Source organism: Pteronotus mesoamericanus, unplaced genomic scaffold (genome assembly GCF_021234165.1).
Source record: "Pteronotus mesoamericanus isolate MK-2021 breed Mesoamerican mustached bat unplaced genomic scaffold, CSHL_Meso_final scaffold_1186, whole genome shotgun sequence".
NCBI lineage: Eukaryota > Metazoa > Chordata > Mammalia > Chiroptera > Mormoopidae > Pteronotus > Pteronotus mesoamericanus.
This window is the reverse complement of record NW_026555302.1, coordinates 15,006,014-15,283,219: the sequence shown is the minus strand read 5'-3', so window position 1 is coordinate 15,283,219 and position 277,206 is coordinate 15,006,014. Positions and strand designations below refer to the sequence as shown.

Below are 277,206 nucleotides of genomic sequence, written 5' to 3'. Positions count from 1 at the left end.
GACTATGTCCAACGAAAACGTTTTTGCCCAGTGAAGGAAACCATCCGCAAAACCAAAGACAAACTACCGAATGGGAAAAGATACTTGCAAATGATACACCCAATAAGGAGTTAACCCAAAGTACATAAATAACTTGGACAACTTAACACGAAAAAGGAACAACACACAACCAAACAATCCAAATAAAAAATGGGCAGAGGACCCGAGTAGACACTTCTCCAAAGAGGACACACAGATGGCCCAGAGACGTGGGAAAAGATGCGCAACATCACTCATCATCAGAGAGATGCAAATTAAACCCACGACGAGATACCACTTCACAACGGTCAGACGGGCTGTCACCAATAAATCAACAAGAAGTGCTGGCCAGGAGGTGCAGAAAAGGGAACCCTCGCGCTTGGCTGGTGGGAACGCAGGAAAAACGGTGAAAACAATGAAGCGTGGAACTGCCCTACGACCCTGCGATTCCACTTTGGGGGGATTTACCTGACGAAACCAGCGGCACTGACTCGGAAAGCTCGGATGACCCGCAGCGGGGTCATCCTCCGGTCCCCGACCCCGCCCGGCCGGGGACACAGAGTGGACAGGGCGCGGCCAGTGGGGACAGACCGACGAGACATACCCGCGGGGACCGCGCTCCGACGGCCACCATGGCCCCGTCAGGCACAAACCAGGGGCTCCTCCCGCGCTCCGCGCGCTCCCGCTCTGACCGGGTGCGTCGCTCCACAGCCCAGCGACTCTGGGGAGGCTGCAGTCCTGATGGGCGAGTGTCCTGACGTCACAGCCGTCTTGCTATCACGGCCAGTGCGAAGTCACAGCTGTCATGACGTCACGGCCGTCTTGCCGTCCTACCGTGCTGACGTCACCCCGTGATGCGTCTCCCGAGTCGGAGGAGCCCGCCTGTGCACCGGGCGTCGTGCGCAGGGACGCAGGCCTCCACCCGGGGTTTTCCTGTCAGCGCGGGGGAGGCTCGGCGGGGGACGTGCGTCCTGCGTGCGTCCTGCGTGCGTCGTGCCCGCGCTCTGCGCACGCGCGCTCGCTCTTGGGCGGCACGGCGGGGGACAGGTAGGTGCCTCGGGCGGTGCTGCCAGCTCACGGCGGGCGCCTGCACCCTGCGGGGCACCACCTTCCTACCTCAGCTTTGCCTTTTCGATGCTCACGCGCGCTGACGTACGCAAGAACGCGTGTGTCACGCCCGCCTGCGGTGTCCGGGCCGAGCGCTCACCAGCGGGGGATTGCCCCCCACCTGGAGGGCTCCCCTCGAGGCCTATGCGCCGTGTGCTCGGCGGCGTTACGGAAAGGGCTCCTGGTCTGCCCCTTGGAGCCAAGGAAAGGAGGCCTGGGCCGCGTGCCCGAAGGACAGGTCCGCGTTCGCGTGGCCGCCAGGCTGGACTTTGCATCGGGGCCCTGAACAGGGACCCTTTGCTTTTTGTCCTTGCAGACGCCACTTTTAGAAACTGAGCTGGAGGAAACTAAGCAGGTGAGGAACTGCGCACGGCGTCGGGCTCAGTCCACCGGCGTGCGTTCCCCCAATCCCCCCTTCCCCGGAACCGCTCCGGGCGAGGTGCTCATTGCCTCCCTGGAGAGGTCCCGTCCTGGGCCCAGGGCAGCCCTGTCCTTCCCTTAGCAAGTCCCGGAGGTGCGAGCAGGGGCCCGCATGGGCGAAGGAGGGCAGGCAGCGGCTCCGAGGCCCCCGCCGAGGCGCTGGGGCTTTGCACGCGTCGTTAACCCCTCCGGACTCGCTTTGTGTTGTGTTTTTGCACAGAAACCAAGGGACTGGATTAGGTGTGTGTTAGGCCCTGTGTGGGGTGACCCAGAAACGGTGGGCGACGGCGGCACGATGGGGTAGAAACCCTCCACACCTGCCGCAGGTGGAGGGGCTGGCAGCTCTCACTGTCCGCTGAGCAATGGCCCGAGAAGCCCTTGCGGACGGTGGGGCGTCCGCCCCTTGTGCCGCGGCTGCGAATGTCACCGAAGGATGAGCGTTGGCCCAGCGGGGATTTTGAAACGCGAAGCAGAATGCATGGGGCCTGTGCGCAGGACACAGCCCAGCGCCTTCCCTCTGAGGTGCCGGCCCCTTCGAGTGGTGGCGCCTCCAGACACAGACGGAGGAGTTCCGGACACATCTAGAAGGAGGACGCGTTAATAACGGCTGCGAGCGGGAAGTGGCGCTCCGTATAGGACAGGCTGGGAAGGTTTAAATTACACGACGATGATGATAAAGCAATTATCTGCCGTTCGTGTCCCATATAATATTTAATATCTCTTCACTTCGTTATACATGCATATTTAAAGCCTCGGATTAAAGTTAAATGTTATTTTAGAAATAATGCGTCTTCTGACTCTCATATCCCATGAAGTAATTAGGCTCAAACTCTTCAGGCGCACCTTTGGCACAAGGAACTTTTCACGGCGAATGTTGGGTGCTGAGCCACCGGGTTTTAGGAAGCTCGGCCCCCTGCACGGCCACGCGTCCCTGGAATCCGTGCTGGGGCCCCACCAGGCGGAACTGCGTCCATCCGCCCAGGTAGCACTTGGAAACACATCATTTCGTTCGCCCTAGAGTTACAATTATGGTCATTGTAACTATATTACGTGTTGTCTCCAATACCCGCGCTGCCTTTCGCGGTTGTTCACAGTGACATCGCACTCGGGCCATTATGAGATTATATCCCTGGGAATAAAGACGAGATGACGAATATTTTTGCCTCCTTTTACTTTAAAATTTCCACCAGGTGATTGCTGTAAGCAATGCCAACTAGGATTGATTGAAATTACTTGAGGGTAATTCGTCTGCTTTTAAAAAATACTCATTTAGGAAAAAGTTGTTTGAGCGAGCGTGCGTGATACCGGCGCGTCCAGACTCAAGGGTAAAGCTGTTCCTTCTTTCCCAAGAAATAATTGAGCGTAGCTCACCTTATCTCCATGCATGCAGGAGATGTCAATTATGAATTTTTAAATTATAATAAAGGCTAAATTTGGAGTTTTGACTGTATTATTACCCCAGGCTTTGGTTATTAAAGGTTTGGAAAGGATGCCTAACATTTATTCAACATTTCCTGTGTGCCAGCGCATGTATAATTTCCCCGAAGAGTCACAATAACATTCACGTCCCGGTTCCATTACGTCTAGCTTGCAGGTGAGTGCGCGCGGCCTCGAAAAGTCTAAAGTACCCTGTTTCCCGTAATCACCAAATACTAGGTTAGAATTAGAACTGAGATGTCTGTGAATCTGAAACCTGTCTTCTCTCCGTCAGGAAGCTTGAAGTACTAGGGCAGGGAGCGAGAGCTCCAAGGGGCAGAGTCAGCATCCACTAGGGTGTCTGATTTCCTGTGTTACAGGGACGTATGTTGTGATAACACGGCACCGCTCTGGTACGCTTTGGTGTGTGTGGCCTCCCTTGACGCCTGCAATAATGAAACATCTCTCGTATATGGTGCGGCCTAAAGGTGCACAGTGTCTAAAGCCAGTTCCTGTGAGTCTGTAACAGCAGGCATTATTGTGTTGGTACGAACAGGGTCTCCCCAGGCTCCTGAACAAGACGTCCAGTGAGGCCGCTGTGCCCTCCGGTGTCGGAGAGCAAACGGACGGACGGCGGACCTTCCGCGTTTCCAGGGAAGCGCTTCTGGAAGGGAAGAGCCCATGTCGCCCAATACGTTCGATGGGGAAAAGGGCACCAAAAAGGTAGGACGATTCTTAAACACAAACGCAGTATTATTTTCACGCGTAAAAAACTAAGGAGAATTCCACGCCGCTGCGCCGTCAGGGTTTCGGTGCCTCCCGCGGGCCACGACGTGTGTCATAGTTTTTAAAAAACTTTGGTTTACCAATTACATTTGGTGGACGTGTCGGAAGCCCCTCTCATCCTATAACTCTCCTGCCCTGATCATTTTCCTGCCATTCGCTTATTGAAGGTCCTTTGTTCTGTGTCCCGCGTCCTGGATTCAGCTGATTGTGTTTCTGTGATGCCGGTGGGTTTTTCTGCCTGTGTTTTTTCATAAAGCGGGTTCTTAGAAATAAAGATGTGCTCAGATGCAGATCTGATTTTTTTTTTTAAACTACGTCTGGTCGCCCCCGTTTCTGTGATGCTGAGACTGAGCGGCAGGCGTGCGGCCCGGGGCCCGGCCCCCTGATGTTGTGGCCACGCCTGGGTGGTCCTCGCCCGGCTGGTGACTTGGATGGGGGGCCGCAAGCGGGATTTCACCCCGACTCAGCTCTGCCGTGTTTCCTGTGGGAAGAACCTCCCCTTGTCCGCTGTGCGAGTCCGTTCACGTGCCCTTTTGTACGTTTTTAAGGAAAGCTTAGAAAAATGCTCGATCCTCTTCCCTTTATCACCTTGGAGAATGACGAAGTATTGCTTTAACATCTTCCACAGGTGGCCGGGGGTATTTTTATTTTGTAATATCACAATGAATTCACAGGTTTTTTAACATATTTTGTGTATTTTAAACCACTGGGGATTTTTTTCAGCATTTAAATTATTCCGACTCAGGCCAGTCAGTGTCTGGGACTGTCTGTCCCAGTCTGGCGGTGGCCTTAGAAAACGTGCTGCTGCCGGGCTCCCCGCGGTGGCCCAGGCTCCCTCATCGCTTCGCAGCCTCAGCCTGGACCCGGTGCTTCGCCAGGAGCCCTGGCTCCTGTCGGCGCCGCGGCAGGAGGAGACCACGGTGCGGGGCCGCGGGCGCCGGCTCCCGACAGGGCCCTGTTTCTAGGCCCTTCCCACGCACGCTGCTGGAAAACAAGCTGGTTTCTTTTCGCTAACTTCCTTGACTTCACGTTTGTACTTTTTCCTGTTACTATGAAAATCTTGGCCGCATGATTTAAGGTTCCCTTCTGATAACAATGCCAACATTGTTACTAATAACGTGAGTTTATAGCTTAAGGTTTGCGTATAGTTCTTTTTGTCCTGACGGTGTGGCCCACTAGGAAGGCAGCCAGGCGGCCGCTGCGGAGGCGTGAGCGCCGCTCTGTGCGCGGGGGCCGCTCCCCCAGGGCCCCTGGGGGGTGGCAGGAACTCGCGGTCACTCTCCGGTGAGGGTGGGGCAGGCGGAGGGAAGCAGCAGGCAGGGGGCTAAGGTTCCTCGCGTCGGACCCCACACCTCATGGGCGGTGACGCATCTCATGCTGTGGCCTGCAGAGCCTCACGTGAGCTCCCCGCGCCCCCCACAGACTCCACCGCTGTCCCGGGGACACGTGCAGGTCGCTCTCCACAGTATAAACCTGTTCTGCCCGGGGAGACGGAGAGCACCCCCAGCCCCGGCTCCATGGGCGGGGAGGCACCTGTGGGCCCAGCCCCTCCGGACAGAGGCCCCCCCCACGCCCACTGTCAGCCCTGGGGCTCGGCCGTGTCTCCACACACGCCCCCGACGCCCTGGGCCCCGGGGTTTGCCGACTGAACCGGTTCATTTCCCATCCGTGTCCACGCCTCCCCACGATTGGTTACGGCGTCACCCCGCCCACTGAGACACGCGGCCCGAGCCTCCCCGCCTCCCAGCAGGTGCCCGGTTCTCCCACCTGCTGCCGCCTCCTTTTTTGCTCCTTGTCTTTAACGGTTAATTACTTTTTTTTATTTAAATATCATTTGAATGTGTTTGATTTTTTTTTTTTTTGGTTTGTTTGTATAACTATTTGATTGATTGTAGCCTATTCGAAATCCTTTCTGCCAAAAAGCTCTGGTCCAGAGCAGATGCTCAAGTGTGATGATAATCTTATTTTGTCAGCAACGGTTCTAGGGACAGATATAGAAAGAAAGAAAAAAAGGAAGGGAGGGAGGGAGGGAGAGGAGAAAGGAGACTTTCCTTAGACTTAAGAAAGGGCATGATTTAGGGAGACAATGCGACCCAGACATTCTGTGCAGGACGTCTCGCCAAGTCGTTACAATCTCTGGCATTGCCACCAGAAAAAACTCATTCTGCCTGGCCCCCAAAACACGCCTCCTGGCAGAGAGTGCCGGCCGCTCCGGCCGTCGTATATCCTCCCTCTACTAGGCATTTTCCTGGATGCAAAGGAGAATTTGGGGCGGGCAGTGGGGAAGTGTCCAGCTCTCCCGTGCCCAGCAGGGCGTGCGCTGCGCTTCCCAGCCGCAAAGGGGAACGTCGCCCGCAGAGACCGTCCCCCCCCCGCCCCCGCCAACAGTGCCGCACTGGACACAGAGCTGGACCCGGTCCCTAGCTTGGCGACCTTTCGAAAGAGACGTGCTCCGCCGCCGCCAGCAGGCCCCGCCAGACGGGCTGAAAGCGGCCTTTGCCGTGTTGCCTAGGTTGCTGCGGACACCCTGGAAGAAGGTTCTGGTGGTTTGTGCTGAGATGGTCATAAATTAAATTACAGCCCTGGACCGGCTCTCTGCTCAGAGCGGCGGATTGTCTCCCCCTGAAACCCAGCGACGCGGGCCTTTCTCGGCTGCCTTTGCTTTTCCTGGGCCGTTGTCCTGGAAATTTTTAAAGAACACGTCCCATTTTCATCTGAAAACCTGACTTCTCGTAAACAGAGCATTTCTAATTGCTGAGAAATGTTCCTGCTCTGGGTGCGCCATTTGCTTTGAAATACAAGTGTCGGGTGCGAGCAGGCGCGGCTCCTCTCTCCTCCCACGGACGCAGTGCCGTCTCGCTGGGCTCAGGGCGGCAGCCGCCCGTCTGCCGGCAGCTGCCCTGCCCCTCGACCCAGACCCGGTCTGTCTGACGCTGGGCTTCCGCTCTGCTCCGCTCACTGCTCCGCCTGCCCGCCTGCCCTGGGGTGCGGGGTGGGCCCTGTGTCCCCGCGTCCCCCCAAGCCCCCGCGCCTCCTCTTGCTGTGGTTCCCACTGTCACCGGCCCTCTCTGCGTGTGCGCGTGTGCTTAGACTCGGCCTGTATCTGGGACGAGTGAGCATGTATTTATTAGAAAAATGAACTGTTAACGTACAGAAGGTGTGTAATTTTCTGGAACAGTTGCAGCACCGGATGTACAGGAGCCGACGTGCAAATGATGGGATGGTCGGACGGGGAGAGCGCGTTAGTGCCGGGCAGGTAGAGCTGCACGGAGGCCCCGGCGTTGGCTGCGGAGCGCGGACGGAGCGTGGGGCACGCGCCCTCGTGCCGATGGGGAAAGAACTGGAGGCTTGACGTGACCCGCAGATTTGAAGAAAGCAGAGCAGTTCAGGGGAAGAGGCCGTGAAATCTAGAAGTGGGTGCGTGGGAGCAAGACGGGAGCCGTGCTGGGAGAGAAGGCGCGTCCGGCTGGGACGTGGGAGGGCAGGAGCGGGGACGCCGGACACCGTGCAGGGAGCGTGACGCCCCGGTGGGGGCTGCGGCTGCAGGAGGGGTCAGACACCTGTCAGACGTCGGGATGACAGGGCTCCGGTGCCCGTGCCGAGGCATCCAAGCTGGCGGGCACGTGCCAGCGCTTTGGTGAAACAGCTGGGGCCATCGCCAGATGGCACAAACCTGGAACCCCCAGACTTCCCCGGGAAGGGGCAGGAGTTGGGGTCCGCCCTCCGTGGCCCTTGGGACCCCAAGCTGGGTGCGAGCAGCCAGAGGTGCCCGCGCGACAGGCTGGGGTCACAGAGCGCTGGGCAGGCGGTAAGCTGTCTCAGCACCGTGGCGGAGCCCAAAGCAAGCTCCGGGAGCTTCCGGGGGGCTGGGAGGGGCCCTCGTGGGGCGGCAGCAGTGACCTGCTGTGTTCTGTCCACTTCTGCTAATGGCGGTGCACGTGCGAGCTGGGTCCTGGAGCACAGCCTCGCGTGTCAGCCGGCTTGTGCGCCTGCCTCCGCAGCCCGCGTGGAGGGGTGCGGGAAGGCTCCCTGTCTCTCTCCTGCCAGGCTGAGCATTTCCAGGGGCTCAGCTGTGGATGAGGAAGGTCATATCCATGCAATTTCCGCACAGCATGAGTCACATTTCCACCTCTCCCCTGGAAGGGACGTGCGGCGTGGGCGCAGCCAGCGTGCCAAGAAGGGAAGGGTCAGGCCCCCGGGCCTTCTGTGGAGATGGAGAGATTGGCCGAGGCGTGTGTGCGGAGAGCGCGGAACAGGGTGGGTGGACGCTGGCGGGGCAGCCCCCGCACGCTGCTCCGCCTCACTGGGGACCTGCGTGGCGTGTTCTGGTCCATGTCCCACTGCAAATGGGAAACCACGCTTCTCCCCTGATGGCTGCCTCCCGCTGGGCCCACCGCAAGAACAGGGAACAGAAGCCACACCACACACCATGAGAAGACTAGAGAAGGTGCGTGGGCACCTCCTCGCCGTGTGGCTCGAGCCGAGCTCATGTCCAGGGTCCTGGGTCTCGCCGCCAGCTGCTGCTTCACTGCTCTGCCGGGAAAGGCAGTGAATGGGCTGTTCTCTCCCTCCGCCCCCGCTTCTCGCCCTGGGTTTCTCGCTGACATGTCTGTGTCTGTCTCCTGCTGACTCATCATCGTTGTAATCTCTCTCCCCGTCCTCCTCCTCCTTTCTGTCTGTGTGTCTCTCATAAAGTTTTTAAAAGTTTATTACGGTAGGATTTCCATACAAAAGTGCACCTATTTTAAGTATACATTTCAATGAGCCTTTTTAGGAAATTTTATGTATTGATCGATTGATTTTAGAGAGAGAGAGAGGGAGAGGAAGGGGGAGAGAAAGAGCAAGAGAGGAACATTGATTTGTTGTTCCATTTATTGATGCATTCATTGATTGATTCTTGTATGGGCCCTGACCGGGGATCGAACCCACAACTTGGGCATATCAGAACGATGCTCCAACTGAGCTACCCGGGCTGGGCACACTTTGACGAGTCTTGACAGTTTTATACATTTGTGCCCCCATTCCCACAATCAAGATGCACAACATTGCGGTCACCTCCCCAGGCGGTCCCTGCCTCGGACCCAAGGTCGCCGGCAGCGGGGCGCCCCCAGGGATGCGACGCTCCCTGTCCGCGCTTTCTGGTAAGCGGGGTCCCCCCGCAGGCCCCGCCTGCGCCGGCCGCCTTGCGCTCCCAGTAGCTTCGATTCCTGGCTGTGCTCGCGCCAGCGAGGCCGCTCCCTTTCCACGGAAGAGCGCTTCGCTGTGTTCGTACCGCGGTCCTACGGCCAGGGCGCGTTCAACTGTGTGAGGAACCCCAAGCTGTTTCTGAGCGATCACAGAACCACGCGCCGCAAAGCCCCCGCCAGCGGCGGGTGGAGGTCCATCCGCCGCGGGCCCCCAGCCCCCGCACCTGCCCGTCCGCCTCCCGGAGCCGCCGGCGTCCGCATCCTTCCCTGTCGCCCCGCCTGGGCGCCCCTCGCGCACACCGGGCACGTGTTCCCGCGCTCGCGCCAGCCACGCGCTTCCCTCCTGCCCTGGAGTAACTCTTTACACCGTTCACCCATTTCTATCACTTGCGTTTTTACAAAGAGTTTTTTTATGTTTCATGGATGCAAATCCTTTGTCAGATAACAATATCACTAGTCAAACGTTTGGTTTTAACTAGATTAACAAACTTTTTAAAAATAGCATCATTGGTCATAGAATTCTGAAAATATAAAATACATTTCAAGAAATACTGGGTTGAAGAAACCTCTGACCTTTTAGCTTCAGGACAAAAATCCCCATAAGTTTCTCTTATATCCTGTCTGTGTGGTTAAATACATGTTCAGTTAAACACCTTTACCTGAATGAATTTGGCCTTGAAGTACTCCAGTAATGAAAGTTGTTTTTAAATTTCAGTTTATCCTGTAGGAAAACTACCTATAAGGCAGGTGCTGGTTTGAACCCCTGTGGCGTAGGGCTGATGGGGCGAAGGGCCGGAGAGGAAACCTCCTGGGCGTGGAGCGTCCCAGGCCCCCCTGTGGCCGCCCCCCTGTGGCGGGGGGCGAGCTGTCACAGACAACGCCGCGTAGACGGACGCCCCGTGTGTCAGGAAAGCCTGTCTCCGCGAGCCGGCGGCCGCTGGCTGCAGCCTCCCTGCTGTGCTGCGGACACAGCCCCGCAGCAATGAAAACGGGGGAGTTTAGGTTTTCTGGTCAGTTACGTCCCTTGCAGTGTCTCTGCACCAAGACACTGGTCAGACTCCCGTCCCACTGAGGCAGGACTTCAGGGTCCGCCTCGGTGCCGTCCCGTCAAACTCACAGAGAAAACAGCCCTGCTGTGGGTCACAGCCGCGGCCGTAGCTCAGCTCGGCCGCCACGGAGACTGCGCCCGCGTCCCCGGGAAGACGGGCAGAGCCATCCCCACCTGCCGCCCCCGCGGCGCACGAGTCGAATGGACGCTTGTATCTGAAGAACAATTCCATTCGGAAGCTGTGCAACTGCTCCATCGAAACACGTGTATGCTCTGTTAATGGGCCCGCGAGTACGAGAAAACCGCGCTGAAACCGCGCCCGCTCCTTCAGGGCCGGCCGCCCGCCTGTGGCCGTCCTTGCTGGCATCGCCTCGGGGCCCGGCACGCTGCCGGCCGGTCTGTGCTCCGTGACACCTCACGGCGCGTGGCTTCCCTCGTGCGATGCTCCGTCCCTCCCCCGCCGACGTGGGGACGCCGCCTCCGGAGCCCTGCTGTTCTGTTAATTCTGCCCTGACCCGTTCCGCCACCAGCCAGCAGCCTGGCCTTGTCCTGGGGCGGGGCGGCGGCGGGGGCACAGGAATCGACTGACGTTGGGGCTTACGCGGGGCAGCCTCAGTCACTTCCTAGCGTGGAGACCCAAGATCGTTGGGAACGTTTCATCCCGTGTTAATTTTAACCTCCATCGTAAACCCAATGCCTATTGTCCCTCCTTAGAAGGAGCATTGTGGCGCCAGGGGCGGTGTTCGCAGATTTTCTGGAAGACTGGCAGCGTGGCCGTGCCACTGTGGCTGCCGCAGCTCCCAGTGCGAGCCCCGGCCCTCGGAGGGGCTGCCCGGGCCACAGCCCCCAGGCCGCAGCCGAGGCTTCACGCAGCGAGACGGTCCCTGGCCTGGAGGAACTGCTGGTCTCGTAGGAAGAAAAGGTGCCCGCGAAACCTAAAGTGACGAAGTCACCCAGGCCCGAGAGGGAGTGCCAAGAGACCCCGAGGCCCAGGGGACAGTGGGGGCCGCAGGGCAGGACCAGAGGGCAGACACGCTCTCCTCGCGTGTGTCTCAGTCAGCGTCGGGCCAGGCTGGCGCGCGGGGCTGTGTGCGGGTGCTGGGACGCGTGGCGGCCGTGGGAGGGAAGGTTTCACTGGAAGAAGGCGGGGGGGCGCAGGAGGCCTTCCGTGGCCTGGAGCTGGGGGCTCTGCCGTCACCGCCACACAGTTATCCCCTCCCCTGAGCCGCACGAGTGCCGCGCTGCAGGGAGGACGCGGGTTGCAGCTGTGAGCAGGGAGGCCTCCCCATGCCATGCCCGCCAGCTAGGTGTCCTGCAGCTAGGTGTCCGCCGGCGTTGGCGGGAACCGTCTGCGGCGTGTGGCCCGGGCGGGGCTGCCAAACCCCGGAGACCCTGCCCCCCGGAGACCAGGACCCGGGGTCTCCTTTCAGCCTCTCCCTCCAGATCCTCAGAGAATCTCCTCAGAAGCCTCTTCAAGCTGCGGTGGCACCTCCTGTCACATACTTCACACGTTTGTCACCAAAATGTTTTGGCAGAAGCATCATCTTTAGGTTTTGACACAATCCCGAAGAGACACTTTTTCAATTATTACTAATGGAACATTCCGCTCCTCTTCGGGAACTTCTGCATGAATAAAAGGGTCATTAACGACTTCTCCTCTCAGCCCGGAAATCCTGAGTCAGTGCTCGGTGCACGTGCTGATCGTAGGCGCCTGGGAACTTCCCGCTCCCTGCCACCTCTCCAACTCGGCAAGTCACCGAGGTGCACAGGACCAGGCTGGGTATGGGCTCCCCGCAGGTGAAGGCTGCCAGCCTCCACTGTCCTGTCCCCACATTACATCATGTGCCTCACGTTCCTGCAGCGCTTCATCCTGAAGGCTCTGCCAGCTCGGTGGGACTTTGCGATGCCCGGTGGGGTCAGCCGCGGCTGGGGCGGTGCCTGAGTTCACCTCCATGGGAAGGACTGAGTGCGCCGTGGAAGCGGCGTCATTGGAGGGTCTGCCTGTCCAGGTGTGTTGCGGGTCGGGGCGTAAGCGGCCCTAAGGCCTCCTGGGTGGCTGTTCAGCATCCACGCCCAGTGAGGACAAAGGCGGTAGTTTCACGGTTTTGCAGAAATTACCCACTGGATGGTCCCCGCCATTGAGCTGACCCCAGCGCACCCCCCGGAGGCCTCGCAGAGCTACGCTGGCTGTCACACGCCTTCCCTCGGCTAACGGGGACAACCGTGGTTGGCCGGGTGGCCCGAGGGCTCTTGGTCTCTTTTCCCGGATGCTTCCAAGGCGCAAGATGGATAAAGCAGGCGACAGCCTGTGTGTCCCGGGGGTTCCGACCACCCTTCCCCCCAACACGTGGCAGCGTGGGGAAGCCAGGGAGCAGACTGACGGTGTAACGGGACCACCCGGAGTCTCGTTCATATAAAACGTCAGCCACAGGCTCTGGCCCTTCAGGAGCCGTTACCACTGCGTCTGCTGTAGCTCGCGACACACCAGCACCAAAACCCAGAATCAGCGATTGCCGGTCACATGGAAAATGGGGGCCCGTCGTTGCTCTCTGCTGGGCTTGTTTGTGGGTGAACACCAGGCCACCACCTGGACCTGGGACCATCCCCTTCCCACATTCAACCCGGGGCGGGGCCTCCCCGCCAGCTGGGCAGCGAGCGCGCCTCCCAGAGCCCCACTTTGCTGTTTCCGTCAGTTGGGCGCTGCAGGACGCAGAGGCCGACACGCGCTTACACGTGTGAAGTCTCTGTTGGGGGCAATGCCTGTGAAGGGTGGACGGGCCCCCGGATGGGGCGCAGGACTTACTCTGGGGGAAGAGGGAGAGGACGGAGAACTGGGCAAGGAGGCCCTGACGGGGCAGGGGCGCGCTCAGAGACTCTCGGCCAGGCCCGGGGGGAGTCCCCGGCCAGAGCTGCCCAGTCAGGAGCTCCTGAGTCTGGAGGGAGTGGCCTTGTAGTGCCACTGGCCGTGCTCAGCCGGGGCCAGGAGCAGCCGGCAGGGAGAGCCGCCCCGGAGTGACAGCCATGGCAGGGGAGGTCGGTCGGCCGTGTCCCCGCAGTGAGTCCTTCGAAGGGGCTCGGAGCAGAGCGCTCCTGAGGCCTCCCAGGCCGCCTCTCCCCTGCCTGCCCGCCGCTTCCCGGGAAAAGGCCCACGGAGCTGCCCCCCGCAGTCTTACCGGAAAGGCCATTTGTGGAGCCCTGGCCGGGTGGCTCCGCCAGTTGGCGTGTCGTCCCCTCCCCCAGAAGTTTGCGGGTTTGACCCCGGTCAGGGCACAAGCCTAGGTTATGGGATCAACCCCCAGACAGGGCACATACGGGAGGCAACCGATCAATGTTCCTCTCTCACACCGGCGTTTCTCTCTCCCCCTCTCTCTTAAAATCAATAAACATTTTTTAAGAGTATCATTTTATAAAACATGCTGCTGTTGGTTACACACTGTAGTCATGCCCACGTGGCACTTGAAAAGCCAGGGCTGGATTTTCTTGTACAAGAATGAAGTGACAGAGTTCATCCAAGTGCCTTTGAGCATTTTGCCCAAGCACTGGGCCCCTGAGCCAAGCTGGAGAGAGCGCCGGCCGAAGCAGCTGCCAGGGCCACACAGACAGCGCGCTCTGCGCGGTAACTCCAGACGGCTGGCCCGTCGACGGTGCCCGGGGTCACGGGGGACCTGGCACAGGTTACTCAGCGCAAGCTTCACCACAGAGCTGCTTAGTGCCAGGCCAGAGGCAGGAGCTGAGCCCATGGATGGCCGACGTCTGCAGTTTTCTTCCACCCGTTCCACGTTGGACGTACAAACGCGGACTTCGAGTCTGCACCCCTGTCTGTTCCTCCCAGCGAGGGGCTCCCCTGGTCCATTTGCAGGCCAGCAGCCATCAGACCAAGAAGCCTTATTTTACAGCCTCCTGCCTTGGCCGAAAATGAATGTCTGTCGCCTCACTGTCCCACGCCCCAAGCTCACAAGGGGTTGGCCCATGTGCCGCAGCGGTCCCGATGTACGAAACAGGAAGGAAGAGCTCTCCCTGTTCAGTGACGATGTCAGACAGCCCCAGCGTGTCTCTGTGCATGCATGACCCCATTAGACCGACACCTCTTCCAGGAAGCTGGACCCGAAACGTCCCGTGCTTGTCTTCCCAGCCCCCGTTAGGGAGACCTCTCCGGCGAGCGGCCAGCGTCCACGAGCCTCGCGGAAGCGGGAACAGGGGTGGCAGCCCCTCTGCCCAAATTCCTGGGAAGCAGCAGGCGCCCGAGACATGTGCTTAACACCAGGACAAATGTCTGTGCTGATAGTCACCATGACGCTTGGGTTCCAAGTGACAGAGACCTCACTCGACACTACCCTGAAAAAGAGAAGCCCCCAGATGCCACTGGCTGCAGGCACAGCCGAAGCTGGAGCTCAGCGGCGCTGTGATCTCCCCCCCCGCCCCGCCCCCGCTCTCCTCCGTGCCTCCTTCCTCGGACTGACTTTGACTTTGACTTGGGCGCCCGTTTTTCCCACATGGTGGCCGAGAAGATGCTTGTGGTCCTGGTGGTTCGACATCCCGGGGAAGAATGAACATCCGCCTCCCATGAGTTTGGCCCGGTCAGCACAGCGTCTGACAGGTCGGGTCTAGCCGCGTGCGGCCGGGGACATGGGGCACTTCCGAAGGCTGGCCTGGCCCCAGGCCCAGCTCCTGGGGAAGCCGAAGTGGAGGAGGGGGTCCACGCTGCAGAACCACAGGGACCAAGGACGAGCGAGGAAGGCTCGTCTGTGAGAGAGGGGGTGCGAAGGGAAGCCGACAGCGCCAGCACGGGGGTGCTCCTTCCGATTCCGCCGTCTCCGCATCTCTGCACAGTCACCGTGGGAGCGGCAGAAATGGCCTCCTCTCTCAGGACGTCCGTCTGACCCCGTTTCCATGAAGAACGGTGCCATTAGTCCCCGTGCCCAGAGATGCAGACACGCACATGTGACCCACATACCTGTGACGTATCACACACGCGCTGCACCAGGACTTTGCTGGAGTCCCTCACAGGCCTCCCCACAGGGTCCCTCGCCCCCTGGCCTCCCCCAGAGCGGCCATGCGTGGGGTCCAGCGTCGCCCCATGGGGGCGCTCGGTCCCTGCCTCTCCGTTGTACCGGCATGGAGGCGGAACCAATTAAATTCCTCTGAGAGCTGATTTCCAGCAGCTATCGGGACAGGCAGGACAACGCTCTGCCTGGATTTGACACCAAAGAGATGTCATGCCTGTGTCAGCCGCAGCCGCCGGCAGGGAGGATGACGGCCCGAGGGTGGCGTCAGCACTTCTCTTAATGACCCCACAGTTCTGTGGGGGGAGGGTGACAGCCCCAGCCCTGGGAACTGAGGGCCTCCGGGGCAGAAGAGCCCTTACTCTTGGGGCTGGGGGGGGGTGACTTCAGCCATGTCAGCCCAAGGCCATGTCGTTAGCTGCCTGCCTTTGCTATATCCAGCTCACCCCACCCCCGCAGCGCGCCCTTCTGTTCCGCAGACCCTGCGCGGAGAGAGGGGCTGTGCCCGCGCGGACCCGGGGAGCCTGTGCCGGCTCTCTGCTCCACAGCCTGCCGACGCCGGGCACGGGGCGGACGTCAGGGAGAGGGGGTGGGTGTACGCTCACCCCCCAGACCAAGGGGCCTCGGCCGTCCCGGCGCAGGGCTGGGGTGCATCAGGAAGATTGCCGACAGCAGGGCGTTTGCAGGCTGTTTGCTTAACAAACAATGAAGGGGATGCCACCTTCTCCCGACAGCAGCGTCCCTCGCCCACGTCCGATCCCGTCCGCAGTCTGGAGGTGCAGGGAGAGGCGCCGCGTGCCAGGGACAGGCTCGGTCGGGGCAAGATGCTCGCGACCAGTGCCCTGTCCCCAGCAGGGCACCTGCTGGGACAGGGTGAACCCGTGGGAGCGTGGGCACAGGCGGTGTGGCTGCCCGTGTTCCTCAGAAAAGGAAAAACGAGATTTGCTGGGATGCACCATTGCAGCTTCCACGTGGACTGTGTCCCAAAAGGCATTTGTTGCTCAGGCCTGGTCCAAAGGCCAATGTTACCCGTGGTGATTAATTTCTAATGCCCGTTAACTACATCCCAGGTTTTCATTCGAAAAATAGGTCCTCACCCTGGCTGGGTAACAGCCAGGCGATAACTCAGTTGGTTAAAGCGTTGTCCCAAGTCGACAAGGTTGTGGGTTCCATCCCCGGTCCGGGCACATCCAAGAATCAACCAGTGAGTGCATCAGTGAGGGGGGATGCAGATTGGTGTTCTCTCTCTCCCCCCACCCCTCCCATGCTGCTTTCTCCCTTCCTCTCTCTCTCTCTGTGTCTCTCAAAGCAATACAAAAAGTTAAGAAAAAGAAAAAAGTGTTCTTTTCTGGGGATCCAAAACAAGGTTCTGAGGAGGAGGAGAGAGGGAACCGAGAGGCATAAGGCTCATGACCCCGGCCAGCTGTGCAGGTGGTTCCAAGGTTGACCCGACCAGGGACCTTCCCGTCACAGACGCAGGGGACCACACTTCATCCTTGAGAAATGGCGTTGACAATTCTTCAGCAGAAAAACAGAATAGCAGGAGTGAGGCATTTCCTTGGCAAGCGAGGAGGGGTCATCAGGTTGGCGCTACCAAGAGCAGCGGCCCTTCCGGAGGGCTGGGCTGCGGCTGCAGGGACCACGCCTCTGGGTTTGGATATTAAAAACTAGTGTCTGGAGAGGCTGTCTGCAAACTCCCTGTCTGATGCATTGTGTGCAAGCTTCGTTGGACCCCTTTCATGAAAACCTCCCGTGAGAGTGGATGCCATTCTTCAAGGCCTCGTGGAGCCGGCCGGCGCCCCCAGGCCACGCGGCTGTGCGGAGCCTGGGTCAGGTGGCCCCGGGTCTCAGGGCATCGCATTGGGAAAGGCAGAGAATTCCTTCACGTCAGCACGCGGAGCCTCCTCTGAGGAGGGTTTGTTCCTGGACACCGGCCACATCGCAGGTTCTGCCTTCCGAAATGTGCCGAGGCTCGGAGCTGACTGGCGAGTGAGGGTGGACGTAATGTTTTTATTCTAAGCTCTCAGCTGTGAGGGAAGCAGCATCGTAAGCGCTTCCCTCATGACCCCCCTCCTGCCGTTCGCATCGTGCATCCAGGCCGGCAGCGGACTTCTCTCTGCAGCCTGTCACCGCGGGCCTGCGGCAGTCGAGGGCGAAGGCAGGCCCGTGTCACAAGATGGGAGAACTCACGCTCGTGGAGGTTGACTAACTTGCCAGGTTCGGCAGTCGTGAGACAGGGAGCCGGACAAGAACTGTTGCTTTTCACTCCAGATGCTGTGACCTTTCTGTCTTGGGGGAAAAAAAAAAAACTTATCAGCCTGAGACAGAAGTGAAACCTTGAGCTTCCAGAGGCAGGACGTGATTGTCGGGAGTGGAATTAGCGCAGATCTTGGCTGCCCTCCTGTCTGCCGCCTTCTGCCGGGGGCGACCATGGGGACGCTCCGCAACCAGAGTCACTGCCCCAGAAATCACTCATTTCCACCGCGGCTGCGCGCAGATACTCTACGCAGCATCATTTACACGAGGGTGGCCACAGCCCGTTGTTACTTCGTCTTCCGTCCTTCGGGCCGTTTTACCACTTTTTCACCTGCATCTTTCCATAGGACCAGCATGTAAATTGAAAACGATCTTTAAGGGGCCCGACGAGGTGATATTGCCACTTTGATCTATAGCCGAACAGTCAGTTATCAAGATTTTAATGGGCAACTAGCTTCTTGGTAACCATGGGTGTCTCAGGTACGTGTGTATTTTTTTAATCACTAGATGCTGAAATCTGGACTTGAGTTCAAAACCCTCTTCGGCTCAGTTACCGCACAGAGCTTGCCAGCAATCCGCACGGAGCCGGTGAGCCCCTCGGAAACGCGGAGTCTCGGTTTCCCCGGGTCCAAACAAGGTCCATGGTGACGGACTGGGAAATGCTCTGGGCAGGTGACCCACGCTCGTGTGTAGGACACCGCCCAGCGGAGCAGGAGGGAACAGGGTCGAGTCTGAGCACGACGTCACATGCTAATCTCAAGCCTTTTTTCCTGGGAAAATTTGAGGATCGGTCTAAAATTTGAGCCAGTTTTCTCTGCTTATCACTCCTCACTGCATTATTGTGGGATTCAACATTTCACTGTCCCTCATCTGTCTTGCTGTATCTGCGACCCTTTAAATGACTCTGTGCCCCTCTCTGGCAGTGACCCGAGCTCTCCGGGAGTCCGCCCTTTCGTCGTCCCATGCCCTCGAGAGACCACGCTGTCCTGTCCCGACCCCCCGCGCATGCGGCCGGCCCCCGCGGCAGGCTTGCTGCGGCCGGCCAGCTGGGGGAGCCACACAGGAGCGAACCACACCCCGAGCTAGGACGCGCGGTGTGTCCCAGCGGTCAGACGTAGAGGTCAAACCGATGGAGGAAGTGGTGGAGGGGAAAATCTGGGTGAGAAAATCAACTTGTTAAAACTGCTCAAGGTTTAGCTTCGGACCAGACTCTGGGGGCCTCCCGCGCCGGGAAGCCCTGAACACTCTTCAGGCCGCCGCCCCCACCCGGCCCCAGCGCGCACGCCCACCCGTCCTTCCAGGCAGAGAGGTGGCAGCGAGCCCTGCCAGTGTCAGGCGCGTGTCAGAGAAACCTTGAGGGCACATCTAATGAGCGTAATGAGACCTCGGAGGTGGATCCATCTCGACGCCCCGACTCAGGCACCTTCCCGAGCGTGACACCATCGATTGCGCTCGCCCCAGCACCGCACCCACGCACATGCTCTGCCCGCTCGCTGAGACCGACGGACGGAGGGCTAGGCTTGGAACGGAAACTCACGGGAGGCCACAGGCACCCCCGGGGCCGCGGGGCCCCAGGTGTCACGTTCTGTGGGGTAAACCCCTGCAGACACGAGGCAAAGCATCCGCGGCCCAGGGTCTGCGCGGGGGCCGGAGGGCCTGAGGAGCTGTGGCGGTGCTGGCCGTGCCTGTCGCCGCCTCCCCGGGCCTGAGTCACCACAGAGTCCCCGTAAGGAACTGCCGGCTCCTCCTGAGTCGCAGGGACACGTGGGAAGAGAGTGGGCGGACAGCAGAGACACTGAGAAGAATCCAGAGGGGAAGGGAAGCGCAGAGCTGCTCGCTGGGCCACAGGAGGCTTTCTGGGTCCGGGTGGAATCCCAGAGCTTCAAGTTCCCCCGAGGAGTTTTGATCTGAGCCCCCGCCCCGGGGCCAGCTCCCCCTGGAGGGCTCTTAGCAGGATGGCCATTGCGCCCCACCTGCTGTCGTGGGGGAGGGGGGTCTGGGCACTGGGACAGCCCAGGTCACCCCGCACTAATGTGCAGGAGAACGAAGCCACCCTTTAAAAGTGGTGGCTGAGCCGGGGGACCGCGGGCCGTCTCTCTGCGAGGTTTCCGAGCTTCCTGCCTTCAGTTTCACCTCCACGGCAGTTGTCAAGGCAACAGAGTAAAGTAGCAACCAAAGGACGAGTGCCACCCATCTCCCTGGGTGTTGTCACCTTACCTGCCGATGCAGGGACAGAGGGCCCACTCTCGTCTGGCAACAGCACCCCAGACCCGCTCCCTGATGACACGCAGCAGGACACAGAGGGCCCCGAGGTCCCGTGGTTCTCTCCACACGGGCCGCCTCGCAGGCCTCTGGGGGGCTGGGGCGCCTCTGGGGCTCTCAAGTAGAGCAATGCTTAAAAATACCTGTTATTTTTAACCACTCTGGCAATTCGGGGCCATGCCTCGCGGGAAGAAAGCCCTCCATGTTGGAAAGCGACTGGCCAGGGAACCTCAGAAAATAAAGCCAGTTTCATTTGTTTGTTTTTCAAAATAGCTGTGGTTCGACTTGTTTTCCTCATTCATAACATCAGAGGGTGAGGCGGACGTTCCAATGAAAACGGGCCAGGGGCGCCGCCGTAGCGGAGGTGCTCAGGGCACCGGAGGTGGGCCGGGAGGGAGCGCGGTTCTCGCCAGGGCGCCGCTGCGCGCTGCCCTGGAGCGAAGTGGCAGGTTCCCCGGCCCGAGTCGATTGCGCCCGCTGTGTTTTTCCCTGTGGACGGGCTCAGCCAAAGCCACGTGACGCGCCGTCTGTACCCGTCCTCAGCAGGGAAAGGCCAGGGAAGCCCCACCTCGCGCTGTGTGTTAAACGCAGCGGAATCGCTCTGAATTCGCCGGTTTGCTCTGGACCCAGAGACTGCAAATGGCATAAAAGCGTGACTGATTGTGTGTCCTGGTTTCGGTGATAAAGGCCACTGGGGGCTTTCCCCGGTGTGCCGACGGGCTGGCCGCCTGCGCCCCGGGATGCGTCGCCGTCACCCTGCAGGCATCACTTTCAAACACACCGACTCCTTTCCGCCCGACACAGAACTGATTTCTGCCTTTCTAATTCCTCACTGGACAGACAGGAAGCTCCTAGGGGCAGGACAATGTGTAAAGCAACTTCGTTGCCGTCCTTTGGGTAGTTTCTTGCACGTTACTCATTTGTTCCACAGACGTTCGCTCAGCACATAGTAGGGCAGGTTTGGAGGGATGCAGTGGTAAGTGAGGTAGTCCCGGCTTCCCAGCACCGATTACCTTGTGAGGGAGACACAGGTGGCTGAACAAATGAACTGATGACTCGTGATGAGCACTCGGACAGAAATAAAAATGGACTCGAATCGGTGGGTGGATCGCTCTTGCCGACGGGGCGTCGGCCGCGATGCCGAAGCGAGCCCGCTGCCTGCTTCCGCAGGACGGCGTCCGTTTCAGAACGCTCTCCAGGGATTTTCCCCACGTCATCTATTAATTACCTAATTACATCGTCTAATTATGGGATTCTTCTTGTATTCACACTGATTACGTAAGTGGGTGCAATTACACTAATTGGGTTAATGACACAGGGTAACAGACTACAGGTCGCTGTGAGGGGACCCCGGGAGGGCTGGGGGTGCAAAGCCCCCGCGGAGGTAGGTCGGGGCCTGCCTCTTGGCAGCTCCGGGCTCCGCCGCCATCATCGCCACCCGGACCTCTCAGGCACGCCCTGGCGAACGGCGTGGGGCAACGCGCGAGACTGTTGCCCGAGGCCGGGTGGGCTCCCCGAAGCAGGCCCCATTCGTAGGTGGCCGCCAGCCCCGCCGTGGGAGACGGGCTGCCTCGCCGAGGCGTCGGTGTCCTGGCGCCCCGAACCTGGGGCGGGCATGTGCGCTCATGTGGAAAAGGGACTCGGCAGATGAGATTGCAGGTCGGGGCCTGAGATGGGGAGGGTGGCCTGAACTTTCCCAGTGGGTCCAGTCTCATCCCATGAACTAAAAAATGGAGACCCTTCCTCTCTGGGTTGGAGAGCTGGGACCACGGAGGCCAGGAGAGTCAGAGGGAGGGTGGATGCGTGCAAAGGACTGAACACCTCGTTGCCGGTTCTGAGACACCAGGGGCCTTGCGCAGAACCAGAGAGAGGCGTCGGGGGGTTTAAGGGTGGGCACAGCTGACAGGAAGGACATGGTGACGTCCGTCCTCCGACCCCTGGACCCGAGCTCTGCCACCCGAAAGACCGGGGGCACGGTGACGTCCGTCCTCCGACCCCTGGACCCGAGCTCTGCCACCCGAATGACCGGGGGCACGGTGACGTCCGTCCTCCGACCCCTGGACCCGAGCTCTGCCACCCGAAAGACCGGGGGCACGGTGACGTCCGTCCTCCGACCCCTGGACCCGAGCTCTGCCACCCGAATGACCGGGGGCACGGTGACGTCCGTCCTCCGACCCCTGGACCCGAGCTCTGCCACCCGAATGACCGGGGGCACGGTGACGTCCGTCCTCCGACCCCTGGACCCGAGCTCTGCCACCCGAATGACCGGGGGCACGGTGACGTCTGTCCTCCGACCCCTGGACCTGAGCTCTCCCACCTGAACAAACAGGAAATGATTCTGCCCTGGAGCCAACAGAAAGCAAACAGCCCTGCTGAACCATGACCTTTGCCGGGAGACACCTGTGTTGGACTTCTGACCTGCAGAGCTGTAACATCATAAATTTGGGTAATAAACCCAAATAATACCCAAATACCACTGAATTTATGGGTAATATACCCAAATTTATTATAATAGACGCAGCTGTTATAAATGCAGTGACCCAAACTTGGGTTTATAACAATTTGTTACAGCAGCAACAGAAAGCCGAGACACACCTCGCACTTTGCCCCTCCCCCGTCCGCCCCACACCATTTCCTCCAGGGCGCGTGGTGTCAGGATGTCCTCTTTCCTGCTCTTGCTGATCAAAGCCCGCCTTCACGGAAAGCCCTAACCGCAGCCTTGTCCCCAGCAGGAGGGTACGCCAGCGTCCCCTGTGACATTTCCGGCTTTCGCTCTAACTGCGTAATGAAGTATTTGGTCCAGATCAGGGTTTCAGTCCCAGCCCACCTGCCTGCTCGCTCTGCGACCGTGGCAAGTGCAGGTGCTGCCTCGCTGGTCTGCAGCCTCCTCGCAGGAGAGCAGAGAGCGGGCCCCCCTACCCCCCCGGCCCCCAGGCGGTGCTCAGCGGGCCTCCTCCCAGGCTCTGGAAAGAACTCGAGCCACCGTGGTCCCCTAGCAGCGGCCACGGGAGCCGGGAGACCCCCGGGCCTGAGGAATCACAGGGCTCTGAGGCGTGGGGGTGAGTGGGTTGTTACTCAGCCCAACAGGGGCTCTGAGCTCTGCCTTTAGGAAATGAACCTAAGAAAAACGGAGATCGAAATGCTAAGCCACAGAACGAGAAATGACCCACGTGCGCATCTCCGTCCCTGGACGTGGCCCACGCTGTGAGTCTCGGGGTCGGTTTCAGTCCCATCTGGCCCGCTGGACCAGCGGCCTCCCGAGGACAAAGCCTGAGCCACACTCATCTCCCCAGCCAGACACGCCAGTGCTCAGTCCGTGTCGTCGAGGAGACACACTAAAACGTGAGTAACGACAGGCCCGGCAGAGTGTCCCGCCAGAGATGGAGCTGCAGCCTGGATGCTCACCCAGCCCCCAGGACTGCAGCCTCGTGCGTCAGCCCTGGAGCGGCCCTCACTTCCGGGGGGCCGCGCCCCGCCACGCCCGGCTTCCCAGCCACACCGTCTCCGCCAGGAGCCACCCTGGTGTCTCCTCTCCAGCAGAGCGGCCCTTGGGCAGCCTTCCTGGCTCCTTCCTGGCGTCAGAGCCCAGGCTCCGGCAAAATCACTTGCGCAGCTTCATTAGCCACGGCCGCTGCCTGGGGCTGGCGCAGAGCATCGCCCAACAGGTATTGATCTCCCGGTTCAGCTCCAGCGAGCGGTTTCCCTTTCAACTGACTGATGGTGAAGGGGAGGGGCTTTGAAACAGGGAGGACAAGAGCCACTGGATTCTCTAAGACAGCACCGAGGTCACCCTGCTGAGTGCCGCACCCATCCAGATGTGCTGGGGAACCAGATGGTCACGCCGCCCGCCTTGCTGTTAACAAGATTGGCGTCTCCCTGAGGAGAGCTGGCTTTGCACAGGACTTTCTAGGTTTGGGGTGTTTTGAGCAGAGTGCGGGGGAGGGGAGAGGAGAGACTCTGGACCCGTATGAGGAGCACGTTTCCTTCCATTTCTTCCAGCCCATTTGGCTGTTTTCACGAAGCTCAGGGACGCAGCCTATGTCCTAGGCAGAGAGCGAGCGGACGGTCGCACAGGATGGCCTCCCACAGCTTTGAGGGTCAGCAGTCGTCTAGGCCACAGCTTTCCAGGCTCCGCTCCCCGGAGTCGCCCAGTTCTGAGACGCTGCATGGACGGCTTCTGTGCGGTGGAGGGAGCAGGGGCAGCGGAGCTGGCGGGCTCCTGGGCAGCCGCCCACGCTACTGCCACGATTTCTGTGTTAGGTCTGAATTGTAAGATTCCGTATAAATAAGGAAAGTTTTCTCTGCTTAAAAATATTTTCAGCTCTGACTCCAGGCAGGATGGCGCAGCGGTTATGAAGGCAGTTCCCCGCCAGCGGAGCCGAGCGCCCGCCAGGACTCACCGGCGGGCACTGTGCCGCGCGCCCCGGGCCTGGGTTCGCTCCCCACTTCTACGCCGGCGCGCGGCCCCGGCCACGGTTTCCTCTCCCGTGTCATCGTTTTTTCTTTCTCAACTGAATCATCTCATCAATGTGTAAACGTCTTTAAAAAAAGTATTTGATTCCATATAGGGTGGGGCAAAATTAGTTTTATTTATATGGAAAATAATACAATAATTAATGAGTAATCACTCAAGAGTAAACGTTGCTTCACGCACGGCTGTGACCCTGCGTTTGCTCCACCCTGTATCTACCTCCTGCTCTCTTGCTCTTTTCTCTCCGAAAACAAAACGCAGATTTGTCTCGCTGTGTCCACTTTCTTATCCCCGTGACCTCTTGAATCCATGCCCCCGAAAGGCCCTGGTCAAGGTTGCTGACCGCGTGCTCCAGTTCCCACGGCCACGTCCCAGTCTCACCTTGTCACACCCATCAGTAGTAATGACGTGGTTCAGCATGTGCCGTGACATTTGAAAAACTGTCTTCGCTTGGTTTCCAGGATGCGCCAGTGCCCTCTTCTCACCCCACGGGCTGTCTCCAGCCTCCTTCCTCACTCCCGGTTGTGCCCTGCAACCTGTAGCTATTGCAGTATGAATTAAACGCAAGTCTTCACTCCCACTGACCTCAGCTTGGCATTTGGAGGCTGGAATCACTGAGCCTCACCAGCTTGCCCAGACTTGCATGAGGAGCATCGGGCGCCCCGCTGAGCAGCCGCGAGTTGCTCACGTGAGTCGCTCACAGGTGGAGGCAGACCACAGAGAGGCACTGAGGCACCTTACAGCGCGGGGTGTCCCACCCGCAGCCACGTGGGAAACCAGGCAGCCGTGGGATCCCAGCCGTCGACTCTGAGGTGGTGGAATCAGTCTGCCCAGTGGTACAAGATGCAGTTAAATAAACGCCTAAGCACGTGGTACCAGGCACTTGTAGGCCCTCCGTCCATTTCATGAAAACAAGCCTCTGAGCGAACGCGAGTTCTGGCTTCACCCCCCACCCCCCAGACGTGCCCTAAACCAGGAGGGTTCGAAACTGGCGGACACAGAAACGCCTCCCGGGACGCATCTCCCCTGAGGCTGCGGCTGGCTTGCCGAGGGCAGGGGCAGATGCCCCGTCAGAGCCCGCCCAGCAGCGAGGGAAGTGCCCGTGGGCCGTCCCCACAGCGGGTAGAGGACGCCTCTAAGGCGCATGCCGTGAACGTGCTGTCTGTTTCTCCTTCCTGGGGCTTGGTGTTCTGCTGCACCACCGGCGGCCTTCAGCTGTGAGGCCGTTAGCCCAGGTTTCTTGAGGGACAGGAGGTAGTGCCATTCCTGCGACCCTCCCCTGGGGGCGGGAGCTCACAGCTGCCCCACGTCCGTGCACACCTGTGGCCACACCGGGAATTTGATGACCACCCAATGGCTGTCTTTAAATATTTAGATACTGATCTTACAGTATGTGTGTGAACCTATGCTGTTTTTGTCCTCTTTTCGGATAAAAAGTGATCGCTTGCATCTTCCAGCTCATAGTGGGGAATCCTGGCGATTTCTTCAGCCAGGCTCGGGCTGGCTGGGCAACAGCTGTCTCCCGGGAGCAGCAGGCGGCCTGGTACTGTGATAGGGCGACCGCCAAACCCCAAAATAGAAGAAAGCACAGCCGTCTGGGAAACGAAAGAAAACTCCGTAAAACCGTGGGAACGTCCTGCTCGTTTTCCTTGACCAGGAGCCTCTGAGATCTATGTGCTGATCCCCCGAGTTCTGCTGAACATTTTATAGTGAGAACTTCTCATTCGGCTAATGTGGGAGCCACATGACATCAAACCAAAAATAATAATTTAAAAACACTTAATTTAGATGTTAGCCAGATTTTCATTGGCTGGGTGCTTTATTGGGAGATTTATGGGGGCTTTTTCTATCTGTGTTTGTAGTTTCATAATCAAACACATTGCTCTTCATTGACTTGGGAGCTTTGGGGGTGAGCAGGAAGCAGGCATCAGGCAAGGTCCAATGGAGGCGCGCCCTTTAAGGACGCGAGTGAAGCAGGGAGACTTGGGCGGAATCACAGCCGTGTGTTCCACGGCTACTCAGCTCTGCGGGCTGCCCCTGACTCTTACTCGGTGAAGATTACTTTAGGGGGATTTACTGGCACTTAAGGAAAACCGGGATAATTGCAAGAACACGTTGCCTCGCAGGACTGGCCTGGCGGGTGGTACGTCAGGCCTGTCTTTCGGGAGAACGGGCGGAGAGCCGGCTTGCGGGGTCCCCGCCGAAGAACAGGGAGCTGGCCGCAAGGGCCGCGGTCCACGTCACGGGCCAGGCGGTTGTGAAGAGGGCGCCTCCGACCTGAGGGGTCTGCGCTCGTGCCTCTGGGGGCGGGGGCGGCCAGCCCCCGAGGGGAAGCGCGGCGGCCACCCCGCAGCCCCCCTTCCGCCCTGCTGCTCACGGCCCGGCTGGCCCGGGGGGCCCCCGCGCCACGGTCCCCTGTTCAGCCGTCCCTTCCCCCCCGCGGGACCTCCTCCGCGCCAGCTCCGCCCTGCTGAGGGGTCCAGGGCGCAGGCCCTGTGAGGAGCCGGCGAGGCGCGTGCGAGGCAGCGCTCCGGGAAACCGGAAGCGGAGGGGAGCGTCCGCGATGGAGGGGGGCAGGGCTTTAGGGCTACCACCCCGAAAGGCCACTCCTTCCGCCCCGCGCGGCCTCCAGCGGCAGCGGGCGCCCAGCAGCCCCTGGGAGGCCCCGCTCTGCCTTCAAGGTCGAGCGGGTCACGGTCAGGGCCGTGACGTCCACCAGGCAGGGGTTCGTCTTCCCATCCCGCTGGGGCCCCGAGGGGACACCGTGACCCTTCGTTTGGTCCCCGGAAGCGTTCACGGCCTTCTCTGCGGGTGAGCTCCCGGCGGGGGGACACAGCGCGCTGGTCGGGCCTTGCACTGTGGAGCCCGCACTGTCCACTCCCAGGAGGAGCGCTAGTGGGTCCAGGCCCCGCGGACAGCTCCCTGCGGAGCGGACAGCGTCCCCGCGCGTCCCCGCCGCCCCCGCCTTGGTTGCCGTCGCCTGGCAGCTCCAATGCGGTGCCTTGTGAAGAAGCTGCCTGGTCCCACTTGTGCAGGGGACGGTCACTCAGGACGACAGAGGCAGGTTTGGGGAAGGAACCCAAGGGCACGCTCTCCCTCCCCATTCTCCCGACACGCAGTGACACGGCGGACAGGAGTCCACACCGCGCCGTTCGTCACGAGGCAGGCCCCCGCCCGGCCCCGGGGCTGAGGCCGGGATCGAGTCAGGCGCTTCGGGCCTCGGGTCCCCATGGACCGTGCCACCCCATGTTCCCTCCGGCACGTGGCGTCCGCACACAGGATGAGGCCGTCTGCCGGGCGGGATGCGCTGTGGGTGACAGGTCAGGGGACGAAGGCAGGGTGGAGGCAGGCTGACCGGCTCAGGGATTTGGGCCCTAATTTTGTGTATTTATTTCTTCTAAAGAGGAGAGGGAGAGAGGGCACACTCGGAGCCGTGAAATCATCCCAGCCAGTTCCCCACCCTCCCCCCCACCCCCAGCCTGTGCAGCCGTCCTCACAGCTGCAGAGCCATCGCTAGTATCGATCCAGATGTGGAAATTGGTATTGACTGATGCCGCCGCTCTGCGCACTCCCCGGCTTTTACAGACACAGCGTATCGGTGACTTCACTCTGCACGTGACGCAGCCCCGGAGACGCCTGCTGCAGTGCACTAAATAATACAGATTAAAAACCAGGCTGTGCATCTTGCTCCCCCACTTAGACCAAATGAGAGGCCAAAGAGCTTTCAAACAGATGGCCGTGAAAATGGAAGCGCAATGTCCCCTCCTAAGGAAAGAAGGGACGATGGGCGTGCACTTTGATTTCCTCCTGACCACTGGCAAATGTCTCAGTGCCGCCCTGTGCTGTTAAAATCCTTGGAGGGCCTGGAGCCTTCCTGGGCAGAGCGGTCAGCGTGGCACAGGCGCTGTGTGAGCTCTCTGTGGCGTGCACGCGCACGCGAGGCACATGACTTCTCACAGCAGGCCAGGACTCCGGGGTCTCACTGCCTGAAATGAAGCGTCAGCCGCTGTATCCCCTCCTGGAGGCTCTCGGGGAGAGCCCACCTCCCGCTCCTCCGGGTCGCGGAGAGAGCGCGGCTCCTCGCGGGGGAGGGACCGAGGCCCCAGCGCTGAGGAGCCTCTGCCTTTCCGTGGCCAGGGCCTCTCCGTCCACCCTCGCCGCCGGCAGCAGCAGGTCACAGCCTGCTCTCGTGGCATCTCTCTGGCCCTCTGTTGCGTTCCTCTTCCATCTCCAAGGGCCTGCATGGTTCAATTGGGGTGAGCAGAATGACCCAAGGTATCTCCTCTCATCGTCCTCCTCCTTGATCAGACCCTCAAGGTCCCTCTTCCATGCAAGGTGACAGCAGCTCCCGGGTCCTGGATGGAGGGCGTGGACGTGCTCAGGGGGCTGCTGCTCTGCCTGGCACGGACGTCACGGTCCTGTGCTACCCTCTGCATCTGCTTTAGGGGTCGAGCAGAGACTGAAAAGAGCCCTGGCTGGAGGCTCGGTTGTCAGAGCGCCGCCCCTCTACGCCGAGGTTGCAGGTTCCGTCCCCAGCCAGGGCGGACGCAAGAGTCAACCAGTGAGGGGAAAACAAATCCGTGTGTCTCTCTCTCTCCCCCTTTCTCTCTCTCAAATCAAGCAATAAAAAAACTTTGAAAAGAAACTCACAAGGAAGCAAGCTGGCATTTGACATCTAATGATGTGTGGGGATGCGCACAGTAGGTGGGACTCAGCACCGCAGGCTGGCCCCCTGCCCCCTGCCCCCTGGAGGCTGGCCTGTCGAGCAGACAGGCGCTGGGCCAGCTTACCAGCACGCTGCTGGGCTCTCGGACGCTGCAGAGAGCACCACGCAGCTGGGCTTTTCCAGAAACTTGCTGTTCAGGTGGCAGGGGGCTGGGAGCCCCCACGCGAGGGCTGGGAGAGCGGGGAGCAGCAGGCGGCAGCCAGCGGCGCAGGCGTGCGCGCGTCCCCCCGCCCCGCGCCCCCCGAGGCGGACGCCTCCGCCCCGTTTCCCAGGCCGCTAAACGGGTTGGAAGCGAGGCCGCCTGCGGCGCTGCCTCAGAGCGGCACGTGGGGGTGTGGCCGGGGTGTCAGGAGCCCCGGTTCTAGGCCTGCTCACGCGCTGGGCGCCGCTCCCACAGGACGCTGTGCGCCCAGAGAGGGTTTTCACGCCGCTGTTTGCTGAGATGTCCTGAAACCTCCCTCCGTGCGGCCCCGGGGCGGGGTGCTCTCGTCTTCGCTCCGGAAGGACGCTGCCGGGGGCAAGCCTGATCCACTCGCGCTGGTGCCGGCGGGCCGGCTCACCGCCTGCCCCAGCCCCGGCACGGCCAGGGCGGAGGGTCCCTGTCCGCCCCGGCAGCTGAGTGAGGCCTCCCAGGTGCTGAGCTGGGGCCGACAGCCATGAACGCACCCCCTGAGACGGGATCCGAGGCCTGGCAGCATGAACGTGTAATCGGATCAAAGTAAACGTCCATGAAGCAGTTGCGTCTCTAAACGGTTAAGCTACTTCCCATGCTGCAGTCCATGTTTATTTCATCACGGCGCACACACGTGTGTGCGCACACACAAATTACACACTTTTCATCGGTACGAGCGATTTCCAGGGCGATGGCTGCACTTGGAGAATCCCCCTGATGCGTCCTCTAAGCCCGTCTTAATTCATTCCCGAAGCTGAAAGGCACGGTTCAGCCTGAGCCGACGGTTCGCAGCCGGCTGCGATTCCAGCGACGCGCCTGAGCCTGCTCTGCTCGAGTTTCATGGCACAAAGCCACGCAGGCCCTTGGGAGGCGGGAAACCTTGACGTGAGCGCATGTGTGGTAATTGCGTTATTCTGCATGAACTCGTTCCGATTCTCCCAAAACACAAGGGGAGCTTGGCCTGGCCATTTCAATGCCCGTGTCATTTCCTCCTTGGCTGTCACCTGTACGCTGCCTCGGTTATGTTTGGGCACACGCTCCTCTGATGATGTTCCTGTGTTAATTTTTGACAAGATGCCGGGGAGTTTTCTACTCTCACATACCGTGTCGTCTCCTTTGGCACAGCGGGCTTCCCCTCCGAACATTTTCGGAAGCGTGTTCGGTCCCACGTGTGTCCCCGTAGACTTCTCCCGCCTGTCGTCGTCCGCTGCTTCCCGCTGGAATTCGCTCTTCCTCCTTCACTGTTCTCTCTTGGGCCCGAGTCCCACACCTTTGTTTTGTAACTGATTTTGAGTGCCTGATTTCACACGCAGCTTTTTGTGCCTCTGGCGCGGCCTCTCACGTCATGGAACCACCGCCCCTCGGCGTTACGAGACGTGACCCCGTCTCTCCTGCTGCCCCTGGATGGGGACCAGCCCTCGCCTGGCCCCCACTACCACCACGGCCCTTCCCTTACCAACCAACTTCACTGTATAGAACAGAGCCCCCAGCAAGTTAGTTCTAAAATAAATCCCCTTTCCCCTGTTGAGCAACGTATACTTCAGAAGCGTCCCCCTCAGTCCCGCCCGCTGTCCTCCGGCAGCGGCACCTGAGAGCCGCGCCGATTGCTCCCGCGTCCTCCCTGTCCTCCGTCCTGCGAGCAGCCTCGTTGCTCGGCCCCCCGTCGGGACACGCACCTGGCCGGGGCCCTTGCCTCAAGCTGCCTGTGTCGCCTGAGAGGGGCGAGTATGCCTGGTTTTAGTCGTCGGAAGGAAACGGCTTGAGTAAATGAACCCTGTGTCCCGCCGTCTCGTGAAGTGAAAACAAACGCACCCCTCGCAGGGAAGCAGTAAGGCTCATTATCTCCTTAGGTGTCTGTCCGTTCAGCGTGCAGGAGAGCATCGTGTCTGTGCTTCGCAGTCAAGCTACAGCGCTTTTGTGTTGGGAACGCGTGTGAGGAGTATCCGGTGGCCTCCTCGCCGCTTCTGCCCTTGCTCCCTGGCAGGCGAAATCACTTCCTTGCGCCCGTTTAGTCATTCGTTGTGCGTAGGTAAAGCATCGCAAAGGTCGACTGAACAGAGCCCCTGACTGCAGGGAGCTCCCAATCCAATTACTGGCCAATTATTGTGAAGCCTCAGGAACGTAATAATCAGGGTGTGAGTAAACCTACGAGGGAAACCACGGAGGCAGAACTTTATTTTGTTTCAGAGGAAGCAGAACCCAGCGAGCCTTCAACGAGGCGTGACATTGGAGTCTAGAAAGACCCCAGTGAGCGCGTGGCCAGGGGAATAGTGCGTCCAAAGGCCCAAGGCTCCCAAGGGCAAGGTGTGGTTGCAGATTAGACCCGTGGCTGTGCTCAAAGCCAGGGTCGGGGGCACGTGGCCGTGACCGTGAGGGAACCTGTCCGGGATAGACCGTGGGAATGTGTCTTACGCTGTTCTATTCTGCACTCAAGAAGGATTTGTAATCAAGGGGAGGGCATACTCACCTGATGTTTTCCATAGTCTGGGACATTTCAGAGGTGAGATTTATAGATGCCATTGATGTACCAGAGCCACAGGGAGAAGGTGGTCAGAGAACATCCCAGCGTGCTAGCGCAGACGACCGGGCGGGCGGTGGGAACCGCAGAGGCCAAGGACCCCAAGAGGGAGAGGCAACTTCTACAGGTAACTGAGGGGAGGAGGGTGGAGAGTCTTGCAAAAATAATGAATTTGCCTTTTAATGTATCTTTAGAAACCTCTGTAATATATATGCAAAAATTACAATAACGCAATTCATATCACATGACATACATAACATATTAACATATGCCCATCATACATAGAAAACATATAAAATATGCTCAGACCGAGATGTGCAGAAGCCCTTGTCCATGCCTTGGTGGACGTGTTCCAGCAGCTGAGCGATGCCCAACCTACTGTTGCCCACCCCTGTGTTTGTGACGACTGTGTGTGTGACATCATGCTTATACCTGTATCACATGCGTGCGCGCGCACACACACACAGTGGACTCAGTGTTTCAAGATGCATTTCTAAATGGTTTACTGGTCCAAGATGTGACTGATGCAGTTACGCAAGCAACAGAATGATTGAAAATAGTATTATACCCTAAAATGTATCATAATATTGGACAGCAGCACCATAACAAGGCAACATGTCCTCTTGTTGAAAACGCAGTCTCATTGAAACTTCCTGAGGACATGTGGACATGCTGTCTGCCACGGTCTCTTCTTTCAGGGACAGAAGCAGGTGCACAGAAATCCTGTGACACTTCAGGCGACGTCAGCCCCGCTGCCCTCTCCAGGACTCTGACTGGGCCTGCGTCCTTCCTCGCCCGTCGCTCCTCCCCCGGCACGGCTGGAGAGAGCGGGCGGTGACTGGGGTTTTCTAATTCTCTGACTGAAATCATCTTCTGAAATGATGTTACGGTTCATGGAGTTGCCGAGTTAATTGGATTTTGACTCCACTTAAATTACTTTCCGGAGACCAGTCTCGTGGCCACGGAGGAAGCGAGGAAGTGGACTCCCGACCTGCCACTCGCCTCTCTAAGTGACATCATAACAGACTCGGCAGATGACTTGGAGAGGACGCATGGATAGTTACCCCTTAATTCGTCGACTCTGATTCATTGCCCTTGTGGAAGATACAACAGGTACGTCCTTGAAATGCATCCTGAGCTCAGCAGGTAAACAAAGCGGCAGGACAACAATGGCTGCATCTGTGTCGTTCAAGACACACCAGGTCCCCAGACGACAAACTGAGCTGCCGCCATCACGAAGGCGCTGACTGCCATGTCTGTTCGGTGTGTGTGTGTGTGTGTGTGTGTGTGTATGTAAAATGGTTTTTCTAAAAACAACAACAACAAGAAAAAAGAAATGGACCTACAAGCCTTTTGGTTTCCATAGATGTCAACTACCCTGAGGAAGGAGCCGGGACTTTTTACAGGCTTAGCCTTTAAGAGAAACAGCGTGATGACGGTGTTTATTAGCATGAGTAATAAATTTCACGAGAGTAGATGATCAAAAGCTGATACTAAAGAACGACTATTATTTGAAGAAAGGCAGCCTTCAGACGTAGCATGAGAGTAAAAATTAAATGCAATGGGGGGTATTTCGTTGGCGACAGATAAAACGCACTGAAGGGAGAAGTGACAAGGTGGCCTGGCGGGGAAGCCACGTTCGTGGCCCACACCTGAGAGGCCGCTGTCATGTTCCCAGAAGCCCCAGCCAGAGCTTCTGAGAGGGCGGCGGAGTCGGGTGGAGAGAAGCCCCATTGGAGAGAGGCTTTGGATGCAGAAGGGACAAGGACTGGAATCCGATTGGGTGTAGGGGGTAAGAGGAAGGGGACCTCACGGATGACCGAGAGCTTCGGGCCCTGAGAGAGGAGGCTGTGCCCATCGATGCGGGACTAGGGGCGCCCTTAGGGTGCGTCCGAGCCGCGCAGCGCTTCACGGCTGGGACGCAAGCTCTCGGGAGCGCTCCACTCGGGGCCGCGCGGCTGTTGGGACCTCGACTTTCGCCTGCCTTTCGGAGTCCGTGGATCTTGCCGAAGGCTGGGAAAGTTATCAGGAGGGACAGCCAGCCTCAGGGAGAGGACGCTCGGTAACCAGATGAAGACGGAGATTTCCGCCAGCGCTGGCCGGTGACCCGCCAAGCAGCCACCGGCTCTCCACGCTCTGTCATCCCCGCTCTGTGCCCCAGGCGCCGTTGGCAGCTCCGAACGGTGGCGGACCTTGCCTGGCTGTTGATACCTCCCTCCTGAATTTTCTAGAACCCAGCCTCCCACATCACGGTGAGGGATTTTGAACATTTAGAAGAAATAATACTAATACTAATAACAAATTGTAACAACTCTGTTCTTCATGATCAATAGGCAGGAATTGTTCTGAGTGTTTTCACATCCAACCACACAGTTCATCCTCACGGTGGCCTTAGGGACACGTACTGCCATCCTTCCAGTTTGTAAACAGGTGAGCACACACCAATCAAGAGGGGAGTCTCGGCTCAAGGTCGCCCCGTTCTCACAGAGTTGCACAAAGCCAGGCATGCCGGTTGCCAGGCCGCCGGTGCTGTCTGTGTGCCCGGGGGGTCCTACCCACGGCCCCCAGGCTGCGTGTGGCCCTGGACGGCTGTGAATGCGGCCCGACACACAATCATAAATTCGCTTAAAACATGGTGAGGTTTTTTGTGAAGACATGCTGCAGTGTACTTAGTGTGTGGCCCCGGACAACTCGTCTTGCAGTGTGGCCCGGAGACTCCCAAAGGCTGGACGCCCCGCCTGCACTGCGGGGCCTCGTCTGAGTGCAGCAGAGGCTGGGTCTGTAGAAACTGTCCAGGATCAGGCAGGTCCGCCTTACAAGCCTGCACACGTTGTGTGTGATAAGGAAAGAAAGCCACAGCCTTCTGCGTGACAGCCTGTGTGCGGAGGCAGGTTGCTGTCCCCACACTGCGTTCTCCACTCTGGTGTCAGAGCCTCCCATTAGCGCGGGTGGCAGTCAGACACACAGGGAAACGGGCCGCGCCGTCCACGGGACGCGCAGACTCACGTGTGGGGGAGGGGACCGGTCTCTGTTGTTGTTTCGTTTTTCTTCCATAATCATGAGCTTAGCTCCGCGGCCTGGCTGGACGGGGAGGGCATGCGGGAAGCGCGGAGGAGCCCAGCGGAGCTGTGGCTGTGGCCAGAGCAGGCCGGTGACGGAGCTTTCCCAGCATCCGAGCAGAGGCCGGGGGGTTGGGGTGCCCCCTGGAGCTGCCGGAGATGGAACGCAGGTCAGACTTGTGAGTGTCGCCCGGTCAGGGCCAGCCCTGTGGCCTTCTCGCCCGTCTCGTCAAGCCTGGACCCGCAGTGCTCCACGGCTACCACACGCCATCTCTCCTGGCCAGAGACCACGTGCTGCCCGCCAGCCAGCCAGCCACTCGGCCTTGGCAGCGCAGGTGAAAAACCGGGAGCCGTTGTGCCGTCTGCACCTGCCGCGGACAAGATGCCGGGACCCCTTTGCCTCAGGCCGCAATGCCCACCTTCAGGTTTCCCCCGTGGACGGACGTGCCGTCTGCACCGCTGCGGCGCGTGCCGTCACCCCGCCGGCCCCCGAAGCCCAGGATGAATCTGTGACCTCAGGAAACTCCATAGCTGGATCCTTTCTCCCCACTGCTCAGAGCACGAAGGTTTTCTGCTCTTTCTGGAACTTTCTCTGCCAGCAACTTGAATGAGATGTGGCCGAAACACTCACCGTCCGTGATGAAGTCCAAGAACACGGTGGTGGGGTTGGCTGTGGCTGGACGTGGGACACTCCAGGACAGCAGCGTCTGCAGGGCTGGGAAGGGGACATGTTGATGCCCAATGGCCAGGGACCTCCTGTTTGTGACCCTGCCCAGCGGTCTGCAGCTTCTCCTCCCTGCAGACGAACCATTTCAGGACTGGGCGCCGCGCACCGCTGAAACACCCTCCTGGGGTTAGGAAGGCCCGCTTCTCGCGTGCGTCTGTTTCCACGTTAGGCCGCCTGTCCTGGGAGCCGTCTCTCTCTCTCAGGCCAATAGGTTTGTGTGCTTTGAAGAAAATCATTGTGTTCTGCTTGGTAGTTTCGCTAAACATTCAAAAGCATCAAAGACACGTTTGAAAATGTTGCTGCAGTTGGCGTGCCTGGAGGATGCAGGTGGTGTGCGTGGCAGGAGCAGCTCGCCGCAGCTCCAGGCACAGTGTGTGGGAGGGGGGTCCGAACCCCCGGGGCTGACAAAGCTCGTCTGCGGAGGCGGCGGCATGGACGGCTTGCATGTCCACACCAGTTGCTCATTGGTCAGGCCCCGTATCTGCTGACTAGCCTTGCACGTGCATGGTCATTGTGGCTGAGGGGTCTGGCTCAGGTGGACGTGACCCAGTGCCCTGAGTTCATGGAGCCCCACGTGGAGTCCACGCTCCGGGAGACCAGCTGACCGGTCTGCAGCCACATCCACAAGACAGCCCCACGTTTCCGGGCGGAGGCCATGGTACCTTTCAAATCAGTCGATACTAAGAAACGTGGTAGAGGAGCAGGTTCTCGCATCTCCTGACTCTGTGGTGTGCACCTATCCCCCAGCAGCTTTAAGACTGAGACCTCCAGGTCCCGAGTTTCTAGACCTTTACATTTTTCATGTGTCCCTCATTCTTTAGGCAAAACCTCCTGCCCAGGGACCTCAGCCTCCGGCTCCGAGGAAGAGGGCGCCGGCCGCGGGGCCTCACGTCCATGACGAGGGGGTGGATGCCGCTGGCCGCGCGTCTTCCTGTATCTCCTCGGCCGCCCACCCACCCGCCCGCCTTGCCTTGCGCTTTGTCAGTTCCTGTCTCTCTACCCTGCATCTCTTTTAGTTCCAAAAATAGATCTTTCAATTTAGGAAGAACAATTAACTGGGATGAAAAAAAGTCTAGAGTGTGGGGAGGCATTGCAGCTTCTCTGTCAGGCGTCAAGCCACCGCAGCGCCCGGAGCATCCCTGCTCACGCTGTGCCTCCTGCCGACCTGGGGGCCCAGCAAGGCGCGGCCTCCAGACGCTGGGCTCCGTCCCCCAGCGCCCCCTCGTCGGCTCCAGACGTGTCCCCGCAGAGACACGGGGAAGGACTGTTTCCTGCTGTGGGCTGCCGTGTGTGAGGAGCCTGGGGCATTTTTCAGGGCCTGTCCCCAGCAGGTGACGGGCGTATCATCTTCCAATGCACCAGTCTGTGCTGAAAACGGACACGCCAGGAACAAGGAGGTTTTTGGGGCAGGGCCACGCTTCTCAACGTGCCATCTTTAGGAACACGGAGTCCCAGTCGTCTGGGGTCCCAGTCTGCTTCCCCGGCAGGACACCCAGGTCGTTCTGAAGGGCATGGATGTTTGAGAAGTGCCTGTCTGCGGACTCTCCATAAAGACACGGCCGCGTTTAGGAAACGAGGGGCCCCGCCGAGCAGTGGCCCCCCCACCCCGACGGTGACTCTGCCTTCAGGTTGTCTCAGCTGGTGGGGGAGGTGGCTGCTGGCACCTTGTGTCCGTATAATGCCTTACAGGCCCAGGACAGCCCTCCACCCCTGAGAACCACTGGGCCCGGATGCCCCTGGGGCTGCGGTCGGGAGGGGGGTCGTCCCCAAGCCCAACCTGGACTTCCCTGTCGCTGCACAGAAATCCCCGGAGTTTTGTCAGTGGTCAAGGTGGATGTTTTCTACTCTGGGAATCATTATATCAGTGTAGTGGGTCATGGCCAGCATTTTTTTTTTTTTAATGGAATGAGACAAAATAGAAGAAGATGGAATCGAAGAGAATAGATCAGAGTATTTAATGAGGGTATTATTTTGTGGTATTTTTATTTCAGTTGCACATGTGAACTTCATTATTGTGGAACATATAAATGAGGTAAAATGCATCTATTTTATACATCTTTTTAATTATCAAATGTGTCACATATCCATAAATGGGAACAAACCATAAATGTGCGACTTAATGCATCATTGCGTTCGTGGTGTTACTATGAAGTCAGCGTTGTGTGACCATCGCCCCAGACAGGAAGCAGCGCACAGCTGCCCCGAGCGCCTGGGGCGCCCTTCCCACCCCAACCCTCTCCCCTCCAGAGAGAGGCGTCTCACATCCTGACAGTTTTTTACGTATGTATCGCTAACTAGCCTGGTTGAATTCTGTGCAGTTTGAACATTATGTAAATAGTATTCTGTTATATCTGACCTCTTTCATTCAATTTTACGTTGGGGAGGTTGCCTGGGTCGCCGTCCGTAGCAGAGCGTGACCACGTGCGGCACCGGCGCGTGACCCTTGCGGCGCGTGCATCCGTCCCTCTGCTCGGACGTGTCGTTGCTTCCGGCTTCGCGCGGCTCTAAACGGCGCGGGCGCGCGCATCCCTGCGTGGCCGCTGGTGCCCGCGTGCACGCGCCCCGCGGGCCTGCGCTCACAGTGACGTCGCTAGGCTTCGGCTGAAGCGCGCCCGGACGCGGCGGGCGGTGGTTGGGGCCCGCGGGCCAGCCGGGAGCCCGCGGGAGCCCCGCGCCTGTCCTCCGCGGGCGGCCTCGTGCGGCCGCTGTCGTTTCCGCTCCCTGGCGAGCGGGCAGGTCGGGCGTGTTTTCACACCGCCCCTAACCGCCAGGGCGTCCCATTGGGTGACATGCCTATTTCGGTGTCCACCGTGTTTGTGTCAGGTAGTCTGTTCATTTTTATGAATTTGTAGGAACTTTAAAAACATTTTCTGTCCCAGCCTTTTGTTGATTTTGCGAGTTGCAAACCTCTTCTCCCGCAGCCTGCACAGCGGGCTTCCCTCATCGCTCGCCTCCCCTTCGCGGAGGGCGTCCTCCTTCCGATGTCCTCAGAACGGCCCCCTCCTTGAGGGTCTCTGCTGCGCGCGCCTGCCGCCGCGTCTTCCCGCCGGAATCCAGGAAGGTGCCGTCCCGCGCCGTCTCCTGCAGACGCGCCGTTTCAGCTCCACAGGAGGCGCGCCGCCCGCCGGGGACCGCCGTGGCCGGCAGGAGGGGCGGACGTCTGCGGTGTTCCCACGCGAGCAGCTGCGTGTCCGCGCCGGTGCGCCGAGGACAGCTGGTCGCAGGTCCCGGCGCGCCACCTCCGGCCCCAGGGGAGGTTCCCCGCGCGCGCGCGGGTCCGGTCCGTGGCGGGCGCCCCGTCTCGTTTCGGGGCGGTGGGCCTGCCGCGGTGCCGTCGCGCAGCAGTGAGCCCGACTGTCCGTCTGGGTACAAGGGGAGGGGTCCCCTGCCGCTGCTGCTGCTTCGTCACTTCGGTCCTCGGTCGGCCCATCCGACGCGAGGTCCAGGCGCCGGGCAGGTCCAGGTGTAGGTGTAGATCAGATTGGGAAGTTCCTCCACGTATCCCGTTGGGGTTGTTCTGACTGTACAGGTCAGTGTAATCACTACAGAGGAACCGACATCTGTCGGTGTTAGACCTTCCAGCCTGAAAGCACAGTGTCTAGCTCTACTGTGATCTTGCTAAATTACTTACCATTTAAAGTGTTCTGCCTCGGGACCTCATACACATTTTGTTAGATTTATTGGTAAGTTTTTGATATTTTTTGATAACATTGTAAATGGGAACTTTTTTAAAGTTTTAGTTTCTGTTTATAGTTGATTACAGAAATACTTTTGATTTCTGTTTATTGAGATGATATCCACCAAATTCATCTATCAACACCAATCCTTTGTGACTCCTTTGGGAGTTTCTATATATACATATAATATATAAACAGTGACAGTTTATTTCTTACATTCCTGTGTGTATTTATTTTTTCCTTTTTTCATGCTCCTAATAGAACCTCTGCTAAAGAATATTGGTCTGGATATTGGGCACCCTGGCCTTATTCTGGCTCTCAAAGGAAGTGTTTTCAACACTTACCTGCTAAGATTCTTGTTTCCTATCGGTTTGTACAGACAACCTGTAGCAGGTTAAGAATGCTCCTTCACGGCCCTCGGTTATAAACAGTTTTTTCATTATGAATGAATGTTGGTCCTACTACATGCTTCTACTGCATGTAGTCAATTGATGCTAGTATTTTCTCCTCTATTCTGCTAATATCTCCAATTATATCGATATTTTAATTAACACCAGTCCTGAATTAATGAAATAAACTCATCTCAGTCATGATGTATACCCTTCCTGTGTACTGAAGGACTGGGTTTGCTAACCGTATTTTTTTTACGGATTTCTGCATCTGCGTTCATAAGAGAGACAGGGCCGTCATCTTTCTTTCTTACAGTGACTCCGTCGCTCACTGACCTTGATGTCACGGTGCCGCGAAGTGCTTCTCCCCCAGCCCCTGGGAGAGCACGTATGAGCCTGGCGCCTTTCGCTCTTTAAATGCCACGTAGGGACACAGCAGTGAAGCCTTCCAAGCTTGGAACATCTTCTGTGAGAGGTTTTATTACAGAGTGCGTTTCTTTCAGGATTACGCACGTTCTCAATTTCTCTCTGTGGCCATTAGTAAGTTCGATTTAGTAGAAATTTGTCACTTCACTATTGGCTAATTTATTCACAATATCCTCGTATTATCTTTTTAGTCGCTACAGAATCTGTGTTGATAGCCCTTTTGAATTCCTAATTGTCTCCTTCCTTTTTCTCTTGATCCATCTTGCTAGGAATTTATCCATTTTATTAGGCTTTTTAAATAGCCGACCTATCATTTGTTAAGAGGAATATGTTAAAAATGCCTACCCGAGACTGTGAATTTGTTTATTTCTCCTTGTAGTTTGTAAAATATTTTGTCTTATGTATTTTGAGACTGTTTTATTATATGCATACAAATGTAGAACATCTCAGTATCTATTTGGAAAATGTTAAGTTAGATCCGTATCTCAAATATATGTGAGGATAACAAACAAAAACCTGCTTCAAGAAATAATGTGAGCAATGCTCAATACTCTCCTTGCGAAAGCCGTTTAGACTTTTCCTCAAAACCAGGAAGTTTGAAAATAAAATATTGATAAATTTGACTATATAAGATAAAATTTTTTTTGTATTGCAAAAAACTAACTCAAAAGTTAAACTAAAATGCAAATGACAAAACTGGCAAAAATATTTGCAAATGAGAACATACAGGATTAATTTCTCCAAAATATAAAACCTCCTAGAAATCAATAGCAATCTGAAAGAAAGTGAGCAAAGAGTATTAATAAACAGTTCAATTAAAAAGAAATATAAATGGCTTCAGTCTGTGATATTGGACCCAGTCTACACACTAAAAATTAAGTTGACAGTGAGGTAGTTTTTTACCCATCAGTTTGGCACAGGTCGTAAAGATTGATTTGCCATTGGTTTGGTAAGGGGGAGGGCAACAGAAACTCCCAGACATTGATGGTAAAGTTAAAAATTGATAGGACGACCAAGGAGGGCAATAGAACGTGGCGATGTCTTCTCTAAATAAGAAATATCTCTGACCCAGTAATTCCCAACTTAGGAGCTATCCCACAGATACCTGTGACACAGGCGTAGTGATTTGCATAAAAACTATTCATTCCAACCACTGTTTGTTATTTAAAAAATTAAATTAACACAACCCAAATATCTAGCAATAGGTGACTGGTTAAACTAGGTGTGGTTTACCCAGATGATAAGAGTATTATGTAGCCATAAAAATGAGGCAAGGGTACATACTGACATAAGATAATCTTTTATATATATATATATATATATATATATATATATATATATGAATCTTGTATATATATAATCTTTTATATATATACACATATATATATGTAAAACTAACGGTGCAAGCAGGGTGCATGCTGTGCTGCTGTATATAGAATGAGGTAAAAAAAAATAGGCATTTTCCTAGTGTATTAAAAATAGCACATATGTGGGAATGTGTGCAGGAGAATCTCGTAGGACTAGTTTGCCCTCAGGACAGGCTGGAGGGGAGTGGGGGTGGAAGGGAGATTTTTAACCACGTACTGTTTTCTACCTTTAAATTTCAACCATGTGAATTATTTCCTATTCAATAAACTAATAACACGTCACAGGTCTAAAACAGTCTAAAGCTCGCCACTTTTCATTGGCCTCTGTGCTCGCCCATTCCCATCTTCTGCGCGGAGAAAACCGTGGTGGCCGCGAGGCAGCACAACACAGCAGCAGCTTCAAGGGACGTCCCGTTTGCATCTCCCCGGGCCGTGAAGCCTCTGGCGGTTTGTGCTGCACTTGCAACATTCCAGGCCCCAAAGCCCAATCACCGCGGTGCCTCGGGGCTGGTCATTAATCCCTTCTGGACCGTGGGGCGAGGCTGAGTCCTGAGCGAGCAACAAGGGACAAAGCGTCTTCTCTCGCAGGGCGGCATCGCGACTCATACAAGTCCCAGCAAATCCAGCAAGCGCGGGGTGCGGAAACATTTTTCCTCGTCCAAATGTGATGAGTTCAGGGTTTGACGAGCTTTGAAGCCGACAAGGTCCGAGTATGACTGTACTTACAAAAAACACACGCCAGAAATACCATCGATGCAGATCTTCATAGTGTGTAACGTTATTGAAACCAGTGACTTTGAAGCCTTTTGGAACATGACCAACAGTAAGAAATGCGTTTTGTATCCTGACCCGGTATATCCATGTACACACATACACAACAATTTTGTTTAAAAAAAGCTCAACATTTTCTAGTGAATTTTAGAATTTTATTTCTAAAAAATTGTGTTTGCAATCCACTTAATTGATTTTACAACTCACTAATGCATAACATCCAGAAATTCGAAACATAACAATTCTGTAATATAATTAAAATATTTATATGTTTATATTATACACTAGAATTATGTTACACAATATTAATACAGTTGTATCTCTGTTATACAGCGTGAGTATAATAATCCACCGTGGTCAATAGCGGGCGTGTGGAGGGCGCGGTCCGGGCAGCGCTCTAACCCACAGTCCCCTCAGCACGTGCCTTTGGCCGCCCAAACGGGCACGCATCTCGGCAGAATCGGTCTGCTGGGCAAACTGAGCTTCAGGACCAGCTCCCAGGCCTCCTTTCCACCCCACACAGGGAGAGGTTCTGGAGGTACCACCGATCCAACCGGTAATGAAGCCTAACAAAGTCTAAATTATTCTTTAAAAAAATTTATTGATTTTAGATTGATTTTTAAGTTTATTGATGCATTCACTAGTTGGTTCTTGTATGTGCCCTGACTGGGGATTGAACCCACAACCTTGGTGTATCAGTGATGCTCTAACTGACTGAGTGGCCCGGCCAGGGTGGAGCTCGTTGTTTAAAGGACAGAACAAAAGCAACGGGACCAGGACAGTCTGGTTCCCATGGTTGTCCTCAGAACCCACGCCAACCCCATGGTAAGGGGACGCAGGCGGGAAGGGTGTGAACGCACGGCACAGCGGACAGCGGCCGGCAGACAAAGTCAGCACGTGGACGATGGAGAATGCCTGCGTCGCTGTCGCGCTGCCAAGACTCCTGGGCCGGCCGGCCTGCTGTGAAGGGCTCTGGGTGCTGTGGAGCATGGTCCCCACGGCCCAGCCGAAGGCGGGTGATGTTCTGTCCAGAAGCGAAAAACAGCTCGGGAATGGAAAGCACCGGTCACCCCAGGAGGCAGCATTGGACGTGGGGGTGAACGTATGTTTACAATTCTCTAGAAGGAGGCACAGCGGCCTGTGGATCTGTGCTGTCCAATCCAGTGGCCACCAGCCTCTCATGGCTACTTAGGCGGAAATGAATTCATTCAAATGGGAACACCACGGCTCAGCCTGGCTAGCCCCGTCCCCGTGCTGCCGCCCCCTCGTCGGGCAGCGGGGGGGCACTGCCGCCACCGCGGGTGCCTACAGGGCAGCGAGTCAGCTCCGCGCGCCACCCGGACGGCAGCCTCAGGCCCCTGGGCCGAGGGCGAGGGCCAGGCACCAGGACCCCAACCACGTGGACGCGCTGTCTGCCTTCCCCGCTTGCGCCCGCTCACGAGAGGCCTGGGCTGCTTTCCCCACCGAGGCCCAGGATGCCGCCAGCCCGGGGCCTGTGGCCTCGGCAGCGCACGAAGGGTGGCTCTCGGGGGATGTGGCTGCGCTTCCAGCTCAGCACGACGATCAGTTCTTCGGTTTCCAGCAGAAGAGACCGGGACAGGCCTGGTTATCGCCTGCAGGGCCGCCGTCAGCGGGCCACCCCACGGTTTCCACAAGCGCCGGCCGAGGAGCAGGGTCCCGGACACGCGGGGAAGGCGAGAGCAGACACCAGGCACCAGAGTGATCGGGCGTGGGAGGGAGGCTCGGGGCGGACGGGGCGCAGCGCGCTGGGAAACTTGAGCAGCCCTGCTTGTGTGGCTCAGCGGGCTGGGCGTCAGCCCGCCGAAGGGGCGCCCGCGGGGTCGCCAGGGCGCGCCTGGGCTGTGGTCCGGCCCGCCCCCCCGCCGGGGGCGTGTGCGAGGCAGCCAGGTGGTGTTTTCCCTCCCTTGCTCCCTCCCTTCCCCTCTCTCTAAAAATGAATAATCTTACAAATAAATAATCTTAAAATAACCCCTTAAATAAATGCTATGCCTGATCTCTTCACAGAGAGAAGAGAAGGTATTTTACAAGACAGGGAGAGCCGTACTATAAAACGGTAATAGAGAGTAAGAAAAAAATATAGGGATTAAAAATATAATACAAATAAAAAGTCAGATAGAAGGCTTGGAAAAGTCAGTCAGAAGAAATCCCCCCCCAAAGGTAAAACAAACAAATAAAACAAAGTTTACATGGGGAAGAAGTTGGAGGCTTAACCGAGGAGGCATAACACCACTAAATAGAAGTCTCTTAAAGAAAGAATAATTTTCACAGTTCTTTAAAAAGTTGAAAGAATTGTTTTAAAAGTTGAAAGAAAAAATGTTTGTTTATTCTCTTTATGCTCAGTACTTCCGGCCACCAAAGTGGGGGGGGGCGGGGGGATGTGGCCCACACTGTCCAGTTCTCTAGCTTCCTGACACCACCAGGGGGTCCTGCAGTTCCGTTCCGTTCTGACCCTGTCTGCCTGAGTTAGCGGCAGACCCCGCGGGCGGGGGGCTCAGTCCTGCCAGTGGGCTCCCGCCCAGACGCCAGCCCGGAGCCCCCAGTTGTCAGCGGTGCTTCAGAGGACTGGCTGCACCTCAGGGTTCCCACGACACTAGAACGCCTCGTGGAACTCGGGCAAACAGCTCGCTTCCTAGGTTCCCAGTGTCTTATAAAGGACACAACGCAAGGACAGCCGGTGGAAGAGACGCACAGTAGGGCAAGGTCCCTGGGAGAGACGCCCCTCCCTGCGTCCCCACCCTGGGGTCCCTTCAACCCTTCTGGCTCGGCCTTTTGCAGAGGCTTCACTCTGCCGGCACGATGGGTTAAATCATCGGCCCTTGGCAAATAAGTCCCTGGCCAGCCCCTCTGCCTGCCCCCAGGTAAGAGGTGGGGCTGAGAGTCCCACCCCACAACCCCGGGTTCCTTTCCCGGGCAGCCAGCCCCGTTCCCGCCTCAGGGACTTTCCGAAAGTGTGCGGTGAACAGGCTGTTTATGAAAATAACAAAAGACACTTCTTTTCACTTTCACTTTTGGAGCTCTTGGGAAATCCAAGGGGTTTAGGGCTCTGCGGCAGGAAGGAGGACAAAGCCCGCATGCGTTTCCTATTTCAAATCCCAATGTCACTGAAATCATACAGGGAAATTCCCCAGAACTGAAGGACAGTGAGTGACTAGCAGCACAGTAGGAAATTAGTACAGAAAGGCAGTGCTTTACGTCCACGTGTGCCATTTAGAAATGCGGAAGTACTTTATTTTCATTAAGATATTCTTTATTAATTTTTAGAGAGAGGGGAAGGGAGGGAGAAGGAGGGGAAGAGAAACATGGACGTCTGAGGGAAACATCAAATGTCAACCCATTGCCTCTTGCCTGCCCCCACCCAGCGGCCTGGCCTGCACCCCAGGCGCGTGTCCCCGCCGGGAACTGAGCCGGTGACCTTTCGGTTCGCAGCCAGCGCTCAATCCACTGAGCCACACCAGCCCTGCCGGAAGTATTTTTAAAATGCCAAAAGGACAGCTAACACCGCTGACCCCTGCTGCTCCTGGGAAGCCGGTCCCTGAAAAGGGAAGGAGGCCCCGTGCTCCCGGTCAAAACCCCCGAAGGACAGCCTGCCATTGAAAGCTGCGTATGTAGCACTCTCATTGCTTAAATGAAGAATTTAATGTGAAAATGCACCTCTGTTAAGGTACGACGCACTTATATCAAGTAGTTCTTCCAGAAATTTGTTAGAATCCCAACTACTTGCCTGGGTTCAAATGCAACAATGACGTCTCCAGTCTCTGGGTGGCCATCAGACTCTGCGATAGCGTGTACGTCAGTGAGCCCTGGAAATGCACTTCTGGTAGCTGTGATGAGTTACATATAGCACATTACTGGTGAGTGGTCCTTAATCGTTTGTAGAAATGCACGGTTATGGAACTGAATATTACTCACCTGTAAGAACTAAGGAAATGCCCTGCCTTTTGGATCACCCCTGAGGCAACCAGAAAGGTTGGGTGAGGCACTCAGCCCACTCCAGGGCCTTGATGTATGATTTGAGAATGAGCTGCCTCCTCCTAATTATCTCAGAATTTTCAGGGATTCTAAGAATTTGCCTATGCATTCATTAAACATGTATTGAAATATATTGTAAGGCAGACACTTTGCTGGGTGCTAAAAATGACAGAGATCAGAGTCTAATGAGATGACGGGTCCAGAGATTCTAGCGAAGCTGGGCTGGAGTTTAATTTCCCCAGGTGGCTGCAGGTATCTCAGACATTTCCAAGTTATGGGCAAGACTCTAATTTTGTCATAGAAACCTTGGAGAGTTCAAGATATCCCACTCTCTGGGACTTAAAAAATACAGACTTCTTCAGCAGAAGGGACTTGTGGCTGTCTCTCTATTTCTATTCCCACCCCTGCTTTTTTCCTGCTAAGAAAACCCTGACTCTGATTACAATATACCAATGCAGGGAAGCGCATCATAATTTGCTTAGCCTGTGTGACGATTGTATTTCAGCCTCCCTTGCAGCTAACGGTGTTCACATGGCCACTTCTGACCAATCATGTTATGCTGTAGCCTGTCGCATGAGAAAGTTTTTGTCTTACTGATAAAGTCAGACATCACCAGGAACTGCTGATCCCCCCTTCCATCTGCCTTAACATGAATGTAAGGATTTCCTTGTTGCCGTGACCGTAAGAAATAAAATGCAAGGGCTAGTTGAGCAGAAATACAGAAGGGTATCAGTGTCTAAGGGCGCCAGTGAGCATCCTGACTTCAAGGCAGCATTGATTCCATTGTTCAGTCATTACCCAGGCCTGTTTCTTCCCACAGACCACTTCTGACACCAAATCTGTACAGGTTTTCCCCTCACTAACCAATTCTCCAACACCAGTGGGTGTCGTATAATTTAAGTCAACTCTGAGACGATCATGCCTGGAGTTAACATCAGACCCCACAAGTTAATGACTCAGTCCCACAAGATGGACCCCGCCTCAGAGCCCCAGGCCTCCTATACTTCTGACTGACCTAATACATCAGGGGTCCCCACAACCCGTCCTTGGTTGGTAATTTGTTGGAACACCTCGCAGAGCTCATGAAGGTGCTTTACTTCCGAGTACTGGTTTATTCCGCCCATGCAACTTGGGAACAGCCCAGTGAAAGGGGTGCCCAAGGCACGGTGTTGGGGGCAGGTGTGCCCGGCGCTTCCGTGCCCTCTCCAGGTGCGCCTGCGCGGGGTCCCCGGCGGGGAAGCTCTGCCAGCCCGCCTCCTGGGGCGCTGCTGGGGGCCGTCACGAGGGTGCAGTGGGTTCCGCCTGTCGTCGGCCCTCGGTGCTGGCACTCGGCCTGCAGGCCCTCTCGCCCCCCGGAGTGTGACAGTTCTTATTCCTAGTGGAAAAAACCCCGCAAGTTTCACTTTTTCTGTTACTAAATAATCCTTCGTCATAACCGTGAGCTCCCCGCTGTTCGCTCAGATGCTAGAGGGGCTGCCTTCGCTCGGGAGGCCGCCAGGCGTTGCGTATCCATGTGTCACACTCGTCACACCTCGCCCCTGACCTGCCCCGGCAGGAAGGCCGGACCCAGCCGAGTCCCGCAGCAGGGGGCCCGCTCTCCTCCCTGCCGGGTTGGGTAAGTCATCTCTTTCAGTCACCTTATAATTTGGGGATGTGTCATCAAAACAGTGAGTTCATCCCGGCTGATGTAGGAAGTCAATGTCGATTTAAGAAAGATAGTTGCTATTAACTTAGATATTTGATACTCACTTTAAAACATGTTATGCAATGAAGAGAAATGAGTATTCCATCATTTTATCATCATCCTTGGTCTGTTAGACTATTATGTGCTGCCTTGAAGTTTGTCGAAATCCAAAGTGCTACTTCAGGAATGTAAAGTTCATTGACTTCCATTTACTTTTTATCTACATATAAATACAAGTAAAGGGAAAATTAGTTGTATAATTGAAATTTTTAAAAGGATACCTGCATAGAATTTGGAGCTGGAAAGGATCTTAGGAGCCTTTGTAATCCAACTTCTTGAGGAAACATGAATCCCTTCCCCCAAAAATAATTGTCTGGAAATACTTCACATTGTACATGAAGATGTAGATTCATCTTCCTGTTAATTAGAAGAAATAAAAGGAAGAAAAGAGACATCTGTAATGTGGACTCTGCCCCTCTGCTCATTCTCGGGCACAACGAGCTGTCCCCACGGGCTGGCCGGCGGGGACGCCCCCTCAGCACACCCGTCGGTCCACTGCGGGCAGCCGCAGGGACCGTGTGCGGGGCGCCCTAGAGAATGAATAGTCCACTTGCCCAGGGACATCGGGAAGGAAGGTGAGCGGGCGCCTTCGAAACCAACGAGAGGAGACAGAGAGGTGCCTCTGGGGAGCCCCCAACCCCCAGCTGACAGACAGAACCGTGGGAGGGCCCCGCTGCTGGGGGCTGGTGCTCTGGGCAGAGGTGGCGGGAAGGAAGCAGAGCTGAGACGCACTGGGCAGAGATGCCGGAAGTCCCCGTGCGCCGTGCAAGGGCGTTCAGACGCTGTCCATCTGCAAGCTTCTAGGGCCCGGGAACAGACGGGCGGTGCGATGGGCTGGTTTTCAGGGACCCGGCTTCGCAGCAGCAGGCACTGAAGCGGGGGGCGGGGCATCCTCGTGGATGGGGACTGGATGCAGTTGTCCAGGTGACAGACGGAGGTGTCCTGAGCAGTGATGTGTAAGTATTTTCAGACGCCTGCCTTCCTCATCCGCGTGCTCAGAAGGATCTGAGTTAAAGGGGCGCACGCGAGGGCGCTTGGGAGGGAGCCGCTCCGGACCAAGGAGGCTAGACAGGCGGCAGTGCCTCCACGCAGGAAGGGGCAGGTGAGGAGGACGCCCAGGAGGAGGAGGACGGACCCGTCGGCTGCAGGCCGGCCTTGCGGGTGCCGGTCCATGGAGACTTCGATGTGGTGGGCAGCTCTAGGGCCTCTTGCCAGAGCCCCCCGCCAAGGCTGCTGCCCGCGTCGGCACAGCAACGGCCAGGTGTTCCTCGCATCTGTGTGATCCCCACACCTTGCCCGCCCCCCATGTCTGGCCAGGGTTGATGACCTGGGAGCAGCAACCGACTCGTGACGAAGTCGCTGCTCTAGGGAGAAAACGGCTTCTTTATCCTTCCGTGAGCCACTTACACCGTTAGCATCAGTTTGTGCTTTTGTGACCAGCTTCGGTAGTTGTGCTGGTTCAGAGAGTGTTGGTTGCATGTGTCAGTTCACCGGCGGCCGTGGCTTCAGCAGACACGGAATCGTTGCATCTCGTGTAACAAGAAGTCGAGAGGCGGGCACTCACGGCCCAGCGTGGTGGTCACGGAGGTCACGGGGGGTCTAGGCCATTTCCCGCTTCCTCTTCTGCGTCCGTAGCAGCACCTTTCGTTCTCGTGGCCTAAAAGTGGATATTCTACTTCCCGAGGGTATGTCTGCCTCCCAGGCGATAAATAAGAAACTAAAGGGCACCAGGCACCAGCGTGCTCAGCCTGTCCCTTTGTAGCACTAAAACATAGCTGTCCCGGAAGTTCAACCTGAGACTTTAATCTTTCATCTCGTTGGCCAGAATGATGACACATGACCACGCCTGAATGCAAGGAAGCCTGGGAAATGAACTTACCCAGCTGGATGTATTCATTGCTGTCAAGTACATCCCTGTGATTTGTAAGGAAGGAGGACAGCATGTGGGGGCTCACAGCCCGCTGCGTCTGCCTGCCGCACTTGCCTTTGCAGTGTGGAAAGCGGGCCGCGTTCCCTAGGTCGCAGCTGCGCCTGATCCTCCTGGTCGGCCGGCGGGTGAGAGGCGGAGGAGCAGACGGCCGAGGGCCCTGAGGCGGGGCCCCTGAGAATGGGAGTCCAGCCTGCTTCCTCCGGTAGCAGTCTTCTCATACGTTCTTTTTCTCTCCCTCCAAATGCTCCCTCTCACAGGGGAAAAGAAGTGCTTAGGGTTCTGAGGCAGCGCTACCCCAGAGCGGCTGGGCCAGAGGTGCGGCGAGGGGCCCCGGGCCGGCACTGCTGTGGCGGAGAGAAGCGGCCGCCGTGGCCTCCTGCCGGCTGGGGCAGGGCTGCGGGGCGCGCAGGGCGAGCAGAAGCCGCCAGAGGCCCAGGTCCAGGACCCGCCCAGTCCCCGATGCCACAAGTGTTCCCAGTTCTTCACCTCTCGCTCTGTAGTGTGACTTGGCGGCTACTGTCATCAAGAGATGATGTAGCCCTGACCAGTGTGGCTCCGTGGGCTGGCTTTCGTCCCGCACACCGAAAGGTCACCGGGTCAGTTCTCGATCAGGGTACACGCTTGGGTTGTGGGCCGGTCCTTGGTTGCAGGTGTGCAACAGGCCTGATCAATGTCTTGCGCATCGGTGTTTCTCTTCCTCTCTTCCTCTCTTCCTCTCTCTCTAAAAATAAATAAATAAATATCTTTTAAACAGAGAGAGGGAGATGGTGTAGGGCGGCAGTCAGCCGTCCCCGGCCTTTCTGGCACCAGGGACTGGCGGGCAGGAGGGCTGAGGGGGCGCAGGGCAGGGCAGGGCGGGAGGCGGAGCTCAGGTGAGCTTTGCGTGCAGCCTGGGGCCCGGCCACAGTCAGTAGGCGGCTGGGCCAGGGCCAGGGTCGGGCTCAGGAGCCGCTGTGCTCCCTCAGGGTCTCCCGGGGAACCCGATGCCCGCAGGAGCGAGGCCCAGCAGCCTGGCGGGCGACGACGAGGACCACGGGGCCTGACACACGTAGCCCGCCCTTGCGCCGAGTGGGCCGTCTCGGCCCAGGCAGGGCCAGCCACCCCCCGCTCTGTCCTCAAAGTCCAGGGAAGTCGGCCAAGGCCGGCCCCGTTCTGCAGAGCGGCCCAGCTGGTCTGGACTGTGAGCGAGAGAAGAATGCTTATGTCCAGCAGCCACGGCGTTTGGGATGGCTCGATGCGTGGCAGTGGGTGACCAGTGTGGTGTGACAGTTGGGCCTCTCTCAAGCAGGCCTCCTCCCGGGGACTCCGTCACTATCTCTGAGGTTTACGGTTCCGTTTCATTGATCCTGTGAGGTGAAGTACTTGAGTCAAATCTGAATGGGGCAGTTTCACATGAAAGGAAGTTTGGTTTGGAAAGGAGAAAATATTGAGGTGGGTCACCGGGTCACTATGTGGAGGGGTGGACTCTGAGATTTAGAGCCCGCGCAGGAGCGCGGGACACGCGCAGCGGCCTCCAAGGCAGGGCAGGGCGCACGGCCGGAGCTGGCTCCGGGAGAAGCTGCCCACGGCTGGCAGTGAGAACGTGAGAAGCAGCCGCTCGCGGAGCAGCCGTGCTCCATCAGGCACTGCACTAAATGCTTCGCGGTCCTCACGGTCTGATTGGAACCTGACCACCTTCTTAAAAATTGTGAAAATGAGGCCCTAGAGGAGTAACCGGCTCGGCCGCGGTCCTCAGGCTGGTCCGCCCGGAGCCCGTGGCCGCCTCGCCCCTCCGCGCGGGCTCTGCCGTCCGCCTTGTGCTTCTGCCTCCGGCTCTGGAGTCTTGTCCGCACGCTCCGTAGCTGGCGCGCTCCTCGGTTGTGAAGTCAGCACTTCCGGGACACGTCGGCCTTGGTTGCCCGAGTCTCTCCTGGTGTCCTCAGCCCAGGCGGGCCGCCTCCCTCCTCTCCTGTCCTGTCCCTCTCCTGGAGGGAGAAGACGACGGGGTACCAACGGAGAGAGTGCTTCTGCCACCGTCCCCGGCAAGACGGTGAGAGCACACACAGTGAGTGACACCCCCCTTACTGAGTTGGCCAAACCAAAGTTCAGAAGTGACGTCTGTTTGGTTCCTTGTCTTCCTTTCCCAGCCACATGCCTGCGTCTGGTGAGTCCTGATGACTTCACCTCCAATAAAATCCCTAAAGCCAGCCCTGGGGCAGCGCGCCCAGGTGTGTGACACGCTCGTCCACGGTGCTGTCCTGCACGGCGGGCTGCCGCAACGTGTCCCCAACGTTCGCCCTGCCTCCACGCCCCCTCTGCCAACACGTTCTCTGCTCGGATGGACATGCGTGCCCCTCCGAGGGGCCTGTGTGGAAACCCTAGTGCCCCCGTGAAGGCACCGGGAGACGGAGCCTGCGCGAGGTGCTTAGGTCCCGGGAGTGGAACCTTCAGGAATGAGATTTGCGTCCTTATAAGAGACCCCACAGAACCCCCATGCCCCTTCCGCCACGAGAAGGACTCACCCGACCCGGAAGTGGCACCGTGACCTTGGACTTCCAGCCCCAGGGCTGTGAGGAGTAAATGTCTGCGGGTGGGAAGCCGCCCGGGCCGTGCCGCGGTGTCACAGAGCCCCAGGCAGACAGAGGCGTCCTGTTTAAAACCCCCCCGCGCCTTCTCCTTCGCTCCCCTAGAACGCACCTGCCTGCTGACCTCGGTCTTGTGCCGCCGCGCGCCTTGCCGGCCTGGCTTGAGTTCTGTCTCTCAGACATTTTGGGCACATCGTTCCCTACTGAGAGCTGTTGGCCATTTCTTCTGCCCGGCCCCCCACCCCCCGGCTTCGCCTGCCCTTTCATGTCGGAGCTGCACGTCCCCCTCAGGGTGTCCTCGCCGGCCACCCCGCGGGCAGTGGCGGCCAGGGCACTCCCGCCACACCCTTCCACTTCCCTTTATAAACTCACCGTCCCCTGGTGTGCGCTGTGGCCACATTGATTGATTTGTCGCAGCGGAATTGCAGTTCCGTGAGAGCAGGGACCGTGCCCAGCACGTTCACTGCTGGGACATAGCGTGTCATCAGAAGACACTTAGCAGACCGGTGCTCCATGTCACTTCCGTGGGTTTCAAATGCACTCGACACGAAAGCCCCGTTTCCGCCGTGGCCTGGAAGTCGGCGCGGTGCCGGCGTCGGCCCCCCCGCCCGCCCGGGCCTGTCTCGCAGTCCTCATCTCTCGCGTCTTGTGCTGCAGTCTCCCTGGTGTTCTGTCCTGCAAGTTCCGGTCCGAGCTCCAGCCCTTTGCCTCTGTCAAGCTGTCTCCCAGGACCTGCCCCCGCTGGCTCCTCATGACGCCAGCTCAGCCCCCAAGGCCGGCCTCTGAGAAGGCCCTTGGCTGGCCGCCCGCGTGCTGTCGCCTCCTTGACTGCGTGCCGCGTCGCCCTGTTCTGCTTCACTCAGAGCGCCCCTGCGCCTCTGGGCCTGCCTTTCTCTTCCCTAACTTGCCGTTGAGCTCCTGCGCTGGAACGCCGCTGCGTGAGGTCGGGGGACCCCCTTCACCTGGTCAGCGTGGCAGCAGCCTCCATGTTGTGCCACCGAACCCGCCCCCTTTTTGATTTGCTTTCAAGGGTTGGTACCCGCGGCTCTTCAGGCCCGATGGTGGCGTTGCACTGACTGACTGTCGTTCAGTAGGCAGTGCCAGTGGGCTGCCGCCAGCCTGGTAGCCAGCTCCGGGGGAAAGAGAGGCATGTGTTTACGCAGAAACCTCCTCTTCCAAGGGCCACCCGCCGCAGGGCCACCTTGAGCCATTCGCTTAACTCAACAGTCCAGAGCTGGCAGATGTTGCCTCCGCTGGGTCTTCAAGGGTCTCAAGCCTGGGGAGATAGAGTGGACACAGCTCTGGGAATAATGTCGTCGTACGGACCACCAGATTCTGTAGACAGTGTCTGAGGGCTCGCGGAGCCCCTGAAGCTCGCGGAGGCACCGGGGGCTGCGCCTCTGCCCTGGCACAGGACGTCCGCACTCCACGTGGGGAGGGCCCTGCGCTGCCCCGGGGCGGCCTGCTGGGGCTGGCAAACGAGGCCGTGGCAGGAGGGGCCCGAGGCGGAGCAGGGGACAGGGCGGGCTAGAGGACTGGGTGGGCGAGGGGTGCGGACACTGGAGGACATCGAGGGCAAGGAGTCAGAGGAGAGCTGACAGGGAAAGCCGCCAGCCCCTGGGCAGGCGAAGGGTGCCCGGGCTGCCTTGGGTGGTCTTTGGCTCTGAGCTCTGGCCCTGAGCCTCTGGGCAGAGGAGGGTTTCTTCTCGCACAAAAGGCGGAGAGTTCTAGAAACCGAGAAGCTGGTTTGGAAGTAATCATAAACATGCACAGGTGTCTGCGGAGATGATCTCGGGCCGCGCGAGTTTATTTCTGCCACCGCGCCAGGGCCCCAGCCCTGCAGCTGCGGTGCTTTCCGGGCAACGCCCGGGGCCCCGGCGCGTTCCCCTTGCGCCCCGCCCGTCGTCCTGTAACGAAGCTGAGCATTCGCGCGCACGGGCTTCTCACGGAGTCTGGAGGAGGCTCCTCCGCGCACCGCACGCCGCATCCTGGCCTGGCGGCACGCGGGGCAGGGTGACCTTGCAGGCCTCAGACCAAGGTCAGACTGAGAACCACTCTGCCTGTCGGTCAAATCTTGATGGCGGCTCGTGGCCTTGAAGCCGGGCTTGTCGGACTTCATGTGTTATGCTGAAGACGCGCAGGCGGCTTGCTAGCCTCGTTCACTCTTTCAGCACATGTTTGGTAAATGTCTGTCAGAACCAGTGCGCTGCGGAGACAGGAAAGGCGCAAAAGCCCCTCCTCGCAGCCCAGAAGGCATGGAAACCACATGGGTAAGTTTCTCCTCAAATCCACTTTTAGAATTTCCTTAATGCAAATAGAAGATTGTAATTCTTTTTTCACCTACAGCAGTTTCTCCTCTTAACTTCCTTCCCTGTCTGTAATATATTAAAAATAAGATTTTAAATTCATACTTTGTCAGGCAGTGCAACTGCGAGGCACCGTGGTTCCCCCATCGGCGAGGCGGAGGCCATAGCCTCAGCCGGAGGACGCAGGGGCAGCGTGCACAGCCTGGAACAGGAGCAGCTCGGGAATGTACCGAAGGCCTGGCCGACGCCCCGTTCACGCCACCCCGTCCTGCTGCCCCGTGTACACAGTCACCACGTGCTAATTCACTTCCTCGTTCTACCCTCTCAGAAGCTCCCGTGCCGGGCCACCGGGTCGTGCTCCCCCCGTTTAAAAGCGAGGCACTCCCCTTGGGGGGGAGCGGGGCGGGGGGGAGGTCTGCAGCCCCATGCCCTCCCGGCCACGCCTTCCTCGTCATTTCCTTTGAGCCAGGGGAGATGCCCGGCCGCCCGCCAGACTCCTTTGCCCTGCCTTTCAGGTCCAGTGGCCCTTCAAACCCCGCTTGGACGTCTGGTCACTCTGACCGGGCCCCCCCCCCCCCCCGTCCGGATCTGGCGCTGAAGGCATCGGCTCCTCCTGCAGCATTTATGAGATTGTGAAACATACTTTGGTAACACGTGAGGGTAATAATTAAAAATGTAGGTATTGAGGCCTGACAATGATGGTAATTAAAGTAATAAAGCGCCTTGAAAATAACACGTAATCATTGTAAAGCGCCTGATAAATCTCAACTTTCATTAGTAGTATTGTTGCATACATTTATTTCCCTACTAAAATGTTCCGAGGTGACCATGACCTTTGGTATGGATGGAACGCTTTCCACCACTTTGCCTCATAAAACTTTTGTTAGATTTTTGGTTAGAATTACTTGCTTACAAACTGATTTCTTATAGGCTCTGTGTTAAATTGTTCTCATACTTTAAGATGTGATAACTTCCTTGTTGTAAGAAATACACTAATTCACACTCACTACGACTGATGTGTGATTTGAGGATATAGTTTTTTACTCAACTTTTTATTACTGTTGATTAAAAAACCAGCTTACAAGCCAGGGTATGTATGTGAATACAACAGTTGTTACAAAGTAATATGACATCGTAAGTAGAATTAATACTCTCTATTGCACACCCTCATGCCAATAAGCTCCAAGTTGCTTGTTAAGAACTGTTTTGAAATCCTTTCCTAAGTGCCCCTTATCTTGCAAAACCTGTTTTTCATCAGGATTGGAAGGAGGGTGGACTGATGAAAAGAAGGACATTTTATTTGAGGTTCTCAGAGCACCTGGCAGTTCCTCTGGCTACGCTGCCATCCAGCAAGAGGGCTGGCTACGCGGCAGAACACGTTATAGTCCAGAATATTCTGGGCTTCCCCAGCCGCGCATCTCTTGGCTCTTGGACGGTGCGCCGGGTCAGATCTCCCCGTCTCCTGTGCGATGGAGCCATTGGCGGCGAACTCGCGGTCTTCCGCAGCGGCGGCCCTGGGCCTTAGCTGTGGAGGCCTTATTAGCTTTCTTTTTAATCCTGCTCCTGTTCAGTTCCTTCCTTCTTTCTTGCCCGTCTCCGGTGCGGGTCATCTTGTTCGCACACGCAGCCCGCACCTTGAGGGGCGTCCAGGGCCGGCGTGGGGCCGAAGCTCCGCTGCGGACCCGCCCTGGGCCTGGATTCCAGCCTGGACGCTCAGGCCCGGTCACCCTGCCACCCCGAGCGCCCGCCCTAACAAGCCGTAGTAACTCCTGAGACGTCTTGGGATTAAATAGAATAACTCGTGCAAACTACTGGCGCACAGTAGGCATTCAAAAAACGTCGATTCCCTTCTTACCCCGGCTACTAATGCCTATCAGACTGTATTAAAAACCAGAACCAGACCGTGATGATGCATTTCTTTATGGCGCACTGATGCCAAATAACTAATTTCCCCCACGGGGAGGGAGAGAGACGGCGGATTCGGTGCGTTTTGTGAACTTATTTGTTGGGCTTCCCTTCTTCAGCGTTATCTAGCCTCCTACTCCATAGTTTAGTTTCCATGCAACAAAAACGCCGCCGTTCCAGCGCCCGCGCGCTGCGGCGAGGTTGGCCGAGCCGCGTTACTGCCCTCGCCGCCGGTCGGAGATCGTTGCCGATGACATCAGAGCTCGACGGTTGCGGGGCCCCCTGGCGCCTGGCGGCCCCGCGTCTTGGCGGCCCCCTCCGGTCTGGGCATTTCAGGGGTCGGCTCCAAGCAGCCACGTCACCGCCGAGGAAAGCGGGGCTGAGGGCCCCCCGCGCCCGGCCTTCTCGCGTGTTGATGCGCCCGGCTCGCGTGGCAGCGGGGCCGCGTCTTCCCAAGGGCGGCACCTCCGAGGGGCGGGCGGAAGCCGCAGGTCCCAGGCACCTTTAAGGGCCGGCGCCCGGGTCTTAGCTCGGCCTCCTTCCCGGCCCACCTCTGAACCCTGATTGACAGGGCGCCGGGGAGGAGGAGCCCAAGGAGGCCCGGGAGGAGGTGCCGGCAGGAAAGCAGGGGAGGAGGGGCCGCCTTCCCTCCGGTGGCCAATCACGGAGGGGGGCGTGGCGCGCCTTCTCTCGGAGGGCCAATCAGCGGAGGGGGCGGGGCCCGGCCTCCCCTCCCTCCCCCGCCGTCCTCCGCCCCTCCCCCCATGCCCGCCCCCTCCTCCTTCCCTCCCCGCCCCCCTCCTCCTCGGCTGTGGTTTTGTGTGTGCGCTTCTGGAGTCCGGAGCCCGAGCTAAACAAAAGCAGGAGCCGGCGGGGCTGCCGGAGTTTGCGGAGCCGGAGGAGGAGCGAGCCGCGCTGCGCCCGCCGGGCGGGGGGCTGGGGCTCGGGCTAGCCCACCCCTCGGCGGCCGCTCGGCCCGGTGGGGGCGGGGGAAAGTTTGCCTCGCCAGCCCCCTGCCTGGCGCTGCTTTCTCCCGACCCGAGCCTGTTTGCAAAGGGATTAAGCCGCCGATCCGCGCGCCGGAGCCCATTCCTGCCTTGCGAGGAGCCGGACCGCGCGCCCGGGGCCAGCTCCGATTTCTTCCGTCCAGGGGGAAGGGGGCTCATCTTCCTCGCTTTCGGGAGTCGACACCCTTCTCCCCGGCGGCCCTCCCCCGCGCCCCGCACCCCCTCCACGCCCCCTCCCCCGCCCGCGCCCCAGCCTCCCACCACCCTGCCAAGAGGGAGGCAAAGGGATTTTTTTCTTCGGCGCTTCTTCGCCTGCCCTGTTTATCCTGCCAAGGATCCGGAGACAGGCGGCCGGGTCGGAGCCCGCAGCTGCCCGGGGCCGCGCGCACGAGCCGGGGCCGGGCCGGGCGGCGCGGCGCGGACATGGACGAGCAGCCCAGGCTGATGCACGCCCACGCGGGGGTCGGCATGGCCGGGCACCCCGGCCTGTCCCAGCACTTGCAGGACGGCGCCGCGGGCGCCGAGGGGGAGGGCGGCAGGAAGCAGGACATCGGGGACATCCTCCAGCAGATCATGACCATCACGGACCAGAGTTTGGACGAGGCGCAGGCCAGGTGAGCGGCCGCCTTTTCTTCCCCTTTCTTGGGTGTTTTTGTTTTTCTCCCTCTCGCCGGGGGAAACAATGGGAAGCGGAGCCACACGGCGCTCTCTTTTAAAATGTTGTCTCCTTCCCCGGTTCGCCGAGCAACTCCTCGGCGGAGGCGTGCGGGGGCAGGCGCGTGGCGGCGCCGGAGGAGTCGCCCGGCCCGGCCCGGCCCGGCCCGGCCCGCGGCGGTGCGAGGCGGGAGCGGGCGTGGGGACGCGGAGGCACGCGCCCGCGCCCACGCACACGCCCAGCTCGCGGAGCGCCTCCGCGGCCCGCGGCCGCACTTCGGGCGGCGTTAGAAAAGTATCTCCGAGAGAGCCGCGTCGGCAAGTTGTCGGCAGATCCGGTGTCTTCTCCACGAGGGACCCGTGGCGCGACCATATAAAATGTCCCACCAGCACTTCATTTGCAGATGTAGTGGGCTCCTCGCCTACACCTCAGATTTTGGGTTTTCTCCCCCGATTTTCTCTCCTCCAAGATCAATTTTTCTCGCTCCCGCTTCCTTCCCCCCCCCTTAAAAAAAAAAAGACAAAAAGAGCAGGGCAATTCTTTGTCACTAGTTGTCAACTCTGCAGAAAATACTTTATATTCATTTAATTCTCTTTCAAAAAAAATAGCCGATGGAAAGATAGAAGAGGTAATTTTGCTTTTAGACGTATTTGTTAGTTTTCAGAGACTAGGATATTCAGTTTAACTTTATTGTTTCAATTCGAGTGGGTGAACTGACCTTCCAGGGCACAGGACGAGTGGTCCTTTAAAAAGGGTGGGGGACAAAAAGCGAGCCCGCCGCTCCGCATGCCTCTTTGAGGGCCACTTGAGTGCACCGAGACAGGAAGGAAGGTGCGTGTGAATTTTATGTATTCCAGTGCGAGAGGACTTGACGACCCAAAGGAAACAGAATAAATAAGCCGCGCAGCTTCTCGCCTTAATCCACGGCCAGGGGTGCAGTTCACTGCTCCGGGATTTTACAGTAGATTCTCTTTCAGAATAAAACAGACTCGTCGGCAGCCCACCAGCAGCCTGCCCAAGGCCCATCTCGAAAGGGAGAATTTTTAAAATCCGACGACCACGTATGTGTTTACAGTCGCCCAGCTTTGTTCAGCCCCAGTAGGTTGAAATATCCACGCGCACACACACAATTCCTGTGCCCCAGATGACTCGGTCGTGTGGAACAGGCTTTGTTATCTGCATTTTTGTCTTAGGAAAATAGGAATTTGAGTTGAGAAATGAGAGGAAACAGTTAAAAACGGGGATGTTATGAATCCCACTCTTATTTTAGTTGCTAGTGCATGCAACACGTAAGCTCAGAAGTGCCGAGGTTTACGGGCTTTGAAAACTTGGGAATGTTCAAAGGCTGGACCTAGTCTGCATTTTTTAAAATATGGGAAAGTTTTCCAAAATTATCCAGTGCTCTTTTAGAATTTTATTTTCTGAAGAAAAGCTGATAGGTAAGTGGAAGATTTCCCACGGGCATTTTCTTTTTCAGTCCAAACCGATTTCCATGCCCCTTGCATTGTTCCAGAAAAATGAACTCCGACACACCAGTGAGCTGCCTTCATGCCGGGCGTGAGCCGTGGAAGGGCCGGAGGCCCGGGCACTCACCGCTTTCCTGGGGCGCAGCCCCGCTGCTGTTTGCAGGGCCGTGGGCAGCCGCGGCTTGGCGGGCTCCTTGTTTCACTGGCCAGCGGTGTGGCGTCAGGGAAATTTCTGTGCTCCCTCTGATCCCCTCGATGTGCTGTGGAAACGCAGGATTTCAGTAAAGCTGTGTGGGCTTGCTTTTGTTTTTGTTTTTGTGGGTTTTTTTTTTTTTTACTTTTTTATTTTTGGCTTTTGGGCCTATATATAAAAATACAATTAATGAAAACTATTTTAAAAGGCCTCCAAAGGGACCTTTGATGCATCTAAGGCTTTCCCACCTTTTTTCACCCCTCAGAACTAAATCACCACTGGGCTTTCTCCCTGACTGCGCAGTGCAACTCTGCTCGGCAAGTGCGGGATCTGATTTTCCTTTTGGGGGCTGCACCTTCATGTGATACATTTGTTAAGTACAAAGTAAACCATGAGTATTTTAGACACAATGTAAGTGTGTGTTGGACAGTTTTAAGCTGGTTCCCCCTCTGCTGTGGAGTATAGAGGGCATGCTGCCTGCCGCTTCTGCTCTTCAGGATGGGTGTCTATTTTTTTTTTTAAACTTTCAAAGGCATTAAAAAAGAATTGCCTGCGTCCTGAGTGCCAGGGGCTTTCATTTATCTTTACACATTGATTTTATTTAACACACAGAATTCTCTTAACTGATAGCTGATACGATCAGTATTTTGTTTCCAAAACAGTGTCCTTCTGTTAAGTGCTTCCATAGTAAAATGAAGGGAAAGGTATTGTTTTGTTCCTCAAGTGCATTCTGAATGCAAACGCGCAAAAGAACCAGGTAAATCACAAATCTAAGAGGCAGAGTTGTATTTATTTTTCCCCCAATGGGTGCAAGGTCCTAATTGTAAATAATTGAATTTCAACACCTGCAAATAAGCGTTGTGTGCACAAGAGGCATAATGTGAACACAGAGAAATGAATTCACTCCCCATATGGGTATGTCTGCCCCCTGGCAATGCATTTCCATACTCTTTAACTCGGGGACTGAAATTTTATAAATTGCCAGTTCTGCTCAGAAGACCTTTCAAGCATCTTGTGTTTATGAGAATACGGGGGGCTCTGCGGAGTGAATTCGAGCACATGGACGGAGTAAATTCGAAAACACACACAGACCTAGAGGCAAGGCAGCTCCTAGGCTTGTGGGGGCGACGCAGATTTTCTAAAGCTGTTAACCCACGCGTTGGCTTTGCATAGTCATTGCCCAGGATGGGTTTAAGAATTCCACTTTGATGAAACTACTTAAAAAAAAAACCCGGCTCTGCCTACGTGGACATAATTTAGGTTAGTTTTGTTCTGTAGTTAAATCCCTGCGCTCCCTGCTAATTAACGTGCTTGCTTTTTCTGCGGCGGGCTCCACGTATTAAGTCATAAACCCACTGAAGCGAGCCGCAGAGTTATGCTGGGGATGTAGTTTTGGCTAAGCCTCCTGTTTCCCACTGGGCGTTATCGGCAGTCTCACCCTGGCAGTCCACCTCAGCTGCGATGTTGTGTTTTTCTTGCAGAAAACACGCTTTAAACTGCCACAGAATGAAGCCGGCCCTGTTCAATGTGCTGTGTGAGATCAAAGAAAAAACAGGTAGGACGGAGACTCCGACATGCAAGCGTTTTCTTTGGCCGATTGATTCCCTTAACCAGCAGTCAGGAACCCATTATTTGAATATTAAAATTGCGGAATGGAAGCGCTCTCAGGATCGACCGGCTCCCGGGGCGCCCGTGGCCCGCCTCCTGCAGGCGCTCGGACGGGCGCTGTCGGGCCTTGCTCTGTTTTCCTTCCCTCCCGCCCCGGCCTCCTGGATGCTGGGGCGGACCTCGGGGTCCTGAAGGGAGGCTCATAGAGTGACGTACTTTTCGGGGGGAATATGAAAGTAAAAGTCCGTTTCCTGAAGGAATGTATTTTGGCCCACATTTAAAACACGTCTTGGGGGAGTTGTGTAAAGTTCCCTTTCTTTTCTGTGTCGCCGCCGCCGAAGCAGCAGCGCCCAGGGCCTTCGCCGGGCCTGCGAGGCCGAGCGCCGCCCTCTGCAGCAGCAGCTCTGGCCGAGCGAGGGCCCGTGGTCTCGGGGGGGCGGCTGGGCTGGGAGGGCAGGACACCGCGCGAGGACGCCTGCCGCTGTTTTCCCACTTTCTGGACCTCCTAGCATGGACTGGCACACTCGCAGCACATCCCAGGAGGGCATTTAAATTTTAAAGCCACAATTAAAAAATAGCAGTCATCAATCGGTGTTCTCAAACGGCAGATGCTCTGGAAAGGACGTTGAGCAACGTCCTCGCATTTGTTTGTTTTCATCCTTAATTTCCCAACGTGGGCGAATCTCTGTCTCGTACCAGGAACGTGGGGGCAGGGGAGATGGGAAAACAGGGCACAGAGACGAGGCCAGGGGCTGGTCGCAGAAAGGTGAGCGGCTGCCGGCCTGCGCCCGCCCGGCTGGCTGGCTCTCAGCTGCGCGGAGTACCTGGCAGCCTCGTTATTTATTTATTTTTTACAACAAGGAGTGTAACAGTCAATAATTCATACCTAAACCATATAAGCAAGGGCATGACATGGATGAAAGTGACAATAAATATGATTGCACGCCTGGTTGATATACATTGATAGTTACACATAAAAGGGGGGGTTGGGGGGCACGCAGGGTGGCTTTCTGCGTGAGAGCCCTCTGTGTTTCTCTTTTAAAAAATAAATAGTTTCAAGATGTGACCGTTTGATGGACTATGTAATTACTTGGGGCTTGAATTGTATGAAAAATTAGCGAGCAGCTCCTTTGTTGAACGTTCCTCGCGCTGCACGAAGCATCCCAGACAAAGCACCTGAGCAGCGGGCTTGGACGCCGGGTCGCCCGGCCGGGCCCCGACCCCGGGGCAGAGCCGTTAATTGCGTTATTTTAGCAGCGAGGCGCCTCGTGAGAGATTTGTGGGTCGTGCATACAGATACCAAAGAGCTGTTTCAGTTTGTCATACTTTTTAGTTTTTCTGTTAGGCTGGAACAGGAAGCCTAAGCGCGTGTGTGCATGTTTTCTTCTCTTTTTTCTTCCTTCTCATTTTCTTTCTTCTTTTTTAAAAAAAAATCTTGATGCTTTTTTTTTTTTTTTTACTGTAAATATATGGTTTGGTGAAATTTATGTCTCATCTAGTATGTGTCCCGCTGATCTTGATTCATAAAATGTGGAATCAAGATATAAAAACATGTCTGACAATCCAGGCCACAGAGACTCTGTTTCTGAGGACACTTCATCAGATTTTTACTGAAAGGAAGCCCATCATGGCACTTAACTGTATGTTGTGGCCAAAGTGTTTAATTCCAGGCTTCTAATTAAAACGTACTGAGGCAGTCGATTGGAGGGGGTGGGTCCGAGCAGGGATCTGGTTCCGGTGTGGGCCCGAGAGCTGGTTCCTTATTCACATTAGCCAAGCTCTGGTGGTAGGAGGCGGTCGTATTGGTCAAAACAGTGCTCTGAAGGCGTCATTTATTGCTGACTCTGTGTGTGTGTGCGCGCGCGCGCATGTATGTACGGGTGTGTATGTATATAGTTATTAAAATTTTCTCTCATTTAATGACATTCACATTTGGAGATTTTAAAACTCTAAATCAAGGATCTGTGTGTCACCTCTAGATGACTGTATTTTAAAGAAATACCTTGTCAGGCCCTGTGCATTGAAAATGGTCGGCAGTGCTGCCCCGTGTTGGGGGAAATGCGCGCGTGCACACAGTTTCGGACTGAGAGGGCATCCCTGGGAGGCAGTTAAAAATGAAGCGGGGACGGGGGAGGAGAGAGAGAAAGCAAGCCCCCGCCCCCATCTCCCACCTGTGTGCTGGGCGGGCTGGGGCAGCAGGCACCGCTCCTGCAAGGCTGCGCGTCTGTGGCACAGGTGGCGGCCAGGCCTCTGCCTTGGCGCCAGAGCGTGGCCACCCCGCCCGGCCCCGCGGACCCCGTGCTCCCTGCCTTCGTGTCCGCCTGCGCTGGGCGGCCGGGGCGCGGGCCGCAGGCTTACAGCGGGGCCTGCCTCCCTGGATCCGGAGCTAGCGAAGAGGTGGCGCGCGCCTTCGTTGTGCCTTGGAGCCCCTGTGCATTTCGTGAGGGTCTCCGGCTTGGGCATCGGGGAGGGTGTGGGCTGAGAGGGGGCTTGGTTGGTTGGTATTCTCACGTGAGGTGTGTGGGTTTCGCGGGTTCACCACCTGGCTCACCTGCCCAGGTGCCCCTCCGAGGAGCCTGGTCATTGCATTCATCTGCTGCTTCTGCTCTTCTGCTTTTGTTAATGACTTGAGCTGGGAAACTCGGCGGAGATTCTTACCAGCCTTCGGGAAGTTGAAAGCAGGCACACAATACCAAAGTAGGCAGGGGCCCCGTTACTGGTGATGGGTAGGCATTTAAGTCAGAAATTACCGTGGGGATATTTAACAAAAAGTGTCTTCTCGCTTCAGCGTACGGGTAGGTTTTTATTTTGATACCTTTTTGCTTTTTAAATAAAAGAGCTAAGTGGAGAGAGTGCCTGCAGGGCGCTCGGCAGACAGATCTCAAAGGACAGCAGGAAGGTGCTCTCCGGGTGCCCGGCGAGATGCGCGTTTCCGAGGGGCTCCCACGTGTGCTCCCCCTGGGGCTGGGCAATTGGAGGCAGAGTTCGGGGCCGTTTGCTGTCGCGTGTGCTCTGTTTCTAGGAACCGTTCCCTGTCTTCCGATGTTTTACCTGTGTGCGTGCGTGCACGTGTGTGCTGGGTCGATGGGGTGGAAGAGAAAAAAAAGCCAAATATCACATTTCGTAAAAAGACCTTGATTATTTAGAAAAAACACTTCTTGATGTTTCTTTTTAAGTTTTGTGTCAAAAATCATGTAGTTTAAATATTAGGAAAACAAAAACTACAACTACTGTGTGCCGTTTACTCAGGAGAATATTTATAGATAGCAGTGAAAAGCTGCAACTGTTGTGAATAGTTTTTAATTTCAGAACATAATGGCTCTATATGGCACTTTTCAGCCAGTTTTCTACACTGAAATTAAATCAAATCACTGAAGGAGGTTAAAAATTATTTTTTTGCTTCCTTAACACTCTTTTGTTCTCCGTTCTTTTTTTTTCCTAGTGTTCAATTAACACCCCCATTAGAGAAGTATATTTTTTTTAAAGTCCACTCCTGTATTTCGCTTTGGACCTCCCTTTGCATTCTCGCCTGCCACTCCTTTTCGGTGTAGCCGTTACTCACGGGACGTCTGCCCCTCTCCTTCGAGCCTTAGAGAATCGTTTGCGTGTGTGCGCCCCGTGTGGGTAGGGCCGTGGGAGGCAGCCATGCATCGCAGGCGAAGGGTTCTGGCGGTTTGAGGCCGTGCACACAGAACAAGCGTGAAGTGACTTTAGACAGTTGAGCGCTGCCTGTCGTCAGATGCCTTGTGCCGGGGAGATGGCTGGAGTGACTTTTCACAGAAGTTTGCCTGGAGCAGAACTCAAGTGTGTGTGTTTGCACGCGGGTGTGGAGCGTGCGCGTGTCCCCCCAAGGGACAGGGGCCGGGAGGAGAAGGCCGGGGCCAGCAGTGTCCGGCCAGCCTCCCTGGGCTCTGCATTCGAGGCGCAGCCGTGGGGTCAGGCCGGAGTAACGTGATCGGGCCATAAACTATTTATCATCGTGTGGACGTAAACCATGACTCCGGTCACTTTGGTGTAATCTATTTTTCACCAAGCTCTGACATCCGAGAGGTGGGAGAAGGGCGTGCAGGGGACTGGGGTCAAACCCACCAGAACGGGATTTTTGGGAGTCGGGTGGCCCGTCGTCTAACAAGAGGAGTGTCTGTGAGGGTTGGAAAGGCGAGACCGAGGACGCTGAGGGGAGGTGGGCGAGACGAGGCCCGTGACCTGGGAGGGGCGGGGGTTGGGGCCGGAAGGGGAGCGGGCTGGCTCCCCACGGCCGCTGCCGAGGGGGGCGCGTCCCTGCCAAGCAGGTCGCCCCGGTGCTGCACTGAGACAGGAATTTCCGGTTGTCGTTGCTGAAGACGACAAAAAATATCCCAAATGAGCCAACAGCCCGAAACCTAGGCGTTGAACATACAGGGTCCAGCAGAAGGAAGGCCCGCTTGTGTGGGGTTGGTAGGGTAATAACGTTGGTGTAATAATTTGTAGTTTTAATTCGAACATTTCACCTAAAATGTCGTGTGGTGTGCTTGAGTGCAATAATATGCTACAGGATTACCTGCTTATGATTTGTAATAAAAGACCTTTATGAAATAAAACCGGGGGCGTTCCTGGTGCCGGACCCTGCGTTTACATGGGAAGGCATTTTCATTTTAACCCAAAGCCTGAGCTGGCTGCTCCCGAGAGACCTGCTTTGGGGACACTCGGCCTCAGCGTGGGGTTCAAACGTCCCATGCACGGACGCTGTCACTGTGTTTTCAGTTCGGGGAAGCAAATCTAAATATAGCTTCGTTCCTTTTCCTTTTTACACTTTTTTCTGCTCACACACCACCTGATGAGGCAGCGTCCCAGGCCCAGCTCCCAGAGGCAGCTGTGGCCCGTGGGCACGTGACCCTGCAGCACCCTTCCTCGGCTCAGCCTGGGCTGCGGGAGGGGCCGCGCCGCGCCCCACCCGGGGTGTGCGGTGCGGGGCACACACTGACTGATGAAGAAAATAAGCGGCAGATTAATGAGTTGTTTGCAAAGTGCTTTGCGCTCTCTGGGCTATATAAATAAAAGATGCTGCAGGTTCCATAATCAATTATCTCAGGGCTCGTACCCGACTCCATCTCCTAGGACGGCGTGGTGTTAACTCTTTCGGGGCAGAGGCGTACCCGCTGGTCTAGCCTCGGGTCTCGGGTGGTCCGTGGGTGCTTGCGAGGACACGCCAGTGGACCTTTGAGGTGCCACTTCTCAGAACGTGGCAGAGTGATTGCCAGAAGGGAAAAAAAAGTGCAGGTGCAGGCCGTCGTGAGCTTATGACACCTTTCTCCCTCCCCGGCAGAACAGGGCCAGGAGCGCTCCCCGGAAGGTCCTCCCGCTCCGACAGCTCCGCGTGGCCCCTCACCCCCGTCATTGGTGGTGTCCGGGTCACAGTGGGGGGAATTTACCCTTTTTGGTTTAGGTCACAGCTTCAACTGCATCTTCCACGGGCATGTGGTCGTTGAGGGGGGCTGGGATGGGTGTGTCACGCCTGTGCGCGCCTCAGACCTACCCCTGAGTAGTTACAAGACGGCCGGCAGATTGTCTCCGTAATTAGGAGGGCCTTGACCGGCCGTGGTTAAGGACTGGTCTCCGAAGCCAGACCGCCTGGCCTGTGTCGCTGATCCACTTCCAGCTGTGTGACCTTATTCAAGATGCTAAGCCTCTCTGTGCTGCGCTTTCCTCGCCTATAGAGCGGAGATGGCGATGGTGTCTGTCTTCGAGGCCGTTAGGCTGGAAGGAGGTAACACGTGGAAATCGCAGTGCCTGGCGCGGCGGAGACAGTCAATAACTGTTAGCTTTTATTATTTCTGGCCCCGCTTCCTTGTATGGAAAAGCGAGGCTCACACCAGATGGTCCCTGAAGACCAAGCCAACGCCAAGACTGTGATTCTAAGCTGAAAAGGGACCAGAACTGCTGAATTTGAGATTTGCTTTCCTTTGTTTCTCTTGCCGTTCTCTTAGAGTGAGAAGTAGCTCTCTCAGGCCAAAAGGCTGGGGCTAGTGTGGAAGGAGAGAGGGGACGATGGGCAGGAGCAGAGACAAAGGTGTTTAATCGTCCGCGCGCTGGACGGCGACCCCCCGGAAGCCGTGGAGTTGCCTGGGTCGGGGTGGTGCTTCCTTGGCATCGGCAGCGGGCGGCGCTGTCACGTGATCACAGCAAGGGATGCTCCCCTGCAGACGCGTGGGGCGCTGGGCCCGCTCCCAGGGTTTAGAGCGGGGGCACCGAGCGAGGGCCGCGTGGCCTTTTCCTGCCTCTTGCTGTGCCCCCCCTTTAGAAGGTGTCACCTTCGTCAAGATGACAGCCTTGAGACAGAGCAGTTTATCAGTAGTCTCTTGTTTTCTTGAGATATATTTCATAAACCATGGGATTCACCCATTGAAAGTGAACGGTGCTGGGTTTTTGGAGGTTCACCCAGGGGTGCACCCATCGTCCCCTCAGACCCAGCACCATCGCTGGCCAGTTTGCTTCTCTTCGTCCATAACCACTAATCTGTGCCTGCAGATTCCCCTGCTCCGGACGTTTTCATGTAAATGGGATCAGACAATGCATGTTCTGTTACTGGCTTCGCAGAGGGTAGTAGTTCCCAGGTTCATCGGTGCTGTATCAATACCTAGTCCTTTTGATGACTGAATAATATTCCACTGCATGGCTGGGCCACGTTTTGTTCACCTGATAATGAGCTGACGGGCGTTCTGGTGGTTTCCATGCCGGTGTTCCTGTGGACGCGTGCCCGCTCGCTCCGCGTGGGCGTGCGTTTATTTCCCTGGCTCCGCAGCGAGGAGCGGAGCTGCCGCTCCGGACCGGCTCTGTGCTCGGCACCGGAGGCCCTGCAGGCTGCCCTCCAGGGCGGCTGGGGTGGTTGCGTGCCCAGCCCACGCTGTATATGGCGCTCGGCTTTGCTTCAGGGGGCGGCCTCTCCTTGCCAGCGTGCACAGGCCCCGCGGCACCTCTTTGTTGTCTTTGAGCAGTTCCCACTCTGCGAAGAAAAGTATTCTGATAAGTTTATGGCATCTGACGTGTGCCTGGTCAGGGTTTACGTGAAACTGCTCTCAGAGCTCCGTGCTCTTTGTAAGGAAGGAAGAGCAAGTCGAAGGAGTGAATCTTGGCGGGATCGCAGGTCCTCAGAGGAAGACTCTGCGCCGCAGACAGGCCAGCTAGCGTGGGCTGGGGAAGGCGGCCTGGACGCCAAGCCCCACGCGCTGCGTGACAGGAGCAAGTCCCTGGGCTGCACAGAGCTCCGGCTTCCTCCTCTGCACAGGGAGAGAATGACGCCGGAGGGGCTGAACCCGACCAGAGACGAAGCACGGGGCTCATCGAGCCGGCGCGGTGAACGGCCTGGACGACCGGTGTTCTGAAGCCGCAGGCAGAGCACGGTGCTGCTCGCGTTTGCGGGCTCTCTCCGCTCAGGCTGGGCGCTCGCTCCGCCTGGGCGCGGGGCTCCCTGGCCTGTCCCAAGGCTGTCTCGGCTCCGCCGGCCGCCGTCGCGGGAGGGAGCAAAGTCTGCGCCTCTGCCTTCCTCAGCCCTGGCGTTCTAGCGAGAGATCCTGTGGGAGTGGACATGTGTAATTTTAAATTCAGCGTTTTAGGTTTTCCAGTAGCCCACTTAAAAAAAAGGAAAAAGAAACAGCTGAAATTAATTTTAATAATACTTTTTATTTAAATCCAAATGTACCTAAAATATTTCAACATGTGATCGACATAAACATAGATGAGATAGCTTATTCTTCTTTACTTGTACCAGGGGTTTGAAGTCCACGTGTCGTTTACATGTCAGAGCCAGGAGCCACGTGGGGCGCGTCTCTGCCCTCCCGGCGGCTTGGCCATGGGTCAGGGGCCTGGCCTAAGTCTTTGTTTTGTTCCTTTTTTGGCATAGTTGTTACAGTCTGTGGAAGACACGGGGCTGCTTCCTCCTCAGACGTGATCTGGTGGTTCTGTGGCAGTTGAAGTCGGTTCCCGATGGGTAGCGTGTCCCAGCATGCACACCTAAGCTCTCCTCCTGGGGGGCGTTTCACAGTGTGGTGTCGCCGCGGCGGCTCTTCTCTACCTCCTCCTCTCGCCTGCCTTTCCCCGCTCCCCGTGTACGCTTCCATGATTGACGCTTAACAGAGCCTGAGCTGTCCCCAAGGGTGGCACGAGGGGGCGGAGAGCACCTTGTTCCCGCGGCCACTGACAGTGGGACTGGCCCGGGGGCCGTGCTGTGACCGCGGCTCGTGGGACCCCGGGTCAGGAGGTCTGGGGCCAGCGCCGGCGGCTTTGAAGTGCAAGCGTCACTTTGAGGAGGCTGTTCAGCCGCGTGGTCTCCGGTTCCCGCGCCCACGGAATGGTGGCTCCGGAAAGTCCCCTGGGGCCCTGCGTTCGGGGGGCGCGGGCCCGGCGTGGCCTCTGCTGCACCCTGGCCTCGTGGGCAGAAGACGGGTGGAACGTCCGTGAGAGAAAGCGCCTTTTCCTTGGGAGTCTCTCCCAGGTGGTCACGTTGGACGGGTTGCGGTGCCGCCTCGGCCACCGCCATCCGCTGGGCTCGGCCGGGGAGGCCGACGGGAAGGGCAGCCGATGGGTGGTTTTTTTTGAATGGAAGCTTTCAGCAGGTGCTCGCGCGGCCACGGGGGGCCAGCCCCAGGCCAGTCCAGCCTGTTGGCCCAGTTTCTTTCGCAGGGCACCATGTGTAGCCGTTGGATCCTGGACTGGAAACTGCGCTGGGATGGGAGAACACCGGGGTGTGCGGTCGCAAGGCTGGAAATGTAGCAGAGGCTCCGCAAGTTGAGCCGGCGCAGCCCAGGAGGTCACGGAGCCGGGCGGGGTTTTCACCCTGGAATTGAGTTTGCTTGTGCACCGCTCGCCTCCGCTGAAACCCTAAAATAACACGCTTCCCCTGCCTGTCAGCGGGGCTCCTGCGCACAGCGCGCGTCCGCGTCCGTGCAGAGAGGCTTGCCTTCCCTTCGGAAAGCGCGGGCCAGCGTGCGCGAGAGCGGCCTCTTGCTCCGCGACGGGGCGGGCCTTCCTGCGGGGCGAGGGCTGGGCCCTGGGGGTCTGGGCTGCGGGGCTGAGTGACTGGTCCTTTCCTAGCGGCCTGAGGCGATGTGACAGTGGACGTTGACACTTTAGGGAACCTCCCCTCGAGTTCCGTCGCTAACTGAGCGGAAAGTGTGCCCTGACCCTCTGACCGGAACAGAGGAGGGCTCTCCGAGGCCCCACAGGTGCCCTGGCCGCACTTAGTCTGCAGGGTCCCCTGTGGGTCTCGGGCGGCGAGGTGGCGTTGCGACGGCTGCACGGCCCTGCGCTGGGCTTCGGTCCATAGACACGGAGGGGGCACAGCTCTCCCTCCTTGAGGGGGCCCCCTTCCCAGGGCGCCTGTAGCCCTTGGCCTCTGGCGGGGGGAAGCCCAGTGGGATCCCAGGGAGGTGATGGGTGCAGGCCCCGAGGGGGGGGCCTAGGAGTGACCGTATCGTGGGCGGAGCAAGTTAAAAGCCGCTTCCTCCTGAGACCAAGAAGGAAGCTAGAGGTGGGAGAGTCAGGGAACTGGAGCTGCCGGGAGGAGTTGCAGGGGTGCACCAGGGAATTCTGGGGGCTCGGGAAGGTGTGGAAGAGCCGCCGGCCCAGGGAGACCAGAGGCCGCTTTGGGCTCAGGTGCTGAGGCCGCCGGCGGGGCCTTGGGGGTTGACGTGGGGTCCTGCTGGGGACCCACACAGTCGGCCTCGCAGCGGGGAGCCAGGGGAGAGGGGCGCGAGGCCCCGTGCCAAGCTGGTGACCTGAGCCCTGGCCTGGTGCGCGCAGACGGGGGCGCTGGGGGGCCGGGAAGAGGTGAGGCCAGAGCCCCAGCCCCTGAGCCGTTCGCGGGAGGCCTGGTGTCCGGTGTTCTGCACCTTCTCAGTAGTTCCCCCCGGCTCCACTCCGCGTGACCTGGGGAAGGCAGGAGGAGACCCCACCCGGGGCGGTGCTCCAGGACTCACTCCCTTCACGAGGCACCGCAGGCACCCCTTGCTGCCCGTGGGGGCCTGCGCCGGTCTGAGCCCTGTCGGCGCGCAGCGTGCTGGGCCCGCGTGGGCGGTGGGCATCGTGCTCGGGGGAGTGAAGTCTGGGAGGGGCGCGCGCGGCGCGGCGAGGGAGTGTTCGTGCGCACACGTGTGTATTTGCAGTTCTTTCCGGTCAGCCCGTGCTGTTTCTCACCTCCTTGCGGGCTCCAGCTCCTGCGCGTTGGGGGTCAGGCGCGAGCATCTGCCGTTTCTGCGGACTCCTGCCCTCCCTCCGCTCCACCCTGCAGCCCTTGTGGGGGGCCCTGGTTTTCCCCAGGGGAGATTTTTAACCCAAAGAGTCTGATGTGCTTCCACCTGCCCTGACTTTGTTTTCCGGAAGCCTGGCCTGATTTCTTCAACACCGGAGAAGGTGTGAGCCTCAAACCGCCCTGCTGTCTCAGGTAGCAGCCGGTCTTGCCTCGGAGGCAGGCCTCCAGCGGCCTGATTTTTGCAAGTCCCCGGAGGACTGAGAGTGGATTTGGGTCGTGTGCCCTTCCCTCCCCTGTGGCGCCGCCGCCGGGAACCAGGCAGGAAGGGGCTGTCACGGGGCTCAGGCCTGTGCCACACCCCTTTATTTTTCTTCTTAGAAGGAGCACCAGGGAAGATGGTCTTGATGTGTTGCGGTTCTTAAACGGAGCCTTGTGCTTGCCCGTGGCCGCCCACCTACAGCCTCACGAGGCACGTGCCGGGCCGACGATGGTCCCTCCGGGGGCCCCCCGCTGAGTGAACGCGGGGCGCTGGGGGCTGGGCAGGTGCGCAAAGTCCCTCGTTGCTCTGAAAACCTGTGAACGGGGTCCCCTGTCCCCGCCAGCCCAGCCTCTGAGGGATCGCGCAGCAGGGGGGCACTCCTCCCGAGACCCGGGCGCAGGGCAGGGGGCTCGTCCTGCAGGCCCAGCTCCGTGCACTTCGGATGCTGCTGACGGTGACGGGGCGGGGGGCAGCCGGGGCGGCCGTGAGCACAGAGGCACTGCCGCCCCCCGCTCCGCGCCCACGCCCCTCCTCCCTGTCCAGGGGTTCGGTTGGCGCCCGTGTCGCAGAGCCGTGCCCCAGGACAGATGCGGCGGCCCGGCGGTGGGGGCTGCGCGGCCGCGGGGGGGGCTCTATGCGCCCTCGCCGCCCTCTGTACCACTGCGAATGTCGCTTCCTGATTGGGGGCTCCAGAGGCTTGCCTGTCCTGAGTCCTTGGACCATGTGTCCTGCACACTCTCTGCTCGGAGGTGTTGCGGGCAAGCTCCGAGGTCCCACGGGTGGGTAAGTGGAGAAGTTAAAACTGAATTCCTGCCCTGGATGGGTTTCGTTTTTCTAACACCAGTTAGACCTTTACGTTTCAGACCTTCTGGAGGGCATGGTGACATTGCCACGTTTGTATTCTATTTCAGTCCATCCGCGGCTGTGGCAAGTGTTGACGGAACGTTTCTGTGAGGCGCTGTGGAAGAGGCGGTGTGGCCCCAGCCTGCAGGTCACGGCTCACCTGCGAGGGGCGTGCGGCCCAGCCAGGGCCTGAGGCGCGGCCGCTCTGCTGGTTGCGCGGGCGGCGGGCTCTTCCCAAAGCCCTGGGCTGCCACAGCGCAGCACCGCGTTGCTCAGAGCCAGGCGTGTGCCGTGAAGGGCCTGCCGAGCAAAGTTCATTGACCCTCTGGGTGACTGGTGTGGACGCCTGCGCTCCCCGAGCGGCGGAGGGCCACCCGTGGCCTGGGGGAGCCTGAGACACTTTGTTTAGTTCTGGCCCGTTCAGCCTCCTTGCCCTTCCCCAGGCCTGTGACCGGGGCTCCCTGTCCCGTCTGCCTGCCTGCTTCCCTCTTTGTGCCCTTCCTCCCCTCCACCGGGGCCTCCCCCAAAGGGCTGTTTGCTCAACTCATGACCCGAGAGGGCTTGGCAGGTGCCAGGGACGCTGAAATTTACTGCCCGCTGAGTCGGCATTCGGTAGCCTTTGCTTGCCTGGGCAGCGTTAGCTCCCCCTTCCTGGCCCAGGGGCCGCGGAGAGCAAGCGCGGCGTTTCGCTCTGCTCCCTCGATGCGCCCTGGATGCACGTGGCGCACGTGCCGCACGTGCGTGCTGCCCCGTGTGCGGTAAGTGCAGGTCGTGCCTCGCGTGCCGTCCGCTGGTCACTGTTTTACCCAAATTCAGCTTCCTGGGGAGCATCATCGCTCACACTCACAGCCGCCCCCCAGCAGCCTTCCTCCCTTCTCCTCTCCCTCCTGCTGCTGGAAGGTGCCGGGTCAGCTTGAGGCTCCTCCAGGCCCCGCACCATCGGGTCTCCTGCCTCCTTAGGTTTCCGACACCGCACGGCGGCTTTCTCATCGGGGTCCGCTGGCTGCGCGCCCTGCTGGGAGGAAGTAGCTGCTGTCTCCTTGGACCAAACCGGCCGAGGAGCGGGCTCGGCCCAGTCACTGGGGCAGGCCGGCGCTGCAGGCGTTGGCTCTCAGAACACACAGTGTGCCCTGGCGGTCAGCCGAGCAGTGGCCGAGCTGTCATCTTATACTCATGTTTACCGTGGCCAAGTCATTGGAAAGGAGCGCTCTGGGCGGGGGGACGGGGGTCACCTTGGGCTGTAGCTGAAGAGGAGGTGTCAGCAGCAGCACTTGCCCCTCCCCCCCGCCCCCGGGAGCTCCATGCACCCTGCACATGGTCGGTGGCTCGGGCACCAACCCCCACCGAGCTGCTGTTCGTGCGTGCCCTTTAGGGCAAGGACACGGAGCCTCCGAGGGTTTTGTGACGGTCCCTGAGGCCGCGCAGCTAAGGGGGGCGGGACGCGGTGGACTTTGCTCGGGAAGTTCCACTGCATGTTGGTTTTTCTACAGAAACGTGCGCTCTTGGCGAGTGACAGCCCTTTAAATTGTGGTTCTTCCAAGAGAGTTCCGTGGACTCCTGCTCCGCTGTCTGAAGCCAGGCCATTTTCTCCCCCCACTTCTGGTCACCGACTTCGTTGCCCCCGATCTGTGGTTGGCTGCACACCACCAGGAAAAGGCGAAACGGCCAAAGTCCCCCTTGGGCTTATTTCCTGATTGTCATTAGGCCTCTACCTGCTGCCTTTCCTGAGTGAGTCCGGCTTTTTTTAGGCAGTGAACATGACTCGTTTCTGCAGGCGACCTGACACTTGACTGCCCCTCGTACGCGTGTGAGCGTCTGCCTGTGTGTGTGTGTATAGGCGTGTGGGTGTGCACATACTGCCTTGTCTGGCTCCTTCACAGAAGCCTGGGGGCGGGCCGGAGCGGAAGGTGGGGTACAGTGATGCGGCCTCACCTGCCGCCCTGGTCACGCAGCCTTTGCACCCCCTCCGTGTGTGGCCGCACCCCCGGCCCCGGGCGCTCAGACTGTCCTGGGGCAGTCGGGGAGGGGTGGGCGGCGAGCCGCGCCGGAGGCCCGAAGCCGCCTGTCCCCAGCTGCGGTGCCCTCTCGTCAGGTCGGCCCATCGAGCAGCGCCTGTTTGTGACGAGCATGTGCCCCACCCAGGTTAAGGAGGGGACATCTGCTCCCGAGGGGAGAGGTTGGCCCAGAGAGCAGTTCCATGAAAGGACCTGGGCGGAGGTGCCGTCCAGGGGACGGTGACACATGCCAGGACGGTTGTCACCATGTCACCCCGGGTGTTGGGAGGGACAGCAAGGTCTCCTGTGCTTAAGTGTATCATTTAGAAAACAGTGTAACGCCAGGAAGACCTTAATAAAGACACTACTACAAAAGAAACGCCACCCTGCTGCCCTGGCGCGGTCGCCGCTTGCAGTTGCCCCCATGGCTTTCTTCTCTCCCCAGGCATTACCCAGGGGCTGTGTGAGTTTTCCTTTCCGGGGGATGGTTACGTCAGGGATGAAATTCTCTTCTCTTCACCAACAGCGCCTGCGACAATGTAGCCAGTTTATTTATGGCTCATCTCATTCCAAAGTGGAATTCAAATGGCTTTACCGAAAGATACAAGTGATACGAAGAGATTTACTAAGTAAACGGGGAGAGCAGGAGAGAAAACTTGGGCAGAAAGATGAAAGGCAGGGCAACGCGGGCGTGTGGCACTGCGGGCCTGCACCGGCCGTCGGGCGGCCTCCCCGGCCCTCCCGCTGGGAGGGGAGGCTCCCGGGCCGACCAGCCCAGGGTCTCGCAGGTCCAGGTCCTGCAGCGGCCGGTGCAGGCTCGATTCTGCTTCCCACCAGCAAAAGCAAAAGGAGGAGCAGGATTTGTCTTTGATTGCCAAGCATTTAGAATCGAAAACAAACCCCTTGCTCAGGGGAGGCAGGTGGTTTTTCTCCTCGGCTTGTGCACACGTTCCCCCGTCATCTGGCTGAGACGACGCCAAGTGGCCCGGTGGACAGTGTCCTCAGCGACAGCGGGCGAGCCGTGATGAACCAGCTGCACGGCACGCAGCACACTGCCCCCCGCCCCGCGCACAGCTGCCCTCGGTGCCCCCGGGCCTGCCTGAAACTGCCGGTTCACCATCGGATTCCCTCGTCCGGCTGAGGGTTTCCGGGAAGCAAAGGTCGGCGCTTTGCTGCCCAACACACAGTGGATACTCAGTTAATATTTTTGAAGTTGAAACAGTGTTTTACCTGTTTATCCAAACAGGAGAGAGATCTATTTATTAACCTTTATTGAGTACTTGTTACTAAAAGGATCAATAAAAAGTTCCCACCTTTGAGGAACTTACGGTCTCCTGGGAATAAGTGCACCTGAGCAGCCGTGTTGGGCTCTGACTCGACAGGTGCTGCCTGGGAGCTGTGTGGACGTCTGTCCTCCGCGGACGTTTGTCCTCGCGGACGGGCCTGGGAGGGGCCTAGCAGGCACTCTCGGCGCGGAGGCTCCTCCCCCTGTGGGGTGGGGCTTGGGCGCCTGGCTAAGCAGGAGGGAAGGGAAGGGGGGACAGCGGCCCCACTTTGCATCGGATGCAGGGGTCTTTTGGGGTATTCCTGACTGCACCTGGCAGCCCCATGGGCAGCGTCTACAGTCCAGTTTCGGGAGCCGTGGCCACCGCGGCCCTTCCTGGGACCGGATCACGGAGGGAACCCAGGTCCTAGGGCCAGCAAGTACGCACTGTCCGCGGGATGTCCTCGTGAGGAAAAGCGTGACAAGGGCAAACGGGTGGTACACCTGGTTTTTACCCATTTTGTTCATTTTTGATGCGCATCAGAGCTACATGGATAACTAGAAGTTTTACCTTATTTCCCTTCTGTTTTCGTCCATCCTTCCGTTAAAAAAAATGCATTTACCACCGGGGGCTTACTTCCAAGCTAGGCATGATGGGAAATACAAGAGAGGACCTGTCCTCACACTCCTCGGGGCGGGATGAGGCGAGAGGGCTGCAGGGCCTCTGGGGGCCAGGGCCTTGGAAGTGACCTGCGTGAGACACAGCGCTGACCCCGGCACACACAGGGCGACCGGCCAGGAGGCCGGCTCCAGGCCCCTGCAGGGGGCGCACGGCGAGAGGGCCTCGCCTCCTGCACCTCCGCTCGCCCGGCTTGGGGTTCGGCGCACAGGTGGCGGGGCTCAGGAAACGTGAGCTGCAGGCACGAAAGGGCCGCAGAGAACCCATCTAACCCAGTCGGACTGACTTTTTTCAGACCGAGCATCCTAACAAATTCTGAAATTTCTGCTCCCTTCTCTGGGCACATGAGCGTGTGAACCTTGGGCGTGCGCTTCTGGGGCGGGTTGGAGATGCGCGGGCAGGATGGGGCCCTCAGGTCTGCGGGCTGTGCCGGCTGCGCGCGCCCCACCCGGGCTCCGAGGGGGTCTGGTCGGCGGGAGCCTGTGTGGAACCGGGAGAGTCTTCTGGTTATGAGGATGGACATGGGGTACGAAGGGCAGGCAGGGCTCCTGGCGTCAGCGGGCGCGGGGAGGGGTGTGGGAGAGGACACGTGAGCGCCGCGAGAAGACACGTGGTGATCAGGCTGAGGAAGCCGCTGGGCCACCTCCGGGGCGAGAGGCCGAGGGGGCAGCTGCTGCCTGAGCGCCCCCCCTCAGGCCCAGCACCTTCCTCCATCCCACCCTCAGACGCGGCCCCCGCCCCTTGCAGAGCCCGCCCTTGCTCTGTCCTGCTCCCGAAAGTCGAGCCCACTGTCTGCACCTGCTGACTCTTTGCCTAGCTTCCATCCTGGAGGGTCCACCGGGATGTTGGAAAAGGGGTCCTCCATCAAGTAAACATGCGAATCACCGTGAATAACCAAGAAGTTGAAAGTGCAGGGGTTTTTTAGGGTGAAAGAGATTATAGGCCCCGAGGCAGGGAAAACAGCAAAGAGGAGGCTCCCTGGGCAGCTTTACATGTGAGTCCCCCTGCCACGCCCCCCATGTGAGCCCCCCCGAGTGAGCGCCTGTAGGTTCTCAGCTTCTCTCTCCTCGGGGAGGCAGAGGAAGACGGCCCCCCACCCTGGCCGCCAGGGGCCCGCCCTCCAGGGGACCCCAGGGTGGAGTCTGTGCCGGCTCCTGCTGGGCTGGTGCTGTCGGCGCCTCTCCCTGGGGGGCGTCCCTCCCCTACCCAGCGGGAGGAGGGGCTCCAGTTCCAGCACCGTCCCCGTTGGGTCCTGCACTTGCTTGGGTGGCTCTGCCGTAGGTCCCTCTGAGGAGAGGGGGTGGGGCGGGTCCCAGGTCAGGACCCTCTGGGCTGGAAGGAGGGTGCGGGCGCTGGGGGACCTTTGCATCGGATAAAGACAGGAGCTTCCCTTGGCCTGGCAGGGAGGCCGGGGAGCAGCCCTTGGTGTCATTCCTCCTGCTCCTGCTCCCCGGGGCCCCCGAGGGAGACGTGTCCGGGTGGGTGGAGGGCAGCTGCCACCCACTTTGCCGTGCGCCAGGAAGACACACTAGCTTCCCCAGTGGTTCCACCCTGGGTTAACGGGTGTCTTTAAAAAGCTGTGGCTCAGGGTGGGGGGCGAGGCACACAGGCCAGGTGGCCAGCCACGCGCGTGCGCGGGGGAGGGGGCGTGCCCCGGTGCGCGCAGGGCAAGGCGCGCTCGCCGACGCGCTGACTTCATTCTGGACTCGCAGACAGCCATCAGTGTGGACTGTCTTTTTTCTTCCCTGGCGCCTTTTCCCTTCCCTTGTCTTTCTGCAAGTCTCCTGTGGCTTTATTAGGAATTCCCTTTGCTTTAGGGAAAAAAATAGAGGAGAAAGAGACCGGCTGGAGGGGGAAGAGACAAACCGGGTCCTGGCGCGCGGCCACGGCGCGGCCCGGCGGCCTCCTTGGGGCGGGCCTGCTGTTTCCTGAAGGCGCCCCCCCCCCCGCCTCTGTTCTGAGGGGGCTGTTTCTACCCTCCTTGCCCCTTTTTTCCTTTCTGTTGTTTAAAGAGACTCTCGCGCTCTCTTTTTCTCCCCCTGCGTCCTGAGCTGCAGAGCAGCGATTCCTCTTCGCAGGCCTGCTCGGCTCGCGCCCCAGCCCCCTCCCAAATGAAGAGTTCATCCAAAGTTCGCGTCCAGACTCCGAACAGAGTGGTGCAGACCTTTTCCTGACTCCTCACCCTTTGTCCCCATCGCTCAGTGACAGACAGGAATCAAATGCTGAGGGCCCAGCCTGGAGGGGGGGCCGCGGGGGGCGGGGGGGGCGGACAGAGCACAGTTCCCAGTAACTGGCTGGGCCCCTGGAACCCGCTGGGGGGAGGGGGCGGGGGGAGGGGCAGGAGGGTGCGGGCCCAGCGCACACTGAGCTTTCCCAAGCTGCCTGCAGGCCTGCGGCGCCGCGGGCAGGAGGAGGGGAGGCGAGAGGCGCCCGCGGGCCTGCTCCTGAAGCAGGCGTCCTGCGGCGAGCAGGCCGTTGGCGGACGCTAAGGGCTCACCTTCGGAGGTGGATTGGCCTTCCCGGACACCGGAGGACCATAGACCAAATCACTTCTGGCCGAGAGCCAAGTGCTCCCCGGTGCCCGGCAAGAGCCCATTCGCCTCCGAGAGGTGAGTTGTTTATGGCCGGCATCCGGAGTGGGCCGCCCTGCCTGCTCGTCCGTCCTCTTGCGTCCCTGCGAGGGCCTGCCGGTGGGGGCGCTGCGGTCGACCTGCCGCCACGGGGGCGGGGCGGGGGGGTCGGGGGAGCCGCAGGGGCCGCGGCTCCTGGCCCTGGGACTGGCCTGCCGGGAGGGGGACAGTGACTTTCCCAGGGTCTTGTAGGTGGAGCCGTTGCCTCAGGCTGGGTCTGGCATCCCTGGCCACCATGCGTGTTTCTCAGAGGGAGACACGTGTGTTCACTTGGTGCAGCCCCACTCAGAAAGGCGGGTGTTAGGACCTGTGCCGGCTCCCCGGGGGCTACCCACCCGCCGTGTCCTCGGGGCTCTGCCCTGCCCCCCGCCCTGTCGCCGCCGCCCTGCGCCTCCAGTAGTGCCGCGGAGGAAATGGGGCCACTGCCGGGGAGGAGGGCCTGCAAGGGCCAGGTGCCGTTCTTCGGTGAGGGCGGAGATGGCCGCAGCGCAGAATCTGGGCGGGCGTCTTGGCCAGAAGACCTGTCGCCTTCCCCTCCCTGAATCAGCAGGACCCTGGGGAACTGTGACTCCTGAAAATAGGACCGTCACCCAACCCTTCCCGGCCGGTGGTCTGGGGAGTTGGGGGCGGCTTCTGTTGGGGTGAACAGGGCCTTGATCTGAGAAGTCAGGACACGCAGGTTCTATTTCTCCTTCTGACTGAGGACTTTTTACATCAACAATAAACCAAATAAAGAACAAAATACACCCTTTGCTGGGAGTGGGGGTTGGTGAGGTTGAAGGGAACTCTGGGTGTGCACGCATGCCGGCAACGCGCGGTGGGGCCGGGGCCGCCTGCGAGGAGAGTGCCACGCCAGGGCCACCTGTGCCGCCCGCCCCTCGCAGGCGGCCCGGGGGCGGGGGTGGCTCTTTGTCCCCCCAGGGCGGACGCGGAGGCACAGGCTGGGTCAGACTGCCCGCCCACCTGCCCGCCCGGCAGGCGCCATGTGTGTGCCCGTGGACGCCAGCGCCCGCCCGGTGACACCTCGGCAGAGCTGCTCTGCGCGCAGGGCTCGGGGTCCCAGGGCGGTTTGGGAGCGAGGGTCTCGGTGCCTTGGGTTGCAGTTTGGGTCGCGCTCAGGCTGCCCTGAGTGAGAGGTCGTCACGCAGGGGCCTCCCAACGGGCTCGGTGGGACAAACAGAGATCACGGGGTGGGGGGGGGTTGCCCTGCCGCAGGGAGCGCACTTCCCGAGGATTCAGCAGCCACGGTTGCATGCAGTGAACGTTTTAATTGCTGGTGGGCCTCATCGATAAATTAAAAAGTATGTCTGTACGAGCCTGCTTTCCTGGCACCACGTTCATTGACGATGACTTCGTGTGCCTATGTGAGGCACACAAGGACATCTCTTTCCAACGTTTCATAACGCAGGATCCTGGTGGCGGGACTTGCTGGTAGCAGGCTGGGCCGGTTTCCCCGGTTCACAAGGGAGAGGCGGCAGGCCCGTGCCGTCCCCGGGCCGCGAGGAGCCAGGAGACTGTCCGCATTCCAGCTCCGCACGCCTGCCCCTGCTCGGGGCTTGTTTCTGGGGAGCGTGCCGAGGCCGCTGGCGAAGCGGGGGCCCTCCGTGGGCGGGGGGCGCCGTGCGGCTCGGTTAGATGCCGTCTAGACTTCCCACCTCCCCTGTGGCACTTTTGGCAAGCTGACAGGTATAATTGATGAGTTATTTTAAGAATGTGATTCCTGAGTAACTCTAGAGCAGAGGGCTGTTTCTGAGTAGTGGCCGCGGCCGGGCTGGGGGCTGGGGGCTGGGGGCCCCGGGGAGGAGGGCCTTTGTTCCAGCCGCGCCTGTGCTGAGTGCGGCTCTGGAGCGGGCGCAGGAAGCCCCAGCAGACCGGGCCCTCCGCGGCGCTTCGGTGAGAGGGCCACCGCGTGTGTCCCGGGGGGCCAGCAGGACGCGTCGCCGTGGTTCGGGGACGTCCGTGGCCGCCTTCCCAGCTGAGTTCAGAGGAACTCACAGCGGTTTCTGTCGCGTCCAGCTGGCCTCGCAGCCCAACTGTCCCCAGTTACAGTTGTCCCTGGCTGGCCGTTCAGCTCTCCAGGGTCAGCGAGCTGAAGGTCAGCTGAGAACGGGAAGACGACGTGGAGGCCGTGGCCGTGGCCCTTGTTCCTTGCTGGTGCAGAGGACGAGCAGGGTCTGAGGGGGCCTGCAGTGCCGCAGCGGGTGGAGGCTCCTGTCCGGTTGGGGGTGGCAGGCAGTGACGCTGCTGGGGCTGGCGCGGAACCGCCACCCATAAGCACAGCATCTGTGGCTCTCGGTGGCCAGCCAGTGTCAGGCTTCTTGCTGCTGGGCTCGGGGCCTGTCCCTGAGGACGCAGCGTCCGCATGCCCTGCGGACATGGAGGCACGCCGCTGCAGCGTCCCTCCCCGAGCCCGTGCCCAGCCCCGCCCCTTTGTGGCCAGGACGCCTGTCTGCTGGCCTTGACGCGGTAGCCAGGCGGCTGCGGAAGCACTCGCATCTTCCAAGTGCTAGGTGGGCCCCAGAATCCGGGGCCACTCCTGAAGAATTCAGCTGTGCCCCTGAGAAGTGAGAGGTACCAGATTTGCCTGCTAGTCTTCTCTCCCTGTTTCCCTGGTGAGAAGAACTAACCAGGAAGGGCGACGTGGTGTGAGTTCCAGTTTCAGTGGTTACCAGCTCACAACCCAGGGCAAAAATCGCCTTACTTCTCTGTTTAATCTTAAAAAAATACGAGTATTTGGTTTACCTTTAAAACTTGTTGGGAGAGCTAAAAAGTGATGAACAAATGGCCCTCATTTGGTAAAAATGGTGCTTATTCCCTTGTTTCCTTTTGAGCTCTTACGAAGTCAGACTTGCCCCGTCCTGTGTCCCTCGAGGTGGGAAGCCCCCTCCCCCCTGGGGGGCCAGGCACCCTTCCCAGGAAGCAGGCGCTCAGTTGCCGCCGGGTCCTCCCAGCCCCGCGCGGCCGTGCTGGGTCCCCCGGTGCTCGGCGCCCCCCCTTGCCGGCACTCCCCCCGCGTGGCCTGCCCGCAGCCTGGATCCCGCGGCCGCTGTGCCGAGGGCCTCTGGGGGCAGCCGCGGGGCGTGGCGCTTGTCGTGACTTGCCGTTCACACAACACGTGTATCAGCTGCGAGTTGCGTGGCCGCTTCCTTTCACATCGAAGGTGGTATCACCCCCACTCTAGAGATAAGGAAACTGAGCCTCGGCAAGACAGAAGGTTAAATCCTGTTCTGCGACAGTCCTGTCATGGGGAGGCCACGCAGGAGCACGGAGCGAAACGGGGTCACAGCCGCGGGCAAAGCCGCAGAGCTCGCCTGTCCCGCCCAGCGCCGAGGAGAAGGCACACTTTTAAGTTTCAGCAGAAAGTTTTAAATTTGCAATGACAGCATTAAAAAAGGTAAAAAGACAGAGGTGAACTTAATTGTAAAAGTATTCCCATCTATTTAAAATACTATTCCAACCTGTAATCAATCTAAAAACTATTAATGAGACATTTCACATTCTTTTCTGTACCAAGCCTTCAACGCCGAGCGCGTTTCTGTCTGACGGCCATCTTAGCGTGAGGCTCCTGCCGCCGGCACCCCGCCCCCTCAGCGGCGGCCCCCGCTGGCAGCGCCCAGCCGGCCCGGCCGTGGGCCTTGCCGGAGAGGGGAGGGGCGCCGTGGCCCGGGGTGGCGGCTCCCTGCGGGGGGAGAAGCTACAGCGAGGCTCCTCGCGGGCCTTCCCGCTGCCGGGCCTGCGCGCCACCCTCAGTGTGGAGGCAGTGGCACCTGGTTCTGCCCTAAGTCCACGAACCCCCCACCGCCTGCCCCGCTGCCTGCGCCCCGGGCTTGGGCTTGGGCTTGGAGAGGGCTCCTGCTGGCTACCGGGCTTTCCGAGGGCCCCGGCGTCCTCCTGGAGCCTTTGAGCAGCACAGAGGGCTTTCTGCAAGCGCGGGGGGCCACAGGGGGTTCTCCTCTGCAGACTCCCCTTCGGGGGAGGGGCTCGTTGCCTCTCAGAAGCCCCTCGCACAGGCTTGGACGGGGCGTGAGGCTCCCCAGCGTCGGGAAGCCGTGCGCGGCACCCCCACGAGTGGCAATGGGGGACCGAGGGACCGTGCTGCCACTGCTGGGGCTCTGGGAAAGGACCCTGGGTGGCCGGGGCTGGCCCCTGGGCTCGGCCGGAGCACCTTCAGGGAAAGCAGGGCGGTGGCTCGGGGCCAGCCCTTCGGAAGGGAGGAGAGGAGCCATTTATTAAGCCCCGTAGCATGGGAGTTGTTTGCTGATCGTCACTGCCCAGCTCGGCGCCGCCTCCAGCAGGTGATCTCCAGTCCTGAGGGATCAGGGCGCGTCCACCGGCTGTGGGCGGCCGCGGCGGGAAGTCGTGTTCACCGCAGGGACGGTTGGGGCTGAGGTCACTGGCAGCCATTGTCATCAGCGTCGTCGTTGTTCAGGGTCAGTCAGCGGCGGTGAAAAGCGCTCTGCAGAGCTGGGGGTCAGATGCGGTCCCTGCGGGCAGGCCCGTCAGGGCAGAACGGCAGAGGCGGCGGCCGGCCCAGCCGCGCCGGGACAGTGCGTGCCAGGGGGCGCCAGTGTTGCTCCAGAGCTTGTAAGTTTCAGGCCTTTGGTGGGGTCCAACATGGCACCCCGAACGCCGACTAGAAAATTAGAAAAATTTCCCAAAGAAAGTCAGTTGTTTGAGCGAAGTTTTGCTGTTAGACTCAGTTATAAACAGCAGACACCGGGAGAAGTTGGCTCTCTGTTTTGTTCGTCGGCATGCAGGTTCATGGGGACGCTCTGTCTTTACTGGGTGCTGTTCGCCTTTTTTATGGCTTTGAATATCATCGGTGCCCTTAAAGGACCAGCCAGCAATGTGGGAGAGACTGGGGTTTGGTTGGAAAAGCACTTATTTGTGGGGTAGAAGCATCTGTTTTGCTTACCTTGCTTTTAGATAACAGCATTTAATTTTTCACCCTCAGCTTCTTTCTGTATAATGTAGGGATATTAGTAACTATGTGATAGTGTCTTGAGAATTAAGGTGTATTATTGTTTCTAGCGCAATTATTTCACCTTAATTTTGTTTCCATATTAACCTCTGAGTTCTTGCGTATCTCAGCGTCTCCAAAATTAACATCCTCCAGCGGGAACCTGGGGCTGCGAGAAGCTGCCCCAGGCCTTGGCTGGGGCCGTGCAGCTGGGAGTGAGACCGGGCCTGCACACCTGGGTCGGCGGCGTGTCGTCGGTGGGGCCCTTGGGGGGGGGGGTGCTTGCCTGCCGCCCTGCGGGCTCCGCGAGGGCGTGTTCTAGGGTCCGGCTTTCAGGTAGTGGTTCTTGTCGGTCTTTTGCTTTGGTTTATAAATTGCCCAACAGTCAGCTCTCCTTTGGGAGATGGTTATCGCAGTTTAAAACTTTGGAAAACACTGCCCGAAGCCGTGTCCAGTCCTCAGAGGGCAGGGGTTCGCTGCCCCCAGCGGCCCACCTGGGGAGCCGCTCGCCTCTGTCGTCTAGGGGAGGAGCGGGGCTGCGCTTGTCCGAGCGGTTGGTCGTCTTGTTGGCCGGGGTGGGAAAACACAGCACGGCTCTTGGCAGAGGCGGCGCCATCTTGGCTTGCAGAGCGACGGCGTCTGGGAGAGCGCTCGGGGACGCAGAGCTGGCGGGCTGTCTTCCCTCCAGATGTGTTGGCCAGCAAGCAAGGTCCTGCTGGTTCCTTCCACGGCCCGCACAGGTCGTCCCTCCCGCCCATCTGGACGTCCCCAGCTGGGAGATTCTGAAGTCCGGCCTTGGGGCCCGAGACCCGTGTGTACGTACCCTCCGCGAATTCCTTACGTTTAGAACTTTACCTTTAAGAAGAGATGTTCATGGTCTTGTTTGGGGGTCTTGGAGTGAGGCCTGAGAGGAGTTTCAGCTCGTAACTCTGAGCCTGCAAGAAGCCTTTTAAGAAGCTGATTTGCACTGTTGCCGTCTGTCTCGGCGGGGCCCCCGCTCCCGGGTTTCTGGGGTGTGCGTGCTTGGCCTGGCTGCTGGAGTGAGACCAGTGTCTCTCTCCCGTCCCCTTCCTTTTACAGGTCCTGGTCTGCACCGGAGTCGCTGCCCTGCATGTCGGTGGCTTCCCTAAGCGTCTGCCCCGCCCCCCCAACCGCGGAACGGGCACCTGCCATCCACTCTGAGCTAGAAGACGCATCTCTTGGGGTTGAACTAGTTTCACTCCCAGGGGTTTCTGAGGCGCAGATTCCTGCCCAGTGATCCCCAGTTGTGGGGCCGGAGTCCTCAGGTGGTGGTGAAGTCCTTGGAGAGCCTGTTCATGTTTGGTTTTGTCCTTGGTTCTTCTCCCTCCGGGGCAGTGGGCGCCGCCCTCCCCGCCTCCGCTCTGCCCCTTTATCCCTCTTGACTCTCGGGGGGCCACCTGGGCGGCCGCGTTTCTCACAAAGAGCCGCAGACTGAAAATAGCCTGACATTTGTGCAGTGCCTTAGAGTGCGCAGCGCATTCCATTTCCAGTATCAGCTGTGACCTTTCAAACCACCTGGAGAGGTGCCGTTGCCCCCCTCACATGAAGAGAAATGGAGGAAAAGGGGGAGGGACCTGCCTGCTCCGCGCCCAGGCGCGTGGCGGAGCTTGGACGTGAGTCCCGGCCTGTCCTCTCCGGCCCTCGCGCCGGCACACGACGGGGCTCTCTGCGCACCGGGCTCCACTTCCTTCCTGTCTCTTGCTCCTCTTCATTTCTCAGCAAAGGAGAGGCAGCAGCCTAATCGATACTTCCTCTGCCCCATTCCGCCAGTCCCCACGGACCTCACGTCCACTCCGCCCCGGCCGCGCTGCCCTCCGAGGCCGACCTGGGCCCGGGCCATCAGAGTCGTTCCTCATAACAGGCCCTGAGCGCGCCCGCCTCTCCCTGCCGCCCGGCCAGCCCGCCTCCATTTGCCCGCCTCCTTTCAGGCGCGCCGGGGGCTGGCTGCCCGGCCAGCGCCGCGCCTGCCCTCTGTCCACCGCACTCACGTGTGAGTGCGTGGTCGGCGGCCTCTTCCCGGCTGCAGCCCTTCCCGGGGAGGCTGAGGGGTCGGAACCCGTTTTTTCTTGCTGGGGCTGAGACTTAGGACGCCTGGAGGCGGCGGGGTGCAGGTGGCGGTGAGCACCCCCTCCCTCCTCTCGCCCTGCAGCGCCGGACGTGCTGGGGGTCCTGGAGCCCCCAAAGCCTGCAGCCCACGGGGAGCAGACAGAGACCCGCCCCAGGCGACGCTGTTGGCGCGCCACTTTCCCGTCGGTGTGCGGAGCAGAGCGCACACCCCGCAGCGCGTCCTCCCTTTTCTTAAAACGCCTCTGCTCTTTCGAACCGGGCCAGCCAGAGTTGGAGCCAGTGTGTTCCCGCAGCGCAGGCCTCACGAGGGCAGGTAGTTCTTTCCCGGGGCCAGTGTGCGCCCACAGCCGCCAGGTCGGGGACGGGCCCCGTGCTGAGCGCTGACGGCAGGGTCGGGGGTGCTCCTGCTCCCCGAGTCTCCAGTCAGCCAGCCGGGCCGGGCGCTGTGTGAGCCATCGGGGAGACTCGCACAGAATGTGTGAGTCGGGGCTGTCCTAGAAAGCCCAAGCCACGTTGTCACAGGCGGGTGAGACCAATCCGATGGAAGCATTAGGGACCTAGAGTCTGGCACTGCTTCTCGGGGCTCCTCGTGGGCTTCTCGGGGTTCCTCGTGGGCTCCTCAGGGGCCCTTGTGGGCCGGGACAGCACCACGCTCGCTCGCAGTCTGAGCTCTTGGCCAGCACACGCCATGAGGACTCAGCCGTGTGCCTGCGCCTTCACTGGGGTCCCCGGCCCCCCGGCTCCACCCCGGAAGTGGTGGATTAGGCTTCGGCAGCAGGGGAGAGGCTGGAGTCTTTGAGAACAGGGCAAGGCGGGCGTCAACCTGGCCCCAGTGGAGGACAGGCCTCCTCCCCGCCACCCGCCTCCCTCTGAGCCTCTGCCCACCTCCCCGCTGACCTGCTGGGTGCAGGGCCGCACGTGGGCGCTTGGAAGGGGAGGCCCTTCGCCTGTGCGGTGAACTCTCAGCCCGTTCCGCAGGGACGGTAGAGGGCCGGAGCCTGCCCCTCAGCCTGTCTCCTTCCAGTCCTGGCTGAGGTTGGCGCCTGGCCCCCAGCAGCGGTGGTCGCTTCCGGCGCCTCAGCCCGGGTGTTAATCCGTTTAGGTAAAGCTGTTAGTAACCCGGTAATCTGGTTAGCTGCCCCTTTCCCATTCTCCTTCTGCAGGAGGGGCCAGAGTTCAAGTCTTCCTCCCAGGGCTGCCGCTTTGGCCAGTTGATTGATTGATTGCACACAGTGGCCCTTGGGAGGCAAGCTGCCGAACCCGTTCCCCGGCCCTGGCAGTGAACCCGCCTGTCCACGCCTGCCCGCAGGCGCCCAGGGGCAAGCTGAGGCGGCTGCCGGGGCCCCGCCCTCCGGCCCTGGCCCCGTAGCCCGTGCCTGTGCTGGGGGGAGCTTCAGCGCTTTGGCCATTCTCTTAATCCTTAAAAAACTGCTCTCTGCTCAAGCGCTCCAGGAACCCACGAGGCAGTGATGGTCTCCTTGGGTTTTCATTTTATTTTTTGATACCCTTGTTCAGCTGGTCTCACGCATGCAGGCCCGGCTGTCAGGACAGTCCCTGCCTGCAGCTGTGTGGGCAGCCAGCCCTGCACACGAGGCGCCGCCGCGACCACGGCCCCACGCAGCCCCGGGGCACAGAGCCCTGCCTCTCACACAGGCCTGGCGCCCTGGCCTGGCCCTCACCCCACACTTTCCCGGAGCAGGGGGTCCCCTCCACCCCCTCCCACTTCATTCTCCAAAGCCACAAACCCATCGTGCTCCATTGCTCCCTTGCAGGAAGGGGCTCTTGCCTTTGGGGGGCTCTCTGGGTACCTGACTTCTCAGGTTTCTTTCTGTCCTCCGAGACCCCCAAAGGCACTAGTAGAATGTCTGTCTTTGAACGCACGGACGGCATCGGGCGTTTCGGTGGAGAAGCCGCCTCTGAGCCGAGGTCCCAAGCGTCAGCGTCAGCTCCTCTCGCGCTCCTCGCGCTCTGGTGTCCCGCCTTCCTCATCTTCCATTTCTTACCCCTGCGTCCCGTCCCCCCCCCCCCCACCCCATGTCTCTGAGCACACCCACCGAACAGGGCAGGAAGAACGAGGCCAGGAGGGCAGTTTCTTTCTCCAGGGCAAAGAGGGTCAACTCAGTTTTTTCCTGTACTTCCTGTTCCGTAAGCCAAGCTTGGCATGGGTGCTTGTAAGAGACAGGAATTTGCATAACTGCCTAAGTTAAACAGGCCGTGGAGGGCGTTCCGCTTTAAAGTTTAAAACCGGAGGAGAGTCGTGCAACGTTGCCGCGGAGGCCCTGGCCGGCGGAGCTCGGGCCCGCGCCGCGTCACTGTTCATCCCTGCGAAGGAGTCTTCTCCCCTGAGGCAACTCCACTGTGTGAAAGTGTGGATCGTTAGAAATAGATACAGGGGGAGCCATGCTTGTCCCAAAGCCTTTGTGGGACTCAGCGCAATACGTGTTTTAAGCTGCGGCATATAAGGCAGGCGAGGTAATGGGTTCTTTTTAGTTAACAGATTTTTGGGTTTGTTTAAGGGGTGACTGACCCCACATCCATTGCTTCCCAAATGGAGTACTTAGGACAAATCGTGCGGAAGACACGTCTTCCATGTCCTCATGTTCAGAGCATTTCCAAGTGACGTCTGCTTTACACGCACTGTGAGTTTTTAGTTCAGCCTGTCGTGCTGTTCAGTTTAGTGCCTGTGAAGTACTAACAGTGATTTGAAGCTCCAAAGTTGGACAGACATAGTGCAAAGCACTTCGTGTGCGGTGAGGAACCGAGGATCACAGAGTTGGCGCCGACGGTCTGGGCCCACTGCGCGCCCCGCCCGCACCCCGCCGCCATCCCCGTCCTCGCCCTGTGTTCCCACTGCCCCGGGGTTACAGTTTGACTTCTGACACCGGCCCCTCGCCGATACTCCTCTCCCCTCTCCCTTCCCCGCCTGTCCCGAGGGCCTCCTGCGCCCTGCAGCCTGGCCCGGGGTGATGGCCGCTTCTCACAGCTCTTGTTAGAGCTGTCCAGCCTTAACACCTCGGGTGGACAGCGCCTTCGCTCTGTCCCGTGAGCCTTTGCTTGCACATCTGCTTATCATGGAGGCATCCCTGCGCCACTGTAACTTGCCAGAACCCTCACAGAACCCTCGCAGATGAAACGGGCTGCTCGGGAAGCCCGCGTTACATTTTAACTGCAAGAACTCTTCGGGATGAGCCGGGAATGCGTGTTGGAGCAGAGCTGCGCTGTTCCTTGGGGACTCTCCCCAAGACCCTCTCATGTCAGGGACTGAGTTCCCAGGAAATACTTCACTCTTAAACAAAGTACACTTGAAATGTCTCGCTCTGTTTCCCAGATAAATAAATCAACAAAAGTAAAGGTGAGAGAGGACAAGGCAAGCGTCTACCTTCCTCCGTGGAGGTCGAGCACCGTCTTTGATCATTGCCGGAAGGCCTCAGACGTCACCCCCAGGCCCTGGTCTCGGGGTCAGGGGGTGTGAGATGCTGTGGAGGGGGTGGGCCGGGGAGAGTTAGAGGGGCGCCCGGGCGGAGGGCGCCTGTCGCTGGGGCGGGGCGGGGCCCACCGGAGTTCCCCAGAGGAGCCAGCGGGCGCGCCGGGATCTGGGGACAGCAGGGCGGGCGCGGGGCGGCGGGGAGCAGAGAGAGGGCAGCACGGGCTCGTGTCGTTGCGGAGGAGGGGGGAGGCTTCTGTGAAGCCCCGTGGCAGAGCACCCGGCGGTCACGGGGGTCCCCAACGTGCAGAGTCCCGCCTGCAGGGTCCTCGGGGCGATGAGGGCAGGGGCCCTAGTCTCCGGCGCTCGTGCTGGCTGTGCGATGGCTGCGCCGCCTCCTGCAGGTTGAACATTCAGACCTCCCACCCTCCAGCCGTTAGCGCGCCCGGGACTTGTGGGAGCCTCCCCATCACAAAGGGGTGGCCAAGCCCGCGCTCACTGCGACCGTTAGTACGCACATGCCGAGCGCCCTGGCGTCTGGGGCGCTGGGGTCCTGCACTCCAGGTCGTGCGGGATGCAACGGGCTCACAGAAGCAGGCTGGGCGGGGCTCGCAGCCCGCACTGGCCGCCGCCGTGGTCGGGAAGGTGGGTCCGAGGGCGTCCTCTTGGCCACGCTCTGTTGGCAGTCAGTGCTCAGGCCTGGTAAAGCGCTCAGGTTCTCTTGTGCACCAAAATCCTGTAGGTTCAGATCTTGTCGGGGAAGCATGTCCGCCCTCCAGTGTCCCTAGGCTGCGGGGCTTGTCCCGGCATCACGTGTCTTTTTCCACCGTGACGGTGACCAGCCTGATGGCTTTTTGTTTTTAGGGATTTCTGTTGTTTCTGTCATTCGAGAGGTATAATTTCTGTGTGTACCTAAAAGACCTTCCAGCATCCAGGTTCTCCCGGAAGCGAGCTCTGCGACAAGCGGACGGTGCCTGGCGACCGGGCGCCGTGTATGCTCGCCGCCCGCCTTCCCTGCGGAACGGGAGCCCCGCGGGCGGGGGCTTCGTCCTGGGGCTCGTCCTCAGTGCCGAGGACGCCCCTCAACCTGCGGCAAGACCGCATCTGTGCTTGTGAGCGAGCGGGGCGGTTGCGTCTCATTCGCACATGGACGCTGGCGCTACTTGCGAGCTGCCTGTGACCTGGGCCGCACACACATTCGTGCCGCCTTCTGTGGAACCTGGTTTTGTTGAGGTTTTTTTGTTTGTTTGTTTGTTTTTGATGGGAGAGGAATTCCAGAATCTGATAAGATCGCTTATACCCAGAGGATGGCCTTGCAGCGCCGCCCCCGCCCCCCCCGAGGCAGCGGGCCCACGATCAGGGGGACGTTGGGAGCGGCCGTCTGACCCTGCAGGGTGCCCAGGTGTCACTGAGGGGTGAGTCCGAGATGTGAACCAGGCCGCATGCACAGCATGGACAGAGGTTGAGCGTCACACGGCCCTCGTGGCAGAGCCTGGGGCCACGCGCAGAATTTCTGCTCTGGAAGGGAGGGGGTGAAGAGCGCCAGGCGGCTCCGAGCTGCGGGGAAGGTGCGGGGCCCGGCGGGCGAGCTGGGTGCGAGCTGCCTGCAGACGTGCGGGGGCACACGTTCCGTGGGGTCAGCACGCGAGCGGCATGGATGTCTCCTGAGAGGTCATGGGGTGGCCCGAGGGCATCGCGCGGAGGAAGGAGGACCAGGACGGAGCCCCGAGAGTGCCACAGCTCGGAAGCAGGGGGAGGACGGGTAAGGAAGGTGTTGTCCGAGGCAGAAGGAAACCCTTGAAAACCTGGGGTGGCGTCCTCGCGGCTGAGGTGGCTTCGAGCCCGTAGGCCCAGCCACGTCGTGGAAACCATGGCCTTCCCCTCGGCCCTGCCCTCGTAGCGGCACATCGTGCCTGCCTGTTTCCGGTCTTTCTCCCGTGGCCCATGCGCCCCCGGGAGCACGGGCACAGGCGCCAGGCAGGCCCTGTGTGCAGCCACGAGTGGCGAGGGGTCCCCTTTCCACGCCAAGTGTGCGAGCCCTGTGCGGGGCCCCGGTCCTCAGAGGGGAAGGCCTTGGCCCACCGGTGACTTCCGACACAGGGCCAGGCTCGGGCCCGTGGTGACTCACCCTGTACGCCTCATTTCGGCACCAGAACGTGTTCATTCTTTTTTCGGCAGGTGTTGACTGAGCGCCCGACGTTGCACAGGCTCCGTGCCTGCCCGGTGCCCCTGAGAGGTTTGTGGGACAGAGACGGGGCACAGGGGCGAAGGCTTGCGGCAGCCCCCCGCAGGGCGCAGGGCCCAGGGCCCAGGGCCCAGGGGCCTGCCAGGGTGTGGCAGCTCTGAGAGCCCAGCCTCGCTCGGCCGTTGTTCGGCTGCCTTCTGGCCGCATGCCCAGAGTGAGGTCCTTATGAGTCCGAAGTCCTGTGGTCAGCGCGCCCGACGTCAATGACTGTAACACAAACCTTCTTCACTTCTGTAAGCGCTTAATGTGGGGAGGCTGCTGGCCTCCCCCTGGATCTTCTCATGGCTTCAGCAAGGGCGGCAGGCTGGGCGGGGAGGCAGCGGAGACGGCATGTCGCTCGGGGGATGAGCACGCGAGGCCCAGCGGGGCGGGACGTGGGGCGCGGGACGCGGGGCCCTCTCCGCCCGGCTCCTGACTCCTTGGCCGCGGAGGCCACCCTGCCCTGGGCCCCTTGCCTCATTTTTCAGAGGGGCTCCTCCGTGAACCCAGAGGGTAACAGACAGGCTTTGGGGTGGTGGGGGGTAGGGAGGAGGGGGACAAGGCTTCAGGGGGCTCCCCACTCATGATTCATGACTCCTTCTCTGCAGCTAATTTCTGTTAATATAAGAATTCCAGGAATCTTTCGGGAATTGGGGGAGACGGCTCTCTCCTGAAATATAAAACATCTGCTCTTGGTCTCTTTGGAGCTCCAGTGTCTCAGAGAAAAACAGGGGAAAAGAGTTGATATGAAACAGACATTGTTTCAAACAATAAATCCCCCTTTTCTCATTAATGAGAAAATAAATTTAGGGACAGAGGTGTCAGACTTTTCAGGAGGCCTCTCTTAGCACAGGCTTTTTTTTTTCCTTCCTGAGAAAGTGAGGCGCTCAGAGCAGGAGCCCGGGTGTCTCAGGCCCGGGGGGCCGGCTGGGCAAGGCCTTTCTGTCGCCACCCAGCGGCCTTCTGCCCGGCGGGGGTGGGGGGTTGGGGACCAGGTCTTTCTTCCTGTCAGTCGGAGGCATGGACCCTGAGGGCAGGAGAAGCAGGGCAGGACCGGCGTGGCCCTCTCAGAAATGGGTGGGTGCTTTCTGAAAGCGCCACGCTGCGTCCCCGCTACGTGCCACCCGTTCCCTGCCCCCCCGTCCCTTTTTCTCCTGGGCTCCTGGAGGCCTCCCCTGCCCCCACCCCCGGGCGTCTGAAAACCTCAGCGTCTCCGCTGTGCGCAGATCACGGAGCCCGTGCGTGCGTTGCAGAAGACCTGGCCTCCGAGTCTGGGGAGAGCCGTGCACCCGGGGATGGAGCAGGGGCGGTGACCATTCATTTTATCTCTGCGTCCCTGTGCCTCAGGCAGCCACCAGCGTCCTGAGGGGAGACGATGGGTGGCCTCCTCCAGCAGAGAAGGGAGCCGCGCGCCGAGGCGCCAGCAGATGCTTCCCCCGAGGGCCGTGACTCTGGGACCCAGAGCCGCCCCACCCAGGGCCTGCGGGTCCCTGGTGCCCCTCAGCCCTGCGCCTGTGTGTCTCCTCCACCCCTCAGGGTCCGGCCGCGGCTGCCGCCTCGGCGTCCTCCCCGCCCCGCGTCCCCGCCTGCCATTGGCCTGCGGCTCTGAGGGCAGCGTTCTCTGGCGCCAGCGACAGTCTCGCTGCTGACAGAGGGGCTGAGGGGAGACCGGAGGGAACGGAGGCCCTGGGCTCGGAGGGTGGTCCAGGCCCTCCCGCCCCTTCTTTGAACCCGGGAGGGCCTGTCCGGGGCTCTGTGGGAGAGCGCTGTGGAAGGGCCTGCCCTGGGGCCTGGGGCGCCGCCCCACTCCTGCCGCGGCCCCGGGGGTCCTGGGGGAGTCCGGCCTCCGCGCCGAGGCGGAGTCAGCAGCCAGGGACCCCGTGGCCGGTGCGGCCTGCCTTCCTCGTTGCTGGGTCATCGGGCCAGGACGGCGCAGGGGAGCGGGGTCGGCCTTTGTGGGAGGTGACAGCCCTGCTGGGGCGGGGGTGCGGTTGGCGGCGATGGGTGGGGGCGCGGGGACCCGGAGGGGAAGCCGGGGCTGCCCCGCACCGCCCACGCGCCGGGTCCGTGGCCGCCCCGCGGCAGCCGCCGTCCAGGGCGAGGCAGGGCCGGCACCAGGCCGGCCAGGGCAGCGGGCACCGCGGGGGCCGCCGCGGGCGGCGGGGGAGGGGGCGGAGGCGGCCGGATGGAGGGCTCCACCCGGGACGCCTTCTGTGTCCTGCCGGCGGCTCACGTCTGTCCGGCTTTGTACTTTCTGAACTTTCTCTCACTGTGAATCCTTTTCCTTCTCCTTTTATCGTGAAAAGGCTTTTCGCTTCTCTGCCGGCCCGTTGGCTCGTGCGGGGTCTGTCCCAGCCCCTGGGCCTCCTGGCCTCTTTCCTGTCCCTGTCGCCCCATCGGAACCCCAGCCCTTCGTTTGAAACTCTGAGGTTTTTCCCCACGTTTCAGGATTTCTTGCTTTGCAGTTGAGGGTTCCACAGACCCTCTTGGCGTCTGCTTTTGCGGCTAGTGTGGGCCCTCGCAGACGTCGGCCTTTCACGTGAAACTGCTGCTCTCGGGCACCCTCCCTGGGGCCGGCCCCCCTTCGGTCGTTTGGAGGAGCCCTGCCAAGAACAAACTAAAAGTCGCCCCATCTCCGCCGCCCTCTGCTGCTTTCGCTCTGAGGCCGGAGGCAAACACACTTGGCACGCCCCCCCCGCCCCCTCCCCCACCTGGAGAACACAAAGGCGGGTGACCCCCGCCCCCAGGAGGCGGACACCGGGCCTCGGAGGGCGACCCCCGGGCTGGGGGCGGGCAGGGCCTGCGGGGCCCAGCCTCCCTCGGCCGTTCTCGCGTTTCCCCTCACCTCCAGCCCGGGCTGCCGAGGGCCTCCGAGGGCCCCCGACAATGGCCTCCTTTCTTCCCCAGGGCCGCTGTTTTGATAGCATCAGGTTACACCCGGGCCTCCCGGGTCCATTTATAACCCTGACACAGGCCACATGATGTAATGTTATTTTTCAGGATCTCAATGAGGGAACTTTTTGCCCCGGGGCAGAAGAATGCTAGTTGAGTCTTGCTGAAATGAACCCTGGCCTGGTCCCACACAGGGGCTCCCGGCTCGGGAGGGCGGAGGGGAGGCCACGAGGAGCCTGGCTTTGCCGCTTGGACCTGCTGCTCCGGCCCCTGAGCCGACCTTTCGCTGCGGGGACTCGCCCGGAGGATGAGCCTGGCAGCTGCCCCTTAGAGGTATCTCGCGGGAATCAGTTGTCCTTGTCGTGACGTCTGAAGTCCTCGCCGTGGAGCGGCGGGGTGGCTGCGAGCGAGCTGCGAAGTGCCAGCAGAAAGGAAGGAGGGACTTGGGGCCTCCTGTCGCAGCCAGGCTCCGCTCTCGTCCTGGAGCCGCGGGGACCCCGTGGCTCTCACGGCCGGGCGGAGGCCGGGCCCGGGCCGGCTTACTGCGCCTCCCAGAGGCCACGGGTCCAGGGCGTTTCCGTGGGCGTCGGGGGGGTCTTAGAAGCACCCGCGAGGAGCACAGCTCTGTCTGCCTAACGCCCAGAAAGCAACACGTGATGCTGATAGTCCCCGAGTGGAGACGGCAGCGCCCGGTGGCTGGGTGTGCAAGCACACGCACGTGCGAGGGGGCACTCCGGAGAGGCAAGTGTGTTTCCGAGACCGCCCGTCAGCCCAGCCCCGCACGGAGGAGACCGGACCCGGGGCCCAGACCTGTGTCGGGACAGAGGCTCGCCGTCGGGACCCCGGGACAGCGGTGGTTCCAGGGCCACCGTCTGAGGTCCCGGTGGCGGGCCTCTGTCCCGACACGAGCCAGGCTGTCCGTGGGATATCAGCTTGACCCCGCAGGGCCGTGTGTCAGCTCAAGGGCACCTCCCTTTCATCTCCTTGGTGCCCCCGCCGGTTCCCACCCCACACTCTCCCTGTTCTGTTACTGGTGACATGTGACCTGGGTGCCCAGAGCAACCCCGCCAGCTTTGCGGACTTGCCGCGTGGCTAGGGAAGGCCCTGCCTCCCTCTCCACCGTCTGAACGCAGAAGCAGCTTCTGGAAACAGGCCCGCATGTCCTGCAGATCTGAGGCCGGCCCGATGCGACGCCTGTTCCCGACGGTCAGCAGGGTGGGAGGCCGGCGGCCCGGGGCCCAGGCGGCTGCGCTGGCCTGGCGCTTGGCTCGGAACACGGCCAGTGTTCTCCGTGAGCAGCTTCTCTCCCAAACCGAGTTTCTCAGGGAGTCAAAGGACGTTTACGGACACGGCTTCTACCTGGAGTAACCAGCGTGTGAAATTGAGGAGTTGAGTTGAAACTCCTGTGTTTCCGTTCACTCACCATCCTGGTCTGGTCAACGGCACCATTTCCACTGCTCCTTGGGGCTGAAATAACCTTTCAAATAACCACAAGGCATCTTTAAAAAACAAATTCGTTCTTTTCCTCCTCCGTATCTTAATTTTCTCTGCATTGATGTAAAAATGACAAAAAAAGCATTATTTTTGTGGAGTGATTTCTCCTCTGTTCAGGCCAACGACTCCTTTGTGGAGGAGGACTATTCCTGATCGCGCACAGCGGTTATTCCCACCCAGGACCGGTGTGCAGACTCCCGCCTCCTGAGTGTTGGTGCCAAGCTGGCCCGTTGTGACCCGTTCGTGTTGTCCAGCTGTGTGAGCAGCCAGCCACTGCACCATCGATTGGATGGACGTGGCGACGTGAAGCCGTTACTGAGCGTGGCCAAGGAGCCAGATGGGTTTGTGCGTGGCTCTGTGCTCTGCACAAGGACTGGGACGGACGGAACAGCATTTAGTTGTGCTCCCCACAACGAATAAACCCATGAGACAGTCACAAACGGCTTGTGGCAGGGGAGTGGATTGGAGGGACAGCCGGCGGGTGACCAGACACCTGTGGACTTCGGGGTTTGGCTTTCCTGGGCCGGACACGCCTGGGAAGATCTCAGAGGTTAAGAGTAGGAGTCCGGGGAGGCGCAGGGCTATCAAATTTGGTGAGGATGTGCCGTCCAGGTGGTCGCCATTGGAATCCTTCCCGCTGGGGTCGCCCGGGACGCCGCAGGCGGCGGGGGCGGCTCGCTGCGGGCCGAGCCGCCTCCTGTAACTGCCCTGGAGCTGCGGCTCTGCAACTCCTGGTCGACACCCAGTGGCCCTTCTCCAAACCGGGGGTGGCGTCAGCCGGTGAGCAGGTCTGGGCCGGCGCTCGACGCAGCCACCGGTGCCCGTCTCCGGGCTCGCTGCTGTCCCGTGCCCCTGGGTCCCGCGGGCTGGGCCCCTGCCGCCCTCTGTCCCCGGGTCTCCTTTCACCCGTCCTTTCTCCTGCTGCCGAACTGTGACCCGTGCAGCAGTGCTGGTGGGAAATACCAGGCTGGGCCACATGCTAATTCCTCACAGTTACTCAGCATTATATTGGGTGTATCTCCCTTGAGAAACATATTCCTGGGAGTATACCAGTAAAGCGAGTCTCAGTTAGCTGACTCATATTTTACAGCTGCTGAAGTTATTAATTTAGGAATCTGTTCTCAAGGGCAAAAGCTTGGCCAAGGTCATCTCCACTGCACTCTGAAATTTTCAGTGAAGCTTTAAGAGGCATATTTTCTGATAAATTACAAGATAAAAACACTTATGGAATTGGGGGGGGGGATATCCAAATGGCATTTTCTTGAAGCTGACTGGAGAAGGAGCTGCACTTTCTGAGCTTATTGGTCCTTTCAAGTGTAGTAGTAATGACTAATATTTACGGTATTAATTGTGTGCCGGGCACAGCGCTGAAGCCACGGACGCAGACCATGTCACATACGCCTCCCGACAACCCACGGGGGGACGGGATGTATTCATCCTAATTTACAGGTTTCAAGCCCAAGATCCAGCTGAGTAACTTGCTCAGGGTCCTGCGGCTCTTGCCCTGGAGGCCTGGATGTGACCCCACCTGGAGTCCAGCTCCGGAGGCCGCGTCATGTGACCTCTGCACTGTTCCTTTGCTGTTAGGGACGAAGCAGCTCACCTTCACCTCATAACATGTTAAAAGGCCCTGAGGTTTACACCCCCGAGCCACTGGGCCACGTGCGGGTGCTTGACGTTTCACTTCCCGTCGAGGTTGTGGCCCAGGCTGGCATCTGGGGCTGGTCTGCTCAGCTGGTCACAGCTAATGGGGCAGGGTGACAAGGTTCAACCCAGAGGAGCCCGCAGCGGGCTGTGTCTCACAACCACGGAGTTAACCTTTCACCCCGGCCAGCTGCCTCGCACATGCACGGCGTGGACTGAGACGGGGGTGGGGAGGGGGTGAGAGAGTGTCCCAGACTAGCCGGCCCTGCTCGGCCGGGTGCGTCCTGTTCCCCGTGTCTGGGCCGCGGCCGCACAGTCGCTGGCGGTGGTTGGACAGCCCTGTGCTCCTCCCCGCTGCTCCAGTGTGCGGTGGGGAGGGCTCGCCTGCCGAGCAGGTTTGGGGCACGGTGACTCAGAGCTTCCTCCATCCAGCACAGGCTTTCCTGGGTCACCGCGCACAGTCGGTCCCCGGGGCCAGGGTGCGGCTGTGGCAGTTGCAGGATTCGCAGGATTCGCTGGACCCGACGACCCCCTCCTGGGACCAGCGTTCTTCGAACCCCACTGAGAGCGCTTGGTTTCAGGGTGCGTGTGCCCTGCTTTCTCTCTGCTGTCACGCCCTGTGTGTGGTGTCTCTCCACAAGGACAGTCCGCGTCTGCGCTCTGGGTCCTCGCTCCGCAGCTTGCATGTCCCCTCCGAAGCCCTTTCCCAGGGCCGATCCCGCATCCCCTTTTGGGCCCGATTTTGTAGGTGGGCTTCTGTGACTGCCACGGTACCCGCCCGAGACCGGGGTGTGGTACAGATTGGAAACCAGCTCTGTGGCCGCCCGCCTGCCTTCCGCGCAGCCGGCGCTGCCTCGCGGTGGACGGGCGTCGGCAGGGAGCAGAGCCCGGGCACCGCGCGCCTCTGAGGCCTGGCGGGGTGGCTGTCCCGCCCTCCCCCATCTCACCTCCCCCCGCGTTCGCTGCATTATTAGTAAGCACGTGAGAGAGTCGCGGGAAGGATCCCGGCCGAGTCCACAGGGACGTCCCCTGGGAGGGGCGGGAGGGCGAGGGGGCAGGAGCCCCGCCCCCAGGGGCCGCGCCCGTGCCTCTCCCTTCGGCTTGGTACAACTCCACTGGCAGCTTTGGTGCTCTGATCCTTTGGAAAGCAATTGAAAAGGGGGAAGATAAGTTACATCTTACCTAAAAAAATAAAACTTGAGCGGGTACGCTCTCTGCGCGATTCCTCAGCAACACTCGGGCGCCACTTCCGAAGAACTCGGGAGGGCCTTTCAAGAGCTGTGCTTCCGGGCCGCGTCACCTGCCGGAGGGACTCGTTCCACTGAAATAAACGCGTCAGCAACGCCTCGGTCTTCACGTGTCGAGTATCTATGAGGAACCGAGGCCCCCAGCCAGCCAGTCAGCACGGAGGCGGGTCGCACCCCAGCAGTCGGTCACACAGCTGCTGGTGGGGGTGGCTGCAAGGCCGGGGGGCCCGGGCGGCGCCTGCACGGACGGGCGTCCCTGCTCCGTCCTACGGAAGCCCCCTCGTCCTGAGCCCTGGGGGCGGAGGGGCCGGCGTTGGACGCGGGGCGCTTACCTTTCCGGCGGCACCAGCGTTGGTCTGGCCCTGGCGGCGCCCTGACTGGGGCTCGCCGGGGCGGGGGGCCGGGCCGGCGGGTGCCAGAGGAAGAGGGCGCCCGGCCCGGGCGGCTCCGTGCCAGTGGGGTCGCGCCTGAGCAGGCGTTTCCGCGGGAGCGCGGCCGTGTCCGGGTTCTCCGGGGCCACCCTCTTGTCTTTAGAGATCACGGTACAGGCTCATGTTATCTTCATTATGATTATTTTTTAATATGAGCAGGTCCCCTAAGCCCCGCTCGGAGGCTCCACTTTGTTAGTGTGATTCTAGGTGAGTCTAATGATTGTGAGCGTGCACGTGTGAAATTTTTGCACCTTTAAAAACAGGCTTTATTGTTTTAGGCCCTCTCACCGGTCCGTGTGACTGCCTGTGTGTGTGCGCGCGCACGTGTGTGCATGATGGAGAATTTTCCTCCCTGTCCTCACCTGCCACCTCCTGGCGCGGGGTGGGGACATGTCCCCACGGCCTGAAACCAGGCCTGGTGCAGAGCGCACTGTTGAAACCATGGGATGTTTTGTAACTGTTGACTTCAGTTTTGGGGAGGAAAGCCCAAGAAATTTCTTCTTTTCCATTTATCTTTTCCATTTTGTGAATTGCCCCCCCACTCCTCCTCTCTCCTCCTGCTTTGCCTTCCCTTTGGTTTCTGTGCAGACCCCATGGGGGATGCACACCCAGCTGCCAAGGGCAGGCTGGGGCGGGGGCCCCCCGCCGAGGGCGGCGCGGCGGGGCGGGGCGGGTGCCGATCGGGCCTGAGCGCGCTCTGCCGGCTCCAGGGCCCTGCGCTGACTCGGTGGGCGTTCCGGGAGTTGCACAGGCCTGTGGAGGAGAGAGACTGGAAACGGGGCTGTCCGTCTGGGGGCACAGTCCACCTCATCAGAGGGGGTTCTGCGGTCCTGGAAAAGCTTGCCTTTCAGCGCCTACCGGGGATGGCTGGGCCCCGTGCCTCCTGCCAGGTGTGGACAGCATTCGCTGGATGTTTTCCACCATCTGGCTCCATCTTCCTTAAGAACAGACAGTCGGGTCTTTCCTACCAAGTCTGCTTGCTTTGATTCTTGCTCCCTGTCACTGAGCCCTGGCTGTGGAGACACGTCAGGGCAGGGATTGGGAAGACACCATCAGGGCCACTCCTTCGGGGTCCCTTGGGCTAGACACTCCCCCTCGGGGGCCACAGAGTTCACCCAGCTCACTCCCGTGAGGCCTTGGTACCTGGAGCGCCACCGGAGGCGAGGCTGGGCCGGGGGTCTCCCCAGGACCGCGGCACGGTGGGAGGAGCCGCTGCGCCTGGGACACGGCCGTGACAAGCACCGATTGCAGAGCCCCCGCGATGTGCTCTGCCTGCGCTGCACCGCGTGGGCAGCGCCTCCGCGCCCGGTGTACCTGCAGGACATTTCAGACCCGCGCAGGCCAGCCCAGAGCAGCTCTGTGCAGAAGGGCTGGCGGGACTTCGGCCGCCGCGTTCTCGACGACCTTTCTCTGGGGTAGTGACAGGAGGAGGGGCTCTCTTCGTTGCTTCTAAGGCTGCTGTCCTCTGCCCTCAGCCCGTGACCAGCATGGCGCCTGTGTGCCAAGCTCAGGATGCACGGGGCACGCGGTGTGCACGCGCTCAGAGCTCAGTGCGTGCGGACCCGCTGCCCACCGTCCGCGTGCCACGTCCCTAAAGCAGGTGCGGCGCGAGGTGGTGTGCTCTTGTCCCGCGCGGCCGCGTTTGGAAACGTCCCTGCGGGACACGAATGGCAGGCCCACTGGGCAGTGCGGGGTCACCGCCCTGCCCCCACACGTGCTGCCACGCCACACGCACACCCGGCGGCCCTTCTGTAGTGACAGCCCCCTTCTCTGCACAGAGCACGCGTCACCTCTGAAGGTGAGACCTGCCCCGTGACACATGGGTGACCGTCCCGAATGCAGAGGGTCCAGACAGAGACGCGGGCAGAGCTGGTAAAGGGCCTGGCGGGGAAGAGGAGTCTGTCGGCCCCCCGCGCGCCCCGCACGCCCAGGCATTCTGTCAGGCTGCCTGCAGTTCTGCCCCGGCCCGGAGAGGCGTGGGGCGGCCGTGGGCGAGGCGCGGCCGTGGGCGAGGCGGGGCGCGTGTGCACCCAGCCAGGTGTGAGGGCAGGAAGGGAGGCACCTTCTGTGTTTCCTGTCGGGGAGATTTGAAACCTTCTGCTCAGGCCCATGCCCTCCACGGTTTCCATTCCCTCAAAGCTGGAAAGGCGCATCGGGTCCCGCCGTTGGGCCAGGGCCGGACCCCGCGTGCAGGGACAGTGACTTTCTGCTGCCCTCTGGCGTGTTTCTCCGCCCCCTCCTCAGGGGCCGCCCCCGCCCTCTCTGCCCCGGTCGGTCCGCGTCCCCGTGGCCGCACGACTGGGATCCGCATGCTCTCTCCACCTCTCCGTGGTCCCCGGTCCCGCCGAGCCTGCCCCTGCCTCCCATTACCACGCAACAAACTCGAGTCGTGTCTAACGAGGACGCCTCATACGTTATGCTAATGATCAAGAGACATGTTAATGATATTTTAGAAGCCTAATTAGTGGAATATATAACTATATGCAATTTGGTAATGGACTGTAACAACAAGTTGTTAAAGGGGCTTGACAAATCCAGTTGCATGTGGCCTCAGACAAACAGGAGCCGAGGATGGATGAGTGGAAATCGGAGAGAGAAGGAGGAGGTGTGTGGGGCACGGAAGCCGCGTGGGCGTCTGCGTGGGCCTCTTCCTGGTGGGCGTTGTTGCTTCCTGCCCTCCTTCCAGGAGAGGAACTGCATAGGAAGAATTATTTACTAATGTTTCTTAAGCAATTGCTACTGTTGCCATCGATCATGCACATACCTTTGTTAGAAATGTTATTTTGATTGTGTTACTCTACACAATATCCTTTCTTGCAATTTGTAGCAGGAGATGTATACACAGAAGATAGAGGAAGATCGGCTCTTGTGCCGGAGAGAAATGTTATTGTGTTATAAACCAACAATCAAGGCCTCGCAAACCCGGAGATTATTCGTATTGTGTCTGTCAACGTTTAGCTCGTGTTCATATCAGAGGAGCGGTGTGTGCGAAGCCTCCGGCTGTTGGAATGTCATTATTCTCTTGGTGGACAGCGTGGTCAGAGCCTGTCTGTCTTTGAGTGGAACCTTCCTTCGCCTCGTGCGGTGATTCCCAACTTGTGGGTCATGGACGTGGGGGCCGCAGAGTTGTGGAAAAGTTTTGGTGAGTCTGCGTGTGCGCCGGGCACTGTCTGAAGAGGCGGGCATCGCGTGCACACTCACAGGTGCGCCGCTGACGTTCTGTGGATGTATTGTGTTTGATAACATGTGCCTTCGCTTACAAAAGTGCTTTTTCAGTTCCTATCGGCTTTTGTCCACGTGCATTTTTCCATCATCTATAAAAGCTAAAAATGTAACTACTCTTTTGTAGTGGTTCTTACGCTTTTTTGCCTTCAAAAGGAGACTCCATTCACGCATCTTGGGAACCTCTACCTAGCCTTTGTTGTCAAAGCCACTTAGAGACATTTAAGCAAGTAACTGTTTCTTCTGACAGCTGTTTTAATTCTAGAAAGCATATTTGTGAAAATTTCCTTCAAGTGTTACCTGTTTCCCCAGTGACTACTGTAAATTTGGCAATAGGGCCACAGGGTGGAATCTCCCTGCAGTCCGGATGGGTGGTTTCCGCGCTTCCGGGAGCCTCCACCCCAGGAACCTGCTCTCCTCTGATGGTGCCAGGACGGACAGGCCGGGGAGAGGCAGGCTCGCGTAGACACAGGTGCCTCAGCCCCGGGGGGTTGTGTCTTGGACACCCATCGTAAGTAGAAAATATCGTTTGCTGAAAATGCATTGAACGCGCCCGCCCACCGAACACCATGGCTTAGCCTAGTGCACCTGGCACGTGCCCAGAGTGCGGTCGTTCGTGGGCATGGCGCCGTAGGAAGCCAAGGAGCCGACGATGGCCTTTCTCCTCCTCTCGCTGGAAGCAGGAGACACAGGCGGGCGTTGTGTAATAAACACTGTGGGATGTGAAGACACAAAACGTGGCATCCAGAGTGCGCCGCAGCACAGGTGGCGCCGCAGCTCCTGCGCAGGGCATAGCGTTTTCATGGCCTCCTGAGGTCAAGAAATGGCGAGCCGAGCCACCACCGTAAGCCGGTGCCACCTGTATCCCGTGTGATTGACTGAGCCTCAGGTTTTCAGTGTCTCGATGGGGAGAGCCAGGGGCGGACCTAGTGTCCTGTGCGTCCCTTCTGTGCCCTCGGTGTGTGCCCCCAGGTCCCTGGTGGTGAAGGGTTTGCTTTACTGTTCATCGAACACACCTCAGGTCTCGGTGCCTTTCCTCCGCAGGCCGGCTCAGCGTGGGCCTCCCTGGCTTGGTGCTGGGACCCGGGCCTGGGGACGGAGCGGCTTCCCTCCGTGGGGCTCACGTGAGCTCTCCGGTTTGCCGCCTTCTGCCTTGCTCTGTTAGTTGAAGGGCTGATTTGATAAGGAGCGAAGGCAGGCCGTGTCTGTTCGCCCTGCTAAGTTGTGCCCTGCCCACATCCGAGGCGGCGCAATCCTCTGAACTCAGGCACTGCCCGTGGTTGAGTTGGGGCACCGTTCGCTGGCGACGGCGCCGTGGCTGTGCCCCGGAAGCCCTTCTCAGGTCGGGAGTCACAGAGGCCACGCGGCTCCGGTGCTGCGAGAGACGTGTGTGTTTGTGTCTCTGTTCTTCCCTCCTCTTGACTCCCCGCCTTGAGACTTTGAGAGACTGGGACCCCACTTCGAGGGCCCGATCCAGGGACCAGAGGCTCTGCTCGCATCGCCGTTCCCACCCCACCGCCTCAGTGTCCTGATGTTGGCACGCCGTCTCTTTGTCCCCCTTCCCTCTGCGTCCCCCCGTCTTCGCTGGCTAGACCGTGAAGGGGGATAGCTGTGAGCTCAGGATCCCGTTGTTACATTTGACCCTTGTTTCCGGCTGAGGAGGAGAGCGGGTCTGGGGAGGGGACCGGCAGGGAGAAGTTTCTGAGTGAGCTGGTGGAAAAGGCACACTCATTACCAGCATCTTTCTCACCGAGCGTTTGAAGCTGGGAAAATTAGCAGACGCTTTGAAGCTGGGATCTTTCATCTCCGTGTGTGTGAGTGTGTGTGTGCGCTAACGGTAAGCTGAGATGCCTTTTCTTGCCACTTATTTGGTTTTTCTGCTAATAATGAAATTATAATGAGATCCCTGATGGGATTTCTTGAAAAAGGGAAAAGGCACCTCCCATGCATTTCCCCCCCACCCTCACCCTGCGCCTTTCCTACAGCGAGCCGCACAGTAGGCCTTTGTCTCTGGGTCCGACGCTGCGGTTGGAAACGCCCCGTGTGCCTCTGGGGCACAGGACGCCGAGTCCGTTGGGCAGGCAGTGCGGGTCCCCCACCCCTCCCATCCCTGTCTTGGCCTCTGCCACCCTCCTCAGCCCCCACCTCTTGGGGGGAGGGGCGCGTGGTGGAGGCAGGTGCCTGGTGTCCTGCGGCCTGAACGGTCCATCTGTTTGCGGAGACCATGCCCCCTGCCCCCTCGTGACAGCCGGGGCTCGGCCCGGGGCGGAGGGTCGCGCTCCTGCCCTTCTGTTCTGGGGCAGAAACAGGGTGTTGGGAAACCCTGGGAACCCCGCTCAGGACACTTCCCTCCCCGTAACTCGTTCCTGTCCCCTGTCCTTTGTCCGAGGGACTTCCGTAAACACCTCTGGTGCCAGGGCTGCAGTGCAGGCCTGGGTTTCTTTTCTGTGTGAGGGCTGAGCAGGAGGAGCCCTCGGGGAATGGATCAATGCATAGAACGTTCCAGAAAGACACCCACTTTCCTAGTTTCCGAGCCCCCCTCTGTAGCCGAGGCAGTGTCTGGCCTGTTCTGCTGAGCAGCTCAAGCCTCGGCAGCCGTCGGCTGTAGAACGTTCTTCCGTAATCCAGCCGAGAGCGTCTCTGCTCTGGCATTTTGTCTCTCGTCAGAGTGCCAGCGGCGGTTTGCTGGCCCTCGCACTTGAGAGCCGGGCGGTGTCGGCACGGGCGAGGGGACAGCGCCTCCCTGTCTGCGCGCGGCTGAGACAGACAGCGGCTCACTCCGGCCTGCGCCGCTTCGGCGGTTCCTGTCGGCGCCCTGACCAGCTCCGGGGCCCCGCCCCGCCAGCGGCTCCTCGCGCTTCATCTTTCTCCCCACGAAACAGGTGCGCCAGCGTGGGGGCGGCTCCCAGTTGGTGATTTTACACTGTAGATCAGGGATCAAAGCAGAGGCATACACAGCAACCGTAAAATTAACTGCTTTTCCGTTTTACAGTGCTTTCTGCGGTAGAGAATCTTATAAATTTAATATTAATTAAACACTTAGCTTTTAACCTCCTCCTGCATCTCCTTTTGGCTGGTGGCTGGAAAAAATTAATTGGGCATCTTAAATCTCGTGTTACTAATGCCTCGACAGGAGGGGGCGGGGGGGTCAAAAGCACTTATGGCTCCAGTGAAACGCACTCGCGGCATCTGCGCTTCCACTCACCTAATTGAAAATGCCCTTTTTTTCCCTTAAGGAAAAATGAACCATTTGCTAAGGTCTTTTCAAGGAAGTCTATCTTACAGTCCCTTTTCATAGCCAGAGCTTTAATTCAATCCCCTGGCACATTTAACACCTCGCAAAATGGAAGCCGCGAAACTTCCATTATTGTAAACGTCCTATTGATTTTGGGATGCAATGGTCCCGGCGTGTGGCTGGCAGTGGCCTGGCCTGACCACTGTGTCCCCTGCAGCCTCAGTGTGTCCGATCCAGCAAGAGTGGACTCCTGCCTTTGCGGGCGTGGTGGGGGCGGTGGCCGTGGCAAGCCCGCGTGTGGCTCGGACGCGGGGGCGCCTGCGAGTGGGCCCGCAGCGCCGTGAACGGGGCGTCCGGGCGGCAGAGGAGCGGGGTTGCCACGCCCTTCGGTGGCATCCCAGGAGGGGGGAAGCCACGGTGCCGCACGAGATGTTTCGGGGGAGCCGGACCAGGCCGCCGCCTTTCCCGGCCATGGCACGGCGGACCGCAGCCTCCCCGGGGGACGCGCATTCCCCCCTCCGGCAGCCAGGCCGGCGCCCCGTCTGGGCCCCTGAAAGCGCGGCACCGACCCGCCTGTCCCTGTAGCGCATCCCCCCCGCACAGGCGGGGGCTCACGCAGACACCCCGAGCACGGAGAGGCGGGCGGGGCGGGCCGCGAGTGCCCCAGGCCTGCCGCGCCCGTGCGCGTGGCGGTGAGGAGGTGCGGGAAGCAGAGCCGGGGCTCCCCGGGGGCGTATTTTTGTGCCTGTCTGAGCATCGGGGACTTGGAGGAGCACGTGGGTTGCTTCCTGGGGACATGTGTCCTTAGCACAGAGCTCAGCAGCGTCACCTGGGTTAAGTACCCCTCACTTTGAGAAAATCCATGGGAGCTAAAGTCGGGGGGAAAATTAAAGAAGTCGTCATTCATTTTCCAAAAATGGTTTTAAGAGCCAACTCTGCAAATGGCGTCCTGCAGGCCTGCTCTAAATCACTGTCTGCAGTCCCGCAATCCCCTAACGAGACTGTAAATCAGTTTGCAGCTGACTCCTGAGACGTGCCTGTGAGCGAGGTGAGGGCCGGGCCGAGGACGGAGGGCGGGGCCGTCTCCTCGTGTGCGCTGGGCTCGGTGGCCCTTGCTCCCCCAGGCTCGGTGGTCACTTTGAGCATCCTCGGGGTGGCAGGGAGCATTTCGTGCCGCCGTGAAGTTACGCATTAACGGTGGCGTTGCCACCGGCCCGTGGGGTCCCCGCTCTGGGTGCCTGGCCGGTCTGCGCGCCCTGGGGAGCCGCGCCCGCATGCTGCAGCAGGGCCTCCCGCGCCGCGGGGAGCTGAGCTGCTGGGATGTGGGGCTTGGCGGCCAGGAGGTCAGGGTGCTGGCGGGTCCGGCGGCCGTGCTGGGCGGAGGCGGCGTGGGGTCCGCGGCGGAGCTGGCGCTTGTGTGTGTGGGTGAGCGTGCCTGCTGAGGTCCCCATCTGTGGCGCCCCAGTTCCCTCTCGGCCTGAAAACGTGTGATATGTGAGGCGCTGTAAAACTTTTAGTGCCGGAGTTTGGGCTGCCCGCCTTACGACTCGCCAGTGGGCCATCCGGGTCTTCCTTAACAAGTGGCAGTAAAGGCTTTACGGCGCCCCGTACGCGGGCACGCAGTTTGCTTTAGGCCACGTATTGTCTTTTTCTTTTTAGGCCTCCCTTTGCTCTGGTCCCTCGCAAGTGCCTTCGTTGCCATGGCAACGGTTCCATCCCGGCGTAGGGTGGAGCTGAGTGACATCGTCATCCGGCTAGATTCTTTAAGTCCCTGCTTGCGGGGCGACCGCTCATCCTCAGTCCGGCCACCGGTGGCACTTCTGTCTCTCTGCCTGAAGCTCTGCTTTTAGACAGCTGTCCCCGCTCGAAGCCCTCTTCCTGTCCCCGTGACCTGTCCTCTAACGAACATGAAGAAGGGGACACTCACCATTTAAAAACTGAAAAAAAGAAAACTGTTTAAGCATTCGAGGTGACGTGGAGTCTGGGAGTGGTTGGCCCCACCGTGGCCTGTGTGGCCAGACAGACGCCGCAGAGCGTCCCCCGCACAGCACGGCGCTTGGGGGAGGGGCCTGCAGAGGCACGGCGCCCGCAGGCCACCAGGCGCACCTGGGGTTCCGCGTCTCCGCGGCTCCTCCCCAGCAGCCCCCCCCCGCCTTGACCCGCGCACCCTTGTGCTGGGACGGAGTCGGGGTGAGCCCACACGCCGGCGGTGCCCGAGGCAGGTGCCGGGCCATGTGGAGCGACGGGACGAACCCCGCGCCCCCAGCCCCCGCTGGGGCCCAGTGAGGGGTTCCTGACACCGCAGTTACTTAGGAGGCGAGGCTGTGGGGTCCGTTTCCCGCCAGGCCCCTCGGCACCTGTGCAGGCTCCGGCTGCCCGGGGCGCGGAGGTCGCTGGCGGAAGCGCGCGGGCCTCAGGCCGCGCAGCCCCAACCCCGCGGTCCCTCTCAGGCAGGAGCCCGGTGGGGGCTCCGCAGTCGGTTACCTCAGCCGTGCTGGGGATGCGTGCGTGTACGACGACGTATATTTATATATTTTATGAGGGCAATATTTTGACTGTTTCTTTTTTGAAAGACAGTGTGAGTGAGTTTGCCAAAAATCACAGATGATATGAGAAATGCTATCAATAAAAGCTACTTTTTCAGGAAGGTGAATGAAACAATGTAAAATTTTTCCTGTCATTTGGCAAAGCTATTAGAAAAGCTCATGTTGCGGTCCATGGGGGGCGGGGCTGCAACCAGTGACTGCGGAGGGGAAACCCCTCTGAGACCAGAGCCCGGCGTGGGCCTAGGAAGAGAGCGCGTCGCGCCCACGACAAGGAGCCTGCACATGTTCTTCTTTTCTGAGCTTAAGCGAGCGGCTTTCTTACATGCCTGGGCAGTGTGGCATCTTGGGGGGCAGGCCGGCTTCGATCTTCCTGTGGGCCTTCCGCCGGGGAGTCGGCGAGCCTCACCTCACTGTCAAGGTGCCCTTGTCCCCCGCGTGGGCCCAGGTGGCATGACGGCGGCACCGACGGTGGCCGAGGGGCCGCTCAGGGGCCGCGCTGGGGGCTCCGGGGCCGGTGGAGGTCGGGGGTGGGGCTGAGGGAGGAGGGACTCGCCAGGGCTCAGCGTCGCTCATTCTTTTTCGTGCGGGTTGATGTCCGTAACTGTGGTCTCACTCACTATTTTTTTAAGACCTCCTTTAAAAGCCTCCATCTGGCTTAGGTGCTAGCGAAAAGGTCTAGTTAAGATAAAATAATTTCATAAACCCGTGGGAGAGACAGTTTTGTTTCTCACGCTATTCAAAGTGTCTTTTGAACAAACTTGCATGTCTTTGGATGTAAACAACCCAGAGAAGCCATGAAACCCTGCTCTCAGATTCAAGTAATAAAATTGCGGCGGTGGGGGCTGGTGCTGGAGCAGGGGGAACGAAAAATTAAGTGAAAGAGGGAAGTAGAAGTTGATATTCTACATTGACCCTTTTACTGGGTTAAGGTGCAAAACATAAATTACCCACAGAGAGAGTGACAAGTCCACTTACTGAATTCATTGTTTGTTTTACCCGTTGGAGAAGCTGCATGGACCCCGGGCATATTTACAAGTCGGGGGGAGAGGAGGAAGCCGGACCAGGGGACCTCAGGAGCGTGGAGCCATCGCTGTGTCCGATTTGCTGTAACATAGAAACAAAGTATCATTTTTGTAGCTAGGCACTTAGGTCAGATACACTGTAAACAAACAAGAGGAAAGCAATTAATATGCCTCCCAAATCCCCCAAAGAAATAATTTTTTGTAGCAAATGAAGGGAGGTAATGCCAGCCAAGGAGCTGGAAGCTGGTCGGTGCCACATGTGGCGCTTTTCCTATTTGAAGACATTCTTTAGGAGCCAGCGTGGCTGCGGCGGAGTCAGGGCCGGGGATGGTGTGGTGGTGCCCGGCGGCCCCAGGCCCGGCCGGACGGCACTCGCTGTCACGGGCCGCCAGCTGGGACACCGATGAGATCGGCGGTGCCAGCTACCGGTCAGGGCTGCCGCGACGTCCCGCTCGGCCCTTGGCGCTGCTCTGCCCGCGTCCGCGGGGGTTGAAGGGAGCCCCGTTGGCGCTGCCCCTCCCCGGCGCAGTGCTGACGCTGTCGTTGGCACCCTGACTGCCGGGGTCCCCTCACGCCCTCCTGCCCTGGGTGCCCGCCGTGCCCAGCCCAGCCGTGGACAGGCCTCGTGGCGCCCCGCTGACGTGGCCGTGCGGAGGTGACGGCTCAGGGAGCGCCCCTGCTGGCACCCCGTGGTCCTCCTCAGGCTGTTCCTGGTTTCCCTGTGGTGCCGCCCACCCCGCTGAGGAGTGAAAACCCAGGTGTCCGGGGGCCCGCAGGGGAGGGAAGGAGCCAGGCTCGGAGTGCGGAACCGAGGCCAGCCCGCAGGTCCACCGCACGGCTCTTCTCCGCGGGCCTGGGGCTGGGACAAAAGCCAGCGTCCACCTGCGGGAACAGGGCCACCCGCCCCGACGGACTCCGGAGTCGCCACGCCCTGGTCGTGCGGGGCAGCTGCCACACACCCCGCTCGGCTCGCTGTCCGTGCGTTCGCCTTGGCCTGCGGCTTCGCATCAGCTGTGCTGGCCCACTGCTGTCTGATCAGGCCTTTCTGCCGTTAGCGGGCGAGGGAGGGTCGCCGGCACGGACCCGGCGGCCACTCCTGATGTTCAGGGCCAGGCCCTGGGGCCGCGCGCCGTTTGCGCACCCCACCCCCGGTCGGGGGGACGGTGGACGTGGCGGCGCGCATGGGGCCACGAGGGCGACCCTGGGAGAGACCTCCACGGGGGAAACTCGTCTTAGGGCCCTTGGACCCCAAACCTGCTCCTACGGGGTGAGGAACTGGGAGAGGCTTTGGGGACCCCCACCGGCTGTTCAAGAAGAAGAGCCAGAGTGCGCCCCAGCTGCGGGCTACGCCGGGGCTCCGAGCCGCCCCAGCCTCGACGCAGACGCCCCCAGGGAAGGGGCCGGCCTGTGCGGTGCGTTCATCACAGCCACACCGCTTCCCGGACGCGGGGCTCCGGCGCCAGACACCTCAGCCTGGGCTACGCGGGCCGGGGAGCTTGCGTGGAGCCTCACTGAGCAGCAGCTGCGCCCCGGGCTCCCGGGTTTAGTCCCGCTCTGCCGTCCGCGTGTAGGCGGCGTGGGCGCACCGCCGGGCCTATGTCTGTGACGCCCTGACCCCGGCGCCGGGAAGACCAGCCTGTCCGCGCCGGGGGCGGGCGTTTACCTGGAGCAGCGGCTGACGCGCATCAGGCCCCGTGGCGTCCTCTGTTGCCATCTCTTCCTCATCCTCCAGCTGGGGCCTTGGGCTCCTCGAAGGCTGTAGAAGTTAGCCTCTCCCTCAGGCAAAGAAGGACCCACCTGTGACGGTGTCCGGTCCTGGGCCCAGGGGACTCCGCCTCCTGTCATGCCCCGCCCGCCTGAGGCCCAGCTTCGTCCTCAGGACCTCGTGCAAAGTCTGTTTCCTCTCCTGGCTTGGAGGTGGCCTCTGAGTCCCCGCCTCGGTTTCCCGCCCTCCGGTTTCCGGAGCCGGTCGCGGTGGGGGCCGGACGCCCGGCCGGAGGCTCCTCAGGTTCGGGGTCGCGGGCGACAGGGTCCGCCCAGGCCTGCGGCTGCTGCCGCGGCCCAAGAGAGCCCAGCTGCACTGCACCCCTGCGGGGCTCACCCGGCCTGACTAACGGGGGGTTATCTGGGGCGGCGGCCCCCACCCGTTTTTGCACCCGGGACCAGTTTCGTGGAAGATGCTGCTTCCACACATCAGGGTCCAGAGGATGGTTTTGAGGTGATTCAAGCGCCTTATGGTCCCGCTCACCCCCTGCTGTGTGGCCTGGTTCCTGACAGGCCCGGACCGGTACCGTCCTCTGCCTCGGGCTGGGGGACCCTCGGCCTGGAGCGCGGAGCTCACTGCTCCCCTCTTCCAGCCCTTCGCGCCTGGTACGACTTCACGGCGGCCTCGTCAAGCGTGCGTTTTGAACTTGACTGTTCCCGTGTCTGGGTCGGCTGCCCCTGCACACACAGCACCTGCTCCCTCCTCCCTTCCTCCCTTAGCGCTGAGCGGGCTGTCTCCTGAGCGCCGAGTGCCCGGACTTGGAGTGTCTGCGGGGTGGCTGGGCGCTCGGGAGGGACGGTCTCTGAGGACACGCTGCTGTCTTCCAGGCACAGACTGTCTCCCTGTCGCGTGACCGCGCGGCATCCGTGCTGCCCTGCCCGAGGTTTCCAGTCCTGGTCCCAGGCCCTGGAGAGCTTCGCGTATATTTCTCCTGCCCTCGGGGCCTCGGAGCGGCTCTGGCATTGGGGGCTGGGCCTGCGGGTCACCCGCTGCCCCTCGCTGGCCTCAGCCTCCAGCCTCTGGCCAGCGGTGGCCCTGGGCCTGCCCTGTGAGAGGGCAGCCGTGGGCGGAGCGACCCTAGGCTGCCCACAAGCCCGCGTCTCCCTGTCTCCTAACGGGGGGTCTGCGCGCAGCTCAGGGAAGGTTGATGGGGGGGGGGGGGTGCGGGTGGGGGAGGGGAGGGAGGAGGAACAACTGTAAAAAATGTTAATTTATTAATCACTGAATATATAGCAGTTCATCTGAAATGCTGTTGCCATGCCAACGCCCTGGGAGTTTATTTTCTTAATCCGAGAGGCCTCTCAGCCCCCGCTCCCCTGCTGTGCCATTTGAAATCGCTGCCACCGCCAGGGTCTCTGTTTTAAAAAGTGGGGGTCGAGGGGGTGGGGGCGGGACTGGGCTGAGCCACCAAGGCAGTCACATGCAAAGCACTGAGAGGCCTTTCTCCCTGCGACTTAGTAAAAATGACACAAATTAATATACTCTACTTAAACCAGACCAAGATTAATGGTTCTCTTTCAGTGCAGCTTAGCCCAACTGTCACTCGACAGGCGTTTGTCGGACAAAATCAACACTAATCAACATTTATTCGTCTCTTGCCCTTGGGTCTGAGGAGCGGAGCGGCCGCGCCACTCCGGGGCCGCTCGCCACGCTCTTCGCCCTCCATCCAGCCCCGCCATACATCACCCTTCCTCCGGTGCCTCTCCGCGGACGGGTCCCCAGCGCAGCCATCAGGGAACATTAGGGGCATGATAGATTTTCTGTTTTAATTTACATCTATTCCATTACAGCGGAGCGGGTTTGGCTTCGGTGGAGACCCGCCTCCGGTAGCCGAGCTCCATGGGAGCCTCCTCGCGTCGGCTGCCCAGGGTGTGTTCCTGGTGCTCAGATGGGCCCCCGCCGCCGCCATCCCTTTTCTCCCGCCCCCGCCCCCCGCCCCCCATAGCAGGCCCCCCTCTGGCTGCTCAGCAAAGACCAGGCAGCTCCATCCCTTTGGACTTGGCCTCCTGCCCTGGGTCCCCTGAGGCCAGGCGCCCCTCCCTTGCTGGTGGGACTGGGGTCGGCCGGCACGGGGCGTGGAGAGCTCCTGGGCCATCCGGGCCTTCCTGGCGCCGGCATGCGGCCGTGACGTGCCCCGTGGCCTGGAGTCCCGGGTGCCCTCCTGGGCTTGAATCCCTGCTCCCCTGGTCCCCCCCGCCCCCGTTTCCTCCCTTCTTCCCTTTGGTCTCAGTTACAGTTAGATTTTAGACTCAGAGGGCGAAGAGAGCGAAAGCAAAATTAGCTGGACTGACCGAGGAGAAGAGGAGACTGAGGGCCTGAGTCAGCCCGGCCGCCCGTGCCGCACGGTCGTGCTGAAGGCGTTGTGCTCCGCTGTGGGAGCGGGGCGCGGGGGGCAGCTGGGTTCTGGCCTGCGGTCATTGGGACTCACTCATTGCGCCCTTGTGGACTGGCTGGTAAAGTGATCTCTGAATTTTTATCCTCTTCTCCGCCTTCTGCCACCACAGATGTTGTTAGGTGTTCATCTGGTGACGCAGTATTTCCTGTGCTTTTTGGTGGCACTGGCGTGCTCTGGCTGCCAAGGCCTCACGCTTCAGACGTCTGGCCCCCGTTAGCTGGCTGCAGAGAAGATCTGAGAGGGGACAGAAACGTCCTGCCTGCTTGGCCCGCTCACCCTGGGTGACTTCATGCGTGGCCACCGGCTTTGTCAGGTGCCTGGGGTGCCTGTCCTCGAGTTGGCTGCAGCGTTGGGTCCCTGGCTGCGTAGAAGGCCTGAGGTCTTCATGTTTTTTTTTTCCCTGCAAAGCTGTTGACTCTAAACAGTAGTTGGTTCCTTTCCTGGCCGGAACGCAGGGAGGCGCGCCGCGGGGGCCGTCTGTGGGTCTGAGCGTGGCCACCGACTTGCAGGGCGGGGTGCGCTGGGAGGGCTCCCCGGGGCTGCCAGGCTGCTGCCCTGTTTCCAGCAACAGTGTCGGCGAAGCTCAGCTCAGCAGTGTTGCACTTAGAGCTGCTGCTCAGTTTAAGACCCCAGACCCTGCCCGTGGGAGGGCTCTGCTGTGGAGCTTGGGAAACGGGTCTCGTTAACTTTGACGAGGGGAAGGGCTCTGCAGCCGGCAAGGAGAGCAGGGAAGGCCGCGTGGCGGCAGCTGCGGCTGCCTCCACACTCCGAGGGGAACCAGGGCGTCCTGAAACCCTGCGGGCGCTTCGAATGAGAACACCCAGCCTCTGAGGGCCCCGGGGGGCCCCTCTCCTGGGCGGAGCGGAGCCCGGGCGGCCTGGAGGGCTCGCCCGTGGAGTGGCTGGGCCTCGATGCGGCTGAGAGAAGGGAGCACCGACACCTGGCTCTGTGGGTTCCGCCTGGAAACACGGGAGCCGGGCAGTTGACGGGAAGTCACGGCCTCTGTGGGACCTGGCCATGGGGTTGCTGCCCTCCCCCGGGACGGGGCGCCTGCCTTCCCATCTCTGGAAGGGGCGGGAGGCAGGGGCAGGGGTTCTGCTGGTGCCGTGGCGTAGCATGGGCGGCGCTCGGTGACAGCCACGAGTGGTCGCTGTGGCCCTGCTACTGGGCCTGACTGACCGTGACCCGGGAGCCGAGGTGACTGATGGGGGGACAGCTTGGCTGGACCCTCAGGACAAGGCCTGTCCACTGTGGCCTCGCAGAGGTGTGGCCCAGCGCACGTTTCGTGCTCCCAGGGCCCGAGCCGGCCGACCCAGGCCTTTCCTGCTGTGCACGCCTCTGCCCTCGGGTGGGGGCCTGTGCCCCCAGCGGGTCCCAGTGCCCACGTCGCCGCCGAGAGGCTTTCTGACGATCTAGACCGTCGTGCGGGGGGGCCGTGGGGAATCGGGGACTGTCGGGGCCCCCCTGAAGCTCATCCTGCTCCCTGAGAGCTGGGCGACGGCAGTCCAGGGCATTGCTGCCTCTGCCGGGGCTGTGAGTGCGCGATGGCGATGCTGGTTGCCAAGCAGCGGGAAGGGACATAATCCTGCTGCCTAGCAACAGCAGCCGCCTGGTCACTGCGCCTCTTCCTGCGCCTCTTCCTGTTGGGTCTGCTGGAAATAGAGGGGTATCCCTGGGCCGCTGTCGGCCTGAGCCCCGGGGAGAGGCCGTGGCCAGGGCGGGCACATGCCCACACACAGGCTTCGATGCGGCTGCTTCCCTGACCGAGGGGCCGAGCCCAGCTTGCGCGCAGCCTCCCTCAGTTTCCCTCTGCAGCCACTGTGCGCCGGTGGTCCTGAGTTGGCCCCTAAGCCAAAGTCGCGTCGGGAGTGACAGGCCTCCCCGGATGCTGCCTCACCGAGCCAGGCAGCCCGGAGTCTGCGCGTGTAAGCGTCGCGCCACGGCCATTTTCTGATGGACCCACGGGCACGTGCACACCCTGTGGAGAGGAGAGAGGAGCAGAGCTGGACCGCGGGCGCTCTCGGAGGTCTCAGGAGCAAAGCCCCCAGAGGGGTGGAGGCCGGCTCCTCTGCCGGCCGCCTTCCTCCGGCTCTGCCCGCACGTCTGCACGTGGCCCGTGCAGCGGGGTCAGCGGCTCACCACAGGCGTGGAGGACACCGCCTTGGCAGAGGCCCGCGGGTCAGAGTGCCGGCCTCGGCTCCTGGCAGGGGGAGCCCGAGGGGCCTGTGGAGCGGGCGCTTCAGGGAGACCGTGCCCTGCAGGGAGGACAGGAGAGCGAGCGCCGGCTCACAGCCACCCGGCCGCCTGGCCCTCCCTGTCTGTGGCAGCCGGATGGCAGCCCCGCTGGCGTCTGCAGGCCCTGAGCCCCCGCCTTCCCGCTGCGGCCCCTGAGGGCCCCGTGAAAGCCACCGCCTGCCCCTGCCCAGTCTCCTCGCCTTGGGGCGTCTGCCTCAAAGTCCCAGGGTGGGTGCGCAGGTCCGGGAGGCGCCCGTGCGCAGGCCCCTGTGTGCCATGCAGCCAGCGTGACGTCGCCGGGGGAGAAGGCCAGCTTGTGCAGCGCCGACGTCATCCCTGCTTTTGTCTTCAGCCTTCGCCTTCCTAGCAGAGCCACCGGCTCCCTGCACTGGGGTGGGAGGAGACTTGGTTCACAGGGAGCCTGGGAAGCAGCCGCTTCTTTTTAGTAACTGCTTAGGTGATGCCAGGACCAGCTAGCGGGGACGTCTCGCATGTCCCAGGCGATGGGGCGGCTCTGCAGAACAGGGAGGGCGTTTGGGGTCCAGAGACCACTGGTCCCGAGGAGGGCCAGCGCAGGCCCCGGGGAGGCTCCGGGAGCCGGCAGGCTGGAGCGGCGATGGGTGTCACCGTGTCAGCCGTGTCCTCCGGCCGGGCCGCCGCCGCCTCTGGGCTCCGCGTGGACTCGGGGGCAGCGGGCCGAGCAAGGCCTGCGGCTTCTCGGCTCCACCAGGTTTGCGGGGCTTCCGCCGGGTGGCTCCGGGCTCCTGCCCACCCCTCTCTTTGAAGTCCTGCTAAGTGCTCTCGTCCTGCAGCCTCCCCAGCGGGGATGGGGGTGTTGACCTCACTCTCAGAGGAAGGCAAGCCTGCACTGGGGCCTCCAGCCTCGCTGCCCCGCTCGGCGTTTGCTCTTGGGGCAGCACGGACTCGGAAGGGCCGTGAGGACCCTCCGTGAAGGACAGCGTGTCCCTGTTTTCATCAGTCACATGTGTCTTAAAGCAAACACAGGCACGGGCTTCTGTCCAGACGGCTGCTGTCAGCCTGACTTCTCGGTCCAAGGAGGGGCTTGGTCTCTCAGAACCTTCCAGCGCTTGGTCTTCTAGACCCTCTCCAGGATGCAGGCATCCTCCCCCATCCCCGGCCCTCCAGGCCGGGGGGCCCCCCTCAAGGCCACTTTGGGGGCCTTGGAGCCGAGAGCGCACAGCAGCGGGGCTCCGAGAGTGCGCGCCGCCTGTCCCCTCCGCTGTGTGCTCCCTGAGCTGCTGCTGACTGTCACATTCCGGGGCTCTGTGCCACTGCTGACTCTTGGGGCTCATCTTGGCCTTTGGCCTGGGGGTTGGGGGCAGGGAGCAAGGAGAGAAAGATGCAGACATGTGGTAGGACCCGTCGGCCCGCCTGTGGGGGATGGCCCGGCCACTGCCGGGGGCACCCAGGGCACGGGCTTGGCTCAGGCCGGGGGCGCCCAGGGGTTCGCCGGGCCCGGCAGCGGGCCCACCCCCCCCCACCAGAAGGGCCTCCCGCTGCGCCTGCTCGGCCCTGTCTGGCATCGCCCCGCCTTGGGTGCCACGGTGCACATGGCTGGCTCTCTGCGACGCACAGATACCTCAGTGGTCCCCAGAGGCAGCCAGTGGCGCGGCCCGAGCTGCCCTGTGAGGTCCCCTCGCCAGTCTCCGGGTGGCCACACGATGGCAGGAGGAGCAGGTAGCCGCCTGCTTGTCTCCTCGTGGATTTCAAGAGCGTCATCTTCACCCTTAGTTCTCGGCTGAGAGCACCGTGAGGCGGGAGCGGCTGTCGTCTGTGGGCAGGAGCCCTGGCCGGGCGCCCTTCCACGGCCAGCAGTGCACGCAGGGCTCGGTCGTGCACGACCCTGTGCCCGCCAGGGGGGTTACAGCCTGCGGTCGGTCCGAAGGACCTTGGAATTCTCGCAGGGCACCCTGGCCAACGAAGCCCCTCGACCCAGGCCTGCTTCTCCCGCCCCCCCCCCCCCCCCCCCCCCCGCATTGTTGGGACTTGCGGAACAGACGGGTTAGCAGGGAGCTGCTGTGAGGCCCCTCTTCCAGGGCCTGTCTGTCCCCATCTCTGAGAGGTGCGCTGTGACGCCCTTCAGGACTGGGGACCGGGTGCCAGCTCTGTCCACCTTGCGGAGACGGACCCCCAGTGGGGGCCAGCCTGGCCAGTGGGGAGAGGCTTTTGTTAAGACGTGGGACTGAAGGTGGACCCCAGACGCCTCCCCCGGCTCTCACCCCCATTGCTGCTCGGTTCGGTGCCAGACTGGGACACTTGGGATACCTGTCTGTTTTCATGCGAAGAACTGCCCGTGTGTGTGCGCGCTTGGTTGGGAGATGACCTTTCTTAGGAGTGATGTGGCAGCGTGTTGGGGCCGTCCCTCTGGCCGTGGGCCTGCTTGGCACTGCGGCCTCGCCTTGCTTGCGGAGTCCTCGGGGGACCGGGGGTGCTCCGTGCACAGGTGCCGGCACTCAGGCCTTTCTTTCCGTCACGGCGAGCCCAGCGCCTCTGCCATAGCAGGAACTAGCGAGCACATGCCACCTGCTCAGGGAGCAGCAGACCTTGTGAGGGCGCGAAGGAAAGGCAGCTTGCCGTCCGCCTCAAGGAGCTCTGGTCCGGTTGTGGGGCAGGCATTTCGCGCCCTCTGCCCTCTGCGTTGACTGGGGTCACCGCGACAGGTGGAAGAGGCCGCCTCTCGCTGTTCACTTGGCCTCGCGCGCTCAGACATGAGTGGAGCGGCGGCTTCCGCTGACAGAGGCGACGCTTGACTTTAAGATGAAGCGTGGAAGCAGCTGATGGATGGCTCATCCACGGGGAGGTCCAGCAGGAAGCTTCGCTCTGGGGCCTCCGTGTATTTCACCGGGAGCCTCCCGGGCATTAATTCTGCCGTTAATTCTGTTATTAGAGGCCCAGCCAAACACAGGGAGGTGGCGACGCTCGAGGCCGGTGTAACCTTGATGAGACAGTGATTTCACCAAGGATGAGGGTCCCCCATCCATCTTCATCCGTCAAGGCACGCAGAAATATGCTGATGCAGCCGGAGGTGGGAGCGGGGAGCAGGGGCCTGGGCGTGGCAGATGCGCTGGAACCTGCGACCAGGCGATGCCACTCACTGTCCGCACTGAGCGCAGGACACGGAGCCGGGCTGCCGTGGCACGGGGGTGCGCGCCCCACCGCACAGAACGAAGGGGCGCCACGCAGACCGCCGCCCCCAGGACAGGATGCGAGGCTCGGTGGGGGGGCGAGGGCTCGGCCCCCTTCGTTCCCGGACTCCCCTTCGCGTCGTCCGCAGAAGCAACAGGCGCGTCCTGTCTGAGTCCGGAGTGCGGCCTCGCCCTGGTGCCGCCTCGGCTCACCTGCTGCCGTGTCAGTTTGCATCGCTGTGTGTGTTTCCAGTGGTTAAACGAGCTAACGCCTTTTTATGAGGTTATACCTGACGGGGTACGTATCGCATAGATGATGCCCATACGTTCTTGGACATTCTCCCAAGTTATTTTACATGCCTGAACCTAATGCAGTTCTTATAAACATCCCACCAAAAAGTGGAATTGTGGCATGTATGTTGTGGGTGCAGCTTGAGGGGTTAAATTCACGTCCAGGATCACGTAGCCCGGGAGGGGCGTGGCTGGGGTCAGGCACACGCCGTCCGCCGGGCTCCCCGGCCCTCGCAGGACAGGCCCACACCGGGCGGCGCCCTGGGGGGCGGGGGCACCCGGCGCGCACTCCTTCGCAGGCCTGCTCCCGCCGTCGCCCGGGCTCTCGGAGGCCGGGGCCCCCGCCCGGTGGCGCAGCCTGAGGGGCCGGCCCCACCGCCCCACGGACGCCCCGCGCTGGCCACCCGGGCGCAGTCATCTGGCTTGCGCTTGCACAGGGGCGGATCGTGCTGCCGCTGCTCCGGGGCTTCCACACGTTAGATGAGAGCCGCGGAGGCTGTGTTTGTGCCCCCGGCGGACCCGACAGGAAGCACCGCGCAGTGTCCACGCGTTGGTGGGCCCACGTCTCCTTCCCTCTCGGGCCGCTCGCCCCCTCCAGCCTGCGTCAGACCGTGCACAGGGACCGGTGAGCGGGCGGAGCCGCGCGAGGCGTGTGCACCGGCACTTGGCCCAGCCCGTTCGAGGGCCCCGCGCAGAACGGCACTGGTTCTGGCGGCGAAGGGAGCCGGCCCACGCTCTTCCCCGCGGCAGCTGGGAAGCCCGGCAGGAGGTGTCCCGAATCTGAGGTGATTATGGACCCCGCTCCCCTCATTCTCCCCCGCCCTTTTTATGAGGATGGAGGAGGTTGGACACTAAAAAGAGAAAATAAAGATGCGCTTAAAAAATTAAGATGCTACGCAGCATCCACTCCCCCGATGGATTGTGCTAGGATGAAGCTCCGCCTTGGCCTGGACGTCCACTCTGCCACGCGTCACACCAGTTCTGAACTTCGGGGACGCGGGGCTGTTGTGGAGGGCTGATCGGGAAGGCCGCAGTTCAGGACGGTCCCGCGGGTCAGTGTGACCCGCGGAAAGTGACCTCCGCCGGTGGGGTCGGCGGCTCTGTCTCCTGGCGGCTCCTCGCTTTCCAGATGAGGATGCAGTCCCTGCACAGCGAATCTTTCTCCTAATGAAGCTGTTCTTGGGAGCTGACTGTGGACCAGGGACCGCTTTTCCTCCACATGCAACAGCTGTTCAGCACGGTGCGGTGGGCCCGGCGTGGATCTCTTTGTTTCGTTTTGGGTTCTTAATAAGAGCAGAGACGCGCAGCGTGCGGGCTCTGGCCGTGCCCCCCACCCGCGCGGCAGCCTCTGCGTCTGGGAAGACCTGCCGCCTCCCAAGGCGCCCGGCTCCCCGGGCCACTCGCCCTCGAGGACAAAGCCCACTGACCCCCCCGACCAGCGCAGGGGCCCTCCTTTGGCGACAGAGGCCTGGCCGCCGGGCCCCTCCCTGCCCGAGTGCGGGGAAGGCGTTCTGCGCCCCCCCCCCCCAGTCCGCCTGTCACTGTCTCTGTCCCTCTGCGCTGGGGAGCGCAAGTCCCCGCAGGGGAAGAAAGTTCACAAAAGAAATGAATTATGCATATGGAATTCATTTCCTTGATGAATAGGGAATCTGAACAAACTCCTTAGCTGTTTGATTTTAAGGCACAGGGGAGGGGGTTCGGGGGCTCAACAGTAGGGGGAGCAGGGGGGAGGGTGATCAAAAAGAACTGGGAGCAGCACCAGGACCGTGGCTGAGGACTTGGGTTAGAAACCTGAGGGCCAAGTAGGTGGCTCTTTTAAATGGGTCGTGGCGGTGATTCCCGCCCACACGTCCACACGGATACAAACTCTCTCTCCAGTGACGCGCACACGTTTGTTAAGTGGAGGAGTTGGGGCTGTGGTGAGACCATCCTGGGGGGAGAGGGTGCCCCCTAGTGACCGGACCCTGAAGGTTCGCGACGGGCCCCTGGACGTGCCAGGCAGGAGCCGTGTGCGCACAGAGCACACGGGAGCGGGGTGTTGGGATCCCGCTCCGGGGGCGCCAGCCGCGTGCCCGGCGCACGTCGTGCCGCCGCCTCAGCCCGGCTGTCTCTCCTGCGCGCGGGGAGCCTGGCGGCCGCCTGCGGAAGCCCTGGAACTAAACGAGAGCGCTTGCCCGCGGGCCGTAGCGGGGGCCCCACGGGGCCGAGCGGTGCCCGGAGAAGGGGCCCCGGCAGCCCTGCGGTTCCGCAGCCTTGAGGGGCCCCGCCTCCCGCGCCCCGCCTCTTGCGCGCCCCGCCTCCTGCGCGCCCCGCCTGGCGCGCTGCGGCCAGCTCCCCGGTGCGGAGCGGGCCGGGGGAGACGGGCCCGGAACAGGGAAGCGGGCCTTCTGCTGTACTGCCCTTCCCGCCTGGCCCATTGGAGTCGCTCGACATAATCCCCCTGATGTTTCTGGGGAGCCAGCCACGGGGGCGGCGGGGCTGCTGCCCGGACAGCCCGGCGAGCGGCAGGAAAGCCTGTCCCAACCGCCGACCTCCGGGGCCGGCCCGAGGGTACGTCTGGGGGGCGTCCAGGCTGGAGACAGCCGCCCGCCCCGCCCGCCGCTGTCCCCCTTCACTCCCCGCTCGTGATGGGAGGGGCTGGGGGGCCCTCGGCCTTCAGGGGAGACGGCAGAGTCGCACACCCAGACCTGCGGAGAGGCCCCCGCCTTCTGGGAGGAGAGGAGTTTCCGGACAGTCTTGGGGGCCTTCAGGACTCCCTGGACCACGCAGGCCTTGTCGTGTGGGCCCCCGAGGTGTTCTCGCTTTACAGGAAATGCTGCTTGTTTGGGGCATGGAGAAGTGTGACGTCGCAACATTGTATCCTTCGGGCTGCTCACCCTATAGACGCAAGGCACCACGTGTCCAGTGGGTTGGTGCTTCCCGCCCTCAGGCCCCGGCAGGGGGTGCGCAGTGACAGGGCTCCTTCTCGTGAGGGGACGGGGCTGGGGGTGTCCGCCCCAGACTCAGCCCCCGCCCTCCTGTTCCAAGGACTTCATTGGTTTGGCTCTGTGGGCGAGAGTCCGCTTCAGAGGTGCGTTTGGAAGCCAGTCGCGCAGAGCAGACCGACACCTTGTGTGAATTTACTCGTTTATGAAGATTTTTCACGGCCCCTCTCCTCTCCCAGCCCGGGCACCTCAAACCGACGGCATCTCGTCAGGGAGGGTGTACTGGGGAGGGTCAGGAAAGAAGGAAGGAGCAGAGGAGAGAGCATGGGGGTTGGCAGGCCAGACCCCAGAGCCCCAAGAAGCAGGGCCCGAGGAGCACCTGCCGGCCCCGGGGAGGGGCCCGCCTGCCCCGAGTCCTGTGTTGGGAGCGTCACGTCGCCGTCCTGACCTGCGCCTTCCTGACCTGCTCCATCACCGCCCACACCCATGGAGGTGACCGCGTTGGCCTCCACCACCCCCGCCCACCCCCCAGGTGGGATCTCTCACGGAGGCGAGAATCACCTTCCCAGGGGAGCAGGCCTCACCGCCCTGCAGGACCCTTTCAAAACCAGGTGTCAGGCCCTGGGCAGTGCTCAGCCCTGGCAGCGCGGGGCTCCCTGCCGGCACCGTGAGGGCGGACCTCCTCGGGGCGGGCGCCGGGCGCGGGCTCCGCGCGGGGTGCCCGGGGCTGGACTGTGCTGTCCTGGGGACCTGGGCAGGCGGTTGGCGGGCGCAGACGGACAAGGCCCAGGGGGCCGAAGGCTGTACCCTTGGGGCGGGACTTGAAGTGCTTCTCCGGGTATGTCAAACCTCACTTTGACGTTATCAAACTGTAGCTTATTCCTGGAGGGAGTGGACTTCATTTGGCTGATCCTTCACATCCCTCAAGGCGAGGGAGCTACAGAGCGTCCCCAGGACTTCTGGGGACACTTCGCAGCTGCCTGGCTCCATGGACAGGGTGTCCGCCCCATGTTCCATTTACAATGTTTGGGTTGTCCGTAGCAGAGAGGTGTGGTCCCCGTTTTACAGAGGGGGACATGAGGCCCAGCAAGGCTGGTGGATCTGCTGGGACGTGCGGACAGTGGAGACCAAACCTGCGTCTCTCTCTGAAGCCTGAGGGCAGCGTGGGGGTGGGGGAGGGGAGGATCAGCTCGGCGGGTCCCTCTGAAGCTGCGAGCCCAGGGCCAGGGCCATGCAGGGGATGGAGACGCGGGGGCGACGTGCCAAGGAGCCAGGGCCTCCAGCCTCGCGCAGGCCACGCTGGGAATGAGGAGGGGCCCGAGGAACGGAACTGGGGCCGCCCGGGCGTGGCTGTCCGGGGACTGTGCTCTCAGCCGCACCGCCTGCACCTGGGCTCGTGCCGTGGTGGGGTCCCTCCTCTCCTGGTGAGCGCGGCCAGTCGGGGGTGCTGCCCCTGTGGGCACGGTGGACGCCCGGCCTCGCCTCAGGAGGCCATGCCGCCATGCGTGACGCCAGCCTTGCGGCCCCGCTCCGTCCGCCCAGAGCCACGCTCTGGTCCCCTCACTGCCTTCCAGAGCACGCAGAGCGTGGTGCTTCCTTTCCTTCACAAAACTCTCTGATCGCGTTTTCTCGCTAAAACAAAATGAGTCTCGTAAACGTGAGCTTCTCCTACAGCACTTTTGTTAATGGGCGGCTTTCCTTCGGGGCTGCACTGCTCACGCAGGGCGTTGACTCGGGTGTGTTCACACCATTCGGTGGCGGAGGAGGCAGGGAGGCGTTGGCTTGTTCGGAGAGGGCACGAAGCCTTGTCAGGACCGAGCGCAGACCAGCCACCGGCCGGCCTTCCCGTGGCCTCGGACCCGGGGCGTGTTGGGCAGGACTGCCGTGGTCCCCTCTCGTGACACCCCAGATCTGTTTTGCCCCAGGATGCAGGCAGGCAGTTCTCTGATGTCTGCGGCTCACACCTGCGGCCTGGGGCCACGGCCAGCTGGCTTCCTCGGGCACTCTCGGGGGCTCCCATGCGCCTCCCGTCCCCGCAGCCCGCACGTGGGGTGGCCACACCCGCCCTCGTCAGGGGCACTACGGGGCAGACCCCCACTCATGCCACGCAGCCTGCCCACGCTCTTCCATGCGTGACCGGGGAGCGCGCCCGCCCTGCCCCCCTCGCAGCCGCAGTGCAGAGGGGACACCTTGCTTGAGAGTCCACGGCCAAGGACTCTGTGGTGTGAAAGCCTGGGTTTGGCTCCCAACCTCCTGTCCGAGGAGGGCTGGACTGAGGAGAAGGGTTCTGGGAGGGCGTGGCCGACGCTCCGGGCGCTGCGGAGACCAGTTGTGGGCTCAGGAGGTGAGGGCCCCGGGCGCACATGGCCAGTGTGGGGCCAGCTCAGTGTGGAGACGGGGAAGCCGCCTTCATCTCGGGTGACTCCAGGGGCGGGAGGCACCCCCTTCGATCCTGCGGAGGTAGGGTCAGGGTCATGCAGAGGGAAGGCCCTGGCTTGGTTTGATTGCAACAGTGCACTTCCTCCGCGGCGTGTGCAGAAGAGACCGCACCATGGTCCCCGAGACCCTCCCAGGCTGCCGGCAGCTGGGAGCAGGCCTTGCCTGCGCCTCTGCCCCTGCGCACATGCTCTGGGGGCCAATGCAGGCCGCTGCATTGTCTTTGTCAGCCTCCTCCCCTCCCCCGCCCCCGGGAGAAGAAAGCAAGGCCAGGACCGGCATCTCTGTCCCTTCCCACCACCCCTGCTGCCTTCTTCTCTCCGCCTCCTCCCCCTGGTGCTCCATTGGCATCAGCAGAGAGGAGCTGGGGCGCTGGCAGGCGGGGGGCCGATGCTGCTCAGGGACCGTCAGCCCAGGGAGGCAGGCGGCAGGCGGGAGGCGGGAGGCGGGAGGCGGGAGGCGGAAAGGAGCCGCCCAGCCCAGCGCGGCCACCCGCCCCGCCCCCTGTGCCTCCTCCTGGAAGGAGGGCGATGAGTTCAGTTTGCGCCAGCACTAAACTGGTAAATGAAATTTGTATGTTAAAACTGATCGTTTAATTGCGTTTCCTCCCTTCTTTCCCATGCACACTTCCTTCTCACCCTCACCCCTCACCCTGCAGCTTTGGGGGCGGGGGCGGCGGAGGGGCTCTGCAGGCTGTCGGTTTGCATTGTGTTGCCCGGGAAAGGTCTCTACCTGGCTCGTTTTGTCCCCTTTGCTTAGGCTGTCACTGCTGACAGTCCTCATGTTTATTTCATCTCGCGTGGCGGCTGTCTCGTTTCCCTACCCTCCGATGTCATTAGCGCGCAGAGCGCGGCCCTGCAGTGTGGGGCCCTAATGAATTCCGCCGTGGCTGCTCGCTCCCCACCTCGTTACCAAAGCGCGAGGTGTCAAATTAAACCCGGCCCGAGAGAGAGAGTGAGGAGAGAAGCAGAGCAGGGCGGGGGGGGAACGCAGACCCCAGGAGCAGGCCTCCAGGATGAGCACAGGGACACTGCGGGGACCGCTGCCCGGCCTCCGTGCCCACGGCGACCTCCCTGGCGCTCAGCGGGACCCCGCGGCCTCTCTCGGTGCCCACTGAGTGACTCGCGTGCTTTCCGCAGGTCGGGCTCCTTACCACACCGACAGAGCAGCAAGGGAGAGCAGCCGGTGCCCGTGAAGGAGCGTGTGTGCGCGCTGCGGGCATGTGTCTCTGCGCGTGAAGGAGAGGCAGAGGCCGAGTGGGCGCTCCGGGGTCAAGGCCCTGGTCAGCTGCAGGCGTCGCGCTCCGGTGGTGGAAAGAGCAAGTCAGCCCAGGCTCCGGTAGCCCAGCGGGGCCGAGCGCGGCACCCCGTCCGGGGACCCTGAGCCGCCTCGCCCCCGTGCTGACGCGGCATCGGCTACGGAGCGCTGGCTTTGTTGTTGGCGGTTGTGTCAGGGCTGTTTTGTCCCGAGCAGCCGTGAGCGGGGCTCCCCCGTCTTACAGCTGGGAGCACGGTCAGGGTCCCAGGGCCGGAAGGCGAGTGGGCGGGGCTCCGTTCCGGGTCCCCCTCTTCCGGAACTCGACGTCCTCCCTCGGGCCACCACACGTCCCGGGTCCGCTCGGAGGCGGGAGGAGGTCGGGGTGAACCAGCCCGTGGGTTCACGCACTGCAGGCCGGTGGGCGGGCCCTGCGTGCACTTTGACAGGGGCCCCGCCTGTGCCGCCAACACCCCAGCGAAGGCACCGGGTTCCTCCGTCGCCTGCGACGCTCCCCCTTGGCCTGCCCCGGCGACGGACACGCCCCAGCCGTCGTGCCACTGTGTGCCATCGCAGGCGCGCGCCGCCGGCTCCCGCACGTGGCAGGGGGCACTGCGTGGCGTGCGCGCTTCAGCGCCTCGCTGCTGCCGGTCGCCGCGTGCCGGGTGTTTCTGTGGCGCTGGTGCCACTCGCTCGTTCCTGCCTGTCGCCGGTGGGGGGGGGGGTCGTTCACCTGAGATTGTCCTTTGAAAACAGTTGGAAGTTCATGGTGCGGTGTTGCTGCGTGGCGACATGTGGCCCACTCGCCAGGCTCCCCCGGTTTGGCGGCAGGGCCCAGGGTGGACGGCGGCGTCACGGACGCTGTCGCAAAGCTCGGCCCAGAGGCCAGAACGGGAGGCGGCCCTTCTGTGGCTCAGTGGCCAGCAGAGCAGCCGTTCGCTTCTCGGGCGCCTTCTCGCTCTGCGGCGGCCACCCCATTTTAAAATGGCACTCCCCCTTCTGTCAGCGTTGGAAGTGGAACTTGAGAAAAATTGTCACCATTTTCTTTACAGGCACTGGGGTCAGCTCAGGGATATCACAGGTTGGAACTAGAAGTCTCAGGCAGAGGCTCTGTAAACACGGGACAGGGCGTGTCTGGCTGTAACGGCCACATTTCGGGGGCTGGGACGGTCTGGAAAACTGTCAGGTTGTGTGGCAAACTTGGGACAGCGAGAAAATGCAGGTTCCCTGGCAGGCAGCCCAGCGCCTTCGCCTTGAACCAGGCAGGAAAGGGGTGTGACCCGGGGAAGAGCTGCCTTTATGGAAACTTAGCCAAGAGGAGCTGCTTGTGAGCCGAGCCTGCCTGCTGGGGGTCCGCGCCGGAGCAGGGGATGGGTCGCCGCGGCCGCGGGGACGGGATCGGCCTGGGCACCGCCCGTGCTGCAGAGGCCTCGGGGGTGCTCCCGGTCCTGGTCGGGTCTTCCCCTTGCGGTTGCCCCGGTGTCTGTGTCTGCGTCTGCAGGCCCGAGCTCCAGGTCCCTGCCTGCAGCCGTGCGCCTGGCTCTGGGGCTTCAAACCCTCACGTGCGGTCGCCGGGGTCGCCCTCCTGAACCGTAGGGCGCAGCTCTTACTTGGCGCGGGCAGGGTGGTTTTCTCGTGAAACCACCACAGAGTGTGAGAGTCCGAAACAGAGGAGCAGGGACTCGCGGACGACTTCGGGTGACAGACGGGGCAGTGCCTGCCTCTGAGTCCGCAGACGTGCGGCGCGGGATGCCGCCGGGGCGGCTGGGCCGCTGAGGCCCCGCACGGCGAGCCACCCTCACCCGCGGCGGACACAGCGCAGTTAGCCCGGCGCGCTCCTGCGCACCTGAGGAGCGACGCGCTCTGAGGGAGTCAAAATGAAACACCCTCATCATCTGACTGACTGACCAAAGAGTGGGCTTAATATGATAATGACTTTCAGGTTCTGTCGACAAAGGTCCTCAGTGGTAAGAAATGCCGCACGTCGGTTTGCCTAGCACGTCGGTGACGGTGGGGCTCCGGCCGGGCGCGGAGGGGCAGCGCCGCCGCAGCAGGCGCGTCCTGACGAAACCCCCGAGGCTGCTCACCAGGGACAGAACTGGGACCTTCCTCGTGTGAACAGGAGGAGTCCGGGAGGTGCACGCTTGCTCTGGTCGCGGAGACGCTGGTCCCAGTGGTATCTGCCTGTGGACGCCGCGCACTCCTAATAGACCTGATCCGTATTTTGCAGAGCCAGAAACTTCAGTCACAGAATTCATCTCATTTGAGTTACTTTAGGCCAACAAGCTGGAAATGTGGCGCATTTTCACTTCCCTGAATCTAAGGCAGGAAAAGTACCTCCTCGTAGCATTTGCGGGTGAAGTGGGCTCCCGAGCCTGTGCCGACCCCGCTTGCCCCGTGCCCTTCACCTCGGGCGAGTTCCGGGGAGGAAGCCGCCTGGGATTTGGCTGAGACTCGGCACCGGGTGCCTCCGGAGGGTCCGCTGTTGTGCTGGCTCGAGGTTGGCTGACGGACCCCGAAGGCCCAGAGAGAAGAACCCCTCGCAGGGCAGAGCGGCAAGGGCATGGGGCAGACACAGCGCCGAAACGTCCAGGGGGGCCTGCGCGGTGGCCAGCGCTGGGTGCGGTGCATGGCGGTCGGTCCTTCCGCCGCCCCCGTGTCGTATAGATGGGGTGCTGGGGTGTTGTCTAGTCCAGTGCCTCTCAGGTGTTGCGTGTGTGATACTCCTACACCGTACCGAGCGTAGATGATAGATGTTTTAATCCACTTGTGACCCAAGTGTGTGTTGGGTGGGGGGGAGGGTGTTAACTGTGGACTATGTGTTTGATGCCAAGTCTGTGTAAAAAATGGAAAAGAACTCCTCCCTGGGAGATTTGACTAAAGCAGTGAAATTAAGACAACATTTTCTAGTCTTAAGTGAGCGAGCGCTCTGCTGTCTGAGCCACAGAACGAGACAAGCGGCTGTGCTGATGGTGGTCTCCACGGCACCGACGACACGTGTGCAGACGTGGGGCGGCGTCAGGGCGGATGCTGTCTCCAGCACCCGGGGTCCACCTGCTCGGGCAGCCGTCTGAGGACTTAGCGAGCGTGCTGGGCGCTGGTATCCCTGCGGAAGGTGGGGACAGCTGCCGTCGGTCGTGACGGGGAGGCGGTCATTTCCCCGCGGGCAGCGGGAGTGTGGGAAACGAAACCGCACGCTCCCACGGCGTGTCCATCCTGGGTTAACCGTGGCTATAAAGTCAAAACAACAGTGCGCGCGCATGCACCGTGGTGGGTAATGTTCGGTGTCTAACAGCAGAAGTAAAACAGCAATTTCACTCGTGGCATGTTCCACGAGGCCTGTTTTGTGAGGGCAGAGGCAAGACGCAAAAGCCACAGAGGACGCTGACGGCTTTGCTGGCCCTGAACTCCGAACCCCGGGCGTGGAGCACGCCTGCGTGGCGCACGCCTGCGTGGGGCCTTCCCAGTCACATCAGGCGGCCGGAGCACACCTGTTGTTGATGGGCGGCTTGCTGCGGGCGGGCGGGCGGGGGCCGAGGACAGAGCGCCCGCGGTCAGAGCTGGACTTGCAGCCTCGCTGCCTTCCGCTCCCGCGCCCTGGTGCCGGGGCTTCACACTGTGCGTGAGGGAAGGAGACGGACAGGCAGGCCCAGAGGGAGACAGGCCTCAGGAGCCCTGCCCCTCCGTGACCCGCCGCCCGTGCCCCGGCTGGCCCTGGGGATGGCCTCCCGGGGAGGCCCCGGCAGCCGCGGCTCGCCGGCGGCACGCGTCTGCGCCCCGTCGTACAGGCTCTGGGGGAGAAGGGAGAAGAGATAGGAGGGGCAGGTGGGCAGCGGTTCGGAGACCTAAAATTCAAAGGTCGGTCCCTCTCTCTTCACCGCACTGTGTGCAGAAATTGTGGTTATTTCTCAAATAACAAATAAAAGGGAGAAAAGGAGCAACCAAAACAAGGAGATTTGAGAGGAACTATGGAACGAAAGCACGACGCAGGCCGACGTGACAGCCGCTCGGCTCCTGCAGCCGGCGCCGAGCTCACCTCTGCCCGGCTCCAGGCGGGCAGCCAGCCGCAGGCGAGGTGTGGTCTGTGGTCGTCCCGCTCTGCGTGTTTCAGTCCTTGCCTCTCTAAGAACGACTGGAGTGAGCACAGAGGGCCCCTGGGCAGAGGCGCTGGCGGTGTCTTGTGCACACGAGGACAGTGGCCATGCGGGGCCACCGCACCGTGGCGCTGCCGCGTTATCCCCGAGTGCGTCTGCCCTGTAGGCGTCTACGCAGCGCAGTGCTGCGGAACTGCACGGGTGTTGCGAGTCCCACCCGAGTCTGTCATTCCACCTCAGCAGCTGTTGTATGAGGTCGGGCTCTGCCACCTTGGACGGGCTGCTCAACCGCCCCTGCCTCGGCTTACTGGTCAGTAAAATGGGGACGTTAATAGGTACCTTAAAAGAACAGTAGCCAATAATCACTGGGCACCCTCATACCAGGCACCGTGTAGTCACTCTGCCTGTGTTACCACAATCCCTCCACGTCCTGTGTAGTGGGGGCTCGTTTACACTGGTTTTCTAGCAGAGGAAACGGACCAGGGGCCCGAGGAACCTGCCCGGGGCGCCTGCTCTTCCCTGGCAGAGCCAGGGGAGCGGAGACTGGCTCGCAGACCCCGCCCCAGCCCTCACGGCACACCGCCTCGCCGACGGGGGATGGGGCTGGGTGGCAACCAGCCCTGCAGATCCCTCAGGTCACACAGTAGGGGGGGCACTGGAGGGGGGTCCCACCATCCTCGCTGCCCATGAACAGTGTGATGGGCACAGCCAGGAGCTGTGTCCCCTGAGCGATCGGAAAGGAGGTGAGCTGTCCCCGGCTCCGGAGAACAGGCCCAGAGCGGCCCTTGCAGCCCGTCACCCCGTGGGGCCGAGGGTAAGGGGCCCGCGGGGGTGCCATGTGTACTGATGCCCAAGGAGGGGCACGTGCAGGGTGACCCCAGATGGTCTGGGGAGACTGTCCTCTCGTCCCTGGGTGACTCCCCCCTCGCCCCCTCCTGGCCCGGGGCAGGAGCACTTGGCTGGCTGGAAGCACCGGCCCTGCCCCGAGTCTGGGGGGAGATGAGCAGAGAGCCAGGGCGAGAGAGGCGGCTGCCCGATCCCGGGAGTGGCCTTGGCCGGGATGCGTCCCCAAAGCCAACAGTGTGGTGCCCGTCTCTGCCCGGCTCCCTGGCTCCCTGTCCTCAGGCCTCTGTGTTTTCCTGAGCTGGGCTCCAGGCTGGCTGGTGTGTCGGTGCCGCGCCCTGTCCGTCCGGCCCCTGTCCTTCGGGGTGAGCCAGAGCCACGCCTGGACCGTGGCTGGTAAGGCGGGCAGGGCGTCCGATGCTGCCTCAAGAGCTGCGTCCCTGTGGGAAATGAGGTGGTGGCGGAGGTCATGCTTACCAAGGTCTGAGGGGGTGAGGGACCTCTGAGTGGGAAGCCAGGTTCACGCGAGCTGGGGAAGGGGCCCCAGCTGCCTGCACAGGGAACGGGGGCGAGGCCTGAAACACTGGTCTGGGCTCCGAGCGGGGCCCTGGGGACCTCGCCTGCGGGGACTTGCTGGGGCCTGGAGCTTTGGGGAACGGACCTGAACCCAGGGCTCGGGAAGCAGCCGCCTCGCGGCTGCGGCCCCTCAGCTCAGAGGGCGGTCGGAGAGAGGCTCCCCGCTGCGTGGAGGGCGGGTGGAGAACCGGGCCCTCGGGCTCCTCCTGGGGCATGGCAAGGGGCCCCTGGCGCGGCCTCTCTGTCACCTCTTTGCCCCTCATCCCCTGCTGGCTGCGCGGGAGCGGAGTCGGCCGGGAGCAGAGGGAGGAAGCGGTGAGGGCCGAGCTCCCGGGCGGTGGTGTTGGCCGCCGGCCGGCTGACCTGCTGCCTGGGCGGGGCCGTAGACCGCGCTTCTCCTGTGGACATGGCCTCCACGCCTCTTCGGGCCACTGCTCGTCGTCGATTCGAGAGCCAGGCGGGGGCGGGTCTTGTTTAGTGTCACGTTTCCTTTCAGTCCTAACCACCAGGCAGGCAGGGGTCTGCTCTGTCGCTATCAGCGTATCAGCGGTAGGTGCGACCCGCTCCCTTCCTGGGGTCGACTTCTCCTCCTCACACACTCAGCCTCTGCAGGGCTGCCTGCCCCGCCTGTGGAGCCAGGCGCCCTGGTCACCTGCTCTGGGCTCCTGCCGGGGGAGGGCGGCAGGTTGTGGCCACATGAGACAGCCACACCCACGGGGTGTCCCGAGCCCGGTCCCCATATTCCCACGCACGCAGGCAGGAAGTCTCCTGGGGGAGAAGCTCCCGACGTCCCGTGCCCACCAGCTGTGCAGCCCTGCGCGGGCCGTGTGTTCTGCGCCGCGGCGCCCGGGCGGCCTCTGACCCACCCCTCCCTTCTTCAGCAGCCGCAGGGCCAGGAGAGCAAGGAGGCGGTGCGTGGAGCACCTGTGGGCGGCGGGCGGGCGCCCTCTCTCCAGCCGCCTCCCAGGGTCCGGCAGGATGGAGTGTGTCCAGCGGGCACTGAGCGAGGTCTGCCATCCACAGCAAGAGCCCTGAGCCGTGTCCTCCGGGTGTCCAGGGACCGCGCGGTGGCCCGGGAGCCAGGACCCTGTCCTCGTCTTCCCGTCTTTGCGCTGGACTGAGTGTGTGCACGCGCATCACCACCTCGTGGGCAGTTAGAAGAAGTGGTGCTGTCTCGTTCTCTATTTCACACTTTCACACGGGGGTGGGTAGGCTGGCTCAGGGGAGAAAGGACAGACTTGGCCTACGTGGGTTGCCTGCTTTTCCAATACTGAGCCCCATCAAATCAGTGCCTCCCAGACTGAAGAAGGTGACTTAAAAAAAAATATTTTATTATCATTAGAGAGAGGGGAAGGGAGGGAGAAAGAGGAGAGAAACATCGATCGGTTGCCTCCCACACACGCCCTGACCAGGCACCAAACCAGCGAGCTTTTGCTTTGCAGGACAGTGTCCGACCCACTGAGCCACAGAGGTCAGGGCAAGAAGGTGCAGTCCCACGCCTCCTCAGCCCGGCAGGACGCCAGGACGTGCGGGGGCGCGGTGTGGGCCGGGCTCGGGCTCTCAGGAGCACCGGGCGGGGTGCCCCTCGCTCTGCTGCCGCCTGCCAGGCCAGCGGGTCTGTGGTCACGCGGGCGGCCCCGGTCTTCCCAACCGTCCGGGGCCCCTGCACCTGCTGTGGGGCGCAGCCCCGTGCCCGGGGGCCTCCCTGGACTGCGGCCTCTGGCCCAGCCTGGAGGCAGTGGACACCTCTGCACCACACCGGCCCCACAAGGCCTTTGCGCAGTTTCCCGAGTTTGGTTGCTTGGTTATTACGGCCACGCCTCTCCACCGCGCCCTCCGTGTGACAGGGAGCCGAGCACTACTCGCGCAAGAACATACTCAGATCCGCTTGTGTCATGGGCGAGGTCAGCGCACAGGGCTTGGTCGAAGGGGCTTTCTGCTCCTCTGGAGCGAGAACTGCCCGCCTCCCGGGTCCTTTCCTGCGTAGTGTCGCTGCAAGGGACTCCGTCTCTAAATCACAGATGACTTCCCGTCGACTGTGACACGGGAGCCACGCAGGGTGCTAACGGGAGCCCCTCTGGGGAGCATGTGTCCTGCCCACCTCGGGGCGCTCAGGTGCCTCCCAGAGGCCGCAGCCGAACGGACGGCCTGAGCAGAACACAGTATTTACTGTTCTCGCGTCCGTCTTCCACCCGAGGCTCCGTCTGAGCGGAGGCGTCTGAGTGGGGCAGCTCCCCCAGGGCCGCACCGTGACCTCGGGGGACGGCACGTGACTGTTCGCCCGGCGCAGGGCCCGGCTCCGCGCTTTGGGCGGCGGCCTATATGTCCCCCGATCCAGGCTCTGGAAGTGCAGATACTTGTCACCGACACGCCGTGCACCCTTTGAAAGTAAAGCGGCATCAGAAATACGTTTAATGAGATGATTGCACCTGTCTGTCACCGCAATTAGAACGCTCATGAGATCCGCAGACACTGCGCGCCGCTCCTCAGCGCGCCGCTCTGGGCGCGGCATCCGATGCACCCTTGTCCTGTGCAAACAATCATCCTAGCGGAGGGTGGGACGTGTTGGCCTCTTACGTAAAACGGCAACTGCCAGGTGAGCCTGCGGCGGCCCCGGCGCCCTTCACGCGCAGAGATGCCTGATCCGACGGCGGAAGTCAGCCGCTCCTCTCAGGAGCCGCGTGGTGAAGGGAGCTGCAGACGGGCGGCCTGTGTGTGGGCCTGTGTGCGTGGTTGGGGTGCTGGGCCCCTCTTCTGTGACGGGAAGCTCCCGAAAGAGCAGAGGGGCCGCTTCGTCGGTCAGAGGCCGGTGCCCCGTTGCACGCGGGGAGCAGGGCAAATTGCTAACATGCGTCATGGGACCGAGGGGACCGTGCACCAGAGAGAGAGGCCGTCAGATGCCCCCCCACCCCGGAAGGAACGGGCGGGGGGTGCGGGGCTTGGGCAGTGCTTTCCCTCCTCATCTGCGATTAGACGTTCACCGGCAGGAGGGCCTCGTCCGGGCGTCTGGGCTCCGAGGCTCCGAGTCCCCTGTGAGAAAGGGGGCTCTGTAAAGAGGGGCTGTCCCTGCGGTCCTGGCACAGGCGGCCGCAGAGCCCGCATTGGTCAGGCATCAAGCAGCACCGCGTGTCGGGGCTTGCGCGGCGCCCATCCCGAGGGACAGGCCTTGGCGTTCCCGGGCACCGGCGTGGCTCCGTGTTTAGGAGCTTGGGGGGGAGGCCTGTTGCAACAGGCGGGGGCTGGGAGCCACCCCCGCGCGCTCCGCCCTGTCCTGGGTCCCGTGTGCGGCGTGGCTGTGGGCCCTCGTCCAAGCGGGTGGGGAGGTCGGGGTGCCACGCTCCCAGCGCCTCGCAGCTGTGTCAGTCCAGACTGCCGGGCGCGTTAAAAGCAATGCACTCTGGCGCCTTTAAGCAACAGGATGAAAAGTTATTAAAGATGTGGGGTTTCACCCTGGGTAGCGCCCGTATTGTCGGCCGGGCCGATGACCTGGGTCCCCAGCACTCGGTGGCACCAGGAGGCTCACGTCCCTTCCTTGGCTGCTGGCAATGAGGACACTCGGGACCCAAGACCAGCTACTTGGCCTCCTCTGTCCGTACAGAAGCGCACGCCTCGGCACCGGGGCTGCCAGAAGTTCAGGCTCGTGAGTCCAACAGCTGCCCTTCTGCTCCACATCCCGGAAGCTTTGTCCGGTGGCGGGGGCGGGGGGTGCTGTTTCGTCTGCCTGCCCCTAGTTGCCAGGCGGTCTGGCATTTTCAGCATTGGCCCGAGAAGGTGGGACTCGACGTGGAGGAAGGGAATCATCAGAATTGCGGTGTCTTGAAGACGTAAGTTCAGCAGCCATAACATCGAGGGATGGGATTCTCAGTTTGGGACAAGTTTGGGGGCGGTGCTGCCCAAGACCAGACGAGCCGAGGCTGCTGTCGGGGGCCCTGGTGCCGCTCGCTGTTCCCGTGGAGGCCCTGCCTCCCGGGCCACCCCACCCGCCATCCTCTTGGGGGCACGCCTGACCCAGGAGCCCGTCCTGGCGCTCGGCCGTGGAGTGGCCGTACAGTCTCCCTCACGGGGGCGGGGAGGCTGTGCCAGGCCGGCCCGCTGCCGTCTCCGTTCTTAGCGCCGCTTCTCCGCACGAACACGCCCAGGGTCTCAGAGGTTCGGGGACGGATTGAGCGAGTGCCGATGGTGTTATAATGTACTCACGGGTTCGCCTCTCAGATGAGCCTGAGAGAGAAAAATGAAACAATGATTGCTGCTCTGAGGGGCCTGAGAGCAGGGTCTGGCTGATGGGGCAGAGTCTGGGGCCTAATGAGCTCAGAGGACCGTGGGGCTGTGGCACTGCTACTCTAGGAAGGCAGCGTCCCCGGACGCGTTTCAGGGCGTATCGGCCAAGAACGCCGGGAGAGGGCTGGTACCGTGTGGGGCACGGGGCGGGGGTCACGATGGTCCCCACAGGCCCTGGACTCTACGGCGGCGGCGGGGGTGGGGCTTGCCAGACACGAAGGCCCTGACGTTTGTCCTCACCTCCAGAGGCACAGCAACTAGTAACGCAGTGGGGACCACGTTCCCTGCGTGCTGGAGACATGCGGGGTCTCCTCGAGGTCGCCTCGGTTGACCTTCCCAGAACCCTCAAAGGGAGACCTGGGCTCCCCTTTCTCAGAGGAATGAGCTGAGAGGTAGAGGCTGGGTGGAAGCAGCCTCCGTCACACAGAAGGTCCTGGGTAGAGCGCAGGCCTGGACCTGGATTTGCTTTTCAGCACGAAGCCGCGCCCTGCGGTCGCTCCACTTGCAGCGAAGCTCCCCTCTCCCCACCGCTGTCGGAAAGCGACCTCGCGCCCCCTCCCCGGCCGGTGCTGCTTCTGAGGGCCTCTCAGGTCAGGTGCTCCGCCTGAGCGGACCCGTGACCTTGCGACCTTCCAGTGGGCGCGTGGATCTCATTTGGATCGCCCCGTGTGTGCCTTCCGCTCCCGCCTTCACAGGGCGCTGAGCCAGGTACGGAGCCAGTGTCTGGCGAAGGCCGTTGCCTTGTAGGTCACGCTCGGACGAGCGACTTCTAGGGGAGCCGAGGCGCCGGCCCTGGTGGGGCGGCGGGGCAGAGCGAGGCAGGGGGCTCTGGGCCCAGACGGGAGCTGGGCCGCGGCCCCGGGAGTGGCTGCTGCAGCCCGAGGACGCAGCCTCTGGCCGGGTTCGCGAAGTCGACTGCGAGTGTCGCCCAGGACCGGGCTTCGTCGGTGGCTGCTGGCCCTGAAGGCCGCAGGCGTCTGCGTTCGGAAAGCGCTGTCCTCTCGCAGGGGCCCTTCGCACGGCTGCCCCGGGGGCCCGCAGAGCCGGGCCGGCGAGGCCGGCGGGCCGGCCTGCCCCGATGGCCGGGCTTGTCCGCGGAAGGCGGCCGAGGTCTGCTGCCCAGCCCCGGGCCCCGGTGGGCGACCGCTGTCACAGCCGCCTCCGGCCGCCAGCACCCCCGTCGGCCCTCTGCTCCGGGGCCCGGGGCTTGTTTGTTCAGGACTCTGTGCCGCGGAGCCCAGAGTCTCGCCCGAGATGCGTGTGCCACCAGTCATCCTTTGTGGTTGATCTCAGCAGTGGCCGAGGGGACCAGTGTCCTGTGTCTGTTCTCGTCCTTCCCGCGTCTCGATTTGGGGAGGTGGCCGACCCCGAGGCTCAGAAAGACTTCACTTCGGCTGCGACAGCCGGAGGAGTCCGTGCGCCCAGACCCTCCCCCTCCCAAGCCAGCATCGCCGGCGCCCGCGCGCTCCGCCAGGACAGTGCGCGGCCTCCCGGCCAGGCCCAGCCAGCCCGGCAGGGCCCCGGGTGGCCTGTCGGTGGGTGTTGTGCACGGGGAGCCTCAGTCCCCTCAGGGTCACTTGGCCGCAGCCTCGAGGTAACACCTGAAGTCCCTGTGCTCCCGAGTACCACAGCCTAATGCGCCCTGTCCTTTCTCCTCACCGTCCCCGGCACAGCCAGCACTTGGCGTCTTTTTGTCGGATGAGCTTGGCAGCACCCGGACACGTGGCGGCAGCCCCAGCCCCTCAGCTTGTTAGACTGAAAGAATGTGCCGTTTTAATTAATGATATGTAAATATCCTTGAATGGGCCGCATTTGCATATTAAGAGAGATTTGCGGAATCTGCGGAGTAATATATTTTAATTAAGGATTAATTAAAAATAATGGGAATTTCATTTCGCCTGGCAGAATCCGTTTAGATTTTAGCACACGTCTGCTTGGGAGTCTGCTAGGAAGGCTCTGCGTACGATTCCCGTGATGAGAGGCACCCCTGTGTTGGTGGTGCTGGAACCCCGTTCTGGAGCTGGGGGCCAGAGGGGGGGAAGTCTCCCTGTCGCCGGCCCCATCCCCCACCTCTCCTTCCCTCCTTTTTGTGATTTTAGGGCTGTTTTGGTATTCTTTATGGTAAAGTAAGTAAATGGCTCTGAGACACGGAACACTAGTCCTGTTGGCAATTATGTTAATGGGATGCTATTAGGCTATGATTCTATATGAGCAATTGGGGAGAAGAAACGCCGTACTGAGAGAGAACGATACAACAGACGTCTGTCGTATTGATATAGCTCCGGAGCCGCTTTCTGCATAATTACACTCGGCCACTTTCTCGGGGTGGGGAGAGGCCGCTGCATCAGGGAGCGGGGGCATGGGCCGGGGCTGGGGCGGCGCCGGCGAGCACGCTGGTGCTGGTGCTGGTGCTGGTGCTGGTGCTGCCGCTCGCGGGAGGGCCTGAGGGCGGCTGAGCGCGGCCCGTGGCCTCCTGGAGGGCAAGTTCCCTGGCGCATACGCGGCCTCTCTGGCCATCCGTCTGTCTGCATGACACCCGTCTGCCCTCTACTGAGTGCCCGGCAGACCCACCTCCCACGGAACGGCCCCGCCCCCTCCGCCGCTCGGCCCCAACGAGCGCTCTCGGCCCCCAGCATTTCCTGCCACCCAGTCGGCTTTGCCTGGGGGGGGGCCCGGGGGGGCTTGTCATGGACCCTCACGGTTGGGACGTCTGCAAGGCCCGTCCTCACCTCCTGCCTCCAGCGCTGCTGCCATCGTGGACGTTGGAGCTGTCCTCTGGCCCCTGCACGTCTGACCGCTCCCCGAGAGCGAGGATGCAGGAGTGGGGGGCAGCCAGCGAGTGAGGCCCCACGCAGGCCTCTGAGAGCTGCGCAGCGGGCGGGGGGCGGGGAGTGCCGCTGGGCTTGCTTCCTGTGGGCAGTGTGCCTTCCGGGGTTCGGGCCGGTGCCTGGGGCCTCTTTGAGTTCTGATGGTCAGAGGTGCTGGCCTTCAGCAAATTTCCAGGCTGTTCCGCTGCAGAAGTGGGGGCCAGGAGCCTGGGGGCTAGGGGCCCGCAGTGGCACTGCCCACCGCACCCCTCTAAGGAGAAGCCTCGGGTGGGGGTTCAGCATTTCCTCTCGAGGCCAGGACTCGGGTGCCCCTCCATTGCTAAAAATATGCATGCCGGCCCTCCCCCGCCCCGCCCCGCCCATGTGACTTTGTAATTCATGAATTTCGGGGGAAACCCACCCCGTGCTGCCCTTCCCTCACGGCGTCCTGACCTCTCAGCGGAGGCCCGCTGCCAGCATGCCGGTCGGGTCTGGAAGGAGGGTTTGGACAAGGGGCCTTCAGAGCCACCGTGGGGGCCGAGCAGAAAGTGGAGTGGGTGGGCCCACGAGGGGCCCGGGAGGGACGTGGCGGGTGGCCTGGAACCAGGGCCTGCAGGGACCGTGGCACAGCTGAGGAGGCACCCCCGGGGGTCCCTGCCCAGCCCGCGCCCGCGTGCACTTTGCCAAGGCGGCTGCGCTGCGTCTAATGCAAATGAAGAAAATGCAGTTTCTGGTAAGTGTTCCCTAATAAATAACATCAAGTCTTCCTCCCTATCAGCCGGTGACATCCCGCATTCCTCTCCGCTCTGCGCCAGCCCGAGACATTTAATGATGCTCCGCTCCTCGTGCGATGTGAGGTCCATGCTAATCCCCGCGCGGGCGGACTCCCGCGGGGACGTGCGGAGACGCACTGTCCTGTTTGTAAAGCCAGTGCAGGTCTTCGTGGTGTTTTCGCTTCATAATGTGGGAACCCGTCCAGGGCTAGCTCTCGGTCGCCGGAGGATTTCATTAGCGAACGGAATGAAGTAAAAACAATCCGTTTCCGACGCCCCCGGCGTGCGGCAGCGGTCCCTCCCGCCGCGATCAGCCGGGCGCAGTGGGGAGTTTCTTTCAGGTGACGGCACGTTGACGGCGGACGTGGGCGAACTTCGGGGCGTGCGTGCATGCGCCCCGCCGTGCCGGGCCGGAGCCGGCGGGTCCTGCCCTCCCCCGTCCCGCGCACCTGCTTCCTGCCCAGGCTCCCGCCGCAGCCCTGCCCCCGACCCTGAGTGGCGCTGTCCTTCGTCCTGGCCCCATACGTCCAGCCGTTTCTGGGCACGTTGGTGAAAGGCTGGCTTTTTGTTTTTTTCTGGTAAGGGGTGGGCGGCGGTGGGGCTGAGAGGAGCCAGCCCAGTCTGCATTGGGATCCCAGGGGGGCCGCGGGCCCCGTGAAGGCGTGGGAATGCCTGGGAGGGGTGCGGCGTGGGTGTCCGAGCGGGCGTGCGCCCTGCCACCTGCCCACCTGCGAGCTCGTGGGAAGGAGCCTTCCCAGGCGCCTTGTACTTCCAGAGAATGAATAAATTACATTGGAGCGAGCCCGCAGTGGGGTTTCCATTATTAATGTGATTCTTTTTATTTATTTTTCATGTGTTTTTCTTGCTCTGGCTGTTTTTCTTCTTTTCTTTCTGTGTTTTTCTTTTTGCTCATGTTCCCAGCCTCCAGCCCTGCTCCCCGCGCCCCCGCCCACGGTCACAGTGAGGGTGCGACACGGCGCCCGGCCTCCGCGACGGGAGGGCCAGCAGGGCCGTCGCGCGTGTGCGGGCCGTGCGTCCCTCCTCCCTCTGACGAGCTGGCGCCTGTGGGCACGGCGGGGGACTTGACCCCGGTGATCTCCCGACCCCACGGAGGACATTAACACCCTGCAGCCCCGCCGCTCTGCCTGTGCCTGCGGACCTTTCACTCCCGTTTAATGAGAATCTCTCCTAATTATGTCGGCGGCTGCAGCGCAGACCGCAGTGTGCTCAGGTCTCGGTCCTGGGACGTGACCGTTATGCTGATAAAGGCGAGAGATCAATAATTTAGGCCCCAGCTTTAATGGCGAGGCTGAGAGCAGAGTGTCTGCATTCAGGTGTGGTCCTGGGGGGGTCCTGGGGCCGCGCTGATTTCCAGAGCCCCCCCCCCACCCACCCCCCGCCGCAGCGCTCCCCTGATCCGCCGTCTTTGTGAGGGGAGCGTCCTGTCTTGGTGGGCGTGCCTGGCCATCCCAGGAGGGTGCCAGGCGCGCGGGCGCCCCTCGGAGGCCCCGCAATGCACGCGCAGGTTTGGGCCCCGTTCTTCCCAGGGCTGTGTGCTCCGTGCTGGGGCCCGGGCTTCGGCCTGGTCCTGACGGGTCCTTCCCAGACCGGTGACAACAGACCCCTCACAGGCGGGTGGAGCTCGGGCCTTCCCTTTCTTCTTCTTCCCCTTCCATCTCGAAGCTGCGCGTGTGCGTCACGGCGGGGGCAGCCCCACGGTGCTGCCCGGCTGTGGGTGTGCGCGTCTGTCACAGAGCTCCGAGCGGTTCCCCACCGTCGTTCGTGTGGGATTCCGGCAGGCCTGCGGGGGCCGCAGCACACCCACACGGTCGCCCCCGGCAGCCGGAGCAGAGCCGTGGCGGCAGCCGCGGGGCGTGACGCTCCGTGGGAGGGTGGAGCAGGGCAAAGCAGAAGCATGACGCAGTTCCGGAAGTTTCTGGAAGATGTGTCCCTGGAATGCTCACTGCCTACACTGATCTGGGGCTGCAGATGAACAATCACTCCTGCTCCCGAAGGGCCGGAGGAGGGGCGGGGAGCGCCCGGAAAGGGAGGAGACACGGCCTCCGCGAGGCCCCCCGGGGGCCGCACGCCCGCCTCCCGCGGCACAGCGGCGGGGCCCACAGGTCCAGGGCCAGGGCTTGGCGCGGTGCCGGCGGGCACAGGCCGGGCAGCTGGGCACACGGGGAGCGATGCTGGGCCAACGCCGGGTCGGCCGCCGCCTCCTGCGTGTGGCACGGTTGGGCTCCCAGTTTCCCATGGCGTGGCAGTGTGATTGTGTCCCTGACACAGTTATCTCTAGAGCAGGGGGCCTTTCCTGGGGTGGAGCCTGGTTGTCCCGGGGCCCTGACTTACACATGAGTGAGGAGGGGGGCTGGGTTGGCCCCCGGACCAGGGGCCCTGGCGTCCTGGCATTTGGGCCTGAAGGCACACAGCGCTAGGTGTCCCGCCGCGGCCTGGACGTCGCTCTGCTGTGCCAGCGTGACCGCCGCTCAGCTCAGAGGCCGCGCTTGACCCACGTTTCAGTAATTGCGACCCTGACCCTTCCCCCTCGGTTGGAGAGATGGCCCAGGGACTCGTAGTGACAGGCAGGAGCCAGAGTCCTGAGAGGGCCGTCAAGGGGAGGGGATGTTCTGGGAGACGCTGTGGTGGAGGAGTTGATTCTCAGCCGCCAAGTACCATGAAGCACCTGGTGCCAACGAAAGCGGCAGGAGTTTCTGGAGGTGCCGCTGGACTGGGAAGCTGCCCTGGGGGCCGCACTGCAGGGAGCGGCCAGGCTCCTGGCGAGATGGCGCGGGGCGGCGAGGAGCCGCCGAGGGCCTGCGCCCGTCAGGCCTGGAGGGAGCGCGCGGCTCTAACCTCCATCCTCAAGTGCGGGTTAAACCACGGAGCTGGCGGCTGAGCTCTGTGGGCAGATGGTGACGCCTTACGTGTGCACGCCCTCCATCGGCAACACCAGCGTCGGGGCTGTGGGTGCAGCTTCCCAGGGGGCACCGCGGCTGTCACCTCATGTCACCCCCGTCAGGGTGCCCGAGGCAGGGGAGCGCACCCAGGATTCCAAGGAGCTCGCCCTCGCCCCGTGGAACGTGTCCCAGGCCAGGCCGCAGCGTCGCACCCTGTTCCAGTGGCTCCCAGGACGCGAGGCTCAGTGCTTCCTGGGGCCCGGCCGCGGAGCAGGATCCGGGCGGGCCCTCTGCGCAGCGCTGGGATGGGAGCTGTGTGGCTGGGTGTCCCTTCTTCCCTTTACCAGGGGTGGGGGTCGCCTCAAGGGTCAGCGTTCTTCTTAAGACTCCTTGCCTGTACTTTGTGGGCAGAAAGTCACACAGCCAGACGTGCGTTTGAACCAGCCACGCGACTGTCCTCTGCCTCCCTCCAGCCCAGACGTCCTGTCTGCTCTTTGCAGGCGCACCCGCAGGTCTGTTTACCTGCGTCGGCACAGGGCACCGTCACTGTGTCCGCTTCTTGGTGTTCTGTGAAAGTGTTGCGGAAATAAAAGAACTGTCTGTGTTCTTTGATCTCTTTTCTGCTTTATGAATTCTGAAGAATTGAGGGAGAACAAAGGCAATCTGCGTGTTCGGGCTCAGGGCTTTCCCGAAGCCTCGAGGAGCAGGTTTCCAAGTGCCGCAGACACTTGGGAAGCCAGGACGGAGAGACATGGGAAGGAGGACCCTGTGGTCAAGACGGAGCGGGGCGCCCCTCTGACCGCAGCCTCGGGCTGGGCAGACTGCTTGGGGTTCCGTGCGGGTCCGGGGCCCCCAGGCGTCCGCGGAAGTGAGCAGCCGCTCCAGGCGCCGAGGTGGATGCGCCTTCCCAAGCGGAGGTGGCGCGGAGGGAGAACGGCCCCCGCGCAGCCAGGAGGGGCCGCCCCCCAGCCCCGGGAGGGTCGTTCTCGCGCCACTTGCGGTGGCAGAAGAGGCCGAGTGCCCGGCTGGTCACGGTGCCCCTTTGTTTCTCCCCCATCCATGCCCTGGTCTGTGCTTGCAGACACGGACCCGCCGTTTGCCTGCATCCTCTCTACGGCGTGGGAGGTGCATAAACTTGGCCCAGCAGGCGGCGGTGAAGAGCCACGTGGTCTTTTGTGTCGAACTCCAGTAAGAAATGCGCTCACTCGCAGGTTGATGAGCTCACTGAACCACCACCACCCTCGGGATCTGACATCAACTGCGAGAGCCCATTACTGATTGGGAAACTGAGTCGTAGGTTAAGTGACGTTCTCAAGGACATAGGATGTCAGTCTCAGATCAGGACTCGAGCCTAGTTTTCGAAGGAGGGCTGGCTCGATCGGTCCCTCCACCCGCCGGCCTGTGTAGGAACGCAGCGCATGAGCCGAGTCCCGGGTTTCCCCAACTGCCCCACAGCCCGGTCCTGCCGGTGCCTGTGCCGTGGCTGCCCCGGGGGCGGGCGTGGCCCGGGATCTCTGTGTTGTCGTGTTCAGTTCCGTTTTCATGAAAAATGTGCTTTCAGCTCACGGCAGCCTTGTCGGAACAGCCTGTCACGGTGTCCCAGGGAGGGAGGGCCTCCCGCCCCCTGCAGCGTCAGGCCACCTGCGCATGCAGGGCCGCCCACCCTCCTGTCCAGGCCCAGGCCCAGGCTCTGCCCCTCGGGCCAGGTGAGAGCACAGGAGCCGCCCCGTGGCCCCTGCGAGGCGGGTGCAGGAGAGGGAGGAGGAGCCCTGCCCCCGGACCCCGTGCCGGGAGCCGCACCAGGACACCTGCGCTCTAGGAGGCAGGCGCGTCCTCCGTGTTCCGATGGGGAGGCTGGGCTACACCGCGTCTCCGGAGCCGCAGACCCGGCCGCAAGGCGGTGGAGCCTCGTGGGAGATTGCGGCCTCGTCGCCCAGGAACCCCCCCACCGCCCCGCCCGCCCGCCCTCCAGGTGGAGGCCTTTGGAGCAGGAAGGGCTGCGTCCCGATGAGCCCTTGGTTGAAGCTGTGCTCAGCCTCCCAGACCTCCAGTCTCGCACCGCAGAGGGGGAGCCACCTGCAGGCAGGGCCCCTGCAGAGCCAGCCCCGGCCCGGGGGTGGGCACTCATCAGCGGCCATCGTTACGGTGGTTCCCACGGGATTGTCCTTTTGACAGAGGAAGCACGAGGTCAGCGCAGGCATTTGACCTGGAGGGCACCCTCGGGGTTCCGGCTCTCCACTCTGCCAGGGCCCACGCTTCGCGGCCGCTGTGTTCTGCCCAGCCTGCCTGGTCTGGCTGAGTCCGTGAGAGAGGCGGAGTGTCCCCTCCTTGTCCCCAGCCCCCTGGGCCCAGGTCTGGGTCTCCCAGCCTTGGACAAGTTGGTCGGGCCAGTGAGCGAGGGGGGGCCACTCACAGCAGTGGGCGCCGGGGCGGCCTGGGCCTGGGGCGGCGGGGAGCTGGGCAGGAGGTGGCCGTGTGTGCCCGCACGACGCCGCAGCTGCCGGGCCTGGGAGGCACAGAGGGCGGTTCTAGGCGCCAGAGGGGTGTGCGGGGCACGGCCGTTTGTCGCTAGAAAACGTGCTTCAGGGCTGGATCGGGGCCCGATGGACAGGCCTCGCTGGGCAGCGGCCCGGCTCGTGCGGCCCGGCCTCGGTGTGGGTCCGAGCAAAGCCAAGAGCGCATGCAGGGCCCTCCGGGCGTCCGCTCGCCAGGCCGGCGGGGGAAGCGGACAGCCGTCCGTCCGCCACGCCGGGACTGCCTGCTCGCATCTGGTCCTGCCTTCTTTTTGGGAACGTGCAGGTGGGGAAGTGTGGACCTAGCGATCGCTCAAGGAGGAGAGAACTTCGATAAGAACCAGGCGGGTTTCTCTCCCACCTGCGGGCCTTGTGCTTTTCAGACGTCGCTCACCTCCCTACTGTGTCCTGCCCTGGGCACCCCCAGGTTGCTCCCTGGACTGGACTTGGTGGCAGAAACCTTTGGGGATGCCTGCCCCTCGCCCCAGGGCCGGGCACATCCTGCCATCTTGTCACCTTCCTCTCCCAAACCGAGCCAGGCTGTGTGTGCGAGACGGTGCGTCTCCATTTAGGTGGTTTAGCCCAGGCTGGAAGCACCCGCTCAGATGCACTTCTGGGCGGTGGTTCTCGCTATTGGAAAGGAGTCCTCTGCTCGGTGAGTGTCCGCTGGCTGGTCGCTGACGGCAGAGGGGGTCTGGTGTTTGGCGTGCACAGATGAGGAGCGGCTTGGGAGGGAGGCTTGGCACGTCCCTGCAGAACATTTAGGTAAAGTCGCCTGTGCTGCCAGAAACCGGGCTCAGACGAACGATAACCGCCGAGATGGGTGGTGTCCTCTCGCGCTGCGAGACTCAGCCACACGTTCCCCCCGCGGCTCGTGTGGCCCTGACCTTTGTGGGACGGGGGCGCTGCACACACATTTCCAATGAGCGCTGGGGTGGCAGCAGCTGCCGCCTGGAGCCCCTGCATCGCCCCAGGGCCACCGCCTCCGACACACTGTGTCTGGGGTCGCCGGTGGCGCACGGCCCCTCTCCGTCCCCGTCCTTCCCCCAGTGGTCCCCTCTCGGTGGCCAGGCTTCGCTCTTCCCCCGGAAATGGCCGGCCGCCTCCGGTTTAGGCCAAAAACGTCGGGTTTAGTTTCCTTTCCAAAGTCTCATTTGCACACAGCTTTTCATAAAGATGGCAGCGGCCCGTCACGTCGCCGCGGACACCCCGCCATCCTGCTGTCCCCACCCCGGAAGGGCTGTGTGGCTGGAGGGTGGAGCCAGCGACCGTCCCAGGGGCTCCTGGGATCGAGCCGGGAATGAGTAATTGGGACTCGCCAAAGTGTTTAAACACCAGAATTGAAATTAATGTCCCCTCATTGCTGGCTCCGCTGACAATACATTACAGCAAGCACCTTCCCAAAGTGAAACGAATGTTTGTTTATCCTCATGAAATATACATCAAAACACGCCGGGGGAGGCATTGCGGAGGGACGGGCCAGTTTCCCGTTCACCCCGCCAGGAGTCAGCGCGGCGGCGGTTGCTCTTCCTCTCTTTCTCCTTCTCCTCCTCTCTCTTTTTTTTAGAATAACCTGTCCACAGCTGTGTATCGGCGACATTAATATGGCTTTAATGAAAACTCCAGTTGATCTGTCCAAAGATATTGATGAGCATGGCCCAGCGTATTAATCATCTCCTTGGGGGAGGAAGCGTGGCCGTGGGCGGGCAGCTCCAGCCACATGCCAGTCCGGACGCAGGGCTGTGGCGACAGACACCGCAGCCTCCGCCGCTGCGCCGCCTTCCCGGGGCGTGGGCCGGGCCGGCAGGGGCTGAGCAGGACCCGTGACAGCACAGGAAATTCTGGGGCACATTTCACGTTCAATTATTAAGCTCGTGCCAATAAACCCATTACTGTTAATTATATCGAGATGGCCAGCGACCCGCTGACAATATTCCTGCATTGATTTTCATTCGCTGGGAATCGATGCCCGGTTCCCATCCTTTTCTGTCTGGCCCTCCTGGCCTCCCCCACCCGCAGGTCCCCCCGGCCCCTCCCCCCGGGCCGCTGCAGCGAGGCAGCTTCTCTCTCTCTGGTGATGCAGCTCTCTCCCCGAGTGCCAAATGTTTCTTGATAGGAACAAGCTACATTTCTTTATGGCTTATGGCAAACTGCCTTGATTACTTCTACCGCTGTACCCATTATGTGAATTAAATATGTATTCAGTCGCATGCTGCTCGCGATGTTATTGCGGGGTGACATATGGTACCGACTCAATTAGAATGAAACTAGCATTAGATAACCCTTCTGATTACACACGTCCTGACCAGGCCCGCTCGGCCTCCCGTCTGCGCCCCGCACGCCCGGTGCGTGCCGGCCGCGGCCTCCATCGCGGGCGATCATCGCTGCCGCCCTGGGTGCCGGCGGGCGGGGGTGGGGCCCTGTGGGTCTGCAGGGAAGGCACACGGCGCGCACAGACAGACAGACAGAAAGGGCTGGGGGAAGGAAGGTAGAGGACGCCGAGCTTGCCTTCGGAGTGAGCCTTGCACATTGGTCTCTGGGCGGCAGGTCAGGCGCCCTGGGAGGAGAGGTCGGAGGTCCCGTGCAGGTCCGGTGACGGCTGTGTGTGCAGTTAGTGGGCCCTCACCTTGGAAACCAGCCATTTAGAAGTAAGTCCCCAGCACCCCGGGGAAGAGCTAACACCCGCTCTGTTGCAGTAACAGGTTTTGTGTTCGGAGCGCACCTGTGGGCCACGGGCGTTGACCTGCCGACTCTCATTGGCCCCTGAGAACGCAGGTGGAGCAGGAATCCTTGTCCGTGTCGTGCATGGGGAGCTCGGGAGCCACGGAGAGGCCGGGTCACGCTCCAGTTCAAGGTCGCAGAGTTGCTGGTGGAGCCTGAGGAGCAACCCTGGGAAAGGCAGAGGGTCCTGGGGGCGGCTGAGGTCGTCCACGAGGTGACTGAGAGCCACCTGATCTTAACAAAACCCACCCACCCGCGGGAGGGAGTCGAGTCGGGCAGGGCACGGGCGTTCGGGAGCCCAGCCCGTGGGGCAGCAGCGCCCCCCGGAGCCCGGCCGCTCCCACTCTTGAGGCTTCAGCCTCGGCCTTGTCTCAGCTGCTCTGAGCCCCGCCCCGTTCCTGCCCAATCATGTCTATTGGGCCAGGGAACAACCTGGAAACCTTGTGGGACGCGGCCCCTGTCCGTGCCCGCAGCCGGTGGGCCGCCCTGCGCTTTCCCAGGGCTGAGGGGTCTGTCTGACGGTCCCAGGGCCCGGGACCGCGGCAGGCGTGTTGGAGCCGCGCCCCGTCCCGTCCCCTGCACTTCCTCTCCTGTGTCCCGCTCTTCCGCCCTCCCCGCCCAGAAGCCCCGGTGCTGCCGACTCCGCCTCTGGTGAACACCGCCGCCAGGAGCCACCTCATCCCCCGCCATCCGCCGCAGCTGGAGGGCAGGGCCTCCGCGGTCCGGGCTGCGGCCTGGACCTCCTGCCGGGGGCCTCTGCCCCGGGAGCCCCTCGCAGTTGTCCCGGCTGAGGCCCCGACATGCCCCGTGCAGCCCTGCTCGCCACACCCGCCGAGAGCTCTCCCTGCGGCCCCAGTGTCCGCGTGGCTGTTCGGAGTGTCCGCCCGGGGCCACGGTCAGGTGGGACAGAGGTCACAGGGGGTTTCCTCGCCCGTGTTCGTCCCAGGCCTGGCGTCTGCAGATTGTTTTCAGCCTGAAACTAGCTCGCGTGATCTCCGAAACGACGCCGTCTCGCTGCCTGAATTTCCCCGTGCGTCCCCGAGCAGGAGTGCGGCGGCGGCCTGCGGCCTGCCGGAGCCTGCGCCTTTGTGCGGGCGCCCCCCGCGGGGGCCCGAGTCTGGCCCCCGCCGGACGCGCGGTGGCACGAGGCCGAGTGGGCAGGCGAGCCCCGCGGGCCTGGTGGCCTGAGCCCGTGGTCCCCGTGGTCCCCGTGGTCTGGGCCGGCTCAGCCAGCCCGCCTGCCGGGCCCTTTCCTCCGCCGCCGCCCACCAGCACGTGGCGTCACCTGCAGGGCCCGCCCCTTTGCTCCCATACCTTTGGGAATTGTCCCCTCTCCCTGCCGTCCCCACTGTGAGCCGCCGCTCGCTCAGACCCTGGCCGCCAGGTGCGCCCTCTGGGCGCCCGCCCCGCTCCTGCGTTCCTCCGCTCCAGCTCACGCTGCCTGGTCTTTGTGCTTTTCGCTTTACACGTTTACTTTCCCATGGAACTGCAGGCACCTTGGGGTTACGCCCGTTTCTGGTCTCCCGGGGCTCTAGGCCGGACGTGGGTGCCCAGCAGGTGAACGCGCAGGCACGTGGAGGCCGTGTCACCCGCCGGCCCAACGTTCTTCAGACGCAGGAGCCGTTAGTGCTGTGTCTGCCCCGATGGGCAGCGGGGTCCCGCGGCAGGAAGCCTGGGAACAAGTCCCCGCTCACAAACGAGCGGCTGCATGGCCCTGGGCGTGCGCCACAGAACTGGTGTGAACTGGTCCCGTGTGTCCAGTCTGTCTGCAGGGACGCCCTGTGGGACGGTTGCATCGACCAGGCTGGAGGTTGCGTACGGGGAAGGAGGAGAAAGGGGACGTAACAGGCACAGGGAGGCCTGGGGGGCGGGCACTGACCGCGGCGCCAACTGTGGGGCGTGGACAGAACGCACGGTCAGCAGTGGAGACCCGAGGCCGCCGGAGCACAGGGGGCGCTGCGGAGACCCCAGCGCAGGACCCGGCGGGGAGGGCACGGAGGTGCCGGCTCAGCGGGGCGGAAGGCGGCTCTCGGCCCGGCCCCGGGGGACCGCGGTGCCCGGGGTGAGGGGCGGGCCGTGCTGAGAGAGGACAGGGCCCCGTGGGCGGGAGGAGAGGTGTGCTGGCGGGTGACGGGCACCGAGTTCCTGCAGCGCTGGCATTCCACAAGAAGTCTGGGGGGGGCGGCTCAGTACAGAGGAGAGCTGTTTTACAGGCACTGCTGCCCCCAAAGAGCCCGAAGGCCTGGCCGCAGCCACCCGCTTGTCAGGTAGCTCTCGGGAAGGAGGCGTGGGGCTGTGTTGTGTGCAAGTCGCAACCAGGGCCTCTCCGCGGGCCTGTGTTTACAGGGCTTCTGACCGCGTTGCCCGGGAAACTGCATTGGGAAGAACGAGGAGGTCAGGACAGCGCAGCACGGCGGGCCGGCGGGGGGTGGGGGCGGCGCGCAGGTGCGACTCCAGTCCAGGCGACCGGCACCGCTCCTGCGTACCTGCCCTCTTCTTCCTGGCCGATTCGCCGGCCTCCACCGCACTTGGTCTCAGAGACAAGGCCTGCTGGGCTCGGAGCACCCTCTGTTTCCAGGTGTTTCCAAGGGTTGGCCCCTGGCTCCCCACGTCCTGTCTGGAGGAGCCAGCTCTTGTGGACACACTCGGGGAGACCTGAGGCTTCTGCGTCCTGGAGCCCCCTGTCCTGGGGGACACTCGCCAGGCCACCTCACTCGTGTCTGACCTCAGCCTCCCGTGCGCCCTGGGGCTCGGGGCAGGGTCGTCCCAATAATCGTCAGCGTTGGCGTACGGGTTGCACTGGGCACTGCCAACAGCTTCATTATTTCGTTACATTCTCTCTTCAAACCCTCCAGGGGGTAGACTGTCCCTGTCTGCGTCATGTGACCAGTACACCGAGCTTGAGGGATGAATCGCCAGCCCTGAGTGGCCCGGGTGCGACCTGGCCTTGCAGGATTTGGACCTGGGTGGAAGGCAGAGCAGCGGAGCCCTCTGCGGCCGGGACGGCCGGGACGCCCGGCGCGCGCGCCCTCCGCCGAGCCCCGAGGCGGGTGCCTGCCGCTCCCTGGCCCTTGTTGATTGTGGCCATTTGTTTGCACGTCCCCCTCCACTACGTTCTGGATTTCGCAGGAAGGCAAACGCTGTGCCGGCGTGTCCCTCCGCCGCTGCCTCTCTCTCCGGGCGGGGCCGTGGTGTTAGTTCACAGGAAAGGAGCCCTGCGAGAGGCTCGCGCGTCCCCTAGGGGACACCTCCGGGGCCAGGAGGCCACCTTTGCCTCTCTGTCACCGAGGCGAGCAAACTAAAGGGCCGGGAGGCCTGCAGGCAGCAACGGTGAGGCGGGGTCATTGGAGACGCACGTCACTCAGCCTCATTACGGTCCCTGCACGACCACCCCCGCCAAGCAACAGAGGCCGTAAAGGCAGAGACCTTCGCCTTGCTCGGCTGGGTTGTGGGTGACTTGAGGATCAAACTAGACAAGAAAGGAGGCACCAGGACCTGGGCCCGCTCGCCTCTGGGCACCGCACCTGCAGCGCCCGCTCGCCTTCCCCTCTCCGCCCCGGGGCTCTCTGGTCGCAAGGCCGCCCGTCCTGGGGCTTTGCCGCGGGAGCGCATTCTGTTGGCGGGAGCCGGTCTGGGGACTGGATGTGAGGGAGTCCCTCAGGTTCCGCTGTCCAGGGGGCTGGCCCCAAGCCGGTGCCTTTCTGGTTTGGCCACACCTGACGTGGGAGGTTGCATGGCCCTGGGGCAGCAGTCGGGGGACAGAGCAAGGCCCCCGCCGCTGCGCTCAGTGGTTTAGGGGTGCCCGTCGCCTGCCCTGCCGTGCGAGGTTGCGTGGGAACAGCCGCCCGCGCGGTGGGAGGGACGGTGCGCAGGGCGCCCACGCTGCCCGGCCGCGCGGCTCCGTCACGGCCTCGCGTTCCTCGTCCTGCCCTCTGCCCCTCATTGTCTCCTCACCCCGAGCGCGTGTCTGTCCCCGCACCTCGCCGTCTAGAGCCCAGCGAGGAGCCAGCGCAGAAGGTCTCCGAGTGACCGGAGGACGGCTCCGTGCGCGTCGGCCGGGACGGGCGACTCCTCGGGGCGCCCAGAGGCCACGCCCGGCCCCTTCTCCTCCTGGGTCACACAGGATTTTCACTCAGCTCCTGCCACAACACACGCACGGTCGTCACGGGCTTTTATCCAGAGCAGACGCCGTCTTCCACGCTCACGGCGCCGGCTCAAGTGAGCCTCACAGCCACCGGGAGCCTCGTGTTACCGGTGGGGACGCAGCGCAGCAGGTGCAGGACAGGGACCCGCAGCCCGCGAGGGTCAGGCTGGGCCCCGAGACCTGGCTCCACGGCCTCGCCCTTCCCTGCAGCCCCCGGGTGCCCGCGGACACGGGGGGACGCGGGCGGCAGGACCGCTGTGACGGGGGACCCGGGACTCGCCACGCCCAGCGGATGGAGCTCGGGTCGGGGGCGCGCGGGGCCCCAGCAGCAGCGGGCCTCCGTGTGGCCAGCCACTCGGGTCGGGGGAGGAGGCCAGAGCGTGTTCAGGGCTCTCCGTCCCCCATTCTCCGTGTGGACCCTTCTGAAGAAGCTAGATGGAGACCAGACGTGTTTCTGAAAGATTTCTATCAAATGGTGAAAATAAACATGGTTTGGCTAAACCCCCAGGAACGTGGAGGCGGGGCCGCTTCCCAGGGCGGCTTACCCCGCGGCCCCTGTCCTGTCCTGCGGCCTGTGCCTGGGGCCCAGGCCGTCTGCTCCCCGGGGCTGAGTGCCCCCCAAAGAACCTTCCTCCAGAAAAGAGAGGGGCGCTGTGATTGTGGCCTGTGTGGCGTGGGGCGTCGAGCCCTCCCCCCGCCACGCTCTGCCTGCAGGCGGTGGTGAGGCCCTGGGTGGCGGGCGTCCCCCCTCCCGTGCCTCTGTGGTGGGGGCTGGGCAGGGGCTTCGAGGAGACGGGGAGCCACTTCTTTGTGCGAGGGGACGCGCCCGGCTGTCCCCGCAGGTCTGCGAAGTGTCCGTGGGACCAGGAGGAGCTCTTGGTGCGCGGCCCCCGCCCCCGCCCTTCATTTCCCCTCTCTCTGCAGAATCCTCTCAAATGAAAGAGCCCAGCCAGGGAGGCCGGGCGGCCGCCCTGCGTTGATGTTATTTATTTTCCTCAGTTGCTGCTCTGGAAGCCGGAGTTGACAGAGCGGTTTTGTAGAATAGAAACATTATAGACTGTTACTGTCAGAGTGTTAAATGTGATGGATAGAGAAACAGAGGCGAAGGAGGGGACCTCATCCCGAGACCAGGGTGCTCATGGGAAGAGAAGCCGGCCGCGGAGAAGACTCGGGCGGGAGTGGGCCTCCGACGGCCAGCCGGGCAGGGGTGCTCGCCGGGGCCGAGCCCTCGCGCCGCTCAGGGTGCCGCAGAGTCCATCTCTTTCCTGGAGGAAGAGCCTTTGTGGGGGGCCCTCAGCACCGCAGGGGCGCGCCCTCACAGCCTCTGCGAGTGGCCGGCGTGTCACCAGCCTCTGCAGCTCCCAGGGGCGGTGACCCCGGGACTGGCGGGGACGCAGGGAACCCGAGGCCGGGCCAGGGAGGCACGAGGGTCCGTCCGCGGGCTCGAGGCCCTGCTCAGCCCTCCGCGGCCGGCGTGGGAGGCGGCCTTTGGCCACTCGGGGAAGAAGGGTGTTCAGGGGCCTTGGCTCCCTTGGCGACGGCCGAAGATAGGTTCCCTGGCCGTCTATCTTCACGTCCGGCGCGCGGTGGCTGTGCTGTCGGGGTGGGGGTGGAGCGGGTAGCGCGCGTCGGTCTCACCTCCTCCTCAGCCCGGCGCAGGCTACCCGGGCCTGGGGGGCGGGCCGGCCAGAGGGCCCCGCCATCCGGGCGAGGTGAGCAGAGGCGCGGCAGCGCGCGGAGCCAGGAGGCGCTTTGCTCTGTCTTGGGCCCCTGCAACGGCCCCGCACGCCTGTGTGTCCTGGGCATGGCCGGCCCTGAGTGTTGCACGTGACACGCATTCCCAGAATGCCCAGGGCCCTCTTGCTGTGGGTCCCCATCCAGGCTCCGGCAGCTGCATGCCGGGCGGCCTGGAGCAAGGCTCTCGGCCTCTCTGGGTGCATTGCCTTGTCCGGACGAGCGCGGCGCATCCACTCTCAAGATGGAGCAGCACTGCCCTTCGGAAAGCATTGGCAGGCTCTCAAATGCGGTACAAATACCAGAAGTATTGCCGTTACTTCTGTTGTTAGTAACAAAACAATACATGTGTGTTAAGTGATAAGAATTCCGCCTGCCCTGACTGGTGTGGCTCAGTGGGTGGGACATTGTCCTACAAAGCGAAGGGTCACCGGTTCAAGGCCCTGTCAGGTCACATGTCCAGGCTGTGGGTTCAGTCCGCCGTCGGGGTGCACGGGGGGCAACCGGCTGATGTTTGTCTCTCACGTCAGTGTTTCTCCCCCCTCTTCCTCGCTCCCTTCCCCCTCTCTAAAAATAAATGAAATTTTTAAAAGGATTTTGCCCAGGAAATAATGTTTTCAAGCCCCCACTTTGATCCGGATAGAGCCACCTGCTCTGGTGTTCACAGGTCCCTGCTCGCAGCGGTGGCCCGTCACTGAGGACACCGCCCCAGCCGGGTGTCTGCGTTGTTAGCACCAGGCGGTGGGAGCCGCTAGTGCTCTAGAGCCATGGAGCCACTGCGTTTCAGCCTCGATTAAGCTCGGAGAGGGCAGTTCTGCCAGGCCCGCGTGACGGCCACCGTCTTCCATGGGCGGGGCCCGGCCCAGCATGCGCCACGGGCGCCTGTTGCGCCGATCCCGTGGATGACCGGCCACGGGCGTCTCTGGTCGCGGGGGCCCGGTGTCTGCCCCTGTCTCCTCGGTCCCTCACTGAGCTTTTCCACGTGTTAATCCAAGGTAGCGGAGGTGGCGGAACTTGGGGTCGGCGGTGTAGGCCTGGGAGAGCTGCTGGTTTGGCTGCAATGGGTCAGGGGGTGTGAGCCCTGCACCCGTCGCTGAGCTGTGACGTGTGGGCACATGCGCGCACACGCCTGTGCACGCGGGCTCTGCGCTGACTGTCATGGGCCTCAAGGCATCTCCGCAGAGACGACGCGTCACCAAGAGCCCAGGCCCACGGGCAACAGTTGTTGCCTCTGCGCCTGCTGGTCATCAGCACGGCTCCCTCCCGGCTGCTGGTCAGAGGCTGGGCCTCTCCGGCCGCGGAGCCGCTGGCCTCGGCCTGCCCTCTGAGCGGGCCGGGCAGGCCCGGGCCGGTTCCTCCGCCCCCGCCCCGCCCCCGCCCCCAGCCTCCAGCCTCGCACGCAGAGCCCACGGCCCCATCAGGCCCGGCGGCCGCCTTCCGGGGGCTCTGGCGTTCAGAGCGACTCTCCGACAAATCCCTTTTTATCGGCATTTCCTCCAGCGTGACCATCCCTGAACTGCCTTCGGATCAGCCGGGAGGCAGAGCGAGGAGCAGGGGAGGCCCCCCTCGCGCACGAAAGGCCGCTCGCAACCAGCTTGATTTGGTAAAATGCCGCAATAGATGGTTGTCAGAAATAATTTATTCCTGTTAGCTGTAATCCGAAGGAAAACAGATACAAGTCCTATAGTTAAAAAAAAGGAAAGCAGCCTTGCTTTTGCTGACAGTACAAAGGTGTCACATACAGGAAGGATTGACACAGACCAAGGGGTCTTGTGGGAAATATGATAATAACTATAAAGAAGACAGATTATTCCCCAGTTGCCAACATTCAAACCTTTTTACAGTCAGTTCAAACATATAAAACTTTATTGCTCTAGCAGAAAGGGGAACAATTTCTGGCTACACAGCTTTCCCAGGGCTGGGTTTATACTGTCTGTGTTATTGCTCTGTAGTGGCATTTTAAAGTTTATTGAACAAGACTTTTACAATTGAAGGAAGTATATAAAACTGTAAATTTATTAGATTTTTCAGGATAAGTGCCCTTTCTAGTTGTGCTCAAGAATTCGGAGCTACGAGAAACTGCTAGTTACAGGACTTATTAATATTAAAGGCTGAGAGTACGCACGTTTTACACCTTAACTGATCTCAGAAATAATATTGTTACTGAAGGGCAGAGCTCCGCAGAGTTGGATGGATGCCGACGCGCCCGACCCTGCCTGCCGGGGTGGGGGCCGTGTTTCTCTCGGGCTGAAAAGCGGGCGGTGGTCCGGTCTCGCTGGATTTGGTCCCGCCCGGCGGCCAGCGCCCTCGTCCCCGGGAGGGGCGGCGCGAGAGCCCCCTTCTCCGGTCCTGGCTGGCTCGCCAGCCTCCTGGGCCTGTGGCTCTGGGGCCCCTCCAGGGACAGGTGTTCGGAGCACACTCTACGTGAACTGATAGCTGTGGCACCATGAAAGCAGCTCTACCGTTGATCATGACGCTGCTGCTAAAAGGTCTCACTTATGTTTTCCAACTTCTCGTTTTTCATTTCTTGGAAGCCTCTTAGGGACGTGACTGGAGGAACATCGTCGTGTTCGTGGCGGCCTGTGTCAGGCTGCTCGGCCTCTGCCGTCGACCTCTGGGGCCTGGAAGCCCTCTGGGGGGGCTCCCCCGTTCTCTGCCGCCGGTGCCCGCCGTACCCCGGCCCTGCAGGGTGGCCGCCAGCCGTCTCCGGGGCGCCCTCGGCCCGCCGTGGAGCGGCTCGCACTCAGAGAACGCGATGCTGTGTCCTTGAAAATAATAAATTTTACCACAAAGAAGTAATACGGCTTGTGTCCGGTGAGCAAAAAAAAAAACCCCTGTAGTTACTGAATGTGATGAAATACAGGGTTATTTACTTTCAGAAGTAGATCTGGCTGTGGCCTCACCATAAATAGTCTGTTCCTCAGACAGTGTCGCCCGACGCAGCTTCCCAGGACCCGCCGTCGGTCCGCGAGGCTGGACGGCGCCCGACGGCTTGTGTTCATGGGCCCGTCCGCTTACACAGCCGGATTGCGCTCGTTTGCTGAGGGTGTCACCCCACGGTTAACGCCTTGTGTGCGTTTGCCCCTCGCCTTTTTACAGACACGGGCAGAGACGCGCGTCCGTAGACGTGGACGTACACGAGCTGCGGCCGCGCCCCTGCGGTTTTCTGGTCTGAGCAGCACAGGGACGGTTCGGAAGTCAGGGCCCCCCCGCCGTGTTTCATTCTGAGGCGCCATCGGCGCGCCTTTAACTCCTGGCGCGCGTTGTGCATGTGGTTGGGCCTCCTCAGGAGGGGTGATGGGCGGACACGCCGAAACCCCCAGAGGAGCCGTGCGCAGTGCCTGCTCACCTGCTCGCCTCCCTGCTGCCCCAGGTTCCAGAAGCATCTCTGTGAACGGCACTTTGATGTAGGATTCGGTGGTAATTTGCCTAATGGCCACAGCATTTACAGAAATAATTAAGACAGTATGGGCTCAGAAGAGATTAAATCGTTACAGGCCTTCGGTTTCTGACGGCCTGGGTTTGGGAATTCTATGTTTGCTTTTTGGCTTCTCCTTTTCTAAAATTCTGAACACTTGTGACTTACTGAGGGGGTTCTCGGAAGGGTCTCGACTCCGTTACTTGGTGGAGCCCTCGTTCTGTTCTGTCCTGTGGCCTCCGGTGGTTGGGTGACGTCAGCTGTGTGGCGTCGTGTCCTTCCGCCTCTTGCCAGCCGCGTGTCCTGGGGCCCTGCCCTGCGGCTGCGCCGAGGGGCGTGTGCGCGTGAAGCCGTGCGGCGCCCCCCAGCAGCACGGCCCACCTCGCCTCCCTCACCGCCGTCTCTCTGAAGCGCTGGGCGTTGCTCTGAGGGGAGAGCAAAGCGCAGAGACGCCGGGGGGCCTGGCCAGTCACCAAACCGCCACTCACACCTGGTCTTCGTCCCTCAAAGTGCGCTGTGCCTGAGGTTTAAACTCCGAGTATGCCTCCCCGTGTGGCGGTCGTTCTGTGGAGCCACACACGTGTGCACGTTTGCACGTGTGCAGACGCGCCTGCCTTTGAGCTTGCCCAGCCGCGAATGTCCTGCGTGCCAGCCGCCAGCCCCACAGCGGCCTCAGCGGGCACAGGGGCCCGGGTGACGCCGGCCTGGAGACTGAAAGAGAAGCGTCCCCCCCCCCCCCCCGCCCGCGTCCAGGGGCCCCACTTCCAGGGCTGCGGTGAGGACATCGCGGAAGCCGCCCACCCCCACCAGGGCCCCAGCCCTTCAGGGCCGAGTTCCCAGGGAGATGAGTCCTGTGCTGTCCCGAATAACTGGACTTTTTCCTGGCCATTCTGCAGCGGGGACTTGAAAGGGACCGTGGACTCCGGAGGCTGAAAGGGACCGAGCAGGAGGACGTAAAGCAGCAAATTCCAGGCGCCCTGAATCTTTCAGGAGACCTCAGAGACTCCGATCGCAGCCCGGCAGCACCGAGCCTGGAGCCAGATCCCGGGAGGGCGCGTCGGGGCCGGGCCCAGGCTGCAGCCTCCCCAAGGGCTCAGCGGGCACCCCCGTGCGGACACGTTCTTGCTCCTACTGGGGGCCGGAGGGGCCGGCAGAGCCCGGCGTAGGGTGGGGGGACGGGCGACAAGCACAGGACTGTGACCGATGGGACAGACACCACTGTGTGTGAGAGAGAGAGAGAGAGAGAGAGAGAGAGACAGGCAGACAGGATGCCGCCCCGTCTCCCGGGAGGCCTGACACTAAGCCCCGAGCTGTTGGAGGGGTGCGCGCGGCCCCCCAGCAAGGGGAGGGGGGAGGGGGGACCACACCGAAATGAACAAACTGTGCGCTTAGGAGCTTGCCTTGGGGATGCACATGGCTGCGAGAGACTCCAAACTGAGGTGTCCTTCTGGGGGAGGCGGGGAAAACCCGGGAACTTTGGAGACGGGGAGGACAGTGGGAGGAAGCGGAAGCGAGCAGCTGCCATTCCCGGGTGTCCTGCGGAAACGACAGCGGGGGCCGGAGGCCAGGCAGACCCGGGGCCGTGCTGACCGGGAGCCCCTCTCTGCCGAGGGCGCAGGCAGGGCCGGGGGGCGCAGGGCGTGGGCAGGGCCCCGCGGAGCCTGGCATGGGTCTGTCTCGCCCGAGCGTGACCGGGCAGCACTTTGGAGATTCCGGGTTTTGCTTTTCCTCATGCATCTGCTTCTGGGGGGCCATGCTGTCTCAGAGCTGACCTCCAAGGCGGTCGGGGGGTGGGGGGCAGCGACCGCACCGCCCCCGGGCCACAGACGCCAGGATTCAGGCCGAGCAGGCGGGGGGGCCGTCGGCGTCCTAGGGCAGCGGGTCGGAGCCTCTGCAGGCAGGCCTGCCCGACAGCCGGCCAGAGCAGGGCAGATGGGCGCCCGGGGGGCCGTCACTCGGGAGTGAGACACAGTCACCAGGGGACAGGGTGTCACGTGCAGGGCCGGGGGCTGGGGACACACGCAGCCTTCACGGCGAGTCAGTGTGGAGGGTTGGCCGGTGCCGCCCGGCGCGGCGCCGAGGCCCAGCGGGGACGCGCGAGAGCCCGGCGCTGGGGGCCTGGGCCTGGAGCGCCTGGGCGGGCACGGACCGAGCGCCCTCCCTCCCTCAGCCACCGCTCACCGAGCGCGCGCTCCGTGCCGGCTGCCGCGTGGGCGCCGGGGGTCCGGCCGGCAGGGTGCCGCGGGCGCTTAGTCACGGGGCGCCCGAGCTGCCCCGCGGCGGCCGTGGTGTCACAGGCGCCCTGAGGAGGCAGGAGACCGACCTCGGGGTGCGGCAGCACCCCCCCCCCGGCCGCTTCCTCGCCACCTGCTCCCCCGAAGCCTCCACTGGCCTCCCCATGGACACCCCAAGAGCTGCCCGCCGGTCTGTGACTTTGCAGGCTTCGCAGGAGCAGGGTCAGGGACGAGTGAGGCCAGGCCCCGGAGGCCCGGCTGCGGTGGCGGGAGATCCCCGAGCCTTGCTGGCCTGAGACCGTGGCTGGCAAAGCCGGGTCCATCGAAACAGCAAGAATCAGAAAACAGAAATAGAACCGGGGGGGTGGGGAGGAAGAACGTGAGCGTGAGTCAGCGACCCCCGAGCTGACCGCGGGCTCGGGGCGCGCGTCCCAGGCTGTTGCCAGGCTCTGCTGGCGGCCAGGGGAGCACCGTTGCGGCCCTGGCGCCGTCGGGGGCCCGAGCTCAAGACCACCGGGACGTTGCCCGCAGGCCCCCCGGAGCAGCTGCTGCCCGGCCTGCGGCCGTCTCCGGGCATCCTGGCCGTGCTGCGTGTTGTTGGGAGAGCAAAGAGTGAGGCAGGTGTTAAAAAGCCGTGGAAAAAAAGGGATTAAAACAAAACTGTGCCCCCGGGCTCCGTTCCGCGGCAGCAGGCCCCTCTTCCCTTTCTGAATTCGATGTTGTCGCAGGAAAGATACCCGGACTCCGTTTCCACTCGACGCTGGAGTGCAGAGAAGTCCAGGGTGTCCGAGTGCCCTGCGGTCCTGCGGGTGGGCTTCCCTCGGGGCCCTGCAGAGACGGGGTGGCGGGGGCCCTCCCTGCGTGGGTGGGGGCTGCTCGGGATGCAGGCGGCTCTGGGACGCGGGCGGGGGGCTGCCTGGCGTGAACCACGGAATCGGTCGTATGGAGGGCCGGTCCGCGATTTGTGTCTGGTGTGAGCCGGCGCCTCGCGCGCGCACGATGCTCAGTGAGCACAGACCACTGTCCCGCCTCTTCCCGGGCGAGGCCGCGCTGAGCACCTTCTCTGCAGAGCTGGAAACGCGTGTCAAGGAAAGGGGTCTCCAGAATGGGGGGGCAGGGGCTTTTCCTGCAAGTCTCTCACCCCTGTCTCCTCTGGGCTCTGTCCTTTCCTCCTCGTGAGGAAGCCACCCGAGGGGGATTTGACGGGGGTGTCCCCGGTGCTTGGCTTGACCGAGTCGCACACAGGTGGTGCGAAGCATGACTTTCGATGGTAAAGGGAAAAGACAGGCTCTTGAGGCTCCAAGGAGGGGGGCAAAGGAGAGGGGCGAGCGAAGAGGGCGAAGTTGAGGTGTTCCGTTGCTCAAAGTCCTGGGAAATACAGAGAGGGAGAGCGAGTGGCGGCGACCGGGTCGGGTACACGGCGGGCACCGGAGCCCATCGTCCTCGCCGTCCCGGCTGCTGGGTGAGATGGGTCTGCCTCTGGCGTGGGCGGGTGCCCCGCCCGCTGCCCTCGCCCCCTTTCCTCAGCCTGCCCCCACCCCTTCGTTTCTGGTGAACGCAAGGGGACCGTTGCACGCCCCTCTGAAAGGACAAGGCGGCGCTCGGCCGGCTGCGCGCGGCCGGGACCCGGGCCTGAGCTGCCGGCGTCCAGGTGCCTGCCAGCTCGTCAGCAGAGAGGGGCAGCCTCCACCAAAACCTCGCCGTGACAGTGTCGTCCCTCGGGGGGGCCCCTGCCTGCCCTCTGTCCCGTAGCCTGGTGACTTTCTGTGACAGGCCTGAGAGGTGAGGCCCTCACCCCGTGTGGGGGACCCCAGACTTGGGGGCCTGCTCTCCGGACCCAGGGCCCCTCGCAGGGCTGCTCCAGCTGGCGTTTCCGTCTGCGTGGGGGTCGGAGGACGGGACGTAAACGCTCCTGACGGACCCCCAGCCCCTTGCCCCAGCCCCGTGCCAGCGGGCCATGGGCCGGGGGCAGGGCGGCGAGAGGACAGGCCGCTGACACGGAGTCCGGGCCGAGGTGCTGGGGCTGCGTTGGGGGGTGGCCCCCCTGGTCCTTGCTCCTTTTGTCTTTCCCTCCAGAGGATCAGGAGCCCCGTCTGCCTCTCAGCGAAGGTCGTGCTTGGGGACCGGCGACACCTGGGGCCGGGCCGTCCCCTGTGCCGCCCGGCGCACCAGCCGCGTGGGCGCTGGGAGCCAGGGCAGGAAGAGGGGATTGCAGAGCCAGAGCCGCTGCCAGCGGGCAGCTCTGCCTGCCGTCTGTGGCCGCCGCCCGTCACAATTAAATGAAGTGTCCGTCAGCGGCTATCTTCTCTGTGTGGCCCATATGTTTCTGAGCTGATACTGTCCGGATTATTCTGTTCGGGAAAACGATAACGGCTGTTTATAACCTTGGCAGAGACCGGGGCCTAATCAGGCTGGAGCACATTTTCACCGACTGGCTGATAACAGGCTGTTAGCAGCCTTATCGCCAGGGAGAGAGAGGCCAAAAGAAGCAGATCTGCGCGCAGAGCGAGTGGCACACACTCTGGCCCGGTTTATTTTTAGACCTTTCCCGTTGCCCTCAGAGGAAGGGGGTGGTGAGCAGCGGCCTGCCCCCCCCCGGGGGGCCAGCGCAAGGCATGGGCATGTTTAATCAACACAGAGGCCGAGGGTCGCCCTTCAAATGGGGGGCCACACACCCGGGCCTGGGAGACAAAGGCAGGGAAGGGCGCGCGCTCCCAGCAGGGTGTGGGCCGGCAGGCCCGCCTGCCGCTCCTTCCACGGCCTCCCCCGGGCCGGCCTGGCTTTGCTTCCTGCTGCGTAGCTTCTCCCCAGGACGGCTCTCCCCGCCACCCCCCACCCTCGTGCAGGGCGCTGGGATGAGGACGGGACCCCAAGGCCCCAGGAGTCGCAGGCAGGTGACTGACACGCAGGCCCGGGATGGGGCAGGGCGCGGCCGCAGCCCTCGCGGCCCCTGCCTGGCGAAGAGCCTCCGGGCCCGGGCTTGTGCCTGGGCCGCGGGCAGAAAAGCCCGCCCTGCAGCCAGCGCGTGCTTCGGCACCGCCCCTCCCGGAGGCCCGGTCACAGCTGGGCCTTGACCTACGCGTGACTGTAGCAGGCACAGGACTGGGAGGGACGGGCTCCTGGCCAAGGTCAAGCCTGCGACGCCCACGACGAGGAGGACGATGCCCCAGTGTAGACGGGGTGCGGGGCCTGGAGGGCGGTGTTTCCTTCAGCAGCAGGCTCGCGCCTCCCGTTCCTTCTGCAGAATCCTTCCGACTGTAACGCGAGGCTTTCCCCTCTGCCCCCCCCGCCCCCCGCTGTGTCCGCCTCTCGGCTCCCCTCCTCCCTGTCCTCTCCCCACTCTCTTTGCTGCCACCAGCCTCCTGACTCGCTGTCAGAATTGGGCTGGAAAGAGGCGGGGCCTGCGGGGGTGCCTTTTTAGGGCGCCCGATTAGAGTGGGCCCTGGGCCGAGGAAGCTGCAGGGAGCGCGTGCCCCTGAGCCCGCTCGTCTGTCCACGAGGCCGCCGTGAGCGCGGATCTCTGAGGCAGGGCCGCCTGGGCGGCTGCCGGGGCCGGACCGGTCGGTCTGTCCTCGCGCCCCCGTCCCCTGATTCCACGGCCGCAAAGCCGCCCTCTGCTTGGCGGTTCAGAGGACACCCCTCGAGGTCAGAGACGTAATGAGATTGAGAGTCTGTTTTTAAAAAGCCCAAACAGGGCTGTTCTTTTTTTTAAATTGAATTTACTGGCGGGACCTCGGTGAGTAAATTGTATAGGTCTCAGGTGTACAGTTCCGTAACATGTCCCCCTATATTGTGCTGTGCGTCCCCCACCTCAGGTCAGGGCTCCTTGCGCCACCAGGTGCCCCCTTTACTGTCCCCTGCCTGCCCCGCCCCCTCCCTCTGGGGACCACCACACTGTTGTCTGTGTCTGTGGGGTTTGTTTTTCTCTTCTTCGCTCAGTCCCGCCCCCTCCCCTCGGGCAGCTGCCAGCCTCTTCGCTGTCTCTATGACCCTGTTTCTATTTTGCTAGTTTATTTTGTTCATTACGGTCCACATAGGAGTGCAGTCACATGGTCTTTGTCTCTCTCTGACGGGCTTAGTTCACTTAGCACGATGTTCTCCAGGTCCATCCGTGCCGTTGCAAAAGCAAAGATTTCATTATTTTTTACAGCCGAGTAGTATTGCATCGTGTAAATGTACCACAGCTTTTTTATCCGCTCATCTTGGGCTGCTTCCAAATCTTGGCAATTGTAAATAACGCTGCAGTAAACGTAGGGGTCCATGTATTCTTTCCACTTAGTGTGTGGGCGTCTTAAGCTATAGTCCCAGAAGTGGAATCGCGGGTCACATGGCAGTTTCGTTTTCAATTGCTTGCGGACCCTCCATCCTGTTTCCCACAGTGGCTGTACCGGCTGCATCCCCACGAGCTGTGCGTGAGGCTCGCCCTTCTCCGCGTCCTCGCCAGCACTTGCTGTTTGTTGATTTATTGATGACGGCCACGCTGACAGGTGTGAGGTGGTATCTCATTGTGGTTTTAATTTGCATTTCTCTGATAATTAGTCACATTGAGCATCTTTTAATATGTCTGTTACCTGTCTGTACTTCCTCTTCGGAGAAGTATCTGTTCGGGTCCTATGCCCATTTTTTAATTGGATTTTTTTTTTTTTTTTTTAGTGTCAAGTTATATAAACTCTTTATCAATTTTGGATATTAACCCCGTATCTGGTGTATAATTGGTGAATATGTTCTCTCACTCAGTGGGCCGGTTTATCATTTTGGTGATGGTTTCCTTTGCTGCGCAAACACTACGAGCGACGTCTATATTTTACTGCCTGTATTTTTTAGGATTTTTATGGTTTTCAGCCTTACATGTAAGTCTCCAGCCCATTCTGAGTTTATTCTTGTGCATGGTGTAAGACGGTGGTCTAGTTTCAGTTTTTTACACGCATCTGTCCACTGTTTCCAACATGGTCTATTGAATAGACTCTCTTTACCCCCTTGCCGCCGCCGTTGAACACTGACTGGCTGTGGAGCTGCGGGTTTATTTCTGGCGCTCGGTTCTGGTCCGTGGCTCTGCATCTGTTTGTTTCGCTAGTGCCACGCCGCTCTGGTCGCGATGGCCGTGCGGCGTGTTTGACGTCAGGAAGTGCAATTCCTCTAACGTGGTGCTGCTTTCCCGGGCTCGCGGCGGCCGTTTGGGGCCTTCTGTGGCTCCACACAGATGTCGGGGATGTTCGTTTTGGTTCCGTGAAACATGCCGTTGGGATCCTGAGGGGGTTGCGCTGAGCCTGGGGACCCCTTTGAGAGCATGGCCGTCTTCATGGTGCCGCTTCTCCCGCCCGGGGACACGGCCTGTGGCCACGCGTGTGTCGTCTTCAGTTTTTTTCATCTTACAGTTTTCTGAGTACAGGTTTTTTATATCTTCGGTTAAGTTTATTCGTAGATATTTTATTTGATTTTTTGATGTGATTGTTCTTACTTTCCCTTTCTGATGGTTCATCGTTGGCATATGTAAACGCAGCTGATTTCTGGATGCTTATCTTGTATCCTGCTACTTTACTGAGTTCACTTATCAGTTCCTGCGGTTTTCGGTGCAGTCTTCAGGGTTCTCGATGCACAGTGGCCTGTCGCCTGCCGGTCACGCCGGTTTGGCTCCCTCCTCTGCAGCGATGGCTCTCCCGTGGAGGGTTTTCCGAGCTGCGCACGCTCTCAGCCCCTGTCTTCTGAGTCTCTTTCCAGAAGGGCAGTGAATGGCAACGCCACTGCCCTCGGCTGTTCTGACGAAGGCCTTCCCGGGCTTTCTGTTGCTCGCTTTCCGTGTGGGCGGTTCGTTGCGAGGCCTCAGGAAGGCCTGGGGGCCCTCGGGGCCCATGGACGCTGAGGGTCTCTGTAGCGGGGTCATTCCCCAGTGCAGTGCCGTGGGGCCTTCTCATTGGCCCCGAAGATAGAAGGAGAACCTGTGTGGACGGGGGTCATGGCTGGGGCCTCCCCTCGCCTGTTCCTGCCGCCTCCGTGACCCCCGACCTCAGCAGGGCTCGCTACGCACACGCGGGCCCGCGTGCCGCCCCGGCCCCCAGCGCGGGGCTGGGCTGCGGGAGTGCTGTGCGGCCCCTTCCCGAGGGCGTGGCCCCCCCGAGTCTGCTCCCGCCTCAGGCCCCGGCCAGGACACGCTCTTCCCCTCCGCACACTGGGTCCGTCACGCCGTCAAAGCCTGCGTCTTTGGGCCCGAACCCACCCTGCCAGGCCCTTCGACCCCGAGCCCGCCCTCCTCGCCGCCTGCGAGGTGGCCCCGCAGAGGCGGAAGCTGCCCTGCACAGAGTCACGTCCAAAGCAGAGCGATGTTTTTTTTTCTTTTGAAGGGTGACTGGGTTACACAGAAGTCCCAGCTGTATGACTTCTGACTCGCTCCTCACAGACAGGTGCCCGGCATGGTGGGCCGGTACATGTAAAGACCCTGGGCTTATGAATCATGCCAGCAAGGTGGTGTCAGATCGCAGGAAGTGTGTGCGTTGGGACCAGCAGGCGGTGTCTGCGTGTGTGACTCTGTACGCCCCACCCACGGGTCTGTGGCAGGCGCAGGGCTCGGCCCCGGAGGCAGTCTCATTTATTGGGGATCTCAGTCTGCTGAGACCTCTGGGAGCTGAGTGCGTAATGAGACCCTTATGCCCCTTAAACAGTGTGGAGCCTGAGTATTGAAGGGTTAGGCAGGTGAGCCTGTGGCCGGGTGTGCCAGCCAGGCAGCCCCTCCTGGGGAGCTGGCACGCCGCTGGCACACAGACACGGCGCAGCCGGAGAGGGGCCTCTGTGTGCGGCCCCTGCTGGGTGCCTGGTGCTGAATCGAGGCCACTGGAGGAAAAAGGACAGAAGGTCTGTGACCCTCTCCCCCGAGACCTAAGGCACCTCCTGTCCCGAGGGCGCACTCTGCGGCCGAGAGCATCCCCTGCCGGGGCTGGGGCGGGCCTGAGGTGGGCCTGGGGTGGCCGGAGGTGGGAGAACGGGCCTGGCATCCGAGAACCTGCCAGCGCAGGCGGGGGGAGGGCGGCGCCCATGCGGCCAGGGGTCCTCCCTGCGCCATGTCTCCTGCCGCGCCTGGAAGACAAAGGCAGCAACGCTGGTGCCGCCACAGAAGCCCGGCGGGGGTGGCTCGCCTGTTAGGGGCTGCCCAGGTGAGATGCCCGTGGCGCCTGCATCGACGAGGGGCTGGCATGGGGCCCCCCGGCATCTCAAGGGCCTGTGTCTCAGGACACGACACTGGAGCTGTCCCCTCTGTCACCTGCTGGACGGCGCACTCGGAAGTGGGCCTGGACCTGGGTGGGCGGCCCTCCTGGGCCCAGTGAGGGGCGTGCCGACTGGACGCCGCGCCAGGGAGGAGTCCGCGGTGCCCAGCGGCCCCTCCCTCCCAAGACCGGGTCTGTCTAGGACTGTCAGGCAGGCATTCGAATGCCCAGTGCAGGGAACAACTCCCCCAGCATCGGGCGGAGGGAGCACAGCTCCCCAGCCATGCGGGCAGGTGTGTGTCGGCTCCAGGGAGTTAGAACACACCCCCGCTGGACACGTCTCCTGTGGGGACCATGGCCCCGTTTCCCGAGGGAGAGACAGACAAAGCATCCTTACCCAGCGCTGCCTGGAAACAGGGGAGCCTTGGCTGGACCCACCAGACGCGAAGTTCAAACCAAACAAATAGGCCTCCGCCAGGGGGAGACTGTGGTTTCAGAGCACTTGTTGGAGTCGGAGCCCCACTTTCGGCCCCCGGCCCAGCTCTCGCCCGCCACCAGCACCCCGGCCTAACCTCCGGCAGATCTCGATGAGTAATCACGAAATAACTGTTGATGGATTAGCAGTCTTTTATTAAGCACTATGTGTCAGACACCTATTTGTTGTTTTATTTAATCTTCAAAAGAATACCAAGATATGTAACGTTATCCCCAATTGCACAGGCTCAGAAACCGGGGTGCAGGCCTTTGCTCAAAGCCACACCTGGCATGGGGAGTTTGGTCCAAGTCTGATCCCTGAGCTACCGATACTCTAGTAAAATTGTTACTTGGATTTCTATGGAGCTTGCCAATAACAGCATGTCTTACATTGTTTGACTCTAAACTTAAACGTATAAATTAACGTATCATAATACATTGTGGTGTTGGCATCGCAACAACTTCAAACTCATTTTGGAGAATCCAGATTATTTTCAGCAAAAGGCTGTCGCCCAACCTCCCTGAAGACGGTGGTGCCAGGGGAACGCCGGGAGCTCCCAGCAGGTCACGCCCAGGAGCCCTGGGGCCCCGCGGTGGCAGCTGTCCCCGAGCGGGGTGACGCTCCTGGAGGGCTGACGCCTGCACAGACAGGTCCAAGAGGAGCCCTTGACAACCAGGAGCACTCAGGGCTTATTTGGGTGACAGGTGTCATCCTTGGAGCGAAGCCTGTCGGCCGCGCGCTGCCTGTTGTCAGGCTGAGTGTCCGTGCAGTGTGGGCGGAGGCACGCGCTGCTGGCCCCGCTCTGGGCGGAGCCAGGCCGTCCTGGCTGCTTTGTGGAAGCGAAGCTGGTGGCAGGGCTTGCCTGGCTGGAGGTGGCCAGGATGCAGAGATGCTTCTGCCCATGACCTTCAGAATTCGCAGGAAGGTGGTGGAGATACGAGCAGACTCTTACCTGAAGTCTGCTTCTGAATGGCAGCTTTGAAAATGTAAGAATGTGACCAGCAAGTCCGTCGAGGTCTTTGAAGCTGGCTGGGGTCCTGTTTGCCCGCATCCCTGTGGTGGGCCGCCTCCCCCGCCCCCCCAGCTGAATCACACTCGGGTTTACGGGAAGAGGAGGGCTGGCCCTCCAGAACTCGCTTCCGGCTGATAACGGAAGCAACTCGGAGTCCGCTCAGCCCTCTCCGGGCCGGGGACCCTGGCTGGCAGACCCGAGGAACAGGCGGCTGGGCCGGGGGCTGTGGGCGAGGCCGCGCCAGCGAGGGCGCCTGTGGGCTGGCGGTCAGGGCCGTGCCCGGGAGGGGCTGGTTTTCCTTCCGCTCTCCCTCGGGGGGCCTCCGAGGAGCGGGGAGGGACATTTCTGTCTGTTTCATCCTGTGAGAGGGCGTCAGAGCAGGTGGCCTCCCGTCTGAGGTGAAAGGTGGAGTAACAGCCCAGATTCCAGATGTGCCGGGGGAGACGGGCCACGAGGCCCTGGGCATCCAGAGGGGGAGCCCAGTCCACGGGGCCTGAATGCTTCCGGCCGTTCACTGCGGGGGTGACTAGAGTCCCCAGGGGCCTGAGAGTGCGGCTCACTGGGCTTACCTGACACCTCTTCTGAGCGGGGCACGTCCTAGGTCACAGTCTCTGGATATGGGGAGGCCTGGGCACCCGGCCCTCTGCAAAGTGCCCACTGCCCCGAGACCCGGCGCTGGGGGTCCCTCTGCACTGGCGACCTTCTGTCCTGCCCAGCGATGGCCCAGTCTTCCCGCCGTCGACTGTGGGGGCCCGTGGGGCCCAGGGCACACATGCACCCGTTTGCCTGTTCCCTGAGGTGCGCGGTCTGCTCGCTCCGGCCCCGGGGCCGGCGGTGTGGGCCCGGCGAGCCCCCCCACCGCCCCACTGCAGACCCGCAGAACGTCCTCAAGGCAGAGCTCTGGAATCCACACTGGCCTTTCGGGAAGCATTACAGTCAAGTGGAGCATTTCCAGTCTCAGTGCACACGCATGCCCCATGGGACACCACTTCCCCGCATTTTATGACAGTTGGTTCTGATTGTGAGGCACTAATTTGTATCGAATGCAAAATGTCTAGCCTCACAGGGAGACCGGGAAGTCCCATGTCCAAGCAGGTCCAGCGCTGTGTTCTCGCTGGAGAGACAGGGGAGACAATGAACAATTGTGCTTTCTGTGTCAGAAAACCCTTCCTTCATTGTTCCGCATACATTTTTCCTCAGTGCTGCGGGTCTAATGACAACAGGCAATTGCGCAGACACCTGGGCTCAGGGAGACTTTGCGGTGCGGAGCCTCGGCTCCTGCGAGCCAGAGCCTCGGGAGGCCGGCCGTGGGGGGGCCCGGCTGTGGCAGCTGCTCCTCCGAGGGCCCGGGAGCTGCTCCCGCCCCGCCGCCAGGCTCAGCGCCTCCCGGGAAGCTGCTGCTGATAAACGGGCGCCCCGACCGGGCCCACGTGCAGGAAGGGTGCCCGCCCGCCCGCGTGCGCGTGCTCTCTGGTGGGAACCGCGGGTGAGGTTTGGGCGGGGAGGTGGCGCGGCGGCTGTCGCGGTCACCGGGGTGCCCCAGGACGGCCCTGCGGCCTCCGCTCCCAGGCAGGCGCGCCGCGCTCCAGGGCTGAGGCTGCATGGGGCCTCGCCGGTCCTTCCTGAGACGGGTTCTTTCACAGGGGCGGCGCCTTCCCTGCAGCCTGGGATGTGTTGGGGGAGCGTCTCCTGGGGCGGGGGGGGCCCTCCCGCGGTGTCTTTGGTGGGCGTCCCTCACGTTACTCAGACCCATGAGGAGGTGGCGCCTGAGCGGGGCAGGCACGGTATCTGTGAAGACTCCTCGAACCCTGAGGGTCCGGACGCGCCTCAGGGTCACGGCGGGCTGTCCACGCCTGTCCCCAGCTCCTGTGTCTTGGAATCGACACGTGGGGGCCGTCGGGGTGTGCTCGGTGCGGACGCGTCAGCCGTGCGCAGAGGGCCGGGACCGCCGCTGTCCCCCGCCAGGCCCTGCCGCGGGCGTCCTGCTGGGCGGCCCGCGGGTTGGGGAGCCAGAGGGCCCCTGGGCTTTCTCTCTGGGCGCCAGCGCGGCCAGAACCTCTGCAGGGCGCAGCCCCACCCCGGTGCCCCCCCGCCCCGGCCCCTGCACGATCAGGTTGGTGGAGTTGTTTTCCATTTTGTTCTGCGTTGTGCCCCTCTGCACAGGATTGGGACCGGACGGAAGTGGAGCCTCATGGCTTAAAAGCAAGAACAGCTGAGCTCCTCGAGCTGCCATGCTGTGTGCGCCGTTGTTTTTCCCCGGAGTTTCCTCCCGAGCGTTTATCTGGACTGTCTCCCGCTCCCGTTTGCTGTATTTGCCTGAAAGCTCGGGCTGCCGAAGGCTCACTCGCGGTCCCCAGGCACGAGCCCCAAGCGCTGTGGGCGGTTCCTCATTAGCAGTGCACCTGTGCTTCCCCCTTGCTTGCGCGGCGCTGGCCGGCCCCGGGGAAATGGGGCCCACGGCCCAGGACCGGCCGGGCGCACACAGTCAGTGCTTCACTCGTTCGCTGCCCATGGGCCTGGGCACCGAGCGGGACGTGGCCGAGCACCTCCTCTGTGACGGGCGGCACTGCGGGCCCAGGGCACAGCGCGGCCGGGACGGAGGGAGTCCTCGCCCCCGCAGAGCTGCCTTGTTGGTGAAGGAGACGGCCCGTGAGTGCAACACAGGACGGTGCAAAACGACGCGCTCCTGGCGAGCACTCGCGCCTTGTAAACGTGACTTTGCGTCCCCGGGCTCCCGGGCCAGTGGTCCCTGGGTGGCCCGCCCCGCTGCCCCTGAGGAGAGACCCGAGGTTTGCACGCTGTCCCGTGTCCCAGGGCGGTCTCCCTGCTGCTCGCCGAAGCCTCGGCCGCTCACGCCGTGGTCGATAGGTGGCGCCCTCCCGACGTGGGCGCTCACCCTTCAATCCTCCTGCCTCCGCCAGGGTCCCCACCCTGTTTTTCTCCATAGACTTTCAGGGCTCCTGCGCCTGCTGCTCACTCTGCGGAGAGTGCTGGGCATCTCCTTTAATTAATTCCATCGATTGCCAATCCCACAAGGTCCGAGGTCCTTAGATTTCTGAAGCAATAAATGGAATGTCTAAATTCCGACCTTTTCCTTCTGCAAATTGTTTTGCCACAAAGTTGCCGGGAGGAAGGGCTGCGGTTCTGTTGATTTGAGGAGGGTTTTAACGGTGGCAGAGCCTGCATTCTGAATAGGTGCAGAGGAAAAGGGCATGGGCCCGCTCCCTGCTCACTTCCGCCATCAGGGCCCGTGGTCCCCTTCTCTCCTGGCCTCCGGTCACCGCCCCCTTGGTCACTGCCTCCCACGGTGCCAGCGGAGTAGGCCCTTGGGTTTGCGGCCGGCGAGGTCTTGAATTCCGTGACCTTGAACCCAGGACTCCTTTGCGAAGAGGAGCTGTCCGAGCGTCTTCCGGGGTCACGCGCTGACAGCATGTCAGGGTACAGATGGGTGCTTTCCTGACACCCCCAGGAGTGAGCGAGGGGCTCCCGGGGACGCGCTCTGCCACCCTGCTCGGCGTCATGGGGCGGGGAGAACCGCCCTGCACAGGCACATGTGAGGCCGGCCCCCGGGGCCTCGGTGGACGCGCGCCTGTGGCGCCGGCTGCGGCCGTACCCCAGCCGTTCCTTGTCACGGCACCGGCTCCCGGCCACCAAGCCGCCAGCCTGACAGCAGAGAGGCTCCCGTTCCCGGGGCTGCCCTCAGAGGTCCCGCCTGCCGGCCGGCCGGCCACATGAACAGCGCCGCGGCCCGACCTCAGGAGCCGCCAGCCTGGCTGCGCCTGGAGCCCCGCAGTCATCAGAGCGCATGTCACAAGGGTGGCGAGGGGACAGGCTGGGGGAGGGAGGCGATGAGCCGCCCTCGCGCCATCTGACCCTGTGGGTTGCGGGCATGTGGACGGCAGGAAGGCCCCTGGGAAGGGGCGGGGCTTGCCGCGGGACTGTCCCTGCCTGCGCGCCTGCCGTTGAGGACTGTCGCTCTGCGCCGGAAGCTTCATTTTATTACTGCTCTCCCCCTCTTAATGTCTGTCTCCCAGGCAGCTGCCGATGTTTTAATGAAGCTGGAATTGTAGAGTCTGTAGCGCTGGAGAATCATAAGCTGCCGAGTCAGAATCAAATTAATAATTCATGAAATTAAAGTGTGTAATTAATTTGAACCATGCAGATGAGAGGAAGGGCCAGAGCCCACAGCCAGGAAGGGCTGCGTGCGGGGCGTTGGCTGAACGCAGCTTCAGTCCGGTTCAGGGCAGCAGGTCCGTGGGCCCGGCCGCCGGCAGGCACACACACCTGGAAGCGGTCCACGCACCTGACACGGGACCCATGGCGCCGGAGCCCCAGAGCCTCGGCTGGTTTTCAGTCACCCCGCCCCCCGGCCCCTGGGGAGTCTCGCTCCAAGGGGAGGGGGCTGCTGGTGTTTGCAGCGCGGCCACTCAGAGCCCGCCAGGCCTTCACGCCGACCGTCTGCAGGCACGCGAGTCAAGTCCAAACGCTCAGAGTCTCTGTGAGCCTCTGGGCCCACGGCTCTTGGCCACACACGCAGCGTGCATACGTGGGTGCGAGGGGCTCGCCGGACAGCAGCAATGGTGGGTGTCACATCGAGCGCCGGAGCGGCCCTCACCGGCACCCTTGGCGGCAGCCGGAGGCAGGTCTGGGGCGCCGTTTGCAGCCGCCGGGCGAGGGCTGGGGCCACAGATCTCGAGAGCACTCTGCCTTCCTCCCTCGGACACCAGGCTGGGGCATCTCTGTGACTTCGTCTTGTCCTGTCCCTGCTCCAGGCATGAGAGGCTGGGGTGGCGCTGGCTCCGCGTGCTGGCGCTTGGCGGGAGGCTGGCCTGCACAGGCCGAAGCACCGCTGGTTTGGAGCGCCAGTCAGACGCCATGGTGAGCAGCCCACTCTGCAGCCGCACTCGGCACTGGCCAGTCCTCTGGTGCTTAAGCCTCCCGTCCGTGGTGACCCTCTGCCCCAGTGGACTCTCGCAGGGCAGCGACCCAGTGGGCGTCCACTCCTTTTCTCAGGCCAGGAGAGTCCTTGCGGTAAAGGGATGCATGATGCCGACCGGTAAGGCACAAACCCCCGAAGGTTTGCACCCCACAGGAGGCCTGGTCTGCCTGCCTCCGCGTCACACCCCGACCCAGAAACAGCAGCGGAGCCTCCTGCGGAGCCCAGGCCTCCTGCAGCCGTGCCCCGCGCCCGGTTCTCCTGGCTGCCCCTCAGGCTCCACGCCTCCGGACTTGCCTTTGTGCGCCGGGGTGCGTGCTCTGCTGTGGCCACCAGACCTGCCGAGGACTCACAAACGCTCCGAAAGGCCCCGTTTTGCTCCTGGTATCCTTAAACCACGGCCTGGCTGCCGTCCCCAGACAAATGCGCCCGTCGGGGACGTCTGGTGCGCAGCCTGGCACAAGTGTGTAGGGGCCAAAACTGCGGTCCCGCGGTGCACGTGGCGTCCAGCCTTCAAAGCCCTTCAGTGACGCGAGTGGGAGCCCTTCCTGTGAAGGGGGCCCGTCACGGCTTGGCACGAAAGCCAAGATGGTCACCCGGAGCAGACTGGCACCTCGGAAGCGTTTGCGTTGTCTCACTCCTCACCCGGCGGACGGCCTCGTCCTCCACACCAGAGAGGGCCCGCGGCCACCGTCCTGCGGCCACACACACGCGTGAGGCTCCCCGCCTCTGGCCGCCGCCGGAACCGAGGACCAGGCCCCCAGCACCCGGGCTTCTCGTCGGCAGGGCCTCCCCCGGCTCCCAGTGAGCAGTGCGCCCTGCTCGCCCGGCCCGTGAGGGCACGTGCCACGTGCTGTCCCTCCGAGAGGGGGCGGGGTTTGCCAGCATTTGCGTCGGTTCTCCCTTCTCTGCCGAGGGTACAGGAGGAAAAAAAAGAATGGACAGAAAGCAACATCCCCTCACTGTGCTCCTCCTGGCGAGGACCGGGGTGGCTCTGGTCCCGGCGGGGGTGCAGGGCGGACCCGGCCGCGCGGAGCAGTGGGCTGGGAGCCACAGCGTGGAAGAGGTCCTGCAGGAACGGGTCCCCATCCCTCGTGCAAACCGGTACTCTTATTTGTTTTCCAAAAGGAAGCCAGGAGCAGAGAAGTAATTCGTAATTTTCAGAAATTATTTATTATCATGATAACATTTCCCCACAGGCAGCAGATAGCCCATTATTCAGAATTATAACCTACCCTTGATTTAGACACGGCCTGAATAATGAAACCGGAGGAAATGCAGGAAACAGGGTATTGGTACCTAAACACGCTTCACTCGCCCGACGGGGGGACCTGTGTCTGCCAGAGATGTGCTCCCCCAAATGCGTGTTTGTTGCTCAGGGCCGCAGGTTTTTGCGCCGCACCAGCAGCTGAGAGCCACTGAGTGCTGTTTACTGGCGGCCGCGCCCCCTTCCCGGCGCCCCGCTCCCCCCACCCCCGCCCCCCTCCGCTGCAGCGCGTTTCGGGGAGCCCGGCCTGTTCGTCTCCCGCCCGGAGCCCGCCGCGGCGCGAGGGGGAAGCCCAGAGGCACCTGAAGAAGTCAGATGTGCCGAGGGCGTCCGCTCGCCGTAGCTTCTGGGGAGCCCCGCGTCACTGCAGGGTGACCAGCGGAGGCGCCCGGGGCTGGGCGAGGTGCCTGTCCTGCTGCTGCGTGGCGTGCGGCGGCCGCTGTCCCCTGGTGTGTCTGATAGGGCGCCCAAGCAAAGCGGGGGCCGTGCGCTGGCAAGGCGGAGACGTCCAGCAGCGTCCGGCATATTTGGTAACTGACCTTAGACTGTGGAACTGAGTTCTGGCAGGAAGCAGGAAATGAATCTCGGACAGTCTCCTTCCAGTCCTCGGAGCACCTTGGTTGGTGAAAAGGGGCTGCTTTTCGCTGCATGGTACCCTGGTGTTAGGTCTGCTGGCAATCCCGCAGTCACCTTTGACCGACTGATTTTTCTCTCGCCGTTTGTCCGTGTGCTTATACGCGTGCCTTCATTTTTTTCTTCCTCCTCTTCCTCATCTTTATCATCAAGAAGTATTCATGAAGAGCCATCTGTGAAGGTAGCACAGGTTGGGCCTGCTTTCTAGTGGCTCACAAGTTAATATAAATGCTTTTTATATGGATGTAAAGGTTTCGAAGTTACTGCATGAAGAGAATATAATCTTTATATATAACACATATTAAATATAATATATAGCAGGCAGCATTTATATAGTACATCATACATGCCTGGCACTATACTCAGCATTTTTTAGGCATTTTATTTTTAAAAAGCACATGAAAGAGGTGTGAGTATCACTCCTTTTTTACAGTTAAGGAACGTGAGGCCCAGAGAGGTTAGCTAATTTAGCCAAGGTCACACAGCTCATGAGCGGCATGTCTAGTTCACGTAGACAGGCATATGGCGCTGGAGTCTGTGCTTTGAGCCAGTGCACTGGGCTGTTTCTCAGTTTAAGGGCAAGAAGCAAAGGACAGATAATAATAACAATAATTACACACAGCTGAGTATTTCCTGTGCATCGGGATCACGGCCTTTAGCCCCGCCAACAATTTGATGGTGTAGGTACCCCCCCACCCCCCACTAAGCCTACTTGGAACAGACTCGGGTCCTGACCCAGCCACATCGTGTGCCTCGGGTCGGCCGCAGAGCTACCGGCTGTGGCTGGGACCTGCGGGCGGCCTTCACGGGAGGGCGGCGGAAGGCACCCTCGGGCGCAGAGGGGGTCGCCTGCGGGCCGGGGCGTGAGTCGGCGGCTCCGCTCTGCTGTGCGTGCGCACGGCCTCTGGCCGCCGGTCCAGAGTCGGGGGCGCTGATGAAGGAAGCCCGCGCGGACGGAATGTGCGGACGCAGCCCCGCGGCCAGAGCAGCTGCAGGAGCCCGCGTCCTCGCCGGCCGTGGCTACTGGTGCGCGCCGTGCGCCCGCCCCGGACCTCCGCCTGGCCCGCCTCAGACAGTGGGCGGCTGGGCGGCTCCGCGCGTGGGGACAGTCAAGGAGCGTCGCTGTGTCGTCCTGGCTCCCATCGCCGAGCTGGGGGTCAGAGCCGGAGAGGCGACTCTCTGCTCTGCCGTTTCCTCACATCCTCTCCGGTCCCTCCCAAGTGTCTCGCTGCGTGAGAGACGCACACCCCGCCCAGCCCGCCGCTGCAGCCGCCACAGCTCCGTGGGGGTCCGGCCAGTCTGGCAGGGCTGGCTCCGCGGGGCGAGGGTCCTCGCCCAGAAGCAGCGCCGCTTTGCGTGAGCTTGGCCAGGCCTAGAGCCGCAGCAGGAGGCCAAGGGGAACGAACTCAGCTGGCTCTGGTCCCCTGGGTTAAAGAAACAACCAGAGCAACCATTCGCTGCAACACTTTGCCTCCTTTTCCCTCTTTCAGAGGTTCCCGCACCCCCGCCTCTGGAGGGCAGGGTGTTGAGTGCGTTCCTGGGGCACGGAAGCCCGAGGCCCGACGGGCGGGCCTCGCCTAGAAGGGGCCGGAAGGGTGTCGGACCCGCGCGGTTTTCTGCCAGCGCGTTTCTCCTGTGTGTGCACGTGTGTGCGTCTGCACGCCCGTGCCCGTGACTTGCGGGCCACGGCCCCGCTGCACGCTTGCTCCTTCTCTGTAGGGACTTTGACCCACCTGACCTGCTTTTGCGAGCGTCTCCCTTTTTTCCTACCATCTGCCTCCCTTCCCCCATCAGGCATGTTAATGGCTCATATCATCTTTCCTTTTCATCAGTCAAAAAAAAAACCCCGCTTGGCTTCCCTGATTCCAGCCTGTCACTTGATGAGGTCCCTGCTATTTATATTTCTGCTTGTTGGGAGGGAGGGGGCGTATAAATAGAGCCCGGGCAGACGGCCGCCACGCTGGATGTTTGGGGCCGCTCACTGGCAGTTACGGCTGGACCGAGAGGGCCACACTGTGACTGCGGGGAAAGGGTTACTGGGAAATGCAAACAAAAACAACATGCAAATGAGGCGCCCGCAACAGGTAGACTTAATCAGACGCTGTCAGATGAATTCAGCCTCTCCCCGGTTGTCGCCTCTCTTTGCCTCCCATTCGGAAGCCCTCATCTGCTCCAGATGTGGTTTAATTTACTGCGACTTGGCTAATTACTGTAATTAAGGATTAATTACTGTTAATTACTTTCACATAAACTCAACGCCAGTCAAAGAGCGGAGCCTTATGAAGTCTGCCACAGAAGCGAGCAGGCCCGGCGGCCTGCGCGAGCCTGCGGGTCTCTGAGCCTCGCCAGGCCCCGCGGCCACAAACCTTCACAGGCCTCCCGACCTGCCAGCGTCGCCGGCGGGATGTGGAAGGCCAAAGGCGCGGGAGGGGTCAGCGCTCAGGCCCTCACAGGGCATCCGCTACCAGGCCCTTCCCGCCACTGGGGGCCACCACAGGAACAGGGACCATGTTGGGGACAGGGCCCGGACGGCCTGCCAGGAGGTGCCTGCAGGAGCCGTCACGGCGTTGTTTCCTGCGGCTCCGCGGTTGGTTCTGTGAGCTCGGGAGGGACGGGCGCTCCATCTTGGGGCTGAGCACGGGCTGTCCGCCCGGGTCACTGGAGCAAAACTGAAGCGGGGGACTGGAAGGGAGTACCAGCCCACCCTGGTCCTTCCAGGCGCCACCTTCCCTTAAAGCGTGGCCCAGCCCACCACCCCGCCGGGGGCCCCTGCTGCCGGGCTCTGGGCCGCCGCCCCTGGCTCCCCTTCCGCGGGCTCGTGCTCCCCCGGGCGGCCGGTGAGCAGCCTGCGCGCCTGAGTCCTTGGCCGGCCTCCGGCTCCGACCTGCCCTCACTGTGATGCCGACGCCCCTCCGTGCCCCCTGCACAGCCCCCCCCCCCGCCCCGTGCCCACAGCCTGACTCCTTTTCTGCCTCCTGGGCAAGAGGGCCCCAGAGGCCGCTGCCTGTCTCTGGGTGCAGGGCGCCTCGTCGGTCCTCCCCTTACTGGGTGGCCCTTTCTTGTGAAGCGCAGCCCCTGGGATTGCGGGGGTGTTGCCCCCACGGGCCCCCCTTTCTGCACCGGCCCCGCCTGCCAGTGCTGCCCTGGCACTGCCCTGGCTCGCTCCGCCCACGGGCTGGGGGCTCCGCCCCCCTCAGGGCACAGTGTGGCCCGGCCGGGCCCTCAGCGCTGTGACCCGCAGGAGGCCCGTGGGCTTGCACCTGTCGCCACGTGTGAGGCTGTGAGGGTACGGGCCCTCGGGTGTGTGCGGTTGGGTGGGTGCGCACTCTGCGTGCGGCGCGGGCGCGCGAGGCCACTGCCGTGCGCCCTGAGGCTGCTGGCGCCCCCGCTCCCTCTGGGAGTTGGTTGGAAGGAGCTCGCTGCTGAGAGTCCAGGTTCCCAGTCGTGGTCTGAAGGGAGCATTTCTAACACGTAATGAACCAGGGTCAACTTCAGTGGACAGCTCATTGGTATGTTTAAAATACGTAAAAGATAAAAACCTCAATGCTCTGGGACTTCACTGCGTCCTGTTAGCTCTTGTCTGAACAGCTCCACGGTGCACTTTTCCTGTAAAGCCATCAGTTTGTTTTGCGAGCCAGCAGCGTGGGATCACGTGTTCACCGTGACCCACCGTGATCCGACTCAGGAAGTTAGCAGTTGGGTGTTTTCCCCCTGTGTTGAAATGGCTATAATGTGGGAGTTTCACGTAACCGTTTTGAAAGCACGTTGTAAGTCACACACAGTGCTAGGCCCCGGGGATAACATGGTATTAAGTTAACTACCTGTGGTGACGAGTCGCGGCGTGATAAAATGGACACGATAGCGCTACCATGGCTGACAGACCTCGTTTGGCGTATGGAATGGCTCCCCATCCCGTGGCGTTCCCGGAAGGGCCCGGGCAGCGCACAGGGCATGGGATGGGAGGCGGCCTTGGGCGTGGCGTGCGCGACCCACACGGGGAGTCTCCGCGGGCTGCCCTGCGCCCGTGGAGCCAGGGAGGCCGTCCACAGGGCGGGTGGAGTAAAGAGCGCCAGGACGCCGTCTTCCCGGCCGCGCAGCGGGAACGACAGGTATCGGGCCGGCAGCGCACCCCGGACCCTTCCCGACGGTCCTGTAATCCACTTACACCGTGAGATGAGAAACACGCTTCTCCAGGCACGATGCGCCGCAGAGGCGTCATTTGTTTGATTGCCTGTATTATGCAATTGTTTACACTGTACTGCGCAAGCTCCGTACGCACTGGAGCTACAGCTCGTCGGTTACAGCTGCAATGGCCATGTATCCCAATTTACCACGCCTCTGTCATTTGGAAAACTTTGTGTCGTTTTTGTAAATTGAGGTGTTCAGATACAAGTCTTTACTCAACACTTGGCAGCATAAGAATTTATTGAATGCTTAGAGAGGCCAAAAATAAACATGCATAAATACGCGTCACCTAGATGCAATCGGATTAAATAAATGCGGAAAATGTCTGTGGTTTTGCCCTGCAGGAATTTGGTGCATGTTATACATGTATGTGTGCCTACACCTGAGCTCACACAGAATCATGGGTGTGGATGGGCCTCCCTGGGGACCGTAGGGACAGGCTGCAGGGACAGCCAGTGCGAGGCAGAGGGAGGGCCGGCCGGCTGTGATCGGCTGACACTGTTCGGGCCATCTCGGCGTCTGCCGTTGTCTCCAGCACGTGAAGACGAAGCAGGTTCGTTCGGCCTTCAGAACGGGCGGCTTTAATAAGGGCGGGGCGGAGGTGGGGAGCCCCGGCTCCGGAGAGGCCCGTCAAGGCCCTGAAGGGCACTTGGCGCCTAAGACCGCGTGCCCGCTCGTTGTGCGATCAGGACGCGTCGTCGGCGTGCCCGGGAAGCCCTCGATGGCAGGAAGGCTCATTCGGAGTCAAGGGAAGATGTGTATCAGTCGCAACTGGATTCTGGCTGAGGCTCTGAGGACAGATTATCGATGGCGGGGCCCTCGGAGCAGGGCAGAGCGGAGGGGCGGGACGCACCCACAGCCAAGGCAGCCGCCGCCCCCGCCGGCCAGGCCCTGCGTGGTGCCGGCGTGCCAAGCCGTGCGTTCGCCCTGAGTCGGGGGCCTGTCTGTGCTGTGAGCGGCTCCCCTGCCCCAGCAGGAGCAGGTTCTGAGTGTCCTGCGGGCTCAGGGGTGAGGCCGCCCTGGTGGCCCTGGGCTGGACAAGCTCTCTGAGGCCTGGCAGTGCCCCCCCAGCCTCCCCGCTGCCCCCCCCGCCCCATTGCATCCAGCCCTCAGGCTGCCGCGGCCTGCCGGCCTAGGCCTCGGATCACCCTAATGACCGTCATTAGAAACGGCTGGGGGGCGGCAGGGCACACCTAGTGGAGTGTGTGCGTGTGCCACCGGCCCAGGAAGCGCAAGGCGCGAGGTCCCTCCAAGGCCAGCCGGTAGGACGGCTGTCAGCTCCACTCACCCCGCCTGTCACCGGGGGGATGCGGCGGGGCTCATTTCTTTAATTGACACCTTCCTCTCTCATTCCACGCTCTGGCGTCTCAGCCTAATGCCTCCTTTCATCTTCCTCCTTGGAGAAAAAGCCACTCCCCCCTCCCTGAGTAAAGGAAAGGGGGAAAGCCACATGCGGAACAATGACATGCGCATTGTCCTCCAGAAAATACATGGAGTTTAACAAAGGCACCGGCCAGGGAATGCCCCGAAAGTCAGAAAAATGCTTGTTAGCCACATGTGAGGCAGGGACGATGGACAGATGGAGGAGAGACAGAGGAGACGTCATCAAAGCGGGCTGGGAAGCGAAGAAAGAAACGCGCCTAAGAGCCGGGAGGGAGGGCGAGGTGGAGGAGAGACAAGGAGGGCCCTGTGCCCCGTCGCCCTGCACCCTGTGCGCCCAGCTCCACGGCGGCCGAGCTCGCTGTCGATGCAAAGCACGGTGGCGGTGCGGAGGGGCCGGGAAACGGGGGCCCCCGGACGCCTGGGTTTCAGCTCACAGGCAGGCCTCCCTGTTTCTTCTTTTCTTTCTTAGTTTTTATTTCTTAGTAACTCCAGGTACAGCTTACCTAGATAGACGCACCTATTGTGTGTGTGCGGTTGTGCGCAATCAAGACGGTGGAGGTTTCCGCCCCCAGGGGTTCCCGGCGCCGCCGCAGCCGCGTCCCCGCTCCCGCCGCCTGCCCGTTGTCACCGCAGGTCCCTCCTGGAATTTCCTGTGCATGTGGCATGCGGAGCGCGGGTCGCTGCGTCAGGCTTCCTGTGCGGGGTCCCCGGAAGGATGTTCCAGACTGTCCACGCCCGTGCGCGGCTGGGTCCTCTCGCTGGCTCCTCTCGCTGGCTCGCTTGTTTTTGTTGTTGAGTGGTATTTCACTGTGGGAAAGTGCCACAATTTGTTTATCGACTCATCCACTGAGGGGCAAGTAACTGCAGTGAACGTTTGTGTACGAGTCTCTGTGCAACGTAGTATTTTCACTCCTGTTGTGTGAACACCTGGGACTTACATTCCTAAGTTCTGTGGTAACTATGTATGTAATTTCACTTTAAAAAACCCCCACCAGATCGTTTTCCAAGGTGGTTAGACTCCCAGCTCTTCCTGAGTGAGATCAAACCATCTTTTCCACAAAGAAAAAACTAGACTGGAGGCCACAGCTCATGACAGAAACGCGCACAGCAAGGCCATCGAGGGCCTCCCGTTTTACAAAGCCGTCTGTCTTCGCACCCAGACGGAGAGCTCATCATTCCCCTTTCAGAGCCGAACAGCATTGGAACCGATCCTTTCCCAAAGCCTGCGGGTCTTCGCCAGCCGATGCTGCAGCTGAGGGACAGGGCGCTTTGAAGCGAGCGCGAGAGCTCGGGGCTGCTGCCCAGCGCGCCCCCCGTCCCCCGAGACACGCCCACCCGCTGCTGCTCGGGGAGGGAGACCGCGGTGCCTTCCCGACTGGGGGCGTCTTTGTTACTGCGGCCGTTTCTAGTTGGTGTGGCGGAGCTTCTGTCCGGTGATACCAATTTGGGTGCCAGTCCCGTACAGACCGGGAGCGTGGTCTCTCCTCTTCGTAATTGCCACGCATGTGTTAATGCCGCGCGTGCCGTGGGGCCTCTGAAATTCTCGCGCAGGCGACCCTGGTCCCCGGAATCGTAGTTCAGGAAACGCCCGCCGCCCCGCTGTGAGGCGGAGCGGGTGTCTGACGGCTCCGTCCTGGATGCACGTTCACACGCGCTGGGCGTGCGGTAGGAAACCGTGTCGCCTGCTCATGGGCCTTCAACGGGTTCCACGTTCCCCTCCCCGCCTTTGAGTGAATAATTGTGCGACAGAGCTCAGGAAATGCTTGGTTGTGGGTTTCATTGGCACCTCGGCGCTGACGTGTTACCTCACGGGCTGAGTGCACAGCGCTGGGCCTCGCCCCCGGCGCGTAGGGAGCGAAATTATTCCAAGACTCGGTGACTCTGCTGCTGAGCGGCTCCCGAGCCGCCCCAGTGGGCCTTTTGTTAGCGGTTACTGAGAGGATTGTCACCGCCACTGACCTCCTCGACTTTACTTCAAAAGAAATGAGCGTCTTTCTTCCCCTCTCATTTCTAAAAGCAGATATGGCAATTTGCTCAAATTGCTGTCTTTAAAAGTTCCAATGATTATACTTCCCCCCCTCTTGCCTTTTTCTCCCTTTTCATTGAAGCAGCGCGGTAGCGCCTCTCTTCCTGGGACTGCACCCAGTTCCTGCTGCAGCGGTCATGAAGGGTCTGTGCACGCGCACATGTGTGTGCCCATGTTGGCATGTGTGTTCGTGTGTATGCTTGTGTGCGCACACGTGTCAATGCTCATGCATGTCTGTGCGTACCCACACATGTCTGTGTGCACCCATTCGTGCCTGTCTGCGTGTGTGCAGGCGTGTGCGCATAGGTATGTATGTGTGTGCACGTGCCTACATGCATGTGCCTGTGTGGTCATTTACCCAAGAGCTTAGCGATGAAATTAGGTTATATTGAATATTGGGATAACACTTTATATTTTAATTCTAGGGTCCATGTTTTTTGAGGGACGAATCCTAGAGGTTTCTAGCAAACAAGAAAACCGCCCACAAAACAAAAGTTAAAAGCAAGCCCGTGAGGGAGAGCCTCTTTCGCCGTGGGCGGAGCCGCGGCCGCACGCAGCCCCCGGGACCCCAGGGCGATCACGCTGGGTTTCCCCGGGAAGATGTTTTCATTTGGAGAGGAGCCCGTTTGGTGTGAACGCGAGGCCAGGGCCTGCATCTACAGGTGACGGCGCAGGGGACCGCGGGGTGGCGGCCGTCGCTGCGGCCAGCCGGCTCGGCGTGAGCATCCCCGTCATGGGTCCCGTTTGCGCGGGTCGCGGCTGCCACGGGCTCCTGTGGTCGGGGACCATGGCAACAACGCACCCGAGCCCAGTCCCTCCCTGCCACGTGCTGTCTGTGCGCCGAGTCCCGGGACGAGGAAGCGGCACTTCCGTGAGAGAAGGGGGGGGCTGCGAAACGACTGCGCTCCGTCTTCAGGGAGCCCCCCGGCCAGTGGCCGTCGCGTCACCCCCGCAGGGACCAGCCGTATTTCGGGGGGGGCCTTGTTAGAGAAGGGCCCGTGGATGGGCACGCAGCCCCGTGACTCGACCCAGCACCAGGCTTGCGAACGATGGGGTCCGTACACGTACGGGGCTCCCGGCGTGGGCGCCCATGCGGCAGGTGCCTGGGTACAAAGGCGAATTCGTTCACCGCTTTATAAAATACTAAACGTCCACCCGCCCCGTGCCCGGCATGAATGCGCACCTTGGCTCTCAGGGCACCCCATTACTGTAGAAGACCAGGGCAAACCCCCTTTCCAGCGCGGAGTAACGGTGTTTTATAGTACAAGTGTTGGCAACATCCTACAGGAAGACAGAAAAGGGAAGGCCGACTGTGCCCGTGGACACTGATCCTTGATCTCTGTGACCAGATACAGGATAAAGGTTTTGGAATCGTCAGGCCTGGAACGTTGTTAAATATGGCCGCGGGAAAAAAAACACACAGACGTGAAAACCGAACGGGCCGGTGACTTATCTCGTGTGCGGGTGCCTGCGTCGGCATGAGCAAGGGCTGCTCCCCCTCTTCCTCTTCGTCACTGTGCAGGGAGATGCGCGGTCCGCCCCTGCTGGCGTAGGGACGGGGCTGAACAGCACGCTTTCTAAGAATGAGCGGCGACGCGGGCTGGGCCAGCCTGGCGCGCTGGCGCATGGGGGGCAGCCACCCCCGCGGGCCCTGAGGCGGCGTCGGGTGCTGGCCGGGCCGGCGGGCCCCATGGCGAGGCCCTCCTTAGGGACCCAGAGTTCCCGTGAGCCAGGCGCGTGCCGTCGCCCCTCCCGACCGCTGGACAGGTCATTTAAGGTTCCAAGCTGCACTTCCTGTTCACAAGCAGCCAGAAAGGGTCCCCCAAGCAAAATGTATTTCAGACTCAGAGAGAAGGATGGCCTGCTGGGTCTTAACAGTCTCTGTCTCCCGTGGTTCGAATGTGACGTCTGTACAGGGACGTAACTGCAGGTGCATTTTGGGGGTTTGGCGGGGAGCCAAACTTTCCTTTCTTTTTCGCAGCGCTGCTCTCATAAATGGGGAGAGCGTCTTAATAAGTCCCCTGGTCTTCGCTGTGCTCACGGCTGCTAGACGAAGGCAGCGGTGCGAGGTTGGAGCCGGCGCGAGGTTGGAGCCAGCGCGCGTGTGCGCGCGATTCGTACCGAAGCCACAGTGAAGTGCCAGGTAAAATCACCTCCGTTAACAGCAAAGAAATGTCGTCACCCATTCCGAGAGGGACTTGTAAACCTGGGGCCAACAGCCAGTGGTTTACTTATTTTATTTTATTTTACTGATTTTTAAATCATGTTTATTCAATTGATCCCATTGTCTCAATTTTTCCCCCTTTACTCCCCTCCACCCATACTTCTTTTAAAATAGAGATTTCTTTAACCTTTCTAGCTGGAACTGTGTCCTACGTGGGGGGAAAAATTACAAACTTACGAGCAAGAAAGAAAGCCGAACGTTGGGGTTTTGTCTGAGAGGCCGATAAAAAGCCCGCGTCTCGGACAGCAGCCTCGCGGGCGTCCTTGGAAAGGGTGACTTTCCTACTCAAGGAGCAGTGAGTTTAGAGAAACTCGAGAACGGGGAACAGCGCAAATACTGTCTTCTCTGTGAAGTGTGGGAAGAAGAGCCTTCAAAGCCTTCAACTACAGGGTGTCTGTATTACTTACGGGCTGGGGGCCCGTCCCATACTCAAGACTGAGCACCTCAGACCGGGATTTCTGGTACAGCAGTGGACTCATTTGAGACACGGGCCCTTACTTCGCGGCGTCTGCACTGAGCTGTCAACAAATCCCCATACTTGTCGCTGAAGAGCTTCCCAACACAGCACCTCGGGTCCACCCAGTGAGCGGACCGTGCCCGGTCGCAGCTCCTCTCACGTGAGGCAGCGATCATGTTCACGGCTGCTCTGACGTGTGTACGGCTTCTACACATTCGGATCCGTGTCCTCATTGGAGCTCTGCAGGACAGGAGGTGTCTCAGAACATGGCCCCCGGTCAAGACAGGACCGCGCCGCCAGTGGCTGGGGTGGTGCCGGTGCGTGGCGGGCGCTCAGGGGACACTCCCTCCCCGCCTGCCCATGGACGAGCGCGCTCGGGGGTGGGAAGGTTAATAAACAGAGGGCGCAGCTGGGGCCTCCGCTCCCGGGTGGCTGTTGACCAGGTACCGGAGGAGGCGCCCAGGCAGTCCCAGGAGATTGCATTCAGCAGCATCGGCTAAAATGTCACAGGCCCCAAGCCCTCGTTGACAGTGCGGCGGGGGGAGCGGAGGGCCTGCACCCTGGTTGATTACCTGCCGCCGGCAGGACTCTATCACGTAATATCCAAACTGGCAAGGTCATGCCTTTATTCTCCGCATCCAACTTGCAAGTTAATGCTTGTGTTCTTATTTTAAAGATGGAGAAGCTGAGTCTGGGAGGTGAAGAACGTTGGTCAAGGTCACGTATCTCATGAGTGGCAAAGCTGATATTAAAATCCGTAGTTTTTCCACTCTGCTGTATTGCCTCTCCCAGGAAAACTGTCCAAGCTGGAACTTAAACGTTACAGTGAAAAATAGAAGGAAAGCACGGGCCAGAGACTGAGCAATGGCCTGGAAATTAGAATTACTGGCTTCCGTCTCCCGGACGCCGCCCTGGGACGCCACCACCACAGCTGGTGGTAAGAGCGCTTTGTGAAGGATGCAGCCTTTGCTGCCCGAACGCCGTTTCATCCAAATAACAACAGTTATGTCTTCACCTACATTTCTGCCCTTACAAAGTTGGGCGAATAATATCATTTCTTTGCCAAACTGCTGTAATAATTAATATGTTGGAAGATGCTCAGAACACAGATGAAATGCCTTTAAACACCAGTAATTGTCAACAGAAAATCTGTAAAGTGATTATGGGTCTTCTGACTGGGCCGCGTCATGTAAACTTAAAGCACCCAAAGAAGGAAGTAGAAGTAGTAACAACATCAACTGGGTGGCGATTAGGAATAAAGAGGGTCGACCACCTGCAGGAGAGGCCTGCGCTCCTGCGCGTTTCCTGCGAGAGGGCGGGTCGCCCACGGCCGCCAGCCAGGCGAGGGCCCACTGGGGACCCGGCCTCCCCGCAGCCTTCAGAGAAGCCTCTTGGGGAGTCCCCTGCCTGCCTCCTTCCATTCGCCTGTGACCAGAAGTTACTGGCGTCACCCGCCTGAGCTCTGCTCTCCTCCAGATTCCGTCCCTTCCCCACCGAGCCAGAGCTGACATAGAGGCACGCGCTCGTGAGAGACCTTCCTCCATTGGCTGCCGTCGCGCATCGTCAGTGTCAGAATCAAACCGTCACTCGGCGGTCTGTTGTCCCCTCGTGGCCCAGGAAGTACATGATGAGTTTATCTTATTTTATTTTAATCCTCACCTGAGCACGTTTTTCCATTGATTCTAGAGAAAGGAAGGGGGAGAGAGAGACATCGATTGGTTGCCTCCCACAGGTGCCTGGACCAGGGATCGTGGGCCCCTTGACCGGGGACCACACCGCCCCTGCGCAGGTGCCCTGACGGGGCCAAGGCCGCAGCCTTCCAGCGCAGGACGGCGCTCCAGCCAGGGGGCCACACTGGCCGCGGCTTTCTTGAGGATGATTTTACAATAGAACTATATATACCATGTTTATTTTTAAGTGGGCATTCTAAGTACTTGGAAAGGAGGTGTTAGACATAATTTTCCTATGGCCAAAGAAAAGCTAGGAGGATCTGCTTTGGGTTTCAGAAGCGTTTTTCCTGCGTTTGGCACCTCGGTCATGCGAGAGAGCCCGAGCGCAGTGCGGTGGCAGAAAACGCGCCAGGCCTGGTCCCAGTCACTTTGTGTGGGGCTTCCCGCAGGAAAACAGGCGGCAGGGACGAGAGCCGTAAATGTACTCGGAGAGGTTGTGGGGAACCACGGTCTCCTTCTCTAAGCGACTCTCGTCTAGATTCTTACTGACCCTGCTTTAGACACAGCGGTCTTTCCCGACCGCTTGTGAGTTGTGACCGCGGCCTCCACGGCAGTTTCCGGGGGCTCCCGCGGCCGCGGGGGGCAGCAGGTGGGCAGGGCCCGCTCGCCCCTGGGCTGCGGCTACTTCGGTCTTTTTCACCGGCTGGGCTTCCGAGGAATCATAAGGAAGGTCTTGGTCTCACAATGCTGCTTAGAACCTCTGCGTTTTCTCATTTTGTGCCCGCACCGGCCTTGGCCTGATCTGCGTGGCTCGTGCTGTGTGGACTGGGGCGCCCGGCCCTGGCCTCCCGACTCTGGGATTTGTTCTCGGGCCGCTGAAGACAGCGGACCTCGCTGCTGTCGGCTGGTCGCGCGTGGAGAGGACCGCATGTGCGTGGCGCCTGCGTGCAGACAGGCCCGCGGCCACGTTCGCATTCTCGGCCTGCGCGGCATGACGTGGCAGGGCAGCCCTCTGTGACGCGGCCTGCGTGCGGGGTCAGCGCAGCCACAGGCAGGTGACCCGGCCTCTCTGGACTGGGAGGGGAGGGCACCCTGGAAAGGGACGTGAACGCACCGCCTCCCCAGGAGGAGTGGGCGGACCAGGGCTTTGTTTGCTGCCGCCATGCGGCCGAGGACGGCGGCGAGTGGGTGACGATCATCGGCGCCCCGAGCGGAGAGGCCCGTCGGACCTCCGTGAAGATGTGCGATGCCCGGCCCTGGGCGCGGCCGGGGGCGCGCTGTGTCCAAGGGGGTGGCCAGGCCCTGTGGGACCAGGCAGCGTCAGAGTTTTGTTGAGATCGGAGGCTGAGAGCCGGAAGGTGAGGGTGGCAGCTCGGAACAGGAGTCTCGGGCCGCGAGGGTGAAGGAACACACCAGCCCGACTCCAGCGCGAGGACATCGAACCAGTGGGCCCGGCTGTGTGGGTGCCTCGCGTGCGCTCTTTAATTTGTGGTTTGTCAGGAAGAATGAAGGTGCTGCCAACGATACAAACTCACGAGCAGGACCTGGCATGCAAGTGTTCAAAGCTAAGAGCGTGAAATCCTCGGCGGACAGGCCGAGAGATGACAAGTGGAAGTGAGAACTGTCCGTGCGGCCGGTTCAGGCGGAGGAAGCGAGCCCCTCACGGCGGGTTCGGATGCCTCTGGCCTCGTCGCCTGAGGTCGGCCTGGCAGTCGGTGGAAGAGGCTGTGGCGGGCGCTGCGGCCTTGGCTGTCCGAGGTAAGTGATGCATCCGGGAAGGGGCCGTCAGAAAAAGGCAGATTCTTTCCCTATGATTCACGTTTTTGCAGAGGCCCCTGTCTTCTTGGAATATCTATCACCGACTCCAGAGCTCACCACAGGAATGTTTGCACACTGCAGTTTGGCTGCTTTCCGAGGCTCTGCTGGAACCCCAGAGCGGGGGCTCGTGCCCTGACATTGTCCCTCACTCCGGGCGAGGAGCAGGTCAGCGCATGTCACCCAGTGTCCAACGGGGGCTCGGAAACATCACCCCAGCCCTGGGGGAGTGCGGGCTGGGGGGCAGTGAGGAAGGCGGGAGGAAACCGCTCCCCATGTCCCACAGGATGGGAACTCCAAGGAGGAGACCAGAAGCGGGGCTCACCTCTCCACGCAGGCCTGACTTCCACCTGACAGCTGCCCCCGGATACGGCTGGGCAGCGCCCCCCCTCCAGCCGCCAAAGGAAGAGAAAATCCACCCCGCGACAGCCCTTTGAGATGGCCGCCCTCTCTTTGCGGGTTCCAGCCGGACCGGAGCGGCACGGAGAGCTGGCGAGCCGGGGGGAGCTCTGAGAGTCCGGAGGCCAGGCAGCGCGTCGCGATTCTGAGCAGCCCGCCCAGCGGTGGCTCCTTTGCAGACTGGCGGGGGGGCGGGCGGCGGCGGCGGCGGGGAGAGGCAGTGGCAGCCACAGAGGGAGTCAGAGCTGCAACTGGGACCTGCGCAAGCATCGCACCTACGAAACTCACAGCTTAGAACAGTGCGGGAATTTTTCATGTTGCTCTATTACTTTCAAATAATTATTTCAAACAACTGCTTAATATTCCTTAGATAGAGTTTTAAGGGTCATTACCCAAGAAATAGGAGAAAGTAATGATGAATAGCATTTATTATTTTTGTCAGTCCTGGGCAGACACAAGGAGATAATGATCTATTTGTGGTTTTCTCCTTCTTCAAATTCTGCCAAATACTCCTTGTCAGCAAAACAGAAGTGGTCTGAGGCACATATTCAGGTAGTTGGTTTTGACTTGCGGGATGTTTTTGGCAGATTTGATTCTTCATATGAACTTACTGTGATTAGCAAGTCCTGGACCCTTGACTGTACCAAACACTTTACAGAAGAGCAGTGGCTAGGAGGTGATTAAATGGGTGGGTGGGTTGGGTGGGCGGATGGGTGGATGGGTAGGTAGACGGGTGGGTGGGTGGGTGGGTGGGTGGATAGACTAGTAGACAGCAGATGGGTAGGTGAATGAGTAGGTAGTTGGATGGGTGAGTAGATGGATGGGTGGACGAATGGTTGGTGGATGAGTGTGTAGATGGATGATGGATGGACAGATGGACGGATGGGCGGGTGGGTGGGTGGATGGATGGGTGGGAGGGTGGGAGGGTCTGAATCTGTCGTTGATCAAAGCCCCAGTTCACGGGTCAGGAGAACCGTGGGGCCAGCAGGCCGGAGTGGGAGGTCCGCCCTGTCTGACGGTGGCACTGCCACCGCATGGAGCCACGAGTGACAGTTTGAATGGATGTAGACATACTGACGCCCTTTTGTGCTTTACATAAAAAGTTAGAACTTAAAAACATTATTGCATAGGAGAAACCATATATTATTTTTCCAGAAAGGGTATTTAATCTCTTTTGTAAAAATACTTCAAGAGCAGTAAACACCACGCTGAAACCGGACGTTAGAGTTGCGCCTGAAGGGCTCTTTGGGGCTGGCGGCGTGCGCATGCGTGGGTTCCCTGGGTGCTCAGCACTACGTGTGCGCCGGCCTTTTGGACTCAGGTGCACACGTGTGTCTTTGTGTGCGTATGAGATACCTGAGGACGCAGTATCGAGCCCCCATTAGTGAGGGTAAAAATGTACAGATAAACCGTATCATCTGTGCTTAGCTGGGGCTACTGTCAAACTAACATGCTGTTTTGACAGTACTTTATCTTTACTCTTACTAAGTCTAAAGTACTTGTTTCTTAGCAACTAAAATACATCCTCAAACAAGAGCATTAAAAAAATAAAATAAAGCCCACAAAAGAAAAAACAGACGCACCATTGTCGTCCAGGCAGGCTGCTGCCGTGGGCAGGAATGAGCGTGGCCTGACCCAGGCCCCCGGCCTGTCACTCGGCTTCCTTGGGCGGCACCGCCGTGGGCCGGCCCCTCTGGCAGCCGGGGTGCCGGGCCAAGAGGTGGCTTGCGGAAGGCTCGGGAAAGCTCTCACCGTGCCTTTTGTTCTTCCTCTCAATGTCTCTTCTGTTTCAAACGCTCCCCATCTCCTGTGCGAGGTAAGAAGGCCCTGTGAGCGTCAGCTCATCGGCTCTGAGAGGGGAAGCTTCTGTTCAGGCCGCTCTTTTCTGTGACGTGGCGCCCACTGTCATCTAGCATGAAATGAGCTAAAATGACCAGGGCGGGGCTGGGGACAGAGGGAGTCACCTGCTTCGGGCCAGTGGCGGGACGTCCCTAAAACACTGCGGCATTTCCTCAGCAACAGCTCGTAAAGTGCGGTCCGGGCACCCCAGGCCCTTTCAGCGGGTCCGCAAGACCATCTGGTGCTCGTGCCGACACAGCGGAGCTTTCTAGAGGCTGCGGGTGCGGCATCACACCTGAGACCCCACCGGACCTCGTGCCGGATGCTAAACAATCTGCAGAAAGTAGAGCGGACCCGTTCTACTCTCGTTCTGTATCGAAAATGCTCTGTTTCCTAAGAGCATGTCCTTTCCTTTTCTGTGCTTATTGTTTTGAAGTGAATTAATAAACATCAGAATTTTCTTAGATTCAAATGTTTGATACAGTGAATACTGGAAACCTCTAGAAAGAGAAGCTCTTTGGAGTCTTCAGTAAATAAGAGCGTAGAAGGGTCGCAAGCCCCAAACACTCGCGAGTCCCTTCCTCCGGGTCCTGGCTGTCGGGGCCTCTGGGGACGCACCCCCGGTGGGGGCTGCGGGGGGTCCGAAGGAGCCCGCCAGCATCAGCCGCGCTCCCTCGAAGCCTTTCCCTGGGCATTCCAGCAGCTGACTGACTCTTACAAAAGACCCACCTCCACCCCTCATTTTCCTCTTCCGATGCCGTCCATGCCCGGTGACCCAGAGGACGGCGGCCTTCGGTCCGCAGGCACCCCCACCCCACCCCGCCGGATTCCGGGAGCCAGTGAGCATCCCAGGGCCGTCCTGGGCAAAGCGAGGCAGGGGGAGTGCCGGGTGCGGAAGAGGAGGGGGGTTGCCAATTAAGCTCTATTAAATAGTAATTAAAATATAAATTCAAAACCTCTCCAGCTCCTGACAGTCACAGGATCTAAGTAAGTCATGGGGCCGGTGCCCCCCAGTTGTCCCGGGACGTGAGTACATGGGAACTAAAGTCGTCTGCACTCACAAGTGCCACGAGGGTGCTCGGAACCGAGGCGCGGCGGCAGCGAGGCGGTAGGGAGGGCGGAGGGGCGGTCCTGGCCGCTGGTGGGGGCACGGGGGTCTCACTGGCGTCTGGGAGGGCGGGGAGGTCCTCCACGCACCGTTCTGCGTTGACGCGTGTCTTCTGCACCTGGGAAAGGCCCGTGGAATCCTTGGGACTGGTTTCAATTCAACAGACCCTCTTGGTGGGGAGGGAACACGCATGTGCGCCTGTGTTTTGGCATCAGCCCGTCGGCGGAGTGTAGCTTGGGTTTGGTGATGAGCTTGATTGCCGAGCCGAGAGCGGGGATGCGCGCGTGCTTGTAGACTTCCCGAGGGAGCACGGTCAGGCCTGCCAGTCTACGCTGCTCAGGAAGCGCGGCCTCGCTGCCTTTCTAGCCTCCAAATGCTCTTCGTGGGAGTAAGAAAGTGCACACGCTTTCTACGCCTTTTCCCTTCTTTGAGTTACTTATAATTTTAAGAAAGTGTACAGCATGTGGTTGGGAGATTTTTTTTAGGTGATCCAACTCAGTTTTAAAAATAATGATCCTGAGTTAAATGGCCAAGCCTTGGTCCTCATTTTTAAAAAGCCCCCAGACCGACGTTTCCGTCTGTCTCTGCACAGGAGCAGGGGCATTTGACTTCTCCTTCGTGTTCCTTTCGGCGTGGCTTGGGCTGTTGTCCTGCCTCGTGCTTTGTAACAGGACGTTCTTCTCTTTCTAATGAGCATTTAACAGTTGCCTGGACAGAAGTGACGCAGCGTTGACAGCAAGGGCAGGGACAGAGGTCCGCGGCTTTCTAGTTCCCAGTGCGTCCCGGCCAGGGTGTGTATCACCGTGCGTGGCGAGTGTCCTCGCACCTCCTCGTGGCAAACGCCGTCAGTAGCCGCCGGGGCTGCGGGGCGACGTTCCGGCTTCGGGGTAGGCCTGCCCCGCCGGCCCCTTGCCTGGGACCCAGCCCGTGCGTGGTCCTGGCCCCGTGGTTCTCGGCCGTGGGGGGACTGTCCCTGGGCCGTGGCCTCTGCCTGGGCGGGAGCCGTGTAATGGGATTGTCACTCACGTGTCAGCGGTTTCACTGTGGCCTCTTCTCCTTCCTTCCCAGTTTGGGCCTGAGCACGTTTCCAAAGGCGTGTGGGTGGAGGCGGCCTGGGTGGAGGCAGGAGGAAAGCGCTGGGCCTCGCGTGACGAGGGGGTTCTTCCTGCTGGGGGTGGCCCGGAGCGTCGGCTCGCCTGCCTCCTTCCGGGGGGAGCCCGGCGGGACTGGGACCCGGCCCCAGCAGGAAGAACCCCCCCGTCTCCCCCGGGCCCAGCGAGCCTGCCGCCCCGCCCCGCCCCGCGAGGGCCCAGCTCGCCCGCCGACGGGACCCAGGCCCCGGCTCACAGGGCTCCGTGGGGTCCGGGCGCCTTCTGTGGACTTGGCAGCGCCCCCGGCTCCCGTGGAGGCGCCACCCGTGGCGCGGCCCTCGGGCCTGGGCCCGGCTGCTGACGCTTCAGAACACGCGGCGGACGGGCAGGAGCCAAGTATCTGCCAGACTGTGTCGGGAGAACCTTTATCATTTCTGTCAGATACATCACAACTCGCTTGTCTTACCATACATCTTCCTAAATGTGACAGAATATTCAGCTGTTATTAATTGAATACTCTCTAATTTAACTGCTTAGCGGGAGAAGGGAGGCTGGTTTGTTTCCGTGCGCGGAGCGGGGACCGGCCGGTGTGCGGCTGTGCTCCGGGGCCCGGGGGGCTGCGCATGTGGAGGAGCGGCCGCGGCTGGGCGGCGAGGTCGGGCTCGGTGCCCTGCCCGAGCAGACAGGGCGGGGAGAGCTGGCGCTCTGGGGGCCCGCCGGGCCCTGCGGGCGCAGGTGGAGCGAGCCGGGGCGTGTCCTTTCTTGGAGAGCTGGGGAGAGTGAATGTCACGATTCTGTCCTTCGCTCTGTTATCCATAAAACGAGAGCCGCGCGCCCCCCAGTTTCCGCATGGTATTGGATGTGACGGTCAGGATGGAAGGCCACCTCGATGAGGGAAATCGAGATTAAAAGCTGAGGTGCGAAGGGTGGATTTGGAGAAAAATGAGAGCTGCTTCCCTCCCCTTGGGCCTTCAGGGGACAAGCCAAGGCCCGTGGGCGGGCATCTCTGCAGCTGTCCTGGGAAACCGCAGAGCCCCCCGCACACACACCACCCCCGCACTGGGGGGAAGCGCGCTGTGGACGTGGCCCCTGCCACACACACGGGCGTGGACTGCCGTGGTGTGTTTATCATGCGGGATTGCGGGCAGTTTTAAGGAAGATTTAAAAAGGCACTCGGTGCCAGAATGCCTTTGGGTCCTTGCGCAACCTAGTCTTTCCTTAAATAAAAGAATTCAGAGCGCAGCATGACAGCAAGTAGAAGCCAGACTTGGCTTGCATGGAACACCCTGGACAGAGAGGAGCAGCAAAACAAAGGACCGTGTCCCCAGCCCCGCCAGGAAGGCTGGCGGTGCGGCTGTGCACTGCGCAGACACAGACGAGAGTCGCGAGGCTGGGGACCAGAGAGAGCGGGCCTCTGGTCCTTGGAATCACCCATCGTGGGACCATTAGCTTGAGCGTTCTGGAAAATATTATTACCCCCAGGGCGCCGTGTAACTCCCCGGCCCTGACAAGCTGCCAGCGTGGCTCTCCCTAGGCTGCGGCGCTGGAGCTCCCCTGGCAGCCTGCCAGGGGCTTAAGAAGGCTCTGGGGGCCCAAGGTAGCCTCCTGGTGCCCGTCAGCGTTCATTGTAAAAACCGACTCAGGAACCAACCCCCTGCCCCCGCCGCCCCCCGCCCCCCACCCCCCTGCCTCCCCGGCGAGCTGGCACAGGGGAGTGTCTCCGCTGGCCCGGGGGCCTGGTGGGGCTGGCGGCTGCGCCGGCAGGGTGTGGAGAAGGGGATTGTGTGCGCTGTGGCTTTGATGAGCCACCGTTGTCGCGGTCCACCAACAGCACTGCCCAGGGGCCGGCAGCACAGGGGCCGGCAGCACAGGGCCGGGCCCGTGCCCCCACGCTGCCCCGTGCGACCCCCGTCCCTGTCCCGGGAGGGCTCACAGAGTTTGCTCAGGCGCCGCACGCAGCCTTACGGAGAACGGGGGCCCCTGTTGGAAACCTCGGTTTCTAAAAAGGCCCCTTGGGCATTGCTAACCGTGGTAAAATTTCAACAGTGTGTTTTTCCAGAGAAAGATTTTACATTGAACTGCTGTACACGCTTCCCAATCATATTTGTAAATAATTTTTCTTTGCTGCAATTTAAAAATGCTTTTGGTTACAGGGTCTTAGGTGTCCTAACACTGTGTACATAGTCCAGGAAAAAAAGAGCCACATACATCTTGGTAACTTGGAGCAGTGGAAACCGCCACGCGAGTCACGAGCGCCACTCGCTGGAGGAAACGGACCCGGGAGTTCCTGGGGGGTGTCTTCGTGCCCCAGGTTGGCGCTTACAGACGCAGGGAGGAAGTGTGTGAGGTACAAGCTCTGGACATCGGGACACTATGGGCGTGTGTGTAGCATGTGCACACACGGGTAGTGTCTGTGCACGTAGGCTCTCGCGCCATGAATGAGTGCGCCCAGAGGAGGGTGGAGACTGACACCGGAGTCCCTTATGTGACAATGGAGCAAAAATCCTCATTCAAATAGGTATCAGAGATAAAGCCTAGATGGAGAGAGACATTGTGCATTGATGTAGCAACTCACTGAAGCGACACTCTCACTGTCGGGGAGGTTGGGGGCTGCAGTACACGGGCTGAGGGATACGTAGCTGTTCTTCGGAAACTCAGGGAGGTAGTGGTTTTGGGTTGGTTTATGTGTTTTGTTTTGTTCTCCATGAGAAAGATGCTTTTTCCTCGCACCAAGAACAGGCCAGAGCGGTAGGACGGGGAGCCCGGGGTCCCGCAACGCAGATCCGCGTGAACGGCCTTGGGGCGCGGTGCTGTTTTGATGGGCTGACCATGACTTTGCAGGTTCAAGTTCACAGGGTACGGATGGAAATAAGTCTCGAAATCTTGTATTTTTATTTTATTAACATGACCGCTGGAAAGGTCTCAGGGAATGCCAGTATAATCTAGTAATAATTGGTCCTGATTTTGGATTCTTAACTCTTCAACTCCCTGCAGGTTCGTATTTTTTGTTATTGTATGAAGTTTGACCCAGTAGGGACTTCAGAGCGGTTGATTGAAGCATATAAGTCGCAGCCCCTCAGTAACGCTTGAACTCTCCAATGGCTGGAGGGTTTCGGGATGGGAGGAACGTTACCCGCCGCTTTAGCCACGTGAAGTATGTTACCATTTAACATGAGGAGCAGCGAGGTCCGTGCGCCCACCTGCAGTCCCCGGGTGGTGACAGGAAGGGGAAGGTTCCAAAGGACACTTGCCCAAGCCTTATATAACCTCTGGGTCACGTGGTCACTGCTCTGCGCCCCGCGAGCTCTCCCTCTGGGAACCCCCGGTCGTGGTGACCAGGACGCGTCCTGAGCCTCGTCGGGCACTGGGTCCTGGTTCGCGCGGACGGTCACAGCCACCCCCTGGATCCGCTTGGCACCAGGGTGAGAGCGAGTCCTCCTGTCCTGAGCGCCGCCCCCGCACGTGTAGCCGACCCTGTGAACCGCCTGTCGCGGCTGCGGAGGCACCCAGGCTAGGGGCCGGCCGGGGGCACGCCGTGGTCGTCGGGTGGGCAGCGCGCCTGCTTGGAGCCCCCCGTGGACCCCCGGACACTCGCCCCATCCGGGAGGCTGGTGCAGCGCCTTCCGGTGTCACAGCCGTGCCGCCTCTGACCCAGCCCTTGCCCCCAGACCCACGTGTCGCCGCCTCCTACAGCAGCACAGATCTGCGCGTGGGGCCCCCTGCTCACCGGGCACCACAGGCAGCTTCTACCGTTGCGGGGACGGTGGGAGGCAAGCCCCGCCCTCAGGCCATCACTGCTTCCGTCTGCCGCGGCTCGCGGCTCATCGCTCCGGCTCTGCGTGGCCCCAGCGCGGCCGGCGGGAGCGGCACGGTGGTTTCAGACGATGCCGGGGAGTGACTTCAGCCCCCCAGGGGGGCAGGGGCCCTGACTCGCAGTCCCACACAGCCAAGGAAGGTGGCCTCCGAGGCCGCGCCCTTCCCTGTCCCCTCGGAGTGCAGGCCGCAGCCTGCCGCCTCCTTCCCCCAGCCAAGCACAAGGCCAGGGTGTGCATTCCGACACGAAGTTAGCCCTCGCTGCCCGGAAGGGCGCAGCCTGGGCCCTCAGCTCGCTCAGCCGGGGGCCGAGAGGCTGGGGACTAGCTCGGCCGCCTCTTCCCTTCGGTTCCGTCAGTTCCACCGGCGTGTCCTCCTGCCCCTTGTGCTCACCCAGCCCCGGGCCCAGCGCGCAGTAGGGGTTCGCCAGGTTCTCGCGGAGGCCCCCCTGCCAGGCCCCGTGGGGGTGGTGAAGGGGTGGCAGGAAACTCAGTTCAAAAGCAGCAGAACAGACTCTGCTGAAGAGGCGCCAGGAGGCCCAGCGCTCACCAGGCAGGCTGCCTCCGACGGCAAGGGGCCGCCCAGCGCCCTGGGTCCGGGCGCGGATCAGAACACCGGACCTCGCCGGCTTCCTCGGTCCCGCCCAGGACGCTGGGCCGTGCGCGCGTGGTGAGCGTCCATCGGGCCAGGCAGCTGGGCTGGGTGTGCTTGTGTTTGATGTATCCTCTCCTGCAGGCGTTGCACAAAACAAAACAAAAAGCAAAGGACAGCATCCCTGATTGAGCAGCGACTGCAGGCGGGGGCGGGGGGCGGAGGTGGTGACCGGCGCGCGGGCAGCAGGCCATCCCGGAGGGCTGGCGGGGCCTGCATCGCAGCCTCGCACTGTGGTGGCGGCAGAGCCCAGGCCGCTCCTGCTCCGCCCACACGAGGGGCATCAGCAGAGGTTTCTGGGGGGCGGGTGCCCCCCTGAAGCCCCAAGTCTAGCGCTCGAGGGAGTCCACATCTGTGCCTTTGGATGACGCAGAAGCCTGGGGGCCTGCCTCAGCTCTGTCTGCTGGCTTCCATTTGTGATTGTTCTTCTTTTTTAAAGAAAGAAACATCAGGAAAACATTAGCTTTGACATTGACTGTACCCCCACATGTAACAGTAATTGCAGGGCCTTCAGGAAAAAAAAGTATCGTTCCAATTTGGGGCCAACCAGCCTTGACAACATTGTTAAACCTTCCGAGATGACGCCAGGCTGCCTGGCACACACAGGTGGGCGGGCGGGGGTCGGGCTCTGGGGCCAGAGAAACTTCCGGGACCAGAGACAGGAGGCGCCCGCGCTGCTCTTCGGGGGCACCCTCAGAGCAGACAGGGTCTCCAGGCCGGGCCTTGGCCGTGGCTGGGTACTGACCCTGGGAGGCCTTGGCCCTGAGCTGGTCAGCGGCCACTTCACACAGCATCCAGCACCGTGACCTTCATCGGGAGCCTCCGAAGTCTCAGAGCCCACGCGCTCGCTGCCCGCCCCCCAGTCTCCCTGCGTCTGCAAGAGTTCAAATACCAAGTCAAGTTTATTGTTTCTATCGCGCTTATTTTAAGTATAGTTTTACACTTTATTATGTGCAGTGACATCTTAAATGGAGCCTGTCACTCCATTGTGCCTACTGCCGGGGGCGCGAGCCATTTACCCCGTCACACGTTTCGGCAGCCCTGATTAGGGGCATCGGAACGAGCAGCTCCAGCACCGCCCACCCCCCAAAACAGGGTCCCCGTTTCCCTGAAGGAAGATTCTAGGACAACAGGGTCCTGATTCTAAAGTGAGAGGATTCTAAGTGCATGAGGTTTGGGGTCGCAAATCAATCTCAATCAATCTCTCTCTCTCTCTCTCTCTCTCTCTCAGAATAACATTTTGTTGGGTTAATTCATGCCCCCCAAATAACAACAACAAAACAAGACACATCAAACCCTCCCTCCCTCCTCAGTCAGAGCAGCGTCTGCGGCGCCGCCCGCACGGAGGAGCCCGGGGTCATCTGAACACTTCGTTCTCCCTGCTGCTAATGCCGCCTGCCGTGCAGATGGGCCTGGCCTCGTCCTTCTGGGCCCGGTTCAGTTATAGATGAAAGTCGGGAGCTGAGATTTGTCTTTTTGTCTCTGCTTAGCTGGAGTAACACAATAGAGCGCGATCGGTAGGAATTTCTCAGACCGCCACCGCCGCCTCCCTCCTCGGGGGTCCCGCTTGGCCCCGCTGACCACGTGGGCTGCACGCACAGCAGCAGCCAGGCGTGCGATCACCCTGGGGGAGGATGTTCTGTCCTCCCCCCTTGGACGAAGGCCGCGTCCTGAAAGCGCACGTGGCCTCTGCCCGCCCTCCCCACCACGCCCTTGGCACTTTGGTTTCTGTTTGCCACGGGTGCCGGAGTCTGACCCCGTGATTTGTGCACGGCCCTTAAGTTACAACCACTTCCCTTCGCCGTGTCCTGAAAGGGACGCCCCTCACAGCGCACCGCTTAGGGACCCGTGGGCGGCCGGGGACAGCACTGTTCTTTGCGTTGAAACATGTGCACGCTGCTCAGCAACTCCGTGTGCAGCGCTGGAGGACACGCGTGCAGCGGCCGTGCACACGCCTGCGTGTGGCTGGATGGGCGCACGTGCGCTAGGCCCGAGCAGTGTCTGTGCGTGTGCGCGCACACGGAAAGACGGGGTTGGTGTGGTTTTGGAAGTCGGGAAAACACACCTTGAATGTATTCTTTTATCGGGGCGTTAGTTCTATCGGCAGCTTTGGGAAAGAGCAGAGCACGCTGTCAACCCACAGCTGTGTTACGGGGGGCCCGCGTGCGGCCCCCCCAAGTTCTCGCGTGCCACGTGGTGGGCAGATGCAGCTCCACAGACGGGGTTTCTTAAAGGAGGGGCTCACTCAAGTATCCACCCGTCACACCAGAGAAGGGGGAAGTGTCGACCCTGTTTCTCTTGGGCGGATTAATTATTGATGGATTGCTGTTTCATCACATTACACGGACGCCCCGTGAAGATCTTTTTTCCCCACTGCGCCCCCCACACGCTGTCGGCTTTGGTGCGGTCTCCACGCACTGCGAGGACCTGCCTGCCCCTGACGGGGGGTGGGGACGCACGGCCTCTCCTACCCGCCCGCCTTCCTGCAGGCTGCAGTCGGGAAGGCGGCGGAGAAAGATGCCCGTGGAGACGTCGCCCGTGGAGAGAGGACGGGCCCAGGGAGGCAGGGAGAGCGGCGCCCCAGGGCTCTGTTCTCGCAGGCCCCGCGCCCCCAGCGCAGCGCCTCGCTTCCTCTCCCACGGTTCAGTGCCGTCCAGCTGGCTCCGGCAGCGCGGGGCAGGCGAACCCAAAACACGGGGCCGCGTTTTTCAAAAACAGGAGCCGCTTTAAAAAATAAGTGTGCTTCATTTTTATGTCGGCTCATGGGGACCACCTTTTGGAGGTGACCTTGCAGCTGCAGACCTGGCTCTGCAGCCTGGAGGAGAGTCCTCTGTAGGCCCCAAGCCGCCACGGCTCTCGACAAGGCGTCTGGGACCCGAGTGACGGCGGGGACCCAGGCGAACCCTTGGCACTCGGTGCTTTGGGACGCCGCGGCCCCTGCTTTCAGCCACGGTAGCTTCCCGGCAGCGCGTGTTCTGGGAGCACAACAATTAGAAATGTTTAATAACCTATGGTTACCTCTATGCATCTTAGACTCACTTTCTGCTGGGGAAAAAGGTCATGCCAGAAAAATGAATTGGAGTCCCTATTTTTATCGAGCTTGAATTTGTAAATCATTGACCTACTTTAATTTGAAATAAACTGGAAAATATTAGCAATAGTATTAGTATCAGTACAGTAATTTCCAATGTACAAAGACGTTTTCATGTATGTTATCTCAATTTTAGCCCTCACAGTATAACTCTGAAGAGATGTTTTATTATTATTTTACAGATTGGAAAACAAACTTAGGTAAATCGTTTAACCAAAATCACAATTTAAACCGAGTGTGAATGTGTTAGGATTAGGCACAACTGTCACAAAAACCACACCCACCGCATTGCATGAAATAGAAAACAGGTGTGATCCGTTGGCATGCTCATGGTCCCAGGCAGCTGCCGGAGCCCCAGCCACCTCATCTGCGTTCCAGACCGGGGTCAGGAAGGCGGCGCTTCGCCCTTTTAAGGGGGCCGCCTAGAACACGCTGGTGGAGAGGAAGACTTCCCAAGGGGCAGCGCCTCGTGACCTGTGGCGGCGGAAGCGAGAAGTGAGACCCTTGGCCCTCGTGTCCCCTGACCGGCGACACAGACCGGAGGGCTGTTTTCCTTGCTCAGCTCTGATTTGGACTCCAGGTGACCGGCCTCCCAGAGAACACGAGGGCAGAGCGTGATCTGCTCACGAACGTTCGCTAAACCGGCATGGGCGTGAGCGTGGCCGCGAGGAGGAGCGGGATGTGGCGCGCAGGCGGGCCCGTCTGGCTCCGGGCGCACGCGCCGCGGGGCGCTCCTTCGGATGCCACCGCTCCGTGCGCGCCCCCTGCGCTACCTCCCCGCGGGCCCGAGAGGGCTTACAAGGAGGGGGCGTCTCCCTGGCTACTCTGCCGCCAGTGGCCCGGGACCCTGGGCGCACCCACGGCCTCCGCCTGACCATTTGTGGGGGAGCACACCCAGGTCTCCAAGCTCAAGGACAGGTGTGTTTTGCCGCAGAGCCCAAATTCCACTTCCTGCGCCCCCCTTGCTGCCCCAGGGCCCGGCGTCCTCCGCAGAGGCTCTGAGTGACAGCTGGTGCCCCCCACCCTTGGCCCACCCTGTTGCGAAGGCGAGGGCGGCGCCCTTTGTTGTGCGCCCGTCCACGCTGTGACGCGGTTCGCAGTCGGTTGCGCCGCACCCAGCGTAGTGGCGCGGAGCTCGTGCTCACATTTCTGGAGCTCGTGCTCACCTTTCTGTCCGGTCGCGAACGCGAACGCGCTGCGGGCCTCAGAGCAGAGCGTCGGGCGGCGGCCCGCCCCGCCCTGTGCTGTGTTCCGGCCCCAGCTGTTTGGAGCCCTAGTGTAGGTGTCTCGCTGTGTTACGTTTCCGGCAGCGTTTTTCCCCTTCAGCTTGGCTTTGTAATTCTGCTGGAATTTGTCGCCACAGCTGTAGTCCGTCTGCGCGGGAGACGCCTTCATTGTGGCGACTCTGGTGCTCAAACCCCCTGCAGATCCTCTCCCGCAGCTCCAAGGGGAGCGTCTCTGTGCCGTTACGGAAACCACTCGCCGTATTGAGGATGTCTGAAGACATTATTCCTCTCATTTAAGGCTTTTGTTTCATTTTTCTAAGTTGACTTGTCCTAATTACCATGCTCCTTCTGCCCTTGGGGAGGAACCTCCTGCACAGAAGGCGGAGAGCCACTGGGCTAGAGCCCGAAGCCCTTTGCCTCTGTCCCAGGCTTTCCGCTGGGGCCACGCGAAGGCCCTCAGCGGCCTGCGGACCCAGCGCCGCGACCCCTCGGTGAGCATGCCTAGCGGAGAAGTGGCGGGGTGTCCACGCGCACACGGTCCTGCTCTCACTTCCCCAGGGTTTGTCTCCGCTCCGCAAGGCGAGGGCTAACTGTAAAATTTTGGCCGTGGGTGTGTTGTGTGTGCATGTGGGTGGTGTGTGCACATGTGCGTGCACACGCTTGCAGTGCAGTGGGCACTCAAGTGTCTTTCCTGGTGGAAGACAACAGGGCACCTCTGGCTCCAAGTCAGGCTGGGAACCTGGACCAGGAGGGGGCGCTGGGCTGCGCCGGTGAAGCCGGCGGCCCCTCATGATGTCGGGCGGGGGCGGGCGGGCGCCGGCGGGCGCCGAGAACAGCTAGCAAACCCTCGCTGTCCCGAGGGAGTTGCGCCCGGTGGCAGCCGGAGCGGCGGCAGCGGACGCTCGCAGGCCTTCTGTGCACCACGTGCTCTGCCCGCGGCGTCGGCTCAGGTGACCCGATGGCCACCCTGCAAGGCGGTGCGATCCTGCGGGGGACACACGCGCGGCGGCAGCCTGCAGCTCCCGCAAGGTCACCGACCCGCCGGAGCCAGCCCGTCGGGGCACAGCGTCTGGGTTGGACCTCGGTCTGCCAGGTAGCAGGGGCCACAGACAGGCGGGTCCCGGGGAGCCAGGGTGTGAAGTCGCGCCAACGGCCTCCCGTGCCTTCCGCCGCGTTTGCGGTGGCGCCGGGCCCTTGGCCGTGTCCCGCAGGCTGAGACGCCCCTGCGCGCGGACAGGGAGCTCGGTCTGCACGTAGAAGGCAGCGTGAGGCCAGACCAGGCGGCGCACGGTGCCTGGAGCTGGGTGCTGCCCGGAGAAGAGCCCGGAAGCAGAGAAGGGAGACGCGCGGGTGCCGCGGGGAGCAGCCTTTGGAGGGACAGCGGGCTGAGCGTGGTCGCCGCCACACGAAGTGCCGTCGTTCGTCGCCGTGAGGAGACGCGTCCGAAGCGCTGACGTCTGCTCCTCTCGTCCGCTCCTCCTGCCGTTGCCGCCCCGGCCCCACTGGGCAGGCGGAGTGAGAGCCTTGCCGCCGCCGCCGCCCCGGTGCCCTGGTCCCACGGTGGCCGTGGGAAGTCGGGTTCTTTGGTCTCGTAGCCCCTCCCGTGAGCCCCCGCCGAGGACTGGGTTGTAGCCCAGGAATTCTCTCCTCTTCCTCTTCCCCTTGTTTCCTTTTTCCTTCCGCGACCTCCGAGAGCAGCTTCTCCACGAGTGTCCCGAAGCCGCTGCCCAGGCCCGGGCAGAGAAGCCGCTTCTGGGACGGGGTGTGCCTCGAGCGTGGTGTGTGTGCGCTCCTTGGTGACCCCGGGCCGCTACTTCCAAAAGAGGTTTTAATCAGAACACACATTCCGACGTGTGGGGCCCAGGGCAGAAAGAAGGTGCAAACCCCTCGTTCAGAAATTCAGAACGTCAGGACACAGCGCCAGCGCACAAAAGCCGGTCCTTGGGACACAGGCGCCGTAAGCTGGCCCAGGACACTCCTTCGCAAAGCGGGAGGGCAGGCTTAGAGCCCAGGGAGACCCTGAGCCCTAAATGCTTCCTCGGGGCCCCCAAAACGGCGCCGGGAAGAGGTGTATGCGCGCAGGGCGCGGGGCCGCTGCTTACACCGGCCCGGCCGAGGACGCCCCAGGGCCCTGTGAGCCCCGTCGCAGGAGGACAGGAACTCTTCGTTGCTCGGTCCCGAAGGTTCCCAACTTGGAGCCGCGGAGCACGTGAGGTGCGGGAGGCTGCACAGACATCAGAAGGGCCTCCTGCCTCGCTGGCAGCGCAGACTTGGTTCGTTTTCAAGTTGGCGGGTTTATTATTGTAAGCGTGGGTGAGGCCCGCCCGCACAGAGATGTCCCCGCCCCTCCCCCGTGTCGTTCTAGCACAAAAGCAGATGGGGTGGAAGCTCACACAGAAATCGCACCTGCGATTTCTGGACAGTTAGGCACAACGAGAGCGTGCGGCTGACTCCACAGGGCGTTTAAATAGAACGCGGTTTCGAACGCAGTACTGGAGCGTATGGGTTCACGGCGCCTTCTGAGAAGGAGGGTGGTGGTCGGTCTTTTTCCATAAATATACGTGGACGTGCCCACTGGACGACAGTTCTTTTATCATCCAGGGGCGGTTAAACCGAAACATAGCCCCCCTTGAATCATCCGTCAGGGGACGTGAAAAGCGGGGAAGCGAGCACGCAGCTCACGCCAGCTGGGTGCACAGGCTCACCACGCTGCGGGCAGAGCCCTGCCAGCTTCATGAAGTTCACGGGTCAGCCTTGCGATGTCGTCCCAGGCCACCCCGCCAGCACGTGACACGGGTCGGTCCTCTCCTCCCCACACACCAGAGAGCCCGTCCAGTGCCAACCCCCAGCACCGGGAGCCAGACACGGGGCCGCGCGGGGGCCAGGGTCTGCTCGGTGCCCCGCCCCAGTCCCCGGGACCCCGCCGCCGAGACCGCGCGGGCTGCTGCGCGCGTCCGCCACACCCTGCGGGGGGCTTTGTAACTCCGCTCTACCCCTCCCGCGTCTCTGAAACGCGCCTTGGACTTAACACTCACATCACCCTGTCACGGCGGGAAGCCCAGATCGGCCCCCTCCCGTGATGGAGCCCCCTGTCCTTCGCTGCATGGGCCCTGTCGTCCCCCGCAGCGCGGGCTGCCTGGGTCGGCGGCGGCGCCAAATGTGCCGCGCAGGTGCTGATCGCGTCGCCAGGGCCAGGAAATGGGCTTGGGGGGCACTCTAGAGCGGTCGTGGCAGACGTGGGCCTGGCACCGCCTTTGGTGACTCGCTGCTGTGAGTGAGGAGATGCCTCGTTACCGAGGGGATGTGGGTCCCGCTTCTGCCATTGCGCCCCACTCCCGTGTCTGTGCCTGTCCCCTGTCCCTGCTCGCCGGCCCCTGCTCCACCCCAGCCTTCCCCTCGCCTCCCCCAGCTCCCAGCGCGGGGACTGGCCTGGGAGCCGACCCCCACACGCAGCGCCAGCCCACGCTCCTGAGGGCCGCACGTCAGGCCGGGCGGGGCACGGGGCCACGAGGGCCGGGCTGCAGCCGCCTCAGGAAGCCTGGGCTGATTTCAGCTCCTCGGCGCCAGCTCAGGGGAAAGCTGGCCCTGCGAGGTCTGCTCCTGAAAACATCAGGCTTCGGCGAGACGACGAAGACCAGAGAGCCCCGGCGAGGATGAAGAGGTGCTGGAGCAGGAAGCACGTCCCCTCTGTCCGCAGGCTCGTCCTGGTCGGAAATGCCCGCATTCCCACGAGCCAGGACCTTCCCTGGTGATCTCCGGACCCCCACCTCCACGTTGTAGAGACAGAGAGACCCTTCCCCGGCCACAGAGACAGGAGGGGCAGGCCAAGGACCGGGGCCTCGCCAGGACACCCACACTTCCTCTGCAGAAGCCACATGGGCCCACGGCCTGGGCCTCCGGCAGGCAGGCGTCCCCCGCTGGATACCGGGGCTGGCCGGAGCCCTCGCCACGGCTTCCTGCCCGACCAAGCCTGCGTGCCCGCGTCTGGGTCTTCTGTCCTGGGCCCTTGTCCTGTGAGGCCTGGCCAGATAGTCACCCTGCTTTCTGCTGTGACCTCTGATGCCTGCCACTGTCCCCAACAGTTTCTCCGCAGGCGCCCCACCCCCCACCCCATGGCTGGGAGAGCCCGGGCTTCCCGCAGGGTGCTCCCCGCCTGCCCCCAGGGCCTCCCACCTCCTGCCGCGTCCCCACGGGGTGCTGGGGGTTCCAGTGGATTGCTTTCTCCTCCGGGACCGAAGCAGCCCCGACCAGCCACTACTTGAAAACCACATGAGTCGTTTTTGCTTATTATCCAAAAGGAAGGGGATTTTGTTGCAGCTAAATGGGAGCTTGATGTCTTTGTTGTCCCAAGGGATGTGAGGGTCCCTGTGTATGTGTGTGATAGTGCGAGCGTGTGTGTGTACATGAGTGTGAGTGTATGCGTGCGGGCACGCGTGGGTTGGCAGGAGCGGTGGCACCCAGCCCCCCCGCCCCCCGTGCCCTGCAGCTGGCAGCCCGAACCGCACGTGCCGCGATGGGCCAGGCTGCCCCTCGCCCGGCCGCCTGTCTGTCCGCGGTCCGCGCAGGCGCTCGTCTGTCTGGAGCGCAGACCCTCTCTGCACTTCACGGCGGCTCCAGCCTTCCTGCCTTTTCTCTTAAACAGCTTTTTTAAAGCCCCAAGAGGCCCTTAAAAAAAAAAAAAAGAATGCAAATGGAAATTGTGCTGGAAACCGAAATGAACATCACTGTGAGTCATGGGATCCTGGCCACATGGGGACAAACTTTTTTATTTTGGGTAATATTTCTTCTTCGGCATTTATTACACCTCTGTTAAACACAGCTCATGGGACACAGTGTTACTCACAGGCAATCAGGGAGCGAGCTGAAAGTTGAGCCGGGTGGGCCGGGCAGGCGCTGTTAATAGCCGTCATTAAAGCTGAAGGGAGCAATCGCCCACCTGCCGCCGCCGCGGCTGCCACCCGGGAGCTGGGGCTGGGCGGGCCGGAGGGGCGGGTTGCAGAAACCGCACTCCGAGCAAGCAGGAGAGAGCTGGCTCCAAGCTCGGGCCCCCGGAACTCAGGCCGCCCCGCGTCCGTTCCTCCTCGCCCGCGATCGCCTTTACCCCGAGGCCTGCTGCGAGGCGCCTTTGAGGGACGCGCGGGAGCCCCGCGGGAAGGTGGGCGCGGCGGCGGCCCTTCTCCCGCAACGCGCTCCGCGTGGGGCGCACCTCACAGCAGGCTCGCCGGGCAGGCTGAGGCGCTCTGCCGTTAGACCTCGGGGTTCAGCAGCGCTATAGGCTTCTTCAGAAAGCGTAGAGTTTCCAATCCTTTCCTGCCTTGTAAATCCCAGCCCTAGAGGCAGCACGGCGCACCCCAGCCTGACGAGCCGTCGCCCGAGGGTGCGCGTTGGCCGGCGCCGGAGAGGACGTCGGCAGGGACGCGAACGTGAGGGCGCCCGGTGCAGCGTGCGCGCAGCCCCCAGCCGGGGGTGGGGGAGGGAAGGCATGGAGGCCGGCCCCTGTGGCAGGACCACGGTCGCCTGGGGACATCCCAGCAGAAATGGCACGTGTGGCTTGGAGGTGGCGCTGCACCCCCCCCTTACCCTCAGCTGGGCGGGCACGGCGGGGCTGCCCGGCACGCTTTTTGGGTGGAGATATTGGAACCGAGTGAGGCAGTAGATGGTGTTGGAAGGGCCAGCTGGCCGGCCCCTGCGGTGACCTCGGGGTGGGCCGGCTGCCCGGGCGGAGCTGGCGGAACGGGGCGCTCGGGCAGCACTGGCCAGGCCGAGGGCCGTGCCCGCCGACTCGGGCCGGGCGAGGGCTCCGTGCTCCAGGCTGGCTTCTCGGGCGCGGCCCTGGAGTGTCCCTTGGCTGCCAAACCTCGAGTCAGCTTAGATCAGCTTAGTGCGGGAGGGCGTGGCAGAGCGCGGCTCCTCCTCTGCGGTGGCTCTGTCCCTCAGGGCGGTGGCTGGGGCCCCTGTGAGTGCCTGACGCTGGTTTGAACTCTAGAATTATTTGGGTTGCACTTTGGAGGGAACGTGAAGGTCCTCAGAGGGCCTCTGGCACCACGTCGCTCGTGAATGGAACGCGTGTCTTCCTGGACCCAGCCCTGAGTCAGGCGGCCGCACGCAGCCCCTCTGACCTGGCCCTTGTCTTCCGTTCCTTGGACGCTGGGCAGATGGGTTGTGCCCCGGCAGACAGAACGGGGCGGCCCACGTGGCTCCCGCCCGCTTCCAGACACGGTGCCCTGGGCATCTTGGCCATCCCACTGTGATCTATTCAGTTATAAAAACTAGTTCTATGCACTTACCAGTTGTTGATGAGCCTGACGGTCGTGGTCCCAGGGTTTGCAGAACCAGAGAATAAACCTAAAACGTCGTCCTTCTTAAGCAAGGGACAGGGTCCTTTGGGAGGTCACGTCCCCTCTCCTGGGGTTCACTCAGCACCCCGGGTCGCGGAACGCTAGCCTCCCAGGCGAGAGGGCAGGGCTGCGCCCGGGAGACAGGAGACGCAGCCCCGCCCTGGTGGGCGGGTGGGATCTCTAAGGCCCGGACTGGCTCCTTTTCGGTGTCCACGCCGCCCCCTGGGCCCCTGCGTCGCACCCGGCAGGCCATGGCCGTCCGTCCCTGGGGGGAGGCCGGCTCCGTGCCGCGGGCCCTGCTGAGGCCGCTGCTGTGGCCGGCGGAGGAGGCTGTCTCCCCTGGTTATGGTCTGGGGGGCGTTATGTTTTTAACGGAGCTGAAGAGTGTGTTCAGATGCAGTGACTTCAGGCTTTGCAAGGACCAGAAGGAGCAGGTTTTTCTCCCACGCCACGTGCGGGGCCGATCTCATAGCAGCCGATGCTCGTGTGGTCACCTCCGCGGGCGTTTCCTGTCCTTCCCTGTAGCCGCCCACGGCCGCGGCCCAGTGGGAGTGCATGGGGCCCTTTGCCAGGGCCGGTCAGGCCTTGATCGCACCTTCACGGCTGTAATTCGAGCTGCTAATCTTCCTGGGCGAGGGAGAGGGGCCTGTTCCAGGGGACAAGCCGATGGCTGTCCGGTGTGCCGCACACCCCGCGAGACCGGTGCCCGCGGACGCCTCGCTGGTCACGTCTGCGTGTTGCCCCACCGGGTGCGCTGGCTCCGGGCTCCGGCCTGTTGGGCTGCAGCTCAGGCCTGGGAGGGACGGGGAGTGGGGTCTTGATTTTAGCGCTTCTCTCTCAGCCTCTGGGCCATCAGCTAAATATTTACTTCTGTTACCTGTACACAGAAGGAGCCAGATCAGATTCTAAGAGCCGGAGACTTTTGCCCCCAGGACCCCAGCCAACAGTCACCAAGTGCAAGACGGCCCCAGGACTCCGGGGTCTGGTTTTGGGGGGAGCTCGGCAGCTGCAGACCCAGTGCCTGCCCACAGGACAGGAGGCCTGGAAGCATGAGGGCTCTCTCATGGGCTCCCTGCGAAGCCCGGCTCAGACACTGCCCCGCCCCTTCCTCCCTGCCCAGCTCCGGCCAGGGGCGCTGCCCGCGGCGGGGCGCAGCTCCGGTCTGCGGTGCCGTCCGGGCCCGGCTGGATGGCGCTGTGGGCAGCGCCCCTGCCTCGTGGAGGAGGAAGCACCTCTGCGATGACCCTCCGTCACGTGGTGTAGACGTGCTGGAAGCTGCTGTGTTCTTGGGGTCCCTGGCCCATCTGGGAGAGGGTGGGGTGTCCTGCCGCCAGGTGCGGAGCTGAGGTTATGCGCACTATCAGCTCTTAGGCGGGCAGGTCCTACGAGGGGCCGCCACGTTAGTGGCGGGAGGGCGGGTGACCGGGAAAACATGACCGCCTGGCCCCGGCCGCGGTCCCGCTCTGCGCCCGCGCAGGGTGGCGTCTGTGTGTGTGACTGCGGCGGCCTTCTCGGGAGTGAGGAGATCGCGGTCCGCGTCACCGCGCACCATTGCAACCACGCAGCACGCGGCGGCCCTGGGAGGCGCACCCTGTTGGGCGCACCAGAGGCTCCCAGGAAGGAGGTTGTGATGTGAGGCGTGGAGAAGCCAGTGAACGCATCTCGCGGGCTTTGGGGGGCGGGGGCGGCCCGGGGCGCGCGCAGCAGCTGCTGGGGGTGCACACGGCACTGCTGTCTGTGAGGCTGAGACGCGGAGCCGGGGGCCTGCAGGGAAGGGCGCTGCGACTTGGAGGGAGGGCCGCCGCGGGGTGTCCTGGCTGCTGCACCCGGTCGCGTGGGGCTTCCTGACCCACAAGCACCTGTGTTCTCGCCCTTCCCTTCTGTGCTCTCCACCCCGTTTCCCTTCTTGGCCATGTTTCTCCCCACAGACTCCTCTTCCTCCCTCCGCCTTTCTGAGGGACACCGTGGATCAGCACCTTCTCCAAGTGCAGGACGGATCCCCGGGGAGGTCGCCCTGCCGAGGGCGGCCCGGGAACCGCCCAGGGGCTGCTGACGCGAGGGCAGGGCCCGGGGAAGCGACCGCCGAGCCGCGGGCCCAGCTCAGGGGAGGCAGGCGTGTCCGAGGCGTGGCGAGTGTGTCACCCTCCTGCTTCCAGGCAGTGGGGTTATGCTGGGAGGGGGCTAGCGCCCACCGCGTGTGCGTGGCCCGAGCCCCCGGGTTCCCAGGGCTGCGTGCGCCGTTGGGGTGCAGGCACGGGCTGTCGGGGGAGGCAGCAGGTGGCGGGACAAACGAGCGGGGAGCCTGCTGTCCTGCCCACGGGCACCCAGTCCTCGGCCGCCGTCACGGGTTCGCCTTGATGCTCTCCCGGCGCCTTTGAAACAACTCTCGGGTTCTTCAGAGCCCGCGGGCCCTGGACTCTGCCGCCTCCCCCAGGTCTGCGCTGTCCTCGCTGGAGAGTCCAGGTCCTCGGCCCTGGCAGCAGCCGGGCAGAGAGAAGTTGAGGAAGGCCCTGCTCCTTGCGCTGGCCACAGCCCTTCCCGTCCCTGCCGCTGGAGAGCGGGCGGCTCCCTGCCTGCGACGGGCGGCCACCAGCCCGAGCGTGCGGGAGGTTTGTCTGAAGCCCGCGCGCTCGGCTCAGCGGCCGGGGGGTGGTCTGTGCCTAGACCCCTGGGCCTCTGCCAGGGTCAGTCCGGCGGCGTCTCCACCGCAGGAGAGACGCCCACCAGCACGTGCCGTTGTTGGCGTCCTGGACTAGAGAGCTTGTTTTCCGACGCTGCCGCAGTCCTGCCGTGGGGCTGGGACGCTGCCTGAAGATGAGGAGGGGGGTCGGCGTGATTCCACAACCATTTCACTTTAGTCTGTTTCCTTGGGAGAAAGGGACGTACACGATGCAGGCACGCAGCCGTCCTGGCGCAGGTACAAGCCCCTCCATCCCTGGGAGCGTGCGCAGCACCCCCTCGCCTCCCTGGGAGCCAAGCGTCCTTCTGGGGGCGTAGGGGGAGAGAGCTGGCCCCAGCGTTCTGGCTTGCAGCCCGGGAGCAGAGCCTGGACCTGGACGGTCTGCTAGGTGACGTCCAACCCTAAAGCCAAGGGTTCGAGCCAGCCACCCAGGGCCATCCGTTAGCAAACAGCAACCACCCAGGAACGCGACCTTCACGAGGAGTGAAGACCTGTTCTGCGCTTTAAAACACGCCGTCATGGCGGTGCCTTCTGGTCGTTGGGTGCGCAGAGAGCGCGGCAGCTCTGGGGTCCCCGCTCAGACAGAGTCTCAGAGTACGAGGGCTTCTGTCTCATCTCTCTCCCTCACGTCGCTTCCGTGCCCCGGGCCACCTCGTGGCCCCCGGCAGCCGCTCGAGCGCCGGCCGCTATGTTCCCCTGCCAGCCGGCCGCAGCGGAGACGGGGCCAGGAAGGCGTCCCTTCACTTGGACGTTCCTAGGAGTTTTATGTGCAACTCCCACTCACTGTCACCGACCAGAAAACCTTGCCACAGGCGCGCGACCACATCTAGCTGCAAGGGAGGCGAGCAAGGTTCTCTCTTCCCAGCCGTCACGAGCTCACCTGAGACGCAGGGTCTGCCAGCCTGCGGGGAGGGCGTGTTGGCAGAAACGACACGTTGGCCTTTTCCTTCGTCTTTGTGCCGCCCCTCCCCCAGGCCCCCAGGCAAGGGAGACGCACGCTGTGCAGCTCGTGTCCTTGCCGTAAGGACGAGCAGTTAAAGTGCACGTGCACGAGAGGGACGGTTGGCGGCGGCGGCAGTGGCCACGGTCACTGTCGGGATCGGCGAGTCCTCCTTGCTTTGTTCACACAAAAAGCACTTGTCCCTTTCTCCTACGTTCAACTTTCCGTCACAGGCGGAGAGGAAATGGGGTTCTAATGAGGCAGGGCCACGTCAGGAGGCGGAAGGACCGAGTGAGCCCTGCGCCCTGATTCTGGACCCCGCGTGCGGCCCTGCCGGGAGCCCGCCCTCGCCGTCCGTGGCGCGCTCCCCGCCTGTCCTCGCTCTGTGCCCCGCGGTCCACGGGTGCAGACGGGTGCGTGGCCGGCGTGTGGGGGCAGGCGTGCCCGGCCGGGCGGAGGCTGACGACCAGCAGTGGCGTGTGTCTCCTGCGATGGCGGAGCTGGAAGCGGTCACGCGGCGACGTCACGCGTGGCGGCCGAGGCCTCCCGTCGGAGCGTGCACGTTGCGTCTGGGACCCCGCCGTTGGAGTAGCTGGTGGCTCTGAAACACGGAGGGAGTCTTGTGGGGACAGAGAGGCCCTCCCTTCCACGTGGCGCTCGGGTCGGGTTGGTCAACACTCCTCTTGGCATTGGGAGGCAGAAGAGCACTGTAGCCCGAAGACATCGGGGTGCCGTCCACACGGCGAGCCCACGTGTGATGCCAGCGCAGCGGTGTCCACGGGCGCCTGCGTTCTGAGTGGGGGCTCCTCCGGGCCGGCGACCGGGCCTGCGGGGCCGCCTGCACCCCGCCCGGAGCCGGGCCCAAAACCTGCTTCCTCAGACCTGGATCTGAACGGAGGCTTCACTCTCCTCTGGTTATAATTTATTTATTTTTTAATGGAGACTTGAAAGCAGCCATTAGAGATGACTCTCAGGCCAGCCCGTCTGACACAAGGTGAGATTGCTTCCCAGCTGAGTGGTTCCCAGAAGGGTCTCTCCGTTTCCGGGACGTCGTCTCCCGGCTGAGCGCGCCAGGCCGGGAAGGCGCGCCGGGGGCTCTGTGTCGGGAGGGGGCGCCTCGCGGGCTCCGGGGCGTGAGGAGCGGGAAGGGGCAGAGGAGACGCGAAGAAGGCATTTGAAGGTGTCCTCTGCTGGGCCAGCGTCTCGCCTGCGCGTGTCAGGAGCAGCGTGCCCGGGACCCCCGGCCCCCGCTTACAGACACAGACCCCTAACCCTGGGCCCCTCTGCTTTCTCACGCTCCCCCAGGGACCCTCCTCCGTGGGATTGATTTAGATTTAACCACCAACGGAAAACCCACCCGTTACCAAGCACTGACCTGTGCTTTACAAAAATAGCCTGATTTAACCCTCAGTAACAGTTACGCGTGCTCGGCAGTGCCGCCGGCCGGGGGCGGGGAGCCAGGCAGCGGGGAGGCCACACAGCGGGCGCTGGCGCCGGCTCTGTCCGCCCGCTGCCCCGGGCCGTGCCGCAGGGCTGGCAGCTGGGCCCTGGCCCCTGCTCGCGGGGGCGGGGGTGGGTGTAGGGGTACGACGGGGCTTGTGAATCGGCTCTTGCGGGGAGGCAGGTGGTGCGCGAGGTGCCTAATTGAGACTCCAAGCCACAGAATATGTGCATGTTAGGGAGAGCGAATACGGGGGAGCTTCTCCTGACTCCCCGTGGTCCCTTCCTGGAGAGCGGCTTCCCTCTCCCGCGGGCGCCCGGCGGGCCGGCACTGTGGCTCGCTTCCCGTGCCCCGCATGTGCAGCCTAGCAGGAAACCCTTCCCGTGTTGTGGGTCCCTGTGGGGTCCCCCAAGGCCCTTCCCTCTCCCTTTCACCCCTGGGCACGGCGGGCTGGCCGACGTCGGGGTGCTGTCCCGCTTCCTACCGTTCTTTGTGGCCTCTCCTAGGCAGAGGGAGAGGGGCCTGAGCAGCGGGCCCGGAGCCTGCTGCCCGCACCGGGGCCTGGTCCCTGCCAGCCGGCCCGCAGGGCCTGTGTGCCAAGCAGGGGGTGCGTGAACTCAATCTGTGGCCCAGCACATTCCACGAAGTAGAGACCAGAGCCACTGATGCCCAGCCCGGAAGGGGGATGGGAGGAAGAGTTGGTGGGTTTCTCTATAAAAGGCCGAAAGTGTAAGCCAGGAAGCCCACTGAAGCGCCTGCCCTGGACCCCACACAGGGCCCAGCGTGGTGGCTGCCGGCTGAGTGTGCCGGAGCGAGGCACTAGGCAGCTCCGCACGGGCCCGCACCCCATCCTGACGCGCAGGGCCCCGCGGGTCCGGCGTCTCAGGTCTTGCTGGTGGCTGCCTGAAGCCTGGGGGCCCCCAGCTGGGCCCCCGTGCTCGACGGCCCGCGGGGAGGAGCTGAGAGGGGTGGGGGGCGTCTGTCTTCGTATCCAGCCCCCAGGCATCGCCCTCCGAGACCCCGGGGTCCCAGAGCTCGGGGTCGAGAGGACTCCGGGTGGACTGCACAGGGTGCTTTTCCAAGTCTGAAGACGCCACAGGCTTGGACCGCTCCTCTGACAAGGCGACGAGGCTCCCCGCGGCCCCCGCAGCGGCAGAGATGCCCCCAGGGCTGGGGTCTCGGCCCAGGCGGGCCTGCTGCCCCCAGGCCGACCGGAGGCTGTGGCGGGCGCCGTCGCTAGCTGGCGGGACCCTGTGAAGCACCCAAGGGAGGCTCTCTCCGTCCAGCAGTCGGGGGGCATGGTGAGTTCAGGACAGGACTCCAGTCCCACCTGAGGTTTAGAGAATGGAATATGTCCTAGTCACTTCCCGGGTGGGGGCGGGCCTCTGGTTTGTGAGAAAGATGAAGGTAGCTGGAGGACGGAGATTGGGGGTTCTCCCCGTGGGGACTGTTTTGGCCGCCAGCACCTCCTCTGTCCCGCAGGCCCCAGGGCCGCTGGCGGGAAGTGGGAGAGGCCCCGGGGGTCTGAAGCCCGCGCTGACTCGGCTCGGAAGTCCGAGCCCCCGGCCCCCACCTGGCACCTTGTTGGTGCTCAGCCAGGGGCGCGCTCAGTGAACCATGCGCTCCACAGGGGGCTCCCTGGAATCTGCAGGAATTAAGGGAATCCAGGAGTCCGCGAGCACTTCTTCCCTCCCCGCCTCGTTTCTGGCTGCCTTCTCCGCGCCGGCCGAGCCCCAGTAACGTGCATCTGTGTGCACGAGCGTCTGTGTGTGCATCTGCGTGTGCGCATCTGTGTTCATGTCTGTGTGTCTGCGCGCGTGTCTGCGCGTCTGTGTGTCTGCGCGTCTGTGTGACTGTGCGCACGCGTTCCTACTCCCAGAGTCGGCCGTGCACCCTCTGAGCTGCCCTTCGTGACCAGGGAGAACCTTCCAGTCGTGTGCAGCCCAGGTGGCGTGTCCAGACCTCGATTCTAACCTGGGCTCTGCCTGGTCACCTCACCTCTGTATCCTCAGTTGTCCGCTCGTGACTTTGGAAAATTCCTTCACCTTTTATAAGGTGATTCAGCTCAGCGTGTGCAAGTACTTCATGGACAAATAAGAGGAATAACTGATATCTTAGGAGGCCAGCACTTTGCTCTTCTCGTAAAAATGCAAGGACAGCATATCTCCATCCCGGACTCTGTCCAGAGTTCTGCCCGCCACAGGGGTGGGAGAACGGGGGAGGGGGGCAGAGCAGCCCTGGGGAGAGGCCCGAGACCTCCACCCTCGGCGCCCCACCCCGGGCCCTGGGTTGGGAAGCCTGGCTCGTGGGCAGCAGGACACCCCGCGGGGAGGGTAAGCCTTGTGCCTCCACATCAAGCAGAGAGCCAGGCGGGAGGGGAGGCTGCCTCTCACCCTTCCCCGAACAGCTGTCTGCTGTCTGTCTGTCCCTGTCATCTGTCTGTCACCTGGCCCGGGTCTGGGTCCCCGCACTGCTGTTCCCACCTGAAGACAACCCTCTCTGTAGGTCTGGCCTCCCCGCAACCTGTGGCTCTGAATCCAGGCCAGGCAGCTGCCCCCGGGGCGAAGCTGCAGGCCTCCCAGCCCACCTGTCCTCGGCGAGTGGACAGTGCCCTCTAGTGGGCGCTGCTGGGAGCTGCTGCGCCCGCCCCCCTGGGCCTGCCTGGGGCTGCCCCAGGTCCTTCCCGTTGCGTTCAGGCCGATGAACCGCCGACACACGCCTGCCTGCCGGGGCCTAAGTGTGCCTTTGCATCTGGCGTGTTTTCTCCTTGTGCGAGGACAAAGCAAGGACAGTGGGGATTCAAGCTGTGACGGTCCCCTTATCTGATGTCACCTCAGATGCTGTTTAAAGGGCAGGCGACCGTTTCTATGGAAACCACCTGCCTGCCCTGACTGGTCTCTAACGTGGGGGGACATCTGTGGGAAGGAAACGTCCCCGTTGACAATTACGCCCAAAGGGCGAGGCCTGCCGCTGGGGACAGGGCCGCATGCTCGGGGGGCCGGGGCCGGACCGCGCAGCCCAGACTGGCAGAGCCCCGTGTGTGCTGGCGCGGGCCACCCAGCAGGGCGCCGGAGCCCTAGACACGTGTGCTGGGCCCTGGATTGGGCGGCGGCTGCGCCGGCTGGAATTGGACCTCGGGGGCTGAGCATTCGCACCCAGGGGCCCAGACGAGGGCCCACTGAGTCTGCACGGTGCCCGGAGGTAAAAAGGACCTTTTAAATAGTCACTGGTCTCCTGCCCGCCAAGTGCCGGCGTCACGCTGTGAATAGGCGGCATCCGTTCCGCGTAGACACAGCGCCCCTCTCACACACGCGTTTAACGTCGGCGGGATGTTTCCCAGCAAGTGGCTGACCAGGTCCGTGTCAGAGCCCACCGCAGGCTGGCTGTGGGCACAGACGTGGGCGCGGACGGCCCCGCGGGCCCCCCCGCCCCGGGCCGCCAGCACCTGCCGTGCAGCGGTGGAGACCAAGGCTTCCTTCCTCTCGTCTTCCCGTTCCTGTAGGTACTGGTTTTCCTCTGAAAATTTGTACCTGAGCGTCCACCGTTGGTGGTGTGGGGCCTTGTATTTTTATCACACCAGTTTCTAGCCCACATTTAGAAACCAATTACATTACAGTTGAGTGGGTCCTAATTTCTGTTTTAAAAGTATTTTTATAGGACTCATGAAGTGATAAAATCTAAGTGAAATGCTAACACTTTCATTGTCTTTATTCCCCCCCAAACTAACCGGGCCCTGCGTGGCCGGGGTGCCCTCGCTCTGCTCCCTGTGACGCCCTGAAAGCTCGCGGCGGGCGGGGCTTCCTGCCCGGGTCCTGTTCCTTCCTCGTTTTATTTAAAACCATTTCAATGTCCAGATCAAGAAAAACAGGGACCGGGTCGGTGTGTGGAGTTTGTGGGTGTAGCTGTGCTTCCTGCCGATTGTTTACAAGAGGGAGTGGGTGGGGGGAGGGGATGCCGCCAGGAGGGCGGGAGGGGCAGGTACCCTCAGGTGGGTTCGGCCCCCGGGAACAGGGCTGGGAGCACACCCTGGCCACCTCCCTGTCCCTGCAGGCGCTGGGGCCAGCCCCTCGGCCCCCGGGTGCCGCTCCTGCCTGGCTCCCCGCTGCCATGACTGATTGTATCTGGTAGCAGGGGGAGCCGGTGGGGTCAGCGAGGCAGGAGAAGGGGGCGCAGGTGCTGGGGAGGGTCCGTGACACACCCCCGCCCCCCGCAGGTGGCGGGCAGGCAGCGCCGGGGGGGCACACGCCCGCACCGTGGAGATGCCGCTGCTCTGTCGGCCGCCCTCGTCAAGAACAGCGATTGCCCTGAGGTGGTTCGTGTGGGCCCCGAGCATGCGGCTGTGAGAAACCAGCAGGCCCACCCGCCGGGGCGGCCCCACCTCCGGCACCGACTGCGGGAGCCATCGCAGCCTCGGGGCGCGCTGGACGGGCCTCAGGAGAGCCGATGGTGGGGGTGGGGGTGGGTTTCGCCCTGGCCCCGGTGTTTTATGGCCACACGGAAGGAACCATTAAGAGTGATTCAGAGGCGGTTCTTTCCTTTTAATGAGTCGTAAATATTTTTGTTGATAAAACAATTAAAGTTCGCTAAACAAAACCCACTAGAGAAACAGCCACCACCCTGCACACTCGTGCCCCCGCCCCCAGGGGAATCCACTGCACTGAGGCCAGGAAGGCGGTGGGGGAGGTCCTGGCTCCTGGGCTCACTTTCGACCTATGACCTCCGACCTTCGACCTTTGCCGGGGGCCTGCACAGCATTCAGTGACTTTCTTAGCGAAGGCTTTGTGGGCGGCGACGTGCTTTCCCAGGGACAGTGGGGGTGAGCGTCAGTTCAAAGGGCAGAATGACACGCTCGGACTTCATTGGTCAGAGATCAGCCCCAGGGACGTGTGGCTCTTCCTGTGACCTCCTGAGCCTCCAAGGCAGGGGGTGCTGCCCTCGGGCGAAAGCCCACGGAATACGCCCGGCGATCCGCTGCCGCCGCCCGCCGCCCGTGTGCGGGGCGCTCGGGTTCGGGGGCGGCGGGGGAAGGGCCGGTGTGCGTGCAGGGGCGCCCCGCGCGCCCCGCCCCTCTCTCTGCGCCAGGCCGCCCTCATCCCCTTCCACCCTCCGCTCCGACGGCTGCCGGCCTTGCACTTGACGTCCGCATCTCGTGCGTGCGACGCTGGAGGACTTGGGGTTTCCTTGTGAACCGCTCTTCTCGTGGTTCTCCTCAGCCTGGGAGAAGCCAGGGGCCCGTGGGCGCTGCTGGAGTTGCCGCGACGGGGCGCCCCGGACTCCTGCGCGTGCCCTCCCACTGCGCGCCTGTCACGGCTGTGACAGCCCCGTGGGCTCACCAGACATCCCCCCCCGCCCCCCCGCCCCGAGCCGCCTCTTGTTCCCCATTGGTCCAGTGTCGCACCTGCTGGGTCACAGGGACCAAACTCGGGACTCCTGCCCCTCTGTCCCCGGTCACTACCCCACCTGGAATGTCCTTCAGTGGTTCTCAGCGGCGGCTGACGGCCTTGCTGGGTGTGGACGAACGGTTTGTTTTGTGGCAGGCTCTGCGGCACCGTGAAGGGACCGCGCGGTCCCTGCTGACTCCCTAATCACCCGACCCCTCCGGCCCAGGCTCTGTACCCCCGTGGCCGCTGTCCTTTGGGAAAAGGCGTCCGTGTCTGCGATGGGAGCCCCTGGCTCCTGCGAGTCCGACACAGCGTGTTCCCAGGCCCGGCCTTGTGGCCGGCGGGGCAGAGGCCCAGCCCCCAGGACAGACGCCGCTGCCTTAGGCTCCCCCACACAGCCGCTGGCGCAGCACGGGGGCCTGAGGCTTCGGTGCCGACGCACCGCGGTCCCGCCTCCGTCCGCTGTGGAGTGCAAGCTTAGGCCGATCGGATCCACCGAGTCGGAGCCTAACAGCAGCGCAGACTCACAAACCTCTGAAACTGGAATTGAAGGAGGAAATGCTGTTCAAACTCCCGTTACAACCTAGCAGCGTGCGGATGAAAGTGAAAAGTATGTAGTTATTATGAAATGTGCGTAGTCTCGAAATGTCTTTTACTGCGGTAAAGTTTACACGATGTAAAGGTCACCGTTTTAACTGTTTCCAAGCGTCCAGCTCAGCGGCGTTGAGCACGCTCGTGGGGCCGTGCAGCTGCCCTCCAAACTCCTTTTGGATCTCCCCAGGAGGAGCCTCGGCCCCCGCCCCCCGAGTCCGCGGCCCGGGGGGGCGCCGCCCCCCGCCCAACGCCCGCTCTTTCCCAGCCGTGCGTGGGCCCACAGAGCCGCACTGCAGGGCATTCGGAGCCCCGTGCCGCGGGTGTGTCCGTTTAAATTTCTCCTCTCTGTCTTCCTGCAGTTCTGAGCATCCGGGGCGCCCAGGAAGAGGAGCCCACCGACCCCCAGCTGATGCGCCTGGACAACATGCTGCTGGCCGAGGGCGTGGCCGGCCCCGAGAAGGGTGGGGGCTCGGCGGCCGCGGCCGCGGCCGCAGCGGCTTCCGGGGGGGCCGGCTCCGACAACTCAGTGGAGCATTCGGACTACAGAGCCAAACTGTCCCAGATCCGACAGATCTACCACACGGAGCTGGAGAAGTACGAGCAGGTAGGCTCTGCGGGGTCCGGGGGCGGAGGGGACACAGAACTCCGCCCGGGCCAACGTTCGCCCGGACTTGGTCCACTGAGAGTCGGACACGCGAAACGCCCTTCCTTCACGTGATGCGTGCTGTGCAGTAGGGGCAGGCCCGGCCTCCGGGGACCCCTGGGGTCAGGCAGACTCGGGTGCCAACCCTGACCCTCAGCCGATGGCCCGTGGGGGCCGGCGTTCATGCACGCTGGCCCAGAAGCTCGTGGCTTGTGGCACCGAGCTGTCGGTTTGGAGTCAAAGATGTTACAGGGCCATCAAAAACGAAGTGGAGGACAGGGCAAGAAAGGCCTGAAATGGTGTGGCAGGGTGTCAGCGTGAGGCGCTGTAGGTGGAGTGGAGCGTCTCTGGACCGTGACCGCCCCGCCCCGCCCCTGCATGCACACTCGCGTCCCCACGCGCGCTCCCGTAGCAGACAGCTTCCTCGGCCGGCCGCACGGCGGCTGCACACAGGAGCCCCTGATGCCAGCGGCCGTCACTTCCTCGACAAGCGAGCCTGGTGCCGGTGTCCTGCAGGCAGCTTCCTGCGCTGGCTCGTCGGGGCCTGGCTTCCGTTCTTTCCTGAGTCACAACAGAGCGGGGAAGAGCGGAAGGTGTAGGACCCCCCTGCATCCTATGACTGTCTAGGTAGAAGGCAAAGGCAAACCTACAGGCAGTTCAGATTTTAAAATAGAAATAGGCCTTTTAAAGTTTAAAGTGAGTGTTTCATTATTATGCCCCTCTCTCCCTTTGAGATGGATTTCTTCAAGGGCCCTTCTCTCGTGAGATAAATAACTGCCGTGGGGCAGAGGCCCCGCAGGGTGAAACCCGGCCGCTGGGGGCGCTGGGCTCACGGGGAAGGAGGGAAGCGTCTGGAACAGGTGGGCTGGCCAGTGTCGGCGCTCGTCCCTTGCGCCAGAGCCTGGAGCTGCTGCCTTGAGAGCCACTGACGCAAGAGGGCCCCCCGCCTGGACCGTCACGTTGGGGCCCAGAGTGTGCCTGCCCCGTGGGGTGACTTGGAGAGACACGTGGGGACACGTCCGACAAGGGTCCCCAGGTGGCCTCATGGCCTCCTCTTCCCTCACCACCAAGCCTGCTTCTGGCATAACTCCCTGTCCAGGCCTGACATCCAGGTAACTCAGGCCTAACACCGGGGCTCAGGGAGCGCGGACGTGGGGTGGGACGTGTTCTTAGCGCCGGTGGCAGCGTAGAAGAGCGGACTGCGCTCCTGTTGAACCCGCGGTCCCTCCTCTGTCCTCATCCAGAACAAGGGCAACACTTATGCCCACGTAACCCCGTTCGTTCCTCAAGATGACTCTGGTGGGTGCCGAGGACGGGTGCTACCGTCTCTCCATTCGAGACGGGCGAGGAAACGAGGCCAAAGTTCGGCGACGAGCCAAGGGCACAGGGTCGCGCACCCAGCCCGATGCCTCCTGGGGCGACGCCGAAGCCGAGAGAGTCCGTGGGCGTGGCGGGTGGCCGGGGTGGAAGGCCCCCTTCAGGGACTTCTCCGGGACGCGCGCCTGCGCAAGGGCGTGAAGCGCGGGGCCTGGGGACGTCGGGAAAACTCCGCCATCGCAGAGCACGCAGCCCAAGCGGTGGGGTCGGCCGCGGGTGTGACCCGGGAACGGCTGGGGCGTCGTCGCCCGGCCCGTGGGCGCCTCCTGGGGAACCCCCCCTGCGCACGGCTCTGCCCCCGCGGGGTGCTGGTCGCTTACCAGTGCTTGTCACCCTGTGCCCGCAGCGAAGAGCGGGTTGCGGGGGCACCGGGCCGCCAGCCCCCCAGCCGGTCTGTCTGAGAGGGCCGGCCGCCCCGTGTTCGGTGGCCGTGGCTCGCGGCAGCGTCTGCGAGCAGCAGGGCGCCTCTGTGAAGGGGCCCGCCTCTCCGCGTGCGCGCACCGGGGCGAAGCGACCGCACGGGCCGTCGCGGTTGCCTGTGTTGCTCTCCTGTGTCTCGTCTCTTCCTCAGTGTGCCCGGGGTAGGGGACCAGGCGCTGAGGGAGCTTCGCGGTGATGAGCACTCACCCCTCTGACCCCTCCCAAAACAGAAAACCTGCCTGAATCAGCCCCTCTCCCCGCCCCCAGGCTCTTCGAGAACGGGGGCTGCTGGAGCTCGCGGCAGAGGGAGCGGGAGGGAGCGGTTCCGTGCATCCGCGGGCTGGGCAGCCGCCTCGGCGGCAGGTCGTCCTGGTCGCTGAGGACTGGGGAGTCTGAGAAACGAAACCGCCCGGTGGAAGCCTGCCTGTCGGTCTAAGTGCTGTTTGTTTGTTTGTTTGTTTGTTTGTTAATCTCCGTCTGAGAGTATGTTTATTGATCATTAGAGAGAGAGAGAGGCGGGGCAGGGGCCATGAATCCGCCTCTGGCGTGTGCCCTGCCCGGGTTCGAACGTGCAGCCTTTTGCAGACCTGGAGACGCTCCCGGCAGCCGAGGCCCCCGTCCTGAAGGACGCGGCTGCTGGGGCCTGGCAGGTTCCCCGGGTCTTGCCTGCGACGCTGCCAGCACGCTGGGGGCTGGGTCTGGCCCGGGCTGCTCAGGCCCCGCGGTCCTGGCTCTGCCCTTGAGGAGACTGGTGTCGCAGGCCGGTGGGGGGCTGGGGGGCGGGGACACGGATGAGCAGAGAACAGGGTGCGATCTCAGACTCCAGGACCTAGAGTGGGACTTTCCCAGAGGGCCTGTCCTTGGCTTGCTGCTCCCAGAAGTGGCCTTGCACTGGCAGCTGAGACGGGTGCTGCCGCTCGGCTCCTGGGGGCCGCGGCCGTGCTGGCCTCGGAGGGAGGGACTGACTGTCTTCGTGACGTCCCCGCAGTCCCCTCCGTCCCAGAACCCGCCGACCCATGAGGGTTCTGTCGATGAACAACCGTCACCCAGTATCCACAGTGCTAGGGAGGCAGCCCGGCCGCCAGGGCCGGCCCGGGGTGGAGGGGGAGGCGCGGGCAGCGGGGGCCTGCAGAGCCCGGGGTCGCGATGTCCTGTCCGTCTGGCGCAGGCCGGAACGGGGTGGCGTCGGCCACGTGTCCGCTCCGCAGTGGGCGAGGGCCTCCGCTGTCTGCGGACGGCCGAGCGGGTGGGGCCCTGGACTAACATCGGAGTGCAAGTGCTTTTCTTCTCAGCAACGAAGCGCGTTATTGTCCGCCGCGCACGGCGGCTCCACAGCAGGAAGCTGGGCCGTGCACCCCGTCGGGCCCCGCGAGGCGAGGAGGCTGCAGGAGGCTGCTGAGTGCGCGCTGCCCAGCTGGGTGTGGGAGAGGCTCAGAGAGAGGGCGCTGGATGCAGAGCTTGGGTTTCCATAGTAACCTCTGAGCGGGGGCGGAGTGCCACGCGGACCCTGCTGTCTGGGGGTCTGTCTTCAGCATGTGCCTGCGGAGGGGAAGGAAGGTGCCTATTGACCCCTTATCTTTACCAGGAAGGAAACTGAGGCCTGGGGAGGCTGACCCAGTCTATGGCAACACGTCGGGTTCCTAAGGGCCCAGGAGTTTGAGGAGATCGTGACCCACATTTATATGGCCAGACGCATGCACAGGAACGTGGTCATGTCATGGAGAAGGAATAAGAGGACGTAGGTGTTAGGTGGCTTTCGAAGGCCCCCAGCTAAGCGAGCCGCAGAGGCAGCCCCGTCTGCGGGGTTCCTGTGGCGGGTGCGCTGCATCCGCAGCGCACAGCTCGGCCGTGCGGTGACGGCCAGGCTCGCGAGGGCCGGGAGCGATCACGCCCTCTCAGACGAACGGAGCGAGGCGCCGAGCATGAGAGGACTCGCCCGCGTCCGCACGGAGGCGGGCCAGGCAGTCCCCAGTCCCCGGTGCAGACCCGGCCGGCCGCGCGGCTCTGTGTGTCTTTGGCCAGCCGTCCTCAAGGGACCCCTCAGAACAGACCGCAAAGGGGCCGCCATCACCGGTCGTCCGCAGAGTGGGTGATGCCACGTTGTCGTCCGCAAACACGCGTCTGTCGAGACCCAGGGGGATCCTCTGAGTCCTTAGTCCTCAGTGTGTCAGAACAGCCCCTGGCCTTTCCCGCTGCAAACCGAACGCGCTTGGGCGACGTGGCTGCGAGCACACCTGTGCACAGGTGCCCTGCGGGCTGCTGAGCTCGGGACACCAGGCGGCAGGTGGTGGGGGCAGGACCTGCGAGAAAGGGCAGGCGGGGCGAGCGAGGGGCAGGGAGGCTCGGGCCCTGCCTGGGGCGGCCGGGCGCCGTGCGGCTTTGGGAAGGGCCCCCCGCCCCGCTGGGCCCCCGTCCCCCGGCTGTGAACCAGGGGCTGGGCGGTGGCCACCGCCAGCCAGGCGCCCGCCTGCGGGGTGAGCCCTGCCGGTGCTGTGTCCGTGGGGCCTGCGGGACGAGTGCCCGCGCGAGTGCCCGCGCAGCTCCCGACGGTCCGCACAGAGGGGCTTGCGGAAGAGCAGCGGGAGTCGGCGGGTTGACGGTCGTCCTCTCCGGCGTCGGGGCTGAAGGACCAGGCGGGACGCCTGTGTCCCGTGGACCCCAAACGCTCCGCACCGTGGGCGTCGGGTGAAGGGCAGCGACCTGTGTGTCGTTCTGAATGTAGGCTCTGCTACTTTACAACAGTGAAGTCGTGAAAGAAGAGGATTAAGAATTTCTTCCCTCAGAACCGACATATGGCCAGAAGTTAGCGGCCCGGGGACTGGAAGGGTCTCTGCGCCGTCACCTCATCTGGCCTCCAGCTTGACAGACGCCTCCGCTGGCCCCGGCCTCCCGCGGGCGGGCCCTCACCTGCATGTTCTGTCCTCCCCCAGGCCTGCAACGAGTTCACCACCCACGTGATGAACCTGCTGCGCGAGCAGAGCCGGACCAGGCCCATCTCCCCGAAGGAGATCGAGCGCATGGTGAGCATCATCCACCGCAAGTTCAGCTCCATCCAGATGCAGCTCAAGCAGAGCACGTGCGAGGCCGTCATGATCCTGCGCTCCCGGTTCCTGGACGCGCGGTGAGTCGCCCGCAGCCTGTCCCCTGGGGGCACGCGAGGGGCTGGGCCCCACAGCTGTCACTGGTGCGGCCGAGGGAGGCAGGGGGCCGGGGCGGGGGGCGCGGTGTGTCCCGCAGCAAGGGCGATGTGGCTGCGATGGCAGCAGAGGCGGGATTTCCGCTTTCCTGCCACTGGGGCCTCCTCCGTGGGGCCCACGCATCCCACGAGCACGCGGCGGCGGCGGCGAGCTGAGAGCCAGGGCCCTTACCAGGCCCCGTGCAGGGGCCGGGGGCCGGGCCCAGGCAGCCGCAGAGCACGGAGAGGGGGTGGCGCAGGCCTGGGGGCGCCGGGGCAGACCTGCCCCCGGCCTTGAGAAAGCCAGACAGCGGCGTGTCTCTGGGCCACTTAGAATTTCCGAGAGAAACTAAACCAAAGGCCGCTTTTCCCGGCCGGACGCAGCGGTGAACGGGGGAGGCGCAGCCCCCCAGACAGGACCCCGGGCCCCTTGCCTCCCGCCCGCTCCCCGCTGGCTGCCAGCCTGGCTCCTTGAAGTGGCTGTTCCACACGGTGCAACGGGCCAGTGACTGGTGGCCTCTGTCTTGGTCCCTCCCTGTGCCACCACCGCTCTGCCACCCGCTGGCAGCGCCCCTCGTTGAAGTGCCAGGGTTGGTGTTTACGTGGGCAGATACTGAAAAAGAGGAAAGTCGGGCGCAGACTGAGTTCTTCCCAAGAACGGAGACGGGAGGCGGGCGGCGCAGAGCCCTGTGCCGTGGTCTGTTCTTGCTGCCGCTCGCAGCTCCGCTGCGCCCGGTTCGCGGCCAGACTCAGCTCGTTCCCCTCGCACCCGCCGGCCTTCCCCGCGACCGTCCCGCTGGCGCCAGGAGGACAGTCCCTTCGAGAGAGGCCCCTTCCCTGCTTTGGTCACCGCCTCGGAGTCCCTGTCTGAGCCAGGCTCACCCGCTGCCGCTGTCCTCAGCGCGTACCCCGAGCGCCTGTTTGGTGTCGGCGAAAGAGTGGGACCCCAAACGCCGTCCCCCGCCGGCAGCGGTGGTCTGAGCTGAGCGCAAGTGCCTGCCCGACCTGCTGCTCGCGGGGCGGGAAGCGGTGCCGCTGCCCGGGCCGCGGGGGGCTTCCGGGCACGCGCTGCTCAGCCAGGCGAAGGCTCCCTCAGAGACAGGCGGCTGCCAGGGCGCGTGGCCTGGCCACGGGCGGGCTTGTTCTGACACCAGCTGTGTAGACGCTGCATCGCTGCGTGGCTGGGCGGCGCTGCTGTGTCAGTCCTCTGCTATCGCCCGCGTGACCCCAGCTTTAGCAGCCGGAGCAGCACAGCTGTCGCCGCGCCGTTCCTGCTGCTCGGGGCCTCCCGCCGGCCCCCGGGCCCCCAGTGCGGGCACATCGCAGGCCCCCGTGACGGCAGGACGGCGGGACCGCGGTCCCAGCTCCTGGCGGCTGCCTCTGCGCAGGCGCCCCCAGCGCAGCCAGCGGAGGGTCTTGCTGTTTCAAGCTTTAGCCTGAACCTCCGTGTCCGTGGACTCAGACCCCGATTGCCGCTCCGAGGAATGGCAGCCTGTCCTGATCACAGCCCCGCTGTCCCCAGAGGTGGCTGTGAGGTGGGGGTGGGGGGGTGGTTGCTTACAGGCTTCGGCGGAGCCCCCCACACACCCTCTGCCCCCCACTGCCCTGGCCGGGCCGGGAAATTGCAACCTGAAGGCTCCGTTCGTTCGTTTGTTCGTTCCACACGCGTCCGCTTGCCGTGGGCCGCGCCTGGCGCTGCAGCCCCGCGTGAGTCTGCTCTCAGGGCCGCAGATTCAGCTTCCTGTTCTTTCTCTTTATTTTTTCTGGGGCAGAAGGTACAGTGGTTCGTGGGCAGGGTGCCAAGCAAGGAGGCGCAATGAGCTAGTGCTCGAAATCCGAACTTCGTAAACACGTTTTTCTTGGTTTCAACCCTCTCAGTGATTGTCTGGCAACAGTTTGACTTTTTTTAGTAACATCTTGCTGGAAGAGCCCGCACGCACCTCGCCCTGGCCGAGGGGGCGCACGGGATGACTCGGCGGGCGGGCGGGCGGAGAGGAGGGCCGCCGGGGCGTTTGCTCGCACAGGCTGTGGTGAGGCCCGTTACGCCCAGCGGGGTTCTCGCTCTCGGCCGGGCGCTGTGGTAGCCACCGGGCTGTGCACCGGCCCTCGGGTCAGGGCCTCGTGGAACGCCACGCAAACCGCACGCGTGGTGCAGGCTGGGCCGCCCTGAGTCTCAGAGGAGCGCGACGCTGGCCGAGCGAGGGGGTCGCGTGCTGCGGAAGACCACGCACACGCAGTCCGGCAGCCGGGTGTGTCCCTGGGCGGGGCGGGGGGGCACCTGTGCTGTGGCGGGTGACGTGGTGGAAGCACGTGTGGGCCCCGGGGGGACGGGGCGCAGGCTGGACCCCGGAGGCCCTGACCCGTGCCCGTGGCCTCGCTGCACGTGTCCTGGGAGGAGGCAGGAGCCCTCAGCGCCGGCTGAGCGGGGAGGGCAGTGACTTGTGGCATGAATTCCCCGCTTGCGCTGCTCGGGTTCAGGTTCTGGCCACGGCCGCGACCCCTTTGTGACTCAGGGCACGCGGCGTCCGAAGACTTGGCTGCTGCGTCTGTACAATGGGGGTCATTTTATCCCCAGGAATAAACGTGGCCGAGAGGAGAGAGGCCCGGCGTGGCATCTGAACAAAGTGCAGCTCGCCCTCCGGCCCTGCCGGAGCAAGGGCAGCCGTCGCTGTGCGCACCCGGCCGGCAGCGGCCGCGGCCGTGGGAGCCGCTGGTGCCAGGCGGCCGTGGGCCCTCGGGTCCAGGGCTGGGGGGGCGCGCCCCGCCTGGAGACGAGCTGAGCTGGAGGGGAGCGAGTTCGGGGACCGCCCGTGCCCCGCACGCCGCAGCGGAGACCCTCCCCTCCGCCCCTCAGCGCTCAGGGGACGCGTCCTCGTTTGGGCGTGGGCATCGGTGGGTCGTGGGCCAGACGAAGGCGGGAGGTTGGGACCTGCTGTGCCCCCGCGGGGCGACCCAGGCCGTGGGGGGCTGCCCCCCCGGGGCCGCCCGGGCTCTGTCTCGGCAGCGCCTCGGTCCAGAGCTGCACGCGCTCGTGGGTGGTGTTTGCTTTTAAGTTTTAATCAGTGAAGTAAGTAGAAAGAAAAGTCCAAGCCCTCCAGGTTCAGCAGCTGCTCGACACCAGTGCAGGCGACGGCTGCCCTGTCGCTGCGCGGAGCCCGCCGGCCAGACGCCACGCACACGCCGCACGCGAGGGACGGGGCGCACCTGACAGGCGGGGCGGGCCTGGCCGCTCCCTCCGATGACGACGAGACAGCAGGCGTGAGCGGTGGCCCGGCTGCTGGTGCCTGCTGGGAGCGCGGCTGTTGGCCGGGACGGGCAGAGGACTCGGCCGGAGCAGCGGCCGTGTCTGCGGCGATGCCGCTGTGTAACGTGGGTGACGGAAGGAAGGGAGCTGGTCTGGGAGGCGCTTTGTGCGAAGCGCCCGCGCGCGCCGCGGTCGGGCGGGCGCAGGGCCAGGTGCAGCCCAGCTCCGCGGTGCCTGTGCGTCCCACTCGGGTCCCCGCGGTTTAGACACTTTTGTCCCTGCAGTGCTGCACTTACCCGGGCACGTTTAATCCACTTCCATGTTTCTTAACTTCAAAACCCAGTAACTGACCCCCCAAGCTTTCGACTCGCTTGAAGTCTCAAGTGTTCGCTCCCCAGCCGATAACCTTTTGAGTCAGAGCAAGGACCCCGGGTGTCTTGGCACGAGTCACCTTGTCATCAGAAGTGTGCTGTTTTCACTAGGCCTCTGGAAATCCTGGAGAGCCCTGAACCCCCGGGGTTACACCGGCCCTAGGCCAAGGCGGCAGCCACGGAAGGGCGATGAGAGCGTCCAGCGGCGGGCGGGGCCGCCGTCCGCACGGCCCAGGCCGCCCACTCGTCCCGGGAGGCTGCCTTCCGCTCCGCCAGAGAGTTGCCGGCGTCACGCTGGGATGCGAGTGCGGGGAGCGGAGCAAGTGAGCCCCGCTCTCCCAGTTAGGGCGGCCTCCGGGGTTCGGGTCCCCAGACCCCAGGCCACGGTGTTCCTCAGGCAGAGATGAAGCCAGAGGTCAGGGGGAGGCCAGCCTGGGGACCGCGTCAGCAACGGCTTCTCCCCAAACTCCCAGCGTGCGAGCGTTGAACACGTGCCCGCTTTTAGATGGGCTTTTCAGTTCAGTCCTCCCAGCTTCCGATGCTGGGCGGCCCAGAAACGCAGCGTGATCCGGGAGGGTGACTGGGTCCTGGCGTGATCTGGACAGATGGGGTTCTCACCTGCAGACAGAAGGTGCTCGCCCGGTAAAGTCAGACACTTCATTGTGCTAATTAATCCAGGCGGGACCCCGAAAACCGCGCTTTGGCTGAATTTCCCATCCAGCAAGGGCGACCGTGCTTTCTGTCGGCCAGCGCGGGAAATTCACTGCCCTGGACACCTCGTCCACAGGGGAGAGTCTTAATCAATGCAAGAAGGCCGACGGACGACAGCTGGTTTCGGCAGGGAAGCGGCCCCTCTGGTCGGCCGCTGGGGCAGTGGCGTCCGCACTGAGCCCGGCCCTGGCAAGGCCTCTCCCGGGAGGGGCAGTAAAGGATCCTCGCTTTGGATTCGTTCAGTTGGCACTTCTTTAAAGGCAGAAAAATGCTCCTTTTCAAAAAGCAGTGTCCCCTCAGCCACCCGCACATCGCGGCGTCTGCAGGCGTCCGGCTGATCACCGGCCGCGCTCTCACTAGGAAACGCCCTCTCTCTGGGCCAGGGGTCAGGCAGCAGGGCCTCTTCCGGCCCTCTCCCCAGGTGCCTTCGTGGCCTGTGGCACGTGCAGACACGCGGCTGGAGCGGGAAGACCGCGGCAGCCCCTCCGCACCTCGGGGTGCCGCGCCGCCTGGGGGAGACATGCACAGAGGCGACTTGCGTGTGGCTGGTTGGCCGCCGTCGGCCTGAGCTGATGTGTGGGCCCCATAACAGACCCGCCGGGGACCTTCGGACTCAGCTCCCCTCGCTGGGCAGTGGACGTGACTGCCTCCACCCACTGGCTGTGAAAACTGAGTCACTGGAACTGAGCGTGGGAGGGGCCGGCGCCCCCACCCACACCCTGGGGCTCGTGGGCGCTCCTCACTCAGCGGGTGAGGCCGAGTGTGGCGCAGCCCCCAGGCCACCCGGCGGCGGGGCTCCCTCAGTCCAGGAGTCGAAGCCGAGACAGCCCGGGACCTCCCGCTCCTCCCCACCTCGTGCGAACGCGTGGGGCCCCTTCTCCGGACAGCATTTAAGGGACGCGTACGGGACGGTCCTGGCGCCCAGCGCCCAGCTGCGCGGCGCCTTCTCCCCGGGGAGCCGTGCCCTTGCCCCGGGGACCCCATCTGCGTCTGCGTGTACTTGGTGTGAACTCGGTTCTGTTGTCTCCTTTGTCTCCTGTCTCCCCTGCAGGCGGAAGAGACGGAACTTCAACAAGCAGGCGACCGAAATCCTGAACGAATATTTCTATTCCCATCTCAGCAACCCTTACCCCAGTGAGGAAGCCAAAGAGGAGTTAGCCAAGAAGTGCGGCATCACCGTGTCCCAGGTGAGGACCCGGGGCTCAGCCTGCGGCTCGGCGGGGCGGCCACCTGCCAGGCTGGGCGTTGGCGCTGCCGAACCTCACGCGCTGCGAGCCTGAGCCCGCAGAACCCTGAGGTGGCGCGGTCGGCACGTGGTGCGTGTCCGCAGGGGCGCTTCCCGTGGGCACCGGGGAGCGGGGCTCAGCGCCCCCTGACTGACTGCCCGCCGCTCCGAGTGGGAAGGGCCCTCGCGTCCGCTCGGGAAGCCACCTGCCCTTCTCAGGTCGCTCCTCAGTCATGGGCAGGCCCACCCCCCGCTTGCCGCCCGGCCCGGGAAGCTGAGGAGCCAGGAGGCGGGCGCTCTCCCTTACACGCTCCCTCCGACCGACGCATGTGGGGACTTGGGCACGTCACTGTGCTCGCGCTGGAAGGGTTGGGCACAATGTCCCTGAGTGCCCTGCCCCCGAAGAGCCAGCCCGCAGCCGGTGCCGCTGATGTGGGAGGATGCAGGCAGCAAGCGCTTGTGGACAGGGCCGCCGCGCCAAGGAGGGTGCCCGCGCGTGCGTTCCGTCTCGGGGCACCCGAGCACCCCCCAGTCGGACCCCGTCAGCCATCCGCGGCCTCTGCTGGGGACCAGGACAGGGGTCCCGCAACTTGTGCGGGGAAGTCCTCTCAGAGCCGTGTGGCGCGCAGGAGGCCTGCGGTGCTGGCGCGTCCCTAAGAGCCGTGGGGGCAGAGAGAAGTCCTGCTGAACGTTTTCCAGTTGCTTTGTACAAGCCAAGCGCCGGCACTTCCTTGAATCACATCCTGGCTTCTGTTCTTGTCGGCAGGGCGCGGCCCCGATTAGCCGAGCAGGCGCGGCGTCCCCCTGGGGGTCGCCGTGAAGATGCTGCCAGTGGCCCCGCAGGCAGGGGCCGTGCCGCGGCCTCGCGCGCGGCCCCCCCAGCAGGGAGAGGAGGCGGGAGGGGTCCGCTCCCTTTCAGCCCGACCTTCCACCACGGGCACTGTGAGCCCGCGGCTCGTCCTCCGCAGCCCTGCCCGCCCTGCCCTGGGCCAGGGCAGCCCCGGGGGCACCTGGCGCGGCCTGGTGGTTGACCCCGCCCACGTCCGGGCCCTTGGTCCACCAGGAAAGGGAGCCGCCCTCTGGGGAGTTCACTGCCCGTGGGAGGGGTGGCGGCCTCTGCGGGCCGCACCTCCAGCCCACAGCCCGTGAGCATCGGCCGTGGGACCGGCTCTGGGGACTGAGCCCCAGAATCAGGCCCCCGGCCCCCGGTGGAGGAGCGCGGAGGCCCCGGGGAGCCCCGGCCCGCCCCCGCGCTGCACCCCCTCCCTGCGGCAACGCGGAGCGCACCTCGAGCGCCCGTCAGAGAGGCTGTTCACATGCGGGCACCTTGTTTGTCCCCCACCCACCCCAAGGCCATGGCCCCTTCCTCCTGTCGCCTCGCTCTGCCCAAGCAGCCGGGCGGGCCCACCGTCACCAGGCGAGTCCGGGGACAGTGTGGCGTCAGACCTTGGCCAGGGGTCAGCTGTGCGCGCTCAGGAAGCTCACTCTTCCTTTCGGTTACCGGTCTCATTTCGGTTCTTACCGACCCCCGTTCCTGGGCCCCGAGAGGTACAAAGTCTCCGAGTTCCCAGGTCTTGGGGGCGCCTTGTGAGCTGCCTCCCTCCCCCGCTCCCATCTCGGTTAACAGTCCCCTCCCCCGCCGAGCCCCGCCCCCTCGCCCCCAGGGCACTGTTCTCTGCGGCCTCCCCCTCCCCCAGCCCCGCCCGGCCTGTGGTCTGAGCCACTGTGCCAAGTCCCCGATTCTTTCAAAACCCACTTACTAAGGCGCTCTCCCAGGGATCAGAACAAGAACGGGCCCGTTCACACAACCCGCCCGAGGTCCACCCATCGGCCCTCTCTCCTCTGATCCCTGCGCAGCCCTCCCGGGCCCCAGGGCTGTGGAGCAGGCCCCCCAGGTCTCGCCCGCCCCAGTTCTGCGCCAGCTTCCCTGGGGGCAGGGGAACAGGAGGCCAGGAACCCGTTCTCAGCAGCCCTCTGTGCCCTTGACTCCCCCGCACGGCTCTGAGTGGCTCGCCCGGGTCCACAGCCACGGACAGGCCCCCGCTCCGGCCTCCCGGTGGCTCTTCCCGCCAGAGCGGGCTCTGCCGGGGCTCCGCCCACAGGCCCCTCACATTCAAAATGGGCTCCAGGTTTCCCCCGGGATGGGGGCCCCGTCTCAGAGCCCACCTCTCACCTGTGCACCCGACGCCGAGCAGACCCCTGGTCCGTGTGCTGAACCGCGGGCTCGGTAACGGGGACCCCGGTTCAACACGTCGCCCGGGCAGGGACGTCCCCTGCGCCGCCCCCACTCAGTTGGCAGCTGTTCTCAGCGAGCCCCTCCCCACCCTCTTCCCCTTCCCTCACGTGTAGCTGTTCTGATCAGCCCCCCGCCGTGTCCCTTCTTCCTCAGAGGTCCCCCGGATACCACCTTGCCCCCCTTTCTTAGCTCATCCGGCTCTCTGAGCCGACCCCTGGCTCCTTCCCCACCCGGTGCCCTGGAAGCCGGCAGCGGTGTCAGGGAGGCGGAGCTCGGGCGAGACCGGCAGGCAGTGTCCCCGCGCGGCCCTTCCGGCTTCTGGTTGAGGTCTCTTTTTTCGGGTGTACAAGCACGTCCAGTATTCAGCATTTTCTTACGGAATTTCTCGTGTATACTAATGTTGCAGTGGTTTAATTTTTACAGCAAAGGACTGTGAGAGTTAGCCTGTAAGAGTGTTGGGTTTTGCCAGTGCGTTCAAAAATAAGTGTGGTTTTGCAAGAGCTCCCCTCGTCTGCCAGCCCCGGGCCGCGCGCCGATGCCGTGTGCGCCGTGGTGCGTGCGTGAGCCGCCCATCCTCGCCGGGTCGTGGTTTGGTTTGTAATTACATAAAAACCACCGCATTTTAGTGCTGAGTCGCATCTGGAACACGGGGCGCAAGCGCCCCTCCCTGGGCTGGAACGCAGAGAGGGCGGCTCGCCTTCGCGGCCTGTGCCAGGCCCTGGCGGGGCGCGTGCAGGGGCCTGGGGCTCGGTCAGGCCCGGCCAGCTGCCAGGAGCCTCCCCGGGAACCCCGTCAGCGCCCGGCGGAAGTGAGGCTCCTTGGGTCGTCGACGGCACCGTGGCAGCATCTTCTCCCTGGGCCAGCGACACAGGCTTGGCACACACGGTGCAGCCTACGGGACCGAGTTACACGACACTAAGGTCTTAGTGCGAAGCAGCAGAGGACCTGGTCCATGGTGAAGTGCCTTAACCCCGAAAAATTCTAGTTTAATCCACCAATGTTGATGGAGTTGAATGTGGATACTTAAAGGCCTTGTGTGTTTATTGCTCAAAGTCAGCATTAGCATTGCTACGACAAAGAAAATTCCTGCAAACACTACGCTTACTGTGTAAATGCCTTTTATTTTAGTGTCCTGCTGGAGAGGTAAGCAAACACAAAACGCTGCCCTGGCTGGAGGCCCCGGTGTCCACGCGCCGCTCCTCCCTAGGAAAGCTGCTGCCCCCGCCGCCGCCGCGCCGCGCTCCGCGGGGGTCTCACTCCACACCGCCAGCCCTCTAGCAGCGCAGACCGTCCCCAGGCGGCGGCCCCTCTGCGCCCCCTCCCCGCTCCCGGCCCCTGTGCCCTTGGCGGCGGGGGTGCTAACCTTGTTGTCCTTTCTCACCCTGCTCCAGGTATCAAACTGGTTTGGAAATAAGCGAATCCGGTACAAGAAGAACATAGGTAAATTCCAAGAGGAAGCCAATATTTATGCTGCCAAAACGGCTGTCACGGCCACCAACGTGTCCGCCCACGGGAGCCAAGCCAACTCGCCCTCCACTCCCAACTCGGCTGGTTAGTTTCCTCTTTGGTTCGTCGGGATGGGGCTGTTTTCGTACATGTTCTTCCTGCCGCGGGGTTCGTTGTAACTCTTCGGGTTTCTTGGTCTGTGTATTTGAGTGTCCTTTTGGTCATCAGCGTCCCTGTGGGTTTTCCCTTCCGTTTCCAAAGAGGGATGTGTTCCCGTACGTGTAGGCCGGGCTTGCCTGGGGGCGAGCGCTGTGTCTGTTTCAGGGACATTCGTTGCTGTTGACCAGGTGACCTCAACGTCTCCCTTGGGAGACGCCCGTGAGGGAGCGGGACCAGACACCTAGACATGGCCCCGGGGCCAGCGCTTGGCGGCCCCGGGGAAGGGGCCCTTGTCTGCGCTGCCAGCCCGCCGCAGGCTGCCGGGGCCACCCCCGCGCGGGTCCTCTGCGTCCACGCTCGCTGTGCCCGCAGACGGCTCCTCAACTGCTTGGTTCTGCCGAGCCAGGTTGTGGCTCCTTCTGTACTTTTTATAGTTGTTATTCTTTACTATATTTTCCTGGTTTTCTTTATTTAAACTACAAAGGAAGTCGCCAGTCATTTATTCAGATTATTCAGATTTCAGTCTCCACGTTACAGTATTAGTCATGTGCTGTGTTCCTCGTTTACTTCAGTGGATGTGCATTGTAACACTAATTCCAGAGTTTCGGCTGACAAAACATGTTTTAGGGTGTGCTTTCTGTCATTAATTCTGAATTTCTCCTTGTGAAAAAAACATGGTCAAAATGCATGCATTATCACCTAAGTTTTGTATGCTATGGGCGAGGCATGTTGTTACTTTTTTTAAAGAGAAAACCCAGAAATGTTTCCTTACTGAGTTTGGCCTTGTGTTAGGGCAGCTCAGCCCGTGGCTGCGCGGGCGCGTCTGGGGAGTGAGTGCCCCCGATTCTGAAGGGGCGCACGTTGGAATATGTTAGATCATAAAGTAACAAATAATGACAAATCTGATTTCCAGCCTTTCTGGGGGTCTGTGGGATCTTTGACCCCAAAGCTTGTTTGTCCACTAAAATAAGTTCCCTTCCTCCCTGCAGGGGGCGGTTCTTGGGGACACAGGGGCTCCAACCTGGCATGAGCTTCTGGCCGCACCAGTGTGTAGGGGGAGGGCGGCCGAGCCGGCTGCGGCGCTGAGCCTCCTTTGTTCCCACGAAGCCCTGCTGGGCGCGGGGGGCTCTGCAGACAAGGGCGCGGCGGCGGCGGCGGCGGCGAGAGGCACAGTTCCGCCCTGCTGCCTTTCTCCAGCGCTCTGGGTCGGGGGCCCGTAGGGCGCGCCGGCCGGGGAGGCTTCATGTGTCTTACTGTCTGCCCATCGCGGCGTGATTGGCGAGAGACCAAAGCCAGCGGGTTAGGAACCAGCCTCCTTCCGCCCAGCAGGTCTGCGACGAGGCATTTACGACCCAGCAGCCCTGGGGGATCGCGCTGTGCGGCCCCGTGTCCCGGTCTCTGGAGCAAGTGCGGTTTTGTCGGCTTTCGCGAAACTCGCCCGCGCTCCCGTGACGGTTGTCATGATGCAAACCCGCTACCAGAGTGGCCCCTTCCTGCCGCTGACTCTCCGCACGCAGCCGGTGCGTCGGGCTTTGTGGCCCGTCCTCACGCCGGCCCGGCGGGCAGCCCTCAGGGCTGTGTCCGGGGCTTTCTCTTCTTCCCTAAAACGCTTCAAAAGAGCCTCTGGGTGGCCCCCAGTCGGCGTCAGAGAAGCACGTCCGCGCCCCTGGAGTGCCGCTCTCTGATCACACTTTCCTGAGAAGGTGCTTGGTGCCTTAAACCTCCTGCTCCAGTTCTAAGCACGAAGCAGATGATGATGGGAAGTTCGGGCTAAGGGTCCCCCCCCGCCCCCGCGCTGTCCCTGAGCCGCTGGAACTGTCCCACAGAGGAGCCCCTGAGGGTGAGGCAGAGAAAGGGGGTTCTGTTGTGTACGTGCAGGGGCCTGGACGTCTAAAGATAAACATTTTACGGGGGAAGTTCTGAGGGGCCCGCCGGTGTTTCCTCGGCTCTTCATGCCGCGCAGGCCGCCACAGGCGGCACAGGGCAGCTTCCGCGCGGCCACGCCTTCCACCGAGGGCTTCGCTGCTGCGCCGGCTCGTCCCCAGTCGAAAGGGGGGACAGGGATGGAGAGAGGTGGCCGGTGTGGCGTGAAAGGGCAGCCTGGGAAAACACGTTTTGGCCGAGTTCGGGGTCTAGTGTTCTGGAACCGGGGGCGTTCTGTGTCCTCGATACGGAGGCAGGGGGTTTTTCCAGAAACCTTGCTGAACGTAAATACTCACTTCCTTCGCAAGGAAGACACGCGGCAAGTACATCTTCCCCAGAGGCGTCTGTGGGAAGGGCCGGGCTTCCACACGGTCACGGAGGCCTCTTCGAGTGTCCCTGTCGGTTGATGTGCGCTGGGTCTGTTCCCTCAGCAGGAGTCACAGAAACCACTTAAACGTAGGACCCGTGGCAGGTTAGCAGATGTTTAGAGATACTTGACAAACGCCGCATTTTATACCAGCAGAGTTGGGCAAAACGGATGGAGCTGAGAGGAAGGATAGAAGAAAGACAAGAAGATGAAATTCGGAAACGCAGAAACAGGGGCCAGTCGAAGCCGCGGGAATAACCCTGGGTCCGCGATTCCTCTCACCTGGCCTTGAGGGGCAGAGCCCCTCTTTCCTGCTGCTGCTGAGGTTATAAGAGCAAGAGCTGAGATCCCAGAAAAGGGGCCCTTCGGGGAGGTGGGAGGGTGCCCTAACATCTGAGAAGGAAGGAGGGGGCTTGTGCGTTGCTGGTGTTTGCGGTGGCATAGCGTCAGCATCAGCCCTGGACCGGGCTCTGTGGCACACGGGCCGCGCCCCCCGGCTGAGTCCTGCTCAGCCGCCCGCGGGTGGCGAGGGCGCCCTGGTCTGCGTCCTCGCGCCTCCCCTGAGCGCGGGCAGGGGGGGACCGTCACAGCAGAGCCCCGGGCGCCGGCTCCCCGTGCGGCCCGCGGGGCCAGAGGCGGTCACACGCCCAGAGACGCCGACCGGCACCTCTGGGGGCCCCCGCAGGGGCCCCGATGATGCTGTGACTTAGAGCCGAGCGAGGAGCTCGGCCCCGTGACGTTCGCTGCTGCGCCCCCCTTCCCATGTGTCCCTGACGGCCAGAGTGGGAGATGGAACAGCCGCCTCGAGCCGGGCGTCGGGGACCTCGACCTGCGCGCCCCTGCGGTTTCCTGTTGGCCCAGACCACGTGCCCGTCTCTCCTTCGCCCTGAGTAGGAGGTCACGACGTTTTGTGTCTGGAGGAGGACGCAGCGTGGGCAGCGGAGGGGCAGCGTGAGACATGATCAGGCTTCCACCCGACCCGCGGGCTCGGTCTTGGCCGTTCGGATGATGTGGGACCCCCTCCACTGTGCGGCCACCTCGTCGGCCTGGAGCTTCCGTTTCCACTCCGCAGGCGGCGGCAGCCTTTCCACGCACTGGCTTCACCCCAGCGCTGCCGCGCTGGTAGGCGAGCCCCCATAGCACCTGGGACACGAGAGCAAGTCTGTTCTGTTCCAGGTCATGGGCGCCCAGCAGGAGGGCTTGCGTCCCCGGGGACGTTCGGGACAGTCTGAGACATCTCTGGTTGTCACAGTTTGGCATTAGGGTCCAGAGGCCAGGGACGTGGCCGGTCCTCCCGCAGTTCATTCCCGGCAGCAAGGCGGGAGGGGCCCAAGGGGTTGGTGGTGCCCGGGGCTGGGCACCCCGCGCTAGGCTGCGGCTTTATCGTTGGATTCTCGTTCTGGGATCACGAAAGGAGTTGGCTCTCTTTCCTGCACAAACTCAAGTCTCCTGAAGCCCCTCCAGAAACACGGTCCTCAGGGCGTGGGTGTCGGCCCATCGCTGGGTCTGCCTGAGCCAGCGCGGGGGCGCCCGCGAGCGACCCATTCTTGCCTCTCCATGTAGTTCGGGGCAGTCGCGCTCTGGACGTGCCTGAGTGTCCGGGTGGAAGCTGGGATCAGCCCCTCCCCCCGAGCCAAGCCAGGCTCAGAGCCTTGTAGCGGGCAAGCGCGTGGGACAGCGCACTTTGGCAGCCGACGTTGTTCTGCGGCCGACCTCGGGCAGTCGGGGGGCCGTTTCAGCCCTCGGAGGACCCGCGGCCCCTGCAACAGCCGTCCACCCCTGGTCTGAGGGCTGCGTCCTTCCCGGGCTCCCTTGCGTGGTCAGTCCTCCCCCACGTCCAGCGCAGCAGGGAGAACGCGCCTTCCGTTACTCAGGTTTCCGTGTGGACTTCCGGCCCTGGGCGCAGTGTCCGCCCCGGACGCGTCTCAGAGAGCGGGAGGCCTGGCGTGGCTGCGGTCTCTGCGCGCGCTTCTGAAATCCTCGCATGGGGGCAGCACGCAGTTGGGGTTCCGTGTCTTGGAGCTGAGTGTTCTTGGTGCTGGAGGCATTTGAATGTGAGTGTGGTCCCACTTACGGAAAAGTGGCTTCTAGTAATTAGGTTCTGTTTCTGGGATTGATAGGAAGGTTTAGGAGGGACGCGACAAGGGCCCCGTGAGACCATGAGCCGAGGCCTCTGCTCCCCCACGTGGGAGGACAGGCGCTCCAGGCCGGAGCCTGACCCAGGCCGAGCTCACCCCGTTTGGCCTAAGGCCCAGCTTTTCTAATTCCCTTGGCTGAGCCACACAGAGCCCCCCGTGCGGGGGAGGCGGGGGTCTGCGGGCCGCCCCTCGAGCCCCACGCGGCAGGACGCTCCCTGGGCTGTGGGAGGAGGGCCGGAGCGGAGGCTCGGCCCGCGGCGGGGCGAGCCCGTGCAGATGGCGGCTGTCTCAGAGCAAGGGGCGCGCCCTGCGCTAGCCAGGGCGGAAGTGAGAGCGTGGAGCTGACCTGGGCCCTGAGGTCTCCCCTGCCAGGCTAACGTCACCGCTTAACCCGCCTTGCACGCTGAGCTTTCCTTCCTAACGCGCTGAGCTGCACGACGTTCAGCTTCTCCACACCCTGTGTCTGGGTCGCGGGCGGGGACTAGGCGCGCCCAGTGGGAGAAGGCCAGGAGGGGCCCCCAGGCCAACCCCGAGAGAGGCCCGTCCCGGAGGGGCCTGCGGGCCGCCCCCTCGAGGCCCACCTCGGTTCTCCCTAATCACCGCCCCCGCACTTTGCTTCCTGCATGCTCGGGACCCACCCATCAGCTCTGCTTCCTCTTCCTCCAGGAGGGCGGGGCGGGGAGGCGGCTCACGCCCACAGACCCGCAGCCCTGGGGGCCTGGGGGGGGCGGTGGGCCCCCAGCGGGGAGCGCCCCTCCCTCTAGAACCCGGCAGGTCACTGGCCTGCCGTCTGTCCGGGGTGCTGCCTCCGGGCTCCGCTCCCGGGCGCCCCCAGGTGTGCAGAGCCGGGCTGGCGGGCGTGGCGGAGGCAGCACGTCCTGGACCGGCACCCACGCTCCAGCTCGCGGTCCCCTGGCCGACCCTCGGCTTCAGAGGCGGGGCAGAGGGGTCTGAGGTCTGGAGCCTGTGTGCAGCCCCGCAAGGCCCAGGGGGGAGGAACGAAGGTCCCGTCTCTGCCTGGCGCCGGCGGGGCCGGTCCTGGGGCGCCCGGGAGCCTGGCCTCAGCTCACGGGCCGCTGCACCCTTGTCGCTTGCTCTGTCTCCACGCTACTAACAGGCCCGCGGCGGCGGCCGCTGTGCATGCCCCTCCCTCTCGGCTGTCGGCTGCGGGGGGCCTTTTCCTTTCTGTGATTCAGGTGCCTCGTCCTTTCCTTTCCAGGTTCTTCCAGCTCTTTTAACATGTCAAACTCTGGAGACTTGTTCATGAGCGTGCAGTCACTCAATGGGGATTCTTACCAAGGGGCCCAGGTTGGAGCCAACGTGCAATCACAGGTAGGGGCCAGCCCGGTGCCGCCGGGGAACGCGCCAGCGTCCCGGAGCCCTCAGCCGCGTCGGTGCTTCCGCCTCTGTCCGGAGAGGGAGAGGGAGGACCTAGAAACCGATCTTAACAGCCAAACCAAAGCGAAGCAAAGACACCGTTGTCGTGGGGGATCTCGTCCACACGCGGTGAACGCACCCGGCTCTGGCCTGTCAGTCACGTGGGGAAGGCGGGACAGGAGCAGGCGGCGAGGTGGCGAGGCTGACCGGGCAGCGGGGCCAGCGTTCTCCGGCGGGAAGGACGGGCTGCCGGTGCGCGTTCCCGCTCTCCCGGTCGCCCTCTTGCCCGGGGCTTTCCGCTCAGTGTCGGCCAGACGCGGAGGTGGCTGCTGAGGGGCAGGCGCCTTCGCACCTCGTGTCTCCGTGCGAGGCCTTAGAGACGCGCAGCCAGGTGACTGGGCTCATGTCTGGGGCCTCCGTCCGGGTGGCGACTCCCGGGCCAGGTCGAGAAGCAGACAGGAAGCCGTGTGGTGGGGGCCCTGGGCGTCCCGGGGGCAGCTCACCCTCCCCACGCCCGGCGGGCAAGGGCAGGGGCGCTTCCGAGCCCTGTCCGCCCAAGGCCCTGCCGGCGCCTGGATGGGAAGCATGGCCCAGGCCAGGCCAGCCGGCCGGCGAGCCGGCCCGCGCTCAGGGAGCGGCCTGGGCTCCGGCGCGAGGAGCTGTGGTCAGGTGTTGGTCAGGTGACCGAACGACTGGCCGTCATTTCGGTCCTCGGACAGAGTGTGAGCCCCACGCTGCGCTCGGGGAGGTGCCGACGGGTCCCCTTGGCACCGCAGCTCGGCTGTCCCGGGACACCCAGCGGAGGAGAAGCTGTGCTGGAGACGGTGCGGGAGGGGCAGCCCTCACCCCGCCCCCGCCCCCCCACGCAGCCCCTGTGTGTCATGCAGCTTCGCTGAGAGTTCTGCGCGGGGCGGGGGTCCCGCTTTCCGCCACCACGGGCACGGGCCGCCTCCCCGAGCCCAGGCGAGGCTGCAGGGGCCCAGCCTCCTCCCGTGGGGCCCTGCCCGGACGACCGGCCGCCTGCAGCGCGGGGGCGCGCCCTGGGGGCCGGGGGACGGGGTGCTGCCGCTCCCCGCTGCCCTGCCCCCCTGACTAACCTCCTCTCTTGTTCGCCCGTCCAGGTGGATACCCTTCGCCATGTTATCAGCCAGACAGGAGGATACAGTGACGGACTCGCGGCCAGTCAGATGTACAGCCCGCAGGGTATCAGTGTAAGAGCCCGCCCCCGTTCCCGCTCTCTCCCTGCCGGTTGTTTCAGAGCCGCCAGGCGCGCGGCGGCTCTCCGCGGGCTCGGCTTAGCCTCATGGTCACCTTCTGTGTTGTGTGTGCGTCGGTGTTGCCAGCGGCCGCGTCCCACCCACAGAGCCTGTGGCCGGCCGTGTGCCGCCGCCGCCACGGTGGCTGGGAGCGGCTGCACAGGTGACAGCTGACCCAGCAGCGGCCGGACAGCCCCACGAGCGGGGCCGGCCCCCGGGAGGAGCGCCGTAGTCGGTATCCTCTGCATCCAGGTCTGTGGTCCTCAAAAGCCCCTCCCCGACCTGCCGAGGGGCGCTGGCGAAAGCATAGTGGCCAGCGAGGCCGGGCGGCGGGCGGGCGGCGCAGAGCGTGCTCCTCTGGGTCCCGGGCGCCCTGGCGGCTCCCGGCGAGCGTGGAAATGCGTAGCGACAGGCCACGGTGCACGGAGCGGAATCGGTGAGACAGACAGGAGGCAGCCGGGCACAGGCTGGGACAGCAGTCCCGCCTGGCTTCTCAGCTCGCACGTCCGCTCTCCGCCGCGGCGACAGCGCGCTGGGACGAGAGGGCCGCCCGCCCGCGCAAGGAGGCGGCCACCTCGACGCGGGGGCGCGCTGGGCGCTGAGCGCCGCGGCGGCTGGGGTGGGGCCGCTGGTGAAGGGAGCTGGGGTGGGTCGTGGGGCGGCGTGTCGCCGTTTTTGTCACAACACAGTCAGTCCCCCCGGGCAGCGCCGACGGAGGTGCGGGGCCTGTGCCCCCTCCGCCTCGTTGCCGCTCAACTCGCCGCAACTGCGGCCAGAGCGGCCAGAGCCAGGAGGAGCACAGCCCCCGGGGCGGGGGGGAAGGCAGTCGGATCCCGTCTCCGCAGCGGAGAGGGGGTGGCACGTGCTAGCTTTCCACGTTTGCCGTCTGGCCGCGTCAGGGCCGGGGAGACGGTCCGGAGAGCCACACCACACGCCCGCGCTCAACCAGCCTTTCTCTCTGGGGGTCCTCGGAGAGGGGCGCCTGGCAGCCCAAGTCCTCACCACGGAGCCCTCGGCCCGGGTCCGGCTCCTGGGCGCAGGCGTGGGGTCCGCACCAGGCCACCAGGCTTCTCCTTGGCTCTTCCGGCCCCTCCCAGCGCCCCTGCCCCCAGCCTTCTCCAGGCAGAGTCTCCTCTGCGCAGGGTCATACTCCACAAGACCGTCCCCGGGGGCGGAGCAGGAAGGGCGGAGCTGCCCTGTGCCGGGCGCTCCGGCCACGGAAGGGCTCGCGGGTGGAGGGACCCTTGTCCTCCGTCCCCCGCGAGCTGTTGCCCCGGGTTAGGTGGCGGGTCTCCAGAGGCTGCCAGGAGGGAGGCGGAGCCCGTGACGGTGACGCAGGCCCCCAGGTGGGTTCCAGATGGAGCCCGTGGCCCTGCGCTCCTGGGGGCCGCAGCCTGTGTGCATTTGCGCACTTCCCGACCTTCCGAGGCGTCAGATAGACTTTCCTGGAAGAGCTTTGCCCTGTAAGTGCGGGGGCGAGAGTCGGGGCTCCCCCCGGGGGGGCGCGGCGGCGAGGGACCGCCGGTGTCAGGGTGGGAGCAGCCGACAGCCCCGCCAGGGGGCGCCTCTCCGCCAGCCCACGCAGCCCCCCACGCGGAGGCCGCCCAGCCGCCAGCGTCCCCTGGGGGCTGGGAGTCGCTGCTGAAGCCGCGCAGCCCCACACGTGCAGGCGATCACGTCTGATTGCTGAGCCGCCGCGAAGGCCGGCCTTCAAAATGCCACTTGAAAGGGCCTCCCGTTTGCCTTCTGTGAATTGTTTGTTTTGTTCCCGGGCCTTTAATATGCAGGGCGGGCGAGTCAAAGGCCGGTCCCCAAGCAGCGCAGTCCTCTGTTAGCGATTCTAAGTGGTGCTGCCTGCTGGGGCCCCGCTGGCTAAGAGCGCGGGATGTTCTCAGGTGGCGGAGCGAGCCCCTGGGATGCGTGTGTCATGTGTGTCTGTGTGTGTCGCGGGGGGCGGGGCGCACAGGGGCTGTGGCTGCCAGGAGGAGAAAGGGAGGCGGAGAAGGAGGGGGGCCAGCAGGGACGAGGACAGACACAGACGGTTCCAGCCAAGCAGTGGAAGTAAACACCCCCGCCCCCGGGCAGCAGTGGAAGCCAGCCGGGCTCCGGGCTGTGTCCCGCTCCCCGGGCCGGCGCCCACCGCGCCCACGTGGTGTCCGAGCAGCATTTAAACCCTGTGACGCTCGGACCCCTGGCTTCAGCGGGACCACGCGGCCACGGCGGTACCGGGAGGCCCCTGGCAGGGGTCGGGAGTCAGGTCTCGGGGCGCGTGCCCCTGGCAGGGGTGGGACCTCTCTTAGGAAACGGGCCAGGGGTCCCCGCCCTCCGTGGCTTGGGCCGCTTCCGGGGAAACGCGCAGGCGGTGGGAAGGGCCCTGGCCCAGCGCCCGTCGTCCTCTCGGACGCTATGGGGACGGTCGCAGCGGTGACCGCTGGGCGGGCCCTTTCTCCTGTGGGTGGGCGGGTGGCACGGCAGGTGCTCCCTGGTGAGGGTCCTGGGACGCGGCTGCCGCATTTCTCGTCTGACGGCGAGGTGCTGCCTGAGGCCGCCCTTCACCGCGGTCTCGGCGGCGGCGGCCACCCCGCTGGGGGAAGCGTGGCGGTGAGGGCTGGCGCGCCGGCTCCGGGGGCCTGACGGTCGGCCGCGCCGTAGGTTGCTTTGCTGCCACGCTGCGCCTGGCGACCCCGTGTCCCCATCCCGGTTCTCGGAACGGCCCCTCCGCCAGACCGTCGTCGCTGCTTCCTGATCACCTCGCGGCTCCCCCGCCCAGGCCCGGGGGCTGCCGGCCTGTCCCCTTCCCCACGTGGCCACCTGCCTGTTGTCCCGACAACCTTGGGAGCAGGCGAGATGCCACTGAATGGAAAAACTACCTAACGGCCCACGGCGACCGCTCGCATCCGGGGGAGTACTTAGTACTGCCTTTCTCGCTGAGAAAGGTTCCCCGGTCTCCTGTGTCCTGAGAAGCTTCTGCGCCTTCGGCCGGTGTGCACGGGGCGGGAGCGAGAGGCCGGTCGGCAGGAGACGGGAGCCGGCAGCGACGCCGTCGCGGGGGCGTGGCGCGTGCCCTCCGCGGAGGGTCGGCGGGCGCGCGGCCTGGCTGACCCAAGGGAGGCCCGGTCCGGCCCTCGGCCCCCTGCACGGCAGCCCCTTCGCCCCCGCGCCCTAGCAGCAGGGCGTGTGAGAGCGGGAAGGCGTTCGATCAGGCCCAGGATTGTTGGAGGAGCAGCACTGTCCCGGGCTGTAGGGCCGTGTGCCGCCCACCGTCCTCCCCGGCTGCCGGAGACCGACCGCCGCGAGGGCGCAGCGAGGGAGCGAGGAGCGCCCATTCAGCGGCGTGTGCGCGCCTTCGCGCCTGCGTCTGTCCCTCCCTCGGTCACCCGTCCACGTGCTCGTCCAGCCGTCCCTCCTCTGCCGCCAGCAGCAGCAGCCTTTGGGACTTCGGGGATGAGGCCGCACCCTGCCAGCCCCGGTCAAGGTGGGGAAAGCCTGGCCGCCCCCGGGGTGGCCTTCGCGTTCCCCCTCGCTCCGCGCTTTGCCTGGGCCGAGGTCTCCCGTCCTCAGAGGGCCAGGACAGGGAGCCAGCCCCCCCCCCGCCCCCGTCGCGGGGCTGCGCAGTGGGGGCGGGGGCCCAAGGCCCGCCCGCAGCGGCCTGCGAAGCCTGTCCCCGCGCGACCGGCCGTGCTGCGGAGGGAACAGCGGTGACGGCGGCCTCCTTTGGTGGAGATGCCTTCGTTTCAGGGAACGCGGTCTCACGGAGTCTTGTTAGCTCAGACCTGGGGATGCGATGACTCCAGACACCGTCACGTTGCAGGCGGGGGCTGGGGTGCACCTGCTTACGGGTCCCAGTTCTGCCGCCTCTGCCTCCGTGACTGGACAGGTGGCTTTCTCTCAAGGGACAGTTTCCTGAACTCTGAAACGGACAGGAAATTGACCAGGTGATGTCCAAGGCCTGTTCTAATGTCACATCCGCTTATAAACCATCTTTTCCTTTCCCAAGACATACAAAGAAGGGAGACACTTCGAAGTTATGAACAGAAGGGAGATTTGAACGCTCCGCATCGGAACCGGGGTTGAGAGCGTCCTGCGCAGTCAGGCCCGCGTGGGTCCCCCTGGCCGGGCGGCCCCCAGGCTCAGGTCGGCCGGGACTCCCGCTCCACAAAGAAGAAGTCTCGCCACCTCCAAAGGGCCCCTCGGTTTTTGTGGGCGCTCCCACAGGTGGCCTGGCCCCGCTAGACCTAAGTGAATACTAAGCGAATTAACTGGGCTGAATTTAACTGTGGGGAGTGTTGATTTCTGAAGGGCCCTTCTGTTGCCTTCTTGGAAGGAGTGACGTTCTTCTGCAAGCTTGATTTTGGGTAAAATAAGCAACCTCTTAGAAAAATACAAGTGTTGCTTGTAAATTTGGTACATTTTTAAAACCTCTATCTCTGGCTTTATTTGAATTGGGGGCGATTCTTTTTCATATTGCTGAATAATGATGTTTAATATCTAAATACTGTCTAATCTGACAGAGAAATAAGGTAGAAGGCAGGACCACCTCGGGTCTGGAACAACTAACCAGGCGAGGAAATAAACGAATAAATGCTTCGTTCAAACAAACATTCACTGAGAACCCGCTGATAGGCAGCGCGGGCAGGCAGACGTCCGCTGTGCCGCGGAGTCACAGAGAGCGGGCGGGGGCCCCCTCGCTCAGTCCCCAGCTTCTCGACTGCTCTGCCCAGTGTGGTTGGCATCCCATTATTTTTAAAGACCTCGGGAGAGGCCGCTGTAAGAGGAACTGGCATCTAATCGTGTTCCAATCCACTAAAAGCAGCGCATGCGTTGTTTATGGATGTGAATTGCATTTGCCGTCCTTTCATAGACTTCGCACGTGGCTGCGCAAAGGCGTCTTTCCCTCCTCGGCCGCGCTGTCCAGAGGGCTGCTCCTGCCAACATGCCCCGCTGCCCGCCAGCATGTTGGCCCTCGGCCGCACGTGGCCCTTGGGCGCTCGGGGTGCAGCTCGTGGGACCAGGAGAATGAGTTCTCCGTGGCCTCCAGGCCGAGTGAACCGAGACCGAAGTAGCCACGCGTGGCTCGTGGCTGCCCTGGCAGTCACTTAGTGGCCACCGGCGGTGGGAGGATCGTGTCAGAGGGACAGCCACGCAGGGAGGCCGGCAGCCATCCCCGCACGGAGCCCGAAAGCACGACGTCTGCGAAGATCAGCCTTTCCCCGTAAGAACAGGACTCTGTTAAAAATTAACCATGTACAAGAGGTCAGCTCAGGTTCGCATGATGAGGCTCTTTGAACACGGAAATAATACGGAGGGAAGATTTAAAATATAAATATATAAATGCCCACACCTGCTGTTGCTCTGCCTGCAGCGACATCTGACTTGTCAGGCACAATTCCTCGAACCCCGCACGTTTTCAGGCCTGAGCAGGACACGTCTTTGAAGTCGTCTTGAGCCCTTTCCCGGTCCTCATGCTTTCGGGGCGGAGAGGCGGGCGGGCCCCCAGATCAGGCGGCGGGCGCCCGAAGCCTTGGCCCCAGCCCGCTGGGCTCTCCCCTCGCCGACCCGCTGGGCTCCTCAGGGTCTGCCCCGTGCGTCGGCAGTGCCAGCGTCACCGGGGGCTCGTGCCGTGCAGAGCGTCAGGCCCCAGCCGACGGTGGGAGCCGGCTTCTCTTTGGCCCACGAGCCCCATGGTTCCTGGCGCGTGGGCCTGAGCGCCTCTGCCTGCGGCCGAGCCTGGAGACGCCGCCTCGGGCTGGCCTGCGAGGAGGGAGCGCGGTGCCTCCTTCGCAGTAGGTTTTCCCACACTTTATTTTGACTCTTCCAAATGGGAGGAAAAGCAGGAAGGATTTCACAGTGAAACCAGTATGTCTGCGACCTAGATCCTGGCATTAACACTTTATTCCGCAGGCTTCGCCGCGTGTCATTCCACATCTGCGCCCTTCCGTCCGCCCACCCGCTCGCTCATCTTGGTGTTTTTATCCATTTCAAAGTCAGCTGCAGGTGTTTTTGCCTGTTTCATAGCTCGTACAGTATTGAAGGAGCTCCAGGAGTAGCAGCCTCTCCGGCCCATCAGGACGAGTGAGAAGGGGTCGCGTCGCTGCGCTGTGCTGGGGTTCCTACCAAGACGGTCCCCTCTTTGTCAACACTTGACACGCAGTGTCTTTCATCAGGTGAAAGAAGAAACGGCCAGCTGCAAAGATAAATATAGTAGGAGTGAAGTTAGACAAATGATGTAGAAAAATAATGCCCAGAATTAAATTGAAAACAGCTAGGAAAATAAGAAGTAGGAAGAAAGAATATACTATTGAACTGCAAGCCAGTGGAAGGGTGAATGGTAGAATGATAAAATGAAGTACACAAGCAATAAAGAGAACCACAAAAAATAAGCACGGTTAAAATCACAGCAGCTAAGAACGTACTTACAGAGATTATAAAACAGATCAAGTAGTAATAAAATAAGCAAGCGTCGTAAAGCAGTAAATTAAAGAACAATTAAAAACAATATGGACAGAAAATTAACCAGCTGAAACGACATTTAATAATTGTATTAATAACACTTACTGACTTCTTCCCATGCTAGGCAGTTTACATGCATTAACTTACATAATTTGAGTTTATTAAAACAATTAGGATGGTTTTAAAATGTAAACAAAGAAGTTGAGGCATCAGAACAGTAATAAAGAAAATTGAGGGTTAGTGAGACAGACCTGCGGACGTCTGCTTTCCCTCCCTGTCCCGCGCGCCCGGCCCGCAGCGCCCGCCGCCAGGGCCTCGGCGAGCGCCTGGCCCCTCTCCCGGCTTGCCCTGCGCGCAGCCGTCCGGGGACGCAGCCCAGCTCCTCCCAGCTGTTTTCTTTCTTTTTTTACTATTATTAATAATATTGTGGTGAACATCACAGTACAGAAAATTAAGTGCGTGTTTCCTATTTTTCCTTGAATCCATTTCTGGAAATAGAGTTGACGGATCAAAGGATGTGAACAAGCCCAGTCCTTTGTGATGAACCGTGAACTTTTCCCCTGGAAACTCCTGTTAGGCTGTTGTTCCCACCAGCAGTTCACAGTCGTCCCCGTTTCCTCACAGGCTCGATGGCAATGAGGTAGGAGTCTTTCCCATTTGCCGGTTACTGAACTATAAAGGGGCGTCTCGCTGTTAGCGGACTTCAGCCTGGGTCTCGGGTTACTCGTGGGGCTTTCTTCACTGGCCTTGTAAACGTGCTCTGGAAGTGCCCGCCGCCGTCTTACTGGTCCCCGAGACTCTCGCACAGCGAGGATGCCGTCCTGGTCCGCACTTGGGAGCATTGGGAAAATAGAGTGACCTCCGTCTCCGAATGGCACGGGCGCCTGTGGAGGGCGGCCCCCGGCCCCTTTCTGATCATCCCTGCGGGGAGTTCTTCAGAGTGAAAGCAGGGTTGTTATCCTAGGAAAACCAAAGGCAGATACGTAAGAGAGACGAGCATCGATCCTAAAGAAAGAACCCACCTGCGACCAGCATATGGAATTCACTTTCTGTTTTGTCCAGTCCATGAAGACACTCAGGGCTGTAAGACAGAACCTACACGTTTTCTAAAAGGACGCACGGATGATTTAGTCAGAAGTTTCCGGGAGCACCTGCCACATGCCTTGCGTCACCCTCGGTGTCACGAGGGGTCCCCTACGTCCACGGCTGGTGGGCGGCCGGGGGAAGAGACGGGCTGCTCGTGTCCGCCACGGCGTCTCAGCGCCTGCGCTACGCCGGCGGTTCCCGTCTTCGGGGCGCATCTGTGCCCTGCGTCGTCTTTCCCGTCTGTAAGTGGCACGTCCTCCTCGGCCACCGAACCCTGACGTCGCCCTCCTTCCCTGCCTTTCTTCTGGCGCCTGAGCCCACAGCACGGCAGGAGGATTTCCGCTGCACGCATCTCTGGGACGACCTAAATGGAGCAAAACTACAATGTAAAAAGTGGACCCATTTTCCTCGCGGATGAGAATGACCTCGAGAACCCCGGGGTGTCCCTGCGGCCACGGCGTGCCAAGGGCGTGCAGGCGCGCCCGGGGTTGGAACCACGTCGGTGTTTCCGGCCTTTGCGCTCGCTGCGTCTGCAGACAGAATCCTCCTCTGCAAACGAGGCGCAGTGGGGGCGGGGGCCCTCTCCACAGCCCCAGCCCCCACAGGTCCCCACGCTCCGTTGGCCTGACCATCTGCAGACACCAAGTGGCGTTGGGCTGCGAGGCAGCGAACTCGCTGGTGACATGGCAATTAGGCTCTGAAATAGGCTTGGTGCGTCACGGCAGATGAGGGTTTTGAAAGTTTCTGTTGTGATTATGGCCCGTGCCTCCCACAAATAACAGGCTTCAAAATAAGAGGCTGCCAGCGGAGCTTTTGTGGCTCTGTCTCGGTGACGACCGTAAAGTGCTATTAACGTCCTCGGCGAACTTGAATACGCCAGTCCCTCGGATGTGGAGTTGGCTCGTGACGCTCCCCGCGGGCCTGACTCTCGGGGGTAACCGCCGTCTCCTGGACGGTCAGGCGAGCGGCAGCAGGCAGCCCCACGGTGTCCGCCCAACGGGCCTGTGTTCCTGCAGGCCAGGTCACGCGCGGGTGTGTGTGCATCTCGGCCTGCGCCCGAGCAGCTGGAACCTTGCAGCAAAGCCGAGTCGGAGGTCATCAAAGGAAGATCAAGAACGTAGGGCTGCGTGGGGTCAGCCAGGCAGGCCCTTCCCACAGAGAGCGGGGAGGGCCTCGCAGGCCCGGGGGCGGCTGTGGGAGCGGCTGCGGGAGTGAGCAAGCTGCCCACTGCGTGTGTGTGAGCGTGTGTGAGCATGTGGGGTGCACGCACACGGCGCTTAGGTGCCGTGTGTTCTGAATGTGTGTTCACTCTCTGAGAACGCGATTGGGAGCTGTGTGGTTTTGCACACAACTGTGTAGATGTGTAAGTGGGTGTGTTTTGGGTTTCATGGGTCTGAGTGCAGAGGACATTTACTTGGATTAAATAGTTCTCTGCGCTGAGACACTGCTATTTAGCTCAAGCAGGCTGAGCATGTTTCCTTTCCCTCTAAAAAGTTAAATATCTGCAGTTCTAACTTCTGCGTGCACATTGAACTGGCAGAGCCCCTGGGCTTGTGGGATGTGGAACGTCATGCGTAAGAGCCACTCTAGCACCTTGACCCGAAATGGGCAGGCGCGCACCCCCCACCCGCCCCGGGCCTGGCAGCCTCGTGGCCGCACCGAGGCGGACGCTGGCGCGCGCTGGTCCCAGCCCTGAGGGGTGGGGGCACGGAGCCTCCACGGCCCTTGGGGACCTTGTCCTGCGTGTGGTGGGGCCCCCGCTGTGCGGAGCTGGCGGCTTGGGGACTCCCAGGGTCTCTGCTGTGCTCTTGGCGCCCCTGGAGACCACTCCGCGCTGCAGGGGTGCTGGGCAGTGGGGCTGCGGCAGGAAGGGCCCGATGTTTCTCCAGCCTCTTTCCCTAAGAACAGAACCGAGCGACACAGGTACTAATCGCAGCCACCGGCTCGGGACAAGCGATGAAGCACCACATCTCCTTGGTGGCTGCTTGGCGGGAGGGAGGCCGGCCCCTGGCGCGACCCGTGCCCCCGCCGACGCCCCCCGGGGGCGCACAGCACGGTGCAGGCGGTCCATGTGGGTGGTGGGGGCGCCCAGCTGAGACCGCAGGCCTCCGCCTCCCGGGCTCCAAGTGCTCCCGTGCGTCTTCCCCGGCCCCGACCCGAACCCCGACCCGAACCCTGACCCTCCGAGTCGGCGGTCGTCTTCTGGGCCTGCCAGGCACCGTGGGGGGCGGCTGGGGTCAGGGATGCGTCCCCCACCGTGCCCGCGGGCTGGTGGGGGACGCAGACATGGGCGAGGACCCGCCGGGGGCAGCCGCGGGCCCGTCAGGCTCGGGTGGAGCTGTCGCTGGGGGCACCTGGGACGGGGGCGCTCACCCTCAGGACAGAAAACAGCCAGGCGTGGGGGCGTGCGATGGGGCGAGTGGCCTCCTCCGGGGACGGGGGACGGGGGACAGGGCCCCTCCGCTATGCGAACTCCGGAGTCACAGGGGTGGCTGACGCAGGAAGCAAGGTCAGGGACATCGTGGGCCTGACGGGACATGGGACCTCATCTTGAAGCCACCGGAGACCTGAGCAGGTGGGACGTAAGCTGAATCCCGTTTCTGAAAGACCTCGGCCAGAGCTGCGACGCGGGGGTGGGCGGGGGGCAGGCTGTGCTCAGTCTCTTCCCGGCCGGGGACTTTCCCGGGAGGCCCACGTCTGCGGCCTGAGGGGGACGTGCCCGGGACGGCGCCTGCACGTCAGGAAGACCGGGCGCCCGGCCTCGAGGGGAGAGGGCGGCTCGGGGCACTGCCCTGGGGGAGGGGGCGCCTCCCGGGCCTCTGGCCTCCGCCCGCCAGCCCCACCGGCCCGGGCACATCCCCCAAGCCGCGGCGGGCCAACCCCTCCACGCTGCCATCAGCGGCCCCGTGCACCTCGGCTGGTTCTGGGCTGCAGGTGAGAGTCTCTTCGCGCCAGGTGATGAATCCTCTGCATCAGCCCTGAGCCCAGAGGAAGGCGTGGAGTCGGTGCCGGCTCAGGGCGGGTGGCACCGCTGCGCTTTCCTGCCGCCCCGAGAGCCGAGGGGCCCCCCGCGCCCGGCCCCGCCCTGGCGCCCTCCCCGCCCTGCTGCAGGCCGGCTGGCCCACGCAGGCGTCCGGCAGAACCTGCTGCCCCTCCGCCGTCGGTCACGTGCCAGGTTCCTCAGGGCAGGACAGAGTCGTCGCAGTACTGGAACCTTTCATTCCCAAATACCTGGAACCTGTGTTTTGAAAGCCCAGGTTTTCTGACCCAGGAAGCTGCGGCCTTGTGGTTGTCAGCGAGGGGCCGGGCAGAGCCAGCACCCACCTCCGGGTGTATTCAGGGGTAACAGGCCACATTTGGTTCCCCTTTCCCTGCCCCCGGGCTCCAGGCCCCCAGGCTCCCAGGCTCCCGGGTGGTTCCGGCATCTGTGTTCTGACAGGGACTGTGTCTTTTACGGAGGGGCTTTGCCTTGGGCGTTTACGGCGGGGGGTGCAGGAGGAAACGAAACGCTGGATGGGGAGACCATCTCAGGTGCAGTTTCCCACAGACGCCCCCCCAGAGGTGGGGGAGGGAGGGATGGCCCCCTTGAGAGGTGGCAGGAAGTACAAGTGGTCAGCGCTTCCCCGGGACAGCAGCCCGGACGCCTGGCTAGAGTCCCAGGACGCTGCGGGGCACTACCCGGCCGAGGGTGGGAGGCTGGGCGGGCTCGAGCCGCGTGGGCCCCTGGCGGAGTCCTGGGGTGTGAGTGTCCCCAGAGGGAGGAGAGCCCCCCAGGCCCTCCTCAGTCGGCTCCAGCGGTGGGACCCCCTGCGGAGGGGCTCGCCACACCGGTGCCGGCAGGGCAGCTCTGCTGTTGGAGCACCCGGGTGCAGGGGGCTAGGAGAGTGGCCCCCGCGGGGGCCGGCCCAAGGTCCAGGCCCCGTCGCCATGGGCCCCGGGCCACCTCCGGGCGCGCCAACAAGGAGGGCCCCGCCCGCAGCGTGGGCTCTGCCTGCCCTCCGGCGGGCCCACTCACGCTGTGTGTCACCCCCAAGCACGTGAACGGGTCCCGTCCTCCCTCACGTGCCAGGCACACGGAGCGGGTGCCCAGGGCCCCATGACCCAGGGGGCACCTGAGCTGGGAAGGGCCTGAGGGAGCAGCTGGGGGTCTTTAGTTTTTCTCAAGGGAAACCCAAGGCCCGAGGGGTGCGCGGGCCTGGCTAGAGCCCTCAGCTCGTCGCTGCCAGAGCCGGCGCCAGGCCGCCGTGACCCCGCCAGAGAACCGGTGGCCCCCGGGGGGCGGGCACCGGGCCGGGTTGCACGGAGCCGGACGCGTGACCCACCGCAGCAGGAGCCGCGGTCAGGAGCCCCGGGGACAGGCCCGCACACGCCCCCTGCTGCCACGCGCCCCCCCCCTCCGAGCTCTGACGTCTCGCCCTCCTTCCTTCCAGGCTAACGGAGGCTGGCAGGATGCGACCACCCCCTCCTCAGTGACGTCCCCCACAGAAGGCCCCGGCAGCGTTCACTCCGACACCTCCAACTGACCTCCCCGCACGCGCGCCCCGGCCGCGCCCGCGCCCAGCCGGCAGGGCCGGAGGGGGGCTCCTCCCACGCTGGAGCGGTCGGACTGGAGGTCGGAGCGACCAGCAGGCACGCGTCTCCGCCCCTCTCTCCGGGGGATGCTGCTTCAGCCAATCTGGACACTTCTTTATACTCCGTCCCCTTTTTTCTGGGCAGAAGCCACCCTCCCCGCCTCCAGCTGCCAGCCTGGCACCCGCCACCTCCCTGCCCTCACCCCTGCCCGCCACGCCGGCCCTGCCCTCTACACGTCACTGAAGGGTATTTTCAACAATTAGAGGAATTTAAAGAGGAAAAAAACGCAAAGAAAATAATAAAAGTGTTTGTACGTTTTCACGCTGGTGGTTTGAGGAGCCACGTTTACCTCATCGAGCCCTCTGTCCCAGGCAGCCCCCTCTGTCTCTCGTCACTGTCACTACCTCTCGCAGGAACTCGCCACACTGCCCTGCCCCTCGGGCCTCCCGCCCCCGGCACCGCCCTCCGGGGACCCCTCTGGTCTGCAGGCTCCCCTGCTCCCCTCCCAGCCCCCTCTTCCCTGGGGACGGCCACCGCCGGCTCCTGAAGGTGCCTGTTTCCCGGGTGCGGCTCCAGCGGCTGGAGTCCAGGCAGGAGGTGAGCGGCAGGAGAGGGCGCGACAAGACGGGCGGCATCCCCGGCCCTCCCGGCGTCCCAGGAGCGGCTCCCGTCCCGGAGGCGCAGCCGTCGGAGGCCCGCAGCTACCGGGGCCCGTGCGGGCCGGCGCGGCGATGGACGGACACACGGGGAGGAGGAGAGGGCCCGCCCACCGGAGCCCTGCCGCTGTCCCCGCACACACGTGCAGACGCCCACACTAGTGACCGTGGCACCATGCCTTGCTGGCCCGAGAGGGACCTGGCCACTCCAAGGGCAGGTCACAGACAGACACGCATGTGCCAGCGCATCAGGCCCGCGGCCCCAGCACGTACACGCCACACCAACGTCACCCCCAGACAGGCCAGGTTTCCGGTGTCCCCTGTCCTCGCCAGCACCCTCGCAGCTGCAGGGAACCAGGCACGTGGCTGACGGCATCTGCCACGGGTTCGGTTCTGTTCCGCGGGGGACGCGCGGCGCGGTTCACCCACGGCTCTGTGCCGCGGCGTCTTGTTCCGGAGGAGACAGTTGTGTGAGAGCCTGGCAGGGCACCCAGTTCGCTAGCTCCCCGGAGGACCTGCGAGCCGCAGGGACGGGGCGGGGCGTCCGCAGGGAGGCGCCCGGGGTGCGCTGCGTGCTCCGGGACTGTCCAGGGGCACCGGGTGCCTGCCGGAAAGCCGCTCTCCGGTGTCACCGGAGCGTGCGTTCTTCGCAGCCGGCTGTGCCAGCAGCGGAGGTGGCGACTCTGCCCTCGTGGGGAGGAGGTGGTCCAGCCTTCTCGCGTGCGTGACAGAACGAAGGGGTCTTCTCCGTAGCCAGTCTGCATGCGGGGGGCCGGGGCGCAGCGGGTCCCTGTTCTGGCTTCAGTTCCCGTCCACACCCAACACCGTTGCCACAGGGGCAGAGAGAGGGGTCGTCGTCGTTGCTCTGTTGTTGGTTTGCTTTGGTCTGTTTGGGTTCGTAGGCTAGACGTCAGCTCCCCAAGGAGAAATCTCGGGCCTGGCTCTCGGTTTGTGCTTCAGTCCCTCGCGTGGCCTTGTGAGTGCCGAGTGCCTGTCATGTGGACCCTGCCTGAGAGGCCCCTTACAGGGCCACGGACATTCCGCGTGGACGGCGGGCAGGAGCGAAAACGCTCCCGCGCGTGAGGGGGGTGCAGTTGGAGGAAATAGGAACGGTTGACCTCCGGCAAGGCTCCTGGGCTCCGCCGCGGCGGGTCAGCACCGTCGGCAGCCCGGGCCTCTCGCGGGCGCCGGAACCGGAACAGGGCCCCCGTTGGGTTGGTGAGGGGCTGTCGCTGGACAGCCCGTGGTGACAGGGACGCCGCGCCCCCCGCCCAGGCGCGCTGCGCCTCGCAGCCGCCTGCCCTTATGCGCAGGGCTCTCCTAGAGGATCCAGTTTGGGGTGAGGGGTTGCTGTTCCGGGTCAGTGGAAAGATCGGCAGAGCCCCGTTGCAGCAGCAGGTCTGTGCCCGGCAGTAGCTGCACGGATCGTCATTGTCACACGCGGCCTCTGTGTGCCTTCGCCACCTGTCCTTCCATGGCCACACTGACATCCAGCGTGGTGGCCGCGAGGTCTCTTGAGTTCAGCAAAACGGGAGAGCAGAGTCCACCAAAGGTGGGGCGGGCAGAGCCGGCCTGGGGCAGCTCCGCCCCTGGGCGCCCCTGCCAGGTCCCTCCCGCCGACCCAGACGCGACCCGGGCACCAGGGTCTTGTTTTCCAATGGCCGCGGGACTGTGGCACTTTCTGGCCACACTGTCCCCTCGGGCCGGCCCGCCCGTAACCCTCCCCCCCCCGGCCCCCCGCCGTCCCAGCTCCCCGCGCGGGGCGGACGCCCACAGCGCGTCCGCCCGCGGCCCCTTCTTGACAGTTTTTGTTCGCTCTGCTGGTGGGTGTTTGGCCAGTTGCCTTTGCGCCATGTCCCCGTCCCCCCCCCCCTTTCCCTTCTGAGTTTTATTTTTCTGCCCAGAAAAACCTGACTTCGATACCAAAAAAAGATAAAACTACAGAAACTCAAATTTAAAAGAAAAAACTTTTAAAAAAAAACAAAAAAAAAAATACTCAACGATCCTCTCAGCTTTATTAGCATCTCCCATTGCTTCTCGCGACGCGTCTCTCGTTCTTTGTAGTACTGACGGCGAACATTTGATGACGAATGTTCTTGTATATTCAGATAAAGGAAAAAACCAAAAAGGCGGTCTGAATTTAATAGTGTTTATAATAAAAGTTTTAAAAACGACCCTCATAGCACGCAAAACAGGACGGGACCCCTCCGCCCCGGACCACGCCCCTCCCCCCACGTCCGTTGCGCCCCGCGCGCCCGCGTCCGCCATCCGCCCCCATTTTTCTTTTCTTTTCCTGCATTTGTGAATTAGTTCAAGAATGCTAGACAAGTGTCGAGTTGTGCACACCCATTTCCTGATTTCCTGTCTCACAATGTTTAAAAGTGACAGTAATTCATTTTGTAAACTAAAAAAAGAAAAAAAAAGAAAAAAAGAAAAAAAACTGGGATAGTGAGCATTCATAGAGGTACAACCTAACACGTTATTATGTTTCTTAACTCTGAGACCCAGAAGTAAATTCTTTTCTTTCCTTTATTCCTGCTCTTGAAAATATAACAAAAAAACGATGTTTTGTTTTGTGTTATTTTTGGTTTGTTTATGGGGGGGCTTTTTTTAATTGTCAGGATTATGATCTTGCTGTTTTTAGTCCTCGCGTGTGTATACAAGGTCATGTGAAAAGGCGGCGGCGGCTGCTTGTCCCAGAGCAGAGGTCGACGCCCCGCGGCCCGGCCAGGCGGTGCCCGTGGCTCCGAGAACCGCGGCAGGAGCTCGGGCTCCCTGCGGCCTTTCCAGAACTCACCGGCCCGGGAGCCTTTTATCATGGGGGGAAGGGTTCTGGCCTGGTCGATGGGGAAGCCATGGCGAAATGCTTTCTTTTCTTCCATCCTGATGAATAACAACATTCCGGCCAGAGCGGGCTCTTCATGCAGAAGAATTCCCGCGGCAGCACAGGCAGCGGTGGGAGGGGCGGGGGGATCCTGATGTTGGGCAAGGGGCCAGGAAGGAGCAGGGGGCGCGAGTGCCGCTGTTATTCCCAGGCTGGCATTTCGGCAGCCACGCTGGGCTCGGAATGTTCTTAGGAGTCACGGGAGAGAAGAAGGCAGCGGGACCACGGAGGCAGTTCCCTGGGAACGCCCTTCGCCTGACGCTTGTCGGCTGAGTGTTCGGAAAGCAGCCAGAGCCTCCGCGAGAAACGGGGCCGCCGGGCCGCGCCCCTGGGGGGCCCCTCTGCCCCGGCGCCGCCGCCTGGCTCTGGAGGCCACGCAGCCAGGGCCGGGCTTCACACATCGCCTCCGCTGCGTCACTCCCTAGCTCCCAGCTCTCTCTGGACTCTTCTGTTTTGTAACCTTTTTTTCCCTTTTGTTAAAAGAAATAAGACATTCGATGTTTTCCCCTTTCTCTCGCATATCCCTCTTTGTTTTCCTTTGGCATTTCCAGTTATTTTGAAGTGTGTTCCTTCGGTTGCTGGTTCTGTTCCCCTGCTCGCCGCCCCTGCGAAGCTCTGCGCTGTTTCGGTTTTGAAAGTAGAAGCTTCTCCGCTCCTGTGAGAGCACAGGCTTCCGTCCCCTTTTTGTTCCGACCGAGGTTTGTGTTCTCTGACGATACTAACACGGTGTAGGTTTTACAGTCTCCTAATTTGTACTGGTAATGCATATTCCAAATAAATAGTTTCTTTTGTTGCAAAAAACACGCTTGTACGTTGTGTGAATTTTTTTCCCTGGCCGTCCCCCAACCTGGGGCCGGGGTCCTGTGGATTACGGTCTCACAGCCACCCGGGCCAATCTGAAGTCCAGGCTCCGTGGCCACAGGGCACGTGGCCTCAGGGGCCACCAGCCTCAGGAAGGATGAGAGGGGAGGCGGGGGGCAGGAGAACCTTCTAAGGGCAAACAGCAGCTGCGCCGGGGGAAGGAGCGGCCCGGCCCGTCGGCTGGTCTCTGAGAGGCCGCCCGCCCCGAGCACCAGCGGGGGAAGCCCAGGGAGGGGCCCGTGACAGAGTCCAAGCCCGGGAGCCGGCTGTTCGCCCCGCAGAGCTGCTCCCCTTCGCCTGTGATCTGGTCCAAGGGAAGCTGTGGGCCCAAGAGATGTTTCCGGAGAAGGGACCCAGGTGAGCAGAGGGCCGCTCCCAGGAGCGGTGGGTGTCCGTGCGCCGGACCGCTCGCCTCCGTGTGTCGGGGCTCCTTCCCGCGGGAGCCCGCTCCGGGCGTGGCCCCGCTCACTGAACCCCCGGCCTCCATGCCCCGCCTGGCAGGCCCCCTCAGCCTCAGCGCCCCGTTCCCACGCCGGCAGGACGGGGAGCTTCCGCTCCGGCCCCCACCTGCTGTTCCGGTGGCGGGGGCTCACACCGCTGCCTTCTCGTTTCACGCGCGGCCCCCGGGGGCTCTGTCCGAACCCCGCTGAGGCAGGCGGCACGGACTGCCGGTCACTCACCCTCTGCCCGGATCGCGACTTGGTTCTGATCGATAGGAAACGGGGCACAGGCACGGCGCGTCCGTGGCGACCAGAGCGTTGGTTTCAGGCAGGGCCCAGCCCAGGGCTCCGTGACAAGGCCGTCTGCTCATGGCGGTTTGGAGAGCGTCGCCGGGGCAGAGCGCAGCCTCGCGGGCCCCCGCGCATCGGTAGGTGGGGACACGGGGGGCTCGTATGCGGGCGGCTCCAGGCCGCTGCCTCCCTCAGCGGCCTGGACCTTTGTGGACATGCCCACCCACCCAGCTTATTAGCCAGAGTGATAATTAGCAAAAGAGACCAAAAGGCACCGCGTGTCAACGGCAGAGCGAGTCTCAGGTCGCAGCCTGACTTGCTGCCGGCCCTGCTGCTGCGCCCCCAGGCGGTGGCTCAGGAACCCGCTGCTCCAGCTGCGGCTCCCCGCCCCCCAGGAATGCGTCGCCCTCCCCGTGGGGCCAGCGGGAGGAGCAGGCGTGGAGGCCCACCTGCCCGGGGCCGGGGTGGGGCACGGGCTCTGGCGAGACAGCCCCTGCCGGGCGCGAACAACTATTGGGCGCGTTGGCCATCGTCACACTTAGTGACCAAAAGAATGAGCAAGAGCAAAAGCCACATGGCTGTTCATTCGAGGGACACGCCCCCAGTACCGCCTGTCCCTGAGCATCGCGGACGGGGCTTCCTGCCTCGTCGGGGGCAAGTCCAGCAAGGAGCGTGGCCGTGGGGACACGGCTGCCCCTCCAGGGAGGGAAGCGGAATGTCCGCCTCTGTGGCAGGAAAGAAACACCGTCCCCCACCCCCTCATGCTCCAAATGTGGGTGCTGTCTGCACACGGGGCTCAGCTCCCCAGCCTGCGGTCACCAGGAGAGCGGAGCCGAGCCCGGGAAGGCAGCCCGGTCCCCGCGGCCAGCCCCGCCCATGGGCGTCTTGCTCACTAGAAGGGTCAAGACCGGTCGCTTGGGAGAGTAGAGTTGTAAAGGTTCAAACTCACGAAATCTGGTGTGGCTCCCTCTCTCCGACACCCTTGCCCCCACCCATCCCCCTGAAAGAAGAAGACAAGCAGCAACGACCCACGTTCCGGCCCCCCGTGGCCCCCAGAATATGCCGCCCTTCTGGGAACATCCGGCGTGGAGGGCGCCACAGGAGCTCGGTTCTTCCCAGGCTGCTCCGAGCGTGAGCCCTGGGCGGGGTGGGGGGTGTAGCCTGACGTCTCGGCAGCCGCCTGGAGTGGAGAACGGGGCCCTGTCCCTCCGGCTCCCGTAGAAGCTACGACAATACAGAGCAGGCAGCAGGGCCACCGGGCACTGGTGGGGAGACGCAGCCCGTGGCGTCTGGCCTTGGGCAGCCGGGAGGCCACTCCGGGCCGCGCAGGGTGGGGAGGAGAGCTGTAGAGGCCGTGGTGGTCACCAGGCCCAGGCCCCCATGTGGGGGGCGGCTGCCGTCTGTCAGCGGCGAGCCAGCCTTCACAGCACCTTCACCTCCAGTGGGACTGGCCCCGGGAGGGGTTTCCTATAAGACAGATGAAGAAACTGAGAAACAGCCCCGATCTCCAGGTCTCTCCTGACGACCCCGAGTGTGTCCCTCGGTCCACAAGCTGGGGCAAGAACGTGGGACTGGGAGGTCCGTTCACAAAGCCCCGGCCAGGGGCGGTGGAATCAGCGGGTGTGGGAGGAATGGAGCCGCCGGCTGGAAGCCGTGATCCCATCAAGGGCGGGACTGGAGCTCAGGCAGCTGCGGTTACTTAGACCGGCGGGCTCCGGGCAGAGGGGACGGAAGCTGGGCGGGACCCCCGCCCCCTACCCCCCCCACCCGCAGTGCGTGTGTTGGCCCAGGGCCTCCCAAGCCCGGGACGCGCTTTCTCTGCGTCCCGCGTCTCACGGGAGCTCGGTTCCGTCCAACGCAGCCATCCTTCGCGGCGGCCGAGCGCTGGGAAGACGCAGGGGACAAGGTCCGCACGGTCGGCTAGCAACTGCTTTCTTACAAAACATGCATGTGAATTTGGTTAGAAAGACAGAAAACATATATCCTGAATTTGGAGGGGCCCTCCTTCTCGAGGGCCCCTTGCCCCACAGCATCAAGCAAAACAGCTGGCGTGGCCCACGGCCTCTCGCGGTGCCCGGGAGCCCCGGGCTCCTTCCGGTCGGCAGACTCCGCTCCCGGAGCCGCGACGCGGCCCCCAGGGCGGCCGCTGCCTCACCGGCGCTCACACGCTCACCCTCGCCCCAGCGTGCGGCTCCTCGGCGCGCCCACCCGGTCCCCCAGCTCCTCCGTGAGCCCCGGTGCGGCCGCAAGTCACCCTGAGTATCTCGTGGCCCCACGGGAACCGCGGGCCGGGGGCTAGCGCTGTCGCGCCCCAGAAGCGAGCACCGTGTGACCTGCACAGCCACAGGCGCTCGGACAGCGGGAAGCGCGAGGGGCCAACGGGGAGAGACGGGGACACTGAAGGGCGGGGCGGAGGGGCAGAAGGAGAGAACGCGGGAGGCAGAAAATGAGAAAAAATCCGGGAGGGGGAGGGGCGATACTGAGGGGGAGCAAGGCCGCTCAGGTGAGACCTTCGGGTGACGGCCCATCCTTGCCCCGCGTGGGGTCTGCGCCCCGGAGAAGGAAGGGGTCAGAGCACGGGGAGGCGCGGCGGGGAGAGGAGAGAGGCCTCCAGTCGGGGGACAAACCCGCGCGGCCACCCCACGGCTCCGCGGAGGGGCCCTCCTGCCGACCGCGTCCGCCCACCAGGTCTGTGGAGGTTGTCCAGGCCCTGGCGCCGTTTGGGACGGGAGCCCGGAGCGGCTCGCTCCGCCAAGGCCGAGCAGGCCCATGCGGGTGCGCGGCCCTGTGGGAGCTCCTCAGGGGGAGCAGGAAGGGGCTCAGCGACGGCTTCCTGTGGACTGGACACCGGCTGAGACAGGTGGGGGGCGTGGAGGAGAGGCGGGTGTGGCTGCCCGGGAGCGCGGAGGTCAGGGCCGTGCGCGGCCGCGGGTGCTGGGCCTCCACCCCCAGCGCCAGCCGCTGCGGGTCCCCTCCCCTCCCGGCCCCGGCCCTTCCGCCTGCGGAGCCTTGGGTGTAAATCTTGCGGGGAGAGCGGTTTTGCCCGTGGTCACACAGTAACAGCCACTAAACCTGCCTGTGGGCTGAGTTACGACCCAGCCCCTGGGCCCCAGCGTCCCGGCCCACGGTGAGAATTGTGAGGCTCCCGGCTGCCGGCACTTTATTTATTTATTTGTTTGCTTCAGCATATTTTAATCTGATCATTAAATTGCAATCTGCCACCCACCCCCACCCCCACCCCCACCCCCAGCCGTCTTCCGACAGAACAGATTTCTCATAGGTAATGGCGCCTATAAACTTGGAGATGGCAGCCGCCGCCGCAGCCGCTGGGGGCTGGGGGGGGGTGGGCACAGGGAGGACACCCCACGGGGCTGGGCCTCGGCCGACTCACTGCTGCCCGGCCCCGGCAGACAGGCCCCGGGACGGCTGGGGTGCCCGAGGGCTCCCGGGCAGGGCCACAGCCCCTTCCAGCCCAAGGAGCCCTGGCTGAGAGGGCGGCCGCGCGCCCGGCAAGGAGGCGCCCCCCCCCGCCCCCCGCCCCCGCGGCCTGCTTTCGCCGCACTGCCCGGGAAGGCGCCTGCTCTGGAGAGCCGAAGGCAAGCAGGATGCCAGGCGGTGGGCAGCGTGGGCGCCCCCGGTCACCCCTCTGATCGCGTGCCCGCCCGTCGCCCCCGGCGCTCTGGCCCGCCCGGACCTTATTCTGACCAGACCCATGGACACCGGCCCTCACGGGCTCCCCTCGCGACCAGACTAACGGGGACATGGCCTAGAGGCCAACATGCGGTTGTTGGCTGGAGGGTTATGTGTCGATTGTTTTATTACCTGTGCCCGTTAAGGTTCCCAAACAAAGCAAGACAAGTATGCTTTGAAGGATCATCCCCACCCAGGCTGGGCTTTTAAGAAATCACAGTTTATGCTGGAACAACATTGGGGTGAGGGGCGCCGACTGCCCACACAGTCTGAGATCCGCGGGAAGCGTGCCTGGCCCTGGGCAGGCAGCCCGCCGGCCGCGGAGGCCGCCCTTGCACGACGTGGGGTCAAACTGCCCTTTGAACTTCGGTCAGTGGAAAACTCGCCTGCAGGCAGGGGGGCCCGAGCCGCCCGAGCCCGGGGCGTTCGAGGGCCGACGGTGATCTGCTGCAAAAATAAGTCCACCGCATGTCCCCTGGGACTCGAACGGGCCCCCAGGAATTCTCTGGCCCATCCCCCTTCCGGGTGGACACAGCCCTGTGCCATGTGCGGCGCGGGTCTGCCCGCGGACGTGGCGGCTCCTGCTGGTTTCCGGCGGGAGAGAAGCTCTTACCGAAAGCCTGGGTGTCTGAGAGCCTCCGGGGCGAGCAGTGCAAACAGGAGGCGGCCTCAGGAAGCGTCTGCGCGGGCGTTAGGAGGAACTTTGTGCGCCCGCAAGGCACAAACGAGGGCGTGCCCGCGGTGCTGGGGGGTCCTGGGCCAAAATTCCCGGTCGGCTGCTCGGGTTGGGCCACCTCGAGCAAGTGACCCAGCCTCGCGGAGCCACGCGGCCGGCTCTTCCTCCGCAAAGAGGGGGCTCCTCGGGTCGCTGAGCCGAGGGAGACACCCTATTCGAGGGATGGGATGCCGAGCACCTGACTCCCCTGCATGTCCCCAACCTCCCACGTTCGGCTTCACCCTCGGGAGGAGCCATGAAAGCAGGCTCTGCAGGCCGTCTCTCAGCCACCGCACAAAGTGCCCCCGGTGGGGACAAAGGCCTTTGAGGCGCCGAGGAGAATAAAGCCGCCATTTGCGATGAGCAACCTCACGCCCAGCGGGCCAGGGCCAAGGGCCGGGGGCAGGGGGACCGGCGTGCAAGGCCGAGCGCCCGGCTGAGGGCCGCCCGAACGCAGCGCACGCGGCCCTTCAGCTCCAAGGGTCGGGACCGTTTTGCGGGAGAGTAACGAGCCAGCCGCAGCCGCAGCCGCAGCCGCAGCCGCAGCAGCAGCAGCTGGAAGCCGGGCGGGAGGGAAGGGGAGCCGGGCTGGGTTTGAGGAGTCCCCGCTCACCAACTGCCTCGTTTCCCCAAAGATTCCCCGCCATTGATTATTCAATCTCGGGCCTGACCTTTCTAGTCTAAATAACACGGCAATATCAGCGCGGCCCAGCGCGCAGCGTCTGCAGGAAATTAACTGTATCTCGCCGTCACAGGAGGCCCGAGTAATCCCCCAGCCACGCGGCCCGGGCTGGTCGCGGAGAGAGGGCTGGCATTATCTGCTTCTCGTGCGCGCCTCCTAATTCCCGTCTAAATATCACGGAGCTCCCAGCTGCTTCAGCCTAATAAATACTCATCTATTCTCAAAACAGACAAATGTTAGGTCTCCGGTGGCCCCGGCACTCGGGCGGGAGGAGGGAGCCTGGAGGAAGGGCGGCGGGCGGCCGGCAGCGGGCAGCTGGCTTCCGGGGGCCGTGCGGGCGCAGCGGCAGCTCCCGAGGACACGGACGGCGTCCGGGTCGGCCGGCGCCGGAGGTGACCTCGCGGGGCAGCCACCGCCACAGCCAGCGTCCTTCGGGTGCGTGGGACCAGGGCGAGGGAAACGTCCTTTTGAATCCATGTCTTTCCAGCTGAACATTCTGTGATTGCAGCCAAACTGGTGTAACAGGAAATCAAAGGACTGTTTGCTGGCCAGGGGAGGGCTTAGCCCCCGTCCCACGCTGCGCCCAGCCAGGGCCTGAGGGACCCCGAGCACCTCATAGCCGAGTGGGCACGGGCGCCGCCTGCCCCTCGGAGCCGGCGGTGCCCCTTCCTGAGAGGGAAGGCGGCGGCTGTGCCCGCGTCTGCTGTGCAGCTGGGGTTTATTCTCGCGGGTTCCGCGTCCGCTCTCAAAAGAGAAGAGGCCAGTAACTTTATGACGGTAGTGATGCGTCTCTTATTCATTGTCAGAGAGGAGAGTTGGCTCCACAGACAAGCTGCAAATGCCAAAAAGGAGCTCCGTACGCACGCCAAAGGGTCTTCATCCGAACAGCTCGCGGCGGGCACCCGGGCGAGCGACGGGCGGCGGCCTGAGGCATCTCCGGGGTCTGCAGGGTCGGGGGGGCCCCGGCCAAGCCCTCGAATCCCCCATTAGCGAGCAGTTACACCAAGTAATAATAAATAATTACTAAGCACTTTGCAAACACGGGGTTGTGTTAATGCTAAGTGGTCATAACAATACAGCGGTTTGCTGATTGCGACAGAGGGGGCAGCTTCCACGTCATTTAAAATGGATGGCGCGGTGCGGCCTGGGAAGATGGAGGTGGTCCACCCCACGCGGGGCCTCCCGGGCGCTCCCCCGGGTCTCTGCGGGGCCCTCAGCAGGGAAGGGGCGCCCGGGGGGCGGGGGCGGGGGGCGGGGCCCCAGCTGGCCTCGTGCGGGGATGCAGGAGGGGGCAGCCCGGCAGGCGAGGCCCCGGCTCCCCGCGAAGCAGGAGCGCCGACCCCCCACCGTGGGGAAGGGGTTGGCTTTCCGAGCCCCCGGCGGGAGTGGGATCCAGAAAGGGGGCGAGCGCCCCGGGGCTCTGAGGGGGCCTGACCCAGTGAGGGGCCACAGCCCGAGGGCACACATCCTGGGACGGCAGAGCAGCTCCCTCCATCGGGCGACCCCCGAATGACGACTCCTCCGTGTGCCCCGCTGGGGCCCGGACCCCGCCCCCCGCACACGCACGCCCAGCAGGGCCTGGCCCGGCCTCCACCGCACCTTTGTGCGGCGAGAAACTCCTGCGTGGGCTGCGGGCATGGAGCCGGGAGGTACAAACACACCGACCTCAGGGGTGAGCCCGGCCTGGATGCCAGGCCCTTTGGAGGGCGAACGCAGCAGACTCGGCGCCACCTAGAGGAGGCAGGGCGGACGGGCGGGCTCTGGCCGTGGGAACTGCGACCGCCCACAGAGGCAGGGGACGGAGACACGCCGACTCTGTGAACTGGCGACCTCCGGCCTCTTGCCCCGGAGGGAGGCGTCCAGGAGATCCGGGTGCGGGGAGGAAGGTCAAGGTGAGGATGACGGCGTGTGAGCGGTCCCACGTAGGGAGAGGCCTGGCTGGGGCGGGGGGAATAGACGGTCCATGGGACGGAGCCCTCAAAACACAGGTTTGCCCCGATCCCGAGGACGGAGGCACAGGAAGGTCGCGGGCACGGCCAACGCGTCCCGCGCAGCGTTCCTATTCCCAGCGTATTCTCCGCCACCCCGTGCTCGCCCCCGCCTCTCTCCCGTGGGAAGAGGCGCAGACCCGTCGAAAGCCAAGGGCAGAGGACCCCGCAGCACACAGACGGCCTCCCTTACCTGCAGGCTGGGGGCTTTGGGGAGAGCTTGAGGGGGCTGGTGGGCCGAGGCGCTGGCGGGTAAGGCAGCTATTTGGGGGCACCGGGTACAAAGCTGACGTAAACAGTGGTGTCTTTCTGCACCTGTTTTCCTTCTTCGGAGGACAGAGAAGTTGAGACCCTGCACTGGAGGAGGCGCGTGCCCCCTGATGTTTACGCGTTGACGGCTGTGGAGGGCGGCCCCTCTGCGGAGCGCTGGGGACGCACAGAGGACAGGTGTGGCTTCTGCTGTGGGGCAGCAGAGGCCGCCCGGGCCGCGTGCGGGTTGTCAGCCCTGTGGGGCCGCTGTCCTCTCCGCCCTGTGCGCGCGCCCGCCCGGGGGGAAGGGGCGGGCCATGGCCGTCAGCGCCGGAGCTGGGGCGCAGAGGAGCCGGCGCCGGCCCGGCCCCGGGGACGCCAGGCCGTTGGCCCGGCCTTCTTCCTGCGGAGGGCCCGGCTTTCCCAGCGCCCTCGTCCTGGGCACCCGGCCCGTGCCATCTTCTGGGGTCTATTTTCTCTTTCTGCTGACGAACCCAACAGCCGCTGGGGACACCGACCGGGCCGTTGGTCAAGTGCTGAACCCCCAGGTGCACACAACTTGGAGGAGCCCGCTCCTCCCAGCCCCCCCGGACCCCACTGCTTGTTGGGGGGAACCGTGCTTATCAGCCCTGCACATGAGGGGAGCGGCTGGGAAACCGCGGAAGCTCTGCTGGCGGCCGTTCAGGGCAGCTCATCGAACGCGCTATTGTTGTCGCCCTGATAAGGCCGTTTGGAGGCGGGAGAAAGCCGCTCAGCGCCGCAGCCGTGGAGCCGGAGCCAAGGAAGCGTGTTCACTGGAAAGCGCTGGAGGGAAGCCGTCTGACCAACAGCAGGGGCCGCGGTCTGTGTGGCCTGTGCACCGAGCCCTCTCTCGCGCTCTGTGCCCTCGGCCGCGCGGGCTCGGTCCGGTGGGCGCTGCGGCCCTCGGCTCCCTGGCACCCCCCGCAGCCAGGGCACCCCGTCCCTCCCCCACCCACTGCCTGAGCCCGTCTGCCCAGAGTCGGGGCGGGGGGGTGTGGGGGTTCTTCTGGGAGTGGACCGCTCGCTCTCTGGCGCTGGAATCTCATCTCTCCTTCGCAGGAGAGCCAGTAGGTATTTGCAAGAGCTGCAAAGAAGGCAGGACAGAAGGAGAGAGGGAAGGAGGGAAGGGAGGGAGGGCGAAGGAGAAGGGGAGGGAGGGACTGAGTCAACAGGCCCTGTTTCAGAGCTTGAAGCCTTTGGACGCCCTCTTCCTTGGAGCACCGCAGTGAGGGGCGAACCCGCTGTTGAAATCATCCGTGGGTGAGTTTACACACGCACAGCGTCTGCCACTCCCTAGAAAATGTGGAAACGCTGCCCTTCGTGTTTCTCTCTTTTTTAATTTTTTATTAGTTTTAAAAGTCACGTTTGTATTCTGAAGCCCTCCGTACCAAAGGCCAGGGCACGTTCTGCTGAACTAATGAAAGTTATAATTGATGAGACCGCTGGTCTGGAGGAGAGAAACAGCTGAACTTAGTTTTCAGAGCAGCCGGTGATCATTGGAAAAACGCGCCCTGGCTGCGCGGGCACTGGCTGCGCGGGCGCGCGCGGCCCACGTCAAAGCGCCTCCCCGGGCCCGGGGCTCCGCCCACGCCTCGCACGGGAAAGGCAGCGAATCGCACACGTTCTCTGAAACAATGGGATGAAAAACTCCTTCCGAGGTCTGTGGATGAAAATAAAAGGGAAAACGCCTCCCGGAAGCTGAGCCGGCACCTATGGGGCAGGTGCCGGCTCGCGAGCCCGGGCGTACAGACCCGTTTTGGCGCCTCCGGCGCCGAAGAAACCTGCCCCAAGAACGTGATTTCAAGCAACTGTCTTGTTGGGGGTTTGATGGAAGGGGGTAACCTAGCCCTGGGCGAATGGCTGTTTTCACGGCATCTGATAAAATGAATGTAATGGCTGCGTTATGTCTTCCTTCTGGAAAATAACATGAAATCATTGCAAACTGTGTACAATCGGGAAAATATCTTTCTAATTCTATTACCCTGATACAACAGTACTCACTGTTTCATTATCCTCTCTGACATTTGCCCATATATATGTATGAAGCTGATGTTTTGGCTCTTTGTCGAGAGGGACTTATTTTTAAAAGTTTGTTGAGCTGAACTTGGCTCAGACGTTAGTTAGACTTACTGGTTCTCTCCCCAACTTTGCCACGCGTTCTCTTTCTCTCCTCTCAACCCCCCGGCCCCCCACCCAAATGGGGCTGCAGGCCCCTGCCCCCCGCCACCCCTCCGCCCCAGTACTGAGCAGGCAAAGCTTCGCGTCCAGGAGGGCGTCTCGGCTCCTCAGAGACGGTTACTCTTCGATACACCAGGGGCTTCGGGAAAGGCTGTTTGCATTCCCTGGACATGTTTCACATTACGGCTGGGCCACGTGCCCAACTTGGGGGAAGAGGAGGCAGCCTGTCCCTCAGCCTCTCCACCCCCGCGGGCCCGCCACAGGGTCCGAAGAGACGCCCCGTCCCCGTCCTTCCTGAGAGGAGGCAGGGAAGGGGACGCGGGGGCCCCGTGCAGATTGCCGCCCTGGGTTCGCTCTAACCAGCTGTGTAATCACGAGCCAGCCATCCCGTTATTTGGGTCACTTGCTTCATCTGTAAACTGTGGAGGATAATCGCCATTTCTCGGGGTGGGTGACGCCGCCCACACAAGCCCGCGTACGAGGCAGTGCTTCCTAGAGATCCCTAGTCACACGCTTCATGTTCTTTCTTATCAAATAAACGATAAGCAGGGCGGCGGCATTGCACTCTTTTTAATATGTATCATGTGGGGTCTCCCCCACAGTCCCTGAATGGAAGAGTGACTTCCATTTTTCGATGGCTGAAGAGCCGTTCCCTGAGTCTCTGGGGCCAGCGCGGCGCGCTCAGCTGGTTAGCTGCTCGCTGAGATCTTGCCGGAGGGCGGGCACGAGAAGCAGAAAGGGAAATCAGTGAGTGCGACTCCTCGATGGCAGCTCCGACGAGAGACCCCGGGCACCCGGGCCGGGTGGCTCCCGGACTAGAGCGTCACCCACACACCAGGAGGCGCAGACTCGATCCCCAGTCGGGGCGCGTCCGGGAGGCAACGGACGGGTGTTTCTCTCTCGCATCGATGTCTCTTTCTGTGTCTAAAAAATAAAATCAATAAACATATTCTTGGGTGGAGGCTTAAAAAAAAGGGCTCATGGGTCCAAGGGGTTCATGTTGAGTTAAACTAGAATTTTGCCTTCCTACCAGGAAATCGCAAGGGCCTACTGACCCACCAATCACTGGCTGCCCTGGGGGCGGCTGCTCCTTGTCCCCTCTTGACCAAAGCGGGGTGTCTCCTGCTACCTGAAACACAGTCTGTCTTCCAGGACGACGCATGCTGACTCATGAAAGGTCAAGGGACCTGTCCTATTGGTTAACCACTCCGGTGAGCGGGGCTGGCGGGCGTCCACGGAGCCGGAGCGACAACCGCGCCTCCCCCGCTTGCCCCCAGCGCAGCAGCCAGACGTCCGCGCGCCAGCCCTGCCAGGCAACAGCAGACGCGGTGAGGCCTAGCTATTGTAGGGGGGGGGGCTCCCCAACCTCCCGTGAAACTATAAAACATCAAGAAAACTAGAGCTGTGGGGGTGAAAATAAACTAGCTACACAGGCAGACGACCGTGAACACGTTTGGGGTACGCCACCCCGTGTCAAACACCGCATGAGGGGCTGTGCAGCCGTTACTGCGCCTAGTCCTTCCCAACGCTGAGGGGCCCCCCGCCTCGAGCCCTGGGGAGGCACGGCCTGGGCGCCCCAGGGTGCGATGCCGCTGGAGCTCAGACCTCGTGGACGCAGGCAGGTCAGGCAAGACCCCGGGAAGCGCCGCTCAGCAAGCACCTGGCCACGGGTGCCGGGCCGGCGCCGGCAGCGAGGCTCTCGGGCCCCGTGGGCCGCGGGGTCTGAGGCAGGGAGGGCGGGGGCCGTGAGGACGCTGTGTCCCAGCTCTTCCTCCTCAGTCGCCCCTGAGCCCCGGGCTATGACATCCTCCTATGGGGCCGGAAGCAACGCTCCAGGGACATGATGTGACCTGCCTGTGGCCACACGGGGGGCTCCCAGAGGAACCCGGCGGGGAGGCCCACCTGCCACAGGAGCCGGGCGCTGAGGAAGTAGGCGGGCTGCGGCGGCCGGATCTGACCGCTCCTTCCCACCTCCGGGAGCCAGACAGAGAGGGGTGCCAAGGGCGGAGGTGTCCCCCGCGTGCCTGGGGACCGCGCCGTCCTGGGCCAGCGGAAGGCGTGGGGGGGGGGGTCGGGAGAGGGCGCGGGGCTGGGTCCCAGGGCCCTTCCTCCGCAGGGTGTGATCCTGAGCGGGTCCCTTCCGGAGCTGGGGTGCTGTGGTGACGATCAAATCACGTCACTTAGGCAAGGCCCCCGACTCGGGCCGGGACGGCGGCCGGGGGTGTCCCTTTCGCTCCCCCGTCTCCCCGCTCTGCCCCCGGGAAAGCCGCAGGCAAAACCGGGCACTGCCTCGTCTTTGGTGCCCTTGTGCCTACACCCTTGTCGCCCGGGCTCCTTCGGGCCGGAAAAGCGCTGTGTGACACCCGCACTCGCACTGACCGACTGAGTTTAGGGCGAGCGGGCAATGCCTCAGCGGAGGGAACATCCTGGCAGGGCAGCCCCCACCGTGGCGCCCGGCTGAGGGTCCCTGCGGCCCGGCCCCCCGATCCCCCATGCTCACGGGAGGCCCCGCGCCTGCGCGCAGGCAGGAGGCGCCCCGGCCGCCTGGCTGGCTGTCCGCCCGCCTCCCTCCGGCGCGAGCGCTGGGGGCCGCAGCTGACACCTGGGACGTCGCCGGCTGACGCAGGAGGCTGGGGATGGGGCAGGCAGGTGGGTCAGGGGTGCAGGTCAGCTCTCAGCGTCCCTGCCAGGCGCCCTGGCGTGTCGCACCAGACTCCACTCACGATCGGGTGTCAGGCTGCGGTCGGAGCCACCCGCCGACGGCCGGTGACGGTGTTGGCCTGGCTGGGGCTTGCCCGGCCGGGACGGGGGCTGTGGGGACGAGGTGGGAGGGAGGCAGGGGGCGACGCTTCGGCCTCCTTTGCTCGCCTTCGGACGCCCCATGTGGCTGGCGGCCGGGGCCGAGGTCACGCGGCCCCAACCGCAGCCCCGGCTGGGACACCCTGAGTCTTCACGCGCACCAGGGTCCCTCGGGGCACGGTCGACGCCGACCCCGGCCCACACCCGCCGGCCCAGGTCCGGGCCTGCACAGGTGCCCCCGGGACCGTGGCGCCAAACACTTAGGCTCCGGGGGTCTCCCGACGGCCTCACGTGAGGCCTCTAAGTGAGGGGCTTGGCCGCACCGGGGTGAACATTCCGAGCGATGACTTAGCGGGTCCAGGCCAACGCTGATGGGTGTCTGAGGCCCGGCACCCACTGGGTCATTCAAGTCGGAGAGGCCAAGAAACGTTTAAGGGGTTTTCAGACTTTCCTGAGGACAGCAGACCCGTTGCGTCCCGAGCCCTGTAGGAGGACAGGTGACCGGCTGGACTCGGGGCCTGGGGCGACCAGCCACCGCCCCCCACAGGTGAGCCCTCCCCACCCCCTACACCCCCAACCCCCGGGCTGAGCTGCGCTGGCGCCGGCGGAGGGGCCTCTGCAGGACCCGGGCCTGTTTGGAGTCCACGGTCAACACCCCACAAACCAGTGTGACCTCCAAGCCAATGTCCGAAGCTGAGAGGGGACAATGCCGCGTGCAGTCACGCCATCCCCACGCGTGGAACTTACTGCCAGACACCGCGGCACCTACAGGCGGCTTCATCGCGGCCTCATCGTCAAAGGCCCTGTGGGTCACCTGGGAGCGAGGGCGTGTGTAGGGCCCGCACACTCGGGGACCGGCGTGAGCGTCACGCAGGGGGCTGTAGACACCGATTCCTGAAACAGAGGGAGGCAGGAGGCATGATGGGAAAGGGGGACGTCCTCGCAGCCAACCCAAGGCATCCACCGTCCGCCGTGGGTGCGGAGAGACGTGGGGGCGCTGACTCCCGTCCATGCCCCCCCGCCCCCCCCCACCTGCCCCAGCCGGGCCCCAGAAGCGCTCGCGGGGCAGATGGAGCCCGCGGTCCTGGGTGCCTGCGCAGACAGACGCCTGCGGGCCCAGCATGGCCGCAGCCCCGCACACCGACAGGCCGCTGGGTCACACTCCCCGGGCAGGGCCTGGAGGAACTCACGCGGAGCCATGAGTTTTGGGGGAAAGGCCCTCTGGGACCCGTGAAGTTGCCAAAGCATTGAAGACGCCCTCGGCCTTGAGTTCTCTGGTGGCCCCTCCAGGTGAGAGAGCAGCCCCCTGGATGTAACCGCTGCCAGCGACACCGGACGTCTCTGCGGCCACCGTCCCTTCCGGGGCCCTGGCCACAGTCGTGACCACAGCTACGATTCCCATCAGGCACCTCTTCAGGCCGCCACGGCTTTTCACGTGGTAATGTCTCCCGTGTGGGCACATGCCCCCCACGCCCTCCGACCTCACAGGGGGCTGGGGACTCCGTTTCTGCTGGGGAAGGAGGGCTGCGTGTGAGGGAGCAGGAGAGGGTCCCCGACGCAGCACCTGGCCCTTGTTACTAACAGGCCCCCCAAATCACCGAACGGCTCCCAGGCGCTGAAGTTCTCGTTCGCCAGGAAGGCCCTGTCTGGTTCCCGGAGAGTCTGGTATAGAGCAGGAAGCCTCGCCCATAAAAGGTGACAGCCGCGCTCCTGCACGGCGGCGGCCGTGACTTACAACCTCCATAAACCTGAGTGGGCCCCGCGGGCGCGGCCCTCCGGCGCGGGGGTCATCTGCTCTGTAGCAAAGCCTTCTACGGCGCGCGCCCCGCTGCCTGGGCTGTGGCCTGTCCGCGCCTTCCCGTCACCGCCACCTCTTGCTCTGTTTTGACCCTTCTGCCTCCGCCTGCAGTGGGGGACCCAGGGCATCGTCTTTGGTTTTCCAGGGACACAGCTCAGCTCGGCCTGGGGGCTCGCTGGCCCTGGAGGGTGGCGGCATCGACGTGGCGGCGCCGATCATCACAGTGATGCCCTGGGTGCTGTTTCCTTTCCGCGCTGGAAGGAACCTGCCAAGAGGGCCATCAGTTTAAGCAGGGGCTGCTCCTCACTCACCACGGACCGTGCGCTTGAAGATGCTTCACAAGCTGTAGAGTCTTCCGGAAGCAGGGGCTCCTGGTCACCGGTGTAGCTACACGGTCACCCCAGAGACCCAGCCGACATCCGCGGTGTCACCCGCAGTCCCGAAAGGAGCCGCCGTCCAGGCCTAGGAAGAACACTCCCGTCCACGAGTTCAAGTCCCAGCGCCACCCCCGGCTTCCCGTGTGACACGGGGCAAACCTGTCGCCTTCTCCGGGCCTCAGTCCAAAGGCGTGAGGTCCCCGTGCCACCTTCCCACACGGCTGTGGGCGAGAGCGGACTGAAGCGAAGCCCCCAGGGCGCCACGGGCCCGCGCTGCCACGGCGGCAACAAGGGAGAGCAGAGGCCCCCAGCAGCGGGGGGCCCGCCCACGCTTCGTGCCCACGGCAACGCGCGCGGCCGGGCGCGGGCCCAGGGAAGGGCGAGGAGCGGCCGCAAGCTCGGAAGCTCGGTCGAAATGATTCGGCGAGAACAATACCGGCTGAGCCCTTCGCGGTCCCTCACGCTCTCTCACACGCACGGTCCCGTTAATTCTCACCGCGAGGCTCGGCGCGAGCAGGTGTCCCCCCACGCGGGGAGGGAGAGGAGGTCCTCAGGTGCCGAGGTGCAAGTCACACCATCAGGAAGGCCCAGGGCTCCCACCTCCGGGCTGGGAGCCGTGTCCAGGGCGCGAGGCTCCCGCCACAGGTCCGTGAGAGCAGCCCACCCACCCCGCCGCTGCCCCGCTCTGTCGGGGTCGCTCGCCTCCCCGGGCGCGGCCCGGTCCACGCTCCGCAGCCACTGTCCCTCAGGCTTCCAAGTCCCGCCCCTTTTCCTCTCACACTTCCCCGGACGCGACCTCCAAACTGCCACGGGCCTCCCCGCCGCGACCCTGCGTCCTCCGGTGTCAGGCAGGACGACGCTAAGCCTGCCTCCGCGTCCCCGCAGCGTTGCCAGCGCCGCCTGGCGCTGCACAGCGTCACGCAGCACGCGCACCGCGGCGTCAGAGAAAGCACTGCACAATGATACCGCACGTCCACTGCCACCGAAAAATAAAATTTACAGGTGTTTTCAGAAAGAAAGCAAGCAAAAGGGAGGCCGTCCCCCAAGGCAGCTTTCCGTCTGTCCCCCCAGAAAACGTGCGCGCAAGAAAAAGTCTGTGACACGTGTACGTTCCCTTAAAATCCAATTTCAGAGGGTACGAATAAAGTTTTATTGGAACCCATGTACAAACAATTGTAGGCAAGAAAACTCTTCTTTTGAAAAAAGGTTTTTGATCTTTACCCAAAAACGTGTTTATTGGTTTAAGAGACAGAGAGAGAGAGAAACATCAACGCGAGAGAGAAACGTTGATCGGTTGCCTGTCCGCCCTGACCGGGCGTCGAACCTGCAACCTTTTGGTGCACAGGACAACACTCCAACCAACGGAGTCACCCGGCCAGCGTGGCAAGCAGGCTTTCCTCTGGGGGTCTTTCTTTGATTTCCAAGTGGCCACGCTTTTGCTAGCATGTCAGAGCCGGGGGTGGGCGTGGGAGGCAGGGACAGTCAACAGCACGGAAGGACCAGCAGCAAGCGAAGCGTTCTTCCGCCGCGAGGATGCATTCCGAGGAGGGACTAAGAGCGGGAAGAAAAGAACCGGGGCCAGGAGGAAACGCGGCACGAGGGCGCAGGCGTCTCGGGCCGCACAGCGGAATCCACCGCCTCTCAGACGCTTTCTCAAAGTCAAAGGGAAACTGTCGAGAGGGCCTCGGGTGACTAACATCTCTCTCTAAAAACTGCTTTTAATCCCGCACATCTTCATGCAAACGTTTCAACAGAGTCAAGCTAAAAGAAAATATTTGGGGGGACTCCCATGAGGAGATGGACGTGCAGAAAGAGATTGATCTGTCGTTTCTGCTCTCAGGCGCCTCCCCCCCGGCTTCCTCCCCGCCCAGCGCCCGGCTTGCCACACACACACCCCCCACCCTCCCGCCACCGGACGCCTGGAGACGCCGGTGGAGCGGTCGGAGAAGACGCGGCCGGCTGCGTCCCGCGTGGTGCGCGGGGAGCGGGGGCCACACTCCTTCACCGCTGCCACGCAGGTAACACGTGAACGGCTTTGGGTTGAACTCGACGTGCGCCTCTGCTCCCTGGGAGCCCGGCAAAGACGCGATACGACGTCTCGCAGGGGAAACGGGACGCACAGTTGTGTGGAAGCGGCCGAGTCTACGCAGACCAGCCAAGATTTCAAAAAAGGTGCGTTGCCCTTGTGCGGCGGCTTTTTCCATTAGAGCCCATACGTTTGTTGAACATTCTTCCGTCTTCCTATAAATAGAATGCAAACGATAGCATCCCCTCCTTTACAGAAGAATAAGAGAGAAAGGCATCGTGAGGGACAGCACAGCCTTCCAGCGAGGGACAGGTGAGCTGGGGGGCAGGCGAGGGGCTAACCATGAGACTCTCCAGGCCCGGGGGCCCTGGCTGCGCCCCCCTTTCTGTAAGGGCGTGGGCGGCAGGGTGGCTCTGTGGGTGGCGCGCGAGGGAGGCGAGAGGACTCCCAGGAACGCCGGGGAGAGGGCTCGCACTCCAGCGTGCGAGGTGGACGCGCTGAGGTCTCAGTCTCCCGGGAGAAGGGCGATCTCGGGCACTTGGTAGCAGTTTAGATCTTTCTTCCGTGCGACAGAAGACAGCCCCGCGTGTTTCTTCCCAATCGGTTTATGTGACATATTTTTTATCCCCTGTATCCTTAAAGGACTTAATTTTCATTCCTTGGAGGCAAGATGGCTGAAGCTCAAAACGCCCTCCGTCCTTTCTTTTTTCCCCAAATGAGGGCTTTTGCAGGTATGTCTCAGTCGGTGCGGGTGGCCGTCACCCTGGGGGCCTGTGCCCCGGACACAGTTATTGCTCACGGCGTGGAGGCTGGAGACCGGGCGTCCGGTGAGGGCTGCCGTCCTGGCTCACAGAGGCCCCTCTCCACCGTGACCCCACGTGGCAGGGGGCCCGGCCCCCATCCTGAGAGCTCGGCCCTGGTGGCCTGGCCGCCGCCCAGAGGCCTCGCCCCGGAGGACAGAGGTGCAGGGGGCTGCGCAGCTTCAGGACGTGGGCTTGGGGCTCACACACGTTCCGTCCAGATCACCGCTCCGCCCTTTTCTAAAATCCTCACCCGGAGATCTGTCTACTGGTTTTCCGGAGAGGGACAAAGAGAGATCAATCTGAGAGAGAAGCATCGGTCGTTTGCCTCCGGAACACGCCCGGATCGCAGACTGAACCTGCACCCCAGGTCTGCGCCCTGACCAGGCATCGAACCCGCAACCCGCTGGTGCGCAGGACAAGGCTCCAACCAGCTCCGCCAGCCGGCGGGGGCGTGTCTCTGTCTTTTAAATAGTTCGTCTCACAGCTCAAGCAGAAGGGGCTGCCAGGCAGGGTGGGCACTCAACAGACGCGGGACGTCTCACGCAGGAACGGGGCACGGCGGGGAAAGGGGGTGCGTGTCCACGCACGCGTGCCCGAAAGGCAGGGCAGCAGTGCCTGAGGGGCGCTGGCCGTCTTCAGGTTGGAGCACGACGTGAAGAAAGACGTCCTGCTGAGCAGCGAACGGTGTCCTGATCATTAACCCTCAGAGCAGAAGCGGACCGAGGTTAGGCCGTGGCAGGCACTTGCTCCGCTGAGCGGGGACTCCAGTCCGTGCGTCGTGGCCCCAGAGCCCGGCCATCCTCGCCAGCTTCGACCTCTTTGCCCGCAGGTAAAATCGCAGCGCCTTCTCGTTCCCAGAATTCATGCCTGCGCCTGAGCGGTCCTGAGGTTTTCTGGAAAGGTCATTAAAAGGAGGCGCTTCTCACCAGGCACGCTCAAACAGCACAGCCACCCGAACGCAGGAAACGGCGCGCGCCCCAGCTCAACTCTGGCAGCGACGGCGATGTCTCTGGGGGAGGCAGCCTCCCACCCCGAACGTCCCAGCAGCCGCAGGGCGGCTGGGGCGATGAGGAAGCGGTTCTTTCCTCCGCAGACGCAGCCCAGACACCCTGGCCTGGAACAGAGAGGGCCGTGGACTTGGTGCGAGCAGGTCCTGCGAGGCGGACCCTCGGCAGGGACCCCCGGTGAGCCCGGCCAGGCCGCAAGTCCCCGTCCGGGCAGCTCCCAAATGCACGTCGCTTGCCTGCCTTCCGCAGACTTCTGCCCGCCCCGCGGATGCCCTTTCTCATAAATTCAGAAGTAGCTGCACGTCCCAAGGTGAGCTGGCAGCCTCTTTTATTGCCGGCAGTTTGGAGGCAAGGACCTGGCATTTAAAAATACGGCAGGCACTTCCGTGCGTGACCCTCCTCCCGTCTCCCCTGTCCCCTCCTCCCAGGGCCCTTCGCTCCTTTCCCCTTGGGGGTGGGGGGGCACGGGCCCATGGAGGCCCTCCAGGGCCTCCGCGTCCCCCCGCAGCTGGGAAGGAGGCAATGGTTCCCTCTGGGTCGTCTCTCAGAGGCCGCATCCCCGTGAGAGGAGACAGGGCCGTGGGAGGCGGGGGCCCACTCACACCAGGACCTGGTGGCGGAGACGCGGAGAGGGCTGCTGGCCTGCGGCCCAAGGGAGCGCGTGCGTTTCCGTCACCCCGAGCCTGTGCCTTCAAGGCGGGGGCCACGAGTCCCCCG

General features: G+C 62.4%; 1 protein-coding gene across 2 annotated transcripts; it reads left to right on the top strand.

The window, feature by feature from the left end:
- The first annotated feature begins 57,097 nt into the window (after positions 1-57,097).
- PBX1 (PBX homeobox 1) lies at positions 57,098-255,317 on the top strand. Of its 2 annotated transcripts, XM_054587831.1 has the most exons (9): positions 57,098-57,865; positions 61,047-61,120; positions 219,208-219,452; positions 224,219-224,409; positions 229,841-229,976; positions 233,642-233,801; positions 239,503-239,615; positions 240,782-240,871; positions 252,883-255,317. In XM_054587831.1, exons 1-9 carry the CDS (start codon positions 57,675-57,677, stop codon positions 252,973-252,975), a joined length of 1,293 nt encoding a protein of 430 aa, XP_054443806.1. In that variant the 5' UTR covers positions 57,098-57,674; the 3' UTR covers positions 252,976-255,317. The 2 variants fall into 2 exon arrangements, with proteins under 2 accessions (XP_054443806.1, XP_054443807.1); XM_054587832.1 differs by lacking the exon at positions 239,503-239,615.
- Positions 255,318-277,206: the final 21,889 nt, after the last annotated feature.

What these genes read in the sequence shown, in the direction of transcription:
- PBX1 (XM_054587831.1), top strand. Translation starts at nt 57,675, where the DNA reads ATGGACGAGCAGCCCAGGCTGATGCACGCCCACGCGGGGGTCGGCATG. An exon ending in TGAGATCAAAGAAAAAACAG is followed by an intron (nt 61,121 to 219,207) that starts GTAGGACGGAGA and finishes GTCTTCCTGCAG; the next exon opens with TTCTGAGCATCCGGGGCGCC. An exon ending in GAGCCAACGTGCAATCACAG is followed by an intron (nt 239,616 to 240,781) that starts GTAGGGGCCAGC and finishes TCGCCCGTCCAG; the next exon opens with GTGGATACCCTTCGCCATGT.